Genomic DNA, 288,358 nt, shown 5'->3' with positions numbered 1-288,358 from the left:
CCCAAAACTGTACACAGTATTCCAGATGAGGTCTGACCAAAGAGGAGTAAAGACCGATAATGACTTCACGTGATCTAGACTGTATGCTTCTGTTAATACATCCCAGAATTGTATTTGCCTTTTTTGCTGCTGCATCACACTGTTGACTCATGTTCAGTCTATGATCTATTAGTATACCTAAATCTTTTTCATATTTACTGTTGCTTAGCTCTATTCCTCCCATTCTGTATATGCTTTTTTCATTTTTATTGCCCAGATGTAGTACTTTGCATTTTTCCCTGTTAAAAACCATTCTGTTGGTTGCTGCCCACTGCTCCAGTTTATTTAGGTCTTTTTGAATCCTCTCTCTCTCTTCTCTAGTATTAGCTATCCCTCCTAGCTTTGTGTCATCAGCAAATTTAATCAGTTTACCCTCAATTCCTTCATCTAAATCATTGATAAAGATGTTGAACAATACAGGTCCCAGGACGGAGCCCTGTGGTACCCCACTTGAGACATTCATCCAGCTGGATGTGAAGCCATTTACAACCACCCTTTGAGTCCGATCACTAAGCCAGTTATGAATCCACCTAACAGTTGCCTGGTCCATTGCATACTTGGTCATTTTTTCAATAAGGATGGTGTGAGATACTTTGTCAAATGCTTTGCTGAAGTCAAGATATACTATATCTACAGCATTTCTCTGATCCACCCAGTCAGTGATTCTGTCATAGAAGGAAATTAAGTTAGTCTGACATGACTTGTTAGTTACAAACCCATGCTGACTCTGGTTAATCACTTCATTCTTATCCATGTACTTACATACATGTTGTTTAATAATTTGTTCAAAGATCTTTCCTGTTATAGAAGTCAGACTCACCGGCCTATAGTTCCCTGGGTCCACCTTCTTCCCCTTTTTGAAGATAGGAACAACATTTGCTCTTCTCCAGTCTTCTGGGACTTCTCCTGTTCTCCAAGAATTTTCAAAGATTATGGAGAGTGGTTCTAAAATTTCTTCTACGATCTCCTTCAGTACTCTGGGGTGTAATTCATCTGGACCTGGAGACTTGAACTCATTTATGTTAGCTAAATATTCCCTCACAATCTTTCTGTTTACAGATAACTTGGATTCCTCTATTCCTTTAAAAGGACAGTGAAGATCAGTTGATGTTACATTTTCTTTCTGAGAGAAAACAGATGCAAAATAGGAATTAAAAAGTTCGGCCTTCTCAACATCCTCTCTTACCATTTCTCCATTTTCATCCTGTAAAAATCCTATAGCATCTTTGACTTTTCTTTTACTTTTGACATACCCCCAAAATCCTTTTTTATTGCTTTTGACATCTCTTGCAAGCCTTAATTCATTGTCAGCTTTAGCTAACCTGATACGTGCCCTGCAGGATCTGCAGACTGCATTATAATCTTCTTTAGATATGCCTCCCTCTTTCCATTTAATAAACATTTCTTTCTTTCTTTTTAGCATGTGTTTAAGTTCTGTGTTCATCCATCCTGGTTTCCTTAAATGCTTCCCATTCTTCCTACTTTTCGGGATTGTTAACGATTGTGCTTTGAGAATCTCATTTTTAAAAATTTCCCATCCTTCCTGGACATTTTTGTCCTTAAGGACATCCAGCCATTGGATCTCTCCTATTCTCTTTCTGAGTCTCTTAAAATCTGCCTTTCTAAAATCTAACCTTGAAGTCTGAGTCTTCACATGTCTTCCTCCTCTAGTTATCCAAAATTCTATAATAGCATGATCGCTGCCTCCTAGGGTCCCAGCCACCTTTACCTCCTCAACCATTTCCTCCCTCTTTATAAGGATTAGATCCAAAGTAGCAGATCCCCTTGTTTTCTCCCCTACCTTTTGGAAGATAAAGTTGTCAGCAAGAGAGGATAAGAATTTGCTTGACCTGTTAGTTTTACTTGAGAGAGATTCCCAACAAATGTCTGGATAGTTGAAATCTCCCATGACAACTACGTCATATTTTTTGGAGAACTTGGTCATTTGATACATAAAGAGTTCATCCATATCTTCAGCTTGCCCAGGTGGCCTGTAGTAAATGCCTACAATGGTGTCCTTTCCGTTGTTCTCTCCTTGTATTCTTACCCAAACAGTTTCCACAGAACTCCCAGTCTCTGAAGCTTCAATCTCTGTGCAGTGTTCTCTCCTTGTATTCTTACCCAAACAGTTTCCACAGAACTCCCAGTCTCTGAAGCTTCAATCTCTGTGCAGATATACGCTTTTCTAACATACAATGCAACACCTCCTCCTCGTTTATCAAGTCTGTTTCTTGCAAATAAGTTGTATCCGTTTAGCCTTTTATTCCAATCATGTGTATCGTCCCACCAAGTTTCAGTGATTCCAATGACATCATATTCCTTTTCCTGCATTAGTAGTTCCAATTCTCCTTGTTTGTTGCCCATGCTTTGTGCATTTGTATAAAAACATTTTAGTTTGTGATTGGTTTCTCTTCCTCCCATATTTTTATTATTTAAATTGTTTTGTCTTTGTTCTTCCTTTCCACTTCCAGTAGCAGAGATCTCAATAGTATTTGTCAGCTGTATGGCTTTTTCTGGCCTTTTGCTTCCCTTCCCACATTGTTCTAGTTTAAAGCTCTTCTGATGAGTGTAGCAAGGCGACTTCCAAATACATGTTTTCCAGTCTTCGTAAGGTGCACCCCATCTCTAGCAAGTAGTCCATCGTATAGGTAATTCATTCCGTGATCCAGAAATCCAAATCCTTGTTGACGGCACCATCGACGTAGCCAGTTGTTCACCTGTAGAATCTTATTCCACCTCATTGTTTCATGGCCATCCACTGGGAGGATGGATGAGAAGACCACCTGCGCTCCCAATTCTTTCACTTTCTTGCCTAAGTCTTCAAAGTCACTGCAGATGGTTTCCAGGTCCTTTCTTGCGGTGTCATTTGTCCCCACATGTATTAGCAGGAATGGGTAGTGATCTGTAGGTCTGAAGAGTCTTGATATCCTGTCAGACACATCTTTAATTTTTGCTCCTGGAAGACAGCACATTTCTCTTGAGGTTATGTCTGGTCTGCAGATAGCGGCCTCTGTTCCTCTTAACAGGGAATCCCCCATGACCACCACTCTCCGTTTTTTCTTCACAACATTCTTCTTTCTCCATCCAGGAGGATTCTGAGGGTTTACAAGGTTATTCATTGCTGGCAAAGTCTTATTTTGCTGTATTTCTTCATGGTTCTCCTGCGTGAGAGCCTGGTACTGGTTCCTGAGCAGTATGGGTGCTGACTGCCTCTCGATCCTCCTGCTTCTGTGGGTCACATGCTTCCATTCCTCTGTTTCGTCAGGTGCAGTTCGAATTTCTTCTCTTTCTGAATCATGAAGAGATAATTCTGCTCTGTCTAAGAACTCTTCACCTTCCTTAATGATTTTCAAGGTAGTTAACCTCTCTTCTAGATTTCGCAACTTTTCCTCCAACAGGGACACAAGCTTGCATTTCTGGCATGTGAAGTTTGGCTTTTCCACTGGCAAGTCTGTGAACATGTAGCAGGATATGCAGCTCACCAAATGGCTCCTGGACTCTTCCATGTTCTTATTGTTAATGTTCTGAAAACAGTGAAAAAAGCTTGAAAAAAAAGCTTCAAAATGCGCGCGGTTTACCGATGTCCTCTTTTCAGCTCCAACAGCCAAAATCCAGTGTTCTTTGAGCTCGCGGAGACTCTTCACTTACCCCAAAATGCAGTGGGAATATGCAAATTTTCTCCTCAGGACTCCTCCCCCTTTTCTTTTCTTTTGAAAAAATCCCAACCCCAACACAACCCTAACCCTATCACAACCCCAACCCTAGCACAAGCTTCACCCTAGCACAACTCTAACAATAACCCTAGCACAACCCTAACCCTAGCACAACCCTAACGGTGGTACAACCCTAACCCTAGCAAAACCCTAACCCTAGCACAACCCTAACCCTAGCACAACCCTAACCCTATTGCAACCCTAACCCTAGCACAACCCTAACCCTAGCACAACCTTAACCCTAGCACAACCCTAACTCTAGCACAACCCTAACTCTAGCACAACCCTAGCCCAAGCACAACCCTAACCCTAGCACAACCCTAACACTAACCCTAGCACAACTCTAACCCTAGAGGTTATTTTTTACACCTTTCCTCGTGCGGTATAAGTGATTAGATGACTTTATTCTTCAGGTCGGTGCGGTTACAGCAATGCCAGATTCATATTGGGTTTTTATGACTGACAGCTGTTACACACTAAAAGACGTTTTTTTTTGTAAAGACTAGTTTTTGCATCACCATATTTTGAGAGCTATAATTTTTACATATTTCGTCCGACAGAGTCATGTGAAGGCTTGATTTTTGCGAGATGAGTTGATGTTTTTATTGGTACCATTTTCAGGCATGTGACATTTTTTGATCGCTTTGTATTCCAATTTTTGGGAGGCAGAATAAGCAAAACCCAACAATTCAGGAATTGGGTTTTTTTTGGGGGCGGGTTTATGCCGTTCCAGTGTGGTAAAATTGATAAGGTAGCTTTATTCTTTGGGTCAGTTTGTTTACAACGGCATCACATTTATATAGTTTTTTTATGCTTTGGCGCTTTTACACAATAAAAACTATTTTATAGAAATAATATTTTTTTTGCATTGCTTTATTCTGAGAGCTATAACTTTTTTATTAATCGGCTTATGGAGCTGTATGGCAGCTTGTTTCTTGCGGGACAAGATGACGTTTTCAGCGGTACCATTTTAATTTACATTCATCTTTTTGATTGCGTTTTATTCCATTATTTGTTTAGCGGTATGATGATAAAGCATCATTTTTTGCTTTATTTTTTATTTATTTTTTTACCATGTTCATACCGAGAGGCAGTAACCTTAAGAAATTCCTCTGTCAAGCGTAACTCTTGTGAGTTGCTCCATGTCTTCTCTCGAATCGGTCTGCTGAAGGAGATACTGATGGATTAAGGGACTCCCTTCATGTCAAAGGTCATGAGGGAATTATGCAAGACACTGCAGATTTCTCAACTCAGAACTTCAGTGTACCATCCCCAGATGGACGGACTGGTGGAGATGTTAAACAAATCCTTGAAAGCAATGTTGAAGAAAGCAGTGGAGAAGGACAGCCGACACTAGGACTGTCTACTTCTCTATTTGTTCTCCATCAGAGAACTTCCCCGAGCTTCCACATGCTTCTCTCCGTTTGAACTACTCTATGGACGACACCCTCAAGGACTCCTGAATGTGGTGAAAGATTCCAGGGAAGCTAAGACCACACCTTATTGTAGCATTTTTGGAACATATCACCCAGAGGCAAGAGAGGATTGACAATGTGATGCCCATTGTGAAGGAGTGTCTCCTCAAGGCGCAGGAAGCACAGTTCAGGGTGTATAATAGGTCAGCTAGTGTGAGACAGTTCAAACCAGGGGATCGACTACTTGTGCTGATGGCCACAGTAGAGAGCAAGTTCCTGGCCAAGTGGTATTGCCCCTATGAGGTGGTACAGAAAGTTGGTGAAGTCAACTATAAAATCCACCAACCAGGGAAGAGGAAGCCCAACCAATTTTACCATGTCAACCAGATTAAACCGTGGCAGGACAAAGAACATGTAGAAGCTCCTTGTTTGGTGGCCAAGTCTGAAGTCAGCATGGAAGATGTTAAGGTGGTGGACACCTTATCTCGCTCATAGAAACAGCAATGTCGGGAGCTGTTGCAATGAAATGAAGACCTGTTTTCTTAGTTGCCAGGTATCACTCAGTTCATAGAGCATGAGGTACTCACAACACAGAGTCTTGTGTTCACGTCAACCTGAAACGTATTGGATTCCAGAGGCCAGGCGAGAGGTGATCTCAAAAGAGATGAAGCAGATGCTGAATCTAGGAGTCATTGAAGAGTCGAAGAGTGGCTGGTCCAGTCCCTTAGTCTTAGTGCCAAAACCAGATGGAGAATGGCGGCTTTGCAATGATTATAGAAAGCTGAATGAGGTCTCTAAGTTTGACACCTATCCAATGCCCTATGTCGATGAACTGGTTGAAAGGCTAGGGCCAGCCCGATACATTACCACTTTTGACCTCATAAACGGGTATTGGCAAGTTCATATGTCCCAAGACATCAAGAAGAAGACTGCTTTCTCAATGCCAGATGAATGCTTCCAGTACACAAGGATACCATTTTGGTTGCAAGGAGCTCCAGCCACCTTCCAGAGAGCCATGGACTGGATCCTAACTCCCCACAAGAGGTACACAGTGGCCTACCTGGATGACATCATAATCTACATCCAGGATTGGGGAAGCTATCTGAGAAAAGTGCAGGTGATACTTGATGCTCTATGGAAGGTGCGGTTTTCCATAAACCCAAAGAAATGAGCCATGGGAATGGAATAAGCTAAATACTTGGGCTATGTCATAGGCAGAGAAAAAATAAAGCCTCAAGTAAATAAAGTTGACGAGATCCAGAGTTGGCCACAACCTCAATTAAAGAAGCAGGCCAGAGCGTTCCTGGGCATCGTGGGCTTTTCACGCCGATTAATCCCTAACTTTGCCATGATAGCCTCCCCTCTGACGGACCTTCTTAAAGGGACAAAGTCGGCTATAGCTAAGTGGTCTCCAGAAGCTGAGACTGCCTTCCAGGAATTGAAGCTAGCCCTGTGCAAACAGCCAATGTTGGTGGCACCATATTTCTCTAAGGAGTTTGTGGTCCAGACGTATGCATCAGATGTCGTGCTGGGCGTGTCTTATAACAAAAGGTGAACGGAGAAGAGCACCCCATAATGTAACTAAGTTGGGAGCTGTCATCCTGTGAGAAGAATTACTCTATAGTGGAGAAAGAATGTTTGGCCATTAAGTGAGCGCTGGACACTCTAAGGTATTACCTCTTAGATAGGAAATTCAGGCAACTGTCAGACCATGCCCCGCTGAGGTGGATGAGGGAGAAAAAGGGGAACAATGCCAAGTGACCAGGTGGTTCCTAACACTTCAGGATTTTAACTTTCATGTAGAGCATAGTTCCAGGAAACTGAATGGCAATGCTGACACACTGTCGAGGTTTTATTGTTTAATGGCAGAAGGTGCCAAGTCCCCGGCTTTGGCAGAGGTGGATATGTAAGGTGGCTGCCGGACAGGTCCTTGAGGGGAAAAATGTATCATCGAGGTTGGTAGCTTTGGTGATGTAAGCCCGGGAAAGCATTCTCTAGCATGTAGAGTACTGAGAGAATTAATAGGGCGTATCAAGACTGGGTTTTTTGAGGAGTCAAAAAGATTGGTGGGAGTCTCAGCTCACATATCTCCACCCCTGGGGGTGTGGTATGGCAGATAAAATGGAGACCAAGTGTTTCATTCAGTGTCTGTGACTGGAGCTGTGGAGACGTCCAGTGTGTGTACTAAAGTACACTGACCTGAGCGGGCAAAACTGTATGGACTATTTACGTAAGCGTGGACCATCACTTTTGGTAGCAGCAGAATGGTGTGAACCATACCTGATTCAATAGGACGGATTGTAACCCTTATATTAAGGATCGAAGCATGGCTTCATCTTGAATTGAAGGAACAAAAGTTGGAACTCTATTGAACTACACATGACTCCATCTCTACATGATCCCAACTCCACATGACCCCGGTATATCTGGGACCTTCTTGCTACAAACAAGTAATTAAAATTGGTTATCTGATGGATCGCAGACGCAAAGTCCTGGCACAGCATACAGAAGAATTTGGGAGGTGCCAGATTTATGAAATGTGCAGATGCCTTATGGCCCTTGCATCTGTCACAGGTGTGTCAAGTTTAATAGACAGTCGCTCTGGATCTGGCTGTAGAAGGTCACTGCTCTTGGCATTACAGACACCTTCTTAATCCTTCTTCCTTTAAGACCGAGTGGCGACCTCCCTCCTGCTTCTAATTGACACACCCTTGCATGGGAGTTTAAACCCCTCAGTTTGCTCCAGGCAATCGCCGGTGATACTTCTATGTACTTTTGTGCATACTTGGAGCACTAGCTGTTGGCTGGCTTCTTTTCTGGTGCCCTTGGAGGATAGTTGGTGTTACTCCTCTGGTGTCTGCTCAAGCTAAATTAATCCCCTTTGTTTGTCTACCTTGTTGTCTTTAGTTTGCAGTGGGGTCTGACCAGTGCTCACCCCTCACCCTTCCAATCTTGGGCCAAGCTCTAGGGACATACAGAGTTTAGGGTCCTGCTTGGCGATAGGTGCAGAACCTATATAGGGATGGAACGGTAGGCAGGGAGTTATTACATCTGCCTAGGGGTCTCCACTCCCCCTTTCCCTACTTTTTGGGCTCCCTCCCTCTCTTCCCTTTGTGTTGCACTTAGTCTTTCCCATACCTTGCATGACTTTATCACCGGCCATACATTAATAAGGAGAAAAAAAACAACTGACAAGTGGTTTTATTTGTGTGGCTTTTTTGGGTGTGTTTTTTTCCCTTTTTCCTGAGTTCATGGATCCCGTTGCAGAGCTGGCAGAGCAGCTACGCAGGCTGTCTCTGGAGGTGACTGACCTCCACTATGAGGTTCAGCAGTAGCAACAGCAGCTGCAGATCTCTAATGTTGGAGTCTCTGCGAGTAGACCAGTCCAGCTTGAACCCAAAGTTGCCCTCTCGGACAGGTTTTCAGGAGGTAGGGACAATTTTTTTGTGCTCAAGGAAGCTTGTAAACTGTATTTTAAACTTCATCTTTAGTCCTCTGGAGGTGAGGAGCAGCGAGTGAAGATTGTGATCTCACTTCTACAACGAGATCCTCAATCCTGAGGTTGAATCCAGGCCAGCCTTGGCTGAGTCCAGGCTGCGTCGCCTTTTTACAGGGGAATCGGTCAGTGGAGACGTATAGCTCCGAATTCCAAAGATGGGTAACTGATAAAAAGTGGAATGACCTGGCTCTTAGAAGCAAATTTTGTTGGGGCCTTACTGAAAGGTTGAAATATGCTTTGGCAGTATATGAAACCCCAGAGTCCATGGATGCTACCATGCCTTTGTCTATATGTGTTGATAGACGTCTTTGGGATAGGTGGGTGAGACCACTTTCTTCGGAGCCCTCTTTTCAGGGTAATGCCCCTTTGCTGGGGGAGCGGTCTGGGGGTGAACCAGTACTGGGAGAGGTGGAAGAACCCATGCAGTTAGGGGGTGCCTCAGCATCGTACGCTTCCTCTGAGAGCCGCAAAAAAAAGGGTGTGTGTTTTTTTTGTATGGAAAAAAGGGGCATTTTATTGGGGTCAGTCCCTCGATTTCTAAGCAAAAGGAGACCCGATTAACCCTTGGTAGTCTGGAGTTGGATAATCAAGGGGTGAGTTTATCGTCAACCTGTAGTTTTCGGTTTTTACTGACAGCAGAGGTGGTGCTAGATAGCAAGACTAAAAATTGAAACTTGCACAGAAAGCTCTGACTCAAATTGTACATAATGTAAGACTGAGAGTGGGGATAGATCATTGTGAGATAATTCCTTGCTTTGTCCTTGACGGTCTTCCCACTCCTATTTTACTAGGTCTACTCTGGTTGGTGAAACATAATTCATTGGTGTATTGGCAATCCAGAGAGATCATTGAGTGGGGGGATTACTGCCATGTCAACTAAATATTTCCCTTTCTACAGTCTCTACAAAAACCTTACCTGCATTTTTGTCTGGTTTTGAGGATGTTTTTTCTGATAGGGGGTGTTAGGATTTGCCTCCTCATTGTGCATATGACTGTCCTATTAGCCTGACCCACTGAACTAAACTACTAAAGTCCAGACTGTATAATCTTTCTGGCCTTCAGAGACAAGCCATGAAGGAGTTCATTGTGGAAAGTCTGGGGAAGGGACATATCTTCGCCCGTGTCATCAAGGTTCTCCTTTGTGAAGAAAAAAGATGGCGGTCTACGTCCCTGTTTAGATTTCTGGGTATTGAATCAAATTACCATTCAAGATCCATACCCTTATCCTCTGATTCCAGATTTGTTCAGCCAGGTTGTGAGAGCTAATGTCTTCTCCAAGTTGGATTTAAGGGGAGCCTATAGACTTGTTAGAATCAGAGAGGGGGATGAATGGAAAACAGCGTTCAATACCCCGAAAGGACATTTTGAGAGTCTGGTTATGCCTTTCGATCTGACCAATGCACCTGCGGTGTTCCAGCATTTCGTTGATGATATTTTCCACCATTTGGTGGGCAGGTTTGTGGTTGTCTATCTGAATAATCTTTTGGTTTACACACCTGATTTTGAGACACATCAGGGGCATGTTAAATAAGTGCTTCACATATTATGGGATAACTAACTATATGCCAAACTAGAGAAATGTGTTTTAGCTGTCCAGGAGGTGCAGTTTTTTGGGTACCTGTTGTCATTTTTGGGCTTTCGGATGGATCCGGAGAAGATCTGTGCTGCCTTTGATTGGGACCATTCCGAGAACCTGAAGGCTCTACAGCGTTTTCTGTGCTTTACTAATTTTTACCGGAAATGTATCCAAAATTATCACTGACATGACAAGGAAGGTGTCTGATCTTTCTAAATGGTCAGATGCCACCCTGCAGCCTTTTTCCTCCCTAAAGAGTTGTTTTGCCACTGTACCTATACTCAGTCAACCCGATGTTTCCCAATCCTTTATTGTGGAAGTTGATGCGTTGGAGTTGGGGGTTCGGGCTGTGTTGTCTCAGGGTCCGTCTCTTGGTAAATGGCATCCATGCACTTTCTTTTCTAAGAAATTATCTTTGGCTGAGAGAAATTATGACGTGGGTAATAGGGAGCTTTTGCCGATTAAATTGGCATTTGAAGAATGGCGACATTGGTTGGAGGGGGCTTCCCATCCTATTACTGTTATCACAGATCATAAGAACCTGTCATATCTTAAATCGGCTAAACGTCTCAACCCTAGGCAAGCTAGAAGGTCCCTGTTTTTTATTAAGTTAAATTTTGTTGTCACTTCCCATCCTGGAGTCAAAAATGTCAAGGCTGATGCTTTGTGTGAGAAGCTGTCCACTTTCTAAAGACAATGATACTTTTCCAGCAGCGGACCACCATTTTTGTTAATATTATTATTGTGTTTTACTAGTGATTTACTTTTTATGCTTTATAGTTCTGATAACTTGTCAGTATGTGCACTAGATTCACTTGTAAAATGTCCAGCAATCCACTAATCTGTATCTTAGGATATTTGTATCTCAGGAGTATCTAACCATTGTTCCAATAGCCAATAATCTCATTATGTGTGTGTAGATTGTAGACACAGTGGAGCCGTCACCACAGAGGGCCTTACATGCAGTCTCAAATGAAGGCTTCTAGAATATTTTTCATTGTTTTAGGGAACAGTGAATGTTTAAGGGGGAGGGTGTGATCGCTTCTGACCTGGGAGGGGACTGATCCCAGTGGAAGAAAGTGGAGACATGTTTTAAAGAGTTGGGTGGAAGGATTGAAGGAAGAGGATGGAGACCGTGGACTTGGAAGGATGGATTGATAAATGTGTTACCATTATGGATTATGTCGTTTGGATTTAAACTTTCTTAAAATGACTGCTGCTACAGGATACCTGTGCTTTCATCATTTTATCTGCCATCTAGAGGATCATGGACTATTGCTACAGACTATACTGGCTGAAGATACGAAATCTTTGGGCCAACCAAAACTTGGGAGACAGTGAGTATGGCCTTATACAAAGCCAGTGGAACTACTGAACCCAGATTGGGAACTTGAGGATTGAGAGAACTGTATTTTGGCCATTTACCTGGAATTGCTTTATTACCATTGCTGTGATCAATAAAATATTGTTGCATCGTTAACCTGCCTAGGTGATTACTTACAACCCACAACTTCAGATCTCTACACTTTGTCCCGGAGCTTCCCTGGTGGTGGTGACCATAAGAACCCTGTTCCTATTTTGCAGAAGATGGTAGTCATTTCAGCATTGTACCCTGAACTGGAGGGTGAGGTGTTGGAGGTTCAGGTGGACGTCCCTGCCTCCTGCCCTTCAGGAAAGTTATTTGTAACATCTGATCTGCGCCGCAAAGTATTTAGGGAACATCACAACTCTGTGATTGCTGATCATCCAGATGAACCAAATACCAGAAAATAACCAACATACGTTGGAAGGAGGGTAAGTAAAGATTATCTACCAAAAAAGACAATTACCCATTAAAAATTAACTTTTAATTTAAACACACTAAAATAATGTACTCAATAGTACAGTTGGGACAAACTAACATATAAGAAAGGAGACATAGGGGGATAAAAAGGTGAAAAAGGAATAGAGATAGTGTCAGCTAGGCCGTAAATAATACGCTATAAGGGATAATAGACTAATCCCTTTCTTGCAGTGGAGTATATCAGCCCCCAATATTCAAATAGTGCCCCCACTGAACCACGGCTATCCTTCACCTAGTCCCCAAGGAACCTTAATAATGCAATTCAATGAGTACACATATGAATTTTGCAAACAGCGTCCTCAGTAGCGTATTCAGCAAATATCCAATAATGACATCAATGGCATATAGAAAGCTAAATGTCCACAGTAATACTAACACCCCAATAAGTCAAAAAAATTGAGGCGTATGGAAATGTAGTCCACCAGCATGCAGAGTCATGTAAGACACAAAAAAAAAAAAAGTCCTATTAAATCTTGAAATAAATATAAAGTCCAGAGTTTTTTCAAAAAGCCATATCAAATGACCAGTGTAAAGCAAAATAATAGTCCAGTAATCACCAAAACAGTTACAGGAAATATAGATGATATTAGAGGTACTGATGGATACAAAAATGGCAATGTCCCAAATAAAGTAAATCCAATGAGAAAAAAACGCTGCTAGTCAGAAAAAACATGTATACATGTAATAAAAATGAATGGACTTATCTTGTTGCATCGAAGAAATGTTCAGGCTGGTGTAAAGGCAAGTTCCACTTGTTGATCCAAAAATATTCAGTTTGTAGAGATCAAATTCAACGATGCGATCATCAGAGGAAAGAGTTAACATATATCCAAAAAGACATCAGTGCAGCAGGTTTCACTTCAATATGAAAATATACCAATGGATCTTTTTTGGTAGATGATCATCCAGATGGAAAAGCAACTGTGGACCTCCTTTCTCATCATTTTTGGTGGCTGGGGTTGCATTGGGATGTGGTTGAACACGTGACACATTGCCTTACATCACTGGGCAGATGGATGACTATATAAATATGCCATGTTTCCTATCTATGGAAAGCTAAAATCATAAGAGAAAATATGACATTAATACATCCTGCTTGGGGCCTCTGGGAGTGAAGATATCCTGAAAATTGGAGATCTCTTAATTTTTGAGACCCTAGCCACTTCCAGCCCCATATGAGCGAACCAAGTAGAGGTTTGCAGACTTGGTTTTTATTCAATAAAAGCAGATTTTGAGTTTTTGTCATTGTCAGTCCTGGAAGACACAGTTCACTGTGGTTCTATCAATTTCCTAAAACAAGTGCATCCCTCCACTACAATCTGCGCCATTTACTCTACACAGGTTTAGTACTTTTCTTTTGTTTTATGTAAATGTATATTCTGTGTTGATTTTTTCCCATTTTTCAATATCAGCCTGTATAAATCATTGGTGGCAGCTAGTTCCTTTTGTTACTGTGGAGATTGTCAGTGACCGTACAAAGGTATATATATTGTATATATTTCATGCATGGGAATCAGAGGTGTATATACTATGTGTTCACTATGAGCTCCCCAATAACTGGCCTAGTGTTGAAAACAGCTTTGGCTTCATCCATAATTTGTCATACAATTGCGTAATTGTCCTGACAATTGGCAGTTGTGGAGTGTTAGTTCATGACATGGAGGATAACCTGCTTTAAATGCGTGTGACAAAACAAGCAGCCACACTGAATCCCCTCTCTGACAATACACTGAAGGTTGGAAATGATAGTATGTTAGTAGCATACTATTATTTATTTCCACTGTAGAAAAAGATTAGCATTTTTTACTCAAACCTGGCAGGGATGGCTTTTTGATACAATAAAAAATGGTGGCAAGGTATTTTCCATTAAGCCTGAGTACATACAATTCTTTCACAAAAAAACAGCAAAATCAAGGTGGTCTGGCATCAATTGTGGTGAACTTTGACATATGGGATTACAATTTCCATGTAATTGGATGACTGAATGTATGTTTCTTGGCACACAAAAGAACTGACAATGGCATAGAGGTAAAAGAGAAGGTGTATAGAAAGCGGTAGGTGAGAACAATGATGGGGAATATGATAATCACAATGCACTACTTGCGTCTGCACACTAGTTTCCAAAAAAGATGATCACAAGGAAAGGAAGAAGGACAGCTTGAGCCTTGGCTATCTTGCTGGTCAGTTTGCTTTCCCCATTGGAGAAGGTTATGCTTTTTCATGAGCTGATGGAGTGATGTAGTTATTAGTCAATGTGTGCCAGGATGTACTCAGCTTTTTTCCACAGCACAGCCTGCATATTGCAATAGATTGGTCTTCTTGCAATGTTAAAAAGGATTCCCACAAACAAGATGCAACATATAGGACTTGCTACCACAATGACATCCACTCCAGCTTTAAAGAACTGTTAAGCCTCCTACATCAACAATAGCCATAACATCACCTACTCCAGAGCTGACCGCTGACTCACAATGTTTTAGTGATACATCGTTGGCGCTATGTATCGCTGAGGACAAAAACCTTCTTTTATGTTGACATCACTTCCTTGGCACCCCTATCTGGTTCACAGGTCTTGTCCACCACATCATCATCATCATCATCATTACTATTCATCATTTTTAATTACTCAATTGGAAAAAAATAATTGTTCTGGTGTAGCATGTTCCCTAGCCCCTGCCGTGCTGTGGGTTATGGGACATCGGAGCAGAATAGAAACAGGTAACATTAACAGACAAAAAAATCTGTTTTGTACAACATTAAATGTTATGGTGGTGGAGGAGGTGTACTGAGCAGAATACTGACACCAGCTGATGGTTTTGCTGTCAAAGGTTACATCATCCTGATGTGATTGAGTGATGTGACACATATTCCATTATGCCCTCCACTTCCTCCCCACTGATACACTTGTCAAGTGTGATCTGAGTTTGGTTCTTTTTCTGCTAGGTTGTTTGCTGTTAGCAGAGCCAGTGGTGTTGTTGCGGCTGGCAGCTCCCATATTTTTTTCCATGATATGTTTTTTTTTTCCTATCATGCTACCACGTCTAATGCCTTTGCAATGTTTTAGTTTAGCATACATTTTTTACACAAGTATAAAATTTAAATTTTGTCTAAAACTTTTTTACCACATTTAGTCGACCCAGGAAAAATATGAAATTATCCAGAAATGCTAAGCAGGGTTCAAATAATGAAGAAAAACTAAAATTCAACAATAGAATACCTGTAATAATTGTGTGGGGTGTATGTATTTCAAATTTAAAATTTAAACAGTTGTGTCAAAACAGACTTTCACAGTTAAAAGTCACAATCTGTAATAATTTATTTGTATATTTTGGGTTAAAGTGCATTGACCCCTTACTGCCAAAGCCTGTCTTAATTTTCCTGACCAACCTAAATTTTTCAAATCTGACATGTCTCACTTTATGTGGCTACAACTCTACAATGCTTCCACATATCTTAGTGGTTCTGAGATTGTTTATTGTGAGATAATGTACTTTATGATAGTGGTAAATTCAGGTCAATATAATTTGCATTTATCTATGAAAATATCCAAAAGTTTACAAAAAAATGTTTTAATATTTGCAATTTTAAAATGTGAAATTAAAACAGATAATAATGCCACACAAAATTGTTCATACATAAAATTTACCACACGTAGCACACGTTCATGTCTGTAACTGCATAATTTGAAAAAAAAAAGTTTTGCTTAGAATGTTAGAAGAGTTAAATTTTAGCACTACTTTTTTAATTTTTTTCAATGAAAGATACCAAATCTTTATTTTTAGGGACCACAGCACCTGAGATAAAGATGCCATTTTAAAAATGACACACCTCAAAGTATTCAAAAACATATTCACAAAGTTCTTTTTTAACTTTTCAGGTGCTTCCAATGAATTAATGCAAGCTTGAAGACAAGAATATAATTTTTTTTATTTATTAAAATGATTCTTTAGCCCCATATTTTTAATTTTCACAAAGCTAAAAGGAGGAAGAAGACCCCAGAATTTGCTGATTTGCTGTGCAATTTATCTTAAGTACATTGATACTCAGTATTAGAGATGACTCGAACTGTTCGCCAATCTCAAATTCGAGCTGTTTTGGGCGGTGTTTGAGCCGTTCGGCGAACACGAACAATTTGAAAAAAATTCGGCTGTTCGAGGTTATGTTCGATAACTGTACGTGCACCAATATCATAACTGGATTTTTTCTCAGTAATGCTGAAAATTTATGCTAATACGCAGTTTGTGTGTACAGCGGGGCGGGGGGAGGGGCAGGGGATGGATCTCTGCAGAAATAATGAAGATCTCCATGTTTTTCTCTTTCCCGCATTTACAGTGGGGAGGTGCAATCTGTCAGCCTATCAGCAGCGCACACATGGAGCGAACTGCTTTTTTTCACACAAGCAAGGGCATGTGTCATTGACAGTGTATGTCACATGTCATTGCCCTATAAGACCCAGCCATTTTCCCCATCGTCACCATTTTCTCACTGCTGCAGCTGCGTGTTGGACGGCACCGCTGTTGCTGTGTGCACTATACTTTGTTAATTTCAAGCCAATTTTCGCACAAATCTACAGATAGCTTGGGTGTAGGGAATAGTTGTGATTGCAGTCCTTTTGAGGACTAGGTTACATCATTTCCTACGACTTTTATCAGGCAGGTCTGTGCTCTTAAATAGATAGGTTGGGAGTAAAGACTAATTGTAATTGCAGTCCTTTTGAGGGCTAGGTTACATCAGTTCCTATCACTTTTTGCAAGGCAAGTCTGTGCCAGTGCTGTGCAAGTTTTTTTTCACAGCATTTGGCTAAATCTAGCAAAGCAAATCCTTTTTGGCCTCTTGCAGTGTGTGTTAGTCAGTGGAGTAGCCTATCTGTGTTGCAAGCTACACCACCTGTGTATAGAATACAATTTTTTTTACTGCACCTAGTGAAGTAAAACCTTTTGGGCATAGCATCATTCTATTAGTCCATCTATACTAACCTCCACCAGGTTGCAAATTCAATATAATTTTTATCTGCATCTAGCTCTGAAAAAATATTTTGGCTTGTAGCAGTGTGTGGGACTTGTTCTATTAGTCCATCTATACTAACCTCCACCAGGTTGCAAATTCAATCTAATTTTTTTCTGCATCTAGCTCAGAAAAAATATTTCTTCTTGTAGCAGTGTGTGGGACTTGTTCTATTAGTCCATCTATACTAACCTCCACCAGGTTGCAAATTCAATATAATTTTTTTCTGCATCTAGCTCTGAAAAAATATTTCGGCTTGTTGCAGTGTGAGGGACTTGTTATATTAGTCCATCTATACTAACCTCCACCAGGTTGAAAATTCAATATAATTTTTATCTGTATCTAGCTCTGAAAAAATATTTCAGCTTGAAGCAGTGTGTGGGACTTGTTCTATTAGTCCATCTATACTAACCTCCACCAGGTTGAAAATTCAATATAATTTTTATCTGCATCTAGCTCTGAAAAAATATTTTGGCTTGTAGCAGTGTGTGGGACTTGTTCTATTAGTCCATCTATACTAACCTCCACCAGGTTGCAAATTCAATATAATTTTTATCAGCATCTAGCTATGAAAAAATATTTAGGTTTATAGCAGTGTGTGGGACTTGTTCTATTAGTCCATCTATACTAACCTCCACCAGGTTGCAAATTCAATATAATTTTTTTCTGCATCTAGCTCTGAAAAAATATTTCGGCTCTTAGCAATGTGTGGGACTTGTTCTATTAGTCCATCTATACTAACCTCCACCAGGTTGCAAATTCAAAATAATTTTTATCTGCATCTAACCCAGCCAATACTTTTGGGCTAATACCACAGTTTGGCCACTCAGCTCTGCTCGGTTCCCATCCATTGTTTTTTGTGCAAACAACTCTAGAGTTGTCAATTAGTAAACCACCAAAATGAGTGGAAAAAGGCTTGCTGCTGGTGGAAAAGGGAATAGGCATGTTGGGAAGGGAAAAAAAGGTTGTGTCCGTGGGGTAGATGTTAAAGCAACAGTAACATCTGCAGAAGAAAGACCATCTTCCAGCCAAACTATGATGTCTACTTCTTTTAGCGGACAATGTGATAAGATCCCTTTCTTACGGCCAAGTCAATCGCTACAAATTCCAGATGAGGCACAAAAACAGCAGGTGCTTCAATGGATATCAAGTGCTCCTTTAAGTGGGCTCTCCTCCACCTCAACTTCAGCATCACAAATACTCCAATCCTCAGCGGTGTCACCCCAATCGCACTTGCTTCCTCAGAGCTTCCAAGTCTCCAGCTGCCCGTCTGAGTATGGGGTAGAACAGATGGTTGAGTCTGCAGAGCTGTTTACTCATACTATAGCCTGGGAATCAGAGGTCGTCTCCAGAGCTTCTGTGAATCCAGGCGAGGAAATGATCTGCACTGATGCCCAGAATCTTTATGAGTCGGATCCAGGAACAGACGAAGAAGGTTCTGACCATAATGTAGACCCTCGTTCCCAAACTGTTGGTGGAGACAATGAGGAAGACGATGATGAGAAGACGATGATGAGACTCAAATACCTAATTGGAGCGACAACTTGAGTTTTTTGTCTGGGCAGGAAAAGGTTGGCTCTGAGGACGACGGGTGTGATAACACACAGGGTGATGATGATGAGGTTGGAGATCCCACTTACTGTCAACCCACAGTCAGCCAGTCAATGAGGTCAGCAGAGGAGGTGGAGGAGGATGCTAGTGACGACGATGTCAGGTTGCGCCTTCCTGGACAGAGACGTAGTACTGGAAGCACGTCAACAACTGCATCCTCAAACACAATTCTGCCTCTGACCACAAGTTATGGTGGCTCTTCAGGTCGCATGGGTGCTAAGCCTTGCATAGCCTGGGCATTTTTTCAGATCGATAAGGATGACCCAACTCGTGTTATCTGTAACATTTGTCAGCAAAAGCTAAGTAGAGGCCAAAAAATACATAGCTTGAGTACTTCATGCATGAACCGGCACATGGATATGAAGAATAAGTTACAGTGGGAAGCTCACTGTGCTACAATGCGGCTTAGCCGGCCGGTCCAACCACCGTCTGCCACATCTTGCGCATCCGCGGCCTCTTCATCCTCTGTGACTGGGGGAACAGCAGGCACACCTGTTTTGGGATGCAGACCTGCCACCTCTTTACCCGCAACAGCCAGCGTGATTGGCAGGTCATCATTTTCTTTGGAGGTGGAAACACCAGCTGGTGTTCAGCGCTGTCTGACATCGATAGCACCACCTTTGGATCAAGGCAACCTAACATGTCCGCCTCCATCTTCCTCACAGACCGGCAGCTTGCCGGGGACACCCTTCTCAACCCTGTCTAAGCACAACAGCCAGCCCTCGGTCCCTCAAATGTGGACAAGTAAAAGACCATTTCCTCCTAGCCATGAGAAAGCTAAGAGGTTGAATTTCACCATCTGCAAGCTCTTGGCTACAGAAATGCTGCCTTTCCGCCTGCTGGACACAGAGGATTTTCGAGACCTTATGTCCGTCGCAATGCCCCAGTACCAGTTGCCCAGTCGGCACTACTTCTCAAAGAAAGGTGTGCCTGCGCTCCCCCAGCATGTCACACCCAACATCACCGCTTCTTTGAGAAACTCTGTGTGTGACAGGGTGCATTTCACCACAGACACTTGGACGAATAGGCATGGACAGGGGCGTTACATGTCGCTGACTGGGCACTGGGTAACTATGGTGACAGCAGGTCAAGGGGCTGCTGTCCAAGTCTTGCCGTCCCCACGAGTTGTGCGTCAATCCTCTTTATCTCAAAGTTCCTCCACTGCTTCTTCCTCCTCAACCTCCTCTCGGTCCTCCACCTGCACCCAAATCCTGTCTGGTTATGCCACAAGCTTTCTAACTGCGCAGAAGGGATCCTGCACACCTCCTTACTATGCTGGCAGCAGGGCTCAACGTCATCAGGTGGTTTTTACTTTGAAATATCTGGGAAATGTGAGTCACACAGCTGAGGAGTTGTGGTCAGCTCTGGAGAACCAGTTTCATGAATGGTTGTCTCCTCTGGACTTGAAACCAGGGAAGGCCGTGTGCGACAATGCTGCAAACCTGGGTGCGGCCCTTCGCCGGGGCAATGTCACACACGTGCCTTGTATGGCTCACGTGTTGAACCTGGTTGTCCAGCAATTTTTAGCCCACTATCCCGGACTAGATGGCCATCTGCAGAGGGCACGGTCGCTGTGTGCTCACTTCCGCCGTTCAGCAACATACATCTCTACAGTAGTCGTTGGGCCTGCCACTTCACCGGCTAAAATGCGATGTGCCTACCCGGTGGAATTCAACTCTGCACATGTTGCAGCGACTGTGGCAGCACCAACAAGCCCATTTGCAATACATTCTGGCGTATAGCCTGGGCCAACGAGATCCAGAGGTAGGGCAAATCACGCTGGAGGAGTGGTCTCAGATCAGGGACCTATGCATCCTTCTGCACAGTTTTGAAATGGCGACGAAGATGTTTAGTGCTGACGATGCCATTATCAGCATGACTATTCCGGTGTTTTACATGCTAGAGCACATGTTAAACAGAATTCGGAGTCAGGTGGTGGCACAAGAGGAGGTGGAGGAAGTAGAGGAGGAGGAGTTGTATGCGGAAGGGCTAACATCTGCAAGGTCCAGACGGTCGGCAGCACCAAGGCGGCAGGCATGTGAGGGTGGGGGAGATGGTTTTACCAGGGCACATGGTAGCAGCCAAACTAGTGAGGAAGGTGCAGGAGCCCAGGAAGAAGTGGAGGAGGAACTGATGGAAGACTCATCAGATGAGGGAGACCTTGATCACATTTCTGTTGTGCGAGGTTGCGGGGAGAGGGCAGGGGAAGGAAGCATGATTGTTACCTGGCCACCAACACAACAGGGACTTGGTGCTCCTGGATGCGCAAGACACATGAGTGCCTTCTTGCTGCACTACCTGCAACATGACCCTCGAATTGTGAGAATTAGAAATAATCCTGACTACTGGGTTGCCACACTGTTAGATCCCCGGTACAAAAGTAAATTTGCAGAAATTATTCCTGCCATAGAAAGAAATGCATGCATGCAGGAATATCAGCAGAGACTGTTGCAGAATCTTACATGTACTTTTCCCCAAAACACTAGTGGTGCACTTAGTGTATCTCACAGTTCCAACTTGCCAACCATGGGACCGTCGAGTGTTCAGCACTCAAAACGTAACAGAAACACAGTATCTGCTGGTAACATCAATTTTGCGGAATCATTTCACCACTTTTTTAGCCCATCCTTTGCAAGGCCACAGGAGACCAGAAGTCTGACACATAGTCAACGCCTAGAGACGATGGTACAGGAGTATCTCCAAGTAAACATTGAAGCCATGACTGTGTCACTGGACCCTTGCTCTTTTTGGGCTTCCAATCTGGATAAATGGCCGGAGCTCACCACTTATGCCTTGGAGATCTTGTCATGCCCCGCAGCCATCGTTCTGTCTGAACGTGTGTTCAGCGCTGCTGGTGGTGTGCTGACAGATAAGAGCACGGGGCTCTCCACTGATAATGTAGACAGACTCACGTTCATAAAGATTAGTGTTGAGCCACCCCCGTAGTGTTCGGGTTCGGTTCGGTTCGTCGAACACCGGGATGTTCGAGGAACTGTTCGTCGAACTGTTCGTCGAACACCTTAGAACACCGTCGAACACCGTTAAAACCAATGGCAGGCAAACAAAAACACATAGAAACACATAGAAAACACCTGCAAAGGTGTCCAAAAGCTGACAAACTGCTCAGAAGACACTCTCTTTAAAAAAGCCGGCCGGCAAATTCAGCAGCGGCATACACCGGTACCCGACAATTTAGACAAGAAGGAATAGAGCATCACACATAGATTAGATAGATAGAAACATGTCAGTCACACATATAAGAAGCACAGTGACAGTGTTGGTTACTGCACTTGTCATTTAGTGTAAAGGATTTATTAAAAAAAATATTAGTGTTTTCATGCACCGTCTCTTTAAAAAAGCCGGCCGGCAATTCAGCATCTGTACCCGACAATTTAGAACAGAAAGAATAGAGCTTCACACATAGATTAGATAGATAGAAACATGTCAGTCACATATATAATAAGTACAGTGATAGTGTTGCTTACTGTACTTGTCATTTAGTGTAAAGGATTTATTTAAAAAAATAATAGTGTTTTCATGCACTGTCTCTTTAAAAAAGCCGGCCGGCAATTCAGCAGCAGTACCCGACAATTTAGAACAGAAAGATAGAGCATCACACATAGATTAGATAGATAGAAACATGTCAGTCACATATATATGAAGTACAGTGATAGTGTTGGTTACTGTACTTGTCATTTAGTATTAAAATAAAGGATTTATTATTAAAAAAATTGGCGTGGGGTTCCCCTTAATTTTAGGCTCTAGCGGAGGTTAAGCAGACGGCTGGGGCAGATGTTTGAAGCCTGGGAAGGGGGTAATACCCACGGAGCTTCCCAGGCTACTAATATCAGCCCCCAGCTGAATACATAGCCTTTACTAGCTATTAAAATGGGGGACCCCCCAAAAAAAATGACGTGGGGTCCCCCCTAATTTAATAGCTAGCAAAGGCTAGGCAGACAGCTGGGGGCTGATATTAATAGCCCAGGAAGGGAGCCATGAATATTGGCCCCCTCCCAGGCTAGAAACACCAGCCGTCAGCCGCCCCAGAAATGGCGCATTCATAGGATGCGCCAATTCTGGCACTTAGCCTCGCTCTTCCACGCTGCCCTGGTGCGGTGGCAGGGGGTAATAGGGTTGGGGTTGATGTCAGCTTATAATGCCAGCTGACATCAAGCCCAGGTTAGTAATGGAGAGGCGTCTATAAGACACCCCCATTACTAACCCCATAGTCAAAGTTAAAAAAAACACAAACACCCAGAATAAAGTCCTTTAATTGAAATAAAGACACAATCCTTTATTGTTCTAAATTAAACCATACTTACCATCACGCCCATTCCAGCTGAAGCCAACGATCTCCTGCAATAAAAGAAAAATAATAAAGCAACCTCATCCTTACCTTTCCATGGTTCCCACGACAGCTTCAGCTCTGCTACATCGAGATGACAGGCTGGACCGCAGCAGAATGCTGCCATCCAGCCTGTCATCCCGCAGACACTGAGAAGCGCAGGCTTGCTTGCGCTGCTCAGCGTCTCTCTGTGACGACATCCAGATGAGCCGAGTTCATGTCCAATGAACTCGGCTCACCTCATGCACGTCACTGACAGCGTGGGAAAATTCTCACGCTGAAGCGCTGATTGCAGGAGAATTTTCCCACGCTGTCAGTGACGTGCAGGAGGTGAGCTGAGTTCATTGGACATGAGCTCACCTCATGCACATCACTGACAGCGTGGGAGAATTCTCCTGCACTCAGCACTTCAGCGTGAGAATTTTCCCACGCTGTCAGTGACGTTCATGAGGTGAGCCGAGTTCATTGGACATGACCTCGGCTCATCTGGATGCCGTCACAGCGAGACAGTGAGGAGCGCAAGCATGCCTGCGCTTCTCAGTGTCTGCGGGATGACAGACTGGATGGCAGCGTTCTGCTGCGGTCCAGCCAGTCATCTCGATGTAGCAGAGCTGAAGCTGTCGTGGGAACCATGGAAAGGTAAGGATGAGGTTGGTTTATTATTTTTCTTTTATTGCAGGAGATCGTTGGCTTCAGCTGGAATGGGTGTGATGGTAAGTATGGTTTAATTTAGAACAATAAAGAATTGTGTCTTTATTTCAATTAAAGGACTTTATTCTGGGTGTTGTGTTTTTTTTAAATACTTTACTAGAAATTCATGGCGGTCATGTCTAATACTGGCGTGACCCCATGAATTTTGGGCTTGGGGCCAGCTGATAATACCAAGCTGGCCCTAACCCCTTTATTACCCAGTGAGCCACCGCACCAGGGCCCTGGATGAGTTGGGTACAGCGCCAGAAGATGGCGCTTCTATGAACGCGCCATTTTCCGGGGTGGCTGCGGACTGCAATTTGTAGCGGGGGGGGGCCCAGAAAGCTTGGGCCTCCCTGCGCTGCAGATTCCAGCCCCCAGCTGCCTAGTTGTACCTGGCTGGACACAAAAATAGGGCGAAGCCCCACGTACTTTTTTTTTAATTATTTCATGAAATTCATGAAATAATTAAGAAAAAAAGGCCTTCCCTATATTGTTGTGTCCGGCCAGGTACAAATAGGCAGCTGGTGGTTGGGGGCAGCCCGTTCCTGCCTGCTGTACCTGGCTGGACACAAATATAGTGCGAAGCCCCACTTCAATTTTTTTTAATTATTTCATGAAATTCATGAAATAATTAAGAAAAAAAGGGCTTCCCTATATTGTTGTGTCCGGCCAGGTACAAATAGGCAGCTGGTGGATGGGGGCAGCCCGTTCCTGCCTGCTGTACCTGGCTGGACACAAATATAGTGCGAAGCCCCACTTCAATTTTTTTTAATTATTTCATGAAATTCATGAAATAATTAAGAAAAAAAGGGCTTCCCTATATTGTTGTGTCCGGCCAGGTACAAATAGGCAGCTGGTGGATGGGGGCAGCCCGTTCCTGCCTGCTGTACCTGGCTGGACACAAATATAGTGCGAAGCCCCACTTCAATTTTTTTAAATTATTTCAGGAAATTCATGAAATAATTTAAAAAAAATTGACGTGGGGCTTCGCACTATATTTGTGTCCAGCCAGGTACAGCAGGCAGGAACGGGCTGCCCCCAACCACCAGCTGCCTATTTGTACCTGGCCGGACACAACAATATAGGGAAGCCCTTTTTTTCTTAATTATTTCATGAAATAATTTAAAGAAAATTGACGTGGGGCTTCGCCCTGTTTTTGTGTCCAGCCAGGTACAACTAGGCAGCTGGGGGCTGGAATCCGCAGCGCAGGGAGGCCCAAGCTTTCTGGGCCACCCCCGCTGCAAATTGCAGTCCGCAGCCACCCCGGAAAATGGCGCGTTCATAGAAGCGCCATCTTCTGGCGCTGTACCCAACTCATCCAGGGCCCTGATGCGGTGGCTCACTGGGTAATAAAGGGGTTAGGGCCAGCTTGGCATTATCAGCTGGCCCTAAGCCCGAAATTCATGGGGTCACGCCAATATTAGACATGACCACCATGAATTTCTAGTAAAGTATTTAAAAAAAACACAACACCCAGAAAAAAGTCCTTTAATTGAAATAAACACACAATTCTTTATTGTTCTAAATTAAACCATACTTACCATCACGCCCATTCCAGCTGAAGCCAACGATCTCCTGAAATAAAAGAAAAATAATAAAGCAACATCATCCTCACCTTTCCATGGTTCCCATGACAGCTTCAGCTCTGCTACATCGAGATGACAGGCTGGACCGCTGCAGAACGCTGCCATCCAGCCTGTCATCCCGCAGACACTGAGAAGCGCAGGCTTGCTTGCGCTCCACAGTGTCTCTCTGTGAGGGCATCCAGATGAGCCGAGTTAATGTCCAATGAACTCGGCTCACCTCATGCACGTCACTGACAGCGTGGGAAAATTCTCCTGCACTCAGCGCTTCAGCGTGGGAGAATTCTCACACTGAAGCGCTGAGTGCAGGAGAATTCTCCCACGCTGTCAGTGACGTGCAGGAGGTGAGCTGAGTTCATTGGACATGAGCTCACCTTATGCACGTCACTGACAGCGTGGGAAAATTCTCCTGCACTCAGCGCTTCAGCGGGAGAATTCTCACGCTGAAGCGCTGAGTGCAGGAGAATTCTCCCACGCTGTCAGTGACGTGCAGGAGGTGAGCTGAGTTCATTGGACATGAGCTCACCTTATGCACGTCACTGACAGCGTGGGAGAATTCTCCTGCACTCACCGCTTCAGCTTGAGAATTTTCCCACGCTGTCAGTGACGTGCATGAGGTGAGCCGAGTTCATTGGACATGAACTCGGCTCATCTGGATGTCGTCACAGAGAGACGCTGAGCAGCGCAAGCAAGCCTGCGCTTCTCAGTGTCTGCGGGATGAGAGGCTGGATGGCAGCGTTCTGCTGCGGTCCAGCCTGTCATCTCGATGTAGCAGAGCTGAAGCTGTCGTGGGAACCATGGAAAGGTAAGGATGAGGTTGCTTTATTATTTTTCTTTTATTGCAGGAGATCGTTGGCTTCAGCTGGAATGGGCGTGATGGTAAGTATGGTTTAATTTAGAACAATAAAGGATTGTGTCTTTATTTCAATTAAAGGACTTTATTCTGGGTGTTTGTGCTTTTTTTAACTTTGACTATGGGGTTAGTAATGGGGGTGTCTTATAGACGCCTCTCCATTACTAACCTGGGCTTGATGTCAGCTGGCATTATAAGCTGACATCAACCCCAACCCTATTACCCCCTGCCACCGCACCAGGGCAGCGTGGAAGAGCGAGGCTAAGTGCCAGAATTGGCGCATCCTATGAATGCGCCATTTCTGGGGCGGCTGACGGCTGGTGTTTCTAGCCTGGGAGGGGGCCAATATTCATGGCTCCCTTCCTGGGCTATTAATATCAGCCCCCAGCTGTCTGCCTAGCCTTTGCTAGCTATTAAATTAGGGGGGACCCCACGTCATTTTTTTTGGGGGGTCCCCCATTTTAATAGCTAGTAAAGGCTATGTATTCAGCTGGGGGCTGATATTAGTAGCCTGGGAAGCTCCGTGGGTATTACCCCCTTCCCAGGCTTCAAACATCTGCCCCAGCCGTCTGCTTAACCTCCGCTAGAGCCTAAAATTAAGGGGAACCCCACGCCAATTTTTTTAATAATAAATCCTTTATTTTAATACTAAATGACAAGTACAGTAACCAACACTATCACTGTACTTCATATATATGTGACTGACATGTTTCTATCTATCTAATCTATGTGTGAAGCTCTATTCTGTCTGTTATAAATTTTCGGGTACAGATGCTGAATTGCCGGCCGGCTTTCTTAAAGAGACGGTGCATGAAAACACTATTATTTTTTTTGATAAATCCTTTACGCTAAATGACAAGTACAGTAAGCAACACTGTCACTGTACTTCGTATATATGTGGCTGACATGTTTCTATCTATCTAATCTATGTATGATGCTCTATTCTGTCTGTTATAAATTGTCGGGTACCGCTGCTGAATTGCCGGCCGGCTTTTTTAAAGAGACAGTGCATGAAAACACTATTATTTTTTTAAATAAATCCTTTACACTAAATGACAAGTACAGTAATCAACACTGTCACTGCACTTCTTATATATGTGACTGACATGTTTCTATCTATCTAATCTATGTGTGATTCTCTATTCCTTCTGTTATAAATTGTCGGGTACAGATGCTGAATTGCCGGCCGGCTTTTTTAAAGAGACGGTGCACGAAAACACTATTATTTTTTTTGATAAATCCTTTACGCTAAATGACAAGTACAGTAAGCAGCACTTTCACTGTACTTCGTATATATGTGGCTGACATGTTTATATCTATCTAATCTATGTGTGAAGCTCTATTCTTTCGGTTCTAAATTGTCGGGTACAGGTGTATGCCGCTGCTGAATTGCCGGCTTTTCATGTTTCACTGTGAGCACTGTTCCCATCGATTTGGGCAATCACTGTAATGCCACAACCACCATGGCTGTGGCATTACAGTGAGTGGCAGACAATCCCTGCATGATTGGTGCTCTAAATAGCGCCAGACATGCAGGACACGCTTTTGGTGCACGAACAGTTATCGAACATAATCTCGAACAGCCGAATTTTTTGCAAATCGTTCGGGTTCGTCGAACAACTCGAACACCGCCCAAAACAGCTCGAATTTGAGATTGGCGAACAGTTCTAGTCGAACACCGCTCATCTCTAATAAAGATGAACAAATCATGGATCCGAAAGGACTTTTCAACCCCTGTGTCATCCTGGGGAGAGTAAACGCTTGATGATTTGTTAAAATCACCTCACCAACCGTTTTAAGCAATTCTGGGGCAATTGATGCCACTTAAGTGGTGTCTGTGCCACAATTTTGGGAAAAAATGGAGACTCTTTTTGAAGTCCCCTTGCTGTGTTTTACTTGACATTGGCATCGTCAATTCCAGGTGGGTTGGGTCGCTCCCCCCCCCCTTTTAACCGTAAGAAACTACATACACTTAAGATTTCAAATTACTAAGCATGTTTATCTGTATCTCGGCTGGAAAATAATTTGGGCCTTGTAGGAGTGTCCAGTACTGATTCTATTAGGCCATCTAAATCCAAAAGAACAAAATAGTTGGTGACCAGATATACCTTATTAAATAAAGAACCTATAAATGTGACTCATGGTCAGTATAAAATGAACATTTATTGAAAAATTCATAAAAACACATAAACGACAGTAATACAAAAGAGGAAAAATGTAAACAGAAAAATGGGCATCTGAGGGTAGGTAGAGGCATAAACGGACATATAAAGTCATGTACAAAAAACACACAATGACCAAAGCCAGCCTAAGTAAAGACACATATGGAAACTATCATTTGGGTAAAGTGCAAAGTGCAACAAGAATGTCCCAAGTGGGTAAGCACTAAGACTACTAGAGGAAAGGTAAGTGAATGAATAAATAAGAAGGCTGCTGCAAAGGTCAGAGGTACTGGAAGAATGACATGAGAGTATCAAATAGGCTACCTGAAAGTCCCTCAGAGTCCACACAGGTCCGAAGCGCGTTTCGCCATAGGCTTTTACCAGGATCCTGGTAAAAGCCTACGGCGAAACGCGCGTCGGACCTGTGTGGACTCTGAGGGACTTTCAGGTAGCCTATTTGATACTCTCATGTCATTCTTCCAGTACCTCTGACCTTTGCAGCAGCCTTCTTATTTATTCATTCACTTACCTTTTCTCTAGTAGTCTTAGTGCTTACCCACTTGGGACATTCTTGTTGCACTTTGCACTTTACCCAAATGATAGTTTCCATATGTGTCTTTACTTAGGCTGGCTTTGGTCATTGTGTGTTTTTTGTACATGACTTTATATGTCCGTTTATGCCTCTACCTACCCTCAGATGCCCATTTTTCTGTTTACATTTTTCCTCTTTTGTATTACTGTCGTTTATGTGTTTTTATGAATTTTTCAATAAATGTTCATTTTATACTGACCATGAGTCACATTTATAGGTTCTTTATTAGGCCATCTATACTAAACTCCACCAGATTTAAAATTACTAATCACGTTTATCTGTATCTTGGCTGGAAAATAATTTGGGCCTTGTAGCAGTGTGCAGTACTGATTCTATTAGGCCATCAATACTAAACTCCACCAGATTTAAAATTACTAATCATGTTTATCTGTATCTTGGCTGTAAAATAATTTGGGCCTTGTAGCAGTTTGCAGTACTGATTCTATTAGGCCATCTATACTAAGCTCCACCAGCTTTCAAATTAATAATAATTTTTAGCTGCATCTAGCCCGGAAAATTATTTTGGGGCTCCTAGATGCGCAAGACACATGTGTGCCTTCTTGCTGCACTACATGCAACATGACCCTCAGATTGTCAGAATTCGAAATAATCCTGACTACTGGGTTGCCACACTCTTAGATCCCCTACACTCTTCGATCAACCTTTTCATTTTAATAAAGAACAAAAAAATGGTCATTTTTGAAATTATAAGCATTAGCAGGTTATTACAAACTGAAATCGAACAGTTTTCAACTCAAAACTTTATTCTAGGTGATGTTACATTTGCACATAGGACCCCTTGTTCGAAAGGAGCTTCTGAACTCTTCGTCCATTGAATTTGTCAGATTTTGGATGGTTTCTGCTTCAGTTGTTTTGCAAGAGGACAGAATACCCTCCCAGAGCTGTTGCTTAGATGTGAACTGCCTCCCGCCATCATAGACACTCCTTTTGATGATGCTCCAGAGGTTCTCAATGGGGTTGAGGTCAGGGGAGCATTGGGGTCACACCATAACTTTGTCCCCTTTTATGCCGATATCAGCCAGAGATGCAGATGTGTTATGTGCAGCATGAGACGGTGCATTATCATGCATGAAAATGATCTTGCTGCGGAATACATGGTTCTTCTTCTTGAATCATGGCAGGAAGTGCTGTTTGAGAAACTCGACATACATTATGGAGTTCATCTTTACCCCTTCAGGAATCCTAAAGGGGCTGACAATCTCTCTCCCCATGATTCCAGCCCAAAACATTACTCCACCTCCTCCTTGTTGGCGCCGTAGCCGTGTTTGCATGGGGTGTCCATCAACCAGCCATCCTCCACTCCATCCATCTAGACCATCGAGCGTTGCACGGCACTCATCGGTGAACTAAACAGTTTTGAAGTCAGTCTTCGTGTATTGTTTGGCCCACTGGAGCCGTCTCTGCTTGTGTACAGTGGATGGAGGAGGTCAACATGATGGCTTACGCACAGCTGCAAACCTCTGAAGGACCCTGCATCTTGTTGTTCGGGGGACGTTGGAGGCACCAGCAGCTTCAAAAACTTGTCTGCTGCTATGACATGGCTTTTTTGCCGCTGGTCTTTTAACCTAACGTAATTGCCTGTAGGAAAGAGTGCTCAATTTTCCCTTATCAGCACGCACACATGTGTACTGTGAATCAGCTACATACTTCTTGATTGTGCGATGATCAGGATGAAGTGTCTTGGCAATGTTGATTGCAGTCATGCCTTGACCTAAACACTCCACAATTTGTTGCTTCTCAGCAGCCGACACATCCTTTTTCTTTCCCATTTTGGCTGAAAATGTAGGCTGCTTAATAATGTGAGACAGCCTTCTTAAGTAGTCTTGCCTTTCATTGGACACACCTGCCAAACTAATTAGCACAGGTGTCTGCAATTGCTTACAGTGATATAAAGAGCCGTGACACACATCACCATCAATGAGTTTAACTGACAAACAAACAAATTCTTCCCTTATCACTCCTAAACACTTTTTGCATAATAATTTGAAACACAGTATACATGTGCTTTTCCACAAAACACCAGTGGTTCACGTAGTGAATCTTACAGTTCTAACTTGCCAACCGTGGTCTGTATGGAGTTGTTCAATAAAGGGCCCAAAATTAAGATAACATAGACGGTATTTGATACCCTGTGAGGGCCAGGCAAAGGGAAAGTTGGACAGGATGGAATCCTGTATGGATTTGGTGAGGGAGACATCGAGGGCCTCAGACTTCGCTGCATTGATTTTAAAATTTGACCATGTAACAAAGTGATCTATTTCAGCAATAACAGCAGGGAAGGAAATATGTGATTGAGTGATATATACTAGGACATCATCAGCAAATGCAGAGCACTTGTACTCGGTGCCTCCCACCTCAATCCACCTAATATTGGGGTTATGGCGAATTGATGAGAGCAGGTGCTCCGTCACTAGGTTGTCTAAGAGAGGGGACAGCGGACATCCCTGCCTGGTCCCATTGGTGATTATGAAAGGTGATGAAAATGTTCTATTTATCTTCAGCCTAGGTGACGTATTGCGATACAGGGCCGTGATTTTGGCTATAAAAGGGTCCCCTGGACCCCTACCCCAATCTTTTTAAGAGAATAATATATGGCGTGCCAGGAGACTCTATAGAATGCTTTCTCAGCATCCAACGAGAGTATCTAATTACAAATTTTTAACTGCATCTAGCCCAGGAAATACTTTGTGCCTAGTAGCAGTGTCTGCTAGTCAGCGGATTATCCCAGCTGTTAAGCAAGCTACACCACCTGTAGTTTGGACACTTAATTTTTTCAAAGGAAATGGTTCGGGCCCCCGGGACACTCAGTGAAGAGCATCGGGGAGGCACCCCAAGGCACAGGGGCTGGGACTGGCGGTAGGACGCCATGCGTTGGACTGCCAAGCTCGATCCTTATAAAAGCTTTTTAACTGCAGCAGCTTTAGTGGACGCTACTGGTGCTCGAATTACCGCAGCTTCTGGGATGAGACTTGCCCTCCAATAGATCCTTGTAAAAGGATTTAAAGTGTACTCATTCAAATTAGAGAGACAATTTAAATTAAAAAGATTAGATCTGCCTCCACAGCAGGGGGGCTCGCTCGACCCCCCAGCGGACAGGCACCAGTATTGGGAGAGGGGGCTGGTCGTCAGGGTCCACCGCGGCTCTGGCACAAACCTGGCGACACAGAAGTCGCACGGGCAGGAACGGACTGGCCGTGTCGGCTTCACACTTTTTTTTATTTTAGAAGGGCATGACATGCCTATATCTGTGTCTCCCCCTCCTTTTACTCCTCCACCTCTTTTCTTTTCGCATGACTATATGTACTTGTCACTTTTCCATGTGTTAGTTGTGTCTTCAGAGCAGTTTGTCAGCTTTTGGACACCTTTGAAGGTGTTTTCTATGTGTTTCTATGTGTTTTTGTTTGCCTGCCATTGGTTTTAACGGTGTTCGACTGTGTTTGACGAACAGTTCGACGAACAGTTAGGCGAACATACGGGTGTTCGACGAACCGAACCAAACTCGAACACTACGGGGGTGGCTCAACACTACTCAGTATGCGCTCGCCAACTAATGTTTGGGCACACAACAGGAAGGTGCACACTTTGATTTTTGCAGAGCAAATTTACTGATATAGATTTTGAACTCAAGTGACACATTTTGAAAACTGCACCCCAAGTGGAATTTTTCTAGGGATGCAGTGAGCATTTTGAACTCATAGGTGATTCACAAAATTTTATATCATTGGGATGTGAAAATGAAATATTAACTGTTTTCCATAAAAATGTTGCTTAAACCCAAATGTTTTAATTTTTACAAGGATAGCAAAAAAATGTACACCAAAATTTGTTTTGCAATTCGTTTTGAGTATTCAAATACCCCATATCAGAGATCCACACTCGATCCCGATTACTCACAGAGACCACCCACAGTGATCTCTGGAGTGAACAGCTCTCCGCTGCCCCCTATTGTCTGGACAATTGCATTATTGGCCAACGATCAACAGAGAGGACCGCAGGCTGTTCTCACTTATTAGTTATTTGAAAGATAACAGTGAGCGCCTGGCATACACACCTTCTTCCAACACATGGAATAAAGGTATACACCCTAGCATGATCACTGCTAGCTTCACAATAACCCTATAAAGATTATTGCTACCACCACCAATCAGTTTTAAAATACAATACTGGCCTGATTAGACGCCTGCTTTCTGGTAGCATGTGGCTTCGGGGGAGGAACGATTACAGAACAAAAGAAACAAAACTATTAAATTTTATATTTAATCCAAAGGGAGGCAGTGTTTATTAAAAGTATACAGAAGATTTTATAAAGGGGGACAAAACAATGCAGCATATACAATTACACAAAATAAAAGGGATTAATAGAAGAAACTTACTATACCAATCGCAGAGACGATACAGTTTAGCTGGAGGGGAGCACTTCAATGGACCATTATGGAATGTGACCCCTGCTTACACAAATATGCATCTCCCAGCAATAGCATAGATCATTATTTGGCTTGTTTTTTTATGCTGAAGGGGACCCTGCCCACACACTTCCCTGTGATGACCTCAAAAGGGCTGGTCTCCGCCCTTCATGGTTTTATTAAATCTCTACTTTCGGCAATATCTCCTCTCTCGATGATCGCAGAAGTTAGAGCCCTTGTGTTACAAGTAAAGTGTAACCCCCTATATATCATTAAATAGATGATGAACCTGAATGGAGACTTGTATTAGCTGCGTGGACTTGAAATTTCCATTGGTACCATTTGGGGGAACATAACATTTTGGATCACTTTCAAAGCAAGGTTCACAAGTGCTGATCACTTACATCAGAGTTTCCATCGAAATCTCTGAAATATGTCATTCAGATGGAATTTTTTACAGATCCATTCACTATAATGAGGCAGGCCGAGATACTCCTGACTCTGTGTGGTCTTTATTCAGTGATGTACTTCTTTTCAGAGATGAGCAAAACTGTGGTTGACAGCACTATTGAGCGTGCATAACGTTTTCAGGGATCCTATTTAAATTCCACTTTTTGTTGTTTGTCACTATATTGAAAAAACATAGTATTTGTTATTTTTAAGTGTTCACTGTAGAGGTTGCATTTAATGAAACAGTTATATAGATCTGATAGCTACAAAAGTGGGGATACCAAATTTTTTTTTGTTTATCTTTGTTTTACATAAAAATGCAGAAACTCCCTGAAAAATAGAATGTACTGGTACATCCAATGTCTAGAGGTTTTTTTCCCCCGGGCTGAAAAGGACCACGTAAAAACAAAAAATAGCAGGAAGTAGGAACACCATCAAATAATGCTACAATAGCCCACAGCATACAGTGGGGAAAAAAAGTATTTAGTCAGCCACCAAATGTGCAAGTTCTCCCACTTAAAAAGATGAGAGAGGCCTGTAATTGACATCATAGGTAGACCTCAACTATGAGAGACAAAATGAGAAAACAAATCCTGAAAATAACATTGTCTGATTTGGAAAGAAATTTTTTTCAAATGTTGGTGGAAAATAAGTATTTGGCCAATTACAAAAGTTCATCTCAATACTTTGTTATATATTATTTGTTGACAATGACAGAGGTCAAACGTTTTCTGTAAGTCTTTACAATGTTGGCACTCACTGTTGCTGGTTTATTGGCCCATTCTGCCATGCAGATCTCCTCTAGAGCAGTGATGTTTTGGGGCTGTCTCTGGGCAACACGGATTTTCAACTCCCTCCAAAGATTTTCTATAGGTTTTAGATCTGGAGACTGGCTAGGCCACTCGAGGACCTTGAAAGGCTTCTTATGAAGCCACTCCTTTGTTGCCCTGGTGGTGTGCTTGGGATCATTGTCATGCTGAAAGACCCAGCCATGTTTCATCTTCAATGCCCTTGCTGATGGAAGGAGGTTTGCACTCAAAATCTCACGATACATGGCCCCATACACGGATCAGTCGTCCTGGTCCCTTGGCAGAGAAAAAGCCCCAAACCATGATTTTTCCACCCCCCCCATGCTTCACAGTAGGTATGGTGTTCTTTGGATGCACCTCAGCCTTGTTTCTCGTCCAAACATGACAGGTTGTGTTTCTACCAAACAGTTCTACTTTGGTTTCATCTGACCATATGACATTCTCCCAGTACTCTTTTGGATCATCCAAATGCTCTCTAGCAAACTTCAGACAGGCCCGGACATGTAATGGCTTAAGCAGGGGGACACGTCTGGCACTGCAGGATCTGAGTCTCTGGCGGCGTAGTGTGTTACTGATGGTAGCCTGTGTAATGTTGGTCCCAGCTCTCTGCAGGTCATTCACTAGGTCCGCCCGTGTGGTTCTGGGATTTTTGCTTACCGTTCTTGAGATCATTTTGACCCCACGGGGTGAGATCTTGTGTGGAACCCAAGATCGAGGGAGATTATCAGTGGTCTTGTATGTCTTCCATTTTCTAATTATTGCTCCCTCAGTTGATTTCTTCACACCAAGCAGCTTGCCTATTGCAGATTCAGTCTTCTCAGCCTGGTGCAGGGCTACAATTTTGTTTCTGGTGTCCTTCGACAGCTCTTTGGTCTTCACCATAGTGGAGTTTGAAGTGTGACTTTTTGAGGTTGCGGACAGGTGTCTTTAATACTGATAACAAGTTCAAACAGGTGCCAGTTAGAGATGAGCGTTGTTCTACTCGAACTGTTCGCCAATCTCAAATTCGAGCTGTTTTGGGCGGTGTTCGAGCCGTTCGGCGAACACGAACAATTTGAGAAAAATTCGGCTGTTCGAGGTTATGTTCGATAACTGTTCGTGCACCAAAATCATAACTGGATTTTTTCTCAGTAATGATGAAAATTAATGTTAATACGCAGTTTGAGTGTACAGCGGGGTGGGGGGAGGGGCAGGGGATGGATCTCTGCAGGAACAATGAAGATCTCCATTTTTTGTTCTCTTACCCGCATTTGCAGTGGGGAGGTGCAATCTGTCAGCCTATCAGCAGCGCACACACGGAGCGAAGTGCTTTTTTTCACACAAGCAAGGGCATGTGTCATTGGCAGTGTATGTCACATGTCCTTGCCCTATAAGACCAAGCCATTTTCCCCGTCGCCACCATTTTCTCACTGCTGCAGCTGCGTGTTAGACGGCACCGCTGTTGCTGTGTGCGCTATACCTTGTTAATTTCAAGCCAATTTTCGCACAAATATACAGATAGCTTGGGAGTAGGGAATAGTTGTGATTGCAGTCCTTTTAAGGACTAGGTTACAGCATTTCCTACGACTTTTATCAGGGAGGTCTGTGCTCTTAAATAGATAGGTTGTGGGAGTAAAGACTAATTGTAATTGGAGTCCTTTTCAGGACTAGGTTACATGAGTTCCTATCAGTTTTTGCCAGGCAGGTCTGTGCAGTGCTGTGCAAGTTTTTTTCACAGCATTTGGCTGAATCTAGCAAAGCTAATCCTTTTTGGCCTATTGCAGAGTGTGTTAGTCAGTGGAGTAGCCTATCTGTGTTGCAAGATATAACACGTGTGTATAGAATACCAATTTTTTTACTGCACCTAGTGAAGTAAAATCTTTTGGGCATAGCATCATTCTATTAGTCCATCTATACTGACCTCCATCAGGTTGCAAATTAAAAATAATTTTTTTCTTCATTTAGCTCTGAAAAAATATTTGGGCTTCTAGCAGTGTGTGGGACTTGTTCTATTAGTCCTTCTATACTGACCTCCAGCAGGTTGCAAATTGAATATAATTTTTTTCTGCATCTAGCTCTGAAAAAATAGTTGGGCTTCTAGCGGTGTGTGAGACTTGGTCTATTAGTCCATCTATACTGACCGCCATCAGGTTGCAAATTAAAAATAATTTTTTTCTGCATCTAGCTCTGAAAAAATATTTGGGCTTCTAGCAGTGTGTGGGACTTGGTCTATTAGTCCATCTATACTGACCTCCATCAGGTTGCAAATTAAAAATAATTTTTTTCTGCATCTAGCTCTGAAAAAATATTTGGGCTTCTAGCAGTGTGTGGGACTTGGTCTATTAGTCCATCTATACTGACCTCCATCAGGTTGCAAATTAAAAATATTTTTTTTCTGCATCTAGCTCTGAAAAAATATTTGGGCTTCTAGCAGTGTGTGGGACTTGGTCTATTAGTCCATCTATACTGACCTCCATCAGGTTGCAAATTAAAAATAATTTTTTTCTTCATTTAGCTCTGAAAAAATATTTGGGCTTCTAGCAGTGTGTGGGACTTGTTCTATTAGTCCTTCTATACTGACCTCCAGCAGGTTGCAAATTGAATATAATTTTTTTCTGCATCTAGCTCTGAAAAAATAGTTGGGCTTCTAGCGGTGTGTGAGACTTGGTCTATTAGTCCATCTATACTGACCTCCATCAGGTTGCAAATTAAAAATAATTTTTTTCTGCATCTAGCTCTGAAAAAATATTTGGGCTTCTAGCAGTGTGTGGGACTTGGTCTATTAGTCCATCTATACTGACCTCCATCAGGTTGCAAATTAAAAATAATTTTTTTCTGCATCTAGCTCTGAAAAAATATTTGGGCTTCTAGCAGTGTGTGGGACTTGGTCTATTAGTCCATCTATACTGACCTCCATCAGGTTGCAAATTAAAAATAATTTTTTTCTGCATCTAGCTCTGAAAAAATATTTGGGCTTCTAGCAGTGTGTGGGACTTGTTCTATTAGTCCTTCTATACTGACCTCCAGCAGGTTGCAAATTGAATATAATTTTTTTCTGCATCTAGCTCTGAAAAAATAGTTGGGCTTCTAGCGGTGTGTGGGACTTGGTCTATTAGTCCATCTATACTGACCTCCATCAGGTTGCAAATTAAAAATAATTTTTTTCTGCATCTAGCTCTGAAAAAATATTTGGGCTTCTAGCAGTGTGTGGGACTTGGTCTATTAGTCCATCTATACTGACCTCCATCAGGTTGCAAATTAAAAATAATTTTTTTCTGCATCTAGCTCTGAAAAAATATTTTGGCTTCTAGCAGTGTGTGGGACTTGGTCTATTAGTCCATCTGTACTGACCTCCATCAGGTTGCAAATTAAAAATAATTTTTTTCTGCATCTAGCTCTGAAAAAATATTTGGGCTTCTAGCGGTGTGTGGGACTTGGTCTATTAGTCCATCTATACTGACCTCCATCAGGTTGCAAATTAAAAATAATTTTTTTCTGCATCTAGCTCTGAAAAAATATTTGGGCTTCTAGCAGTGTGTGGGACTTGGTCTATTAGTCCATCTATACTGACCTCCATCAGGTTGCAAATTAAAAATAATTTTTTTCTGCATCTAGCTCTGAAAAAATATTTGGGCTTCTAGCAGTGTGTGTATGACTTGGTCTATTAGTCCATCTATACTGACCTCCATCAGGTTGCAAATTAAAAATAATTTTTTTCTGCATCTAGCTCTGAAAAAATATTTGGGCTTCTAGCAGTGTGTGGGACTTGGTCTATTAGTCCATCTATACTGACCTCCATCAGGTTGCAAATTAAAAATAATTTTTTTCTTCATTTAGCTCTGAAAAAATATTTGGGCTTCTAGCAGTGTGTGGGACTTGTTCTATTAGTCCTTCTATACTGACCTCCAGCAGGTTGCAGATTGAATATAATTTTTTTCTGCATCTAGCTCTGAAAAAATAGTTGGGCTTCTAGCGGTGTGTGGGACTTGGTCTATTAGTCCATCTATACTGACCTCCATCAGGTTGCAAATTAAAAATAATTTTTTTCTGCATCTAGCTCTGAAAAAATATTTGGGCTTCTAGCAGTGTGTGGGACTTGTTCTATTAGTCCTTCTATACTGACCTCAAGCAGGTTGCAAATTGAATATAATTTTTTTCTGCATCTAGCTCTGAAAAAATAGTTGGGCTTCTAGCGGTGTGTGGGACTTGGTCTATTAGTCCATCTATACTGACCTCCATCAGGTTGCAAATTAAAAATAATTTTTTTCTGCATCTAGCTCTGAAAAAATATTTGGGCTTCTAGCAGTGTGTGGGACTTGGTCTATTAGTCCATCTATACTGACCTCCATCAGGTTGCAAATTAAAAATAATTTTTTTCTGCATCTAGCTCTGAAAAAATATTTGGGCTTCTAGCAGTGTGTGGGACTTGGTCTATTAGTCCATCTGTACTGACCTCCATCAGGTTGCAAATTAAAAATAATTTTTTTCTGCATCTAGCTCTGAAAAAATATTTGGGCTTCTAGCGGTGTGTGGGACTTGGTCTATTAGTCCATCTATACTGACCTCCATCAGGTTGCAAATTAAAAATAATTTCTGTCTGCATCTAGCTCTGAAAAAATATTTGGGCTTCTAGCAGTGTGTGGGACTTGGTCTATTAGTCCATCTATACTGACCTCCTTCAGGTTGCAAATTAAAAATAATTTTTTTCTGCATCTAGCTCTGAAAATATATTTGGGCTTCTAGCGGTGTGTGGGACTTGGTCTATTAGTCCATCTATACTGACCTCCATCAGGTTGCAAATTAAAAATAATTTTTTTCTGCATCTAGCTCTGAAAAAATATTTGGGCTTCTAGCAGTGTGTGGGACTTGGTCTATTAGTCCATCTATACTGACCTCCATCAGGTTGCAAATTAAAAATAATTTTTTTCTTCATTTAGCTCTGAAAAAATATTTGGGCTTCTAGCAGTGTGTGGGACTTGTTCTATTAGTCTTTCTATACTGACCTCCAGCAGGTTGCAAATTGAATATAATTTTTTTCTGCATCTAGCTCTGAAAAAATATTTGGGCTTCTAGCAGTGTGTGGGACTTGGTCTATTAGTCCATCTATACTGACCTCCATCAGGTTGCAAATTAAAAATAATTTTTATCTGCATCTACAGTACCTCTGAAAAAATATTTGGGCTTCTAGCAGTGTGTGGGACTATTTGTATTAGTCCATCTATACTGACCTCCATCAGGTTGCAAATTCAAAATAATTTTTTTCTGCATCTAACCCAGCCAATAGTTTTGGCCTAATGCCACAGTTTGGCCACTCAGCTCTGCTCGGTTACCATCCATTGTTTTTTTGTGCAAACAACTCCAGAGTTGTGAATTAGTTAACCACCAAAATGAGTGGAAAAAGGCCTGCTGCTGGTGGAAAGGGGAATAGGCGTGTTGGGAAGGGGAAAAAAGGTTGTGTCCGTGGGGTAGGTGTTAAAGCAACAGTAACATCTGCAGAAGAAAGACCATCTTCCAGCCAAACTAAAATGTCTACTTCTTTTAGCGGACAATGTGATAAGATCCCTTTCTTACGGCCACGCCAATCGCTACAAATTCCAGATGAGGCACAAAAACAGCAGGTGCTTCAACGGATATCAAGTGCTCCTTTAAGTGGGCTCTCCTCCACATCAACTTCAACATCACAAATACTCCAGTCCTCAAAGGTGTCACCCAAATCGCACTTGCTTCCTCACAGCTCCCAAATCTCCAGCTGCCCGTCTGAGTATGAGGTAGAACAGATGGTTGAGTCTGCAGAGCTGTTTACTCATACTATAGCCTGGGAATCAGAGGTCGACTCCAGCGCTTCTGTGAATCCAGACGAGGAAATGATCTGCACTGATGCCCAGAATCTTTATGAGTCGGATCCAGGACCAGACGCAGAAGGTTCTGACCATAATGTAGACCCTCATTCCCAAACTGTAACTCCTGTTGGTGGAGACAATGAGGAAGACGATGATAAGACTCAAATACCTGATTGGAGCGACAACTTTAGTTTTTTGTCAGGGCAGGAAAAGGTTGGCTCTGAGGACGACGGGTGAGATAACGCACAGGGTGATGATGATGAGGTCGGAGATCCCACTTACTGTCAACCCACAGTCAGCCAAGAGATGAGGTCAGCAGAGGAGGTGGAGGAAGATGCTAGTGACGACGAGGTCAGGTTGCGCCTTCCTGGACAGAGACGTAGTACTGGAAGCACGTCAACAACTGCATCCTCAAACACAACTCTGCCTCTCACCACAAGTCGTGGTGGCTCTTCAGGTCGCATGGGTGCTAAGCCTTGCATAGCCTGGGCATTTTTTCAGATCGATAAAGATGACCCAACTCGTGTTATCTGTAACATTTGTCAGCAAAAGCTAAGTAGAGGCCAAAAAATACATAGTTTGAGTACTTCATGCATGAACCGGCACATGGATATGAAGCATAAGTTGCAGTGGGAAGCTCAGTGTGCTACAATGCGGCCTAGCCAGCCGGGCCAATCACCTTCTGCCATATCTTGTGCATCCGCGGCCTCTTCATCCTCTGTGACTGGGGGGACAGCAGTCACACCTGTTTTGGGGCGCAGACCTGCCACCTCTTTACCCGCAACAGCCAGCGTGATTGGCAGGTCATCATTTTCTTTGGAGGTGGTAACACCAGCTGGTCTTGAGCGCTGTCCGACATCGATAGCACCACCTTTGGATCAAGGCAACCTAACATGTCCGCCTGCATCTTCCTCACAGACCGGCAGTTTGCCGGGGACACCCTTATCAACCCCGTCTAAGCACAATAGCCAGCCCTCGGTCCCTCAGATGTGGACAAGTAAAAGACCATTTCCTCCTAGCCATGAGAAAGCTAAGAGGTTGAATTTCACCATCTGCAAGCTCTTGGCTACAGAAATGCTGCCTTTCCGCCTGGTGGACACAGAGGATTTTCGAGACCTTATGTCCGTCGCAGTGCCCCAGTACCAGATGCCCAGTCGGCACTACTTCTCAAAGAAAGGTGTGCCTGCGCTCCACCAGCATGTCGCACACAACATCACCGCTTCTTTGAGAAACTCTGTGTGTGACAGGGTGCATTTCACCACAGACACTTGGACGAGTAGGCATGGACAGGGGCGTTACATGTCGCTGACTGGGCACTGGGTAACTATGGTGACAGCAGGACAAGGGGCTGCTGTCCAAGTCTTGCCGTCCCCACGAGTTGTGCGTCAATCCTCTTTATGTCAAAGTTCCTCCACTGCTTCTGCCTCCTCAACCTCCTCTCGGTCTTCCACCTGCACCCAAAGCCTGTCTGGTCATGCCACAAGCTTTCTAACTGCGCAGAAGGGATCCTGCACATCTCCTTACTATGCTGGCAGTAGGGCTCAACGTCATCAGGCGGTTTTTACATTGAAATGTCTGGGAAATGTGAGTCACACAGCTGAGGAGTTGTGGTCAGCTCTGGAGAACCAATTTCATGAATGGTTGTCTCCACTGGACCTGAAACCAGGGAAGGCCGTGTGCGACAATGCTGCAAACCTGGGTGCGGCCCTTCGCCGGGGCAATGTCACACACGTGCCTTGTATGGCTCACGTGTTGAACCTGGTTGTCCAGCAATTTTTAGCCCACTATCCCAGACTAGATGGCCTTCTGCAGAGGGCACGGTCGCTGTGTGCTCACTTCCGCCGTTCGCATCTCAGCGACTTACATCTCTACAGAAGTCGTTGGGCCTGCCACTTCACCGGCTAAAATGCGATGTGCCTACCCGGTGGAATTCAACTCTGCACATGTTGCAGCGACTGTGGCAGCACCGACAAGCCCTGGTGCAATACGTTCTGACGTATAGCCTGGGCCAACGAGATTCAGAGGTGGGGCAAATCACGCTGGAGGAGTGGTCTCAGATCAGGAACCTATGCACCCTTCTGCACAGTTTTGAAATGGCGACGAAGATGTTTAGTGCTGACGATGCCATTATCAGCATGACTATTCCGGTGATTTACATTCTGGAGCACATGTTAAACAGAATTCGGAGTCAGGTGGTGGCACAAGAGGAGGTGGAGGAAGTAGAGGAGGAGGAGTTGTATGCGGAAGGGCTAACATCTGCAAGGTCCAGACGGTTGGCAGCACCAAGGCGGCAGGCATGTGAGGGTGGGGGAGATGGTTTTACCAGGGTGCATGGTAGCAGCCAAACTAGTGAGGAAGGTGCAGGAGCCCAGGAAGAAGTGGAGGACGAACTGATGGAAGACTCATCAGATGAGGGAGACCTTGATCACATTTCTGTTGTGCGAGGTTGGGGGGAGAGGACAGAGGAAGGAAGCATGATTGTTACCTCGCCACCAACACAACAGGGACTTGGTGCTCCTGAATGCGCAACACACATGAGTGCCTTCTTGCTGCTCTACCTGCAACATGACCCTCGAATTGTGAGAATTAGAAATAATCCTGACTACTGGGTTGCCAAACTGTTAGATCCCCGGTACAAAAGTAAATTTGCAGAAATTATTCCTGCCATAGAAAGGGATGCACGCATGCAGGAGTATCAGCAGAGACTGTTGCAGAATCTTACATGTGCTTTTCCACAAAATACCAGTGGTGCACGTAGTGAATCTCACAGTTCCAACTTGCCAACCGTGGGACCGTCAAGTGTTCAGCACTCAAACCGTAACAGAACCACAGTATCTGCTGGTAACATCAATTTTGCGGAATCATTTCACCACTTTTTTAGCCCATCCTTTGCAAGGCCACAGGAGACCAGAAGTCTGACACATAGTCAACGCCTAGAGACGATGGTACAGGAGTATCTCCAAGTAAACATTGAAGCCACGACTGTGTCACTGGACCCTTGCTCTTTTTGGGCTTCCAATCTGGATAAATGGCCGGAGCTAGCCACTTACGCCTTGGAGATCTTGTCATGCCCCGCAGCCAGCGTTCTGTCTGAACGTGTGTTCAGCGCTGCTGGTGGTGTGCTGACAGATAAGCGCACGCGGCTCTCCACTGATAATGTAGACAGACTCACGTTCATAAAGATGAACAAATCATGGATCCGAAACGACTTTTCTACCCCTGTGTCATCCTGGGGAGAGTAAAAGCTTGATGATTGGTTAAAATCACCCTACCAACCGTTTTAAGCTTTCAAATTACTAATCATGTTTATCTGTATCTTGACTGGAAAATAATTTGGGCTTTGTAGCAGTGTGCAGCACTGATCCTATTAGGCCATCTATACTAAAGCTTCACCAGATTTAAAATTAAAAATAATTTTTAGCTGCATCTAGCCCGGAAAATAATTTTGGGGCTCCGAGATGCGCAAGGCACTTAAGTGCCTTCTTGCTGCACTACCTGCAGCATGACCCTCATATTGTCAGAATTCGAAGTAATCATGACTACTGGGTTGCCACACTCTTAGATCCCCCAAACTTTTCGATCAACCTTTTCATTTTAATAAAGACCAAAAAAATGGTCATTTTTGAAATTATAAGCATTAGCAGGTTGTTAGAAACTGAAATCAAACAGTTTTCAACTCAAAACTTTATTCTAGGTGATGTTACATTTTCACATAGGACCCCTTGTTCGAAAGGAGCTTCTGAACTCTCTCGTCCATTGAATTTGTCAGGTTTTGGATGGTTTCTGCTACAATTGTTTTCCATGAGGACAGAATACCCTCCCAGAGCTGTTGCTTAGATGTGAACTGCCTCCCGCCATCATAGACACTCCTTTTAATGATGCTCCAAAGGTTCTGAATGGGGTAGAGGTCAGGGGAGCATGGGGGTCACACCATAAGTTTGTCCCCTTTTATGCCCATATCAGCCAGAGATGCAGATGTTTTATGTGCAGCATGAGATGGTGCATTATCATGCAGAAAAATGATCTTGCTGTGAAATACACGGTTCTTCTTCTTGAACCATGGCAGGAAGTGCTGTTTGAGAAAATCCACATACATTATGGAGTTCATCTTTAGCGCCTTCAGGGATCCTAAAGGGGCCGACAATCTCTCTCCCCATGATTCCAGCCCAAAACATTACTCCACCTCCTCCTTGTTGGCGCTGTAGCCGTGTTTGCGTGGGGTGTCCATCAACCAGCCATCCTCCACTCCATCCATCTGGACCATCGAGCGCTGCACGGCACTCATCCGTGACCAAAACAGTTTTGAAATCAGTCTTCATGTAATGTTTGGCCCACTGGAGCCGTTTCTGCTTGTGTGAAGTGGATAGAGGAGGTCGACAGGATGGCGCATGCACAGCTGCAAACCTCTGAAGGACCCTGCATCTTGTTGTTCGGGGGACGTTGGAGGCACAAGCAGCTTCAAAAACTTGTCTGCTGCTATGACAAGGCTTTTTTGCCGCTGCTCTTTCAACCTGACGTAATTGCCTGTAGGAAAGAGTCCTCAATTTGCCCTTATCAGCACGCACACGTGTGTACTGTGTATCAGCTACATACTTCTTGATTGCCAAGACACTTCATCCTGATCATCGCACAATGTTGATTGTAGTCATGCCTTGACCTAAACACTCCACAATTTGTTGCTTCTCAGCAGCCGACACATCCTTTTTCTTTCCCATTTTGGCAGAAAATGTAGGCTGCTTAATAATGTGAGAGAGCCTTCTTAAGTAGTCTTGCCTTTCATTGGACACACCTGCCAAACTAATTAGCACAGGTGTCTGCAATTGCTTACAGTGATATAAAGAGCCCTGACACACATCACCATCAATGATTTTAACTGACAAACAAACAAATTCTTCCCTTATCACTCCTAAACACTTTTTGTATAATAATTTGGAACGCAGTGTACATGTGCTTTTCCACAAAACACCAGTGGTTCACGTAGTGAATCTTACAGTTCTAACTTGCCAACCGTGGTCTGTATGGAGTTGTTCAATAAAAGGCCCAAAATTAAGATAACATAGATGGGAGAGGTCTCTATGAATAGGAATTCCTAAGTATTTGATACCCTGTGAGGGCCAGGCAAAGGGAAAGTTGGACTGGATGGAATCCTATATGGATTTGGGGAGGGAGACATCGAGGGCCTCAGACTTCGCTGCATTGATTTTAAAATTTTACCATGTAACAAAGTGATCTATTTCAGCCATAACAGCATGGATGGATATATGTGATTGAGTGATATATACTAGGACATCATCAGCAAATAGAGAGCACTTGTACTCGGTGCCTCCCACCTCAATCCACCTAATATTGGGGTTATGGCGAATTGATGAGAGCAGGTGCTCCGTCACTAGGATGTATAAGAGAGGGGACAGAGGACATCACTGCCTTGTCCCATTGGTGATTGTGAAAGGTGATGAAAATGTTCTGACGCACCCCCTGGGCCTTGGGACACCCGGAGCCGGACCCTTTTTGGTGGATGCTGGTGGTTGTAGTCTTCGTGGCGGCGACCCAGTTCCGTGGCTCAGGGCGGTCAAACCAGTGGCGGAACTATTTATGTGGTTTTCATGTTTAAATGTCCGACTACGCCACCCGTGGATTGCGGTCAGAGTGAACCGCCGCTGCAGGGCAGACCACTGAGGCTGGTGTTGTGGGTGCAGCAGAGCGTAGCATAACTCCCCACGGGAGGAGTATAGCCTCAGGGCAGTGTATGCGGAGGATGGGGGTGATGGTGCAGGGCAGCAGCAGTAACGACACAGAGTCAGTGATGCAGTTCAGGGCCTTTACTCACAGTTCTTATTATCCAGACCACGTCTGCAGGTATCGGCTGCCCACGTCGTACTGTGCTCACCAGGTGAGGGGCTCAGACAACTCCCAGATAACTTTGGAGCACTTCACAGGACCCCCTTTGTGTGTCCTTTGTCTGGCCTTTCTTACCAACACTTCTGTCCGGCTGCCTCGGGCCTCCTCTTGGTAAACTTGGCGCCAGTTTCCCTGACCCTATGTGGTGCCTTCCTAGCGGGTGTAGCGAGGGGCTGCGCCACATAAAATGTCAGAGCCTCCGGTTTCTAGCTGAGGGTCGTTTCCTGCCTCCACTAGTTCGGGGACCGGTCTCCCCCTTTGGCCTGACCCCTCCACGCAGGTGGATTTGGGCGTGCGGTGGCGACTCGCCCGTCCGCACCCCTGGGATCCCTTCATTCCTCGTTCCTGGAGCCTTCTCCGCTCCTCTTCCTTCCTTCTCCCTCTTCCAGGCCTGGGCCTCTGTTACTAGGCCCGCCTCCGGAGCAGAGCTCATGCAGAGCCCCTGCTCCCTGCCACTTCTGCTCAGACTTCTCTGCACTGAACTAAGATGGTGCCCACCTTTTATACTCCCTTCTCAATGCACCCAGGAACTGCTTCCTCCCTGCTCCTGCACTACAGGGTTCCCCTTCCTCAGTGTTCCCTCCCCCCACTCCAGCCAGGGACAGGGACTGTCATGCCCATCTCAGGGGCATATTGGTCGCTCTGCCCCACGGCAATGTGGTGTAATGCATGCAGGTGTCGGGTCCTGATCCACACTCCATCCTTACCTGAGAGTGAGATATCACACCTCTGGGTGAGGTGCAATACGTCTGTAGCAACCGAGCCCTCAGGGTGCTACAGTTCCATTTATCTTCAGCCTAGGTGACGTATTGCGATACAGGGCCGTGATTTTGGCTATAAAAGGGTCCCCTAGACCCCTACCCCAAGCTTTTTAAGAGAATCATATATGGCGTGCCAGGAGACTCTATGGAATGCTTTCTCAGCATCCAACGAGAGTATCTAATTACAAATTTTTAACTGCATCTAGCCCAGGAAATACTTTGTGCCTAGTAGCAGTGTCTGCTAGTGAGCGGATTATCCCGGCTGTTAAGCAAGCTGCACCACCTGTAGTTTAGACACTTAATTTTTTCAAAGGAAATGCTTCGGGACCATGGGATACTTAGTGAAGAGCATCAGGAGGCACCCCAAGGCATAGGGGCTGGGACTGGCGGTAGGACGCCTTGCGGTGGACAGCGAGCTCGATCGTTATAAAAGCTTTTTAACTGCAGCAGCTTTAGTGGACGCTACTGGAGCTGGAATTACCGCGGCTGCTGGCATGAGACTTGCCCTCCAATAGATCCTTGTAAATGGATTTAAAGTGTATTCATTCAAATTAGAGAGACAATTTAATTTAAAAAGCTTAGAGCTGCCTCCACCACAGGGGGGCTCGCTCGACCCACCAGCGGACAGGCACCAGTATTGGGAGAGGGGGGCTGGCCGTCAGGGTTCACCGCGGCTCTGGCACAAACCCGGCGACACGGAGGTGGCACGGGCAGGAGCGGACTGGCCGTGTCGGCTTCTCACTTTTTGGATTTTAGAAGGGCATGACATGCCTATATCTGTGTCTCCCCCTCCTTTTACTCCTCCACCTCTTTTCTTTTCGCATGACTATATGTACTTGTTACTTTTCCATGTGTTAGTTATGTCTTCTGAGCAGTTTGTCAGCTTTTGGACACCTTTGAAGGTGTTTTCTATGTGTTTCTATGTGTTTTTGTTTGCCTGCCCTTGGTTTTAACGGTGTTCGAAGGTGTTCGACGAACAGTTCGATGAACAGTTCGGCGAACACACGGGTGTTCGACGAACAGAACCGAACTCGAACACTACGGGGGTGGCTCAACACTAGTGCCAGTACTACAGGTAATGAGTGGAGGACAGAGGAGCCTCTTAAAGAAGAAGTTACAAGTATGTGATAGCCAGAAATCTTGCTTGTTTGTAATTGAACAAATACTTATTTTCCACCAAAATTTGAAAAACATTTCTTTCCAAATCAGACAAAGTGATTTTCAGGATTTGTTTTCTCATTTTGTGTCTCATAGTTGAGGTCTACCTATGATGTCAACTACAGGCCTCTCTCATCTTTTTAAGTGGGAGAACTTGCACAATTGGTGGCTGACTAAATAATTTTTTTTCCGCACTGTAGCTGTGTAATGTAACATTTCCGAATTGAAATATTAAAATAGGTACACAAAATTTAAAATGTGTGCAATTTTTTTCCATTTTTTTTGTTGGGAGATTTAGAGGAGAAATATTTTTTTTTAAGTTCTGCCCCTTAACAAAAATTGCTTAACCTCAAAAAGATATTTTGCTACATAGGAACATGCATAAAATGTAATTAGTGGTTAGAGATGAGCGGTGTTCGACTAGAACTGTTCGCCAATCTCAAATTCGAGCTGTTTTGGGCGGTGTTCGAGTTGTTCGACGAACCCGAACGATTTGCAAAAAATTCGGCTGTTCGAGGTTATGTTCGATAACTGTTCGTGCACCAAAAGCGTGTCCTGCATGTCTGGTGCTATTTAGAGCACCAATCATGCAGGGATTGTCTGCCACTCACTGTAATGCCACAGCCATGGTGGTTGTGGCATTACAGTGATTGCCCAAATCGATGGGAACAGTGCCAACAGTAAAACATGAAAAGCCGGCAATTCAGCAGCGGCATACACCTGTACCCGACAATTTAGAACCGAAAGAATAGAGCTTCACACATAGATTAGATAGATAGAAACATGTCAGTCACATATATATGAAGTACAGTGACAGTGTTGCTTACTGTACTTGTCATTTAGCGTAAAGGATTTATCAAAAAAAATAATAGTGTTTTCATGCACCGTCTCTTTAAAAAAGCCGGCCGGCAATTCAGCATCTGTACCCGACAATTTATAACAGAAAGAATAGAGCATCACACATAGATTAGATAGATAGAAACATGTCAGTCACATATATATGAAGTACAGTGATAGTGTTGGTTACTGTACTTGTCATTTAGTATTAAAATAAAGGATTTATTATTAAAAAAATTGGCGTGGGGTTCCCCTTAATTTTAGGCTCTAGCGGAGGTTAAGCAGACGGCTGGGGCAGATGTTTGAAGCCTGGGAAGGGGGTAATACCCACGGAGCTTCCCAGGCTACTAATATCAGCCCCCAGCTGAATGCATAGCCTTTACTAGCTATTAAAATGGGGGACCCCCCCCAAAAAAATGACGTGGGGTCCCCCCTAATTTAATAGCTAGCAAAGGCTAGGCAGACAGCTGGGGGCTGATATTAATAGCCCAGGAAGGGAGCCATGAATATTGGCCCCCTCCCAGGCTAGAAACACCAGCCGTCAGCCGCCCCAGAAATGGCGCATTCATAGGATGCGCCAATTCTGGCACTTAGCCTCGCTCTTCCACGCTGCCCTGGTGCGGTGGCAGGGGGTAATAGGGTTGGGGTTGATGTCAGCTTATAATGCCAGCTGACATCAAGCCCAGGTTAGTAATGGAGAGGCGTCTATAAGACACCCCCATTACTAACCCCATAGTCAAAGTTAAAAAAAACACAAACACCCAGAATAAAGTCCTTTAATTGAAATAAAGACACAATCCTTTATTGTTCTAAATTAAACCATACTTACCGTCACGCCCATTCCAGCTGAAGCCAACGATCTCCTGCAATAAAAGAAAAATAATAAAGCAACCTCATCCTTACCTTTCCATGGTTCCCACGACAGCTTCAGCTCTGCTACATCGAGATGACAGGCTGGACCGCAGCAGAACGCTGCCATCCAGCCTGTCATCCCGCAGACACTGAGAAGCGCAGGCTTGCTTGCGCTGCTCAGCGTCTCTCTGTGACGACATCCAGATGAGCCGAGTTCATGTCCAATGAACTCGGCTCACCTCATGCACGTCACTGACAGCGTGGGAAAATTCTCACGCTGAAGCGGTGAGTGCAGGAGAATTCTCCCACGCTGTCAGTGACGTGCATAAGGTGAGCTCATGTCCAATGAACTCAGCTCACCTCCTGCACGTCACTGACAGGGTGGGAGAATTCTCCTGCACTCAGCGCTTCAGAGTGAGAATTCTCCCACGCTGAAGCGCTGAGTGCAGGAGAATTTTCCCACGCTGTCAGTGACGTGCATAAGGTGAGCTCATGTCCAATGAACTCAGCTCACCTCCTGCACGTCACTGACAGCGTGGGAGAATTCTCCTGCACTCAGCGCTTCAGTGTGAGAATTCTCCCACGCTGAAGCGCTGAGTGCAGGAGAATTTTCCCACGCTGTCAGTGACGTGCATGAGGTGAGCCGAGTTCATTGGACATTAACTCGGCTCATCAATGCCCTCACAGAGAGACACTGTGGAGCGCAAGCAAGCCTGCGCTTCTCAGTGTCTGCGGGATGACAGGCTGGATGGCAGCGTTCTGCTGCGGTCCAGCCTGTCATCTCGATGTAGCAGAGCTGAAGCTGTCATGGGAACCATGGAAAGGTAAGGATGATGTTGCTTTATTATTTTTCTTTTATTTCAGGAGATCGTTGGCTTCAGCTGGGATGGGCGTGATGGTAAGTATGGTTTAATTTAGAACAATAAAGAATTGTGTGTTTATTTCAATTAAAGGACTTTTTTCTGGGTGTTGTGTTTTTTTTAAATACTTTACTAGAAATTCATGGTGGTCATGTCTAATATTGGCGTGACCCCATGAATTTCGGGCTTAGGGCCAGCTGATAATGCCAAGCTGGCCCTAACCCCTTTATTACCCAGTGAGCCACCGCATCAGGGCCCTGGATGAGTTGGGTACAGCGCCAGAAGATGGCGCTTCTATGAACGCGCCATTTTCCGGGGTGGCTGCGGACTGCAATTTGCAGCGGGGGTGGCCCAGAAAGCTTGGGCCTCCCTGCGCTGCGGATTCCAGCCCCCAGCTGCCTAGTTGTACCTGGCTGGACACAAAAACAGGGCGAAGCCCCACGTCAATTTTCTTTAAATTATTTCATGAAATAATTAAGAAAAAAAGGGCTTCCCTATATTGTTGTGTCCGGCCAGGTACAAATAGGCAGCTGGTGGTTGGGGGCAGCCCGTTCCTGCCTGCTGTACCTGGCTGGACACAAATATAGTGCGAAGCCCCACGTCAATTTTTTTTAAATTATTTCATGAATTTCCTGAAATAATTTAAAAAAATTGAAGTGGGGCTTCGCACTATATTTGTGTCCAGCCAGGTACAGCAGGCAGGAACGGGCTGCCCCCATCCACCAGCTGCCTATTTGTACCTGGCCGGACACAACAATATAGGGAAGCCCTTTTTTTCTTAATTATTTCATGAATTTCATGAAATAATTAAAAAAAATTGAAGTGGGGCTTCGCACTATATTTGTGTCCAGCCAGGTACAGCAGGCAGGAACGGGCTGCCCCCAACCACCAGCTGCCTATTTGTACCTGGCCGGACACAACAATATAGGGAAGGCCTTTTTTTCTTAATTATTTCATGAATTTCATGAAATAATTAAAAAAAAAATACGTGGGGCTTCGCCCTATTTTTGTGTCCAGCCAGGTACAACTAGGCAGCTGGGGGCTGGAATCTGCAGCGCAGGGAGGCCCAAGCTTTCTGGGCCCCCCCCCGCTACAAATTGCAGTCCGCAGCCACCCCGGAAAATGGCGCGTTCATAGAAGCGCCATCTTCTGGCGCTGTACCCAACTCATCCAGGGCCCTGGTGCGGTGGCTCACTGGGTAATAAAGGGGTTAGGGTCAGCTTGGTATTATCAGCTGGCCCCAAGCCCAAAATTCATGGGGTCACGCCAGTATTAGACATGACCGCCATGAATTTCTAGTAAAGTATTTAAAAAAAACACAACACCCAGAATAAAGTCCTTTAATTGAAATAAAGACACAATTCTTTATTGTTCTAAATTAAACCATACTTACCATCACACCCATTCCAGCTGAAGCCAACGATCTCCTGCAATAAAAGAAAAATAATAAACCAACCTCATCCTTACCTTTCCATGGTTCCCACGACAGCTTCAGCTCTGCTACATCGAGATGACTGGCTGGACCGCAGCAGAACGCTGCCATCCAGTCTGTCATCCCGCAGACACTGAGAAGCGAAGGCATGCTTGCGCTCCTCACTGTCTCGCTGTGACGGCATCCAGATGAGCCGAGGTCAGGTCCAATGAACTCGGCTCACCTCATGCACGTCACTGACAGCGTGGGAAAATTCTCACGCTGAAGTGCTGAGTGCAGGAGAATTCTCCCACGCTGTCAGTGATGTGCATGAGGTGAGCTCATGTCCAATGAACTCAGCTCACCTCCTGCACGTCACTGACAGCGTGGGAAAATTCTCCTGCAATCAGCGCTTCAGCGTGAGAATTTTCCCACGCTGTCAGTGACGTGCATGAGGTGAGCCGAGTTCATTGGACATGAACTCGGCTCATCTGGATGTCGTCACAGAGAGACGCTGAGCAGCGCAAGCATGCCTGCGCTTCTCTGTGTCTGCGGGATGACAGGCTGGATGGCAGCGTTCTGCTGCGGTCCAGCCTGTCATCTCGATGTAGCAGAGCTGAAGCTGTCGTGGGAACCATGGAAAGGTAAGGATGAGGTTGCTTTATTATTTTTCTTTTATTGCAGGAGATCGTTGGCTTCAGCTGGAATGGGCGTGATGGTAAGTATGGTTTAATTTAGAACAATAAAGGATTGTGTCTTTATTTCAATTAAAGGACTTTATTCTGGGTGTTTGTGTTTTTTTTAACTTTGACTATGGGGTTAGTAATGGGGGTGTCTTATAGACGCCTCTCCATTACTAACCTGGGCTTGATGTCAGCTGGCATTATAAGCTGACATCAACCCCAACCCTATTACCCCCTGCCACCGCACCAGGGCAGCGTGGAAGAGCGAGGCTAAGTGCCAGAATTGGCGCATCCTATGAATGCGCCATTTCTGGGGCGGCTGAGGGCTGGTGTTTCTAGCCTGGGAGGGGGCCAATATTCATGGCTCCCTTCCTGGGCTATTAATATCAGCCCCCAGCTGTCTGCCTAGCCTTTGCTAGCTATTAAATTAGGGGGGACCCCACGTCATTTTTTTGGGGGGGTCCCCCATTTTAATAGCTAGTAAAGGCTATGTATTCAGCAGGGGGCTGATATTAGTAGCCTGGGAAGCTCCGTGGGTATTACCCCCTTCCCAGGCTTCAAACATCTGCCCCAGCCGTCTGCTTAACCTCCGCTAGAGCCTAAAATTAAGGGGAACCCCACGCCAATTTTTTTAATAATAAATCCTTTATTTTAATACTAAATGACAAGTACAGTAACCAACACTATCACTGTACTTCATATATATGTGACTGACATGTTTCTATCTAATCTATGTGTGATGCTCTATCTTTCTGTTCTAAATTGTCGGTACCGCTGCTGAATTGCCGGCCGGCTTTTTTAAAGAGACAGTGCATGAAAATACTGTTATTTTTTTAAATAAATCCTTTACACTAAATGACAAGTACAGTAAGCAACACTATCACTGTACTTCATATATATGTGACTGACATGTTTCTATCTATCTAATCTATGTGTGAAGCTCTATTCTTTCTGTTCTAAATTGTCGGGTACAGATGCTGAATTGCCGGCCGGCTTTTTTAAAGAGACGGTGCATGAAAACACTAATATTTTTTTTAATAAATCCTTTACACTAAATGACAAGTGCAGTAACCAACACTGTCACTGTCCTTCTTATATGTGTGACTGACATGTTTCTATCTATCTAATCTATGTGTGATGCTCTATTCCTTCTTGTCTAAATTGTCGGGTACCGGTGTATGCCGCTGCTGAATTTGCCGGCCGGCTTTTTTAAAGAGAGTCTTCTGAGCAGTTTGTCAGCTTTTGGACACCTTTGCAGGTGTTTTCTATGTGTTTCTATGTGTTTTTGTTTGCCTGCCATTGGTTTTAATGGTGTTCGACGGTGTTCTAAGGTGTTCGACGAACAGTTCGACGAACAGTTCCTTGAACATCCCGGTGTTCGACGAACCGAACCGAACCCGAACACTACGGGGGTGGCTCAACACTATTAGTGGTAGCAGCTACTAGTATTGCTGTGGTTACATGAGACTATTAATAGTTGCAAAACATTAAACACCTTTTTAAAGCTTTTTTTTATAATTTTTTTTTTTTTTTTTTATATATTTTTTTTTTATTTTAACTAGTTCCGCTCCAACACTAAAATGTTATGTTAACAAGTAGCTACATATAGCTTCATAGCTGAAAATGAATATGCAACAACATGCAGAATGGTATGGTGAAACTGAACAAATAAAACAGGTCTTTAAAAACTAAAATGTAACCTTTCTTTAACCCCTTTACACCCAAGCTTGCTTTCACCTTCCTGACCAGGCCACATTTTACAATTTTGATCAGCATCACTTTATGAGGTAATAATTCCGGGACGATTCAACATATCCCAGTGATCTGAGATTGTTTTTTTGTGACACATTATACTTCATATTTTTGGTAAATTTAGGTCAATATGATTTCATGAAGAAACTGGAGCAAGTTCAGAGAAGAGCGACCAAAATAGTGACTGGTCTGCAAACAATGTCCTATGAGGAATGGTTAGAGGATTTGGGAATGTTTAGCTTGCCAAAGAGAAGACTGAGAGGAGACTTTATTGCTGTCTACAAATATCTCAAGGGCTGTCACATTGTAGAAGGATCATCTTTATTCTCAGTTGCAGAAAGAAAGACTAGAAGCAATGAGATGAAACTGAATGGGAGAAGATACAGATTAGATATTGGAAAAAACTTTTTCGACACAGAGGGTGATCAATGAGTAGAACAGGCAGGAGGTGGTGAATTCTCCTTCAATGGAAGTCTTCAAACAGACCCTGGACAGACATCTGTCTTAGATGGTTTAGTGATTCCTGCATTGAATAAGGGGTTGGACACGATGACCATGGAGGTCCCCTCCAACTCTAATATTCTATGATTCGTGATTGTATGATTTGCATTTATTTATGAAAATATTGAACATTTGCCAAAAAAATGAAAATTTCACAAATTTCAAACTTTTAATTTTTCTGCCCTTAAATCAGATTGTTATACCAAATAAAATAGTTAATAAATTATTTTTCACACATGTCTACTTTATATAATTTTTAAAACATGTTTTTTTTGTTAGGAAGTTAGAAGGATTAAAAGTTTATCAGAAATTTTTCATTTTTCCAAAAAAAGCTTACAAAACCACATCATATTTGTAGTGACTTTGAGGAGTCTACGTGACAGAAAAAAAGTGACATACCTGAAAGTGCTCAAAACCACATTCAAGAAGTTTATTAACCTTTTAAGTGCTTTCCAGGAATTACAGCAATGTGGAAGGAAAAAAAAAAATTTAGTTTTTCCCACAAAAATGTTTTAGCATCAAGTTTTTCATTTTCTCAAAGGTTACAGGAGAAAATTGACTTCACAATTTGTTCTGGAATTTCTCCTGAGTACACCGATATCCTGTATGTAGCAGAAAACTACTGTTTTTGCACGTTGCTAGACTAGGAAGGGAAGGAGCACCATTTGACTCATGGAGTGCAAAATTGGCTGCTACAGATAGCAGACTCCATGTCGTATTTGAAGAGCTCCTGATATGACTAAACAGTAGAAACCCCCCCACACGACACCACATTTGGAAACTATACAACTCAAAGAATTTATTTTCAGGTGTGGTGAGCACCTTGAACCCACAGGTGCTTTACAGAATTTTATAACATTGAGTCATTAAAAGGAAAAAATTACTTTTTTCCCACGAAAATGTTGCTTTAGGCCTATTTTTTTCACAATGGTATCAGGAGAAAATGGGCTATGCAAATTGTTGTGCAATTTCTCCTGAGTATAATAATATCCCATATTTGGTGGAAAATTACTGTTTGACTTTTGGAGCGCAAAATTAACTGGAATAAACTGCTGATATCATGTCGCATTTGGAGAGCCCCTGATGTGCCTTATCAATGGAACCCCCTAGGAATGACCCCATTTTCCAAACTACACCCCCCAGTAAACTTAACTAGTGGTGTGGTGAGCACTTGAACCCACAGGTGCTTCACAGAATTTTATAACATTAAGTCGTAAAAATCAAAAACATATTTTTTCCCGCAAAGCGGTTGCTTTAGCCTCAAATTTTTATTTTCACAAAGTTAACAGGAGAAAATTGACCCTACAGTTTGTTATGCAATTTCTCCTGAGTACCCCGATACCATATATGTGGTGGAAAACTACTTTTTGGGCATTTGAATTCTGGAGCGCAATTTTGACTGCAATAAATTGTGGGTGCAATGTCACATTTGAAGAGCCCCTGACATGCCAAAAAGAGCAGAAACCCAAAAAAGTGAGCTCATTTTGGAAACTACACCTCTGAAGGAATTCACCTAGGGGTGTATTGAGCATTTTTAACCCTCAGGCAATTCACAGAATTTTATAACATTGGGCTGAGTAAATGGAAGATAACCACTGCTTCTACAAAAATGTTGCTTTGGCCTCAAATTTTTAATTTTCGAAAGGGGTAATAGGAGAAAATGAATGGTACAATTTGTTGTGCAATTTCTCCTGAGTACACCAATACTCCATATGTGGTCAAAAACTACTTTTGAGGCACAGTGCATAATTCAGAAGAGAAGGAGAGCCATATTGGAGTTCAAATTTTGCTAGAATGGTTTGAGGGTGTCATATCACATTAGAAGAGCCATGAGGAGCCACAACAGCAGAACCCCTCCATAAGTGACCTCATTTTACATACTAAATCCTCCAATTAATCAATCTAGTGGTGCATTGAGCTTGATGACACCACGTGTGCCTCAAACTTGTTGTGCAATTTCTCTTGAGTGCACCAATACCCTACATGTAATCGGGAGCTACTTTTCAAGCACAGTGGAAAGCTCAGAAGGAAAGGAGCAACATATTAGAGTATTGTTGTACTACTTGGCTCTTTGTTTCAAGTATAACACTCCGTATTCTGAGTGCGTAGTCAAGTCATTAGGACTGATTCTACAGGCATATGGACCTTTATTTGATACAGATGTAAACACATAATGTGTTCTGTTCTGGTGATTTTGTTTCAATATCGCTATGGGTTTGGTCAATGTTATATTGTGTATGGGGACTCGAGCAACTGATGGCCAGGGGAGATGTAGATCTTGCATTTCTGATTTCAGACTGTCGAATGCATTGCTCTCCCTGAAATACCAGGAGCTGTCAGTCGAATAAGCGCTTCTGTATATAGGAGAGTCAGCTGAGAAGGCCATCTCTCATAAAATGAATGGCCAAAGCATAATTCAGCCCATAGCCATCTAATGTATATGGCCAACTGTAGACTAGCACTCCCATTTGCAATTCGATTTGCATTATGCCTTTTTTATCCATTGATGGAATGAGCTGTGGGCCGTTGGTTTCTATCCATACACTGCACCAGCATAAAATGACATTCCTTGCCAAGCCCTCATCTTTTATACTGGATGTGATAGCCCCTTTTATTCACTGTGCTAGAAAATATGATGTGATAGCCACAGGGCATTATGGGGAAGCCCGCTTGGCCATACCTGACGTCATTATCCCACTCTTTGAGTCTTCAGCAGTGTGTGAAATGGTGTGAGGCATTATTTTTTGGGAGGGCAATCTTCGTGAAATGAACCACAGAATGGTAGAATTTGCGATCAGCAGCAAATCTTAGGAAATTTGACTCTAAATCTATCCTTCTCTATGAATCAATTTGCTCATGTCTACAAATAATATGCATTAAGACATTAAAAGGAGACTGTAAGCACAGAATGACTGCTCCAACCAAGTACAGATGCTCTATTCACCCTTGGCATAGCCAAACATTTAAGTGCACCAGCCTTGTTTTCTCTCTATCTCCACTCGCCAATTTTTTTTGAGCGACAGCACTGACTTTGTAGAGCCAGAGAACGGTAGCGAGAGATGGAAAACAAGAAAGTTGGAAGATGCAAGAACAGTACAGTATATGGGCCCTTTGCCCATCATATTGCACAATTTCATGAGGAAATCGCCCCCCTTATCTCTTGGGCCCCAGTGGGGCTGCGCATGTGGCATCAATAATACGTTTGCCCCTAACTTCATTTGACAAGTCATTTGTGCTGACAGACTTACTGGTTCTGATCCCACCAAAATCAACAGTTCACCTGACTTTAGTCGAATGTGTTTTGCCAGGAAGGGTCTAGTCATCTCATTTTGAAAGCTGTCCTATAAGAGTTGATTTGTTGTTGCTCCTATACATTTGCATTTCACATTAGCAGCCTTCATACTCAACTGAAGAGCTCTGGCAGAGCAGAAATGTAACTATATCATTCATTAGACCGTCAGTATTGCCACGTTCAAAGCCACTAGGCTCCTTAGTACAATCTATTTTAATAAAAAAAGTTTGTTTTTATAGAAATAATGAACTTGTTTCTTTCTATCTAAATATCAAAAGGGGATAGATAAATGATTTTTAATATTTGTCAGACAATATGGTGCATTGAAGAATAAGCAAAGATAGAAGAAAATATATACAGTAGCTTTGCCTTGCAGGGTAAAGTGATGAGTCTTCATCAGTTCTTGAGAAGTTATTGAGACTTCTATGAGGTTTGTTACGGAAACACATTATACATTTACAGATTATCTCATTGATAGTTTAATGGAAATACATTGTACACTTGTGAAATCGACAAGTGTCACAGGTAAAGTAGCTATTGTTTTTCTATGATTAATGTGTAAGCTATTAATGAAGGAAAGCAGAGCAAAGATCTTTTTGGTCAAAAGAATTCCTAAGCCATAATCAAAACATTCAACTATTCACTTGCAGAGCTGCCATGTAAATTGGATTTATTCAGAGAAAACCTAGTTGTACATATTGTATACAGTATTTCACATTTTGTTTGATGATTTCCAAGGGTACTTTCACATTTCGTTCCAGCACCCATTAGGTGGCCCTGTTGGAGCGTTTACGTCCGAAACCCCAGCAAAATGGGATCCGGACGTAGGAGCCGACAGGGCCAAAGACTGTAATAGTGCTGGGAGAGTGAACGTGCACTCAGCTGTGCATCATTTTCAGGAGTGTACGCCTACTGGAGGTGGACACTCAGATGTAGCCGACTGCGTCTGAGGTTCCACCTCCTCTGGGCATACACACCCAGAGATCATGTTTGCTCTACTGGCATTATTACAGTCTGTGGCCCCATCGGCGTATACGTCCTCATCCCTTTTTGATGGGGTTCCGGACGTATGCTCCAACGGGACCAGCGAACGTGACCCCAGACAGAATGTGAAAGTGACGCGCCCCCTGGGACATATTCCTTTTTGAGGGGAATACCCGGCACCGGATCAGATGGGGGGTTGTAGTCTCCGAGCGGCTGTGACCCGGCCCCGTGCCCAGGGCGTCAAGCTCAGTGTTATGTGGCAGTCCTACAGATGTTATTAAGTTCTTAATGTCGACTACGCCACCCGTTGTGTTGCGGTCACTATGGCCGCCGCTGCAGCAGGGTCCACTGAGGCTGATGGTGTAGGTGCAGCTTATGATGGTATAACCCCCAACGGGTGGGGTATAGCCTCAGGGGGGACAGGCGCAGAGGATGGGGGTTGTGGTGGTGCAGTGCAGCCGGCAATGAAGACAGACTCGGGTTGTGCAGTTAAGGGTGTTTACTTACTGCTGATGTTTCGGTCACTCCAGCTGCTAGTGACCACCCGAGCCGTGCTGCGTCCACCAGGTCCTGGATCCGGCCAACCCCCAAACAAGTCCGGAGCGTGGCCCTGAGCTCTCCCTCTGTCCTTTCTTCAGCCGTCCCCACCAGTGATTCACCTAGGTCCAGCTCCCTCGGGCCTTCTTTTGGGACACCCTTGGCCTTGGGTTCCCTGACCCTCCACGTGGTGTGCCTTCAGGGTGAATGTGGTGGGTGACCGTGACAGACACTGCCCACGGTCTCCGGTCTCTGGCTGGGGAATGTCTTTGCCCCCACCAGCTTGGGTTCCGGTACCCTCTTGCTGACTCCTCACCCGGTGCTCTAATTTGGGTTCTTGGGTCCCTTCAGTCTTCCCCCTCTGGGTCTTTCTCTGCTCCACTCTCTCTCTCTCCAGGGCTGCTGTTTCCTGCTCTCTGCATCCGACTTGTCCTCTGCAGCTGACTGACTCTCTGCGTCTGACCCTGATTCTAAGTTGGTGCCCTCCTTATATATCCCTCTATGTGTGAGCTCAGGTGACCAGCACCCAATGAGCTCCTATCACTACCCAGACTGCTCCCCCTATCTGCCCCTACACTACATGGGATGTACCACCCCCCTCCCACTCCAGCCAGGAACAGGCTCGGTTGTACCTGCACATTTCTAAGTGGGAGTACCGTCGGCCTGCTCCTCTGGAATGGGATGTATGTAATGCATGCAGTCTATCTGAGCTCAGTTCCACACTCCATCCTTACCCGGGAGTGGAATATCACACCTCTGGGTTGAGGTGCAATACCCCTGTAGCAGCCGAATCCTCAGGGTGCTACATTCCCCCCTGGTAAATCACAGCACGTCCTCGGGCTGTAAGACATAAAACACCAAAACATACAAAATTTTTATATGAACATATAAAACATATAAAACATTATCTATATAACATATAAAACTTTCTCGTAGACTTCTCTTGTCTCTGGTTCCTCCTCCGGACACTGTGCAACGTGTGTCCGGGAAAAGTGCGACTGTCTCTTAGAAAAATCTGGTTTTCTTATAAAACCGGTAGGGGGCGCTTTAGGACGCGCAACTATATACAGGGAAAGTTGGCCGCTCTCAGTCCCCGGCCAAGTAAAGGGAAAGGGATGGCTGCTCACAGTCCTCAGCCTGGTTTGGGTAGGGGACACACGGGTTAAACTGTTCACTGGTCCCAACGGGGACTAAACTTTAAAGCAGCCACGGTTACTTGGGTACCCCGACAGGTAACTATATACAGTCCTTTGTACTATCTCAGTCATAGTACCTTCTAGCCTTGAACCCGTCCGGGTCTTCTGGCTCCTCCTCCCTACACCGCAACTCCTCCTCTGTCAGGCGATGCACGTGGAGGGCGTAAGGTCCCTTGGCACACTTGTGCCGGGTGAACGTTACCTCGTCACCGACGTAGAGGTCACGGCCTTTGTGACCCTCTGGCAGGTGGGACTCGACGTCCCGTCGGGTAACGAAGACGTCACCCATGGTGTTTCGGTCCTTTATGAAGCCCCACCCATGCTGCGCATTAAACTTTATTACCGTCCCGATGGTACGGGGACGATTTGCTGCATAGGGGTCCCTTCTGGTCCGACTCTTTTGCTCCGCGCTGCGGGTCTGGGCCCATTGCTCTCTGACCCGAGTCACGGGCTTTGGAGCCGGGATCAGGGGCTCACACAGGGGACCTAACTTCTTTTGTCGCTCCAGTTCCAAGAATTCTTCGGGCCAGATGAAGGGCCGCCCGTCCGGCCACGCTAGCTGGCTGAAGGGGTCCTCTCCCAGATATGGCACCCTTGGTGTTTCGGGTGCGGGCGCGATGGTGGGGGCGCCCAGGTTACCCAGGCCTTGCGGCCAGGCCGGGGGCATCTGGAAGGTAAATGGAACTGTTAACACGGCGGCGCCCTGGGCTACCTGGCCTTGCGACCAGGCCGGAGGCTCCGCGGAGGTAGATGGCTCTGCTGGGGATGCGGCGCCCGGAAACGCTAGGCCCTGCGACCAGGCCGGAGGCTCCTCTTCCTTCGCCACGCTCCGGGTCACGACGCGTGACGTCACCGGGGTCGCGACGGCGGCTTCCGGTCGGGGCCTAGTCGGTGGCGGTGTCATGGCGGTCTCGGGTACGGCCGGGGGACCTTCGGGCTCTGCGACGGGGAGCTGGGGCAGATAAGCGGTCTTCCGGTATGGGGTATAGGCGTCCCCCTTACCTGCTGCCATGCGTCTCGCTCCCTCTTCTGCGCCGTCTCCGGCCTTGGGTCCTCCCGCTTCATCCGCAGAGGCAGTCGGTGTCTTCTTCCAAGGGAGCGGGTTCCGTGGACGGGTTCCAGCTTGCTGGGCCATCTCCCGGCCCCACTCCGCCAGGATCTCCCTCTGCACTCGGGCCATCCTTCCCGCGAGGCCCTCCAGGGCACTCCGCGCGCACTCCCGATCTCGGGGAAGCTGCGCCAGGATCTCCGCTAAGCCTAGCGGGGTTGTTGACTCCAGCAGGCTCCTGACCATCGGGTCGGTGCTGCTCTGCTCTCCTCTTTCTTCCTTTTGCAGGCTCCTGGCCAGCGGGCCGGTGCTGCGCTGCTGCCGCTCCATTCCCGGGTCTACTCTTCCTCTCCTCGACTCCGGGTGCTCTCGCTCTGGACACCTTGCCTCCGGGTGCGCTCGTTCTAGACTGCTCCAAGCGACACCCATCTTTTTTCTTTTCTTTCGTCTCCTCCCACTTCGAGGGCGGTCCCGGGGCAACTCGGTGACTGTCAGCTCCAGGGGGAGTTCTTTCACGCTGACAGACACCTCCAGCATCACAGTCTCTGTTGGTGGGGGCGGTTTCCACTTTTGGCGCCATTTTCTGTCCTGGCCCACGATGGGAGGTGGCCTCCTGCCCTCCTTTGGCACGCCTATAATGGCGTCCGCTGCTCTTCCAAGGCGGGAAATCTGCGGTTTTGGCGGGAATCGCTTCCCAGTGGCGGGAAACTCGGCAGATGGCGGGAACAAGCTGGAAATGGCGGACAATCGGCGGGAAACGACTGGTGATGGAGTCCGATGGCGTGGACCCTCCGGAACCGGCGGGAGACTTCTTTCTGAGGTAAACTTGCACTTTTCTTCAGGCACGCAGTACCCGGGTGTTGTGGGCACGTAATCCTGCCGACTACGCCAAAGTTGACGCGCCCCCTGGGACATATTCCTTTTTGAGGGGAATACCCGGCACCGGATCAGATGGGGGGTTGTAGTCTCCGAGCGGCTGTGACCCGGCCCCGTGCCCAGGGCGTCAAGCTCAGTGTTATGTGGCAGTCCTACAGATGTTATTAAGTTCTTAATGTCGACTACGCCACCCGTTGTGTTGCGGTCACTATGGCCGCCGCTGCAGCAGGGTCCACTGAGGCTGATGGTGTAGGTGCAGCTTATGATGGTATAACCCCCAACGGGTGGGGTATAGCCTCAGGGGGGACAGGCGCAGAGGATGGGGGTTGTGGTGGTGCAGTGCAGCCGGCAATGAAGACAGACTCGGGTTGTGCAGTTAAGGGTGTTTACTTACTGCTGATGTTTCGGTCACTCCAGCTGCTAGTGACCACCCGAGCCGTGCTGCGTCCACCAGGTCCTGGATCCGGCCAACCCCCAAACAAGTCCGGAGCGTGGCCCTGAGCTCTCCCTCTGTCCTTTCTTCAGCCGTCCCCACCAGTGATTCACCTAGGTCCAGCTCCCTCGGGCCTTCTTTTGGGACACCCTTGGCCTTGGGTTCCCTGACCCTCCACGTGGTGTGCCTTCAGGGTGAATGTGGTGGGTGACCGTGACAGACACTGCCCACGGTCTCCGGTCTCTGGCTGGGGAATGTCTTTGCCACCACCAGCTTGGGTTCCGGTACCCTCTTGCTGACTCCTCACCCGGTGCTCTAATTTGGGTTCTTGGGTCCCTTCAGTCTTCCCCCTCTGGGTCTTTCTCTGCTCCACTCTCTCTCTCTCCAGGGCTGCTGTTTCCTGCTCTCTGCATCCGACTTGTCCTCTGCAGCTGACTGACTCTCTGCGTCTGACCCTGATTCTAAGTTGGTGCCCTCCTTATATATCCCTCTATGTGTGAGCTCAGGTGACCAGCACCCAATGAGCTCCTATCACTACCCAGACTGCTCCCCCTATCTGCCCCTACACTACATGGGATGTACCACCCCCCTCCCACTCCAGCCAGGAACAGGCTCGGTTGTACCTGCACATTTCTAAGTGGGAGTACCGTCGGCCTGCTCCTCTGGAATGGGATGTATGTAATGCATGCAGTCTATCTGAGCTCAGTTCCACACTCCATCCTTACCCGGGAGTGGAATATCACACCTCTGGGTTGAGGTGCAATACCCCTGTAGCAGCCGAATCCTCAGGGTGCTACAAAAGCACCCTTACATGTATTTGTAAATACAAGAAGTCCAATATGTTTTTCATGATTGATGCACTATAAATTGGATCAGATTATTTATTTTTATGTTTTATCATTGAAGTCTAATCATTCTTGTAAATTAGCGAATATCACATGAGGTTAATCATTATCCCAAACCAATATTTTGGTTGTAATGCTGTTAATTATTATTGCAATCCTATTTGCAATAGGTGCTTTCCAGAAACTGCAGTTGGTTTCCAATTTGTAGCCAGAATAATTTCAACTAAAGTCCCCCGAATCTGACAGATGATGTAGAGCAGTGGTCCCCAACCTTTTTTGCACCAGGGACCGGCTTGAAGCAAGATCATTTTTCCATGGCCCAGCAAGGAGGGGGTGGGGTGGGCGGGGCTTTGGTCATATGGGGGCGGGGTAATGGAGGGATTTGGAGTTTAGTGCATACTTATCATATAGTGTAGACCAGGTCCCCGCCAGGAGCTATGCCAGGAGCCCCACATAATGTGCTGTGCCAGGAGCCGCATCACTGAGGCCCCATCACGCCCTGCAGCAGGACAGGGCAGCTGTCCTGACAGCTGCTGTTCAGCTGCATTTACTTCATCCCAGGGGCGGACACAGACTGTAGTGGGCCCCTGTGCAAGAAATTTTTGGGGGCCCCCCCCGCCCCTCATAAGGTAACAAAGTTATGTAAACATAACCCCCCCATGTGCATCTCTCACCCCCCCATGTGCAGCTCACCCCCGTGCATCTCTCATCCCCCTCCGTGCATCTCTCATCCCCCTCCGTGCATCTCTCATCCCCCTCCGTGCATCTCTCATCCACCCCCCGTGCATCTCTCATCCCCTCCGTGCATCTCTCATCCCCCCCGTGCATCTCTCACCACCCCGTGCATCTCTCATCCACCCCCCGTGCATCTCTCATCCCCCCCGTGCATCTCTCATCTCTCCCCTCCCTCCCATGTGGATCTCTCATCTCTCCCCTCCCCCCATGTGCATCTCTCATCTCTCCCCTCCCCCCATGTGCATCTCTCATCTCTCCCCTCCCCCCATGTGGATCTCTCATCTCTCCCCTCCCCCATGTGCATCTCTCATCTCTCCCCTCCCCCCCATGTGGATCTCTCATCTCTCCCCTCCCCCATGTGCATCTCTCATCTCTCCCCTCCCCCCCATGTGGATCTCTCATCTCTCCCTTCCCCCATGTGCATCTCTCATCTCTCCCCTCCCCCCATGTGCATCTCCCATTCCCCCCACTCCTAGTTAATTGTATTTAAAAAAAAATAAAACTTGTTATACTTACCCCCATGCGATCCCTGCAGAATCCTGGTGCTCGTCCAAATCGCTGACACCAGGTTCTCCTGACTTCCGGCCATGTGACGGCGCCGTCACATGACCGGAAGTCAGGGGAATCATGAAGGTGCTGCCGCAGCAGCGCAGCGCTAAGATGTCCCGGACCTGGCGCTTAGCATGCGGCCGGGGGCCCCATGAGGAGAGAGACGCACAAGAGGGGGGCTCCGAGGGGGCTCCTACCGGCCGGGCCCCATACTGGAGTCAGGGCAGTCATGCCCTGATGGCGGCCCTGCTGGAGGCTGGAGGGGCCCCCTCTCCCCGCGGACCGGCTGAAAAACCCCAACGGCCCGGTCCTGGTCCGCGGACCGGCGGTTGGGGACCTCTGATGTAGAGGAAAAGTCAGCAGACCCCCTTTCACATTAGATAATATGCTGACTTTAATTTAATATGTATGAGTGCAGATTGATCATCAGAACAACTGGAAAGAAGCCAATAAATGCTAAATACTTGAATAAATAAATAATTTTTGTATAAAAGTTGAATTTTATTTTCTCTGGCTATCTCAATTTTTTTTTATTCCAAAACCAGTAAATTAGGGTAAGTTAAAAATAATAATAATAATAATAATCTTTTTATTTAGATTGGGCCAGCATATGGCAGCACGGTGGCTCAGTGGTTAGCACTGAAGCCTTCTGGGGTCCTGGGTTCAAACCCCACCAAGGACAACATCTGCAAGGAGTTTGTATGCTTTCCCTTGTTTGCATGGGTTTCATCTGATTTCCTCCCACACTCCAAAGACGTACTGATAGGGAATGTAGATTGTGAGCCCCAATGGGGACAGTGCCGATGATGTCTGTAAATTGTCTGAATTGTAAAGCGCTGCGGAATATGTTGGTGCTATATAAATAAAAAGATTATTATCATTTTTATCTTACCCTAAATTACTGGCTTTGGAATAAAGAAAGAATTGAAATAGGCAGAGACAATAAAACTCAACTTTTACACAAAAATTATTCATTGTTGTATCTTTCAATGTAGGTTTGTTCAATGCTAGCATAAAGAGATTCTCTCAGCACGTTTTTTGCTATTTAAGCTGAGAGCAGCATTATGTAGGGGCAGAAAGCCTGATTCCACCAACGTGTCAACTATTAGGCTATGTGCTAATAGTTTCAATACAATCAGTGTTTTATTACCAGTATGTTATCAATAGAGGACTAGGTCTCACATGCAGACCAGTCTGTGTAACCTTGCCCCCACCGCTGAGTGGCAGCTTGCTGACAATGTACAGTGTACACAGGAAGCTGCCAGTCAGTGGTGTGGGAGAGGTTATACATAACTCAGCATACAGAGCACTGCTGGAAGTGAAAGAAATCCATTTTTGGGGTCTACAACTGGTTTTCTTATCACAAAATACTAGGCAATTACAAAGGCTTTTTATCAAGCCTTCCAAAAATTTAATCTGAAGACAAAACAGTTGCTCTGATTTATATGTGAAGAAGTTATAACTTGTTTTCACCAAGTTTTTTTTTTAAAAAAATAGCCCTATTTTCAGAGCTGTTTCTTTAGGGTACAAAAACATGAGAGTATATTTCACAGCATTAGTAGTACTGTCTAACATTGTGAAACACATTGGGTAGCCAGGAGGTGTGTGACCAATGTGGCTATGCAGTGGCTGTGTCAGGAGCAGCATGGTAGAGAGTTAAGACGGGGCAGAGAAGGAGATACTTGGCAGAGAAGTACTAGCAATGGCATCTGTGAAGATCTGAGGTTGTGGATTGTAATAATCACCTGGGCAGGTTAACAATGCAATAATATTTTATTCCTTACATCCATGGCTCTACAACAATTCCAGGTAAAATGGCCAAAATACAATGCACTCAGTCCACAAGTTCCCAACATGGAATCGATAGTTCCATTGCCGCCATACCAGGCGATACTCACTGTCTTCCAACTTTTGGCTGGCCCACAGATTTCATATCTCCCACCAGTTTAGTACGTAGCCACAATCCACACTCCTCCAGATGATAGATAACTTGACTGAAGCCCATGTATCGAGCATCAATAGTTCTTAAGAAAGTTCATCAAATCCAGATGATAGATCCTACAATTGTAGCACTTGTGTCTAGCCCAGCCCGCAACCGATCTCCAAATTCCATAGGCCATCCATCGATGGCTCCAGGACCTCAGCCTACATCGTCTCCCTTCGATGTCACTCTACCAACTCCCTCACTAAAACATGTGGCTTCTTCTTCCCTCCCTGGTGTCAGCCCACTGAATGGGCAGAAATGTTCACACCCTCCACCTTAAACATTTGCTTTTAGCTCAAAGAATGTAGAATATTCCAGAAGCCCATCACCTGGGATTGCATGTGAGATCCTCTGCGGTGATGGCTCCCCTGGGTCTACCATCCCCATCCACACAATTGGCCTAGTGGTTGGGAGAACAATGGCTTGAGGCTCCTGAGATACTGATGAGTTTAATGAAATGATTACTTTACATTTTCCTTAAGCAATCTTCTGTCTGGCCTTATATATACATAAGATCCAACCAGCACCTCTTCATCTGCTTACCGTCACTGAATGGAAGTAATCCTAAGGCTGCACTGGTGAGCAAACAAATCACTAATAAAATACAGCAAGCAAATCTCTAGTAAAACACAATAATAAGATCAAAGGAACCGGTGCTCCGCGCTGTAATAAGTCTGCATCCATTAGAGCCACAGACTCCGATCTACGTGCATTGGTCCAATAGTTTTTAGTAAGTGGCCAGCTTCTCACAGCAGCCATGGCAGCAATAGTACTACAATATAGACGACACGATGGACAGGGAGCAGTTGCCTTGTAGAGTGGAGTTCATTGGCACTGGTGGTAGTAAAACGGTGTAGAAGACAGACAAGGGACAGTTATTGAGGCAGACAGATGGTATGCCTGATTTAATAATTGTTGTCAGCCATCATTACATAAAAGACTGCACTGATCCATCCATGATTAATTTTGACAAATGTTAAGTTTTGCCCATTTGTGGCAGAAAAGCTGTTCCACTTCGTTGTGACAAATGCACCTACCACAGAAGGCTGGACATGACAGTATATAGCAAACTGGACCAGATCATAATAGCAATACATCAATCCTCCCACAAACATTGCAGTATACAGCTTGCCATGCCACTACCAAGACAGAGGGCCTCTTTGTTTCATTGTTATATCCCTATTGCAATGGTTGTTTATTATGACCACCCTCGTAGTGATCATTATTTTTGCTCTGACTGTCTGCCTCTTCCCCTGCCTGCGCCAAGTCTATGTCCTAGTCCACTTCCACCAGATCCCCCTCTTCTTCCTCCTCCTCTTTCTCCTCCAAATTTTCCAGTTTGTGACATAGATCTTGATGCCTCCATCATACACAGGAAGTAAAGAACAGGGGTAAATTGGTACTCTTCCTCCATACCCTCTTGTGTGCTGATGAGCATATTCTCCAGTATAAATATTAGCAGGTTTACATACATGATTCCACACTGATAAATTTTGTCACCTCTTCAAAGGACTTCAGTCGGCAACACATGCATCACTCATTATTTGCCAATTTCAGATAAAAGTAACCCATGTTAAACGTTGATTGCTGCATTATGTAGTCCTTCACTGCTTTATGCTGTTTGTACAAATGCTGCAGTTTAAAGAACGTTGAAATCCATTGGATTGCAACAACGCCTGTCTCTAAGTGCTCCTATCATGGACAGTGTCTCTACCTCGCCATCACGCAGAGCCTGCAACATTTATTGGCATTAGATTTGTGTTGTCCATTTCCTTGTTTTCCATAAACAAATGCTGACAGTTCATGTCTGATCACTGATCAGTACTTGATCGCTTGATTTTTGACAGGTTTGACAGCGCTGATCAGTGACTTCATTACTAATCAGTGTCTGTTCTTGCTGTTTTCCAGGACTTTTTTTGTCCTTGTCCATTCCCCCCCACTTTGCAACACTTCCGTGCATGAATCCAGCAGCCGCCGAGCGTTGATCGGTGACGCAGATCACCGATCAGCGCTCATGCTCGCTGTTTTACACTTTTTTTCTGCACTGACCTTTTTTCTTTTGTAGAGGGCAGTCGCGCTGTCCAATCGTGCGCCACGCTGGGCCTTGTGGTGCCACAGAAGCCTGTGACACCAAAATCGCTGCTGCTACAGAAGACATCAGACAGAAGACATCAGACGGAAGACAACTGCAAGTAGATGTTTTGATCCCCCCTTTGTTATGATAGGCTACAAGCACTAAGGAAAGACAGGAGATCTGTCCCTACAATAGAACTAAGCTAGATCCCTATGATGTAACGGGGTACCTGATCCTGAAATCAGACCCGCTAAAGTCCTCAGCTAGTCTGAACGAAGACCTATAGATGTGAGGGAGGGATCCCTACAAGAATTAGGGACTGGGAGAAAGATGGACACCTCCTAGCAGAAATTGTAGCAGTAAAAAGACAAACACACAACTAGAGATGAGCGTTGTTCTACTCGAACTGTTCGCCAATCTCAAATTCGAGCTGTTTTGGGCGGTGTTCGAGCAGTTCGGCGAACACGAACGATTTGAGAAAAATTCGGCTGTTCGAGGTTATGTTCGATAACTGTTCGTGCACCAAAATCATAACTGGATTTTTTCTCAGTAATGATGAAAATTAATGTTAATACGCAGTTTGAGTGTACAGCGGGGTGGGGGGAGGGGCAGGGGATGGATCTCTGCAGGAATAAAGAAGATCTCCATTTTTTTTTCTCATTCCCGCATTTGCAGTGGGGAGGTGCAGTCTGTCAGCCTATCAGCAGCGCACACACGGAGCGAACTGCTGTTTTTCACACAAGCAAGGGCATGTGTCATTGGCAGTGTATGTCACATGTCCTTGCCCTATAAGACCAAGCCATTTTCCCCGTCGCCACCATTTTCTCACTGCTGCAGCTGCGTGTTAGACGGCACCGCTGTTGCTGTGTGCGCTATACCTTGGTAATTTCAAGCCAATTTTCGCACAAATCAACAGATAGCTTGGGAGTAGGGAATAGTTGTTATTGCAGTCCTTTTAAGGACTAGGTTACAGCATTTCCTACGACTTTTATCAGGCAGGTCTGTGCTCTTAAATAGATAGATTGTGGGAGTAAAGACTAATTGTAATTGCAGTACTTTTCAGGACTAGGTTACATCAGTTCCTATCAGTTTTTGCCAGGCAGGTCTGTGCCAGTGCTGTGCAAGTTTTTTTCACAGCATTTGGCTGAATCTAGCAAAGCTAATCCTTTTTGGCCTATTGCAGAGTGTGTTAGTCAGTGGAGTAGCCTATCTGTGTTGCAAGATATACCACCTGTGTATAGAATACCAATTTTTTTACTGCATCTAGTGAAGTAAAATCTTTTGGGCATAGCATCATTCTATTAGTCCATCTATACTGACCTCCATCAGGTTGCAAATTGAATATAATTTTTTTCTGCATCTAGCTCTGAAAAAATATTTGGGCTTCTAGCAGTGTGTGGGACTTGTTCTATTAGTCCATCTATACTGACCTCCATCAGGTTGCAAACTGAATATAATTTTTTTCTGCATCTAGCTCTGAAAAAATATTTGGCCTTCTAGCAGTGTGTGGGACTTTCTCTATTAGTCCATCTATACTGACCTCCATCAGGTTGCAAATTAAAAATAATTTTTATCTGCATCTAGATCTGAAAAAATATTTGGCCTTCTAGCAGTGTGTGGGACTTTCTCTATTAGTCCATCTATACTGACCTCCATCAGGTTGCAAACTGAATATATTTTTTTTCTGCATCTACCTCTGAAAAAATATTGGGCTTCTAGCTGTGTGTGGGACTTGTTCTATTAATCCATCTATACAGACCTCCATCAGGTTGCAAACTGAATATATTTTTTTTCTGCATCTACCTCTGAAAAAATATTGGGCTTCTAGCTGTGTGTGGGACTTGTTCTATTAATCCATCTATACAGACCTCCATCAGGTTGCAAACTGAATATTATTTTTTTCTGCATCTAGCTCTGAAAAAATATTTGGCCTTCTAGCAGTGTGTGGGAATTGTTCTATTAGTCCACCTATACTGACCTCCATCAGGTTGCAAATTCAAAATAATTTTTTGTCTGCATCTAGCTCTGAAAAAATATTTGGCCTTCTAGCAGTGTGTGGGACTTTCTCTATTAGTCCATCTATACTGACCTCCATCAGGTTGCAAACTGAATATATTTTTTTTCTGCATCTACCTCTGAAAAAATATTTGGGCTTCTAGCTGTGTGTGGGACTTGTTCTATTAGTCCATCTATACTGACCTCCATCAGGTTGCAAATCGAATATAATTTTTTTCTCCATCTAACCCAGCCAATAGTTTTGGCCTAATACCACAGTTTGGCCACTCAGCTCTGCTCGGTTCCCATCCATTGTTTTTTTGTGCAAACAACTCCAGAGTTGTGAATTAGTTAACCACCAAAATGAGTGGAAAAAGGCCTGCTGCTGGTGGAAAGGGGAATAGGCGTGTTGGGAAGGGGAAAAAAGGTTGTGTCCGTGGGGTAGGTGTTAAAGCAACAGTAACATCTGCAGAAGAAAGACCATCTTCCAGCCAAACTAAAATGTCTACTTCTTTTAGCGGACAATGTGATAAGATCCCTTTCTTACGGCCACGCCAATCGCTACAAATTCCAGATGAGGCACAAAAACAGTAGGTGCTTCAACGGATATCAAGTGCTCCTTTAAGTGGGCTCTCCTCCACATCAACTTCAACATCACAAATACTCCAGTCCTCAAAGGTGTCACCCCAATCGCACTTGCTTCCTCACAGCTCCCAAATCTCCAGCTGCCCGTCTGAGTATGAGGTAGAACAGATGGTTGAGTCTGCAGAGCTGTTTACTCATACTATAGCCTGGGAATCAGAGGTCGACTCCAGCGCTTCTGTGAATCCAGACGAGGAAATGATCTGCACTGATGCCCAGAATCTTTATGAGTCGGATCCAGGACCAGACGCAGAAGGTTCTGACCATAATGTAGACCCTCATTCCCAAACTGTAACTCCTGTTGGTGGAGACAATGAGGAAGACGATGATGAGACTCAAATACCTGATTGGAGCGACAACTTTAGTTTTTTGTCAGGGCAGGAACAGGTTGGCTCTGAGGACGACGGGTGTGATAACGCACAGGGTGATGATGATGAGGTTGGAGATCCCACTTACTGTCAACCCACAGTCAGCCAAGAGATGAGGTCAGCAGAGGAGGTGGAGGAAGATGCTAGTGACGACGAGGTCAGGTTGCGCCTTCCTGGACAGAGACGTAGTACTGGAAGCACGTCAACAACTGCATCCTCAAACACAACTCTGCCTCTCACCACAAGTCGTGGTGGCTCTTCAGGTTGCATGGGTGCTAAGCCTTGCATAGCCTGGGCATTTTTTCAGATCGATAAAGATGACCCAACTCGTGTTATCTGTAATATTTGTCAGCAAAAGCTAAGTAGAGGCCAAAAAATTCATAGTTTGAGTACTTCATGCATGAACCGGCACATGGACATGAAGCATAAGTTGCAGTGGGAAGCTCAGTGTGCTACAATGCGGCCTAGCCGGCCGGGCCAACCACCGTCTGCCATATCTTGTGCATCCGCGGCCTCTTCATCCTCTGTGACTGGGGGGACAGCAGTCACACCTGTTTTGGGGCGCAGACCTGCCACCTCTTTACCCGCAACAGCCAGCGTGATTGGCAGGTCATCATTTTCTTTGGAGGTGGTAACACCAGCTGGTGTTGAGCGCTGTCCGACATCGATAGCACCACCTTTGGATCAAGGCAACCTAAAATGTCCGCCTGCATCTTCCTCACAGACCGGCAGTTTGCTGGGGACACCCTTATCAACCCCGTCTAAGCACAATAGCCAGCCCTCGGTCCCTCAGATGTGGACAAGTAAAAGACCATTTCCTCCTAGCCATGAGAAAGCTAAGAGGTTGAATTTCACCATCTGCAAGCTCTTGGCTACAGAAATGCTGCCTTTCCGCCTGGTGGACACAGAGGATTTTCGAGACCTTATGTCCGTCGCAGTGCCCCAGTACCAGATGCCCAGTCGGCACTACTTCTCAAAGAAAGGTGTGCCTGCGCACCACCAGCATGTCGCACACAACATCACCGCTTCTTTGAGAAACTCTGTGTGTGACTGGGTGCATTTCACCACAGACACTTGGACGAGTAGGCATGGACAGGGGCGTTACATGTCGCTGACTGGGCACTGGGTAACTATGGTGACAGCAGGACAAGGGGCTGCTGTCCAAGTCTTGCCGTCCCCACGAGTTGTGCGTCAATCCTCTTTATGTCAAAGTTCCTCCACTGCTTCTGCCTCCTCAACCTCCTCTCGGTCTTCCACTTGCACCCAAAGCCTGTCTGGTCATGCCACAAGCTTTCTAACTGCGCAGAAGGGATCCTGCACACCTCCTTACTATGCTGGCAGTAGGGCTCAATGTCATCAGGCGGTTTTTACTTTGAAATGTCTGGGAAATGTGAGTCACACAGCTGAGGAGTTGTGGTCATCTCTGGAGAACCAATTTCATGAATGGTTGTCTCCACTGGACCTGAAACCAGGGAAGGCCGTGTGTGACAATGCTGCAAACCTGGGTGCGGCCCTTCGCCGGGGCAATGTCACACACGTGCCTTGTATGGCTCACGTGTTGAACCTGGTTGTCCAGCAATTTTTAGCCCACTATCCCAGACTAGATGGCCTTCTGCAGAGGGCACGGTCGCTGTGTGCTCACTTCCGCCGTTCGCATCCCGCAGCTCAGCGACTTACATCTCTACAGAAGTCGTTGGGCCTGCCACTTCACCGGCTAAAATGCGATGTGCCTACCCGGTGGAATTCAACTCTGCACATGTTGCAGCGACTGTGGCAGCACCGACAAGCCCTGGTGCAATACGTTCTGACATATAGCCTGGGCCAACGAGATACAGAGGTGGGGCAAATCACGCTGGAGGAGTGGTCTCAGATCAGGGACCTATGCACCCTTCTGCACAGTTTTGAAATGGCGACGAAGATGTTTAGTGCTGACGATGCCATTATCAGCATGACTATTCCGGTGATTTACATGCTGGAGCACATGTTAAACAGAATTCGGAGTCAGGTGGTGGCACAAGAGGAGGTGGAGGAAGTAGAGGAGGAGGAGTTGTATGCGGAAGGGCTAACATCTGCAAGGTCCAGACGGTCGGCAGCACCAAGGCGGCAGGCATGTGAGGGTTGGGGAGATGGTTTTACCAGGGCGCATGGTAGCAGCCAAACTAGTGAGGAAGGTGCAGGAGCCCAGGAAGAAGTGGAGGACGAACTGATGGAAGACTCATCAGATGAGGGAGACCTTGATCACATTTCTGTTGTGCGAGGTTGGGGGGAGAGGACAGAGGAAGGAAGCATGATTGTTACCTCGCCACCAACACAACAGGGACTTGGTGCTCCTGGATGCGCAACACACATGAGTGCCTTCTTGCTGCACTACCAGCAACATGACCCTCGAATTGTGAGAATTAGAAATAATCCTGACTACTGGGTTGCCACACTGTTAGATCCCCGGTACAAAAGTAAATTTGCCGAAATTATTCCTGCCATAGAAAGGAACGCACTCATGCAGGAGTATCAGCAGAGACTGTTGCAGAATCTTACATGTGCTTTTCCACAAAACACCAGTGGTGCACGTAGTGAATCTCACAGTTCCAACTTGCCAACCGTGGGACCGTCAAGTGTTCAGCACTCAAACCGTAACAGAACCACAGTATCTGCTGGTAACATCAATTTTGCGGAATCATTTCACCACTTTTTTAGACCATCCTTTGCAAGGCCACAGGAGACAAGAAGTCTGACACATAGTCAACGCCTAGAGACGATGGTACAGGAGTATCTCCAAGTAAACATTGAAGCCATGACTGTGTCACTGGACCCTTGCTCTTTTTGGGCTTCCAATCTGGATAAATGGCCGGAGCTTGCCACTTACGCCTTGGAGATCTTTTCATGCCCCGCAGCCAGCGTTCTGTCTGAACGTGTGTTCAGCGCTGCTGGTGGTGTGCTGACAGATAAGCGCACGCGGCTCTCTACTGATAATGTAGACAGACTCACGTTCATAAAGATGAACAAATCATGGATCCGAAACGACTTTTCTACCCCTGTGTCATCCTGGGGAGAGTAAAAGCTTGATGATTGGTTAAAATCACCCTACCAACCGTTTTAAGCTTTCAAATTACTAATCATGTTTATCTGTATCTTGGCTGGAAAATAATTTGGGCTTTGTAGCAGTGTGCAGCACTGATTCTATTAGGCCATCTATAATAAGCTCCACCAGATTTAAAATTACTAATCATGTTTATCTGTATCTTGGCTGGAAAATAATTTGGGCTTTGTAGCAGTGTGCAGCACTGATCCTATTAGGCCATCTATACTAAGCTCCACCAGATTTAAAATTAATAATAATTTTTAGCTGCATCTAGCCCGGAAAATAATTTTGGGGCTCTGAGATGCGCAAGACACATAAGTGCCTTCTTGCTGCACTACCTGCAACATGACCCTCATATTGTCAGAATTCGAAGCAATCATGACTACTGGGTTGCCACACTCTTAGATACCCCAAACTTTTCGATCAACCTTTACATTTTAATAAAGACCAAAAAAATGGTCATTTTTGAAATTATAAGCATTAGCAGGTTATTAGAAACTGAAATCAAACAGTTTTCAACTCAAAACTTTATTCTAGGTGATGTTACATTTTCACATAGGACCCCTTGTTCGAAAGGAGCTTCTGAACTCTCTCGTCCATTGAATTTGTCAGGTTTTGGATTGTTTCTGCTTCAATTGTTTTGCATGAGGACAGAATACCCTCCCAGAGGTGTTGCTTAGATGTGAACTGCCTCCCGCAATCATAGACACTCCTTTTGATGATGCTCCAGAGGTTCTGAATGGGGTAGAGGTCAGGGGAGCATGGGGGTCACACCATAAGTTTGTCCCCTTTTATGCCCATATCAGCCAGAGATGCAGATGTTTTATGTGCAGCATGAGATGGTGCATTATCATGCAGAAAATGATCTTGCTGTGAAATACACGGTTCTTCTTCTTGAACCATGGCAGGAAGTGCTGTTTGAGAAAATCCACATACATTATGGAGTTCATCTTTAGCGCCTTCAGGGATACTAAAGGGGCCGACAATCTCTCTCCCCATGATTCCAGCCCAAAACATTACTCCACCTCCTCCTTGTTGGCGCTGTAGCCGTGTTTGCGTGGGGTGTCCATCAACCAGCCATCCTCCACTCCATCCATCTGGACCATCGAGCGCTGCACGGCACTCATCCGTGAACAAAACAGTTTTGAAATCAGTCTTCATGTAATGTTTAGCCCACTGGAGCCGTTTCTGCTTGTGTGAAGTGGATAGAGGAGGTCGACAGGATGGCGTATGCACAGCTGCAAACCTCTGAAGAACCCTGCATCTTGTTGTTCGGGGGACGTTGGAGGCACCAGCAGCTTCACAAACTTGTCTGCTGCTATGACAAGGCTTTTTTGCCGCTGCTCTTTTAACCTGACGTAATTGCCTGAAGGAAAGAGTCCTCAATTTTCCCTTATCAGCACGCACACGTGTGTACTGTGAATCAGCTACATACTTCTTGATTGCCAAGACACTTCATCCTGATCATTGCACAATGTTGATTGTAGTCATGCCTTGACCTAAACACTCCACAATTTGTTGCTTCTCAGCAGCCGACACATCCTTTTTCTTTCCCATTTTGGCAGAAAATGTAGGCTGCTTAATAAAGTGAGACAGCCTTCTTAAGTAGTCTTGCCTTTCATTGGACACACCTGCCAAACTAATTAGCACAGGTGTCTGCAATTGCTTACAGTGATATAAAGAGCCCTGACACACATCACCATCAATGAGTTTAACTGACAAACAAACAAATTCTTCCCTTATCACTCCTAAACACTTTTTGCATAATAATTTGGAACACAGTGTACATGTGCTTTTCCACAAAACACCAGTGGTTCACGTAGTGAATCTTACAGTTCTAACTTGCCAACCGTGGTCTGTATGGAGTTGTTCAATAAAGGGCCCAAAATTAAGATAACATAGATGGGAGAGGTCTCTATGAATAGGAATTCCTAAGTATTTGATACCCTGTGAGGGCCAGGCAAAGGGAAAATTGGACTGGATGGAATCCTATATGGATTTGGGGAGGGAGACATCGAGGGCCTCAGACTTCGCTGCATTGATTTTAAAATTTGACCATGTAACAAAGTGATCTATTTCAGCCATAACAGCATGGATGGATATATGTGATTGAGTGATATATACTAGGACATCATCAGCAAATAGAGAGCACTTGTACTCGGTGCCTCCCACCTCAATCCACCTAATATTGGGGTTATGGCGAATTGATGAGAGCAGGTGCTCCGTCACTAGGATGTATAAGAGAGGGGACAGAGGACATCCCTGCCTTGTCCCATTGGTGATTGTGAAAGGTGATGAAAATATTCTGATGCACCCCCTGGGCCTTGGGACACCCGGAGCCGGACACTTTTTGGTGGATGCTGGTGGTTGTAGTCTCCGTGGTGGCGACCCGGTTCCGTGGCTCAGGGTGGTCAAACCAGTGGCGGAACTATTTATGTGGTTTTGATGTTTAAATGTCCGACTACGCCACCCGTGGATTGCGGTCAGAGTGAACCGCCGCTGCAGGGCAGACCGCTGAGGCTGGTGTTGTGGGTGCAGCAGAGCGTAGCATAACTCCCCACGGGAGGAGTATAGCCTCAGGGCAGTGTATGCGGAGGATGGGGATGATGGTGCAGGGCAGCAGCAGTAACGACACGGAGTCAGTGATGCAGTCCAGGGCCTTTACTCACAGTTCTTATTATCCAGACAACGTCTGCAGGTAACGGCTGCCCACGTCCTACTGTGCTCACCAGGTGAGGGGCTCAGACAACTCCCAAATAACTTTGGAGCGCTTCACAGGACCCCCTTTGTGTGTCCTTTGTCTGGCCTTTCTTACCAACCCTTCTGTCCGGCTGCCTCGGGCCTCCTCTTGGTAAACTTGGCGCCAGTTTCCCTGACCCTATGTGGTGCCTTCCTAGCGGGTGTAGCGAGGGGCTGTGCCACATAAAATGTCAGAGCCTCCGGTTTCTAGCTGAGGGTCGTTTCCTGCCTCCACTAGTTTCGGGGACCGGTCTCCCCCTTTGGCCTGACTCCTCCACGCAGGTGGATTCGGGCGTGCGGTGGCGACCCCTGGGATCCCTTCGTTCCTCGTTCCTGGAGCCTTCTCCGCTCCTCTTCCTTCCTTCTCCCTCTTCCAGGCCTGGGCCTCTGTTACTAGGCCTGCCTCCGGAGCAGAGCTCATGCAGAGCCCCTGCTCCCTGCCACTTCTGCTCAGACTTCTCTGCACTGAACTAAGATGGTGCCCACCTTTTATACTCCCTTCTCAATGCACCCAGGAACTGCTTCCTCCCTGCTCCTGCACTACAGGGTTCCCCTTCCTCAGTGTTCCCTCCCCCCACTCCAGCCAGGGACAGGGACTGTCGTGCCCATCTAAGAGGCATATTGGTCGCCCTGCCCCACGGCAATGTGGTGTAATGCATGCAGGTGTCGGGTCCTGATCCACACTCCATCCTTACCTGAGAGTGAGATATCACACCTCTGGGTGAGGTGCAATACCTCTGTAGCAACCGAGCCCTCAGGGTGCTACAGTTCCATTTATCTTCAGCCTAGGTGACGTATTGTGATACAGGGCCGTGATTTTGGCTATAAAAGGGTCCCCTAGACCCCTACCCCAAGCTTTTTAAGAGAATCATATATGGCGTGCCAGGAGACTCTATGGAATGCTTTCTCAGCATCCAACGAGAGTATCTAATTACAAATTTTTAACTGCATCTAGCCCAGGAAATACTTTGTGCCTAGTAGCAGTGTCTGCTAGTCAGCGGATTATCCCGGCTGTTAAGCAAGCCACACCACCTGTAGTTTGGACACTTAATTTTTTCAAAGGAAATGCTTCGGGACCACGGGATACTCAGTGAAGAGCATCAGGAGGCACCCCAAGGCATAGGGGCTGGGACTGGCAGTAGGATGCCTTGCGGTGGACAGCCGAGCTCGATCCTTATAAAAGCTTTTTAACTGCAGCAGCTTTAGTGGACGCTACTGGAGCTGGAATTACGCGGCTGCTGGCATGAGACTTGCCCTCCAATAGATCCTTGTAAATGGATTTAAAGTGTATTCATTCAAATTAGAGAGACAATTTAAATTAAAAAGCTTAGAGCTGCCTCCACCACAGGGGGGCTCGCTCGACCCACCAGCGGACAGGCACCAGTATTGGGAGAGGGGGGCTGGCCGTCAGGGTTCACCGCGGCTCTGGCACAAACCCGGCGACACGGAGGTGGCACGGGCAGGAGCGGACTGAACGTGTCGGCTTCTGACTTTTTGGATTTTAGAAGGGCATGACATGCCTATATTTGTGTCTCCCCCTCCTTTTACTCCTCCACCTCTTTTCTTTTCGCATGACTATATGTACTTGTCACTTTTCCATGTGTTAGTTGTGTCTTCTGAGCAGTTTGTCAGCTTTTGGACACCTTTGAAGGTGTTTTCTATGTGTTTCTATGTGTTTTTGTTTGCCTGCCATTGGTTTTAACGGTGTTCGAAGGTGTTCGACGAACAGTTCGGCGAACACACGGGTGTTCGACGAACCGAACCGAACTCGAACACTACGGGGGTGGCTCAACACTACACACAACATAGAGCATAAAGGTCAAAAGACCTAGCTAAACTGACTGAGAAAGGTTACAAAGCACCTGGCTAGCTTAAGAGTAGAAATTACAATGAAGTCCAGCATGGCCAGAAGGGCGGAGCAGGATTAAATAGGCAAAAAGGTCATGTGACCAGCAAAATAGAAAAAAACTAACAGGAGAGTTCTAACAGTACCCCCTCTTCTAAGAGGATCCTCCGGATCCCCTAGGCTCAGGCTTATCCGGAAACCTCTTGTGAAACGCTCTGACAAGTCTGGAAGCAGAAACATCATCCGCCCTCACCCATGAGTTATCCTCGGGACCGAAACCCTTCCAAGCGACGAGATACTGCAAACTCCCCCTATACCGTCTAGAATTAAGGATGGCGAAATTTCATATTCCCCGTCCTCCACCAAAGGAGGAACAGTGGCAGTGGCGTCTCTATCTGATACATAAGCTTTTTTCAATAGAGAAACATGAAACACCGGATTAATCTTCCAGGAGGTAGGAACCTCCAACCTAACAGCAGATTGGTTAACTACCTGAAACACCTTAAAGGGCCCTACAAACTTGGGACCCAATTTTTTAGAAGGAATCCTCAACCGCAGATTCTTAGAGGACAACCAAACCATGTCACCAACCGTAAAAAAAACCTCTTGACGTTTCCTGTCAAAGTACCTCTTACATTTTTTGTTAGCCTCCTGAAGATTACCACGCACATCCGTCCAAACTCTCTCCAAATCACCGGAAAAACCCTCCTCCTCAGGCACAGCCGATACCAATTTGGAGAATGACCCAAAAGAAGAGGAAGTATGGTTGTTAAGAGCAAATTCAGCGAGCGGCAGAAACTCAGACCACCCCTCTTGATTGTCTGCCACAAAACAACGCAAGAACTGCTCAACATCCTGATTCTTCCTTTCTGTCTGGCCATTAGACTCAGGATGATATCCAGATGAAAACGACAAATGAACTCCCAACCTGTCACAAAAGGCATGCCAAAAACGAGCCACGAACTGAGGTCCCCTATCAGAAACAATGTCAGTAGGAACACCATGGAGTCTGACAATTTCCTTGACAAAGGCCTTTGCGAGTGTCTTAGCGCAGGGCAGTTTGATGAATGGAACCAAGTGACACATCTTGCTAAAACGGTCCACGACCACCCAGATGACCGTGAAACCCTCAGAGGAGGGAAGGTCAGTAATAAAGTCCATAGCCAGATGTGTCCAAGGTGCACTAGAGACCTCCAGATGGCAACGCAATGCCAGAGCAGGAGTATGAGAAGACTTAGATCTAGCACACACAGTACATTGACGCACCCACTTAATGACTTCCTTCTGCCATCCAGGCCACCAAAAACTGCGACCCACAAGTCTCTTGGTCTCAGAAATTCCTGGATGACCTGCCAACCAAGACTCATGACACTCAACAAACAAATCTCTCCTAAAGGTCCTAGGCACAAACAACCTCCCATGGGGAGTGTTAGATGGGGCATTCTCCTGTGCTTTAAGAATCGCATCTTCCAAAACGGAGTCCAATGCAGCAATCACAACACCTTCTTGTAAAATGCTCTCCTCCTCCTCAGCACCGACCATGGGAGAAAAGCTGCGAGACAACGCATCAGGTTTTACATTCTTGGTACCCGGGATGTAAGTAACGGAAAAATTAAACCGCAAAAAAAAAAGTGCCCACCTAGCCTGACGGGCATTCAAGTGCTTGGCAGCATCAAGATAGATCAGATTTTTATGATCAGTGAAAACCTGAATGGGAAATTCAGCACCTTCCAAGAGATGATGCCAGTGTTCACATGCGAGTTTAATAGCCAGCAATTCCCGATTACCAATATCGTAATTAAGTTCAGTCTCAGAAAATTTTTTTGAAAAAAAGGCACAGGGATGTACTCCATCCTTGTTTTCCTGAGACAACACCGCACCGACCCCAACAGAAGAAGAATCAACCTCAACCAAAAACGGCTTTGTCACATCAGGCTGCATAAGGATGGGGGCAGAGCTGAACCTCTCCTTTAGAAACACAAACGCTTCAATGGCCTCAGTAGTCCACTGAACCGTATTAGCACCTTTCCTGGTGAGATCGGTCAGTGGTTTAACAATAATAGAAAATTTTTTAATGAATTTTCTGTAATAATTGGCGAAACCCAAAAAACTCTGCAGGCCATTCCTGCACAGCTTGAACTTTCACCGGGTCCATCTCAAAGCCCTCGCTGGAGATAATGTAGCCCAAAAAACTAATTCTCTGTACAGCAAACTCACATTTGTCTAGCTTAGCAAAAAGTGAATTGTCAATTAATAACTGTAATACCTCACGTACGCTCCGCCAATGAGACTCCAGATCAGGCGAATAAATCAAAATGTCATCCAAATACACAACCACATTTTTGGCGATCAAAGGTCTAAGGATGTCATTAATAAGATTCTGAAAAAATGCTGGTGCATTGGTAAGACCAAAAGGCATAAACAGATTCTCAAAATGACCCACAGGAGTGTAAAAAGCAGTCTTCCATTCATCACCCTCCATCATGGGCAACAAATTGTATGCCCCCTGGAGATCAATTTTAGAGAACCACTTGGCCCCCACTAACTGGTTAAACAAATCAGAAATCAATGGCAGTGGGTAGGGATTACGTACAGTAATTTTATTAATCTCGCGAAAGTCCAGACAAGGACGTAAACCGCCGTCCTTTTTCTTAACAAAAAAAAATCCAACAGCCACAGGTGACTTAGAGGGTCTGATATGACCGGCGGCCAAGCTCGCCTGTATGAATTCCTCCAAAGCCTTTCTCTCAGGAATGGTAAGATTAAATAATCGACTTTTAGGAAGAGTCGCTCCAGGGACAAATTCAATGGTACAATCATTGGGGAGGCAAAATTTGCGACTCCTCCTCAGAAAAAACTTTACAAAAATCATGATTAAGTACAGGTAATTCCCCATTATCCACAGCAGCAATGCGCCCGTTACAACACTTGTCATAACACTTCGGGCTCCTGGACTTAATTTCATTAGTAGACCAATCCAGTACAGGATTGTGCATTTTTAACCAGGGTAACCCCAAAATTACTGGAGAAGGCAAATTATTTAATACTGTCAAATCCAAATTTTCTTGGTGAATACCATTAATAGTGAGGGGAAATTCATAAACCTTGTGAGTAACACATTTCAAGGGAGAGCCATCAACAGAAACCACGGCAATAGGGGATGACAAAGGTTTGGGTTTTAATTTAAGTTTTTCAAAAGAATCCCCCATCAATCACATTCAGAGTAGAACCACAATCCACAAATACCCGAAATTCAATTAATTCTTCCTGAGCTGCAGTAGTAGCAGAAAGAAATACCCCCTTAGTGTTTAAACAGGCTATACGGGCGTAACTGACCTTTATTTTTTCTTTGTTCGTACGAAGCACACAGTTCTTAATGAAATGGTCAGATTTTCCGCAATAAAAGCACAAACCTTCAGAAAACCTGTGGTCTTTTTCCTGAGAGCGGGGTGACATCGCCCCAATCTCCATCGGCTCTCCAATGTCAGTACAGACCCTCTCAAGACTAGGAGCTGACATGGCAAAGGATTTACTCTCATTAACCCTTGCACGCAGTCTCCTGTCCACCCCTATAGCTAATTGCATTGCCTCCTGCAAGTTTCCAGGTGTAGGATAAGCAATAAGCAGATCCTTAACCCTTTCACCTAGCCCAGCAAGAAACAAACTTTTCAGAGCTGAATCGTTCCACCCCACCTGAGCAGACCACCGATGGAAGTGAGTACAATAATTTTCCACATTACCTGATCCCTGTCTCAAAAGTCTCAATTCCATCTCAGCTGATGAGACACGATCAGGATCATCATACAACAACCCCAAAGCAGAAAAAAAACTATCCACTGATCTAAAGCACGGATCACTAGGTTGGAGAGAAAAGGCCCATCCCTGAGGTTCTTTGCGCAAAAGTGACTTTATGAACCCTATGCGCTGTGATTCACTAAAAATTCATCACCAGAGGATCTGGGTCTCAAACGAAAATACAATAAACAAGCATTTTTAAAGGAAAAAAAATCTTGTTGTTCACCAAAAAATAAATTAGGCAATCGTACCTTTGGCTCCTCAAAATGCGCTCCAGAACAGCTACTCACGTGTTGTTGGAGCTCGGCCACCTCCAGAGAGATTCCCTGCAGGCGTTGAGCCAAATCCTGAACCGACACCATGATGGAAACTGGAGGTCTTTCCTAAGAGATATTTTTGGGCTGGACTTACTGTTATGATAGGCTACAAGCACTAAGGAAAGACAGGAGATCTGTCCCTACAATAGAACTAAGCTAGATCCCTACGATGTAACGGGGTACCTGATCCTGCGGTCAGACCCGCTAAAGTCCTCAGCTAGTCTGAACGAAGACCTATAGATGTGAGGGAGGGATCCCTACAAGAACTATGGACTGGGAGAAAGATGGAGACCTCCTAGCAGAAATTGTAGCAGTAAAAAGACAAACACACAACATAGAACATAAAGGTCAGAGACCTAGCTAAACTGACTGAGAAAGGTTACAAAGCACCTGGCTAGCTTAAGAGTAGAAATTACAATGAAGTCCAGCATGGCCAGAAGGGCGGAGCAGGATTAAATAGGCAAAACGTCATGTGACCAGCAAAATAGAAAAAACCTAACAGGAGAGTTCTAACATCCTCATGCTTCCCAATCCCCCTCTCCCCTCTCTCCCCTTTAAAATAATCCCAAACTTTCTGCTTTCCTATATAGCATGATGTTAGAAAAAGAAGCATGACTGTCAATATTCAACGCTTAACCAAAATCACATAGACTTAGTGGTTAAAGATGAAAGAATTTTGATAATCAGGTTTTTTTTATAGCTGCACCATTGAAGCATGAACTTTGTTAGCACTGGTGATTAACAAGGACACCACACTCTTTACAAAATGTTTCTGTTAATATGTGTGAAATATGTTTCATGTATTGTGACAGGAAATGATCAGACTACATTTTAAAATTCTGCTACTTTATAATAACCAGATATGTGACCCCATACCTTACTTCACTCACTGTTACAGGGTACAATTTAGTTTATGCATACTGAAGATTTTGCATAGTTGTGAGAGAAAAGTGTTAAATGTTCGTTCTTAGCTGCCTGCTTTTATTTATGGAAAAAAAAAAAATCAAAATATTATATATAACTTTTTTGTGGTAATCAAAGTAGTAGATTGAGAATAAATTAAAGGCAGTTTACTGCGTTTGATCAGTTTTTTGAGCAGAAACTTAGTGGAAACTGAAAAGAAACTTTCCAAATCCTCCTCAAAATTTGAAGTTCTTCAAAGACGTTTCTGCTCTAAAAACTCTGCAAAAAGACTACCTGTGCACATATTATAAGGATATGTGTATACAGAATTTTGCAGATAGCAGCGAGTTTTCACAGGCAAATTTGTAGCGGCTTTCACTCTGTACTGGTAAGTATAAAGAGCGGGTGGCTTCTTAGAGGAAACCTCCTAAAGAATGACCATGTCAGTTCTTTTAGCCGCTTCAGGATTTTCTAATCCTGAAGCGATTAAAGGAAGGGACATAAGATTGAATATGTGCACAGCAATGTCATTTTGACTTTGCTGTTCACAATATTAATTTTAAGAGGCACTTTTATGATGCGTTTTCATGCAAAATCCGCATAAAATAGACATCGTGTGCACTTACTTTGAGTTCTTTTTAGGAGTTTTCTTGAATAGGTCTGCTACAAAAAAAATCACTTGAAAATTGCTCAAAAGCCAATTGCGAGTCTCTTCCTATTTATTTCTATTGTAAAACCACTATGCTGCTCATAGGACTATGAACCACTATGCTGCTCATAGGACTATGAACCACTATGCTGCTCATAGGACTATGAACCACTATGCTGCTCATAGGACTATGAACCAGTATGCTGCTCATAGGACTATGAACCACTATGCTGCTCATAGGACTATGAACCACTATGCTGCTTTCTGCATGTCACTTCTATTGAGCGATTCCTGTTGAAATCCATTCCAAACTAGGCACTATCCAATCAATACCCTGCAAAAAATGCTTTCGAAAAAAAAAAATTCTTAAAACGCTTTAAAAACTCTTCAAAATTGCTTCACGAAAGTTTTCTTTAAAAGTCCCCAAAATAGTGCATTTCTCTGCAGTTTCCACAAGTCAATACTTTGTAGGCCTCTATTTTAGGAAACACAGCTGTTCACTGCCGTTTTTTGGATAGAGGCCTAAATGTTGGAATCCTTCTGATTAGCAGTTCTTCAATAGGGAATGCATTGGGGAAGTCAATGGAGATATTTCTGTTTGGACTTGTATGTCTCCAGAGAAAAGAGTACAAGTTCTTTCCTAACACCAGAATTGAAAAATAATTTTGCTCAGGAAGAGCACATCAGGCAATAATATGAAAGGAGGAGGAAGGGGAAAGGAGAGTCAGCTCACTGAATCTGGCTGGACTTAGAGGAACAGTGTGGAAACACCTCATGTAGATGCCCTGGTAAAGGCTGAAGTCAATATGCAGGAAGAAGCGGAATCCTCCAGCAATAGAAGGTAAGTATTAAACTTCACATTAATTAGATCCTTTTTAAAATGATAAAGACGGCAAACCACAGATCATCCATGAAAAACCAACGCATTTCGGCATTAAGCCTTAATCACGGTCTAGTCATACCCTGGTTTACCATTATTAAATACATATATATCTAGGTCACATGTTGGTTTGTTCGGTAGCCAATCCTGCTTGCTTGGTAATTACCATCTATGCCATTAAAATCAAGTGCAATTTAAAAACTCCTAGGGCATGAATTAATGAAAGAAACTATGTATATTATAAAATGAGGTCACATGTGACATCATATCACAGGTACATAAAAAAATGTTATTAACTGTAATACACTTGGAGTTATATATCTAATAGACTGCTCTCTCTGCAAAGTTTCAAATGTAGGCTGCGCTATTGGTTCCTTGAAAAAACGCATAAGGAGACAATATCACCGATGCGGCTGATACAACAGCCATAAACACTTCAGCGGTTTCCAAACATTTTTCCCGAATTCATAAAGGACACGTTTCAACTTTGAAATTTGTGGGCATTTGTGATGAAAGCCGGCCGGTGGGTGCAGCTCTCTGGCGCCCCCTTACCTCTCAGGTCAGTCAAGGTACTGCACCTAGAGAAAGTAGTGCCAGGTAGCTGCAACCAGCGCAGGGAACACGGTAGTGTGTTATCCCTTCAACGTCACTACACAGCACAACTCGCTAGCGCCCTCTTAGCCTCAGGTCAGTCAAGGAACTGCACCTAGGATAAGCGGTCGCCAGAGAGACTGTCCTGTAACCTACTGGGTATCGGGGCCCTCTGTAGTGAGGGCGGTATATATATCTTCCTTGGCCGCGCCAGGAATATATATATCTGAACCTCCGACCGTCACTACCAGCCTTCCCCAATCCCCAGTTGGTATGCTGCCACCAGTCCCTATTTTAGATATACGCCCAGTCCGTGAATGGGCCTATATCGGGTCAGGAACCAACCCTGGGTAGCGTTTTGGCTTGAGCCGAGCTCACACGGACGTGCGTTCGTTATGCAGAATAAAAGGCAGGCCCACAATTACTTGAGGTAATTGATTATAATAATACACTAGATACACGATATACAACTAAATATACACAGGTATAAGGTCAGGCTAAACTATACAACAATGGAATACAACACACAGAATCACCACAGCATATCAGTTACCGGTTTCTTGATTTTCTTGTGACGCAGGGAGAGGATTCTGCGATCGCAGGCACGGTTCTTTGTTACAGGCTGAGGCCTACCACCGCATGGTCAAACTGCTCCTCCCCTTGGTGGCCTCAGCTGGTGCTCAGATGTTCAGCACACCACTCTTGGGTCAAGACTGACTTGTCTCTTGTCTGTCCTGCTATCTTACCTGCCCTGTCCCGCCCACTGCTGGTGAGGTCAGCTGACTCAGTCTCCACCCTCAGGTCTAACTTCGATCAGAAGCCCAAATTCTATGGAACCCAATAACTTCTTCTGGGATGGTCTCATGATACCCCCAGGGGTTCCCATGGATTCGGGCCGCCGTAACCGACCTTTTGATATCAATTATGATACCATACGGTCCTCAGGAATGGCTCCGCGCTATATCTTGGCTTCCAGAGCACGTACAAACGTCTACCGCGGAGGCTTGTGTGCGCAATGGCTCCGGGACGCCGTGATATTTTTTTATTGGCCCATCCCATGCAACATGCGTGTACTTTTCATGTTTCTATATCTTATGCCTCCATGCTTGTGACAGACAAAGAAACTAGTCCTATGGGACAAATGGTCAGGTACAGATAGACGAAGCACCCCCCCCTGCTGGCTGTGTTTCCTCTCGAAGTCTTTGAAGCTCCTAGCATTCAAGTGTTAAGTAGGCTTCTTATCTTACAGGAGCCTGGATGGGGGGAAACTATCTAGTTGACGTTTTAACAGAAGGTCCCAAGGGTGGGGGCTGCTGAAGTGTGGCCATCCCTGGATATGATTTATCATTACCAAGATGGCGGCTACAGGTTCATCACACCTCCCCCTATACGAGGGCGCGAGGGGGTAGCACATTCCTGTGTTCCCCCGTGCGTCCTTCTGCACCCTCCCCTTGCCGGGATAACCCGTCAGCGTTACCGTGGTCACGGCCTCTTCTGTGGCGAATGGAGAAGTGGTACTGCTGGAGAGCGAGGCTCCAGCGTAGCAACCTGCCATTCGACCCAGAGACCGTGTGTAACCAGCTGAGGGGGTTGTGGTCCGTCTCCACGGTGAAATGGCTCCCGTACAAGTAGGGCTGCAGACGCTGCAGGGCCCATACAATTGCCAGGCATTCTTTTTCCACCGTGGAGTAAGCCACCTCCCGGGGCAGTAGCTTCCTGCTCAGGTACAAGACAGGATGTTCCTGGCCTGTCGTGTTGACCTGACTTAGCACAGCACCGAGGCCAAAGTCACTGGCGTCGGTCTGTACCACAAACGGCCGGTCGAAGTCGGCAGCTTGCAGTACAGGGGAGCTACTTAGGGCGGCCTTGAGTGCCCCGAAAGCTGTCTCGCAGGCGACTGTCCAGTCGACTGCGACGGGCAGCTTCTTCTTGGTGAGGTCCGTCAGGGGCTTGGCCAGGGTGCTATAGTGTGGGACGAACCTCCTATAGTACCCGGCGGTCCCCAAGAAGGACATCACCTGCTTTTTGGTCCTAGGAGTGGGCCAGGAGGCGATGGCATCCACTTTCCCAGGTTCTGGCTTCAGAACCCCCCCGCCTACCCGGTGACCCAGGTAGAGGACCTCACTCATGCCCAGCTGGCACTTTTCCGGCTTGATGGTCAAGCCTGCCCGGTGGATCCGACCGAGCACCTGCCGCAGGTGCTCTAGGTGATCCTCCCAAGTGGGACTGAAGACTGCAATATCGTCCAAGTACGCAGCCGCGTACCCTTCAAGTCCCTCAAGCAGCGTATTGACCATCCGCTGAAAAGTGGCAGGGGCATTCTTCATGCCGAATGGCATCACTGTGGACTCGTACAGTCCAAAAGGGGTGATAAAGGCAGAGCGTTCCCTTGCCGCGGGGGTCAGAGGAATCTGCCAGTACCCCCGGCTCAGATCCATGATGGTCAGGTACTTAGCCCCGGCCATCCGATCGAGCAGGTCATCGATGCGTGGTATGGGGAACGCATCGGTGGCCGTTACAGCGTTGAGCCCCCGGTAGTCCACGCAGAACCGTGTAGTTCGGTCCTTCTTTGGTACGAGGACTACAGGCGAGGCCCACGCGCTGCTGGATGCCTGGATCACCCCCAGCTTCAGCATCTCGTCTATCTCTTGGCGCATGTTTCCCTGCACCTCGAAAGAGACCCGATATGCTGAACGCCGGATCGGCGGGTGATCGCCAGTGTCCACGTCGTGGACAGCCATCTCAGTCCTTCCGGGCAGGCTGCTGAACAGCCCCCGGAAGGGGTGCAGGGTGGTCCCCAGCTGGGACCGTTGGTCCTCCGTGAGCTGGTGGCCAACCCCCACATCCTCGATGGACCCACCCGCCTTGGCTTGGGTGAGCAGATCCAGGAGGGTTTCTACCTCTCCTTCCTCGGGAAGGTTGCACACTGGGTGGGCAGTCGCTTCCCGCTCATGATGAGCCTTCATCATGTTCACGTGGAAGGCCTTCCTCCTTCCACGGGCGTGATCCAGGGTGACCAGATAGGTGACGGCATTGAGTTTCTGGTGCACGAAGTAGGGACCTTCCCAGGCTGCCTGAAGCTTGTTCTGTGGTACGGGGACCAGTACCCACACCTTTTGACCCACCTGGTAGGTCCTCTCACAAGCATTCTGGTCGTACCACCGCTTCTGGTCGGCCTGGGCCTGGGCCATATTGTCCTGCACCAGCTTTGCCAAGGCCATCATCCTGTCCCGGTGGCGCACGACATACTCGATGACCGACACCTCGGGGGTGGCCAAATCCCCTTCCCATGCTTCCTTCACCAGAGCCAGGGGGCCCCGTACCCGTCGCCCGTACAGGAGCTCAAAGGGGGAGAACCCCGTTGAGGCCTGCGGAACCTCCCGGTAAGCAAATAGGAGGTGTGGGAGGTAACGCTCCCAGTCTCTCCCGTGGGAGTCGACCAACATCTTAAGCATCTGCTTTAAGGTGCCATTGAACCGCTCACACAGGCCATTAGTCTGTGGGTGATACGGGCTGGCCACCAGATGTTGCACCTGCATTTGCTTACAGAGGGACTCCATCAGCCGCGACATGAACTGGGTCCCTCGGTCGGTGAGCATTTCTTGGGGGAAACCCACTCTGGAGAAGATCTCCAGTAAGGCGGTAGCCACCTTGTCGGCCCGAATGGACGACAAAGCTACCGCTTCCGGGTACCGGGTGGCATAGTCCACTACCGTGAGTATGAAGCATTTCCCGGAGTGGCTGGGAGTGGACAGAGGTCCAATAAGATCCACAGCGACCCTCGAGAAAGGCTCTTCGATGATTGGCAGAGTTACCAGTGGGGCTTTGGGGCGCGGCCCCGCCTTCCCCACCCTCTGACAGGTGTCACACGAACGGCAGTAGGCACCCACCGCGGCTCCCATCCCAGGCCAGTAGAAATGCTGAGCTATCCTGGCCTTGGTTTTAGCGATCCCTAGGTGTCCGGCCATCGGAATCTCGTGTGCGATCCGCAACAATTCCGCCCTGAACGGATAGGGTACCACTAACTGTCGGTCCCTGGGCCACGCCTCCGGTGAACCCTGCTGGACCGTTACCCGGTACAGCCGTCCCTGGTCCCAGACCACACGCTCGCAGTCTGACTCCATGGGAGGCTGTGCCGCCTGTTCCTTGAGAGCTTTCAGGCTGTCGTCTGCTTCCAACGCAGCCTGAAATTCCTGACTTGATGTGGCCAGAATCGACGAAACTGCCACATCCTCCGTCAGCCCCTCCGGGCATGTCACCTGGCCGCTGTCTGACCCGGCAGACACTTGGTCAGAAGTGGGGAAGCCGTCGGACCTCTGCAAGGCTCCTTGGGCTCCGACGCTCCCACTCCTGGTGACAGCGGCTATGACCGCTGTGACCGTGGGTAGTGCCTGCTTCCCCTCTGTTTCTGACCAAGCCGCCCGATCAGGCAGGCTTCCTAGGCCTTTGGACATCTCGGATGTGGGGAACTCCTGCCCTGGGGTCTTACCTGGCGGCTCCTCTCTTGGGACACCCCCACCTCCCATGGCCTGTTCCTCCCCCTGCAGTGGGCCTATACTCAGCAGCCTGGATACCCCTGGGAGCCCTACACTGCCGGTAGCTGCCCCCCTCTCCATCCCTGAGCTTCCCTCTACAGAATCCTGCCCGCCCCCTCCCTCACCGGAGGACAAGAGGTCACGGCACGCCGGCTGAGCACCTCTGCGGGCATCCCCACACTCCCCACCTGCTTTCACTAACCCTGTTTGTGTTGTGTCTGTGCAGGTGTTACCCTCAGGTTTCACTCCCTCCTCCTCAGCAGGACACACACTACATACAACATGGTTGGCATTAGCAGCAGACAAATCAATACACTCTTGGGGGGCCGAACTTGGGGGTTCAGAGGGTACATACTGCGATACTAGACGCCCCAAGTCGGTCCCTAATAAAACATTTGCGGGAATATTTGGCGTTACTCCCACCTCCCGCATCCCCCTCCCGGCACCCCAGTCCAAATACACCATGGCAACGGGAAGTGCCGGCTCCACGCCTCCAACCCCGGAGACGGAAAGAGTCTTTCCTGGTACCAAGTCCTGGGGGGACACCACCTCAGGCCGTACCAGTGTTCGTTCAGCGCCCGTGTCCCGCAGTCCCATGACCGCAGAACGGCCTATGGTGACGGGTTGGATGTTGTCCAGGGACCTACCACCACCCCCTCCCACACACAAAACATTGGGCGCTCTCTGGGACTGGGATGGGGTCTTTTGGCGCTGGGGACACTCAGCCCTAAAGTGTCCTGGTTTGTTGCATAGATGACAACGTCTTACGTCTGGTCCTTGCCTGGAGAGGGCAACAGGGGGATACACCCCTTGTGTTCTAGGGGCCGGGGAAACAGGGGCATGACTGGGCTTACCCCCTCTCCAGGTGCTGCTGGCAGACTTCTTCAGCTCAGGCGCCCTGTTATTGGCATACTCGTCTGCCAGGGCGGCTGTAGCAGAAGCCCCTGTTGGTTTTCGGTCACGGAGGAACTGTCGGAGGTCCTCTGGGCAGTTCCACAAGAACTGCTCCGTGACGAACAGTTCCTGGACCTCCTGGCGGGTAGTAAGCGCTAGACCCGAGGTCCAGTGCTCTGCGGCTCTCAACAGCGCCCGCATATGATCGGTCCAGGTGTCCTTGGGGCCACGCAGCAGGCTCCGGAACTTCTGGCGGTACGACTCGGGAGTGAGGTTGTACTGCCGGATCAGGGCCCGCTTGATGCAGTCGTAGTTCTGTACCTCCCCGGCAGGTAAGTCCCCCAAGGCATCCAGGGACTTACCCCTCAAACGGGGGGTCAGGTATCTGGCCCACTGATCCCGGGCCAGATGGTGCTGAAGACAGGTCCGTTCAAATGCCACCAGAAAGGAGTCCAGGTCCCCATCCTTCTCCAGTAGAGGGAAGTCCTCAGCTCGGACTTTGGACGACTTGGTCTCCTGATGGGTTGGTTGCTCTAGCGGAAGCCCCCGCTGGGCCAGGTCCAGTTGGTGCTGGCGCTCCGCAGCTCGCTCTGCACGCTCCGCAACCTCCCGGCGCTCTGCAGCTTCACGCTCCGCAGCCTCCCGGCGCTCTGCAGCTTCACGCTCCGCAGCCCGCTCCGCAGCCCGCTCCGCAGCCCGCTCTGCACGCTCCTCCTCCGCTGCCTTCTCTGATGCTGCCAGGAGGGTTTTGTAGACGGCATCGCCATGAGACTGGAGACTTGCCATAGCCGCTTGTAAAAGGGCTTGTGATCTGGACAGGCTGGGCTGGGTAGGTGGTGGGCAGCCCACTGCGGGACCGTATACTGGGGACTGGCTCCCTGAGGTGCCCGGGCTGGACTCCTCCTCGCCATGAGTAACAATGTCCTCCCCTCCTGCCACACGGACCGTAGCATTAGCCTCTTGCAGGGTCTTGCTCCTGGTGCCGTCTGCCATCTTGGTAACCGACACCGCTGCAACCCTGAGTTTGCACACACCTTGTTATACTTTTAGCCTGACCGTCTAACGTTGGGCTGACCTTAAGACTCCAGCAGTGGAAGTTACCACTGGCAGTCTTTAGTGCCTGGGAGTAGGGGTCCCACAACACTATTATTCTGCAATCCCACCGCTCTGCCACCAATGTGATGAAAGCCGGCCGGTGGGTGCAGCTCTCTGGCGCCCCCTTACCTCTCAGGTCAGTCAAGGTACTGCACCTAGAGAAAGTAGTGCCAGGTAGCTGCAACCAGCGCAGGGAACACGGTAGTGTGTTATCCCTTCAACGTCACTACACAGCACAACTCGCTAGCGCCCTCTTAGCCTCAGGTCAGTCAAGGAACTGCACCTAGGATAAGCGGTCGCCAGAGAGACTGTCCTGTAACCTACTGGGTATCGGGGCCCTCTGTAGTGAGGGCGGTATATATATCTTCCTTGGCCGCGCCAGGAATATATATATCTGAACCTCCGACCGTCACTACCAGCCTTCCCCAATCCCCAGTTGGTATGCTGCCACCAGTCCCTATTTTAGATATACGCCCAGTCCGTGAATGGGCCTATATCGGGTCAGGAACCAACCCTGGGTAGCGTTTTGGCTTGAGCCGAGCTCACACGGACGTGCGTTCGTTATGCAGAATAAAAGGCAGGCCCACAATTACTTGAGGTAATTGATTATAATAATACACTAGATACACGATATACAACTAAATATACACAGGTATAAGGTCAGGCTAAACTATACAACAATGGAATACAACACACAGAATCACCACAGCATATCAGTTACCGGTTTCTTGATTTTCTTGTGACGCAGGGAGAGGATTCTGCGATCGCAGGCACGGTTCTTTGTTACAGGCTGAGGCCTACCACCGCATGGTCAAACTGCTCCTCCCCTTGGTGGCCTCAGCTGGTGCTCAGATGTTCAGCACACCACTCTTGGGTCAAGACTGACTTGTCTCTTGTCTGTCCTGCTATCTTACCTGCCCTGTCCCGCCCACTGCTGGTGAGGTCAGCTGACTCAGTCTCCACCCTCAGGTCTAACTTCGATCAGAAGCCCAAATTCTATGGAACCCAATAACTTCTTCTGGGATGGTCTCATGATACCCCCAGGGGTTCCCATGGATTCGGGCCGCCGTAACCGACCTTTTGATATCAATTATGATACCATACGGTCCTCAGGAATAGCTCCGCGCTATATCTTGGCTTCCAGAGCACGTACAAACGTCTACCGCGGAGGCTTGTGTGCGCAATGGCTCCGGGACGCCGTGATATTTTTTTATTGGCCCATCCCATGCAACATGCGTGTACTTTTCATGTTTCTATATCTTATGCCTCCATGCTTGTGACAGACAAAGAAACTAGTCCTATGGGACAAATGGTCAGGTACAGATAGACGAAGCACCCCCCCCTGCTGGCTGTGTTTCCTCTCGAAGTCTTTGAAGCTCCTAGCATTCAAGTGTTAAGTAGGCTTCTTATCTTACAGGAGCCTGGATGGGGGGAAACTATCTAGTTGACGTTTTAACAGAAGGTCCCAAGGGTGGGGGCTGCTGAAGTGTGGCCATCCCTGGATATGATTTATCATTACCAAGATGGCGGCTACAGGTTCATCACAGCATTGAAAAAATATATAAACCGATTAGAGGGGGAGATCTTAGAAGGAAAATTCTGAATAGAAAATCATACTGTATTTTCAAATTGCAAATGAAAACCCCATCAGGTCTCAAAATAAGACAGGACCTCATTCTACAATATACAGTCTGTTTCATTAATTATGACAATTTTGTGTTGCTTGTTTATATTATGCTACATTTCTTGCAACTAGATTTTGGCGTATTTTAGTGAACCTTGTTGCGTTTAAACCACAACCTTTTCATCCATGCCACGGCCATTTTCGGAAATGTCTCTTCCTTTGTTACAGAAGCCGCCTAGGCACAAACACTTTAGAAAAGTTGCCCCATTGTTAAACATTCAGTATTAAAGATTGAGGTGATGTGGTAATTTCTTATGGGTCCGGATGGTGGAACCACTGTGCTGTGGTACAAGGAGGGAAAAGAGGGGCAAAACTAAGTGTCTACCCGGACCAACCCTGGCTACACAGCGGCTTAGTCGACTCCGTGAACCAAGGAGGGACCGGGAAGGTGAACCAGGTGCTACTCTGGGACCGACCTCATGTGAGAGCAGGCGACTCCCACGGGGCTGACGGACAGGCTCGGCTGGCAGGCTGATTGGCGGGCACAGCTAATAGACACGTTGGCGGGCACGGCAAATATTCAGGCTGGGGGGCACGGCTTATAGACATTCTGGCAGGCATGGCAGATAGACAGGCTGGCGGGCACGGCTGATAGACAGGCTGGCGGACAGCACTGGGACTTGAGGGCTGGAGAGAGTGTTAGCACACAAACTACAACATTGCACAGGCACCTCCATTTTGGAGGAGGTGCCAAAAATATTAACTGTCCTCTGGCCAGGGACATATTAGGCTCATCTAAGAATCAGGGAGCGCGCGCCATAAGCACACACAGCCAGGGGAGCGGAGGATGCCGTAGCAGAGCCGCGGTGGTAAGAGGGTCAGCGTCTCTGCCGTGCGCTACATTCTGGATAAAAGCTATATTATTTAGAAAACTAGTCCAAAGTCTAAGAATTTTTGTGTCACATTATTGCCAGATGCAGTCAAACTGCAAATTCTCAAAGAGTACTGTATAATAAAAAGTACAAAATAACAGTAAAAATTATATACATTTAATAAATGTGCCCCAGTGTTCTCAACTACTCCTGAAATATAATTAAGACATACCACAGAAGACTCCACATAATCACACAAGAGGTATACCACCACTCCATCACTATGGGAATACGCATGGATAAATATTTAGGGGGGCATCGCAAAAACAGTAGGGAAAAGAAAAGAGAGAAGTAGTGACATAAAGCCATTGGTGTCAAATACTCCTTATGCGATTGAACTGGTTTTTAAATAAGATATGTTAAATAAAGATATATATTTTTTTACATCAACAAATGTTCATGGGCTTTATGTCGCTACTTCTCTATTTTCTTTTTCCTGAAATATAAGCATATACAAATCAGCTATATTACTCACCTTTCCAGGCACCAGAACCACAAGCCCCATCCTTCTTTCTCTTTGAGTCAGGTCAGGTTGCCGTTGCAACCCAAAGTGCTCTTGTGACATCATTCAACTGGCTCAAGTAATGAAATACCACCTGAGTATTCTGGTAGTTGGCACCATGACACTTCTTGCTCTTCCACTATGCAACTTTGCTGCTGCATGATTCCACTCACTTCTATAGATCTGCCTCTGCTGTACAACTCGGCTATTAATCATAGAATCATAGAATCATAGAATGGTAGAGTTGGAAGGGACCTCCTGGGTCATGTGGTCCAACCCCCTGCTCAAAGCAGGATTCACTAGATCATCTCAGACAGATGTCTGTCCAGCCTCTGTTTGAAGACGTCCATTGAAGGGGAACTCACCACCTCTCGTGGCAGCCTGTTCCACTCATTAATCACCCTAACTGTCAAAAAGTTTTTTCTAATATCTAATCTGTGTCTCCTCCCATTTAGTTTCATCCCATTGCTTCTAGTCTTTCCTTGTGCAAATGAGAATAAAGATGATCCTTCTACAATGTGACAGCCCTTGACATATTTGTAGACAGCTATTAAGTCTCCTCTCAGTCTTCTTTTTTGCAAGCTAAACATTCCCAAATCCTGCAACCGTTCCTCATAGGACATGGTTTGCAGACCAGTCACCATTCTGGTCGCTCTTCTCTGAACTTGCTCCAGTTTGTCTATGTCTTTTTTAAAATGTGGTGCCCAAAACTGTACACAGTATTCCAGATGAGGTCTGACCAAAGAGGAGTAGAGACCGATAATGACTTCACGTGATCTAGACTGTATGCTTCTGTTAATACATCCCAGAATTGTATTTGCCTTTTTTGCTGCTGCATCACACTGTTGACTCATGTTCAGTCTATGATCTATTAGTATACCTAAGTCTTTTTCACATGTACTGTTGCTTAGCTCTATTCCTCCCATTCTGTATATGCTTTTTTCATTTTTATTGCCCAGATGTAGCACTTTGCATTTTTCCCTGTTAAAAACCATTCTGTTGGTTGCTGCCCACTGCTCCAGTTTATTTAGGTCTTTTTGAATCCTCTTTCTCTCTTCTCTAGTATTAGCTATCCCTCCTAGCTTTGTGTCATCAGCAAATTTAATCAGTTTACCCTCAATTCCTTCATCTAAATCATTGATAAAGATGTTGAACAATACAGGTCCCAGGACGGAGCCCTGTGGTACCCCACTTGAGACATTCATCCAGCTGGATGTGAAGCCATTTACAACCACCCTTTGAGTCCGATCACTAAGCCAGTTATGAATCCACCTAAGAGTTGCCTGGTCCATTGCATACTTGGTCATTTTTTCAATAAGGATGGTGTGAGATACTTTGTCAAATGCTTTGCTGAAGTCAAGATATACTATATCTACAGCATTTCCCTGAACCACCCAGTCAGTGATTCTGTCATAGAAGGAAATTAAGTTAGTCTGACATGACTTGTTAGTTACAAACCCATGCTGACTCTGGTTAATCACTTCATACTTATACATGTACTTACATACATGTTGTTTAATAATTTTTTCAAAGATCTTTCCTGGCATAGAAGTCAGACTCACCGGCCTATAGTTCCCTGGGTCCACCTTCTTCCCCTTTTTGAAGATAGGAACAACATTTTCTCTTCTCCAGTCTTCTGGGACTTCTCCTGTTCTCCAAGAATTTTCAAAGATTATGGAGAGTGGTTCTAAAATTTCTTCTACGATCTCCTTCAGTACTCTGGGGTGTAATTCATCTGGACCTGGAGACTTGAACTCATTTATGTTAGCTAAATATTCCCTCACAATCTTTCTGTTTACAGATAACTTGGATTCCTCTATTCCTTTAAAAGGACAGTGAAGATCAGTTGATGTTACATTTTCTTTCTGAGAGAAAACAGATGCAAAATAGGAATTAAAAAGTTCGGCCTTCTCAACATCCTCTCTTACCATTTCTCCATTTTCATCCTGTAAAAATCCTATAGCATCTTTGACTTTTCTTTTACTTTTGACATACCCCCAAAATCCTTTTTTATTGCTTTTGACATCTCTTGCAAGCCTTAATTCATTGTCAGCTTTAGTTAACCTGATACGTGCCCTGCAGGATCTGCAGACTGCATTATAATCTTCTTTAGATATGCCTCCCTCTTTCCATTTAATAAACATTTCTTTCTTTCTTTTTAGCATGTGTTTAAGTTCTGTGTTCATCCATCCTGGTTTCCTTAAATGCTTCCCATTCTTCCTACTTTTCAGGATTGTTCACGATTGTGCTTTGAGAACCTCATTTTTAAAAATTTCCCATCCTTCCTGGACATTTTTGTCCTTAAGGACATCCAGCCATTGGATCCCTCCTGTTCTCTTTCTGAGTCTCTTAAAATCTGCCTTTCTAAAATCTAACCTTGAAGTTTGAGTCTTCACATGTCTTCCTCCTCTAGTTATCCAAAATTCTATAATAGCATGATCGCTGCCTCCTAGGGTCCCAGCCACCTTTACCTCCTCAACCATTTCCTCCCTGTTTATAAGGATTAGATCCATAGTAGCAGATCCCCTTGTTTTCTCCCCTACCTTTTGGAAGATAAAGTTGTCAGCAAGAGAGGATAAGAATTTGCTTGACCTGTTAGTTTTACTTGAGAGAGATTCCCAACAAATGTCTGGATAGTTGAAATCTCCCATGACCACTACGTCATATTTTTTGGAGAACTTGGTCATTTGATACATAAAGAGTTCATCCATATCTTCAGCTTGCCCAGGTGGCCTGTAGTAAATGCCTACAATGGTGTCCTTTCCGTTGTTCTCTCCTTGTATTCTTACCCAAACAGTTTCCACAGAACTCCCAGTCTCTGAAACTTCAATCTCTGTGTAGATATACGCTTTTCTAACATACAATGCAACACCTCCTCCTCGTTTATCAAGTCTGCTTCTTGCAAATAAGTTGTATCCTTTTAACCTTTTATTCCAATCATGTGTATCGTCCCACCAAGTTTCAGTGATTCCAATGACATCATATTCCTTTTCCTGCATTAGTAGTTCCAATTCTCCTTGTTTGTTGCCCATGCTTTGTGCATTTGTATAAAAAAATTTTAGTTTTTGATTGGTTTCTCTTCCTCCCATATTTTTATTATTTAAATTGTTTTGTCTTTGTTCTTTTCCACTTCCAGTAGCAGATATCTCAATAGTATTTGTCAGCTGTATGGCTTTTTCTGGCCTTTTGCTTCCCTTCCCACATTGTTCTAGTTTAAAGCTCTTCTGATGAGTGTAGCAAGGCGACTTCCAAATACATGTTTTCCAGTCTTCGCAAGGTGCACCCCATCTCTAGCAAGTAGTCCATCGTATAGGTAACTCATTCCGTGATGCAGAAATCCAAATCCTTGTTGACGGCACCATCGACGTAGCCAGTTGTTCACCTGTAGAATCTTATTCCACCTCATTGTTCCATGGCCATCCACTGGGAGGATGGATGAGAAGACCACCTGCGCTCCCAATTCTTTCACTTTCTTGCCTAAGTCTTCGAAGTCACTGCAGATGGTTTCCAGGTCCTTTCTTGCGGTGTCATTTGTCCCCACATGTATTAGCAGGAATGGGTAGTGATCTGTAGGTCTGAAGAGTCTTGATATCCTGTCAGACACATCTTTAATTTTTGCTCCTGGAAGACAGCACATTTCTCTTGAGGTTATGTCTGGTCTGCAGATAGCGGCCTCTGTTCCTCTTAACAGGGAATCCCCCATGACCACCACTCTCCGTTTTTTCTTCACAACATTCTTCTTTCTCCATCCAGGAGGATTCTGAGGGCTTACAAGGTTATTCATTGCTGGCAAAGTCTTATTTTGCTGTATTTCTTCATGGTTCTCCTGCGTGAGAGCCTGGTACTGGTTCCTGAGCAGTATGGGTGCTGACTGCCTCTCGATCCTCCTGCTTCTGTGGGTCACATGCTTCCATTCCTCTGTTTCGTCAGGTGCAGTTCGAATTTCTTCTCTTTCTGAATCATGAAGAGATAATTCTTCTCTGTCTAAGAACTCTTCACCTTCCTTAATGATTTTCAACGTAGTTAACCTCTCTTCTAGATTTCGCAACTTTTCCTCCAACAGGGACACAAGCTTGCATTTCTGGCATGTGAAGTTTGGCTATTCCACTGGCAAGTCTGTGAACATGTAGCAGGATATGCAGCTCACCAAATGGGTCCTGGACTGTTCCATGTTCTTATTGTTAATGTTCTGAAAACAGTGAAAAAAGCTTAAAAAAAAAGCTTCAAAATGCACGCGCCGATAGGCGTGCGGTTTACCGATGTCCTCTTTTCAGCTCCAACAGCCAAAATCCAGTGTTCTTTGAGCTCACGGAGACTCTTCACTTACCCCAAAATGCAGTGGGAATATGCAAATTTTCTCCTCAGGACTCCTCCCCTGGTTTACCGATGTCCTCTTTTCAGCTCCAACAGCCAAAATCCAGTGTTCTTTGAGCTCGCGGAGACTCTTCACTAGTGTTGAGCCACCCCCGTAGTGTTCGAGTTCGGTTCGGTTCGTCGAACACCCGTGTGTTCGCCGAACTGTTCGTCGAACTGTTCGTTGAACACCTTCGAACACCGTTAAAACCAATGGCAGGCAAACAAAAACACATAGAAACACATAGAAAACATCTTCAAAGGTGTCCAAAAGCTGACAAACTGCTCAGAAGACATAACTAACACATGGAAAAGTGACAAGTACATATAGTCATGCGAAAATAAAAGAGGTGGAGGAGTAAAAGGAGGGGGAGACACAGATATAGGCATGTCATGCCCTTCTAAAATCCAAAAAGTGAGAAGCCGACACGGCCAGTCCGCTCCTGCCCGTGCCACCTCCGTGTCGCCGGGTTTGTGCCAGAGCCGCGGTGAACCCTGACGGCCAGCCCCCCTCTCCCAATACTGGTGCCTGTCCGCTGGTGGGTCGAGCGAGCCCCCCTGTGGTGGAGGCAGCTCTAAGCTTTTTAATTTAAATTGTCTCTCTAATTTGAATGAATACACTTTAAATCCATTTACAAGGATCTATTGGAGGGCAAGTCTCATGCCAGCAGCCGCGGTAATTCCAGCTCCAGTAGCGTCCACTAAAGCTGCTGCAGTTAAAAAGCTTTTATAAGGATCGAGCTCGGCTGTCCACCGCAAGGCATCCTACTGCCAGTCCCAGCCCCTATGCCTTGGGGTGCCTCCTGATGCTCTTCACTAAGTATCCCATGGTCCCGAAGCATTTCCTTTGAAAAAATTAAGTGTCTAAACTACAGGTGGTGTAGCTTGCTTAACAGCCGGGATAATCCGCTGACTAGCAGACACTGCTGCTAGGCACAAAGTATTTCCTGGGCTAGATGCAGTTAAAAATTTGTAATTAGATACTCTCGTTGGATGCTGAGAAAGCATTCCATAGAGTCTCCTGGCACGCCATATATGATTCTCTTAAAGAGCTTGGGGTAGGGGTCTAGGGGACCCTTTTATAGCCAAAATCACGGCCCTGTATCGCAATACGTCACCTAGGCTGAAGATAAATGGAACTGTAGCACCCTGAGGGCTCGGTTGCTACAGACGTATTGCACCTCACCCAGAGGTGTGATATCTCACTCTCAGGTAAGGATGGAGTGTGGATCAGGACCCGACACCTGCATGCATTACACCACATTGCCGTGGGGCAGGGCGACCAATATGCCCCTGAGATGGGCACGACAGTCCCTGTCCCTGGCTGGAGTGGGGGGAGGGAACACTGAGGAAGGGGAACCCTGTAGTGCAGGAGCAGGGAGGAAGCAGTTCCTGGGTGCATTGAGAAGGGAGTATAAAAGGTGGGCACCATCTTAGTTCAGTGCAGAGAAGTCTGAGCAGAAGTGGCAGGGAGCAGGGGCTCTGCATGAGCTCTGCTCCGGAGGCGGGCCTAGTAACAGAGACCCAGGCCTGCAAGAGGGAGAAGGAAGGAAGAAGAGCGGAGAAGGCTCCAGGAACGAGGAATGAAGGGATCCCAGGGGTGCGGACGGGCGAGTCGCCACCGCACGCCCGAATCCACCTGCATGGAGGGGTCAGGCCAAAGGGGGAGACCGGTCCCCGAACTAGTGGAGGCAGGAAACGACCCTCAGCTAGAAACCGGAGGCTCTGACATTTTATGTGGCGCAGCCCCTTGCTCCACCCGCTAGGAAGGCACCACATAGGGTCAGGGAAACTGGCGCCAAGTTTACCAAGAGGAGGCCCGAGGCAGCCGGACAGAAGTGTTGGTAAGAAAGGCCAGACAAAGGACACACAAAGGGGGTCCTGTGAAGCGCTCCAAAGTTATCTGGGAGTTGTCTGAGCCCCTCACCTGGTGAGCACAGTACGACGTGGGCAGCCGTTACCTGCAGACGTGGTCTGGATAATAAGAACTGTGAGTAAAGGCCCTGAACTGCATCACTGACTCCGTGTCGTTACTGCTGCTGCCCTGCACCATCACCCCCATCCTCCGCATACACTGCCCTGAGGCTATACTCCTCCCGTGGGGAGTTATGCTATGCTCTGCTGCACCCACAACACCAGCCTTAGCGGTCTGCCCTGTAGCGGCGGTTCACTCTGACCGCAATCCACGGGTGGCGTAGTTGGACATTTAAACATCAAAACCACATAAATAGTTCCGCCACTGGTTTGACCGCCCTGAGACACGGAACCGGATGGCCGCCACGAAGACTACAACCACCAGCATCCACCAAAAAGGGTCCGGCTCCGGGTGTCCCAAGGCCCAGGGGGTGCGTCAGAACATTTTCATCACCTTTCACAATCACCAATGGGACAAGGCAGGGATGTCCTCTGTCCCCTCTCTTATACATCCTAGTGACGGAGCACCTGCTCTCATCAATTTGCCATAACCCCAATATTAGGTGGATTGAGGTGGGAGGCACCGAGTACAAGTGCTCTCTATTTGCTGATGATGTCCTAGTATATATCACTCAATCACATATATCCATCCCTGCTGTTATGGCTGAAATAGATCACTTTGTTACATGGTAAAATTTTAAAATCAATGCAGCGAAGTCTGAGGCCCTCGATGTCTCCCTCCCTAAATCCATATAGGATTCCATCCAGTCCAACTTTCCCTTTGCCTGGCCCTCACAGGGTATCAAATACTTAGGAATTCCTATTCATAGAGACCTCTCCCATCTATGTTATCTTAATTTTGGGCCCTTTATTGAACAATTCCATACAGACCACGGTTGGCAAGTTAGAACTGTAAGATTCACTACGTGAACCACTGGTGTTTTGTGGAAAAGCACATGTACACCGCGTTCCAAATTAATATGCAAAAAGTGTTTAGGAGTGATAAGGGAAGAATTTGTTTGTTTGTCAGTTAAACTCATTGATGGTGATGTGTGTCAGGGCTCTTTATATCACTGTAAGCAATTGCAGACACCTGTGCTAATTAGTTTGGCAGGTGTGTCCAATGAAAGGCAAGACTACTTAAGAAGGCTCTCTCACATTATTAAGCAGCCTACATTTTCTGCCAAAATGGGAAAGAAAAAGGATGTGTCGGCTGCTGAGAAGCAACAAATTGTGGAGTGTTTAGGTCAAGGCATGACTACAATCAACATTGTGCGATGATCAGGATGAAGTGTCTTGGCAATCAAGAAGTATGTAGCTGATTCACAGTACACACGTGTGCGTGCTGATAAGGGCAAATTGAGGACTCTTTCCTACAGGCAATTACGTCAGGTTGAAAGAGCAGCGGCAAAAAAGCCTTGTCATAGCAGCAGACAAGTTTTTGAAGCTGCTTGTGCCTCCAACGTCCCCCGAACAACAAGATGCAGGGTCCTTCACAGGTTTGCAGCTGTGCATACGCCATCCTGTCGACCTCCTCTATCCACTTCACACAAGCAGAAACGGCTCCAGTGGGCCAAACATTACATGAAGACTGATTTCAAAACTGTTTTGTTCACGGATGAGTGCCGTGCAGCGCTCGATGGTCCAGATGAATGGAGTGGAGGATGGCTGGTTGATGGACACCCCACGCAAACACGGCTACAGCGCCAACAAGGAGGAGGTGGAGTAATGTTTTGGGTTGGAATCATGGGGAGAGAGATTGTCGGCCCCCTTAGGATCCCTGAAGGCGCTAAAGATGAACTCCATAATGTATGTGGATTTTCTCAAACAGCACTTCCTGCCATGGTTCAAGAAGAAGAACTGTGTATTTCACAGCAAGATCATTTTTCTGCATGATAATGCACCATCTCATGCTGCACATAAAACATCTGCATCTCTGGCTGATATGGGCATAAAAGGGGACAAACTTATGGTGTGACCCCCATGCTCCCCTGACCTCTACCCCATTCAGAACCTCTGGAGCATCATCAAAAGGAGTGTCTATGATTGCGGGAGGCAGTTCACATCTAAGCAACACCTCTGGGAGGGTATTCTGTCCTCATGCAAACAATTGAAGCAGAAATCATCCAAAACCTGACAAATTCAATGGACGAGAGAGTTCAGAAGCTCCTTTCGAACAAGGGGTCCTATGTGAAAATGTAACATCACCTAGAATAAAGTTTTGAGTTGAAAACTGTTTGATTTCAGTTTCTAACAACCTGCTAATGCTTATAATTTCAAAAATGACCATTTTTTTGGTCTTTATTAAAATGAAAAGGTTGATCGAAAAGTTTGGGGGATCTAAGAGTGTGGCAACCCAGTAGTCATGATTACTTCGAATTCTGACAATATGAGGGTCATGCTGCAGGTAGTGCAGCAAGAAGGCACTTATGTGTCTTGCGCATCTCGGAGCCCCAAAATTATTTTCCGGGCTAGATGCAGCTAAAAATTATTTTTAATTTTAAATCTGGTGAAGCTTATTATAGATGGCCTAATAGGATCAGTGCTGCACACTGCTACAAAGCCCAAATTATTTTCCAGTCAAGATACAGATAAACATGATTAGTAATTTGAAAGCTTAAAACGGTTGGTAGGGTGATTTTAACCAATCATCAAGCTTTTACTCTCCCCAGGATGACACAGGGGTAGAAAAGTCGTTTCGGATCCATGATTTGTTCATCTTTATGAACGTGAGTCTGTCTACATTATCAGTGGAGAGCCGCGTGCGCTTATCTGTCAGCACACCACCAGCAGCGCTGAACACACGTTCAGACAGAACGCTGGCTGCGGGGCATGACAAGATCTCCAAGGCGTAAGTGGCTAGCTCCGGCCATTTATCCAGATTGGAAGCCCAAAAAGAGCAAGGGTCCAGTGACACAGTCGTGGCTTCAATGTTTACTTGGAGGTACTCCTTTACCATCGTCTCTAGGCGTTGACTATGTGTCAGACTTCTTGTCTCCTGTGGCCTTGCAAAGGATGGGCTAAAAAAGTGGTGAAATGATTCCGCAAAATTGATGTTACCAGCAGATACTGTGGTTCTGTTACGGTTTGAGTGCTGAACACTTGACGGTCCCACGGTTGGCAAGTTGGAACTGTGAGATTCACTACGTGCACCACTGGTATTTTGTGGAAAAGCACATGTAAGATTCTGCAACAGTCTCTGCTGATACTCCTGCATGCGTGCATCCCTTTCTATGGCAGGAATAATTTCTGCAAATTTACTTTTGTACCGGGGATCTAACAGTGTGGCAACCCAGTAGTCAGGATTATTTCTAATTCTCACAATTCGAGGGTCATGTTGCAGGTAGTGCAGCAAGAAGGCACTCATGTGTGTTGCGCATCCAGGAGCACCAAGTCCCTGTTGTGTTGGTGGCGAGGTAACAATCATGCTTCCTTCCTCTGTCCTCTCCCCCCAACCTCGCACAACAGAAATGTGATCAAGGTCTCCCTCATCTGATGAGTCTTCCATCAGTTCGTCCTCCACTTCTTCCTGGGCTCCTGCACCTTCCTCACTAGTTTGGCTGCTACCATGCGCCCTGGTAAAATCATCTCCCCCACCCTCACATGCCTGCCGCCTTGGTGCTGCCGACCGTCTGGACCTTGCAGATGTTAGCCCTTCCGCATACAACTCCTCCTCCTCTACTTCCTCCACCTCCTCTTGTGCCACCACCTGACTCCGAATTCTGTTTAACATGTGCTCCAGCATGTAAATCACCGGAATAGTCATGCTGATAATGGCATCGTCAGCACTAAACATCTTCGTCGCCATTTCAAAACTGTGCAGAAGGGTGCATAGGTCCCTGATCTGAGACCACTCCTCCAGCGTGATTTGCCCCACCTCTGAATCTCGTTGGCCCAGGCTATACGTCAGAACGTATTGCACCAGGGCTTGTCGGTGCTGCCACAGTCGCTGCAACATGTGCAGAGTTGAATTCCACCGGGTAGGCACATCGCATTTTAGCCGGAGAAGTGGCAGGCCCAACGACTTCTGTAGAGATGTAAGTCGCTGAGCTGCGGGATGCGAACGGCGGAAGTGAGCACACAGCGACCGTGCCCTCTGCAGAAGGCCATCTAGTCTGGGATAGTGGGCTAAAAATTGCTGGACAACCAGGTTCAACACGTGAGCCATACAAGGCACGTGTGTGACATTGCCCCGGCGAAGGGCCGCACCCAGGTTTGCAGCATTGTCGCACACGGCCTTCCCTGGTTTCAGGTCCAGTGGAGACAACCATTCATGAAATTGGTTCTCCAGAGCTGACCACAACTCCTCAGCTGTGTGACTCACATTTCCCAGACATTTCAATGTAAAAACCGCCTGATGACGTTGAGCCCTACTGCCAGCATAGTAAGGAGTTGTGCAGGATCCCTTCTGCGCAGTTAGAAAGCTTGTGGCATGACCAGGCAGGCTTTGGGTGCAGGTGGAAGACCGAGAGGAGGTTGAGGAGGCAGAAGCAGTGGAGGAACTTTGACATAAAGAGGATTGACGCACAACTCGTGGGGACGGCAAGACTTGGACAGCAGCCCCTTGTCCTGCTGTCACCATAGTTACCCAGTGCCCAGTCAGCGACATGTAACGCCCCTGTCCATGCCTACTCGTCCAAGTGTCTGTGGTGAAATGCACCCTGTCACACACAGAGTTTCTCAAAGAAGCGGTGATGTTGTGTGCGACATGCTGGTGGAGCGCAGGCACACCTTTCTTTGAGAAGTAGTGCCGACTGGGCATCTGGTACTGGGGCACTGCGACGGACATAAGGTCTCGAAAATCCTCTGTGTCCACCAGGCGGAAAGGCAGCATTTCTGTAGCCAAGAGCTTGCAGATGGTGAAATTCAACCTCTTAGCTTTCTCATGGCTAGGAGGAAATGGTCTTTTACTTGTCCACATCTGAGGGACCGAGGGCTGGCTATTGTGCTTAGACGGGGTTGATAAGGGTGTCCCCGGCAAACTGCCGGTCTGTGAGGAAGATGCAGGCGGACATGTTAGGTTGCCTTGATCCAAAAGTGGTGCTATCGATGTCGGACAGCGCTCAAGACCAGCTGGTGTTACCACCTCCAAAGAAAATGATGACCTGCCAATCACGCTGGCTGTTGCGGGTAAAGAGGTGGCAGGTCTGCGCCCCAAAACAGGTGTGACTGCTGTCCCCCCAGTCACAGAGGATGAAGAGGCCGCGGATGCACAAGATATGGCAGACGGTGGTTGGCCCGGCCGGCTAGGCCGCATTGTAGCACACTGAGCTTCCCACTGCAACTTATGCTTCATGTCCATGTGCCGGTTCATGCATGAAGTACTCAAACTATGTATTTTTTGGCCTCTACTTAGCTTTTGCTGACAAATGTTACAGATAACACGAGTTGGGTCATCTTTATCGATCTGAAAAAATGCCCAGGCTATGCAAGGCTTAGCACCCATGCGACCTGAAGAGCCACCACGACTTGTGGTGAGAGGCAGAATTGTGTTTGAGGATGCAGTTGTTGACGTGCTTCCAGTACTACGTCTCTGTCCAGGAAGGCGCAACCTGACCTCGTCGTCACTAGCATCTTCCTCCACCTCCTCTGCTGACCTCATCTCTTGGCTGACTGTGGGTTGACAGTAAGTGGGATCTCCGACCTCATCATCATCACCCTGTGCGTTATCACACCCGTCGTCCTCAGAGCCAACCTGTTCCTGCCCTGACAAAAAACTAAAGTTGTCGCTCCAATCAGGTATTTGAGTCTTATCATCGTCTTCCTCATTGTCTCCACCAACAGGAGTTACAGTTTGGGAATGAGGGTCTACATTATGGTCAGAACCTTCTGCGTCTGGTCCTGGATCCGACTCATAAAGATTCTGGGCATCAGTGCAGATCATTTCCTCGTCTGGATTCACAGAAGCGCTGGAGTCGACCTCTGATTCCCAGGCTATAGTATGAGTAAACAGCTCTGCAGACTCAACCATCTGTTCTACCTCATACTCAGACGGGCAGCTGGAGATTTGGGAGCTGTGAGGAAGCAAGTGCGATTTGGGTGACACCTTTGAGGACTGGAGTATTTGTGATGTTGAAGTTGATGTGGAGGAGAGCCCACTTAAAGGAGCACTTGATATCCGTTGAAGCACCTGCTGTTTTTGTGCCTCATCTGGAATTTGTAGCGATTGGCGTGGCCATAAGAAAGGGATCTTATCACATTGTCCGCTAAAAGAAGTAGACATTTTAGTTTGGCTGGAAGATGGTCTTTCTTCTGCACCTACCCCACGGACACAACCTTTTTTCCCCTTCCCAACACGCCTATTCCCCTTTCCACCAGCAGCAGGCCTTTTTCCACTCATTTTGGTGGTTAACTAATTCACAACTCTGGAGTTGTTTGCACAAAAAAACAATGGATGGTAACCGAGCAGAGCTGAGTGGCCAAACTGTGGTATTAGGCCAAAACTATTGGCTGGGTTAGATGCAGAAAAAAAATATTTTAAATTTGCAACCTGATGGAGGTCAGTATAGATGGACTAATAGACCAAGTCCCACACACCGCTAGAAGCCCAAATATTTTTTCAGAGCTAGATGCAGAAAATTTTTTTATTCAATTTGCAACCAGATGGAGGTCAGTATAGATGGACTAATAGACCAAGTCCCACACACTGCTAGAAGCCCAAATATTTTTTCAGAGCTAGATGCAGAAAAAAAATATTTTTAATTTGCAACCTGATGGAGGTCAGTATAGATGGACTAATAGACCAAGTCCCACACACCGCTAGAAGCCCAAATATTTTTTCAGAGCTAGATGCAGAAAATTTTTTTATTCAATTTGCAACCTGATGGAGGTCAGTATAGATGGACTAATAGACCAAGTCCCACACACTGCTAGAAGCCCAAATATTTTTTCAGAGCTAGATGCAGAAAAAAATTATTTTTAATTTGCAACCTGATGGAGGTCAGTATAGATGGACTAATAGACCAAGTCCCACACACTGCTAGAAGCCCAAATATTTTTTCAGAGCTAGATGCAGAAAAAAATTATTTTTAATTTGCAACCTGATGGAGGTCAGTATAGATGGACTAATAGACCAAGTCCCACACACCGCTAGAAGCCCAAATATTTTTTCAGAGCTAGATGCAGAAAAAAATTATATTCAATTTGCAACCTGGTGGAGGTCAGTATAGAAGGACTAATAGAACAAGTCCCACACACTGCTAGAAGCCCAAATATTTTTTCAGAGCTAAATGAAGAAAAAAATTATTTTTAATTTGCAACCTGATGGAGGTCAGTATAGATGGACTAATAGACCAAGTCCCACACACTGCTAGAAGCCCAAATATTTTTTCAGAGCTAGATGCAGAAAAAAATTATTTTTAATTTGCAACCTGATGGAGGTCAGTATAGATGGACTAATAGAACAAGTAACACACGCTGCTAGAAGCCCAAATATTTTTTCAGAGATAAATGAAGAAAAAAATTATTTTTAATTTGCAACCTGATGGAGGTCAGTATAGATGGACTAATAGACCAAGTCCCACACACCGCTAGAAGCCCAAATATTTCTTCAGAGCTAGATGCAGAAAATTTTTTTATTCAATTTGCAACCTGATGGAGGTCAGTATAGATGGACTAATAGACCAAGTCCCACACACTGCTAGAAGCCCAAATATTTTTTCAGAGCTAGATGCAGAAAAAAATTATTTTTAATTTGCAACCTGAAGGAGGTCAGTATAGATGGACTAATAGACCAAGTCCCACACACCGCTAGAAGCCCAAATATTTTTTCAGAGCTAGATGCAGAAAAAAATTATATTCAATTTGCAACCTGCTGGAGGTCAGTATAGAAGGACTAATAGAACAAGTCCCACACACTGCTAGAAGCCCAAATATTTTTTCAGAGCTAAATGAAGAAAAAAAATATTTTTAATTTGCAACCTGATGGAGGTCAGTATAGATGGACTAATAGACCAAGTCCCACACACTGCTAGAAGCCCAAATATTTTTTCAGAGCTAGATGCAGAAAAAAATTATATTCAGTTTGCAACCTGATGGAGGTCAGTATAGATGGACTAATAGAATGATGCTATGCCCAAAAGATTTTACTTCACTAGGTGCAGTAAAAAAATTGGTATTCTATACACAGGTGGTATATCTTGCAACACAGATAGGCTACTCCACTGACTAACACACTCTGCAATAGGCCAAAAAGGATTAGCTTTGCTAGATTCAGCCAAATGCTGTGAAAAAAACTTGCACAGCACTGGCACAGACCTGCCTGGCAAAAACTGATAGGAACTGATGTAACCTAGTCCTGAAAAGGACTCCAATTACAATTAATCTTTACTCCCACAATCTATCTATTTAAGAGCACAGACCTGCTTGATAAAAGTCGTAGGAAATGCTGTAACCTAGTCCTTAAAAGGACTGCAATCACAACTATTCCCTACTCCCAAGCTATCTGTATATTTGTGCGAAAATTGGCTTGAAATTAACAAGGTATAGCGCACACAGCAACAGCGGTGCCGTCTAACATGCAGCTGCAGCAGTGAGAAAATGGTGGCGACGGGGAAAATGGCTTGGTCTTATAGGGCAAGGACATGTGACATACACTGCCAATCACACATGCCCTTGCTTGTGTGAAAAAAAGCACTTCGCTCCGTGTGTGCGCTGCTGATAGGCTGACAGATTGCACCTCCCCACTGCAAATGCGGGAAAGAGAAAAAAAAATGGAGATCTTCATTGTTCCTGCAGAGATCCATCCCCTGCCCCTCCCCCCGCCCCGCTGTACACTCAAACTGCGTATTAACAATAATTTTCATCATTACTGAGAAAAAATCCAGTTATGATTTTGGTGCACGAACAGTTATCGAACATAACCTCGAACAGCCGAATTTTTCTCAAATTGTTCGTGTTCGCCGACCGGCTCGAACACCGCCCAAAACAGCTCGAATTTGAGATTGGCGAACAGTTCGAGTAGAACAACGCTCATCTCTACTCTTCACTTACCCCAAAATGCAGTGGTACCCCAAAATGCAGTATTCTATGGTTTCAGCACTGGATTACATGAGCTTAAACTGAACAACTCTGTTATTCTATGATTCCAGCACTTCTACAACATGGTAACCATTCTGCTGATTCATAAATCAAGCCACATCAATTATCACTGATCCTGCTCTGCTAAACCAACCATCACTGTTCCCAATCTACTACAGTACATTAGTTATTGTTGATCCAGCTCTGCTACGTCAGTGATTGCTGACCAGCTCTGCTACACCAGTGTACCACTGATCCATACCAATTATGATATAGCTCTACAACACTACACTTATCATAATTGATCCACCTCTGCTACACCAGCCATAATCGCAGATGCAGATATACTACACCAATTGGTGTAACTAGAGTCTGATGAGCCCCATGTGCAAAATTTGGACCTGGTCCCCCCTTACATGTTGGTCAGATGTATGGGCCCCTGTAGTGTTCTAATTCCTATAAGGACATATGAGTTGCTCTCCCCTATTCTGTAGTAATGTCCGCCATCCTGGGCCCCTTCCAGGTATATATTCCGCTTTCATGGTATATATGCCACCCATCCTGGTATATGTCCTCCATCCTGGACCCCATTCTTGTATATTCCCCATCCTGGTATATGTCCCCCATCCTGGTATATGTCCTCCATCCTGGTATATGTCCCTCATACTGGGACCCATCCTGGTATATGTTCCCCATCCTAGTATATGCTCCCCAATCTCAGAGACAAAGAGTTTCCAAGGCACCAGAGAGATGATTCTTTTCCTTTATTCATCCAAAATGCATCATAAAAGCAACCTTTTGTGGCAACAAACTGACTTTTTCAAGCATAAACAAAATGGCAGATGATCAGGTAATTCGATGGGAAGTTTCCCCAAGGAATAACAGAGCCTGTGGTGTGGTGCAAAGGGAACTCCCATTACGGACACTGTATGCTCCCCATGCTGGTATATGTCCCCCATCCTGGTATATGTCCCTCATCCTGGGCCCCATCGTGGTATAAGACCCCCATCCTGGCATATGTTTGTAGGGGGTTGGCCCCTAGTCAGCCTACCAACTCAATTACACTGTTACTTTAAGACACAATACTCCCCTCTGATTTGTGCGTATGTGGACTAGTCCTTTGCCCCACTGCAGCCTGCTGTGTGTTGGTTGGGACGTGGAGCAGTTGGTGTCGGTTGAGCAACGGACGAGGGGGGACTCGTGGATGCTGTGACAGACTTTTGCCCTGAGAAAGAGACGGACAAGACATTAAGTCTCTCCTAACAAGAGAAAAGATAGTGCCCGTTTATCACAGGATCGATGTCCAGGACCGTGTCAGAAGGAAAGAGGCACATTGCATATCCAGGGTAATTCTCCCCGAGTGCCTGTAATCTGATGGAGGAAAACTACTCTGTGGTACCAGTAAACATTGACAGTGGGAATGAAACGTACCCGGATCGGGAAGAGGACAGATCTGCTAACCTGAAGAAAGAGCTCAACACAACAAACTCTGCTTCATCGCATCAGGACCAAGTAGCAGTTATAAGACCTTCTTCTAAGACTACAAAACTGTGAGTGACACCGGTGTCAAAATGAGTTAGGGTGTAGAGCAGGTTTCTCTAGTTAGGTCGCTGTAGCTGCTCGGCCCGATTATCGGAAGCCAGATAGAAAATTAGCAGAGAGTAGTTGGTAGAAATTGTTTTTAACTGTTTGTATTGTAATTTGCATTGCCATAAGTGGAGCACGGCTTGTGTGACGTGCTCCAGCTATCTCTTCTTGTAACGACTACTGTAATTATCATTACAACTGTTAGTCTTATTTTACGGCATATAATCCTCTGTCTCTCAATAAATCCGGTGTTTTGTTTCTGTCACCTCGTCTATTGTACCGTATTTGAGACTTGCCCAGTGGTGTCGTTCAGGCACCGCTACAAGTGGCGCTGCAAGCAGGGTTTGAAGGCATCCCAGTGGACTGCTTGGTGGATACTAGGTCACAGGTAACAACCATGCCTGAGTCGTACTTGTACCGCTACTTTAAAACAATGGCCAAGCCAGAGCGTGAGACGTTGATCCGGGTAACAGTGGTTAATCAGCAACCGATCCCCATGACAGGGGTCGTGTGGATGAATGTGCGGCTATGTAGACAAGATGTGGGAAGAAAAGGCATTTTTAGGGTTCACGAGCCATTCAAAGAAGATGTACCGGTGATAATTGGCATGAATATCCTGCGAGAGTTGGATCAGATCATGTTCACTAAATGGGGGCCTGGCTACTGGAAACAGGCTACTCGGCACAAACCTACCCAGAAAGCATTCCAACTGCTGATCCATGTTTGTTGGACAAAGAAGAGCGTCCCTGTAGACCAGTCTGTGGGAGTTGTTCGAGTGCCAGGAAGGATATCCCTCTCCCCCCCTCATTGTCGGGATACCATTCTGCCACTGCCTGTTTAAACCTTCTGCAACCTTTAAGGCATGGAGGTGGTCATTGAACCAGTGAGCCTAGGAGAAGTAGGCCAGAATGCTCTGGTAGCCCATACATTAGCATAATGGTCCATAATGGTGTACCCATCAGAGCGGTGAATGTGGGACAGAGAGAAGTCTATTTAACCCCAGGAGTGATGCTGGCTCATGTGTATCTACATCGAAGTGAAGTGCTGAGTCAGAAAGAAGTGACACTGACCCCGGTAGATGATGCTGTCTGGACCCTGGCAGTCATGGCCAAAACAGAGGTCCCGACCCCAGAAAGGGATGGGCGAGCCATCTTGGCCCAAATGGAGGTGGAGATGAAGGCTCTCAATCCAGATAGTATACAAGCAGTTGAAAAAAGGCTATGGAGAATCAGGTCGTATTTTCCTGCCAAGCCGATGACTTTGGCTTCACAGACGCCATCACCCATGAGATATCGACAGGGGACACTCCACCGATTTGAGAAAGATATCGATAGATACCTCCAAGGTTGTACCAGGAGGTGAAGACCTTGTTGAAACAGATGTTGGATTTGGGAGTGGTGCAGAGTATCAGAGTCCATGGGCAGCCCCAGGAGTGCTTGTCAAGAAGGACGGTACCATTCATTTTTGCGTGGACTACAGGCGGATGAACGCATGCACTGTTCAAGACTCGTACCCACTGCCCTTCATTGAAGAGTCTTTGACGGCCCTGGGGAAGGTTAAATACTTCTCCACTCTGGATCGAGCTAGCGGGTACTGGCAGGTACCCATGGCAGAAAAAGACAGGCCAAAGACAGCATTTATACTACCCATGGGACTGTTTGAATTTAACAGAATGCTCTTCGGACTATCCAATGCACTGGGTACGTTCCAGCGGCTGATGGAGAAGTGCCTGGGCGACCTGAACTTTTAAGTGACTCTGATATATCTGGATGATATCATTGTGTACTCCGCTACTTTTCAACAACATCCGAACAGACTCGGGCAGGTACTCGGGCGATTACGGGCCCATGGCCTGAAGGTGAAGCCAAAAAGTGTCATCTGTTCAAGAAGGAGATTGAGTACCTGAGCCACAAGGTGTCCCAGGATGGAGTCCTGCCATCACAAGAAAAAGTAGCTGCGATCCAGCAATGGCCAGCACCCGGAACCCTGCGGGAGTTAAAAGCCTTTCTTAGATTGGCCTAGTACTATCGGCGGTTCATCAAAGGCTATGCGAAAATAGCGGTGCCACTGAATGAGCTACTAAGAGGGACAGCTGGGGCACCCAAGAATAAAAGCATACCCTGGGAACAGAAGCAGGAGGAGGCCTTACAGACCCTGAAAGAAGCCCCGACATCGGCCCCCATCCCGGCTTATGCAGATTTCGATTGGCCATTCCTCTTATACACGTATGGCAGTCTATATGGACTCGGGGCAGTCCTATCGCAGATACAGGATGGACACGAAAGGGTTATCGCTTATGCCAGTTGGTCGTTACAGGATTCAGACTGAAATCCTCACAACTACAGCTCCTTGCCCTGGTGTGGGCCATGATGGAGACACAGTCAAATGGGGAGGCCTGCTCTTTACCCAAGTCACAAGGGAGAACTAACGAAGAATGGGGTCGAGTACAAGATGAAGATGCAGGGTTGCAGCAAGTGAAAATCTGGGTAGTCCAGCAAAAAGTACCCCACATGGAAGAAAGTGCTGACCTGGAGGCCAAGATGAAGTCCGTGCTGTGCCAGTGGGATAGACTGGAAGTTTGAGGAACTGTTCTATACTGCAAGTGGCAGCAGCCCGCTGCTGGAGCAAGTAGTAATCCCCTGGAGAGTGGCACAAGAAATTGCCAAAGAAGCTCATGAGGTCGAAGCCCACTTCGGATCGGGAAAGACCTACCACTGGCTGCAGCACTACGTATATTGCCTTTGGCTGGAAGCCACAGCTGAGGAAGTTTGCCGACAGTGCAGAGTGTGTGACCTCATCAAAAGCACAGAACAGAGGGCACCTGTACAAACCATACAGACCAAAGAACCACTTGAAGTGTTAATGATAGACTACCTCCTCGTGGGACAATCAACTAGAGGTCCACAGTACTGCCTGGTCATGACTGACCACTTCTCCAAGTTTGCAGAGGTCACCCCAACTCGGGACCAGACAGCTGAGTCTGCTGCGTGAGACGTCTGTCAAGATCTCATTCGGGTCTACGAGTGTCCAAAGCGGATTCATTCAGACCAGGGAGAGTGTTTTCAGGGTAAAGTGATAGAGGAACTGTAATGACTGTACGGCATCGAAAGGTCCTGAACAACCCCATGTCACCACAAAGGGAATGGGGCCTGTGAGCACTTTAACTGGACTCTACTTCAAATGTTGAGCACATTAGAGGAAGACAAGATAGCACATTTGCCTGACAAGGTGCCTGAATTGGTCTGGACCTATAACAATCGGGTCCACACCACCACGGTTATACCCCGTACATGCTACTGTTTGGAAGAGTCGGCCGAGAAGTCATTGAACTAAATCTAGTACAGCCAGAGTACATATTTGAATGATCTACCACCTCATGAGTAAAAGAAGATCATTGTCAGCTCCCGACCATCCACCGGCTAGCAGGTCAGCGATTAAAAGAGAAGACTTATAATAGCCGACGCTCCAACCTGGAGACCGGGTGCTGGTGCGGGAAAGACGTCCCGTAGGCAAGCTGAGTGAACGTTGGGAGGTGCAACCATACAAAGTGATCAAAAGAGTGAACCCCAATGGCCCGGTGTACGAAGTACAAACTGAAAATGAAGAATCTGCTCAGAGAACTCTACACAGGAATATATTATGGCTATGCGGGTCTGAAGATCCTCCATCTGTCCCGGGGCTGGATTCCCCGTTTCCTGCAGCAAGGCTGGCTTTCCTTGACAGTGACTTTAGTGAAGACTGGTGGGCTGTTCGTGAGGCTGCAGAAGGTCCCCAGTCTATGGATGCTGACGTTCCCAAAACAGAGCCATTGCCAGTTCGCAGAGAAGAGGAATCCCAGGGTCTGTCCAATATTTCTGTTGAAAAGAACGGTCCTACCATTACTGTTCCCTTGAAAATAGTCATGACCTCCGGAGATTTGAATTGTAATAATTTGCATTGCCATAGCTGGAGCACGGCTTGTGTGACGCGCTCCAACTATCTCTTCTTATAACTACTATTGTATTTATCATTGCAACTGTTAGTTTTATTTTCCGGCAAATAATCCTCTATCTCTCAATAAAGCTGGTATTTTGTTTCTGTCTCCTCGTCTACTGTATCGTATTAGAGACCTACCAGTGTTGTCGTTCAGGTACCGCTACATGTTCCCCATCCTGGTATATGTCTCTCATCCTGTAGCCCATCCTGATATATGTTACTGATCCCGGGCTCCATCCTGGAATATGTCTCCCATCCTGGGCCCCATCCTGGTAAATGTCCCTCATCCTGGACCCTTCCCTGGTGTATATCCCCCATTCTGGTATATGTCCCTTATTTTGGTATATGTCCCCCATCCTGGTATATGTCGCCAATTCTGGTATATGTCCCCCATTTTGAAGTAGGGGCTGGCGTCGGCCCCACACCATCTCGGTCCCAGTCATTGCTGATCCAGCTCGGTTACACAAGGCATTGCTGATGCAGCTCTGCTACTAAAGTCATTGTTGATCCAGCTCTGCTACATCAGTTCGTATCTCCTCTACAGCCACTCCTCTGTCCTCCTGCACCAGTGCCACCTATCTGAGCTGCTCAAGAACTGCTCTTCTGGTTTGGAAATCATTTCTTTCTGCAGTCTAGCTCTGCTATGCAAAATCCCCTTTGTAAAGAATATCTGCTATATGGTTCTACTATTTATTCTATGGTTGCCAATCAAAAATAAAGTAGCTTTGTGCTTGAAGCCTTAACACAGCTCAATTTCCTGTCAATAAACAGTGGAGGGTGGTGGGGGCAGGGCAATTCCTGACTTTGCTTTGGGGCCCTAAACATTTTAGAAACTATATAGACAAGGAGATATGGTTAGCTGGATGTGTTGATGTTTCTCTTTTCTTGTTGCAATTGACAAGCATTTCTTTAAGAAATGAAAACTATAATGATGTTGGAATAGGTGTTGGTGAGGCATAAAATTGACATATTTTATCCTCTTTTGTACTCAGCATGCTATTCTGTGCTCAGTATTTTAAAGGGCTGTATTCCTCTATACACTTTCACTAATAAACCGTATGAATTTACAGATAATCCTGCGTATCTCACCTTTAATCCTATTGCATTAGTTAGCCGTTTCACAGCTCTCCAAGGACTACATTGTCAAAAGTCTGTAAAGTCACTTGTGTTTATGTTACAAATCTTTCAGCAACTACATTGTTGTGACTTTTACTCGCATTAAAATGAAACAGACGAATAAATATATTGTCTATGAATGAGAGAATACATGCCGTATACAGTATCTGAATGCTTGATAATTTAGGGTTCACATTTAACATATGCCACAATATGTAACGTAGTATTTTAATCAGAAATTTCCCAATCTATTGATATTATCTCTATTGATACATTTAGCTGAGAGAGTTACTAATAAACACTAATATAATGTATTATGTCTAGTGCATGGCTTGAGCAGATGGTGCATGATTCTAAATCTGCACCCTCCATACCCCCTCAGTACCAAACCTTAGCACTTATTCACACATCAATGTTTCAAGTGTGCTGTTTTTTTAATGGATACTGCATGGACACATGGCTATGTATGTATGTATTAAAAAAGTGGACACAAGTCTGCTTTGGTCCTATTTGTAGACCGAACTCATACAGGTCAATAAATAGGTCTATGATGTGATCAAACAACACACACACGTCATGCCATCCTGATTGGGTACACCTTGTCGTGGTGGGATCGCTTTAATGCTTTTTTGATCAAAATTGTGTCAACTAAGTACCCTATGTTATTTACATGTAACATTACTATCTACTTATTTACTTACTACAGGGTATTTGCTCATTTTGTTTTTATCTTAGGTTTTGTCTGTTGAATGGCCACAGTGTGAATGTGCACCTATACATTCCACTTATACCAACATATGTTCCTGCTCATTTTTATGGTTTTTGTTTAGTTTTTTGTACTTTGTACAAACAGTTGCATGGCTCCCCCTTTTTGGGCTGGGCATTTTGTTCTTATACCTTTCCACGGGCAGATGTCTGAACAGTCAGATCTTGGTCTTGCTCTGTCCTATTGGGTACACCTTGTCACGGTGGAATGGCTTTTATGCTGTTTTTCTCAAACTAGTGTTAACTAAGTACCCTATTTTATTTGCATGTATTATTACTATTTATTTATTACTGCAAAGTATTTGCTAATTTTGTTGTTACCATAGGTTCTGTCTGTTAAATGGTCACAGTGTGAATGTGCACCTACACATTGCACTTATACAAACATATGTTCTTTCTTTGATTCTACAGATGCCATCCTTGTTGCATTTATGTGCTCTCTGTTTTATATCCAAAAATGTGAATTTGCCTAACACAGTTTTTCCTTAAACATAAAATTCCTTGCAGCCAAGTACCGAATATTTTTATTTTCAGTTTTTCATGGATCTGCCTATTTATGATCCTTTTTGCCTTTATATTCAATAGCCGCTAACTGTTCAGCAGTGCAAGCTAATCCAAGAGGGGGAGAGTGTCTCAGACTACTGAACCTCATTGTGCATGGGATCATCTGAGAAGCTGGCAATCACTATAGATGAATACAAGGGACTAGGTATAGGCTAATTGTCAAGAATGTTACAACTACAACTGCATTGATCAAGTGATCGCTCTACTGGTTGCTTTGGCCAGTTTTATATGTTCTACAATCATATTCTGAATATACCTAGAGGTTGCAGTCTGGACAAGCTGCGGGTTTCCTGACCCAAACTCAACAGCTTGATGTTTGCCAACGAGGCTGTTATGTTCTGATCAGTGAACCCTTGGCCATACTTGGCAGTCCGTACATGGACTGTGAAAGTCTGACATGTGAAATTGTAAAGAGAGGAGAGAACAAGGCGCAATGGGTGACTCAGTATTGCAATTTGTAGAGGGGTGTGGGGATGGCTACTAACCTTATGAAGTTGTGCACCTCTGCACAACCCCAGTGTAAAGCTCCACAAGCTCCGCTCTGTTGGTGGCTGTCATCTATTTCCAGCAGCGTTCACAGATCCTGATCTCTTGGTGGTATATCACGTGGTCAGGTTAGTAGCATGTAATGCCGAGATAGACGCCCAGCTTCACCAACACCCCCGGCAGCGTTCCGGAGGGGTTAAGGCAGCGCAGCTTGGAAAACCAGGGTAGTAATTTTAATTAAATTGCTCCCACAGGTGAAAAAACAATAGATTAAAGGCAGCTCTACCGCACCCCAACAGGGGGAAAAGGACAATCAGTGAATAAGAATAGCGGTACCAGAGCGCCAATAACAGGGCAAAAATATTAAAAGGACTGATTTATTAATACACACACAACGCGTTTCTGATGAAGGTGGCTGTGTCCACCGAAACGCGTTGTGTGTGTATTAATAAATCAGTCCTTTTAATATTTTTGCCCTGTTATTGGCGCTCTGGTACCGCTATTCTTATTCACTGATTGACATGTGAAATTGATCTTCAGAAAAGGTTCTTAAGATTAGGTGCTGGACCACTACTGGAAAAATGTCTAATCTTAATCTTTTCTGTAGGGTGAATTTCCCTCCATGCACATCACTGATATTAATATATGTGGAATTGTCAGCTTACAACATATATTTTGTATAACTGTATTTGTAAAATATGAATAACAGAAGATACCAAGATTCTGCATCTGAGTGGACCTGAATTTTGCATAGCCCAAAAAAATCTATTTATTCCACTAACGATAAAACGTTTGGCTTGTTTCCTATTGCCCCATTAAAAGCAATATATGAATTTTTTTTTTCCAGTATGTGTTATTAAAATTTGAACTTTGATTATTTTTTTTGTCATTGCTTTATATTTTGTACAGAAAAGAAGTCTATCATCTTAGTCTAAGTAGGTAATGTTTACGCAGTAAGTGCCCTTTTAAAATTCAGCCCTAGAAGTACATAGCTCAGGCTATTTGTTTCCAGACAGCATTCTCCAGTTATTTGGGTTCAAAGAGCAAAAAAAGCAGACAGGCATTATAGTATTATCTAGTCAAAATCCCCCAGACCAAATAGAAGGCTGAGGTTTCACAACCTTTTCGGAAGTGCATTATGCATATAAACAAAAAAAGAAAAAAAATTCTGCAATTGAAGTATATGCTTTCTTATTACATAAGCATTATCTCTCTTTCTTAGTGCTTGCCTGACAACTATGATGTTTTGACGCCACTTGATCACTTGTCTAGTGACAGACACAATCATACACAAAAAAAAATGCTAAAGGCAAAAGTTACCTGTCTGTCGCTATATGCATATGTCTGAGACAAAAAGGAAGACAAGTCTGTCCAGTGAATGACTATATTCATTTTTAAACATATTAAACGTTTCCTATATTTCACTCCACGTATAAGATAAATGTGATTAAATCCCAATATTTATCATTTACATTATATTCTTCTAAAGTATTTATTTTTCATAATGCTGTATGTGGACATAACTGAGATATGTCCTCTACCCAAAGCCCCCTCTGAGAGTTAAAAGAGGGAGCTGCTCCGACAGCATCTTCCAAAAGAAAGTACTTGGACCTTCCATGCATTTTATGGTCGCCTACTGCAAAGAAATTTCATAACCAAATATGTCTTCCCCTGGAGATAATTGGTGGGAACCCCATTAATCACTAAATGGATATTCCAGTCCTTCTGTTCCTCCTCACTGCACAACCACAGTAAGGGTTCATTCAGACATCCGTGCACAGACTGGCCGCTGGTCTCCTGACCACAGCATGACAGCTTTATACATTTCCATGAGGCCATCATTCTCAGGTCAGGTGACCCGCAGCCAGTCCGTGCATTGTGGTCCGTGATCAAACTCATTTGCTTGGACATCTGAATGAACCCTAAGGCGGAGTTTTATGGAGGGGCAATCAAGTGGTGTGTCCTCTGTGGATAGTTGGTAAACGTCAGTTATGAGAAAACCTCTTTATGTAGGGGTCATTAGAATCTGTAAAGATATAGGAGGCAAAGTACCCATATAACATTCCCATACTGAAGCATTTCCGTGCTTCATATACAGGTGCATCTCTCTAAATTAGAATATCATCAAAAGGTTAATTTATTTCAGTTTTTCCATACAAAAAGTGAAACTCATATATTATATAGAGTCATTACAAACAGAGCGATCTATTTCAAGTGTTTATTTCTGTTAATGTTGATGATTATGTCTTACAGACAATGAAAACACAAAAGTCATTATCTCAGTAAATTAGAATACTTTATAACAACAGCTTGAAAAATGTTTTTAAAATCCGAAATATTGGCCTACTTAAATATATGTTCAGTAAATGCACTCAATACTTGGTCGGGGCTCCTTTTGCATCAATTACTGCATCAAGGAGGCGTGGAATGGAGGCGATCAGCCTGTGGCACTGCTGAGGTGTTATGGAAGCCCAGGTTGCTTTGATAGCAAACTTCAGCTAGTCAGCATTGTTGGGTCTGCTGTCTCTCAACTTCCTCTTCACAATACCCCATAGATTCTATATGGGGTTAGGGTCAGGCGAGTTTTCTGGCCAATCAAGCACAGTGATACTGTTGTTTTTAAACCAGGTATTGGTACTTTTGACAGTGTGGGCTGGTGCCAAGTCCTGCTGGAGAATGAAATTTCCATCTCCAAAAAGCTTGTCGGCAGAGGAAAGCATGAAGTGCTCTAAAATTTCCTGGTTGACAGCTACGTTGACTTTGGTCTTGATAAAACATAGTGCACCTACACCAGAAGATGACATGGCTCCCCAAACCATCACTGATTGTGGAAGCATCACACTAGACCTCAATCAGCTTGGATTGTGTGCCTCTCCACTCTTCCTCCAGACTCTGGGACCTTGATTTCCAAATGAAAATTGGAACTCTGGGAACTTGTGGAGTGTGTCAATAACTGCCTTCTGGACATCTGTCAAGTCAGCAGTCTTCCCCATGATTGTGGAGCATACTGAAACAGACTAAGGGGCCTTTTTAAATGCTTAGGAAGCCTTTGCAGGTGTTTTTTGTTAATTATTGTAATTTACTGAAATAATGACTTTTGTGTTTTCATTGGCTGTAAGCCATAATCATCAACATTAACAGAAATAAAACACTTGAAATAGATCACTCTGTTTGTAATGACTCTATAAAATATATAGAAATGAATAGAATATTTTTTTTGATGATATTCTAATTTAGTGAGCTGCACCTGTAGCATGGCAGCCTCTACTACATCAACCTCCACCCAACTCAGAATATCTAGAATGCTTACCATTGGTAGGTGACAAATAAAACTGTCTTGTAGGTCCCTTTAAATTAATTGTGTGAAAAGCTGCCATTAGCTTTCCCATTAGGTGATATTTAGTTGTCACTACATCATCATCTGTATTATGTTTTATTATTATTTTAGCCTTTTGCTCTGGCTTCTGGCTATCCATAAAGTGTAATAGTTCTGCAGTTTTTTCTAGCACAGAACTGATATATAACATGTAATTTCACAAGACCAAAGTAAAAAGCCAAGGTAGCCAATGAGGGAACCGCTCTGATTAAATCAACATTTAAATGTATTTTCTTTCAAGTTTTCTTGCTGAAGATTTTCTTCCATTATTAATACAAACTGTATACATTTTTCATATGGTCATCTCATAATCCAGCCACAATCAAGACCTACTGATGCTGGCTAAAAAGAGTCATACTCTGGAATGTGAGAGCTATTCTGTTTGTCACTCAAGTCAGGGGTGTTTGGAGGGGAGCAAAGAGGAGAATAGGCTTTTTACACAATTGACCATTTTAACATAGCTTTGATTGGAAACATTTTATGATACAGTATATTCTAAATAAAAATGAATGCAGAAAATATATATTTATTTATATATATATATATATATATATATGTATATATATATACATACATATATATATATATATATATATATATAAAATCTCCATATATCTATAGAAAGATAGATAGATTAGAAGACTGAAATTTTTTGCAAAGTTTTGCATTGTGAAGTTTTTATGCTTACTTCAGAATAGAATGTTTCACATTGCCCTATTGCTTTCTACTATGGAAATGTTGCTATATGGTTTCTTACGGCTCCATATTACTGAAATATTCCCCTTAAATAAGATATAATACCTCCATTAGACTGTATCTGAAGCAATATGGCATATTTATATTTGAGGCATATGGAGGGTCAGTAGGAGCCCAGAAGCATGTATTGCTCCCGTATTATAAATATTATAGTTTTGTACAACTTAGAGATTGTTTGGGGCTGTGATAAAGTTTTGTGCTTATTATTTTTGTAAGACTACTAGTGAATTTTTCTTCTCATGTTCACGTTTGTCATTAAGTCTTTTAAAGGTAAAATAACAACTGGGAAGCACAAAGTTGCACTAAAAAGTTTCTATTAGCAAGTTTGCGATACTCTTGTAAAAATCATCAAAGATACAATGGATTTTGAAGTGGGAGAATGTTGCATACACTGTGGGAATGAGAACCAAGCTCCCTGAATGACAGGTTTGATCTTTGAAATAGTTATTAAAACAGCTATTTGCTATGTAACCTATTATTTTACTTGACAACAAAAATCCTCTTGCTCATGCTTGGGCACATAGCTGAATTTTGAGCGTTTGTAAGTTTGTTTTTGCTGAATAGACCAATAAAAGCTTAATTCAGAAAAAAGGGATTTGTTTTCCAGTCTAGGCCTGTGGCAATCTTCCTTAGGGTCCCAGTCATTCATTCTGAGCATCATCTGCCGGTGGCAAAAAAAAAAGTCTTTGTGAACTCGACCACATAGTGAATGTGCTTTTACAAGCTGCCTTGTTTAAATATCTCTTCCTCCATACTACCTCAAGCTTCCAGTCAGACTGCATTAGAGCCCACACCTCTAGAGCCTTTAGAGATTATACTTAAGTAATAAGACATTCCATTCAGCTCATTGTTCTTATTAGCTAACGACTTGGGTGTGCGGAGAGCAATCAACAAGGCAAAACACCCTGGAAGTGTTGTTTTATGAGCTGTATCTTTGTATTGTCTCATAGGAATTGATGTTTTCTTTAGATTTGTTTCCCCTCACTTATCAGTGTCAAATATCTATCAATTTTTTGAGAAGTGGCACCTCTGATACTGCGCACATGTAGATCTGAATGGTGACATAAGGTAATCATTCTTGTCACTGGAGGGGTTCATGTCATTAGACTGATGTTCAATATATTCTGTCAGATAAAATGTTTGATTTTTTTTCAACTTTTCAATATTTTAGAAGAAAAATAAAGTAAAAATTACCCCATCCGAATCCTAATAAATCTTAAGTGATTAAATATTAAAATCAATATTGACAATGGTAATAATTATAATAATAATGGAAAACCTTTTTATTCTCATGTTATCTTTGTCAAATCTAATTCAAAAGTAAAATAAGTACAGAATTTATATATGGGTATTTTTTAATGGCCTGTCTTCCTAGTGTGCGTGTCTCGTTACATGTTAGTGGGTATATTTCTAAGCCCATCCAATAATTCAAAATGCGTTAAAATCCAAAACGTTCTCATTAATGACTAATCAAAGTCTCTTTCTATGGCTTCATTCAGACATCCATTTTTTACAGATATAGCCCCTTATAATCTGCATAGCTGTTTACATGTTTGGTTATTTGACAGACCATATGTCGGCAAAAAAATCATGAAGACAAATCCGAATTTTTGGAAATCGCGGACAGCTTATGGATGGCATCCATGTACAATCCATGTCATGTCCATGATTAACATTTGATTTTTCATACATGATGGTAAAAACTGACACTGAACAAATACTGATGAAAATCGAGGAAAACACCGATGAACAATGTCCATGTTTGCACGTAATAGAAAAATCACAGATGTCGGAATGAGGCCTAAGCCTTAATTCACAAGTCCTTGTAGCAACCACAATTCCCAGACTGACCATGTGTCAACTAATCTGAACCAACAGCCTCTTATCTGCTTCGAATGCTCTTAAGCCCCCGTCTCACATAGCGATATCGCTAGCGATATCGCTGCTGAGTCACGGTTTTGGTGACTCACCAGCGACCTCACCAGCGATGTCGCTGTGTGTGACACTTTGCAACGATCAGGCCCCTGCTGTGAGGTCGCTGATCGTTGCAAAGTGTCCTGGACCATTTTTTGGTCGTTGGCCTCCCGCTGGCCAGCACACATCGCTGTGTGTGACCAGCGGGACCAACGATCTGGCTGGTAACTATGGTAAACATCGGGTTACTAGGGGCACGCGCGCACTTAGTAACCCGCTGTTTACCATGCATACCACTCTGCTATGGTGCGCGGAGGCTCCCGCGCACAGTAGCAGAGTGGTATCCATGGTAAACAGCGGGTTACTAGGGGCACACGCGCACTTAGTAACCCGATGTTTACCATAGTTACCAGCCTGCTCCTGCTTGCAGCAGGCTGGTAACGGGAGCAGGACATCGTGGAGCAATTCTTTCCACGATATCGCTGCTCCCCTGACCGCTGGTGAGCCTGCCTGTTTGACAGCTCACCAGCGATGTATTAGCGATGCAGCAACGATCCCTGACAGGTCATATCGTTGTCGGGATCGCTGCTGCATCGCTTAGTGTGACGGGGCCCTAAGTGTGTTAGAAGGCCCGCGGCCAGTCTGGGAATTTTGGTCCATTATTGACCATGAAATATGGATCCGTGAGATCTAAGGCCTCTTTGCAATTCAATTTTTCATGTACATTTTTGATCTATGTTTTACATGAACAGAACACATATTCATTACAGTTTATGTAGCTGTTCACTGTCTGATTTGTTGCAGACCGATTGCAAAATAAAATGGAAACGTCTGATTTGGGTCAGATTTGAGGATCAATCTCACCCATTCAAATTAATGGGTCCATGAAAAAAACAGCCCTCACATGGATGTCATCAGTGATTCATCTGAGTCAGTTTTTTTTTTTTTACTTTTTAATGAGTAAGAGAATTTGGGGATTTTTTTTTTTGCCCTGAGAAAAACAGATGCCACACTTATGTCTAAATGAGGTTCAATACAAAAAGTAGTGTAAGTCAGTCAAATACCTTGGATTTCCTCGTTGCATGCTAGCAGGAGCATGCCTACATACCAGGGCGTTAGCGGGTGAATACATTCTCACACCTAACACATCTTTAGTATGGATAAGCTGAATTCATAGGTCTCTATAGATACTGATTTACTTTGTGGATTGTCCATACAATGTGTCCCTAAATTACCTATCTATGTACATTAACATATCTGGTACCCACTCTTAATACTGACAACATGGATATTGCTCCCAACATTTACAATGGTCAAAGAGGGACTTCAGGTTTGCAGTGTAACACATTCTTGTTCCCATGTATTTCATGTTTCTTCACCAGTCTCTCATTCTCCATTACCAAACAAAGAGATCTATGCAGCAATTAGCATGGGCAATGCTAACACGCAGCTAGGCAGTCAGACAGGGGCATAATTAGTGGTGCAGGGGTTGCAATCGCACCCGGGCCCGGGAACCTAGGTGACCCAAAAGGTCTCTTTGAACCATATGGAAAGACCAACACTATTAAAGACTTTCAATAATTGGGGGCCCTGTTGTAGCATTTGCATTGGGTCCCACAAGCGTCTACTTACACTACTGCAGTCCAACATAGTAACATGTAACATTGAGTGATATATGATTTTATTATTGCAGGTGTAAAGGAGGGACATTTCGGCAGCAATGAAGGACAAAGGGAATATGGGAAGACAGTAGGGATTTCAAAAAAGTAAATTGTGAGGTATACACAAGCAGGAATCATTATTGGGCTGTATTTTCTATTTGATAGACACCATGACTGTAGATTATCCTGAGGCGGGGGGAGTTCGGGCTCCTCTTGGTCAGAACAAGATCACATTTCTTGCAATGGGAGTAAGGATATACGTGACCCATAATAGGAGTTTCTGCTGTGACAGGAAGGAGGCAGCTGAAGATGGATATATGGAGGGACATTGGAGCACATACATCAATTTACAGTAAATGCCTGTATGTAGAGGCCATAGAAAGTGAAAGGTGGGCAAGACCAAAGGATGCGGGAACAGCGTCCTCCTAATAAGTACACCGGGCTTATGAGGCTCGCATATTCTTTGTAAATAATTTTTCTATTTTTCCTATTAACCCCTTGGATCTGAGGATATAATAAAATACATTTAATTAGAATTTTATTTCATAATAACAGATCGGCTTTGAGTAATTGCTGTAGTGTGATCACAATGCTGACGTTGTTCTTTTTCATTCCTCCGATAGTTTTTCTTTCCAGCTCTCATATATAACCATGTTAATACTATAAGTGTATGATGTATATTATCCTGTGAAAACATTGTATGTATATGCTACATAGCACACCGTATTATTGGGTATTTCTCTTTATTTAGCCATAAATCAGTGAATTAATCCGGTAACAAGTCTCCAGCAGAATGTCCAGGAACCAAAAGGACTTTTCTGCGTGAAGTTTAATGACACTGTTTATGCCACTAGGCACAGCAACACAAAAACACACAATTTCAAAGCCTTTTATTTCTGTACCTTATGGAATAAATATATCCCTCCTCTGGTGGCTCATTGTAAATTGTGGTATAGCCTCCAGCCAAGTCTGCATGTGCCTTGTACAGTGTGGTGCAGATGGCTTCCATATTTTCGTTGTAATGATATGGTAATGCAGTGTATTTCAACACGCTGTGCCTAGTGCATGCACAATTCTAAGCATCTAAGCAACATAGCATCTAAGGGCACATTCACATGGTGCTGTTATAGCGCTATAGGATCTTTGCATTGTCCCGAACAGAGAAGTCTATGCAAAGAATGCAGATGTGTAAGATGAAGCTGCAATCTAAACTCCGCAGCAGGTCCAGCTACCTATATATCTGCCATTTTTGATCCAGATGTTTTTTTAAGAGATATAAGGGAATACCTCTGTAACTTCTACAACCAACCTGTCAGATTCCACATGCCGTCCCATGTTCTATAGGACATTGCCACTAATGGAGAATAACTACTAGACAATAATAGAGAGCTATTTTACATAGTTTTAGTAAGTTCTCGGTTCTTATGGTGGCACATGGGGAGCTGGGGGATCCTTGTGTGAATTAGACCTTAAAGAGGAAATCCACTCCAGAACCAAATTAAAAAATACATTACATAATTGTTTAAATAGTAATTCCAATGTATGGTTATCATTAGAAATACTTCCTTAAGCTGTAGGGGAATAATAAGCTGCTGAGAATTTCACATTCCCAGAGCTTGGTCACTAGACTCCTGCCTGTGGATCATCATAAAGCAGCCGGTATCCACAGGACAAATGGAATTGGAAATTACATGAAATCCTGTAGATTATTTTTGGTTTTCCTAAACCTATGTATAGAACTACTATTAAAAGGGATATTTCCATCTCAGGGAATGGAATAGGCTAGGGTCCCACACAAGATAATGGAGAGAGATACACAACAGTGGACACCTTACCACTGACAGCGGCTGCCCGATAGGGGACAAGGGTTCCCCAGTTATTGACATAGGCTCAGGTCCTAGATGCGGATATGCCATGGATATTCTGAGATGATAATATCACTTTTTAAACAAATTTAAAACTACTTGACAGGAGGGGATTCCTTCTTCTCTCCAGAATCAACATGTAACATTTTTTTCACCCTTGATAGAAAATAGATATTGAATATTAATTGTTTATTTTCAGGTTTGATATTATATTATGCATTCATGTATTGAAGAATACAAGTATTGTTATTTACAATATTATATATACAGTATATATACACATATATATATATATATATACATATATATATATATATGTACATGTGCTGTAGAATGAGAGTAAATTGTAAAGTTTTTAATAAATCTTACTGTTTAGTACTGAACCGAGTGAAATTTTAATTTACTGCTTTCACTTTAAAATGCTGTTGTAATAATTTATCACTGAAGTGTAGCTTTTTTATGCTGGTTTTCTCTTTGGTCTATCTTTTTAGGCAGATATTAGTTACAATCTTAGGGTGTGTTCACACTGAGCCTTTTTGCTCTGTTTTCTGAGCAAAAACTCTCCAACTCTTTTGTTTTCTTAGCTTCTTATTTTTGACCTTTTGCAGCTACAGGAAGCATTTCTGGCAATAACATTATATTAGGGCAGAGCTATTTTACCAGCTCCATGATACATTTCCCCCATTTTGTCCCAGGATAGATTATAATCTAAATATTCCTTGGCCGGTGTCGTTCTGCTCTACCATTCCATGAACAAAAACAAAAGGAAGCGCAGAACGCTATATTTACAAATATACAAGGTCTTTCCATGTATAGAGGTCAGTTACATGAGGGCAAAAACTGATATTATCGTATAGAAATAAAAGGAAAAATAAATCAAATAAGTATATAATAAAGAAATAGAATAAAACTTATGACCAAGCTTTTGTATAAATAAAGTTAAAATGAGCATAAGAATTCTATGTAAGTTGTTCTGGTCTCGGATGTGATATAAGTCGCATACATATACACATATAAGTGCACACAAATTACTGCTGGAGTATATACTTAAAGTTGTGATTGAATCATGTATACAACTCACAGGGTAAGTCGAGGGAATTAGCAGCTATACACACATTATTATTTTATACATTGTGGGAACTTACAAGGGCACAATCCAATTGAATTCTGCGAAGGACGGATTGTATCAATGGTTTAATACCTTAAAGGTAGAATATAAAAATAACATACAGCGTAACTGCTGAAAAATAGTGAGAACACGCTGAAGTCTGTCCTGCGCTTCTGTAAATGAATAGTGCCGTAACATACTATTTATATATGTGCACATGTACAGATGGAGCAGAGCCGAGGGTTATTTCTTCACTTTGTAATTATATTGTGTTTTACATTCCTATATTAAAAAGATATAATACATTCTGTCAAATGATCAGCTATCTACAGCATCAGTATATGATATAACGTATGATTTATCATTTCTATATGTGCAGAGCAATTAAGCGTTACAATAGATGGTGTTTGCTCAGCAAAAAAAGAAGTTACAGTTTTCCCCATACAAGGATGCAACTCACATTTTTATTTTTCTCCTGAAAATATTTTGTAGTCGCTGATTAAATTCTGATTTTCCTTTTTTTTTTTAACATAAAATTATAATTGCAAACATGTATTCTGGAACTCATCATGCAATATTGGACAACATATAAGAACTGACATCACTCATATTTTTTGCAGATGCTGTCTGAGATTTGCCAATATTTTGATTTTCCTGATACTATACCATAAGGTTAGTTCTGGGGGATCTCAATAGTCAGTAGATGAATGTATAATTCTGGAATTCATATTGTGACTAAAAATGGTTTGTATAGAGTATATATTTAGAGGAAGGCAGACATATGCCAAAAACTAGATATTAAACTATATCTATTTAGTATTTGCAAAATTCCTGCTATAAGTCTTTTTTATGTATGGGCTGAAATTCTATCTACAAGCACTCATAAAATATACAGTAATGTGAGATAAAAATGATTGTTTTACCTTTCAATGTGTTTCTTTTTTTATACAAACATTATCCATATTTAGCAATTACATGTAATGAAAGTTATGGTTTAAATTAGAAAACTCTTGGGTGTGAATTGTGTGTGTGACTTTTAGGTAATTATGAAAAAATGCATTATGAGAAATGTATTAATTTTATATTTATAAAAATGATATTAAATAATCTATCAACCTACAGCATACCTATCTATCTATATTATTTATCTATTCTATCAATCTATTATCTATCTATCCCATATCTATCTATCCTATCTCATCTACGGTATCTATCCATCCATCTATCTATCTGTCTGTCTATCATTCATCTATCAATCATTCTGACTTTTTATCTGTCTTTACATCCATGCTCCATGTTATAACAATCAGAACAGTCTTGCTCTAAAAAATGCAGGTGATTTGTGCGTTACCAAGAACGATAGCTTTCTTCTGCCACCTGTTGGTTGTAGATTATAGCTGTTAAAAGGAAAAAAAAGAAAGAAATATGCATGCTCTCCATTTATCTTCTGATTTCTAAATGTAAAGGTATAAAGTCAAATCTGGCAAAATATTTATTGGATGAGCTATTGAAGGCATTTTAGCAACAAATTACAATGGTACTATGTGTATATATATATATATATATATATATATATATATATATATATATATATGTATATATACACTGCTCAAAAAAATAAAGGGAACACTCAAATAACACATCCTAGATCTGAATGAATGAAATATTCTCATTGAATACTTTGTTCTGTACAAAGTTGAATGTGCTGACAACAAAATCATCAATGGAAATCAAATTTATTAACCAATGGAGGCCTGGATTTGGAGTCACCACAAAAATTAAAGTGGACACTACAGGCTGATCCAACTTTGATGTAATGTCCTTAAAACAAGTCAAAATGAGGCTCAGTATTGTGTGTGGCCTCCACGTGCCTGTATGACCTCCCTACAACACCTGGGCATGCTCCTGATGAGGTTGTGGATGGTCTCCTCCCAGACCTGGACTAAAGCATCCGCCAACTTCTGGACAGTCTGTGGTGCAATGTGACGTTGGTGGATGGAGCGAGACATGATGTCCCAGATGTGCTCAGTCGGATTCAGGTCTGGGGAACGGGCGGGCCAGTCCATAGCTTCAATGCCTTCATCTTGCAGGAACTGATGACACACTCCAGCCACATGAGGTCTGGCATTGTCCTGCATTAGGAGGAACCCAGGGCCAACTGCACCAGCATATGTTCTCACAAGGGGTCTGAGGATCTCATCTCGGTACCTAATGGCAGTCAGGCCACCTCTGGCGAACACATGGAGGGCTGTGCAGCCCTCCAAAGAAATGCCACCCCAGACCATTACTGACCAACTGCCAAACCGGTCATGCTGAAGTATGTTGCAGGCAGCAGATCGCTCTCCACGGCATCTCCAGACTCTGTCACATCTGTCACATGTGCTCAGTGTGAACCTGCTTTCATCTGTTAAGAGCACAGGGCGCCAGTGGCGACTTTGCCAATCCTGGTGTTCTGTGGCACATGACAAAGCGTCCTGCATGGTGTTGGGCTGTGAGCACAACCCCATCTGTGGACGTCGGGCCCTCATACCACCCTCAAGGGAGTCAATTTCTAACTGTTTGTGCAGACACATGCACATTTGTGGCCTGATGGAGGTCATTTTGCAGGCTCTAGCAGTGCTCCTCCTGTTCCTCCTTGCACAAAGGCAGAGGTAGCGGTCCTGCTTCTGGGTTGTTGCCCTCCTACAGCCCCCTCCACGTCTCCTGGTGTACTGGCCTGTCTTTTGGTAGCGCCTCCAGCCTCTGGACACTACGCTGACAGACACAGCAAACCTTCTTGCCACAGCTCGCATTGATGAGCCATCCTGGATGAGCTGCACTACGTGAGCAACTTCTGTGGGTTGTAGAGTCTGTCCCATGCTACCACAAGTGTGAAAGCACAACCAACATTCAAAAGTGACCAAAACATCAGCCAGAAACCATTGGTACTGAGATGTGGTCTGTGGTACCCACCTGCAGAACCACTCCTTTATTGAGGGTGTCTTGATAATTGCCAATAATTTCCATCTATTGTCTATTCCATTTGCACAACAGCATGTGAAATTGATTGTTAATCAGTGTTGCTTCCTAAGTGGACAGTTTGATTTCACAGAAGTTTGATTTACTTGGAGCTATATTCTGTTGTTGAAGTTTTTGAGCAGTGTATATGACGCGCCCCCTGGGCCAGTGCTGTAGGGGATACCCGGAGCCGGATCTCGATGGGGGTAGTAGTCCTTGTGGCGGTGACCCGGCCCGTGCCCAGGGTGTCAAACTAAGTGGCAGTCTAAGGCAGTAGATGTTACTTTGATTGTCGACTACGCCACCCGTTGAGTGCGGCTTTGAAGCCGCCGCTGCAGAGCAGTCCGCTGAGGCCGGTGGTGTATGTGCAGCAGTGATGGTATAACCCCCAACGGGAGGGGTATGGCCTCAAGGCAGCAGGTGTGGATGATGGGGCTTGTTGTGGTGTAGAAAGGAGACTCTGAGTCGGGAGGTGCAGTTCAGGGTTTTTTTTACTTACTGATGTTCTGTTGGTCACTCTGGCCTTGAGTGACCACCCGAGCCGTGCTGCGTCCACCAGGTCCTGGACTCGGCCAACCCCCAAGCAATTCTGGAGCGTGGTCCTGAGCTCCTTTCTGACTTTCCCTTTTCTACTGGCCGTCCCCACCAGGGATCCACTTATGTCCGGCTCCCTCGGGTCTCTTGTTGGTTGCACCTCTTCTGGGTTCCCTGCCCCTATGCTTGGTGTGCCTTTCTAGTGGATTTGTTGAGGGTTGTGGCAGATCCTGACCACGACCTCCGGTTCCTGGCTAAGGTGTGCTTTGGCCTCTGCCAGCTTGGGTTCCGGTACCCTGGTCCACCAACCCTTCACCCTTCTGTCTGTATTCTGGGGTCTTGGGGTTCTTTCTTCTTTCCTCTCTGGGTCCTTCTGACTCCTCTCTCTCTCTCTCAGCAGGCCTTACTCTGGAGCTGGGCCCAGCCGGAGCCACAGCTCCCTGTCAGCCCTTCTGGCTGAGCTCCTCTGCTCTTCTCCTCCTGCCTGAACTGAACTTCACTTCACTTCTCCCTGCAACTAGATGGTGCCCACCTTATATACTCCCTCTATGTGTGAGCTCAGGTGACCAGCACCCAATGAGCTCCTAGCATTACCCAGACTGCTCCCCCTATCTGCCCCTACACTACTGGGATGTTCCACCCCCCTCCCACTCCAGCCAGGGACAGACGCAGTCGTACCTGCACATAAACTGGTGGGAGTACCGTCGTTCTGTCCCCCGGAAATGGGATGTATGTAGTGTATGCAGCTAACTGAGCTCAGTTCCACACTCCATCCTTACCCGGGAGTGGAATACTACACCTCTGGCTTGAGGTGCAATACCCCTGTAGCAGCCGAGTCCTCAGGGTGCTACATTCCCCCCTGGTAAATCACAGCACGTCCTCGGGCTGTAAAAGAATAAAAAACATCCACAAACATACAATTTTTTTTCATAAAACATAAACATAGAAAACATATAAACATTATCAGCAGCATAATAAATATTCTTGTTCCTCCGGCCACGGGGCAACTTGTGACCGGGTAAAGTGCAACAGTCTCTTCTTGAAAAACAGCTTTCCTACAAAACCAGTAGGGGGCGCCTTAAAAAGCGCAACTATATACAAGGGGAAATGGCCGCCCTTAGTCCTCGGCCAGATATTAGGAAAGGATGACCGCTCTCAGTCCTCGGTCAGTGGGAATAAGGGATTTACGGGTAACAGTTTACACTTGTCCCAACGGGGAACATATTTTAAACGGCAGCAGTTCTTGTACCCCGACAGGTAACTATTTTACAGTTTCACTATACCGTACTCTAATGACGGCGTCCTCCTGCTCCTTCTCGCAAGTAGGCTTCAGACCCGTCCGGATCCTCTTGAGTGAACCCGATGAGGTCTCCTCCTGCGGGGTCCCACTCGAACTGCGCCTCCTCTAACGAGAGCGGGGTCATCTTGACGGGCTTCGGAGCCGGAATCAGGGGATCACACAGGGGCCTTTCCTTTTGGAGCTCAAGTTGGTAATACTCCTGTGGCCATATAAAGGGCTGCCGATCCGGGCAAGTGTGCTGGGCAAACAAGTCTTCACCCAGGTGCGGCACTCTAGATGTTGAGGGCGCGGTGGTGGAAGCGGCGCCCGGATTGACCAGGCCTTGCGACCAGGCCAGTGGCTCCGTGGAGGTAGGGGGCGCTGTTGGAATTGCGGCGCCCGGGGGTACCCAACCTTGCGACCAGGCCGGTGATGTTTCCTGCTTGGCCGCGCTCAGAACTGAAGCGCGTGACGTCACAGGGGTCGCGGCCGCGGCTTCTGTTTGAGGCCTAGTCTGGAGCGGTGACGGTGCAGCGACGGGCACGGCAGGGGGAATTTCGGGCTCTGCGACGGGAAGCTGGGGCAGGCACGCGGTTTCTCGGCTCGGGGTAGTAGCGTCCCCTTTACCTGCCTCCGTCTCTCCAGCTCCCTCCTCGGCGTCGTCTCCGGCCTTCACTCCTCCTGCACCATCCTCAGAGGCGGTCTGTCTCCTCGTCTCGGGTGGCGTGCTTCGCTGGCGGGTTCCAGCCTGCTGGGCCATCTCTCTGCTCCACTCCGCCAGCGTTTCTCGCTGCACCTGGGCCATCCTCCGTGCGAGGCCCTCCAGCGCTGTCTGCGCACACTCCCGGTCTCGGGGGAGCTGTGCCAGGATCTCCACCAGGCCTAGTGGGGTTGTCGCTTGCAGCAGGCTCCTGACTCTCCCTCCATCTCCGGGTGCGACTTCTCTGGACCCCTCTCCAGACTTCTCATCTCCGGGTGCACTCTCTCCAGACTCCCCCAGGCTGCACCCATCTTCGCTCTTTTGTTCTGTCTCCGCCCACATTGAGGGTGGTCCCGGGGCAACTTTGTGATTGTCAGTTCCAGGGGCAGTTCCCTCACGCTGATGGACACTTCTATCATCACAGCCTCTGTTAGTGGGGGCGGTTTCCGCTTTTGGCGCCATTCCTTGACCTGGCCCACGATGGGAGGTGGCCTCTTGCCACCCTCTGGCACGCCCATAATGGCGTCTGCTCTTCCAAGGCGGGAAATCTTCTCAAAATGGCGGGAATCGTCTCCCAGTGGCGGGAAACTCCGTGGATGGCGGGAAAAAGCTGCAGATGGCGGGCAACCGGCGGGAAACGATCTGTGATGGCGTCCGTTGGCGGGGACCCTCTGGAATCGGCGGGAGACTTCTTTTTGAGGTAAATGTGAACTTTTCTTCAGGCACGCAGTACCCGGTGATTGCGGGCACGTGATCCTGCCGACTACGCCAAAAGTTGACGCGCCCCCTGGGCCAGTGCTGTAATGGATACCCGGAGCCGGATCTCGATGGGGGTAGTAGTCCTTGTGGCGGTGACCCGGCCCGTGCCCAGGGTGTCAAACTAAGTGGCAGTCTAAGGCAGTAGATGTTACTTTGATTGTCGACTACGCCACCCGTTGAGTGCGGCTTTGAAGCCGCCGCTGCAGAGCAGTCCGCTGAGGCCGGTGGTGTATGTGCAGCAGTGATGGTATAACCCCCAACGGGAGGGGTATGGCCTCAGGGCAGCAGGTGTGGATGATGGGGGTTGTTGTGGTGTAGAAAGGAGACTCTGAGTCGGGAGGTGCAGTTCAGGGTTTTTTTTACTTACTGATGTTCTGTTGGTCACTCTGGCCTTGAGTGACCACCCGAGCCGTGCTGCGTCCACCAGGTCCTGGACTCGGCCAACCCCCAAGCAATTCTGGAGCGTGGTCCTGAGCTCCTTTCTGACTTTCCCTTTTCTACTGGCCGTCCCCACCAGGGATCCACTTATGTCCGGCTCTCTCGGGTCTCTTGTTGGTTGCACCTCTTCTGGGTTCCCTGCCCCTATGCTTGGTGTGCCTTTCTAGTGGATTTGGTGAGGGTTGTGGCAGATCCTGACCACGACCTCCGGTTCCTGGCTAAGGTGTGCTTTGGCCTCTGCCAGCTTGGGTTCCGGTACCCTGGTCCGCCAACCCTTCACCCTTCTGTCTGTATTCTGGGGTCTTGGGGTTCTTTCTTCTTTCCTCTCTGGGTCCTTCTGACTCCTCTCTCTCTCTCTCAGCAGGCCTTACTCTGGAGCTGGGCCCAGCCGGAGCCACAGCTCCCTGTCAGCCCTTCTGGCTGAGCTCCTCTGCTCTTCTCCTCCTGCCTGAACTGAACTTCACTTCACTTCTCCCTGCAACTAGATGGTGCCCACCTTATATACTCCCTCTATGTGTGAGCTCAGGTGACCAGCACCCAATGAGCTCCTAGCATTACCCAGACTGCTCCCCCTATCTGCCCCTACACTACTGGGATGTTCCACCCCCCCTCCCACTCCAGCCAGGGACAGACGCAGTCGTACCTGCACATAAACTGGTGGGAGTACCGTCGTTCTGTCCCCCGGAAATGGGATGTATGTAGTGTATGCAGCTAACTGAGCTCAGTTCCACACTCCATCCTTACCCGGGAGTGGAATACTACACCTCTGGCTTGAGGTGCAATACCCCTGTAGCAGCCGAGTCCTCAGGGTGCTACATATATATACCATTGTAATTTGTAATTTGATTTTAATAAATTTGGAATTAATAAATCTGCTTTATGTATATTTATACTGTATATACGTACATCATATATTTATATATAGTATATATATGGTAAAACAATATCTGTGTATATATATATATATATATATATATATATATATATATACAGTACAGACCAAAAGTTTGGACACGCCTTCTCATGTAAAGATTTTCTGTATTTTCATGACTATGAAAATTGTGCATTTACACTGAAGGCATCAAAACTATGAATTAACATATGTGGAATTATATACTTAACAAAAAAGTGTTAAACAACTGAAAATATGTCTTATATTCTAGGTTCTTCAAAGTAGCAACCTTTTGCTTTGATGACTGCTTTGCACACTCTTGGCATTCTCTTGAAGAGCTAGTCAACGGAAATGGTTTTCACTTCACAGGTGAGCCCTGTCAGGTTTAATAAGTGGGATTTCTTGCCTTATCAATGGGGTTGGCACCATCAGTTGTGTTGTGCAGAAGTCACGTGGATACACAACTGATAGTCCTACTGAATAGACTGTTAGAATTTGTATTATGGCAAGAAAAAAAGTAGCTAAGTAAAGAAAAATTAGTGGCCATCATTACTTTAAGAAATGAAGGTCAGTCAGTCCGAAAAATTGGGCAAACTTTGAAAGTGTCCTCAAGTGCAGTTGCAAAAACCATCAAGTGCTACAAAGAAATTGGCTCACATGAGGACCGCCCCAGGAAAGGAAGACCAAGAGTCACCTCTGCTTCTGAGGATAATTTTATCCGAGTCACCAGCCTCAGAAATTGCAGGTTAACAGCAGCTCAGATTAGAGACCAGGTCAATGTCACACAGAGTTCTAGCAGCAGACACATCTTTACAACAACTGTTAAGAGGAGACTTTGTGCAGCAGGCCTTCATGGTAAAATAGCTGCTAGGAAACCACTGCTAAGGACAGGCAACAAGCAGAAGTGACTTGTTTGGGCTAAAGAACACAAGGAATGGACATTAGACCAGTGGAAATCTGTGCTTTGGTCTTATGAGTCCAAATTTGAGATCTTTGGTTCCAACCACCGTGTCTTTGTGCGACGCAGAAAAGGTGAACGGATGGACTCTACATGCCTGGTTCCCGCCGTGAAGCATGGAGGAGGAGGTGTGATGGTGTGGGGGTGCTTTGCTGGTGACACTGTTGGGGATTTATTCAAAATTGAAGGCATACTGAACTAGCATGGCTACCACAGCGTCTTGCAGCGGCATTCTATTCCATCCGGTTTGCATTTAGTTGGACCATCATTTATTTTTCAACAGGACAATGACCCCAAACACACCTCCAGGCTGTGTAAGGGCTATTTGACCAAAAAGGAGAGTGATGAGGTGCTACACCAGATGACCTGGCCTCCACAGTCACCAGACCTGAACCCAATCGAGATGGTTTGGGGTGAGCTGGACCACAGAGTGAAGGCAAAATAGTCATGAAAATACAGAAAAATCTTTAAATGAGAAGGTGTGTCCAAACTTTTGGTCTGTACTGTATATATATACATATATAACGTATACATGCACATATATTACAAATGTTTTTCACTTGTTCTTATTATTATGGTATATATAACATATATTATTTATATATGTAACGTTGTGCTGCTATATATACAAATATATTTATTTATACATATAGTGAAAAAATGGAAGCAGCATACCCTGCCCAAATATGTAATTTAAATATATACTCGTGTGTGTGTGTGTGTGTGTGTGTGTGTGTATATATATGTATTTATATATACACAGTACAGACCAAAAGTTTGGACACACCTTCTCATTTAAGAATTTTCTGTATTTTCATGACTTTGAAAATTGTACATTCACACTGAAGGCATCAAAACTATGAATTAACACATGTGGAATTATATACTTAACAAAAAAGTGTGAAACAACTGAAAATATGTCTTATATTCTAGGTTCTTCAAAGTAGCCACCTTTTGCTTTGATGACTGCTTTGCACACTCTTGGCATTCTCTTGATGAGCTTCAAGAGGTAGTCACCGGTAATGGTTTTCACTTCACAGGTGTGCCATGTCAGGTTTAATAAGTGGGATTTCTTGCCTTATATATGGGGTTGGGACCATCAGTTGTGTTGTGCAGATATCAAGTGGATACACAGCTGATAGTCCTACTGAATACTGTTAGAATTTGTATTATGGCAAGAAAAAAGCAGCCAAGTTAAGAAAAACGGGTGGCCATCATTTAATACACATCAAATAAATTTGATGCAAATTGAATCAGCCAGGAAGGAGTTAAGGCCTCCATTTATATTAAACTATTGTCGACTGAACCCAGCGACATTGTGTATGGGGTGGCCTCCCAACTCTACCAGGACAGATGAGATAAGAATCCGGCATGTTTCTGACTGAAAATCATTTTGCTCTCGGTGAGATAAGTCGCCATCAGAGGAGTCTGGCAGCAGCTCTCTCACAGAAAACACAGGAGAGCTTGGCAGAGTAAACGCTCTTGTGTATGGAGGAGTCAGGAGCTGTAGCTGCCGGTCGAACAATCGGCTGAACCTATTGTGTATGGAGCCCCTCATCCTCACCTCTCCATGGCCCTCTCTGTACCTGTCCTGCCACCATTGCTCTTCCTATCGGCTCTCATATCTTCTAGCTTCTTTCTTCTGTCTTCTTTCTCTATTCTGGGCCTCCAGCCACTTCCATTCACTATATCTCACGTTGTCATATTGGGAACAGTGCATATCATTGACTTTCATTGCCTCCCATATGATAGTGTGGGATCTTTTCACAGAAGACTTAGCTGGAAGTGTCCAGGTGTCCAGAAAAAAGATAGAAGGAAGAAGATAGACTACATAACAGAGAAGAGCTGATTAAAAGAATCAAGAAGTGAGTATAATTTTTTAATCACTTACGAGCCTTTTGTATTCCAGCAAAATGGTTTCTGTCCATCTGCAACTATGCTCAACTCTATTTTAAAATAAATAAATGATTTGACAGGTCAGCCAATGTTCTTTGAGATAAAAGGGATGAAAATTAACTTTTCTCTAACTTAAAGAAAACTAGCTGTCTAGTGCCACAAGCTAGTGGTAGCTAAAATATAAGTCAATGGCTGACCTTTCAATGATCAATGTGTAATAACTAAGGATACTTAACCAAACCAGAGTCTTCTTTACCTTTTGAAGAAGAGTCTGGTTTGGCTAAATATCTTTGGTCATGTTCCCAAGTTCGTTAAAGAGCCGGACATTGACTTGTAAGATAGTCATGCAAATCATTAAGATCTACTGCTGCCAGCTTCCTCTACAGTTGCCAGCTAATATCCTCCTAGATGTGCTCAATGAGAGACAAGTCTGTATACATTGCAGGCTATAGTAGCACATTTAGGCCATACAGCATAAAATAAATAAATGACTAAAAAAAAACAACGCTGGGTCTCCCGTATATTTTTATAATAACCAAACGAGGGAAAGCTGACATCTGTGAGCTATTATACTGGGAATATTTGTCCCCTGCATGTTTGTGACTGTCACCTCATCTTCTGCGGCTATGTGGGCCGAGCTTGTGCGCATGCGCCGGGTGCCGCGGTCATGTGACTGTGACGCGGTCTCTGAGGGGCGGAGTCCCGGAACATGTTACTGTTACAGTGATTTTATCAACACACTTGCTACTGTTACCAATGAATTGTACTGGTTAAGCTATTGTGGCACCCCTGAAGGTTCAGTCGCCACAGGGGTTCTGCACCTCAGATAGAGGTGTGGTATCTCCTCTTTCAGGTAAGGATGGAGCGTCTCACAGGACCCCACTTCAACACTCAACACTACACCACTCCTGTCCTGTAGGGGGCCTAAATGCACCGGGATAGAGGAGATGGGGGGAACCAAAGATAGGGGGAACCATGTAGTGGGTGAGGGTGGAGGACACACTTACAGGAAGCACATATAGAATCTATATAATTCACGGCCATCTTTAGTTCAAGGTCTTTTGATTGTGGTCTTCTGTCAGGGTCCAGGAAGAGTCTGCAGCTGGCTGAAGATACACTGTCCTCTTTCTCTGGCCTTGAGACGAGGAGCGGGTCAGAGTTAACCCGTGTCTCTGCCCGGTCAGGGTCCTGATCTAAGAAGGCCTTGGAGGGGAGCAGAGGAGATAGGCTCCACAGGCAAAAGGATCCCAGGGGGATACGGACGGAGCGGAGTCGCCACCTGTATTCTTCATTTTGGCCTTGCCAGAGGGATTCCTGCTGCAAGAGGGGTGACTGGCCCCCGATATCTGACTTTGTCACTTCACGTCTCAGTCAGAAAAGCCCGGAGGCTTAGTGGATCCCAGAGTCGCCACCTGTATCTCACACACTGCATTTATCCAGTGGGACCCGGGCTTACACCACGTTCACACCACACACAGTCAGGAGAAGACTCAGTGGGAGAACTTACTAAGGAGAGAACACACCAGCAGGGTCTCGACAGGTGCTCCTGATCTACCTGGAAAGTGCTGAACTCCCTTCCCAGTGGCCGCAGTACGCCGTGAGTAGCAGAGAGAAGCTTTGCGGCTGAAAGTTCATCTAAAGTGATTAAAGACCTGGATGACTTCATACACCGCCTCCGCTTGTTTATTCCTGCATGGCACTGCACCCACCATACTTCCACATAGTCCTCCTAAACACTGTCCTGAGGCCTACTTCGCCTGTGGGGAGTAGTACCAACTGTGCTGCCAGAACCCCTGCCTCAGAGGACTGTCCCAGCGCTGGTGGCCTTCACCAGAAACCACAGGTGGCGTAGTCGAACAACCACTCATCCAAAAGGCCCATTATTTTTAATGTGACAGCCCTGGGCACGGGACGGGTCGAGGCCACGACTGCATCCCTGCAACCTCTACACTGACCCGACTCCGAGTAACCCCACCGCTCAGGGAGGGCGAGTCACAACTTTGCGTAGTCAGCAGGATAGCGTGCCCGCAGCAACGGAAGAAGTTAATCCCCATTGCCGACGGGTACTGTACGCCCTTTTCACAAAAGACTGTCGTTACACTCTTAATGTGGCGCTGCCCAAGAAGAATGGACACCATTATGTGCAAAAACAACAGCCACCTAAGACCTCCAATCGTGGGCCTGGCTCCCCAATGGTGCCAAAAGTACAGACCACCCCCTCCAGTAGAGACTATCTGCATAGTAGTGTCCGTCAAGACGGATGGGACGTCCCAAGGAGTGCCCGTCAGCCAGCCGCCCTGGAGCCGCCCCAAAAGAAGGAGGAGAAAAAGACCGCACCTAGCAGCAGAGATGGACGTAGCCAAGGGGAAGCTCTCCGTCGCTGGCCCACCAGCTGCTACCCCCCTCACTATGGAGGGGATCTACTTGACCGCAGAGGAGGCCGACTTCCTCCATGGTGAAACGCAGGATCTGACCCGGAGGGTCGAAGAGGCCCAACGACTGGCCACCGCAGAATGGAGGAAGGAGGTGTTGCGGAAGATCGAGGCCCGCTGCCAGAGCTCGTCGCGCCTGACCGAAGAGGCCCCAGCCCAGGCGGAGGAAGCCCAGGAGGCCCTGTGCAGCCCAAGTGCGGGTAGGGCTGAAACCCCTACCCCGGGAGCGAGACGCACCGAAGCCCTCCTTGATCTCATGCCGTCACCCGCGTCCCCGGTCGCCATCGTTTGGGAGCAACTCCTGGCTCCGGAGGTCGAGGCCCAAGCCACCGCCACTCCCGGAAGTCTGCTAAGCATCCCGACTCCCGGTCCAATAAGGCCTGCACGCACCGGGGTGTACACCTGCCCCAACCCGGACAGGGCCGCACAAATAGAGAGCCCGCAGCAACCCCCGTTGTTGCCGCTGCCCACGCCACCGGTCGCTTGCCCGGCGGCAGAAGAGTTTGCCTGGGATAACCGGGCGGGCGACCTGATGGGCTTCCCCCGGGAAACCAAGACCGAAGTGCGGAGGCGAGAGGAGACTTGTCGTAAGGAACTCCTCCAGCTTAGTGGATCCCAGGGGAATAGGGACGGAACGGAGTCACCACCTGTATCTCTCACACTGCGTTTATCCAGTGTGACCTGGCCTTACACCACGTTCATACCACACACAGTCAGGAGAAGACTCAGTGGGAGAACTTACTAAGGAGAGAACACACCAGCGGGGTCTTGAGAGGTGCTCCTGATCTACCTGGAAAGTGCTGAACCCCCTTCCCGGTGGCTGCAGTATGCCGTGAGTAACAGAGAGAAGCTTTGTGGCTGAAAGTTCATCTAAAGTGAGTAAAGACCTGGATGACTTCATACACCGTCTCCGCTTGTTTATTACTGCGTGGCACTGCACCCACCATACTTCCACATAGTCCTCTTAAACACTGCCCTGAGGCCTACTCCGCCTGTGGGGAGTAGTACCAACTGTGCTGCCAGAACACCTGCCTCAGAGGACTGTCACAGCGCTGGTGGCCTTCACCAGAAACCACAGGTGGCGTAGTCGAACAACCACTCATCCAAAAGGCCCATTATTTTTAATGTGACAGCCCTGGGCATGGGACGGGTCGAGGCCACGACTGCATCCCCGCAACCTCTACACTGACCTGGCTCCGAGTAACCCCACCGCTCAGGGTGGGCGAGTCACTATGTGACCTCATATGTTGTAGGCTCACCCACCCATGTTATGTCTTATATTATATGAAACTTATACATTGTGTGTCTCCTTGAATATATTTAATAAATTAAGAAGTCTTTTTAGTCATCACATTGTGTCTTAACTATGTTATATTCTGGGGTGGTTAAAACATTTATGGTTTTCATTTTTTTGCTTTATTGATATTTAGTGGTATGCCCCTTATTACCTATGAGGTCATGTTCTCCATTGTTGTTTTTTTAGATCTTAAAAATATAAGAAAGGATAATAATACAAAGAAATTTCTACAGATTTTTTTACATGTACGTCTATGATGATGACAAGGGGGCATCCTCTATATCTAGAGGATAAAAAGTTCAATCATAATCACAGAAGGCAAATCTTTAGGGTAAGAGCAGTGAGACTATGGAACCCGTTGCTACATGATGTCGTAATGGTTGTTGCACTACAAAAGTTCACAGACGGCCTGGATAACTTTCTTAAAAAAAAATATTATAGGTTATGGATGCTGAATTCACGTGATGGGCCATTGATACAGGGAACTCTTCTGATTGTTGTATGTGAAGATGTGAAGGATTTCTTCCCCTAATATCGAAAATAGCATCTGCCCAATGGGGTTTCTGCCTTCCTCTAGAACAACATGTTAGACTATAGGTTGAACTCTATAGACTAAAGGCCCTGTCACACTTAGCGACGCTACAACGATCCCGACAACGATACGACCTGTCAGGGATCGTTGCTGCGTCGCTATGTGATCGCTGGTGAGCTGTCAAACAGGCAGGCTCACCAGCGATCAGGGGAGCAGCGACATCGTGGAAAGAATCTTTCCACGATGTCCTGCTCCTGGTTACCAGCCTGCTGAAGCAGGAGCAGGCTGGTAACCATGATAAACAGCGGGTTACTAGGGGCACACGCGCACCTAGTAACCCGCTGTTTATCATGGTTACCACTCTGCTACGGTGAGCGGGAGGTTACTGCTCACCGTAGCAGAATAGTAACCATGATAAACAGCGGGTTACTAAGTGCACATGTGCCCCTAGTAACCCACTCTTTATCATGGTTACCAGCCTGATCGTTGGTCCCGCTGGTCACACACAGCGATGTGGGCTGACCAGGAGGAGGGCAAAGACCAAAAAATGGTCCAGGACATTTTGCAGCAATCAGTGACCTCACAGCAGTGGCATGATCTCTGCAAAGTGTCACACATAGTGACATCACTGGTGAGGTCGCTGTTGAGTCACCAAAACCGTGACTCAGCAGCGATCTCGCTAGCGATCTCGCTATGTGAAACGGGGGCTTTAGGTCTACTGTGACAAAGTCACTGGTATTGTGTCAGAAGGGAGGTATGTGTCGCTGAGACTCTTAGCCTCAGTGATGTGAAAACATGCAAGTTCTCCTGCACAGTAGGTGCAGAGAGAGTTAATAGAACCACATTTACAAGGGAATGTTTTCAGTGGATAATGAAGTGCAGGGTGAGACATTATCCACCATCCTTCCAATCAGAGGAGTGTCTGGGCTTTAAATAGTAAGCCCTGACAATCAGAGGTGGTCAGTACCTGAGGAAATTTTGCTCCAGGAAGGAGGTAGCACGTGCTGTGCTGAACCTGTGTGTGGCTAATTGTGAGTGGCCAGACCTTGGCCGAGATATGGACTCTGCTACAAGTTTTGTATTTTGTTTTGTTTCTTTAGCTGAATGGGCTGTGTTTTCTTTATGGACTCCAGGGTATTTTGTGACTGCTAAATAAACTAACCCGGAAATTTAAAGAAACAATATCCTGTGTTTTACCTCCACATGCCGCCGAGCTTGTCACTATACCACACTACTCTCAACCTTAAAATGTATAAATCTATGAAACTACAACTGTTATTGTACCTGAAATGTTTGGCTTCCGTACAGTTGTATGTGTTTACCACAAAACATTTACCTATATAAGATTACTTCTATGGTTTTCTTCTTCCAAGCTAGACACATACTGCATGATATATAAGTAGCACAGTGCACTGTGATGCTGGATTTAAATTGAGTAGTGCGCCACTTGTTACACTTGCATTTATAGTAATATTATGACTATGGCATAGATGTTTTACATTCTTTTATCATTATTAAAAATAAATGAATATTCTGATACTTTTCAAAGGTGGGAAAAGAGAATGTAATATTATAGAATAAATGTTATAAAATAAAGAAAAAAGTATTACTTAGATTAGCATGCCTGGAACTCTAGAGTACATAGCTCTGACACCACCATTTAGGTGTTCTTGGGCAATACCAAAAGTGATGGTGTCTCATTTATCATTAACGTGACCACTGGACCTAACCACCACCAAACCACCACCCTCAGCAGTCATGTGAATGATGGATATTATGTCATTACTTCAGAACTAACAGAGAACACCAAAGTGACAGGAAATTCAAGGAGTAAGTAATGCTTATTTCATTGTTTTATAACATCTTTAAAAAAGAAAAATCGCCTAAATTTCAATTGCCATGTTCTCTTTTTTTATCATTGTCCTTTAATTTAAAAAGAGAGTTTTGAGGATCCTACAATATTTGCATAAACATAAAAAATCATGAGTTCAATTCACAAAGTTGTTAATAACAATTATACCAAAAATAACAGCCTTACACTGATGTTTGTGGTATAGTATTGCTGATTTTAGCCTACACTGTACTACAAAAAAAAACTTGACCAGCACCACCAGAGTAAAGCAAGTGTGAACATGTGCAGACTGCTGCGACTGCATAATATACAAAACAAAGGATATAGTAGCACACTGTAAGTACGGCTAGGGTTTATGCATGCAACATTAAATATATGACTAGTGTTGAGCATTCCGATACTGAAATATCGGGTGTCGACCGATATTCGCGGTATCAGAATTCCAAAACTGAGTTCCGATACTTTTAGAATATCGAATACCGGAATCGGAAGTTCCCATAATGCAATGAGCCAGTGTGAGTTTATTCAGCCCATGAGGATCCTAAGAAGTGTGGGCACATCCTGTGGCATGTTAGGCATGTTAACTAGTGGCATGGCTGTGATTGGCTGCTGAAATGATGTCATGATGCACTATAAAAGCCACCGCCGCCATTTTGGGCTCACTCTGCTGTGAATTCAGTTAGGGACAGGACTCTGCTGTTCTGATGGACAGTTTTAGCTACCTATTTGCTCTATTGTGCTTTACCCAAGCTACTTTGTAAACTGCTGTGCCTTGCAGAGCTAGTGCACAGTTCTCTGTACTGTTCACGGCTGTCTGCAAGGTCTGTGTGTGTGAGTGCAGCTCACGCTGTAGTGTGTGCTGCAGCCACGTCTGGTTGTAGTCCGCTCAGCGTGCGTCACTGCCTCATACATTGTCCTTTTTTGCTAATTGCTAATTTTTCCTGATTGCTCCTATTAGTGTGGTGGTTCCATCCGTATCTAGCTAGATTGGTTCCAAACACACTATATAGGAGTAGATAGAGAAGCTTTATTTTGCCTTGCAGCACTAGTGCACAGTGCTCTGCACTGTTCACGGCTGTCTGCAAGGTCTCTGTGTGTGAGTGCAGCTCATGCTGTAGTGTGTGCTGCAGCCACGTCCGGTTGTAGTCCGCTCAGCGTGCGTCACTGCCTCATACATTGTGCTTTTTGGCTAATTGCTCATTTTTCCTGATTTCTCCTATTAGTGTGGTGGTTCCATCCGTATCCTGCTAGATTGGTTCCAAACACACTATATAGGAGTAGAAAGAGGAGTCTTTCCGCAGCCTTGTGCCCTGCAGCCCCAGCCAGATTAGCTAATACTAATACCTATTTTTTGTAGCCTCATCTATTGCATTGTAGGTTACCTTCCTGCATTGTAATAGCTACAAAAAGTTTGTGATACTATCGGTAATAAATCTTTGGGCACATCCAGTGTCTTTTTGTGACAAAAAAAACCTAAATAAAGTTCACCAAACACTCCACTTTACAGTTGTGTAGGCCACATTAGCTCATATTAAAGTCTAGTCCACACTTTATAAAATTAGTGTTTCTTATACCTGTTAACAGCTGTTCAGAAATAAGCACACTAAGCCCTTACTACTTTTCTGCCTATCTTTATCAGTCTACCAAGATGAAGAAGGCAGGGAGTAAGGCATGTGGTCGTGGTCGTGGGCGTGGGCGTGGAGTTTCTGCAGGGAGAGGACGTGAGGATTCTGTGCCTGCAGGGAGAAGACGTGAGGATTCTGTGCCTGCTGCGGGCACCAGTGACTCAGCATCCCCCAGTTTTACCAGGGAACAGTCCTTTATGCGCAGCTTTGTAGGAGCTCGCCATACCCCACTGTTGCGGGAGGACCAAATTGAAACCGTTGTCGGATGGATGGCAGCTAACGCATCGACTTCAATTAGTTTCAGATCCTCTCAGGTCCTGAGCACTGAAGAGCACCCATCTGTCTTTTCACCACCTGCCAAATTGCCCAGGCAGTCAGAGAGCCCTGGACAGGAGCCATCTATACTTCTGTTCTCTGAATCTCTTGGCTTGGAAAGAGGGGGACAGCCAAGCAGAATTATAGAATTTGAAGAAGAGGTAGTATGCAGTGATGCGCCACCGTTTTGTCTCTCTGAATCTGAAGAGGCGGGTGGGCCAGTGCCTATGGTCAGCAGCACACCTCAGTACACATCTGATGATGAGACTCAGGTGCCACTTTCTGGTGCGTACTGTGCTGTCGAGACTACCCAGGAGAAGCAGTTGTTAGAAGAGGGTGGTGTAGATGATGAGGTCCTTGACCCATCATGGCGTGAGGGACAGGAAGGTGGTGGGAGCAGCTCTGAGGAAGAGATTCCCCGAATGGCCCAAAAAGGAGGGAGAGGGAGGGGGCAGACTTGGTTGCCTGTAGCCTCCACTTCGGCACTCTTTAGGAGCATGCCTCTTCCAAAACACAAAACGGGCGCTCCCAAGACTTGCAGTACCCCGTCCTTTTTTGACACAGTTGCAGATGACATTTGCCTTGTCAAATGCAAGCTGTGTAATCAGAAGGTGAAAAGAGGGAAAAGTGTCAGCAACCTCAATACCACAAATATGTGGAAACATGTGCGGACCAAGCACGTGGTGGAGTTACAAAGACACACTGAAGACCTAGGCCAACCTACAGCGCCACCTACCACCTCTTCAGCTCGTGTTGTAGCCTCTTCCTCCAGCTCACACACAGCTGGTTCGGCTTCCTTACAGAATCGCCATGGAAGAACCTCTGGCACTGTTGTACAGAGACACAGTGTAATTCCACCCACAACACCACGTTCCCTGTCATCCTCACACTCCCAGGCCAGTCTACAGCCATCGTTAGCACAGGCATGGGAGAAAAGGCGCCCATACTCGGCAATCCACCCCCAAGCACAGGCTCTGAATGCTGGCATTGAAAAACTACTAGCTCTTGAAATGCTATCATTCAGGCTGGTGGAGACTGACACCTTCTGTAACTTGATGGCATTGGCAGTCCCACAATACAAAGTGCCCAGCCGCTTTTATTTCAGCAGGCAAGCCGTCCCTGCCCTGCAACAGCATGTGGAGGGAAAAATTAAATATGCACTACAAAACACCGTCAGTAGCAAGGTCCACCTGACCACCGATGCGTGGACCAGTAAGCATGGACAGGGACGATACCTTTCCCTCACTGCCCATTGGGTAAATGTTGTGGAGACGGGTACAGATCTTGAGAGTGGCACTGTACGTGTTCTGCCAACTCCAAGGATTGCAGGAATCAAGTCTGTACACATTGACTCCTCTTCATACTCCAGTTCCTCTGAATCAGCGCTGCAGGAGCCGTCACGGTCTACCTCCTCATCGACCCGTGAACGGTTACCTGTTACGACCGATATGAGCACAGCCATGGCCCAACGTCAACATGCCGTATTGAAATTAATTTCTTTGGGGAATCGAAGCCACACAGCGCAGGAGCTCTGGAATGCCATCAAGCAGCAGAGCGATGTGTGGTTTGTGCCAGCGAATCTCCAGCCAGGCATGGTAGTGTGTGACAATGGCCTAAATCTGGTGGCAGCTCTGGGCCTAGGCAACCTGACTCACATCCCATGTCTGGCACATGTGCTCAACTTGGTCGTGCAGAGTTTTTTGAGGGACTATCCGGATCTTGATGCACTGCTGCTCAAGGTCCGCATAGAGTGCGCTCACTTGCGGTGTTCCAGCAACGCAAGATCGCGCATTGCAGCTCTGCAGCACCGATTACGCCTTCCGGAACATCACATCAAATGTAACCTACCCACTAGGTGGAATTCAACGTAACATATGTTGGAGAGGTTGTGTGAGCAGCAGGCAGCAATAATGGAGTACCAGTTTCAGCAGGCGCAAACAAGTCGCAGTGCGCGCCATTCACACTTCACCAACACTGAGTGGGCCTCTATGAAGAACATTTGCCACGTTTTGCATGCCTTCGATTATTCCACGCGGATGGCGAGTGCAGATGATGCACTAGTCAGCATGACTATCCCCCTTATCTGCCTGCTTGAAAAAACACTGCAAGCACTAAGGGAGGAGGTTTTGGAAGAGGTGGAGGATGAGGAGTCACAAATGCCATCTGCTTCTGTACAGTCTGCGCAACTTGGTTCCTCACAAAGGCCTAGGCAGGGGACTCTTTGTGAGAAGGATGAGGAGGAGTCAATGGAGGAGAAAGACATCTGTCCAGAAGAGGGAGGTACACAATGCTCTAGTAGTCAGTATCTGGAGCGAGGGTGGGGTGATGCAGAGCAGGCAGAGATCACGCCTCAAGCAGGGGACAGCATTTTTTGGCCTGTTGGCAGTCTGCAGCACATGGTTGATTTCATGCTGCAGTGCCTGAGAAACGACTGCCGCATCGCCCACATTCTCAACACGGCTGATTATTGGGTGTCCACCCTCCTAGATCCTCGCTACCGGGACAACTTACAAAGACTCTTAACACCGTTGAACTTGGAGCGTAAAATGCGGGAGTACCAAGACACACTGGTGCATTCCATCATGTTCTCCATTCCATCCGAGAGCAGTGCTGCTAGTGCTTTGCAAAGCAGCTCAGTGCATCGAGGCAGTGGAGTAAGCTCTGCACAAAGAGGGAGCAGAAGCAGGGCATCAGCACAAGGAAAGACCAGTATGGCCCAAATGTGGCAAAGTTTTGTGTCCCCGCCACAAATGTCTACACCATCACAGACGGCTCCAGTCAGCAGGAGGCAACGTTTCCGTCAGATGGTGACAGAGTACATGTCTTGCCCTCTCAGTGTACTCCCAGACGGCTCTTCCAACTTCAAGTTTTGGGTCTCTAAGCTGGATACATGGCCAGAGCTTAGCCAGTATGCATTGGAGGTGCTGGCTTGCCCTTCTGCTAGTGTATTATCGGAACGCGTCTTTAGTGCCGCAGGTGGTGTACTAACAGGCCGTCGCATGCGCCTATCCTCCGATAACGTTGACGGGCTTACTTTTCTGAAAATGAACAAGGCCTGGATCTCGCATGAATTTGCCAGTCCTCTTCCAGAATAAATAATTTGTTGGCAGCAGTATCCAGGTCTCCTGTTGTGTTCAGGTTTCTAACACCTGAACTGTAATCTCTAAGCTCCAACACCGCCAGTTGCTGCTCAGAAGTGCCGTCTGCACAGTCAACACTTGGTCCAGTGTTATAGGGGTTCAGTAAAGTCAGCTGATCCCCTGCTGTGTGCCCGGCAATATCTCCTGCTCTGTCCACATTCACACTACTACAGATTTTAAACTTGCTCCAATTAGGACTCTAGCTCCACTCTGTTTTTAGTATTTACCCTGAGCTCCAACACCGCCAATTGCTGCTCAGAAGAGACGTCTGTAGTGTTGAGCCACCCCCATAGTGTTCGGGTTCGGTTCGTCGAACACCGGGATGTTCGAGGAACTGTTCGTCGAACTGTTCGTCGAACACCTTAGAACACCGTCGAACACCGTTAAAACCAATGGCAGGCAAACAAAAAAACATAGAAACACATAGAAAACACCTTCAAAGGTGTCCAAAAGCTGACAAACTGCTCAGAAGACGCTCTCTTTAAAAAAAGCCGGCCGGCAATTCAGCAGCGGCATACACCGGTACCCGACAATTTATACAAGAAGGAATAGAGCATCACACATAGATTAGATAGATAGAAACATGTCAGTCACATATATATGAAGTACAGTGACAGTGTTGCTTACTGTACTTGTCATTTAGTGTAAAGGATTTATTTAAAAAAAAAATAGTGTTTTCAAGCACCATCTCTTTAAAAAAGCCGGCCGGCAATTCAGCAGCGGTACCCGACAATTTATAACAGAAAGAATAGAGCATCACACATAGATAGATATAAACATGCCAATCACATATATAATAAGTACAGTGACAGTGTTGGTTACTGTACTTGTCATTTAGTGTAAAGGATTCATTTAAAAAAATAATAGTGTTTTCATGCACCGTCTCTTTAAAAAGCCGGCCGGCAATTCAGCATCTGTACCCGACAATTTAGAACAGAAAGATAGAGCATCACACATAGAATAGATAGATAGAAACATGTCAGTCACATATCTATGAAGTACAGTGACAGTGTTGATTACTGTACTTGTCATTTAGTGTTAAAATAAAGGATTTATTAAAAAAAAAATTGGCGTGGGGTTCCCCCTAATTTTAGGCTCTAGCGGAGGTTAAGCAGACGGCTGGGGCAGATGTTTTAAGCCTGGGAAGGGGGTAATACCCACGGAGCTTCCCAGGCTACTAATATCAACCCCCAGCTGAATACCTAGCCTTTACTAGCTATTAAAATGGGGGACCCCCCAAAAAAAATGACGTGGGGTCCCCCCTATTTTAATAGCTAGCAAAGGCTAGGCAGACAGCTGGGGGCTGATATTAATAGCCCAGGAAGGGTACCATGAATATTGGCCCCCTCCCAGGCTAGAAACACCAGCCGTCAGCCGCCCCAGAAATGGCGCATCCTTAGGATGCGCCAATTCTGGCACTTAGCCTCGCTCTTCCACGCTGCCCTGGTGCTGTGGCAGGGGGTAATAGGGCTGGGGTTGATGTCAGCTTATAATGCCAGCTGACATCAAGCCCAGGTTAGTAATGGAGAGGCGTCTATAAGACACCCCCATCACTAACCCCATAGTCAAAGTTAAAAAAAAAAACACAAACACCCAGAATAAAGTCCTTTAATTGAAATAAACACACAATTCTTTATTGTTCTAAATTAAACTATACTTACCATCACGCCCATTCCAGCTGAAGCCAACGATCTCCTGCAATAAAAGAAAAATAATAAAGCAACCTCATCCTTACCTTTCCATGGTTCCCACGATGGCTCCAGCTCTGCTACATCGAGATGACAGGCTGGACCGCAGCAGAACGCTGCCATCCAGCCTGTCATCCCGCAGACACTGAGAAGCGCAGGCATGCTTGCGCTCCTCAGCGTCTCTCTGTGACGGCATAAAGATGAGCCGAGTTCATGTCCAATGAACTCAGCTCACCTCATGCACGTCGCTGACAGCGTGGGAGAATTCTCCTGCACTCAGCGCTTCAGCGTGAGAATTTTCCCACGCTGTCAGTGACGTGCATGAGGTGAGCTCATTCATGTCCAATGAACTCGGCTCACCTCATGCACGTCACTGACAGCGTGGGAAAATTCTCACGCTGAAGCGCTGAGTGCAGGAGAATTCTCCCACGCTGTCAGTGACGTGCATGAGGTGAGCCGAGTTCATTGTCGGCTCATCTGGATGCCGTCACAGCGAGACACTGAGGAGCGCAAGCATGCCTGCGCTTCTCAGTGTCCGCGGGATGACAGGCTGGATGGCAGCGTTCTGCTGCGGTCCAGCCTGTCATCTCGATGTAGCAGAGCTGAAGCTGTCCTGGGAACCATGGAAAGGTAAGGATGAGGTTGCTTTATTATTTTACTTTTATTGCAGGAGATCGTTGGCTTCAGCTGGAATGGGCGTGGTGGTAAGTATGGTTTAATTTAGAACAATAAAGGATTGTGTCTTTATTTCAATTAAAGGACTTTATTCTGGGTGTTTGTGTTTTCTTTTAACTTTGACTATGGGGTTAGTAATGGGGGTGTCTTATAGACGCCTCTCCATTACTAACCTGAACTTGATGTCAGCTGGCATTATAAGCTGACATCAACCCCAGCCCTATTACCCCACTGCCACCGCTACAGGGCAGTGGGAAGAGCGAGGCTAAGTGCCAGAATTGGCGCATCCTATGGATGCGCCATTTCTGGGGCGGCTGACGGCTGGTGTTTCTAGCCTGGGAGGGGGCCAATATTCATGGCACCCTTCCTGGGCTATTAATATCAGCCCCCAGCTGTCTGCCTAGCCTTTGCTAGCTATTAAAATAGGGTGGACCCCACGTCATTATTTTTGGGGGGGTGCCCCATTTTAATAGCTAGTAAAGGCTAGGTATTCCGCTGGGGGCTGATATTAGTAGCCTGGGAAGCTCCGTGGGTATTACCCCCTTCCCAGGCTTCAAACATCTGCCCCAGCCGTCTGCTTAACCTCCGCTAGAGCCTAAAATTACGGGGAACCCCACGTCAATTTTTTTTAAAATAAATCCTTTATTTTAACACTAAATGACAAGTACAGTAATCAACACTATCACTGTACTTCTTATATATGTGACTGACATGTTTCTATCTATCTAATCTATGTGTGGTGCTCTATTCCTTCTATTCTAAATTGTCGGGTACAGATGCAGAAATGCCGGCCGGCTTTTTTAAAGAGACAGTGCATGAAAACACTATTATTTTTTTTAATAAATCCTTTACACTAAATGACAAGTACAGTAAGCAACACTGTCCCTGTACTTCATATATATGTGACTGACATGTTTCTATCTATCTAATCTAGGTGTGATTCTCTATTCTTTCTATTCCAAATTGTCGGGTACCGCTGCTGAATTGCCGGCCGGCTTTTTTAAAGAGACGGTGCATGAAAACACTATTATTTTTTTAAATAAATCCTTTACACTAAATGACAAGTACAGTAAGCAACACTGTCACTGTACTTCATATATATGTGGTTGATATGTTTCTATCTATCTAATCTATGTGTGAAGCTCTATTCTTTCGGTTCTAAATTGTCGGGTACCGGTGTATGCCGCTGCTGAATTGCCGGCTTTTCATGTTTCACTGTTGGCACTGTTCCCATCGATTTGGGCAATCACTGTAATGCCACAACCACCATGGCTGTGGCATTACAGTGAGTGGCAGACAATCCCTGCATGATTGGTGCTCTAAATAGCGCCGGACATGCAGGACACGCTTTTGGTGCACAAACAGTTATCGAACATAACCTCGAAAAGCCCAATTTTTTGCAAATCGTTCGGGTTCGTCGAACAACTCGAACACCGCCCAAAACAGCTCGAATTTGAGATTGGCGAACAGTTCTAGTCGAACACAGCTCATCTCTAGCCGTCTGCACAGTCAACGCTTGCTGCAGTGTTATTGGGGTTCAGTAACATCAGCTGACCACTGCTGTGTGTCCGGCAATATCTCCTGCTCTGTCCACATTCACACTACTACAGATTTTAAACTTGCTCCAATTAGGCCTCTGGCTCCTCTATTTTCAGTATATATCCTGAGCTCCAACACCGCCAGTTGCTGCTCAGAAGTGCCGTCTGCACAGTCAATGCTTGGTCCTGTGTTATTGGGGTTCAGTAAAGTCAGCTGATCCCCGGCTGTGTGTCTGGCAAATTCTCCTGCTCTGTCCACATCCACTCTACTACTAATTTAAAATTTGCTTCAATTACACCTCTGGCTCCTCTGTTTTCAGTATTTTCCCTGAGATCCAACACCGCCAGTTGCTGCTCAGAAGTGCTGTCTGCACAGTCAACACTTGCTCCAGTGTTATTGGGGTTCAGTAAAGTCAGCTGATCCCCTGCTGTGTGTCCGGCGAATTCTCCTGCTCTGTCCACATCCACTCTACTACTAATTTATAACTTCTTCCAATTACACCTCTGGCTCCTCCGTTTTCAGTATTATCCCGGAGCTCCAACACCACCAGTTGCTGCTCAGAGATGCCGTCTGCACAGTCAACACTTGCTCCAGTGTTATTGAGGGTCAGTAAAGTCAGCTGATCTCCTGCTGTGTGTCCGGCAAATTCTCCTGCTCTGTCCACATCCACTCTACTACTAATTTAAAACTTGCTCCAATTACACCTCTGGCTTCTCTGTTTTCAGTATTATCCCTGAGCTCCAACACCACAAGTTGCTGCTCAGAAGTGCTGTCTGCACAGTTGACACTTGCTCCAATGTTATTGGGGTTCAGTAAAGTCAGCTGATCCCCTGCTGTGTGTCCGGCACATTCTCCTGTTCTGTCCACATCCACTCTACTACAGATTTAAAACTTGCTCCAATTACACCTCTGGCTCCTCTGTTTTCAGTATTATCGCTGTGCTTCAACACCACCAGTTGCTGCTCAGAAGTGCTGTCTGCACAGTAAACACTTGCTCCAGTGTTATTGGGTTTAGTAAAGTCAGCTGATACCCTGCTGTGTGTCCGGCAAATTCTCCTGCTCTGTCCACATTCACTCTACTACTAATTTAAAACTTGCTCCAATTACACCTCTGGCTCCTCTGTTTTCTGTATTATCGCTGAGCTTCAACACCACCAGTTGCTGCTCAGAAGTGCTGTCTGCACAGTCAACACTTGCTCCCGTGTTATTGGGGTTCAGTAAAGTCAGCTGATCCCCTGCTGTGTGTCCGGAAAATTCTCCTGCTCTGTCCACATCCACTCTACTACTAATTTAAAACTTGCTCCAATTACACCTCTGGCTCCTCCCTGATTTCAGTATTATCCCTGAGCTCCAACACCGCCAGTTGCTGCTCAGAAGTGCTGTCTGCACAGACAACACTTGCTCCAGTCTTATTGGGGTTCAGTAAAGTAAGCTGATCCCCTGCTATGTGTCCGGTAAATTCTCCTGCTCTGTCCACATCCACTCTATTACTAATTTATAACTTGCTCCAAAACGCATCTGGCTCCTCTGTTTTCAGTATTATCTCTGAGCTTCAACACCACCAGTTGCTGCTCAGAAGTGCTGTCTGCACAGTCAACATTTGCTCCAGTGTTATTGGGGTTCAGTAAAGTCAGCTGATACCCTGTTGTGTGTCTGGCAAATTCTCCTGCTCTGACCACATCCACTCTACTTCTAATTTAAAACTTGCTCCAATTACACCTCTGGCCCCTCTGTTTTCAGTATAATCGCTGAGCTTCAACACAACCAGTTGCTGCTCAGAAGTGCTGTCTGCACATTCAACACTTGCTCCAGTGTTATTGGGTTCAGTAAAGTCAGCTGATACCCTGTTGTGTGTCCGGCAAATTCTCCTGCTCTGTCCACATCCACTCTACTACTAATTTAATACTTGCTCCAATTACACCTCTGGCTCCTCTGTTTTCAGTATTTTCCCTGAGCGCCAGCACCGCCATTTGCTGCTCAGAAGTGCCGTCTGCACAGTCAACACTTGCTCCAATGCTATTGGGGTTCAGTAATGTCAGCTGATCCACTGCTGTGTGTCTGTCAAATTCTCCTGCTCTGTCCACATCCACTGTACTACTTATTTAAAACTTGCTCCAATTACACCTCTGGCTCCTCTGTTTTCAGTATTATCCCTGAGCTCCAACACCACCAGTTGCTGCTCAGAAGTGCTGTCTGCACAGTCAATGCTTGGTCCAATGTTATTGGGGTTCAGTAAAGTCAGCTGATCCCCTGCTGTGTGTCCGACAAATTCTCCTGCTCTGTCCACATCCACTCTACTACTAATTTATAACTTGCTCCAATTACACCTCTGGCTCCTCTGTTTTCAGCATTTTCCCTGAGATCCAACACCGCCAGTTGCTGCTCAGAAGTGCTGTCTGCACAGTCAACACTTGCTCCAGTGTTATTGGGGTTCAGTAAAGTCAGCTGATCCCCTGCTGTGTGTCTGGCAAATTCTCCTGCTCTGTCCACATCCACTCTACGGCTAATTTATAATTTACTCCAATTACACCTCTGGTTCCTCTGTTTTCAGAATTATCCCTGAGCTCCAACATCACCAGTTGCTGCTCAGAGGTGCGGTCTGCACAGTCAACACTTGCTCCAGTGTTATTGAGGGTCAGTAAAGTCAGCTGATCTCCTGCTGTTTGTCCGGCAAATTCTCCTGCTCTGTCCACATCAACTCTACTACTAATTTAAAACTTGCTCCAATTACACCTCTGGCTCCTCTGTTTTAAGTATTATCCCTGAGCTCCAATACCGCCAGTTGCTGCTCAGAAGTGCCGTCTGCACAGTCAACACATGCTCCAATGTTATTGGAGTTCAGTAATGTCAGCTGATCCCCTGCTGTGTGTCCGGCAAATTCTCCTGCTCTGTCCACATCCACTCTACTACTTATTTAAAATTGCTCCAATTACACCTCTGGCTCCTCTGTTTTCAGTATTATCCCTGAGCTCCAACACCACAAGTTGCTGCTCAGAAGTGCTGTCTGCACAGTTGACACTTGCTCCAATGTTATTGGTGTTCAGTAAAGTCAGCTGATCCCCTGCTGTGTGTCCGGCACATTCTCCTGCTCTGTCCACATCCACTCTACTACAGATTTAAAACTTGCTCCAATTACACCTCTGGCTCCTCTGTTTTCAGTATTATCGCTGTGCTTCAACACCACCAGTTGCTGCTTAGAAGTGCTGTCTGCACAGTCAACACTTGCTCCAGTGTTATTGGGTTCAGTAAAGTCAGCTGATACCCTGCTGTGTGTCCGGCAAATTCTCCTGCTCTGTCCACATTCACTCTACTACTAATTTAAAACTTGCTCCAATTACACCTCTGGCTCCTCTGTTTTCTGTATTATCGCTGAGCTTCAACACCACCAGTTGCTGCTCAGAAGTGCTGTCTGCACAGTCAACACTTGCTCCCGTGTTATTGGGGTTCAGTAAAGTCAGCTGATCCCCTGCTGTGTGTCCGGAAAATTCTCCTGCTCTATCCACATCCACTTTACTACTAATTTAATACTTGCTCCAATTACACCTCCGGCTCCTCCCTGATTTCAGTATTATCCCTGAGCTCCAACACCGCCAGTTGCTGCTCAGAAATGCTGTCTGCACAGTCAACACTTGCTCCAGTGTTATTGGGTTCAGTAACGTAAGCTGATACCGTGCTGTGTGTCCGTCAAATTCTCCTGCTCTGTCCACATCCACTCTACTACTAATTTAAAACTTGCTCCAATTACACCTCTGGCTCCTCTGTATTCAGTATTATCCCTGAGCGCCAGCACCGCCATTTGCTGCTCAGAAGTGCCGTCTGCACAGTCAACACTTGCTCCAGTGTTATTGGGGTTCAGTAAAGTCAGCTGATCCCCTGCTGTGTGTCCGTCAAATTTTCCTGCTTTGTCCACATCCACTCTACTACTAATTTAAAACTTTCTCCAATTACACCTCTGGCTCCTCATTTTTCAGTATTATCCCTGAGCTCCAACAGCACCAGTTGCTGCTCAGAAGTTCTGTCTGCACAGTCAACACTTGCTCCAGTCTTATTGGGGTTCAGTAAAGTCATCGGATCCCCTGCTGTGTGTCCGGCAAATTCTCCTGCTCTGTCCACATCCACTCTACTACTTATTTAAAACTTGCTCCAATTACACCTCTGGCTTCTCTGTTTTCAGTATTATCCCTGAGCTCCAACACCACAAGTTGCTGCTCAGAAGTGCTGTCTGCACAGTTGACACTTGCTCCAATGTTATTGGGGTTCAGTAAAGTCAGCTGATCCCCTGCTGTGTGTCCGGCACATTCTCCTGCTCTGTCCACATCCACTCTACTACAGATTTAAAACTTGCTCCAATTATACATCTGGCTCCTCTGTTTTCAGTATTATCGCTGTGCTTCAACACCACCAGTTGCTGCTCAGAAGTGCTGTCTGCACAGTAAACACTTGCTCCAGTGTTATTGGGTTCAGTAAAGTCAGCTGATACCCTGCTGTGTGTCCGGCAAATTCTCCTGCTCTGTCCACATTCACTCTACTACTAATTTAAAACTTGCTCCAATTACACCTCTGGCTCCTCTGTTTTCTGTATTATCGCTGGGCTTCAACACCACCAGTTGCTGCTCAGAAGTGCTGTCTGCACAGTCAACACTTGCTCCCGTGTTATTGGGGTTCAGTAAAGTCAGCTGATCCCCTGCTGTGTGTCCGGAAAATTCTCCTGCTCTGTCCACATCCACTCTACTACTAATTTAAAACTTGCTCCAATTACACCTCTGGCTCCTCCCTGATTTCAGTATTATCCTTGAGCTCCAACACCGCCAGTTGCTGCTCAGAAGTGCTGTCTGCACAGACAACACTTGCTCCAGTCTTATTGGGGTTCAGTAAAGTAAGCTGATCCCCTGCTATGTGTCCGGTAAATTCTCCTGCTCTGTCCACATCCACTCTATTACTAATTTATAACTTGCTCCAATTACGCCTCTGGCTCCTCTGTTTTCAGTATTATCTCTGAGCTTCAACACCACCAGTTGCTGCTCAGAAGTGCTGTCTGCACAGTCAACATTTGCTCCAGTGTTATTGGGGTTCAGTAAAGTCAGCTGATACCCTGTTGTGTGTCTGGCAAATTCTCCTGCTCTGTCCACATCCACTCTACTTCTAATTTAAAACTTGCTCCAATTACACCTCTGTCCGCTCTGTTTTCAGTATAATCGCTGAGCTTCAACACAACCAGTTGCTGCTCAGAAGTGCTGTCTGCACATTCAACACTTGCTCCTGTGTTATTGGGTTCAGTAAAGTCAGCTGATACCCTGTTGTGTGTCCGGCAAATTCTCCTGCTCTGTCCACATCCACTCTACTACTAATTTAAAACTTGCTCCAATTACACCTCTGGCTCCTCTGTTTTCAGTATTATCCCTGAGCGCCAGCACCGCCATTTGCTGCTCAGAAGTGCCGTCTGCACAGTCAACACTTGCTCCAATGCTATTGGGGTTCAGTAATGTCAGCTGATCCACTGCTGTGTGTCCGTCAAATTCTCCTGCTCTGTCCACATCCACTGTACTACTTATTTAAAACTTGCTCCAATTACACCTCTGGCTCCTCTGTTTTCAGTATTATCCCTGAGCTCCAACACGACCAGTTGCTGCTCAGAAGTGCTGTCTGCACAGTCAATGCTTGATCCAATGTTATTGGGGTTCAGTAAAGTCAGCTGATCCCCTGCTGTGTGTCCGACAAATTCTCCTGCTCTGTCCACATCCACTCTACTACTAATTTATAACTTGCTCCAATTACACCTCTAGCTCCTCTGTTTTCAGCATTTTCCCTGAGATCCAACACCGCCAGTTGCTGCTCAGAAGTGCTGTCTGCACAGTCAACACTTGCTCCAGTGTTATTGGGGTTCAGTAAAGTCAGCTGATCCCCTGCTGTGTGTCTGGCAAATTCTCCTGCTCTGTCCACATCCACTCTACGGCTAATTTATAATTTACTCCAATTACACCTCTGGCTCCTCTGTTTTCAGAATTATCCCTGAGCTCCAACATCACCAGTTGCTGCTCAGAGGTGCGGTCTGCACAGTCAACACTTGCTCCAGTGTTATTGAGGGTCAGTAAAGTCAGCTGATCTCCTGCTGTTTGTCCGGCAAATTCTCCTGCTCTGTCCACATCAACTCTACTACAGATTTAAAACTTGCTCCAATTACACCTCTGGCTCCTCTGTTTTCAGTATTATCGCTGTGCTTCAACACCACCAGTTGCTGCTCAGAAGTGCTGTCTGCACAGTCAACACTTGCTCCAGTGTTATTGGGTTCAGTAAAGTCAGCTGATACCCTGCTGTGTGTCCGGCAAATTCTACTGCTCTGTCCACATTCACTCTACTACTAATTTAAAACTTGCTCCAATTACACCTCTGGCTCCTCTGTTTTCTGTATTATCGCTGAGCTTCAACACCACCAGTTGCTGCTCAGAAGTGCTGTCTGCACAGTCAACACTTGCTCCCGTGTTATTGGGGTTCAGTAAAGTCAGCTGATCCCCTGCTGTGTGTCCGGAAAATTCTCCTGCTCTGTCCACATCCACTCTACTACTAATTTAATACTTGCTCCAATTACACCTCCGGCTCCTCCCTGATTTCAGTATTATCCCTGAGCTCCAACACCGCCAGTTGCTGCTCAGAAATGCTGTCTGCACAGTCAACACTTGCTCCAGTGTTATTGGGTTCAGTAAAGTCAGCTGATACCCTGCTGTGTGTCCGTCAAATTCTCCTGCTCTGTCCACATCCACTCTACTACTAATTTAAAACTTGCTCCAATTACACCTCTGGCTCCTCTGTATTCAGTATTATCCCTGAGCGCCAGCACCGCCATTTGCTGCTCAGAAGTGCCGTCTGCACAGTCAACACTTGCTCCAGTGTTATTGGGGTTCAGTAAAGTCAGCTGATCCCCTGCTGTGTGTCCGTCAAATTTTCCTGCTTTGTCCACATCCACTCTACTACTAATTTAAAACTTGCTCCAATTACACCTTTGGCTCCTCAGTTTTCAGTATTATCCTGGAGCTCCAACAGCACCAGTTGCTGCTCAGAAGTGCTGTCTGCACAGTCAACACTTGCTCCAGTCTTATTGGGGTTCAGTAAAGTCATCGGATCCCCTGCTGTGTGTCCGGCAAATTCTCCTGCTCTGTCCACATCCACTCTATTACTAATTTATAACTTGCTCCAATTACACCTCTGGCTCCTCTGTTTTCAGTATTATCTCTGAGCTTCAACACCACCAGTTGCTGCTCAGAAGTGCTGTCTGCACAGTCAACACTTGTTCCAGTGTTATTGGGGTTCAGTAAAGTCAGCTGATCCCCTGCTGTGTGTCCGGCACATTCTCCTGCTCTGTCCACATCCACTCTAATACAGATTTAAAACTTGCTCCAATTATACCTCTGGCTCCTCTGTTTTCAGTATTATCGCTGTGCTTCAACACCACCAGTTGCTGCTCAGAAGTGCTGTCTGCACAGTAATCACTTGCTCCAGTGTTATTGGGTTCAGTAAAGTCAGCTGATACCCTGATGTGTGTCCGGCAAATTCTCCTGCTCTGTCCACATTCACTCTACTACTAATTTAAAACTTGCTCCAATTACACCTCTGGCTCCTCCCTGATTTCAGTATTATCCTTGAGCTCCAACACCGCCAGTTGCTGCTCAGAAGTGCTGTCTGCACCGACAACACTTGCTCCAGTCTTATTGGGGTTCAGTAAAGTCAGCTGATCCCCTGCTATGTTTCCGGTAAATTCTCCTGCTCTGTCCACATCCACTCTATTACTAATTTATAACTTGCTCCAATTACACCTCTGGCTCCTCTGTTTTCAGTATTATCTCTGAGCTTCAACACCACCAGTTACTGCTCAGAAGTGCTGTCTGCACAGTCAACATTTGCTCCAGTGTTATTGGGGTTCAGTAAAGTCAGCTGATACCCTGTTGTGTGTCCGGCAAATTCTCCTGCTCTGTCCACATCCACTCTACTTATTATTTAAAACTTGCTCCAATTACACCTCTGGCTCCTCTGTTTTCAGTATAATCGCTGAGCTTCAACACAACCAGTTGCTGCTCAGAAGTGCTGTCTGCACATTCAACACTTGTTCCAGTGTTATTGGGTTCAGTAAAGTCAGCTGATACCCTGTTGTGTGTCCGTCAAATTCTCCTGCTCTGTCCACATCCACTCTACTACTAATTTAAAACTTGCTCCAATTACACCTCTGGCTCCTCTGTTTTCAGTATTATCCCTGAGCGCCAGCACCGCCATTTGCTGCTCAGAAGTGCCGTCTGCACAGTCAACACTTGCTCCAATGCTATTGGGGTTCAGTAATGTCAGCTGATCCCCTGCTGTGTGTCCGGCAAATTCTCCTGCTCTGTCCACATCCACTCTACTACTTATTTAAAACTTGCTCCAATTACACCTCTGGCTCCTCTGTTTTCAGTATTATCCCTGAGCTCCAACACCACCAGTAGCTGCTCAGAAGTGCTGTCTGCACAGTCAATGCTTGATCCAATGTTATTGGGGTTCAGTAAAGTCAGCTGATCCCCTGCTGTGTGTCCGACACATTCTACTGCTCTGTCCACATCCACTCTACTACTAATTTATAACTTGCTCCAATTACACCTCTGGCTTCTCTGTTTTCAGAATTATCCCTGAGCTCCAACACCACCAGTTGCTGCTCAGAGGTGCGGTCTGCACAGTCAACACTTGTTCCAGTGTTATTGGGGTTCAGTAAAGTCAGCTGATCCCCTGCTGTGTGTCTGGCAAATTCTCCTGCTCTGTCCACATCCACTCTACTGCTAATTTATAATTTACTCCAATTACACCTCTGGCTCCTCTGTTTTCAGAATTATCCCTGAGCTCCAACACCACCAGTTGCTGCTCAGAGGTGCGGTCTGCACAGTCAACACTTGTTCCAGTGTTATTGGGGTTCAGTAAAGTCTGCTGATCCCCTGCTGTGTGTCCGGCGAATTCTCCTGCTCTGTCCACATCCACTCTACTACTAATTTATAACTTGTTCCAAGTACACCTCTGGCTCCTCCGTTTTCAGTATTATCCTGGAGCTCCAGCACCACCAGTTGCTGCTCAGAGATGCCGTCTGCACAGTCAACACTTGCTCCAGTGTTATTGAGGGTCAGTAAAGTCAGCTGATCTCCTGCTGTTTGTCCGGCAAATTCTCCTGCTCTGTCCACATCCACTCTACTACTAATTTAAAATTTGCTCCAATTACACCTCTGGCTCCTCTGTTTTAAGTATTATCCCTGAGCTCCAATACCGCCAGTTGCTGCTCAGAAGTGCCGTCTGCACAGTCAACACATGCTCCAATGTTATTGGAGTTCAGTAATGTCAGCTGATCCCCTGCTGTGTGTCCGGCAAATTCTCCTGCTCTGTCCACATCCACTCTACTACTTATTTAAAACTTGCTCCAATTACACCTCTGGCTCCTCTGTTTTCAGTATTATCCCTGAGCTCCAACACCACAACTTGCTGCTCAGAAGTGCTGTCTGCACAGTTGACACTTGCTCCAATGTTTTTGGGGTTCAGTAAAGTCAGCTGATCCCCTGCTGTGTGTCCGGCACATTCTCCTGCTCTGTCCACATCCACTTTACTACAGATTTAAAACTTGCTCCAATTACACCTCTGGCTCATCTGTTTTCAGTATTATCGCTGTGCTTCAACACCACCAGTTGCTGCTCAGAAGTGCTGTCTGCACAGTAAACACTTGCTCCAGTGTTGTTGGGTTCAGTAAAGTCAGCTGATACCCTGCTGTGTGTCCGGCAAATTCTCCTGCTCTGTCCACATTCACTCTACTACTAATTTAAAACTTGCTCCAATTACACCTCTGGCTCCTCTGTTTTCTGTATTATCGCTGAGCTTCAACACCACCAGTTGCTGCTCAGAAGTGCTGTCTGCACAGTCAACACTTGCTCCCGTGTTATTGGGGTTCAGTAAAGTCAGCTGATCCCCTGCTGTGTGTCCGGAAAATTCTCCTGCTCTGTCCACAGCCACTCTACTACTAATTTAATACTTGCTCCAATTACACCTCCGGCTCCTCCCTGATTTCAGTATTATCCCTGAGCTCCAACACCGCCATTTGCTGCTCAGAAGTGCTGTCTGCACAGTCAACACTTGCTCCAGTGTTATTGGGGTTCAGTAAAGTCAGCTGATCCCCTGCTGTGTGTCCGTCAAATTTTCCTGCTTTGTCCACATCCACTCTACTACTAATTTAAAACTTGCTCCAATTACACCTCTGGCTCCTCAGTTTTCAGTATTATCCCTGAGCTCCAACAGCACCAGTTGCTGCTCAGAAGTGCTGTCTGCACAGTCAACACTTGCTCCAGTCTTATTGGGGTTCAGTAAAGTCATCGGATCCCCTGCTGTGTGTCCGGGAAATTCTCCTGCTCTGTCCACATCCACACTATTACTAATTTATAACTTGCTCCAATTACACCTCTGGCTCCTCTGTTTTCAGTATTATCTCTGAGATTCAACACCACCAGTTGCTGCTCAGAAGTGCTGTCTGCACAGTCAACATTTGCTCCAGTGTTATTGAGGGTCAGTAAAGTCAGCTGATCTCCTGCTGTTTGTCCGGCAAATTCTCCTGCTCTGTCCACATCCACTCTACTACTAATTTAAAACTTGCTCCAATTACACCTCTGGCTCCTCTGTTTTAAGTATTATCCCTGAGCTCCAATACCACCAGTTGCTGCTCAGAAGTGCCGTCTGCACAGTCAACACATGCTCCAATGTTATTGGAGTTCAGTAATGTCAGCTGGTCCCCTGCTGTGTGTCCGGCAAATTCTCCTGCTCTGTCCACATCCACTCTACTACTTATTTAAAACTTGCTCCAATTACACCTCTGGCTCCTCTGTTTTCAGTACTATCCCTGAGCTCCAACACCACAAGTTGCTGCTCAGAAGTGCTGTCTGCACAGTTGACACTTGCTCCAATGTTTTTGGGGTTCAGTAAAGTCAGCTGATCCCCTGCTGTGTGTCCGGCACATTCTCCTGCTCTGTCCACATCCACTCTACTACAGATTTAAAACTTGCTCCAATTACACCTCTGGCTCCTCTGTTTTCAGTATTATCGCTGTGCTTCAACACCACCAGTTGCTGCTCAGAAGTGCTGTCTGCACAGTAAACACTTGCTCCAGTGTTATTGGGTTCAGTAAAGTCAGCTGATACCCTGCTGTGTGTCCGGCAAATTCTCCTGCTCTGTCCACATTCACTCTACTACTAATTTAAAACTTGCTCCTATTACACCTCTGGCTCCTCTGTTTTCTGTATTATCGCTGAGCTTCAACACCACCAGTTGCTGCTCAGAAGTGCTGTCTGCACAGTCAACACTTGCTCCCGTGTTATTGGGGTTCAGTAAAGTCAGCTGATCCCCTGCTGTGTGTCCGGAAAATTCTCCTGCTCTGTCCACAGCCACTCTACTACTAATTTAATACTTGCTCCAATTACACCTCCGGCTCCTCCCTGATTTCAGTATTATCCCTGAGCTCCAACACCGCCAGTTGCTGCTCAGAAATGCTGTCTGCACAGTCTACACTTGCTCCAGTGTTATTGGGTTCAGTAAAGTCAGCTGATACCCTGCTGTGTGTCCGGCAAATTCTCCTGCTCTGTCCACATCCACTCTACTACTAATTTAAAACTTGCTCCAATTACACCTCTGGCTCCTCTGTTTTCAGTATTATCCCTGAGCGCCAGCACCGCCATTTGCTGCTCAGAAGTGCTGTCTGCACAGTCAACACTTGCTCCAGTGTTATTGGGGTTCAGTAAAGTCAGCTGATCCCCTGCTGTGTGTCTGTCAAATTTTCCTGCTTTGTCCACATCCACTCTACTACTAATTTAAAACTTGCTCCAATTACACCTCTGGCTCCTCAGTTTTCAGTATTATCCCTGAGCTCCAACAGCACCAGTTGCTGCTCAGAAGTGCTGTCTGCACAGTCAACACTTGCTCCAGTCTTATTGGGGTTCAGTAAAGTCATCGGATCCCCTGCTGTGTGTCCGGCAAATTCTCCTGCTCTGTCCACATCCACACTATTACTAATTTATAACTTGCTCCAATTACACCTCTGGCTCCTCTGTTTTCAGTATTATCTCTGAGCTTCAACACCACCAGTTGCTGCTCAGAAGTGCTGTCTGCACAGTCAACATTTGCTCCAGTGTTATTGGGGTTCAGTAAAGTCAGCTGATACCCTGCTGTGTGTCCGTCAAATTCTCCTCCTCTGTCCACATCCACTCTACTTCTAATTTAAAACTTGCTCCAATTACACCTCTGGCTCCTCAGTTTTCAGTATAATCGCTGAGCTTCAACACAACCAGTTGCTGCTCAGAAGTGCTGTCTGCACAGTCAACACTAGAGATGAGCGTTGTTCTACTCGAACTGTTCGCCAATCTCAAATTCGAGCTGTTTTGGGCGGTGTTCGAGCCGGTCGGCGAACACGAACAATTTGAGAAAAATTCGGCTGTTCGAGGTTATGTTCGATAACTGTTCGTGCACCAAAATCATAACTGGATTTTTTCTCAGTAATGATGAAAATTAATGTTAATACGCAGTTTGAGTGTACAGCGGGGCGGGGGGAGGGGCAGGGGATGGATCTCTGCAGGAACAATGAAGATCTCCATTTTTTTTTCTCTTTCCCGCATTTGCAGTGGGGAGGTGCAATCTGTCAGCCTATCAGCAGCGCACACACGGAGCGAAGTGCTTTTTTTCACACAAGCAAGGGCATGTGTGATTGGCAGTGTATGTCACATGTCCTTGCCCTATAAGACCAAGCCATTTTCCCCGTCGCCACCATTTTCTCACTGCTGCAGCTGCGTGTTAGACGGCACCGCTGTTGCTGTGTGCGCTATACCTTGTTAATTTCAAGCCAATTTTCGCACAAATATACAGATAGCTTGGGAGTAGGGAATAGTTGTGATTGCAGTCCTTTTAAGGACTAGGTTACAGCATTTCCTTCGACTTTTATCAAGCAGGTCTGTGCTCTTAAATAGATAGATTGTGGGAGTAAAGACTAATTGTAATTGGAGTCCTTTTCAGGACTAGGTTACATCAGTTCCTATCAGTTTTTGCCAGGCAGGTCTGTGCCAGTGCTGTGCAAGTTTTTTTCACAGCATTTGGCTGAATCTAGCAAAGCTAATCCTTTTTGGCCTATTGCAGAGTGTGTTAGTCAGTGGAGTAGCCTATCTGTGTTGCAAGATATACCACCTGTGTATAGAATACCAATTTTTTTACTGCACCTAGTGAAGTAATATCTTTTGGGCATAGCATCATTCTATTAGTCCATCTATACTGACCTACATCAGGTTGTAAACTGAATATAATTTTTTTCTGCATCTAGCTCTGAAAAAATATTTGGGCTTCTAGCAGTGTGTGGGACTTGGTCTATTAGTCCATCTATACTGACCTCCATCAGGTTGCAAATTAAAAATAAATTTTTCTTCATTTAGCTCTGAAAAAATATTTGGGCTTCTAGCAGTGTGTGGGACTTGTTCTATTAGTCCTTCTATACTGACCTCCAGCAGGTTGCAAATTGAATATAATTTTTTTCTGCATCTAGCTCTGAAAAAATATTTGGGCTTCTAGCGGTGTGTGGGACTTGGTCTATTAGTCCATCTATACTGACCTCCATCAGGTTGCAAATTAAAAATAATTTTTTTCTGCATCTAGCTCTGAAAAAATATTTGGGCTTCTAGCAGTGTGTGGGACTTGGTCTATTAGTCCATCTATACTGACCTCCATCAGGTTGCAAATTAAAAATAATTTTTTTCTTCATTTATCTCTGAAAAAATATTTGGGCTTCTAGCAGCGTGTGGGACTTGTTCTATTAGTCCATCTATACTGACCTCCATCAGGTTGCAAATTAAAAATAATTTTTTTCTGCATCTAGCTCTGAAAAAATATTTGGGCTTCTAGCAGTGTGTGGGACTTGGTCTATTAGTCCATCTATACTGACCTCCATCAGGTTGCAAATTAAAAATAATTTTTTTCTGCATCTAGCTCTGAAAAAATATTTGGGCTTCTAGCAGTGTGTGGGACTTGGTCTATTAGTCCATCTATACTGACCTCCATCAGGTTGCAAATTGAATAAAAAAATTTTCTGCATCTAGCTCTGAAAAAATATTTGGGCTTCTAGCGGTGTGTGGGACTTGGACTATTAGTCCATCTATACTGACCTCCATCAGGTTGCAAATTAAAAATTATTTTTTTCTGCATCTAACCCAGCCAATAGTTTTGGCCTAATACCACAGTTTGGCCACTCAGCTCTGCTCGGTTACCATCCATTGTTTTTTTGTGCAAATAACTCCAGAGTTGTGAATTAGTTAACCACCAAAATGAGTGGAAAAACGCCTGCTGCTGGTGGAATGGGGAATAGGCGTGTTGGGAAGGGGAAAAAAGGTTGCGTCCGTGGGGTAGGTGCAGAAGAAAGACCATCTTCCAGCCAAACTAAAATGTCTACTTCTTTTAGCGGACAATGTGATAAGATCCCTTTCTTACGGCCACGCCAATCGCTACAAATTCCAGATGAGGCACAAAAACAGCAGGTGCTTCAACGGATATCAAGTGCTCCTTTAAGTGGGCTCTCCTCCACATCAACTTCAACATCACAAATACTCCAGTCCTCAAAGGTGTCACCCAAATCGCACTTGCTTCCTCACAGCTCCCAAATCTCCAGCTGCCCGTCTGAGTATGAGGTAGAACAGATGGTTGAGTCTGCAGAGCTGTTTACTCATACTATAGCCTGGGAATCAGAGGTCGACACCAGCGCTTCTGTGAATCCAGACGAGGAAATGATCTGCACTGATGCCCAGAATCTTTATGAGTCGGATCCAGGACCAGACGCAGAAGGTTCTGACCATAATGAAGACCCTCATTCCCAAACTGTAACTCCTGTTGGTGGAGACAATGAGGAAGACGATGATAAGACTCAAATACCTGATTGGAGCGACAACTTTAGTTTTTTGTCAGGGCAGGAACAGGTTGGCTCTGAGGACGACGGGTGTGATAACGCACAGGGTGATGATGATGAGGTCGGAGATCCCACTTACTGTCAACCCACAGTCAGCCAAGAGATGAGGTCAGCAGAGGAGGTGGAGGAAGATGTTAGTGACGACGAGGTCAGGTTGCGCCTTCCTGGACAGAGACGTAGTACTGGAAGCACGTCAACAACTGCATCCTCAAACACAACTCTGCCTCTCACCACAAGTCGTGGTGGCTCTTCAGGTCGCATGGGTGCTAAGCCTTGCATAGCCTGGGCATTTTTTCAGATCGATAAAGATGACCCAACTCGTGTTATCTGTAACATTTGTCAGCAAAAGCTAAGTAGAGGCCAAAAAATACATAGTTTGAGTACTTCATGCATGAACCGGCACATGGACATGAAGCATAAGTTGCAGTGGGAAGCTCAGTGTGCTACAATGCGGCCTAGCCGGCCGGGCCAACCACCGTCTGCCATATCTTGTGCATCTGCGGCCTCTTCATCCTCTGTGACTGGGGGGACAGCAGTCACACCTGTTTTGGGGCGCAGACCTGCCACCTCTTTACCCGCAACAGCCAGCGTGATTGGCAGGTCATCATTTTCTTTGGAGGTGGTAACACCAGCTGGTCTTGAGCGCTGTCCGACATCGATAGCACCACCTTTGGATCAAGGCAACTTAACATGTCCGCCTGCATCTTCCTCACAGACCGGCAGTTTGCCGGGGACACCCTTATCAACCCCGTCTAAGCACAATAGCCAGCCCTCGGTCCCTCAGATGTGGACAAGTAAAAGACCATTTCCTCCTAGCCATGAGAAAGCTAAGAGGTTGAATTTCACCATCTGCAAGCTCTTGGCTACAGAAATGCTGCCTTTCCGCCTGGTGGACACAGAGGATTTTCGAGACCTTATGTCCGTCGCAGTGCCCCAGTACCAGATGCCCAGTCGGCACTACTTCTCAAAGAAAGGTGTGCCTGCGCTCCACCAGCATGTCGGACACAACATCACCGCTTCTTTGAGAAACTCTGTGTGTGACAGGGTGCATTTCACCACAGACACTTGGACGAGTAGGCATGGACAGGGGCGTTACATGTCGCTGACTGGGCACTGGGTAACTATCGTGACAGCAGGACAAGGGGCTGCTGTCCAAGTCTTGCCGTCCCCACGAGTTGTGCGTCAATCCTCTTTATGTCAAAGTTCCTCCACTGCTTCTGCCTCCTCAACCTCCTCTCGGTCTTCCACCTGCACCCAAAGCCTGTCTGGTCATGCCACAAGCTTTCTAACTGCGCAGAAGGGATCCTGCACACCTCCTTACTATGCTGGCAGTAGGGCTCAACGTCATCAGGCGGTTTTTACATTGAAATGTCTGGGAAATGTGAGTCACACAGCTGAGGAGTTGTGGTCAGCTCTGGAGAACCAATTTCATGAATGGTTGTCTCCACTGGACCTGAAACCAGGGAAGGCCGTGTGCGACAATGCTGCAAACCTGGGTGCGGCCCTTCGCCGGGGCAATGTCACACACGTGCCTTGTATGGCTCACGTGTTGAACCTGGTTGTCCAGCAATTTTTAGCCCACTATCCCAGACTAGATGGCCTTCTGCAGAGGGCACGGTCGCTGTGTGCTCACTTCCGCCGTTCGCATCCCGCAGCTCAGCGACTTACATCTCTACAGAAGTCGTTGGGCCTGCCACTTCACCGGCTAAAATGCGATGTGCCTACCCGGTGGAATTCAACTCTGCACATGTTGCAGCGACTGTGGCAGCACCGACAAGCCCTGGTGCAATACGTTCTGACGTATAGCCTGGGCCAACGAGATTCAGAGGTGGGGCAAATCACGCTGGAGGAGTGGTCTCAGATCAGAGACCTATGCACCCTTCTGCACAGTTTTGAAATGGCGACGAAGATGTTTAGTGCTGACGATGCCATTATCAGCATGACTATTCCGGTGATTTACATGCTGGAGCACATGTTAAACAGAATTCGGAGTCAGGTGGTGGCACAAGAGGAGGTGGAGGAAGTAGAGGAGGAGGAGTTGTATGCGGAAGGGCTAACATCTGCAAGGTCCAGACGGTCGGCAGCACCAAGGCGGCAGGCATGTGAGGGTGGGGGAGATGATTTTACCAGGGCGCATGGTAGCAGCCAAACTAGTGAGGAAGGTGCAGGAGCCCAGGAAGAAGTGGAGGACGAACTGATGGAAGACTCATCAGATGAGGGAGACCTTGATCACATTTCTGTTGTGCGAGGTTGGGGGGAGAGGACAGAGGAAGGAAGCATGATTGTTACCTCGCCACCAACACAACAGGGACTTGGTGCTCCTGGATGCGCAACACACATGAGTGCCTTCTTGCTGCACTACCTGCAACATGACCCTCGAATTGTGAGAATTAGAAATAATCCTGACTACTGGGTTGCCACACTGTTAGATCCCCGGTACAAAAGTAAATTTGCAGAAATTATTCCTGCCATAGAAAGGGATGCACGCATGCAGGAGTATCAGCAGAGACTGTTGCAGAATCTTACATGTGCTTTTCCACAAAATACCAGTGGTGCACGTAGTGAATCTCACAGTTCCAACTTGCCAACCGTGGGACCGTCAAGTGTTCAGCACTCAAACCGTAACAGAACCACAGTATCTGCTGGTAACATCAATTTTGCGGAATCATTTCACCACTTTTTTAGCCCATCCTTTGCAAAGCCACAGGAGACAAGAAGTCTGACACATAGTCAACGCCTTGAGACGATGGTACAGGAGTATCTCCAAGTAAACATTGAAGCCACGACTGTGTCACTGGACCCTTGCTCTTTTTGGGCTTCCAATCTGGATAAATGGCCGGAGCTAGCCACTTACGCCTTGGAGATCTTGTCATGCCCCGCAGCCAGCGTTCTGTCTGAACGTGTGTTCAGCGCTGCTGGTGGTGTGCTGACAGATAAGCGCACGCGGCTCTCCACTGATAATGTAGACAGACTCACGTTCATAAAGATGAACAAATCATGGATCCGAAACGACTTTTCTACCCCTGTGTCATCCTGGGGAGAGTAAAAGCTTGATGATTGGTTAAAATCACCCTACCAACCGTTTTAAGCTTTCAAATTACTAATCATGTTTATCTGTATCTTGACTGGAAAATAATTTGGGCTTTGTAGCAGTGTGCAGCACTGATCCTATTAGGCCATCTATAATAAGCTTCACCAGATTTAAAATTAAAAATAATTTTTAGCTGCATCTAGCCCGGAAAATAATTTTGGGGCTCCGAGATGCGCAAGACACATAAGTGCCTTCTTGCTGCACTACCTGCAGCATGACCCTCATATTGTCAGAATTCGAAGTAATCATGACTACTGGGTTGCCACACTCTTAGATCCCCCAAACTTTTCGATCAACCTTTTCATTTTAATAAAGACCAAAAAAATTGTCATTTTTGAAATTATAAGCATTAGCAGGTTGTTAGAAACTGAAATCAAACAGTTTTCAACTCAAAACTTTATTCTAGGTGATGTTACATTTTCACATAGGACCCCTTGTTCGAAAGGAGCTTCTGAACTCTCTCGTCCATTGAATTTGTCAGGTTTTGGATGGTTTCTGCTTCAATTGTTTTGCATGAGGACAGAATACCCTCCCAGAGCTGTTGCTTAGATGTGAACTGCCTCCCGCCATCATAGACACTCCTTTTAATGATGCTCCAAAGGTTCTGAATGGGGTAGAGGTCAGGGGAGCATGGGGGTCACACCATAAGTTTGTCCCCTTTTATGCCCATATCAGCCAGAGATGCAGAAGTTTTATGTGCAGCATGAGATGGTGCATTATCATGCAGAAAAATGATCTTGCTGTGAAATACACGGTTCTTCTTCTTGAACCATGGCAGGAAGTGCTGTTTGAGAAAATCCACATACATTATGGAGTTCATCTTTAGCGCCTTCAGGGATCCTAAAGGGGCCGACAATCTCTCTCCCCATGATTCCAGCCCAAAACATTACTCCACCTCCTCCTTGTTGACGCTGTAGCCGTGTTTGCGTGGGGTGTCCATCAACCAGCCATCCTCCACTCCATTCATCTGGACCATCGAGCGCTGCACGGCACTCATCCGTGAACAAAGCAGTTTTGAAATCAGTCTTCATGTAATGTTTGGCCCACTGGAGCCGTTTCTGCTTGTGTGAAGTGGATAGAGGAGGTCGACAGGATGGCGTATGCACAGCTGCAAACCTCTGAAGGACCCTGCATCTTGTTGTTCAGGGGACGTTGGAGGCACAAGCAGCTTCAAAAACTTGTCTGCTGCTATGACAAGGCTTTTTTGCCGCTGCTCTTTCAACCTGACGTAATTGCCTGTAGGAAAGAGTCCTCAATTTGCCCTTATCAGCACGCACACGTGTGTACTGTGAATCAGCTACATACTTCTTGATTGCCAAGACACTTCATCCTGATCATCGCACAATGTTGATTGTAGTCATGCCTTGACCTAAACACTCCACAATTTGTTGCTTCTCAGCAGCCGACACATCCTTTTTCTTTCCCATTTTGGCAGAAAATGTAGGCTGCTTAATAATGTGAGAGAGCCTTCTTAAGTAGTCTTGCCTTTCATTGGACACACCTGCCAAACTAATTAGCACAGGTGTCTGCAATTGCTTACAGTGATATAAAGAGCCCTGACACACATCACCATCAATGAGTTTAACTGACAAACAAACAAATTCTTCCCTTATCACTCCTAAACACTTTTTGCATAATAATTTGGAACGCGGTGTACATGTACTTTTCCACAAAACACCAGTGGTTCACGTAGTGAATCTTACAGTTCTAACTTGCCAACCGTGGTCTGTATGGAATTGTTCAATAAAGGGCCCAAAATTAAGATAACATAGATGGGAGAGGTCTCTATGAATAGGAATTCCTAAGTATTTGATACCCTGTGAGGGCCAGGCAAAGGGAAAGTTGGACTGGATGGAATCCTATATGGATTTAGGGAGGGAGACATCGAGGGCCTCAGACTTCGCTGCATTGATTTTAAAATTTTACCATGTAACAAAGTGATCTATTTCAGCCATAACAGCAGGGATGGATATATGTGATTGAGTGATATATACTAGGACATCATCAGCAAATAGAGAGCACTTGTACTCGGTGCCTCCCACCTCAATCCACCTAATATTGGGGTTATGGCGAATTGATGAGAGCAGGTGCTCCGTCACTAGGATGTATAAGAGAGGGGAAAGAGGACATCCCTGCCTTGTCCCATTGGTGATTGTGAAAGGTGATGAAAATGTTCTGACGCACCCCCTGGGCCTTGGGACACCCGGAGCCGGACCCTTTTTGGTGGATGCTGGTGGTTGTAGTCTTCGTGGCGGCGATCCGGTTCCGTGGCTCAGGGCGGTCAAACCAGTGGCGGAACTATTTATGTGGTTTTGATGTTTAAATGTCCGACTACGCCACCCGTGGATTGCGGTCAGAGTGAACCGCCGCTACAGGGCAGACCGCTAAGGCTGGTGTTGTGGGTGCAGCAGAGCGTAGCATATCTCCCCACGGGAGGAGTATAGCCTCAGGGCAGTGTATGCGGAGGATGGGGGTGATGGTGCAGGGCAGAAGCAGTAACGACACGGAGTCAGTGATGCAGCTCAGGGCCTTTACTCACAGTTCTTATTATCCAGACCACGTCTGCAGGTAACGGCTGCCCACGTCGTACTGTGCTCACCAGTTGAGGGGCTCAGACAACTCCCAGATAACTTTGGAGCGCTTCACAGGACCCCCTTTGTGTGTCCTTTGTCTGGCCTTTCTTACCAACACTTCTGTCTGGCTGCCTCGGGCCTCCTCTTGGTAAACTTGGCGCCAGTTTCCCTGACCCTATGTGGTGCCTTCCTAGCGGGTGGAGCAAGGGGCTGCGCCACATAAAATGTCAGAGCCTCCGGTTTCTAGCTGAGGGTCTTTTCCTGCCTCCACTAGTTCGGGGACCGGTCTCCCCCTTTGGCCTGACCCCTCCACGCAGGTGGATTCGGGCGTGCGGTGGCGACTCGCCCGTCCGCACCCCTGGGATCCCTTCATTCCTCGTTCCTGGAGCCTTCTCCGCTCCTCTTCCTTCCTTCTCCCTCTTCCAGGCCTGGGCCTGTGTTACTAGGCCCGCCTCCGGAGCAGAGCTCATGCAGAGCCCCTGCTCCCTGTCACTTCTGCTCAGACTTCTCTGCACTGAACTAATATGGTGCCCACCTTTTATACTCCCTTCTCAATGCACGCAGGAACTGCTTCCTCCCTGCTCCTGCACTGCAGGGTTCCCCTTCCTCAGTGTTCCCTCCCCCCACTCCAGCCAGGGACAGGGACTGTCGTGCCCATCTCAGGGGCATATTGGTCGTCCTGCCCCACGGCAATGTGGTGTAATGCATGCAGGTGTCGGGTCCTGATCCACACTCCATCCTTATGTGAGAGTGAGATATCACACCTCTGGGTGAGGTGCAATACGTCTGTAGCAACCGAGCCCTCGGTGCTACAGTTCCATTTATCTTCAGCCTAGGTGACGTATTGTGATACAGGGCCGTGATTTTGGCTATAAAAGGGTCCCCTAGACCCCTACCCCAAGCTTTTTAAGAGAATCATATATGGCGTGCCAGGAGACTCTATGGAATGCTTTCTCAGCATCCAACGAGAGTATCTACTTACAAATTTTTAACTGCATCTAGCCCAGGAAATACTTTGTGCCTAGTAGCAGTGTCTGCTAGTCAGCGGATTATCCCGGCTGTTAAGCAAGCTACACCACCTGTAGTTTGGACACTTAATTTTTTCAAAGGAAATGCTTCGGGACCACGGGATACTCAGTGAAGAGCATCAGGAGGCACCCCAAGGCATAGGGGCTGGGACTGGCACTAGGATGCCTTGCGGTGGACAGCCGAGCTCGATCCTTATAAAAGCTTTTTAACTGCAGCAGCTTTAGTGGACGCTACTGGAGCTGGAATTACGCGGCTGCTGGCATGAGACTTGCCCTCCAATAGATCCTTGTAAATGGATGTAAAGTGTATTCATTCAAATTAGAGGGACAATTTAAATTAAAAAGCTTAGAGCTGCCTCCACCACAGGGGGGCTCTCTCGACCCACCAGCGGACAGGCACCAGTATTGGGAGAGGGGGGCTGGCCGTCAGGGTTCACCGCGGCTCTGGCACAAACCGGCGACACGGAGGTGGCACGGGCAGGAGCGGACTGGCCGTCTCGGCTTCTCACTTTTTGGATTTTAGAAGGGCATGACATGCCTATATCTGTGTCTCCCCCTCCTTTTACTCCTCCACCTCTTTTCTTTTCGCATGACTATATGTACTTGTTACTTTTCCATGTGTTAGTTGTGTCTTCTGAGCAGTTTGTCAGCTTTTGGACACCTTTGAAGGTGTTTTCTATGTGTTTCTATGTGTTTTTGTTTGCCTGCCATTGGTTTTAACGGTGTTCGAAGGTGTTCGATGAACAGTTCGACGAACAGTTCGGCGAACACACGGGTGTTCGACGAACCGAACCGAACTCGAACACTACGGGGGTGACTCAACACTAGTCAACACTTGTTCCAGTGTTATTGGGGTTCAGTAAAGTCAGCTGATCCCCTGCTGTGTGTCCGGCAAATTCTCCTGCTCTGTCCACATCCACTCTACTACTTATTTAAAACTTGCTCCAATTACACCTCTGGCTTCTCTGTTTTCAGTATTATCCCTGAGCTCCAACACCACAAGTTGCTGCTCAGAAGTGCTGTCTGCACAGTTGACACTTGCTCCAATGTTATTGGGGTTCAGTAAAGTCAGCTGATCCCCTGCTGTGTGTCCGGCACATTCTCCTGCTCTGTCCAAATCCACTCTACTACAGATTTAAAACTTGCTCCAATTATACCTCTGGCTCTTCTGTTTTCAGTATTATCGCTGGGCTTCAACACCACCAGTTGCTGCTCAGAAGTGCTGTCTGCACAGTAAACACTTGCTCCAGTGTTATTGGGTTCAGTAAAGTCAGCTGATACCATGCTGTGTGTCCGGCAAATTCTCCTGCTCTGTCCACATTCACTCTACTACTAATTTAAAACTTGCTCCAATTACACCTCTGGCTCCTCTGTTTTCTGTATTATCGCTGAGCTTCAACACCAGCAGTTGCTGCTCAGAAGTGCTGTCTGCACAGTCAACACTTGCTCCCGTGTTATTGGGGTTCAGTAAAGTCAGCTGATCCCCTGCTGTGTGTCCGGAAAATTCTCCTGCTCTGTCCACATCCACTCTACTACTAATTTAAAACTTGCTCCAATTACACCTCTGGCTCCTCCCTGATTTCAGTATTATCCCTGAGCTCAAACACCGCCAGTTGCTGCTCAGAAGTGCTGTCTGCACAGACAACACTTGCTCCAGTCTTATTGGGGTTCAGTAAAGTAAGCTGATCCCCTGCTATGTGTCCGGTAAATTCTCCTGCTCTGTCCACATCCAGTCTATTACTAATTTATAACTTGCTCCAATTACACCTCTGGCTCCTCTGTTTTCAGTATTATCTCTGAGCTTCAACACCACCAGTTACTGCTCAGAAGTGCTGTCTGCACAGTCAACATTTGCTCCAGTGTTATTGGGGTTCAGTAAAGTCAGCTGATACCCTGTTGTGTGTCCGGCAAATTCTCCTGCTCTGTCCACATCCACTCTACTTCTAATTTAAAACTTGCTCCAATTACACCTCTGGCTCCTCTGTTTTCAGTATAATCGCTGAGCTTCAACACAACCAGTTGCTGCTCAGAAGTGCTGTCTGCACATTCAACACTTGTTCCAGTGTTATTGGGTTCAGTAAAGTCAGCTGATACCCTGTTGTGTGTCCGGCAAATTCTCCTGCTCTGTCCACATCCACTCTACTACTAATTTAAAACTTGCTCCAATTACACCTCTGGCTCCTCTGTTTTCAGTATTATCCCTGAGCGCCAGCACCGCCATTTGCTGCTCAGAAGTGCCGTCTGCACAGTCAACACTTGCTCCAATGCTATTGGGGTTCAGTAATGTCAGCTGATCCCCTGCTGTGTGTCCGGCAAATTCTCCTGCTCTGTCCACATCCACTCTACTACTTATTTAAAACTTGCTCCAATTACACCTCTGGCTCCTCTGTTTTCAGTATTATCCCTGAGCTCCAACACCACAAGTTGCTGCTCAGAAGTGCTGTCTGCACAGTTGCCACTTGCTCCAATGTTTTTGGGGTTCAGTAAAGTCAGCTGATCCCCTGCTGTGTGTCCGGCACATTCTCCTGCTCTGTCCACATCCACTCTACTACAGATTTAAAACTTGCTCCAATTACACCTCTGGCTCCTCTGTTTTCAGTATTATCGCTGTGCTTCAACACCACCAGTTGCTGCTCAGAAGTGCTGTCTGCACAGTAAACACTTGCTCCAGTGTTATTGGGTTCAGTAAAGTCAGCTGATACCCTGCTGTGTGTCCGGCAAATTCTCCTGCTCTGTCCACATTCACTCTACTACTAATTTAAAACTTGCTCCAATTACACCTCTGGCTCCTCTGTTTTCTGTATTATCGCTGAGCTTCAACACCACCAGTTGCTGCTCAGAAGTGCTGTCTGCACAGTCAACACTTGCTCCCGTGTTATTGGGGTTCAGTAAAGTCAGCTGATCCCCTGCTGTGTGTCCGGAAAATTCTCCTGCTCTGTCCACATCCACTCTACTACTAATTTAATACTTGCTCCAATTACACCTCCGGCTCCTCCCTGATTTCAGTATTATCCCTGAGCTCCAACACCGCCAGTTGCTGCTCAGAAGTGCTGTCTGCACAGTCAATGCTTGGTCCAATGTTATTGGGGTTCAGTAAAGTCAGCTGATCCCCTGCTGTGTGTCCGACACATTCTCCTGCTCTGTCCACATCCACTCTACTACTAATTTATAACTTGCTCCAATTACACCTCTCGCTTCTCTGTTTTCAGTATTTTCCCTGAGATCCAACACCGCCAGTTGCTGCTCAGAAGTGCTGTCTGCACAGTCAACACTTGCTCCAGTGTTATTGGGGTTCAGTAAAGTCAGCTGATCCCCTGCTGTGTGTCTGGCAAATTCTCCTGCTCTGTCCACATCCACTCTACTGCTAATTTATAATTGACTCCAATTACACCTCTGGCTCCTCTGTTTTCAGAATTATCCCTGAGCTCCAACACCACCAGTTGCTGCTCAGAGGTGCGGTCTGCACAGTCAACACTTGTTCCAGTGTTATTGGGGTTCAGTAAAGTCTGCTGATTCCCTGCTGTGTGTCCGGCGAATTCTCCTGCTCTGTCCACATCCACTCTACTACTAATTTATAACTTGTTCCAATTACACCTCTGGCTCCTCCGTTTTCAGTATTATCCTGGAGCTCCAGCACCACCAGTTGCTGCTCAGAGATGCCATCTGCACAGTCAACACTTGCTCCAGTGTTATTGAGGGTCAGTAAAGTCAGCTGATCTCCTGCTGTTTGTCCGGCAAATTCTCCTGCTCTGTCCACATCCACTCTACTACTAATTTAAAAGTTGCTCCAATTACACCTCTGGCTCCTCTGTTTTAAGTATTATCCCTGAGCTCCAATACCGCCAGTTGCTGCTCAGAAGTGCCGTCTGCACAGTCAACACATGCTCCAATATTATTGGAGTTCAGTAATGTCAGCTGATCCCCTGCTGTGTGTCCGGCAAATTCTCCTGCTCTGTCCACATCCACTCTACTACTTATTTAAAACTTGCTCCAATTACACCTCTGGCTCCTCTGTTTTCAGTATTATCCCTGAGCTCCAACACCACAAGTTGCTGCTCAGAAGTGCTGTCTGCACAGTTGCCACTTGCTCCAATGTTTTTGGGGTTCAGTAAAGTCAGCTGATCCCCTGCTGTGTGTCCGGCACATTCTCCTGCTCTGTCCACATCCACTCTACTACAGATTTAAAACTTGCTCCAATTACACCTCTGGCTTCTCTGTTTTCAGTATTATCGCTGTGCTTCAACACCACCAGTTGCTGCTCAGAAGTGCTGTCTGCACAGTAAACACTTGCTCCAGTGTTATTGGGTTCAGTAAAATCAGCTGATACCCTGCTGTGTGTCCGGCAAATTCTCCTGCTCTGTCCACATTCACTCTACTACTAATTTAAAACTTGCTCCAATTACACCTCTGGCTCCTCTGTTTTCTGTATTATCGCTGAGCTTCAACACCACCAGTTGCTGCTCAGAAGTGCTGTCTGCACAGTCAACACTTGCTCCCGTGTTATTGGGGTTCAGTAAAGTCAGCTGATCCCCTGCTGTGTGTCCGGAAAATTCTCCTGCTCTGTCCACATCCACTCTACTACTAATTTAATACTTGCTCCAATTACACCTCCGGCTCCTCCCTGATTTCAGTATTATCCCTGAGCTCCAACACCGCCAGTTGCTGCTCAGAAATGCTGTCTGCACAGTCAACACTTGCTCCAGTGTTATTGGGTTCAGTAAAGTCAGCTGATACCCTGCTGTGTGTCCGGCAAATTCTCCTGCTCTGTCCACATCCACTCTACTACTAATTTAAAACTTGCTCCAATTACACCTCTGGCTCCTCTGTTTTCAGTATTATCCCTGAGCGCCAGCACCGCCATTTGCTGCTCAGAAGTGCTGTCTGCACAGTCAACACTTGCTCCAGTGTTATTGGGGTTCAGTAAAGTCAGCTGATCCCCTGCTGTGTGTCCGTCAAATTTTCCTGCTTTGTCCACATCCACTCTACTACTAATTTGAAACTTGCTCCAATTACACCTCTGGCTCCTCAGTTTTCAGTATTATCCCTGAGCTCCAACAGCACCAGTTGCTGCTCAGAAGTGCTGTCTGCACAGTCAACACTTGCTCCAGTCTTATTGGGGTTCAGTAAAGTCAGCGGATCCCCTGCTGTGTGTCCGGCAAATTCTCCTGCTCTGTCCACATCCACTCTATTACTAATTTATAACTTGCTCCAATTACACCTCTGGCTCCTCTGTTTTCAGTATTATCTCTGAACTTCAACACCACCAGTTGCTGCTCAGAAGTGCTGTCTGCACAGTCAACATTTGCTCCAGTGTTATTGGGGTTCAGTAAAGTCAGCTGATACCCTGCTGTGTGTCCGGCAAATTCTCCTCCTCTGTCCACATCCACTCTACTTCTAATTTAAAACTTGCTCCAATTACACCTCTGGCTCCTCAGTATTCAGTATAATCGCTGAGCTTCAACACAACCAGTTGCTGCTCAGAAGTGCTGTCTGCACAGTCAACACTTGTTCCAGTGTTATTGGGTTCAGTAAAGTCAGCTGATACCCTGCTGTGTGTCCGGCAAATTCTCCTGCTCTGTCCACATCCACTCTACTACTAATTTAAAACTTGCTCCAATTACACCTCTGGCTCCTCTGTTTTCAGTATTATTCCTGAGCGCCAGCACCGCCATTTGCTGCTCAGAAGTGCCGTCTGCACAGTCAACACTTGCTCCAATGCTATTGGGGTTCAGTAATGTCAGCTGATCCCCTGCTGTGTGTCCGGCAAATTCTCCTGCTCTGTCCACATCCACTCTACTACTTATTTAAAACTTGCTCCAATTACACCTCTGGCTCCTCTGTTTTCAGTATTATCCCTGAGCTCCAACACCACCAGTTGCTGCTCAGAAGTGCTGTCTGCACAGTCAACACTTGCTCCAATGTTATTGGGGTTCAGTAAAGTCAGCTGATCCCCTGCTGTGTGTCCGACAAATTCTCCTGCTCTGTCCACATCCACTCTACTACTAATTTATAACTTGCTCCAATTACACCTCTGGCTCCTCTGTTTTCAGTATTATCCCTGAGATCCAACACCGCCAGTTGCTGCTCAGAAGTGCTGTCTGCACAGTCAACAATTGCTCCAGTGTTATTGGGGTTCAGTAAAGTCAGCTGATCCCCTGCTGTGTGTCTGGCAAATTCTCTTGCTCTGTCCACATCCACTCTACTGCTAATTTATAATTTACTCCGATTACGCCTCTGGCTCCTCTATTTTCAGAATTATCCCTGAGCTCCAACACCACCAGTTGCTGCTCAGAGGTGCGGTCTGCACAGTTAACACTTGCTCCAGTGTCATTGGGGTTCAGTAAAGTCAGCTGATCCCCTGCTGTGTGTCCGGCAAATTCTCCTGCTCTGTCCACATCCACTCTACTACTAATTTATAACTTGTTCCAATTACACCTCTGGCTCCTCCGTTTTCAGTATTATCCCGGAGCTCCAACACCACCAGTTGCTGCTCAGAGATGCCGTCTGCACAGTCAACACTTGCTCCAGTGTTATTGAGGGTCAGTAAAGTCAGCTGATCTCCTGCTGTGTGTCCGGCAAATTCTCCTGCTCTGTCCACATTCACTCTACTACTAATTTAAAACTTGCTCCAATTACACCTCTGGCTCCTCTGTTTTAAGTATTATCCCTGAGCTCCAACACCGCCAGTTGCTGCTCAGCAGTGCCGTCTGCACAGTCAACACTTGCTCCAATGTTATTGGAGTTCAGTAATGTCAGCTGATCCCCTGCTGTGTGTCTGGCAAATTCTCCTGCTCTGTCCACATCCACTCTACTACTTATTTAAAACTTGCTCCAATTACACCTCTGGCTCCTCTGTTTTCAGTATTATCCCTGAGCTCCAACACCACAAGTTGCTACTCAGAAGTGCTGTCTGCACAGTCGACACTTGCTCCAATGTTATTGGGGTTCAGTAAAGTCAGCTGATCCCCTGCTGTGTGTCCGGCACATTCTCCTGCTCTGTCCACATCCACTCTACTACAGATTTAAAACTTGCTCCAATTACACCTCTGGCTCCTCTGTTTTCTGTATTATCGCTGAGCTTCAACACCACCAGTTGCTGCTCAGAAGTGCGGTCTGCACAGTCAACACTTGCTCCAGTGTTATTGGGGTTCAGTAAAGTCAGCTGATCCCCTGCTGTGTGTCCGACAAATTCTCCTGCTCTGTCCACATCCACTCTACTACTAATTTATAACTTGCTCCAATTACACCTCTGGCTCCTCTGTTTTCAGTATTATCCCTGAGATCCAACACCGCCAGTTGCTGCTCAGACGTGCTGTCTGCACAGTCAACAATTGCTCCAGTGTTATTGGGGTTCAGTAAAGTCAGCTGATCCCCTGCTGTGTGTCTGGCAAATTCTCTTGCTCTGTCCACATCCACTCTACTGCTAATTTATAATTTACTCCAATTACACCTCTGGCTCCTCTGTTTTCAGAATTATCCCTGAGCTCCAACACCACCAGTTGCTGCTCAGAGGTGCGGTCTGCACAGTCAACACTTGCTCCAGTGTTATTGGGGTTCAGTAAAGTCAGCTGATCCCCTGCTGTGTGTCCGGCGAATTCTCCTGCTCTGTCCACATCCACTCTACTACTAATTTATAACTTGCTCCAATTACACCTCTGGCTCCTCTGTTTTAAGTATTATCCCTGAGCTCCAACACCGCCAGTTGCTGTTCAGAAGTGCCGTCTGCACAGTAAACACTTGCTCCAGTGTTATTGGGTTCAGTAAAGTCAGCTGATACCCTGCTGTGTGTCCGGCAAATTCTCCTGCTCTGTCCACATTCACTCTACTACTAATTTAAAACTTGCTCCAATTACACCTCTGGCTCCTCTGTTTTCTGTATTATCGCTGAGCTTCAACACCACCAGTTGCTGCTCAGAAGTGCTGTCTGCAGAGTCAACACTTGCTCCCGTGTTATTGGGGTTCAGTAAAGTCAGCTGATCCCCTGCTGTGTGTCCGGAAAATTCTCCTGCTCTGTCCACATCCACTCTACTACTAATTTAAAACTTGCTCCAATTACACCTCTTGCTCCTGCCTGATTTCAGTATTATCCCTGAGCTCCAACACCGCCAGTTGCTGCTCAGAAGTGCTGTCTGCACAGACAACACTTGCTCCAGTCTTATTGGGGTTCAGTAAAGTCAGCTGATCCCCTGCTGTGTGTCCGGCAAATTCTCCTGCTCTGTCCACATCCACTCTATTACTAATTTATAACTTGCTCCAATTACACCTCTGGCTTCTCTGTTTTCAGTATTATCTCTGAGCTTCAACACCACCAGTTGCTGCTCAGAAGTGCTGTCTGCACAGTCAACATTTGCTCCAATGTTATTGGGGTTCAGTAAAGTCAGCTGATACCCTGCTGTGTGTCCGGCAAATTCTCCTGCTCTGTCCACATCCACTCTACTTCTAATTTAAAACTTGCTCCAATTACACCTCTGGCTCCTCTGTTTTCAGTATAATCGCTGAGCTTCAACACAACCAGTTGCTGCTCAGAAATGCTGTCTGCACAGTCAACACTTGCTCCAGTGTTATTGGGTTTAGTAAAGTCAGCTGATACCCTGCTGTGTGTCCGGCAAATTCTCCTGCTCTGTCCACATCCACTCTACTACTAATTTAAAACTTGCTCCAATTACACCTCTGGCTCCTCTGTTTTCAGTATTATCCCTGAGAGCCAGCATCGCCATTTGCTGCTCAGAAGTGCCGTCTGCACAGTCAACACTTGCTCCAGTGTTATTGGGGTTCAGTAAAGTCAGCTGATCCCCTGCTGTGTGTCCGTCAAATTTTCCTGCTTTGTCCACATCCACTCTACTACTAATTTAAAACTTGCTCCAATTACACCTCTGGCTCCTCTGTTTTCAGTATTATCCCTGAGCTCCAACAGCACCAGTTGCTGCTCAGAAGTGCTGTCTGCACAGTCAACACTTGCTCCAGTGTTATTGGGGTTCAGTAAAGTCAGCTGATCCCCTGCTGCGTGTCCGGCAAATTCTCTTGCTCTGTCCACATCCACTCTACTACTAATTTAAAACTTGCTCCAATTACACCTCTGGCTCCTCTGTTTTCAGTATTATCGCTGAGCTTCAACACCACCAGTTGCTGCTCAGAAGTGCTGTCTGCACAGTCAACACTTGCTCCAGTTTTATTGGGGTTCAGTAAAGTCAGCTGATACCCTGCTGTGTGTCCGGCAAATTCTCCTGCTCTGTCCACATCCACTCTACTACTAATTTAAAACTTGCTCCAATTACACCTCTGACTCCTCTGTTTTTAGTATTATCCTGTGGTGTTGCGGTCGGGTTAGCCGACTCTATGGTGCCTGCAGTTTAGGTGACTCCTATGTGGGCTGTGGGATCTGGCAATGAAGGCTGGTTCCATAGTGCCAATAGGACAAGCACCCCCTGTAGGACTGTGTGTTTTGGTAACTCCGGCCGGCTCCCGGCCTTGCTACTTTTTTTTTCATGTGTACCTTCTGCTACCCATCTGGGTTCCAGTACCATCAGCTGGTTCTCGGCAGTGCCTTTGGCTTAGGTGCCTCCTTCTCGGTATCCGAGTTCCACCAACGTCTGCTGATCCTTGGTAGTGCTTTCTGGCACAGGTACCTCCTGCTTAGTAACCGGGTTCCAGTACCGTCAGCTGGTCCTCGGTAGTTCCATTGGCTCTTGTACTTTCTGCTACCCAACCGGGATCCAGAACTATCAGCTGGTTCTCGGCAGTGTCTTTGGCACGGGTACTACCTCATGCCCAGCCTGGTTCCTGCACGCCAGCTGTTTCCGGGTAGTGTCAACAACACTTTGCCACCAATACGTTGTCCTGTCGTGTTGCGGTCGGGTTAGCCGACTCTCTGGTGCCTGCAGTTTAGGTGACTCCTATGTGGGCTGTGGGATCTGTTAATGAAGGCTGGTTCCGTAGTGCCAATAGGACAAGCACCCCCTGTAGGACTGTGGGTTTCGGTAACTCCGGCCGGCTCGCGGCCTTGCTACTTTTTTTTTCATGTGTACCTTCTGCTACCCATCCAAGTTCCAGTACTGTCAGCTTGTTCTCGGCACTGCCTTTGGCTTAGGTGCCTCCTTCTTGGTATCCGAGTTCCACCAACGTCTGCTGGTCCTTGGTAGTGTTTTCTGGCACAGGTACCTCCTGCTTAGTAACCGGGTTCCAGTACCGTCAGCTGGTCCTCGGTAGTTCCATTGGCTCTTGTACCTTCTGCTACCCATCCGGGTTCCAGTACAGTCAGCTGGTTTTCGGCAGTGCCTCAGCCTTCTTGTACCTTCTGCTACATTTCCAAGTTCAAGCTTTTTGAAATGGTTTTGGTAATCACTCTGGATCTCCCTGACGACGACCCTGAAGACTACGACCCTGAAGACCACTCCGAAGAAGACGAGCACCCCGAAGACGACGACCCTGAAGACAACGACCCTGAAGACCACCCCAAAGAAGATGAGGACCCCGAAGACGACGACCCTGAAGACCACCCCGAAGAAGACAAGGACCCCGAAGATGACGACCCTGATGACGATGACCCTGAAGACCTCCCTAAAGAAGACGAGGACCTTGAAGACGACGACCCTGAAGATGACAACCCAGAAAACCATCCCGAAGAAGACAAGGACCCTTAAGACGATGACCCTGAAGACGACAACCCTGAAGACCACTCCGAAGAAGACGAGGACCCCGATGACGATGACCCTGAAGACGACGACTCTGAAGACCACCCCGAAGAAGATGAGGACCCCGAAGACAACGACCCTGAAGACCACCCCGAAGACGACGAGGACCCGAAGACGACAACCCTGAAGACGACGACCCTGAAAACCACCCCGAAGAAGACCAAGAAGATGACCCTGAAGAAGATGACCAAGAGGACAAAGAACAAGAAGACAACCACCAAGATACAGAAGAACAAGAGACAGAAAACCAAGAATCAGAAGAACAAGTAGCTGCAGAACAAAAAGCAGAAGAACATTAAGCATAAGACTAAAAATCAGAGCAAAAGATATTATCTAAATTATAAGCAGAAGAAGACTAAGCAGTGTATGGGGGTGAGTCTGTTGCTCCTCGTGGTGCCCCTGGAAAAGACCTGCTGCTGCAGGCCAAACTGAATGCGGACAAATCCTGTTGTAAATCTTTTGTGACAGGCAGAACGGAATGTGTAATCTTCAAACTTTTATGGATAACAACTACAGGAATGCCTGTCACAAATAAGAATATGATGAAGAAGAAGAATATGAAGAAGATGAAGAAGTAGAATATGAAGAAGAATAATAGTTGAATAAGAAGAATGTAAAAAAAAAGAATAATAGGAAGAAGGTGAAGAAGAAGATGAATAAGGTGAAGAAGAAGTTGATGAAAAAGATGCTGCTGCTGAGGATGATGAAGGAGAAAGTGTGGGAGAAGTAAAAAAGAAGGTGAAGAGCATGGAAGTAGTGAAACATAAATATCTGACAAAATATAAAAACGCTTAACATAGTCAATATCTTTGTAACTCCGAACGTCTTAAAAAAAAAATTAATTCCTGCTATTCCATTTGATTGGGCTAAGCCTCTATGCCTTTAATGTCTCCCCCACCTCCCTCAATACATTCTACATTATTCTTAGTTGTTTTCCTTCATGTAGAATTAACCTACAAGGAAAGAAAGGGTTTATTTTCATTCCGATATTTGTGTCCCATTGACTTTCATTGGTTTCCGGTATCGGAATCGGCGATATCCGATATTTTTTGGGTATCGGTCCGATCCAATCCAATGTGATATTTCACGGTATCAGAAGGTATCGCTCAACACTATATATGACAGTAGGACTGCAATACTGTTATATAGGATATGCTTATAAAATTAAAGCACTTCATTGGCCAATTCATTGATGAGCCCTAAACCTAAGATTTATCAAACATGTCTCTCTAAAAGCCTACAAATTTAAAGAACAGGTAGCATCCAGCACTAATTAAAAACAGCCTTGCTCCATTATCAAGTATATCACTCCTTTAAGCCCCTCTAAACAGAGCCCCATCCCGCAGTATATCTCTACTCTCAATCCCGTGTACAGCGGGAATGCTGCATTGCTTTGCTTATTTATGAGTACACAGGCGCAAAGCTGATTCCTGGTATCACATATCTGCACTGTAATGAAGGAATTTCCACCCCTTTCTGTGACATAATCCCTCATAATATAAGTGTCACTCTGGGTATGGGGAGAACTCAGCATATAACAACAGGAAAAGGGAAGGGAGCCCTACAAGTAGGAAAAGGGGAAGTGGAGACCTCTAAACAGCTCAAACCCTGACTCCCTTATGCACCCTATATAGGTTCTGCACCTATCGCCGAGCAGGAAACCTGGCCCTAGCTGACTCTAAAGCTAGGCCCTAGGGTAGGGAGGAGAAGGGGTGAGCACTAGTCAGCCGCACTACAAACTAAAGTACATACAAGGGAAACAAACAATGGAATACACTTAGCTTTAAGATGACACCGGGGAAAACATGGCAGCAATCCACAAAGGAATTCCATGGAAATTCTAGCCAACTACTAGAATTCCAAGCCTGAATAGAAGAAGAACATTCTATCACCAGCAACTTACTGGAGAAACTGAGTGTATTTAAGGATACAGAAAGGGTGTGGTAATTAGCAGCAGAAGGTGAGGATTACCGCTGGGTCCTAAAGGTATAATCCCCAAGCAAGGTGGGGATCACCTCTAGGTCCTAGAGAGAGAGGGATCATGAAAGGATCATGAAGATATTTGCAAGGCAAAACGCAGCGACCTTCTACTGCCGTACCCCGTATAACTGTCTGTCAAACCTGACACACCCGTGACAATAAGCTTTATTCTGGACACATCCCCGAGCACCGCTATGCTGGCAGAAAGCCAACTGAGATAGACTGCACTGTAGATGATCAACCATGAGCTGTTATTACTGTAGTACAGTTTCAATGGCAGCTGGAAGGTGCAAGAAGCCTGGAGGGGCATGCTAAGGTAAGGAGATATGTGTAAAATGGGGCAAAATTAAAAATGAGTTATTCTGGCACAAATTAATTAATATATGTGTACATTATCATAATATCACAATGATTTTGGCAATGACATTTTAATGCCTAAACTATATTGTTATTAACAGTGAGTTCAGGGCCAAACTGCTACATGGGAAATCTCATTAGGCTCTTACTGTGCAAACATATTTCATGATTTTACAGAACTGTAATTACACATGCTAGATCAGCAAAGGAGTAGAAAGCGACAACTTTCACAGAAGACATATTGTGTGACCTACACATCACCTGTACTCTGCTAATGATGTTTATGAACACTAGTGAGAAATGTTCTACTTTTAGGATCTTTTTGGCTTGTAAAGGGGAAATTCTGATAATATTTTTAAAAACTTGTGCTTGACAATAATAATATCCCTTAGATATAAAACTTAGCTCACAGTTATGGTTCCAATATTTATTTTAGCTGTGGGTTAGGTCAAGTCCCTGTTGAACAAAGGTGGAGCTTAAAGATAGTAGGACTTAAAGAACTGCTTTTAATTTTATAATGACTGCAACATGCAAATGCTTTAATTTCAAATAGGCCAAAGATGAACATGATACTTTTTAGACCAACATTCAATTTCTCTGTTTGTCTGTTGAGTGAACTGATATCATTACCAACTATTCCAGGATTATAGCATAATACCACTGAATACCATCAGGGAGGCAATGTCATTGTTGGAGTGAAGCCAAAAAAATGAGCTGGACTATAAGCTGGTATATGTGCATAGTGTAAGAGTACGTTCACACAGTGGTCATTTCTCAGACAAAACCCAAGAAAAAAGCAAAAAAAAAACAAAATGAGCATATACCGTACAAAACATAAATAAGTAAATAATAATAGTACAGGTCAATAGCATTGAGTATTTAGTTAATGCTATTTTGATCAAAAAAGTATAAAAGCCATTACCATCATGACAAAGTGTACACATCGGGATGGTCCTAACCTGTCTCTAGTATTAAAACCTTACTTTGTGTCAAACGACTTCAATGTGAATAAGCGCAGAGCAGGACAGTGTCCCGACTCAGACACCCATCCATGGGAAGCTATACAGATGAAATACTTAGATTAGTATTTGTACAAAATACAAGAGATTACAGCAACATGAAGGAAATAAACTGGGCCTCTAAGCTTGTATACATGCCAAATGTAAGAGCATGTTCACATTACCATCATTTTACAGATAAAACCCAGGAGAAAAAACAAAAAACTAACTGAGCATATACCCTACAGCAAATAAATAGTTAATAGTGATGACCGAACGTGCTCGCCACTGCTCGGTACTCGCCCGAGCATCACGGTGCTCGACAAGTTCGTTGCTCAGCAAGTATCTCTGGGCTGCTCGGGCGGGAACTCGGGTCCCCTCCCTGCATGTTTGGCACTCTTTAGAGAGCCAATGAACATGCAGGGATTGCCTGCCACACACTGTGATGCCGTATCCATGTTGGTTGTGGGCATTACAGTGATTGGCTGGCCGCACAGCATTATTAGGTCTATATAAGACCAGGCACTGCTGTGCTCGTCACAGTCTATCCTGGAATCAGGCAGAGTAGGGAGAGCTGCTGCTGTGTCAGGGAGAGATTTGCTTCTTTATAGTTAGTATAGGTATTCCACAACATTATATATAATGTATCCAATAGAAAACTGTTCAGTGGTCTCTTAATATTTGCCAGAGCTGTGTATATATAGAGTACAGACCAAAAGTTTGGACACCTCATTTAAAGATTTTTCTGTATTTTCATGACTATGAAAATTGTACATTTACACTGAAGACATCAAAACTATGAATTAACACATGTGGAATTATATACTTAACAAAAAAGTGTGAAACAACTGAAAATATGTCTTATATTCTAGGTTCTTCAAAGTAGCCACCTTTTGCTTTGATGACTGCTTTGCACACTCTTGGCATTCTCTTGATGAGCTTCAAGAGGTAGTAACCGGAAATGGTTTTCCAACAATCTTGAAGGAGTTCCCAGAGATGCTTAGCACTTGTTGGCCCTTTTGCCTTCACTCTGCGGTCCAGATCACCCCAAACCATCTCGATTTGGTTCAGGTCTGGTGCCTGTAGAGGTCATGAAAGAGACGGTGCATGAAAACACTAATATTTTTTTTGATAAATCCTTTACGCTAAATGACAAGTACAGTAAGCAGCACTTTCACTGTACTTCGTATATATGTGGCTGACATGTTTATATCTATCTAATCTATGTGTGAAGCTCTATTCTTTCGGTTCTAAATTGTCGGGTACAGGTGTATGCCGCTGCTGAATTGCCGGCTTTTCATGTTTCACTGTTGGCATTGTTCCCATCGATTTGGGCAATCACTGTAATGCCACAACCACCATGGCTGTGGCATTACAGTGAGTGGCAGACAATCCCTGCATGATTGGTGCTCTAAATAGCGCCAGACATGCAGGACACGCTTTTGGTGCACGAACAGTTATCGAACATAACCTCGAACAGCCGAATTTTTTGCAAATCGTTCGGGTTCGTCGAACAACTCGAACACCGCCCAAAACAGCTCGAATTTGAGATTGGCGAACAGTTCTAGTCGAACACCGCTCATCTCTACTTCAAAGGTGTCCAAAATCTGACAAACTGCTCAGAAGACACAACTAACACATGGAAAAGTGACAAGTACATAAAGTCATGCGAAAAGAAAAGAGGTGGAGGAGTAAAAGGAGGGGGAGACACAGATATAGGCATGTCATGCCCTTCTAAAATCCAAAAAGTGAGAAGCCGACACGTTCAGTCCGCTACTGCCCGTGCCACCTCCGTGTCGCTGGGTTTTTGCCAGAGCCGCGGTGAACCCTGACGGCCAGCCCCCCTCTCCCAATACTGGTGCCTGTCCGCTGGTGGGTCGAGCGAGCCCCCCTGTGGTGGAGGCAGCTCTAAGCTTTTTAATTTAAATTGTCTCTCTAATTTGAATGAATACACTTTAAATCCATTTACAAGGATCTATTGGAGGGCAAGTCTCATGCCAGCAGCCGCGTAATTCCAGCTCCAGTAGCGTCCACTAAAGCTGCTGCAGTTAAAAAGCTTTTATAAGTATTGAGCTCGGCTGTCCACCGCAAGGCATCCTACTGCCAGTCCCAGCCCCTATGCCTTGGGGTGCCTCCTGATGCTCTTCACTGAGTATCCCGTGGTCCTGAAGCATTTCCTTTGAAAAAATTAAGTGTCCAAACTACAGGTGGTGTAGCTTGCTTAACAGCCGGGATAATCTGCTGACTAGCAGACACTGCTACTAGGCACAAAGTATTTCCTGGGCTAGATGCAGTTAAAAATTTGTAATTAGATACTCTCGTTGGATGCTGAGAAAGCATTCCATAGAGTCTCCTGGCACGCCATATATGATTCTCTTAAAAAGCTTGGGGTAGGGGTCTAGGGGACCCTTTTATAGCCAAAATCACGGCCCTGTATCACAATACGTCCCCTAGGCTGAAGATAAATGGAACTGTAGCACCCTGAGGGCTCGGTTGCTACAGAGGTATTGCACCTCACCCAGAGGTGTGATATCTCACTCTCAGGTAAGGATGGAGTGTGGATCAGGACCCCGACACCTGCATGCATTACACCACATTGCCGTGGGGCAGGGAGACCAATATGCCCCTGAGATGGGCACGACAGTCACTGACCCTGGCTGGAGTGGGGGGAGGGAACACTGAGGAAGGGGAACCCTGTAGTGCAGGAGCAGAGAGGAAGCAGTTCCTGGGTGCATTGATAAGGGAGTATAAAAGGTGGGCACCATATTAGTTCAGTGCAGAGAAGTCTGAGCAGAAGTGACAGGGAGCAGGGGCTCTGCATGAGCTCTGCTCCGGAGGCGGGCCTAGTAACACAGGCCCAGGCCTGGAAGAGGGAGAAGGAAGGAAGAGGAGCGGAGAAGGCTCCAGGAACGAGGAACGAAGGGATCCCAGGGTTGCGGACGGGCGAGTCGCCACCGCACGCCCGAATCCACCTGCGTAGAGGGGTCAGGCCAAAGGGGGAGACCGGTCCCTGAAACTAGTGGAGGCGGGAAACGACCCTCAGCTAGAAACCGGAGGCTGTGACATTTTATGTGGCGCAGCCCCTCGCTACACCCGCTAGGAAGGCACCACATAGGGTCAGGGAAACTGGTGCCAAGTTTACCAAGAGGAGGCCCGAGGCAGCCGGACAGAAGCGTTGGTAAGAAAGGCCAGACAAAGGACACACAAAGGGGGTCCTGTGAAGCGCTCCAAAGTTATCTGGGAGTTGACTGAGCCCCTCACCTGGTGAGCACAGTACGACGTGGGCAGCCGTTACCTGCAGACGTGGTCTGGATAATAAGAACTGTGAGTAAAGGCCCTGGACTGCATCACTGACTCCGTGTCGTTACTGCTGCTGCCCTGCACCATCACCCCCATCCTCCGCATACACTGCCCTGAGGCTATACTCCTCCCGTGGGGAGTTATGCTACGCTCTGCTGCACCCACAACAACAGCCTCAGCGGTCAGCCCTGCAGCGGCGGTTCACTCTGACCGCAATCCACGGGTGGCGTAGTCGGACATTTAAACATCAAAACCACATAAATAGTTCCGCCACTGGTTTGACCACCCTGAGCCACGGAACCGGGTCGCCGCCATGAAGACTACAACCACCAGCATCCACCAAAAAGGGTCCGGCTCCGGGTGTCCCAAGGCCCAGGGGGTGCGTCAGAACATTTTCATCACCTTCCACAATCACCAATGGTACAAGGCAGGGATGTCCTCTGTCCCCTCTCTTATACATCCTAGTGACGGAGCACCTGCTCTCATCAATTCGCCATAACCCCAATATTAGTTAGATTGAAGTGGGAGGCACCGAGTACAAGTGCTCTCTATTTGCTGATGATGTCCTAGTATATATCACTCAATCACATATATCCATCCATGCTGTTATGGCTGAAATAGATCACTTTGTTACATGGTCAAATTTTAAAATCAATGCAGCGAAGTCTGAGGCCCTCGATGTCTCCCTCCCCAAATCCATATAGGATTCCATCCAGTCCAACTTTCCCTTTGCCTGGCCCTCACAGGGTATCAAATACTTAGGAATTCCTATTCATAGAGACCTCTCCCATCTATGTTATCTTAATTTTGGGCCCTTTATTGAACAACTCCATACAGACCACGGTGGGCAAGTTAGAACTGTAAGATTCACTACGTGAACCACTGGTGTTTTGTGGAAAAGCACATGTACACTGTGTTCCAAATTATTATGCAAAAAGTGTTTAGGAGTGATAAGGGAAGAATTTGTTTGTTTGTCAGTTAAACTCATTGATGGTGATGTGTGTCAGGGCTCTTTATATCACTGTAAGCAATTGCAGACACCTGTGCTAATTAGTTTGGCAGGTGTGTCCAATGAAAGGCAAGACTACTTAAGAAGGCTGTCTCACATTATTAAGCAGCCTACATTTTCTGCCAAAATGGGAAAGAAAAAGGATGTGTCGGCTGCTGAGAAGCAACAAATTGTGGAGTGTTTAGGTCAAGGCATGACTACAATCAACATTGTGCGATGATCAGGATGAAGTGTCCTGGCAATCAAGAAGTATGTAGCTGATTCACAGTACACACGTGTGCGTGCTGATAAGGGCAAATTGAGGACTCTTTCCTACAGGCAATTACGTCAGGTTAAAAGAGCAGCAGCAAAAAAGCCTTGTCATAGCAGCAGACAAGTTTTTGAAGCTGCTGGTGCCTCCAACGTCCCCCGAACAACAAGATGCAGGGTCCTTCAGAGGTTTGCAGCTGTGCATACGCCATCCTGTCGACCTCCTCTATCCACTTCACACAAGCAGAAATGGCTCCAGTGGGCCAAACATTACATGAAGACTGATTTCAAAACTGTTTTGTTCACGGATGAGTGCCGTGCAGCGCTCGATGGTCCAGATGGATGGAGTGGAGGATGGCTGGTTGATGGACACCCCACGCAAACACGGCTACAGCGCCAACAAGGAGGAGGTGGAGTAATGTTTTGGGCTGGAATCATGGGGAGAGAGATTGTCAGCCCCTTTAGGATCCCTGAAGGCGCTAAAGATGAACTCCATAATGTATGTGGATTTTCTCAAACAGCACTTCCTGCCATGGTTCAAGAAGAAGAACCGTGTATTTCACAGCAAGATCATTTTTTTGCATGATAATGCACCATCTCATGCTGCACATAAAACATCTGCATCTCTGGCTGATATGGGCATAAAAAGGGACAAACTTATGGTGTGACCCCCATGCTCCCCAGACCTCTACCCCATTCAGAACCTCTGGAGCATCATCAAAAGGAGTGTCTATGATGGCGGGAGGCAGTTCACATCTAAGCAACAGCTCTGGGATGGTATTCTGTCCTCATGCAAAACAATTGAAGCAGAAACCATCCAAAACCTGACAAATTCAATGGACGAGAGAGTTCAGAAGCTCCTTTCGAACAAGGGGTCCTATGTGAAAATGTAACATCACCTAGAATAAAGTTTTGAGTTGAAAACTGTTTGATTTCAGTTTCTAATAACCTGCTATTGCTTATAATTTCAAAAATGACCATTTTTTTGGTCTTTATTAAAATGAAAAGTTTGATCGAAAAGTTTGGGGGATCTAAGAGTGTGGCAACCCAGTAGTCATGATTACTTCGAATTCTGACAATCTGAGGGTCATGTTGCAGGTAATGCAGCAAGAAGGCACTTATGTGTCTTGCGCATCTCGGAGCCCCAAAATTATTTTCCGGGCTAGATGCAGCTAAAAATTATTATTAATTTTAAATCTGGTGGAGCTTAGTATAGATGGCCTAATAGGATCAGTGTTGCACACTGCTACAAAGCCCAAATTATTTTAAAGTCAAGATACAGATAAACATGATTAGTAATTTTAAATCTGGTGGAGCTTATTATAGATGGCCTAATAGAATCAGTGCTGCACACTGCTACAAAGCCCAAATTATTTTCCAGCCAAGATACAGATAAACATGATTAGTAATTTGAAAGCTTAAAACGGTTGGTAGGGTGATTTTAACCAATCATCAAGCTTTTACTCTCCCCAGGATGACACAGGGGTAGAAAAGTCGTTTCGGATCCATGATTTGTTCATCTTTATGAATGTGAGTCTGTCTACATTATCAGTGGAGAGCCGCGTGCGCTTATCTGTCAGCACACCACCAGCAGCGCTGAACACACGTTCAGACAGAACGCTGGCTGCGGGGCATGACAAGATCTCCAAGGCGTAGGTGGCTAGCTCTGGCCATTTATCCAGATTGGAAGCCCAAAAAGAGCAAGGGTCCAGTGACACAGTCATGGCTTCAATGTTTACTTGGAGATACTCCTGTACCATCGTCTCTAGGCGTTGACTATGTGTCAGACTTCTTGTCTCCTGTGGCCTTGCAAAGGATGGGCTAAAAAAGTGGTGAAATGATTCCGCAAAATTGATGTTACCAGCAGATACTGTGGTTCTGTTACGGTTTGAGTGCTGAACACTTGACGGTCCCACGGTTGGCAAGTTGGAACTGTGAGATTCACTACGTGCACCACTGGTGTTTTGTGGAAAAGCACATGTAATATTCTGCAACAGTCTCTGCTGATACTCCTGCATGTGTGCATCCCTTTCTATGGCAGGAAGAATTTCTGCAAATTTACTTTTGTACCGGGGATCTAACAGTGTGGCAACCCAGTAGTCAGGATTATTTCTAATTCTCACAATTCGAGGGTCATGTTGCAGGTAGTGCAGCAAGAAGGCACTCATGTGTGTTGCGCATCCAGGAGCACCAAGTCCCTGTTGTGTTGGTGGCGAGGTAACAATCATGCTTCCTTCCTCTGTCCTCTCCCCACAACCTCGCACAACAGAAATGTGATCAAGGTCTCCCTCATCTGATGAGTCTTCCATCAGTTCGTCCTCCACTTCTTCCTGGGCTCCTGCACCTTCCTCACTAGTTTGGCTGCCACCATGCGCCCTGGTAAAACCATCTCCCCCACCCTCACATGCCTGCCGCCTTGGTGCTGCCGACCGTCTGGGCCTTGCAGATGTTAGCCCTTCTGCATACAACTCCTCCTCCTCTACTTCCTCCACCTCCTCTTGTGCCACCACCTGACTCTGAATTCTGTTTAACATGTGCTCCAGCATGTAAATCACCGGAATAGTCATGCTGATAATGGCATCGTCAGCACTAAACATCTTCGTCGCCATTTCAAAACTGTGCAGAAGGGTGCATAGGTCGCTGATCTGAGACCACTCCTCCAGCGTGATTTGCCCCACCTCTGGATCTCGTTGGCCCAGGCTATACGTCAGAACGTATTGCACCAGGGCTTGTCGGTGCTGCCACAGTCGCTGCAACATGTGCAGAATTGAATTCCACCGGGTAGGCACATCGCATTTTAGCCGGTGAAGTGGCAGGCCCAACGACTTCTGTAGAGATGTAAGTCGCTGAGCTGCGGGATGCGAACGGCGGAAGTGAGCACACAGCGACCGTGCCCTCTGCAGAAGGCCATCTAGTCTGGGATAGTGGGCTAAAAATTGCTGGACAACCAGGTTCAACACGTGAGCCATACAAGGCACTTGTGTGACATTGCCCCGGCGAAGGGCGGCACCCAGGTTTGCAGCATTGTCGCACACGGCCTTCCCTGGTTTCAGGTCCAGTGGAGACAACCAGTCATGAAATTGGTTCTCCAGAGCTGACCACAACTCCTCAGCTGTGTGACTCACATTTCCCAGACATTTCAAAGTAAAAACCGCCTGATGACGTTGAGCCCTACTGCCAGCATAGTAAGGAGGTGTGCAGGATCCCTTCTGCGCAGTTAGAAAGCTTGTGGCATGACCAGACAGGCTTTGGGTGCATGTGGAAGACCGAGAGGAGGATGAGGAGGCAGAAGCAGTGGAGGAACTTTGACATAAAGAGGATTGACGCACAACTCGTGGGGACGGCAAGACTTGGACAGCAGCCCCTTGTCCTGATGTCACCATAGTTACCAAGTGCCCAGTCAGTGACATGTAACGCCCCTGTCCATGCCTACTCGTCCAAGTGTCTGTGGTGAAATGCACCCTGTCACACACAGAGTTTCTCAAAGAAGCGGTGATGTTGTGTGCGACATGCTGGTGGAGTGCAGGCACACCTTTCTTTGAGAAGTAGTGCCGACTGGGCATCTGGTACTGGGGCACTGCGACGGACAAAAGGTCTCGAAAATCCTCTGTGTCCACCAGGCAGAAAGGCAGCATTTCTGTAGCCAAGAGCTTGCAGATGGTGAAATTCAACCTCTTAGCTTTCTCATGGCTAGGAGGAAATTGTCTTTTACTTGTCCACATCTGAGGGACCGAGGGCTGCTATTGTGCTTAGACGGGGTTGATAAGGGTGTCCCCGGCAAACTGCCAGTCTGTGAGGAAGATGCAGGCGGACATGTTAGGTTGCCTTGATCCAAAGGTGGTGCTATCGATGTCGGACAGCGCTCAACACCAGCTGGTGTTACCACCTCCAAAGAAAATGATGACCTGCCAATCACGCTGGCTGTTGCGGGTAAAGAGGTGACAGGTCTGCGCCCCAAAACACCTGTGACTGCTGTCCCCCCAGTCACAGAGGATGAAGAGGCCGCGGATGCACAAGATATGGCAGACGGTGGTTGGCCCGGCCGGCTAGGCCGCATTGTAGCACACTGAGCTTCCCACTGCAACTTATGCTTCATGTCCATGTGCCGGTTCATGCATGAAGTACTCAAACTATGTATTTTTTGGCCTCTACTTAGCTTTTGCTGACAAATGTTACAGATAACACGAGTTGGGTCATCTTTATCGATCTGAAAAAATGCCTAGGCTATGCAAGGCTTAGCACCCATGCGACCTGAAGAGCCACCACGACTTGTGGTGAGAGGCAGAGTTGTGTTTGAGGATGCAGTTGTTGACGTGCTTCCAGTACTACGTCTCTGTCCAGGAAGGCGCAACCTGACCTCGTCGTCACTAGCATCTTCCTCCACCTCCTCTGCTGACCTCATCTCTTGGCTGACTGTGGGTTGACAGTAAGTGGGATCTCCAACCTCATCATCATCACCCTGTGCGTTATCACACCCGTCGTCCTCAGAGCCAACCTGTTCCTGCCCTGACAAAAAACTAAAGTTGTCGCTCCAATCAGGTATTTCAGTCTCATCATCGTCTTCCTCATTGTCTCCACCACCAGTTTGGGAATGAGGGTCTACATTATGGTCAGAACCTTCTGCGTCTGGTCCTGGATCCGACTCATAAAGATTCTGGGCATCAGTGCAGATCATTTCCTCGTCTGGATTCACAGAAGCGCTGGAGTTGACCTCTGATTCCCAGGCTATAGTACCATCTGTTCTACCTCATACTCAGACGGGCAGCTGGAGATTTGGGAGCTGTGAGGAAGCAAGTGCGATTGGGGTGACACCTTTGAGGACTGGAGTATTTGTGATGTTGAAGTTGATGTGGAGGAGAGCCCACTTAAAGGAGCACTTGATATCCGTTGAAGCACCTGCTGTTTTTGTGCCTAATCTGGAATTTGTAGCGATTGGAGTGGCCGTAAGAAAGGGATCTTATCACATTGTCCGCTAAAAGAAGTAGACATTTTAGTTTGGCTGGAAGATGGTCTTTCCTCTGCAGATGTTACTGTTGCTTTAACACCTACCCCACGGACACAACCTTTTTTCCCCTTCCCAACACGCCTAATCCCCTTTCCACCAGCAGCAGGCCTTTTTCAACTCATTTTGGTGGTTAACTAATTCACAACTCTGGAGTTGTTTGCACAAAAAAACAATGGATGGGAACCGAGCAGAGCTGAGTGGCCAAACTGTGGTATTAGGCCAAAACTATTGGCTGGGTTAGATGCAGAAAAAAATTATATTCAATTTGCAACCTGATGGAGGTCAGTTTAGATTGACTAACAGAACAAGTCCCACACACAGCTAGGAGCCCAAATATTTTTTCAGAGGCAGATGCAGAAAAAAATTGTATTCAGTTTGCAACCTGATGGAGGTCAGTATAGATGGACTAATAGAACAAGTCCTACACACAGCTAGAAGCCCAAATATTTTTTCAGAGGTAGATGCAGAAGAAAAATATATTCAGTTTGCAACCTGATGGAGGTCAGTATAGATGGACTAATAGAGAAAGTCCCACACACTGCTAGAAGGCCAAATATTTTTTCAGAGCTAGATGCAGAAAAAAATTATATTCAGTTTGCAACCCGATGGAGGTCAGTATAGATGGACTAATAGAACAAGTCCCACACACAGCTAGAAGGCCAAATATTTTTTCAGAGGTAGATGCAGATAAAAATTATTTTTAATTTGCAGCCTGATGGAGGTCAGTATAGATGGACTAATAGAGAAAGTCCCACAAACACTGCTAGAAGGCCAAATATTTTTTCAGAGCTAGATGCAGAAAAAAATTATATTCAGTTTGCAACCTGATGTAGGTCAGTATAGATGGACTAATAGAACTAGTCCCACACACAGCTAGAAGGCCAAATATTTTTTCAGAGGTAGATGCAGATAAAAATTATTTTTAATTTGCAGCCTGATGGAGGTCAGTATAGATGGACTAATAGAGAAAGTCCCACACACTGCTAGAAGGCCAAATATTTTTTCAGAGCTAGATGCAGACAAAAAATTATTTTTAATTTGCAACCTGATGGAGGTCAGTATAGATGGACTAATAGAGAAAGTCCCACACACTGCTAGAAGGCCAAATATTTTTTCAGAGCTAGATGCAGAAAAAAATTATATTCAGTTTGCAACCTGATGGAGGTCAGTATAGATGGACTAATAGAACAAGTCCCACACACAGCTAGAAGCCCAAATATTTTTTCAGAGGTAGATGCAGAAAAAAATTATATTCAGTTTGCAACCTGATGGAGGTCTGTATAGATGGATTAATAGAACAAGTCCCACACACAGCTAGAAGCCCAAATATTTTTTCAGAGGTAGATGCAGAAAAAAATTATATTCAGTTTGCAACCTGATGGAGGTCTGTATAGATGGATTAATAGAACAAGTCCCACACACAGCTAGAAGACCAATATTTTTTCAGAGGTAGATGCAGAAAAAAAATATATTCAGTTTGCAACCTCATGGAGGTCAGTATAGATGGACTAATAGAGAAAGTCCCACACACTGCTAGAAGGCCAAATATTTTTTCAGAGCTAGATGCAGAAAAAAATTATATTCAGTTTGCAACCCGATGGAGGTCAGTATAGATGGACTAATAGAACAAGTCCCACACACAGCTAGAAGGCCAAATATTTTTTCAGAGGTAGATGCAGATAAAAATTATTTTTAATTTGCAGCCTGATGGAGGTCAGTATAGATGGACTAATAGAGAAAGTCCCACAAACACTGCTAGAAGGCCAAATATTTTTTCAGAGCTAGATGCAGAAAAAAATTATATTCAGTTTGCAACCTGATGTAGGTCAGTATAGATGGACTAATAGAACTAGTCCCACACACAGCTAGAAGGCCAAATATTTTTTCAGAGGTAGATGCAGATAAAAATTATTTTTAATTTGCAGCCTGATGGAGGTCAGTATAGATGGACTAATAGAGAAAGTCCCACACACTGCTAGAAGGCCAAATATTTTTTCAGAGCTAGATGCAGACAAAAAATTATTTTTAATTTGCAACCTGATGGAGGTCAGTATAGATGGACTAATAGAGAAAGTCCCACACACTGCTAGAAGGCCAAATATTTTTTCAGAGCTAGATGCAGAAAAAAATTATATTCAGTTTGCAACCTGATGGAGGTCAGTATAGATGGACTAATAGAACAAGTCCCACACACAGCTAGAAGCCCAAATATTTTTTCAGAGGTAGATGCAGAAAAAAATTATATTCAGTTTGCAACCTGATGGAGGTCTGTATAGATGGATTAATAGAACAAGTCCCACACACAGCTAGAAGCCCAAATATTTTTTCAGAGGTAGATGCAGAAAAAAATTATATTCAGTTTGCAACCTGATGGAGGTCTGTATAGATGGATTAATAGAACAAGTCCCACACACAGCTAGAAGACCAATATTTTTTCAGAGGTAGATGCAGAAAAAAAATATATTCAGTTTGCAACCTCATGGAGGTCAGTATAGATGGACTAATAGAGAAAGTCCCACACACTGCTAGAAGGCCAAATATTTTTTCAGAGCTAGATGCAGACAAAAAATTATTTTTAATTTGCAACCTGATGGAGGTCAGTATAGATGGACTAATAGAGAAAGTCCCACACACTGCTAGAAGGCCAAATATATTTTCAGAGCTAGATGCAGATATAAATTATTTTTAATTTGCAACCTGATGGAGGTCAGTATAGATTGACTAATAGAGAAAGTCCCACACACTGCTAGAAGGCCAAATATTTTTTCAGAGGTAGATGCAGAAAAAAATTATATTCAGTTTGCAACCTGATGGAGGTCTGTATAGATGGATTAATAGAACAAGTCCCACAGACAGCTAGAAGCCCAAATATTTTTTCAGAGGTAGATGCAGAAAAAAATTATATTCAGTTTGCAACTTGATGGAGGTCTGTATAGATGGATTAATAGAACAAGTCCCACACACAGCTAGAAGACCAATATTTTTTCAGAGGTAGATGCAGAAAAAAAATATATTCAGTTTGCAACCTGATGGAGGTCAGTATAGATGGACTAATAGAGAAAGTCCCACACACTGCTAGAAGGCCAAATATTTTTTCAGAGCTAGATGCAGACAAAAAATTATTTTTAATTTGCAACCTGATGGAGGTCAGTATAGATGGACTAATAGAGAAAGTCCCACACACTGCTAGAAGGCCAAATATATTTTCAGAGCTAGATGCAGATATAAATTATTTTTAATTTGCAACCTGATGGAGGTCAGTATAGATTGACTAATAGAGAAAGTCCCACACACTGCTAGAAGGCCAAATATTTTTTCAGAGCTAGATGCAGGCAAAACATTATTTTTAATTGGCAACCTAATGGAGGTCAGTATAGATGGACTAATAGAGAAAGTCCCACACACTGCTAGAAGGCCAAATATTTTTTCAGAGCTAGATGCAGACAAAAAATTATTTTTAATTTGCAACCTGATGGAGGTCAGTATAGATGGACTAATAGAGAAAGTCCCACACACTGCTAGAAGGCCAAATATTTTTTCAGAGCTAGATGCAGAAAAAAATTATATTCAGTTTGCAACCTGATGGAGGTCTGTATAGATGGATTAATAGAACAAGTCCCACATACAGCTAGAAGCCCAATATTTTTTCAGAGGTAGATGCAGAAAAAAAATATATTCAGTTTGCAACCTGATGGAGGTCAGTATAGATGGACTAATAGAGAAAGTCCCACACACTGCTAGAAGGCCAAATATTTTTTCAGAGCTAGATACAGATATAAATTATTTTTAATTTGCAACCTGATGGAGGTCAGTATAGATGGACTAATAGAGAAAGTCCCACACACTGCTAGAAGGCCAAATATTTTTTCAGAGCTAGATGCAGACAAAAAATTATTTTTAATTTGCAACCTGATGGAGGTCAGTATAGATGGACTAATAGAGAAAGTCCCACACACTGCTAGAAGGCCAAATATATTTTCAGAGCTAGATGCAGATATAAATTATTTTTAATTTGCAACCTGATGGAGGTCAGTATAGATTGACTAATAGAGAAAGTCCCACACACTGCTAGAAGGCCAAATATTTTTTCAGAGCTAGATGCAGGCAAAACATTATTTTTAATTGGCAACCTAATGGAGGTCAGTATAGATGGACTAATAGAGAAAGTACCACACACTGCTAGAAGGCCAAATATTTTTTCAGAGCTAGATGCAGACAAAAAATTATTTTTAATTTGCAACCTGATGGAGGTCAGTATAGATGGACTAATAGAGAAAGTCCCACACACTGCTAGAAGGCCAAATATTTTTTCAGAGCTAGATGCAGAAAAAAATTATATTCAGTTTGCAACCTGATGGAGGTCTGTATAGATGGATTAATAGAACAAGTCCCACAGACAGCTAGAAGCCCAATATTTTTTCAGAGGTAGATGCAGAAAAAAAATATATTCAGTTTGCAATCTGATGGAGGTCAGTATAGATGGACTAATAGAGAAAGTCCCACACACTGCTAGAAGGCCAAATATTTTTTCAGAGCTAGATACAGATATAAATTATTTTTAATTTGCAACCTGATGGAGGTCAGTATAGATGGACTAATAGAGAAAGTCCCACACACTGCTAGAAGGCCAAATATTTTTTCAGAGCTAGATGCAGACAAAAAATTATTTTTAATTTGCAACCTGATGGAGCTCAGTATAGATGGACTAATAGAGAAAGTCCCACACACTGCTAGAAGGCCAAATATTTTTTCAGAGCTAGATGCAGATATAAATTATTTTTAATTTGCAACCTGATGGAGGTCAGTATAGATGGACTAATAGAGAAAGTCCCACACACTGCTAGAAGGCCAAATATTTTTTCAGAGCTAGATGCAGAAAAAAATTATATTCAGTTTGCAATCTGATGGAGGTCAGTATAGATGGACTAATAGAACAAGTCCCACACACTGCTAGAAGGCCAAATATTTTTTCAGAGGTAGATGCAGATAAAAATTATTTTTAATTTGCAGCCTGATGGAGGTCAGTATAGATGGACTAATAGAGAAAGTCCCACACACTGCTAGAAGGCCAAATATTTTTTCAGAGCTAGATGCAGACAAAAAATCATTTTGAATTTGCAACCTGATGGAGGTCAGTATAGGTGGACTAATAGAGAAAGTCCCACACACTGCTAGAAGGCCAAATATTTTTTCAGAGCTAGATGCAGACAAAAAATTATTTTTTATTTGCAACCTGATGGAGGTCAGTATAGATGGACTAATAGAGAAAGTCCCACACACTGCTAGAAGGCCAAATATTTTTTCAGAGCTAGATGCAGAAAAAAATTATATTCAATTTGAAACCTGATGGAGGTCAGTATAGATGGACTAATAGAATTATGCTATGCTCAAAATATTTTACTTCACTAGATGCAGTAAAAAAATTGGTATTCTATACACAGGTGGTATATCTTGCAACACAGATAGGCTACTCCACTGACTAACACACTCTGCAATAGGCCAAAAAGGATTAGCTTTGCTAGATTCAGCCAAATGCTGTGAAAAAAACTTGCACAGCACTGGCACAGACCTGCCTGGCAAAAACTGATAGGAACTGATGTAACCTAGTCCTGAAAAAGACTGCAATTACAATTAGTCTTTACTCCCACAATCTATCTATTTAAGAGCACAGACCTGCCTGATAAAAGTCGTAGGAAATGCTGTAACCTAGTCCTTAAAAGGACTGCAATCACAACTATTCCCTACTCCCATGCTATCTGTAGATTTGTGCGAAAATTGGCTTGAAATTAACAAGGTATAGCGCACACAGCAACAGCGGTGCCGTCTAACACGCAGCTGCAGCAGTGAGAAAATGGTGGCGACGGGGAAAATGGCTTGGTCTTATAGGGCAAGGACATGTGACATACACTGCCAATGACACATGCCCTTGCTTGTGTGAAAAAAAGCACTTCGCTCCGTGTGTGCACTGCTGATAGGCTGACAGATTGCACCTCCCCACTGTAAATGCGGGAAAGAGAAAAAAAAATGGAGATCTTCATTATTCCTGCAGAGATCCATCCCCTGCCCCTCCCCCCACCCCGCTGTACACTCAAACTGCGTATTAACATTAATTTTCATCATTACTGAGAAAAAATCCAGTTATGATTTTGGTGCACGAACAGTTATCGAACATAACCTCGAACAGCCGAATTTTTCTCAAATCGTTCGTGTTCGCCGAACGGCTCGAACACCGCTCAAAACAGCTCGAATTTGAGATTGGCGAACAGTTCGAGTCGAACAACGCTCATCTCTAATGTAGAGTCCATCCGTTCACCTTTTCTGCGTCGCACAAAGACACAGTGGTTGGAACCAAAGATCTCAAATTTGAACTCATCAGACCAAAGCACAGATTTCCACTGGTCTAATGTCCATTCCTTGTGTTCTTTAGCCCAAACAAGTCTATTCTGCTTGTTGCCTGTCCTTAGCAGTGGTTTCCTAGCAGCTATTTTACCATGAAGGCCTGCTGCACAAAGTCTCCTCTTAACAGTTGTTGAATAGATGTGTCTGCTGCTAGAACTCTGTGTGGCATTGACCTGGTCTCTAATCTGAGCAGTTGTTAACCTGCAATTTCTGAGGCTGGTTACTCTGATAAACTTATCCTCAGAATCCGAGGTGACTCTTGGTCTTCCTTTCCTGGGGCGGTCCTCATGTGAGCCAGTTTCTTTGTAGCGCTTGATGGTTTTTGCAACTGCACTTGCGAACACTTTCAAAGTTTGCCCAATTTTTCGCACTGACTGACCTTCATTTCTTAAAGTAATGATGGCCACTCGTTTTTCTTTATTTAGTTGCTTTTTTCTTGCAATAATACAAATTCTAACAGTCTATTCAGTAGGACTATCAACTGTGTTTCCACTTGACTTCTGCGCAACACAATTGATGGTCCCAACCCCATTCATAAGGCAAGAAATCCCACTTATTTAACCTGACAGGGCACACCTGTGAAGTGAAAACCATTTCCGGTTACTACCTCTTGAAGCTCATCAAGAAAATGCCAAGAGTGTGCAAAGCAGTCATCAAAGCAAAAGGTGGCTACTTTGAAGAACTTAGAATATAAGACATATTTTCAGTTGTTTCACACTTTTTTGTTAAGTATATAATTCCACATGTGTTAATTCATAGTTTTGATGCCTTCAGCGTGAATGTGCAATTTTCATAGTCATGAAAATACAGAAAAATCTTTAAATGAGAAGGTGGGTCCAAACTTTTGGTCTGTACTGTATATATATATATATATATATATATATATATATATATATATTTATGTATATTTATATATATATATACAGCATGGAAAGGCTGGTAGAAAGCATGCCAAGATGCATGAAAGCTGTGATTAAAAATCATGGTTAGTCCACCAAATATTGATTTTTCGAACTGTTCCTGAGTTAAAACATGAGTAATTTGAGGTCTGAAAGCACTGTTTCTTTATTAGTATTTTGACGCTTTATCATTTGCTGGAAATAAATATATAATTTTTAGCTTTGAATTTCGGAGACATGTTGTCGGTAGTAGTGTTGAGCGATACCTTCCGATATCAGGAAATATCGTATCGGATTGGATCGGACCGATACTCAAAACCAATGCAAGTCAATGGGACCCTAATATCGGAATGAAAATAAACCCTTTCTTTCCTTGTAGGTTAGTTCTACATGAAGTAAAACAACTAAGAATAATGTAGAATGTATTATGCGAAAAGCCGGCAATTCAGCAGCGGCATACACCGGTACCCGACAATTTATAACAGAAAGAATAGAGCTTCACACATAGATTAGATAGATAGAAACATGTCAGTCACATATATATGAAGTACAGTGACAGTGTTGCTTACTGTACTTGTCATTTAGTGTAAAGGATTTATTAAAAAAAATAATAGTGTTTTCATGCACCGTCTCTTTAAAAAAGCCGGCCGGCAATTCAGCAGCGGTACCCGACAATTTATAACAGACAGAATAGAGCTTCACACATAGATTAGATAGATAGAAACATGTCAGTCACATATATATGAAGTACAGTGACAGTGTTGGTTACTGTACTTGTCATTTAGTGTAAAGGATTTATTTAAAAAAATAATAGTGTTTTCATGCACCGTCTCTTTAAGAAAGCCGGCCGGCAATTCAGCATCAGTACCCGACAATTTAGAATAGAAGGAATAGAGAATCACACATAGATTAGATAGATAGAAACATGTCAGTCACATATATATGAAGTACAGTGACAGTGTTGATTACTGTACTTGTCATTTAGTGTTAAAATAAAGGATTTATTTAAAAAAAAATTGGCGTGGGGGTCCCCGTAATTTTAGTCTCTAGCGGAGGTTAAGCAGACAGCTGGGGCAGATGTTTGAAGTCTGGGAAGGGGGTAATACCCACGGAGCTTCCCAGGCTACTAATATGAGCCCCCAGCTGAATACCTAGCCTTTGCTAGCTATTAAAATGGGGGACCCCCCAAAAAAAATGATGTGGGGTCCCCCCTAATTTAATAGCTAGCAAAGGCTAGGCAGACAGCTGGGGGCTGATATTAATAGCCCAGGAAGGGTGCCATGAATATTGGCCCCCTCCCAGGCTAGAAACACCAGCCGTCAGCCACCCCAGAAATGGCGCATCCATAGGATGCGCCAATTCTGGCACTTAGCCTCGCTCTTCCCACTGCCCTGTAGCGGTGGCAGTGGGGTAATAGGGCTGGGGTTGATGTCAGCTTATAATGCCAGCTGACATCCAGCCCAGGTTAGTAATGGAGAGGCGTCTATAAGACACCCCCATTACTAACCCCATAGTCAAAGTTAAAAAAAAACACAAACACCCAGAATAAACTCCTTTAATTGAAATAAAGACACAATTCTTTATTGTTCTAAATTAAACCATACTTACCATCACACCCATTCCAGCTGAAGCCAGCGATCTCCTGCAATAAAAGTAAAATAATAAAGCAACCTCATCCTTACCTTTCCATGGTTCCCACGATGGCTCCAGCTCTGCTACATCGAGATGACAGGCTGGACCGCAGCAGAACGCTGCCATCCAGCCTGTCATCCCGCAGACACTGAGAAGCGCAGGCATGCTTGCACTCCTCAGTGTCTCTCTGTGACGGCATCCAGATGAGCCGACAATGAACTCGGCTCACCTCATGCATGTCACTGACAGCGTGGGAGAATTCTCCTGCCCTCAGCGCTTCAGCGTGAGAATTTTCCCACGCTGTCAGTGACGTGCATGAGGTGAGGTCATATCCAATAAACTCAGCTCACCTCATGCACGTCACTGACAGCGTGGGAGAATTCTCACGCTGAAGCGCTGAGTGCAGGAGAATTTTCCCACGCTGTCAGTGACGTGCATGAGGTGAGCTGAGTTCATTGGAAATGACCTCGGCTCATCTTTATGCCGTCACAGAGAGACACTGAGGAGCGCAAGCATGCCTGCGCTTCTCTGTGTCTGCGGGATGACAGGCTGGATGGCAGCGTTCTGCTGCGGTCCAACCTGTCATCTCGATGTAGCAGAGCTGAAGCTGTCGTGGGATCCATGGGAAGGTAAGGATGAGGTTGGTTTATTATTTTTCTTTTATTGCAGGAGATCGTTGGCTTCAGCTGGAATGGGCGTGATGGTAAGTATAGTTTAATTTAGAACAATAAAGAATTGTGTCTTTATTTCAATTAAAGGAATTTATTCTGGGTGTTGTGTTTTTTTTAAATACTTTACTAGAAATTCATGGTGGTCATGTCTAATATTGGCGTGACCCCATGAATTTCGGGCTTAGGGCCAGCTGATAATGCCAAGCTGGCCCTAACCCCTTTATTACCCAGTGAGCCACCGCACCAGGGCCCTGGATGAGTTGAGTACAGCACCAGAAGATGGCGCTTCTATGAACGCGCCATTTTCCGGGGGCGGCTGCGGACTGCAATTTGCAGCGGGTGGGGCCCAGAAAGCTTGGGCCTCCCTGCGCTGCAGATTCCAGCCCTTTCCTGAAATAATTAAAAAAAAATTGACGTGGGGCTTCGCACTATATTTGTGTCCAGCCAGGTACAGCAGGCAGGAACGGGCTGCCCCCAACCACCAGCTGCCTATTTGTACCTGGCCGGACACAACAATATAGGGAAGCCCTTTTTTTCTTAATTATTTCATGAATTTCATGAAATAATTAAAAAAAAAATACGTGGGGCTTCTCCCTATTTTTGTGTCCAACCAGGTACAACTAGGCAGCTGGGGGATGGAATCTGCAGCGCAGGGAGACCCAAGCTTTCTGGGCCCCCCCCCGCTGCAAATTGCAGTCCGCAGCCACCCCGGAAAATGGCGCGTTCATAGAAGCTGGATGCTGTACCTGACTGGCATACAAAAATATGGCAAAGCCCACGTCAAAATTTTTGGGAAAAATTAATTAAAAAATAAATAATAATTTATTGACTGCATCTTTATTAACTCCTCAAATGTCATTTAGTGTTAAAATAAAGGATTTATTTAAAAAAAAAATTGGCGTGGGATCCCCCATAACTTTAGTCTCTAGCGGAGGTTAAGCAGACGGCTGGGGCAGATGTTTGAAGCCTGGGAAGGGGGTAATACCCACGGAGCTTCCCAGACTACTAATATCAGCCCCCAGCTGAATACCTAGCCTTTACTAGCTATTAAAATGGGGGACCCCCCAAAAAAATGACGTGGGGTCCCCCCTATTTTAATAGCTAGCAAAGGCTAGGCAGACAGCTGGGTGCTGATATTAATAGCCCAGGAAGGGTGCCATGAATATTGGCCCCCTCCCAGGCTACAAACACCAGCCATCAGCCGCCCCAGAAATGGCGCATCCATAGGATGCGCCAATTCTGGCACTTAGCCTCGCTGTTCCCACTGCCCTGGTGCGGTGGCAGGGGCTAATAGGGCTGGGGTTCATGTCAGCGCCAGCTGCCATGAAGCCCAGGTTAGTAATGATGGGCGTCTATAAGACACCCCCATTACTAACCTACAAAGTGTTAAAAAGAAAAAACACACACTACACCCAGAAAAAAAATAATTTATTTGAAATAAAACACACCATTTTATTTAATTCTTAGTTTACTAAAAAAAAAATAGTTACCTGTCCACGTTCCTGCGCTGATCTCCCATGCACATCTGTCACATCTGGAGATGGTGACAGCTGTGCATGGCTGCTGTAAGCTCACGCTGCCGGGAACACGTCCGCTCCCGGCAGCAGGAGCCACTGACTGAGGTCACCGGAGTGCATTCAGGTAGCGCTGCTCCGGAGACCTCCTTTACGGCACTGCTGTACCGTGGGAATTTCTCACGATACAGCAGGGCCGTAAAGGAGCTGACCGGAGCAGCGCTGCCTGAACTCCAGCGAACCCGCTTATGCAATGACGGGGCTGCTTTACGGCCCCATCATTCTAGCGGCGGCAGCAGTTCAGAGCGGTCACATTCTATGTGGCTGCTCTAAACTGGAGATCATCGTGGGACACTCGTGGACTACTACGGAGGGGTAAGGATAAGGTTGTGGTTTATTATTTTACATTTTATTACAGGAGATCGATGGCTTCGGGGAATTAGGTGTCTAGGTGAGTATAGGTGTCATTTTTTATTTTTTACTTTATTTTAGGTGGCGATCGGCGGGGACAGGTAATGTATAAACTAATTTATTGTAGGCAACCACTGGCCACCAATGACATGTATTTAAAATTTATTGGGGACACAGTAGGGCAATTTAAATAGCAGGTCAGGCTGATGGGAACTACTGCTCCCATCGAGCTGATCCTGCTGGCACGAGTGGACGGGGGACAGACATAGACCGATGGGAGTAGTAGTGTCACATCGGCCTATGTCTGCCTGCACGCACACACCCGCACATATCGCACAGACACCGCACACACCCGCAGACATCGCACAGACACTGCGCACACCCGCAGACATCGCACAGACACCGCGCACACCCGCAGACATCGCACAGACACCGCACACACCCGCAGACATCGCACAGACACCGCGCACACCCGCAGACATCGCACAGACACCGCGCACACTCGCAGACATCGCACAGACACCCCGCACACACCAATCACGACGGGCTGATGGTCTGGGGGGTGTGGCTGATCTGTGCGACCGTGGGAAAGTTCATGTGAGTTCATGCAATGCAGTCAAGCATGAACTCACATGAACCCTCCGAGGGCACCGCGGCGACTTCAAATGAACAGCTTATCGGCATCACCTGATACCTCAGCTGTTCATTTGAAATAACCGGCGGGAAAGCGCAGCACAGAACGGGAAAGCCAGCGGTGAAGTCTTTTCACTGCCGGCTTCCCCGCCCGGGTCCTTCGCTCCCCGTTCCTTGGTGCTGTGCTCCCCGTCCGGTCCTAACTTACGATCAGGATGGGAGGTGGCGAGGGGAGCGGAGGATCGGGGTGGGAGGCTGCGGGGAAGCAGTATGGGGCTGTGTGATTGTTTAAAAGCCGGCGGCTTTTTACCGCCCGCCGGCTTTTAAACGATCAGGAGAATTCTCCCACGCTGGGATGGCATTCTGATGACAGGCTGGATCTCAGCTGAGCGCTGCCATCCAGCTTGTCATCGTTCAGAGACACTGCAGAGCGCAGGCATTATGGGAACTTCCGTTTCCGGTATTCGATATTGTAAAAGTATCGGAATTAAGTATCGGAATTCCGATACCGCGAATATCGGCCGATATACCGTTCAAAAGTTTTGGGTTACCCAGACAATTCTTGTGTTTTTCATGAAAACTCATACTTTTATTTATCAAATGAGTTGCAAAACGAATAGAAAATATAGTCCAGACATTGACAAGGTTAGAAATAATGATTTTTATTTGAAAGAATAATTTTCTCCTTCAAACTTTGCTTTCGTCAAAGAATGCTCCCTTTGCAGCAATTCCAGCATTGCAGACCTTTGGCATTCTAGCTGTTAATTTGCTGAGGTAATCTTGAGAAATTTCACCCCATGCTTCTTGAAGCCCCTCCCACAAGTTGGATTGGCTTGATGGGCACTTTTTGCGTACCATACGGTCAAGCTGCTCCCACAACAGCTCAATGGGGTTGAGATCTGGTGACTGTGCTGGTCACTCCATTACAGATAGAATACCAGCTGCCTGCTTCTTCCCTAAATAGTTCATGCATAATTTGGAGGTGTGCTTTGGGTCATTGTTCTGTTGTAGGATGAAATTGGCTCCAATCAAGCGCTGTCCACAGGGTATGGCATGGTGTTGCAAAATGGAATGATAGCCTTCCTTATACAAAATCCCATTTACCTTGTACAAATCTCCCACTTTACCAGCACCAAAGCAACCCCAGACCATCACATTACCTCCACCATGTTTGATAGATGGCATCAGGCACTCTACCAGCATCTTTTCAGTTGTTCTGCATCTCACAAATGTTCTTCTGTGTGATCCAAACACCTCAAACTTTGATTCGTCTGTCCATAAAACTTTTTTCCAATCTTCCTCTGTCCAATGCCTGTGTTCTTTTGCCCATATTAATCTTTTCCTTTTATTAGCCAGTCTCAGATATGGCTTTTTCTTTGCCACTTTACCCTGAAGGCCAGCATCACGGAGTCGCCTCTTCACTGTAGACGTTGATACTGGCGTTTTGCGTGTAATATTTAATGAAGCTCCAGTTGAGGAGCTGTGAGGAGTCGATTTCTCAAACTAGAGACTCTAATGTACTTGTCTTGTTGCTCAGTTGTGCAGCGGGGCCTCCCATTTTTCTTTCTACTCTGGTTAGAGCCTGTTTGTGCTCTCCCCTGAAGGGAGTAGTACACACCGTTGTAGGAAATCTTCAGTTTCTTGGCAATTTCTCGCATGGAATAGCCTTCATTTCTAAGAACAAGAATAGACTGTCGAGCTTCACATGAAAGTTCTCTTTTTCTGGCCATTTTGAGAGCTTCATAGAACAAACAAATGGAATGCTCCAAATTCTCAACTAGCTCAAAGGAGGTCAATTTTATAGCTTCTCCAATCAGCCAAACCATTTTCAGCTAGGCTAACATACTTGTGCAAGAGTTTTCTAGGGTTTTCTAAACATCCATTAGCCTTCTTACACAGTTAGCAAACACAATGTACCATTAAGACACTGGAGTGGTGGTTGTTGGAAATGGGCCTCTATATACCAATGCATATATTACAATAAAAACAAGACATTTGCAGCTAGAATAGTCATTTACCACATTAGCAACGTATAGAGTGCATTTCTGATTCATTTAATGTTAGCTTCATTGAAAAAAAATGTGCTTTTCTTTCAAAAATAATGACATTTCTAAATAACCTCAAACTTTTGACCGGTAGTGTATATCTGAACTATCAGTCCTTCTGAGGACTAATCCAGTTGCATATATTCAGTGGTGATTAGTGATGACCGAACATGCTCGCTACTGCTCGGTGCTCGCCCGAGCATCTCACTGCTCAAGATGCTCGGCGCTCGCCGAGTATTTCCGGGGTTGCTCGGCGGGAGCTCGTGTCCCCTCCTTGCATATTTGGCACTCTTTACAGAGCCAATGGACATGCAGGGATTGCCTTCCACTCACTGTAATGCCACAGCCATGTTGGTTGTGGCATTACAGTGATTGGCTGGCCGCACAGCGTCATCAGGTCTACATCAGACCTGGCGCCGCCATGCTCATCACAGTCTACTCCGGAATCAGGCAGTGTAGGGAGAGCTGCTGCTGAGCTAGGGAGAGATTCGCTTGTTTCTTAGTTAGTGTAGGTATACCACCATATATTATTCACATATTCATCTCAACTAACAGTCCTTCTGAGGACTAATCCAGCTGCATAGATATCAGTGCTAGGCAGGCAGGCAGGCAGTGTATGCAGCCGACTGCAGTGCATATAGCAAGAGGCTCCATTCCAGTTCAGCCTGTTGCACCTTCATTCAGGAAGTGGTGGAGGTGGAGCCTGCAGTGAGCTGTGTGCCGTGTGCTTCCTGGACTGTGTGCTGCTGTGGAGAGAGCTCCTGGGAAGGGAGGTTTTTTTTTCCATCTGGGACTTTTTGTCTGCCCCCTTCCCAGGAAGGAAAGCTTGTGGTGGGACTGGCCTCCGGGGCCGGGCCCCCGGCTCCCACCTCCCGGTCCAAGCTGGCGGGGGGTGGGAGAAACACCAAGCCGGCTAAGGCAACAAGATCTGGCCAAGACAGCAAGGGGTCCGGCATGAGGACCCGGAGGACCCCCGAGGCTATGACCGCGGCGGCTCCTCCCTCCGGAGGTGGGTCGAGTATGAGCGGAGGTGCTGCAGCGGTGCCCCCTGATTGGGGTACCAAGGCGTCGAGGGAGGCAACCGTCACCTATGCCTCCCGTATACATGCACACCTCTGCGAGTATGAGGACGCCACAAAGAAGCTAAGTTCCCTCTGGGGGGAGTTGAGGGTGGCTCAGGAGAGGTCCGTGAGGGCCTCTGGCAGTAAGAAGCCTGAGCTATCCGCCGCGGTCCGGAAGATCAAGCGGGCCATACAGGATCTGGAGGACCGCAGGAACACCATCATGGCGGGCAGCGGACCATTTAAGGAAAAGCTGCAGAATGATAGCCGGTTCAGAGCCATGACCGGTGGGGCTCTGGAGGGGTCGCAGGGCCCCGGCCAGGCGGTGGAGGAGGAGGAAGAAGAGGTATGCGTGGAGGAGGTCGCACCCTACCCGCCGCCTGGTGGCCTGGTAAGTGATCTCCAGGCATCGTATAGCGGGATAGCCCCTGAGCAGATGGCTCTCCCGTCGGATTCTAGCCCTTCAGAGGGCAGCGGGAGCGAGGGGGAGGATGAGGAGGATGGGAGCAGTAGCAGTGAGGGGGGCTGCCTTATCATGCAGCAGATCCAGCAGATCGAGTCCCCGATACGTTTTGGTCAGCTTACGTTCGGGGATGAGATCTGCGAGGATGAGGCACCCGTGAGGGGGATGAAGAGAAAAGCAAAAAAAAAGAGAAAAACAACTGTTGCGCACAAATTTGTGTATGTCCCCCTCTCTGGGGCCCCCCTGTCCCGTTGTGCGGCACCCGCTACCCACCCCGGCTTGGACTCTGTTGTGGGTCCACAGCGAGGGAGCGGGGAGAACATAGGCCATGGCACGCAGAACGCTGCCTCTGTTTGTGGTAATGGAGGCAGTGGGTCCAAGGTGTCTGATATGGAGCATGGCGCGGAGGGCGGCCCGATGGTGGGAGTCATCAGTGGAGGTGCTCAGGCTGGATCCCCTGTAAAAGGGGGGTCTGGCCTGGCACCTGGTGCGCCTGCTGGCGTGCGGGGGGCGGCGTGTACATCCGCCGCTGCCTCCTGCGCTGCCGGCGGTGCACCGACAGCCGGGGCCGTATCTCCGGCGGCGTGTGCTGGGGTGTCTGGGTCCCTCACGCACGGATCCACTAAATCTGGATCACTTTCAGGGACCCAGAGACCTGGTAAGGTGAAGGGCGCGGGGCCTGCGGCTCCGGCAGAGCCGGCTCATAAACGAAAGGTGGGGCTTGCTCCCCTGGCAAAATCCGTGGCGAGGTCGGGGCCCCCTGCGCAGGGGCCCAGTAATGGGTCAGCGCGGGGGGCTCCACCGCCGCTGGGTGCCGAGGGGGAGTGGCCTAGCCTGGGGCCGGCCACCGGAGCTGGGGTGGCCAGGCTTTTTGTGGCAACGGGTGTGACGGTAGGGGGTGCTATGCCCCTGAGAGCTGGTGCCGCTGGTCCAGGGGCCCCTGTGAGTAGACCCGGCTCCGGGTCAGCTTCGGGGGTCCCTGCGCGGCCGGCTTCGGGGTGTGTGGCCTCCCAGCCGTCCACAGCGCCAGTGGGAGTGGCCTCTGGGGCCCCCACCGTGCTGCCTGGTGCGGGGGGCGTGGCCTCCCTGTCACCAAAGGCACCGGTGGGAGTGGCCTCTGGGGCCCCCGCCGTGCTGCCTGGTGTGGGGGGCGTGGCCTCCCTGTCATCCACGGCACCGGTGGGAGTGGCCTCTGGGGCCCCCACTGTGCTGCCTGGTGCGGGGGGCGTGGCCTCCCTGTCACCCACTGCACCGGTGGGAGTGGCCTCCGGGGCCCCCACCGTGCTGCCTGGTGTGGGGGGCGTGGCCTCCCTGTCATCCACGGCACCGGTGGGAGTGGCCTCTGGGGCCCCCACTGTGCTGCCTGGTGCGGGGGGCGTGGCCTCGCGGGTAAATCCCGCACAAGTGGGCGTGGCTTCACCCGAAAAGGGGCGGGGCTTAGCGCCGGCAGCTGCTGGGAGCAGTGGTGCCACAGTTGTGGCTAAAAATGGAGGTGGTGCCTGCCTGCCGGTGTCCTCTGTGCCCACGGGCTTATCTGGGGCAGGGGCGCCGGCAAAAATAGCTGCAGCACCAGGCTCCCAAAACCCCCCGGCAGGGAAGGTGCTGCCAGCAGGTGGCAGCAGTAGTAATGCTGGTGGAAAACCTGCTGGCAGAAAGTGTGTGGAGAAAAGAAATAACTGTGACCCCAGTGTGCATGTGAGTGGGAGTGGGGCAAGTGGGGTCACTGTCGGTATGGATGTGTCTGTGGTGGAGGAAGCGAGTGCTGGTGTGTCTGTTGCTAGTGGGGGGAGTGGGGGTGGGGCTGGTCCATCTGCCCCCCCGGCTGCTGGTCCCCGGAGTTTTGCGGGGGTAGTAGCCGGGGCCTCGGGGTCTTCTCGGGGGGCTTCCTCACCTCTGGACCTCAGGGATGGTGACTTGCGACGCCGTTTCCTGGAGGCCCTCAAGAAGGGAGAACGGACGATCCAGGTAGAGGGAAGAGAGGTGGACCTGGCCTTTTGGCTAGATAGGCATGGCCTGGCCGCCTTCCAAGATAAAAAGGAGGGGGAGACAGCGTGGTCCCTCCCGACAGCCGGGCAGGGGGTGGCCAGGAGGAATGTAGTTCGTCTTCGGTGGAGGGGCAGTGAAGCGTGCCCGCCAAGAGCAAGGGTCGTGGAGCTCCTCCTGAAGATGAACTTCAGGGCGACTGACATCTTTGCCCTGATCCATCCTTTTGGTACCCCCATCTTCGACATCAGTTTTGTTCGGCCGGAGGGCCTAGAGCTTTTTTGGTCGAATTTTGAACTGGTGAAGGGGGAGCCCGGCTGGCGAGACTTTGCCGTGCAGGCGGTGTCTCGCCAAAATGGAGTAAAGAGAGTGACCGTTCTAACTAATAACGAGTCACTCTCTGGGGTTGATATTATGACGTGGCTTTCCCGCTATGGGGAGGTCACGGACGTCCCAAAAAAGAACAGGGACGAGTTTGGCATCTGGTCAGGGGGCTGGACCTTCATGATGAGGTTGAAGGTCTCAGGCGGTACTGTCACCCACATCCCCTCCTCAGCATTCCTGGGGAGGGACAGGATCCTGATCTTCTACCAGGGGCAACCAAAGGTCTGCCACAGGTGCGGTGATCCCCGCCACTTCAGCGCGGGCTGCAAGGTGCAGAAATGTGCCTTGTGTGGCGGGGTAGGTCATCTTGCCGCGGCCTGTGGTGACATTAGGTGTCACCTGTGTGGTGACCTAGGTCACCCGTACAGCCGCTGCCCCCGCTCCTTTTCTAACACCATCTCTGGTCAGGCGGGGGAGAGCCATGGGGGGGTCCCCAGCGGTGCATCCTCTGCTGGAGCCGGAGGTGGGGGCGGGAGAGGAGCTGAGGGGTCGGTGAAGGAAGGCGTGGCCAGTACATCTGCCCACCAGTGGCATCAGGTGAGGCGCCGTGGGGGTAGGGGGCAGGATAAGCCCCAGGCGACTGGGGTGATGTCTGTACCCTCCTCGGAAGCGGCAGCCGGTGCCCCTGAGGCCCTGGGGGAGGAGGCGGTGAGCGAGGAGATCAGGAGGATGGAGAGGGAGGAGGTGGCTGCTTCTGATGACTCCTCCCAGTATGAAAGTCTGGACGAGGAGGTGGTGGAGCAGCCTAAAACAAAAGGTGACAATAAGACCAGTAAGAGTCGGAGGAGGAAACGAAAAGGGGCAAAAACATCTAAGGCCCCCCCCCTGGCCACTAAGGTGCCTACGGAAGGGCTCACCGGCTCCCCTCTGATCCCCCTCTCCAACCGGTTCCATGCCCTCGATGACTCTGCTGTGTCGGAGGTCGGGGGTGAGGGACCGGCAGTAACATCTGAGGTGCCTTCAGGGAGCGGCGGGGTCCGTCCTCCGGAGGGCTCACTTTCCTCTGGGGGGGGGACTGCCCTGGGGTCCAGGGGTGAGGAACCCGGTACTGGGAAGGTGGTGACGGGTGCTATGGACACCTCGGTGTCACTAAAGAGGAGGGGAGAGTCTGGCTCCTCCTCTGAGGGTGAAAAAGGTAAATTGAGGGGTGCGGTTAAAAAGAAGGCCGTCTAACTCAATCACCCATGATGGCGGAACCTACCCCGTTGACTCTGGCGTCGATTAATGTCGCCAGTATAAAGTCAGATGCGGCCAGATTTATGGCCTTTGATTTTTTCAACCGAGTTGAGGCTGACATTTTATTTTTGCAGGAGACCAGACTAACAGACATGGGGGCCATTTACAAAGCAAGGAGGGAGTGGAGGTGCGGGCCCTCATACTGGTCTCTTGCGGCCGAGCCGTATAGCGGGGTAGCGGTCCTTTTTAAGGCCGCTTCGGTGGAATGCAGACGGGTGATCGAGGTAGAAATGGGGAGGTGCTTGGTCCTTGACGTCTTCATGGGGGGACAGGAGCTCCGGCTCATTAACATCTATGGTCCACAGTCAGAGTGGGACCGTAAATGTCTCTTCCTGAAGATCAAGCCCTATCTTTTTACCAGCCGGCAGGTGGTCTTCGGTGGGGACTTTAATACTATAACTAGACCCCGTGATAGGGGAGGCCCCGGAGACCGAAGGCTGGCTTTTGATAGTAATACCCTCAACAGCATAGCAAGCGAAGCTCGCCTGGTGGATGTCCACATCCGGCACACCCCAGGTCACGGGGGTTTCACCTTTCATAGGGGTAGTTGTAGGTCTAGGATAGATAGGTTTTTTTTTAAAGGAGGAAGCCGTCTCTTCTGCAGTGTCCGCTGTTGAGGTGGAATTCTCCGATCACTGTTTCATTTCCTTTTCTTTGAATGTTGCAGAGACTCCCCGGATAGGGAGAGGCCTATGGAAGCTGAATTCGTCCCTGTTGGAAGAAGCGGATGTGAGACAATCCTTTGAGGAATTTCTTCAGAGCCAGGTACCTCTCTTGGGTCTCTGTAGCAGTAAGTCTGAGTGGTGGGAGATCTTCAAAACAAGGGTTGCGGGGTTCTTCCGTCAGCTTTCGAGCCTCAGAGGCCTGAACAGGTACCGCCTGTATCGGGAGCTGGGGAGGAAACTCGAGCAGCTCGTCTCGACTGGAGGGGACCGTGAGGAAATCTCCAGGGTGAAGGCCTTGCTCAAGGGGTGCCAGTATGATAGGCACACATCCTTAGTTTTTGAGAGGGATTTCGGGAGGTACCGCTCGCCCGACCCCTACAGGAACTGCAGGATGTCAGTGAGTTGCAAGATGGTAACAGGACTGATCGACAGTACGGGTTCCCTGAACAGATCCAAATCAGGGATCCTGGAGGTGGTCAGATCCTTCTACTCGCATCTCTTGGGAAGGAGGGATCCAGATCGGGATGAGATGTCGGCTTTCCTGGCTGAAACCATCCCTGAACCAGGGGATGACCCCTCTCTTCATGGTTTGGCAGAAGCAATCAGGGAAGAGGAAGTGAGACGGGCCATTGATGGGCTCCGGCCCAAAAAATCGCCCGGTCCGGATGGCTTAACATCCGAGTTTTACAGGACTTTTAGGGACTCTTTGGTCCCCCTCATGACTGAGGTTTTTAATGAATGTCTTTCCTCGGACATTCTTCCCGGTTCAATGAGGAAGTCCGCCCTGATTATCCTGTCAAAGGGTAAAGACTCGTCCCGTATTGAGAATTGGCGTCCCATAGCGCTTCTCAATACGGACCGAAAGGTTCTGGCAAAGGTGCTTTTCAATCGGTTGGTGAAGTTTGCACCCCGGCTCCTTTCGGGGGCCCAGCACTGCTCTGTTCCAGGCCGCAGTACTTTTAGTGCTGTGCTCGGTGTCCGGGAGGCAGTGGAGCAGGGCAGGGCAGGTCTCTGGAAGGGGTACTTGCTGTCCTTAGACCAAGCGAAGGCCTTTGACCGGGTTAACCATGAGTACCTCTGGTCCGTCCTTCTGAGGTACGGTCTGCCCGGGAGGTTTGTTGATTGGTTGAGAGTATTATACAATGGGGCAGAGACTTTTCCGCTTGTGAACGGTTGGGTCGGACCCCCTTTTGAGGTGAGGTCTGGTGTCCGCCAGGGCTGTCCTCTGAGCCCACTGTTATACGTGTTCGCGATCGACCCCTTTTTAAGGAGAGTGGAACGCGGACCGTTGGTGGGAGTCGGGATGGACCGGGCGGAGCCAGAGGCCACCTTGAGGGTAGTGGCGTACGCCGACGACGTTTCCCTCTTTGTATCCTCGAGAGAGGAGGCGGACTGGGTCATGTCTGAAGTTGAGCGCTACTCGGTGGCTTCTGGGTCCATGATCAACCGGGATAAGTGTGAGAGTCTCTGGCTGGGAGGGGGAGATCCAAGTTTCGATCTCCCGGACACCCTTCCAGGGCCTCAGGCCACAGCAAAAATTTTAGGCATCAGTTTCGGCCCGGGGGACTATCCCCAGCAAAACTGGGAGGGCAGACTTAAGATTGCCGCCCAGAAGGTGGATCAGTGGAAGGGTTGGTCCTTGACCCTGAGGGAAAGGGTTAACCTGGCCAAGGGGTATTTGCTCCCTTTATTAATATACCTGGGCAGCGTCTGCATCTTGCCAGAACCTCTTTGGACACGGGTCTACAGCCTGTTCTTCCAACTATTATGGGGGAATAGGCTGAACCTGATCAAGAGGGAGGTCACGTACCGCACGAGGAGACTAGGAGGGTTGGGTATGGTCAACCCGGTGGTGTTTCTAGTAAACACCTTTCTTAAGGCAAACATCGCCAACCTCTGGTTAGAGAGGGCTCCTCCGTGGGTATTCTCCTGTAGGGGGTGGTTTCGGCCTTTCTTCCAGGAATGGGAGACAGGAGGGCGGGTGAAGGACCTTCGCACGCCTCATGGGCATCTTCCGGCTTATGCTACCCTGGTTGTGAAGGCGATCCGCCGGTGGGGTCTGGGAGTGTGGGAGATCAGGACCTTGTCAAGGAGGTTACTTGACAATAGGGTTCTGTTGACCCACTTCCAGAAGCCCCTGGCCCTCAAGGATTGCCCAAGCCGGGATCTGGAGGTGGGGCTCGGGTTATTAAACTCTAAGCGGATCCCCTTGAAGTTTTGGGACTTGACTTGGCGCTGCTTCCATGGGAGACTGTATGTGAGGGGCAACCTGAAGTACAGGAACTCTGATGACCGGGATTGTCCCCGCGAGGAGTGTGGCGGCATGCTTGAAAGCATGGAGCACTTCCTGCTTCAATGTCCCTTTAATACAGAGGTCTACAGTAGGGTGGGTGCTTCCATTGGCTGGCCTAGGCTGGCAGGCCTTTCCTATGCGGAGTGGGCCTATGGGGCATTCAGATCCCTTGGTGGCCGAGATCGGGGCACTGTCTTCTTAGTTAGTTTAGTGACTAGGTTTTACACGTGGAACGCACGGTGTTTAGTGTCCACCCAGCATAAAGTCCTCCCCCGGGAAGAGGTGATTAGGAACATCCTGGGTGACCTGGCAAAAGTGCGCTCGCTGGAGTATGAGAGGCTGGGTGCAGGGAGGGCTTCCCTTCTATGGAGGGGGTTCTCATTTAATGTGCCCTAGGGAGAGTTAGGGTATGTGTGTCTGTGATAGGGTTAGTTTAGTCCTTTCTATATTTTATATTTATTTGTAGGGTCAGATGGATGTGTAGGGTCAGGGAGGGACAGGTAGGGACAGTCTTTAGGGATAGGTAGTTAGCATTAGGTTGGTAGTGAGGGTCAGAGAGGGACAGGTAGGGACAGGTAGGGAAAGATTGGTAGGGCGGTAGGGACAGGTTTTTCTTTTTCTTTAATAGGGAGGGACAGGCTGTTTGTGTGTTAGAGCAGGGTGAGAGCCTCTGTAGTCTCCAGTTTCCTGGTGGTGGGCTGCTCCCCTCACATTTGTAGTTTTTTGTTTTACGGTTCAGAATCTGAATATAGGGCTTGCAAGCACTGAACTTGGGTCTGATCCTTTGGTTTATGTTTAGTAGTCTTACGGTTAAGTTGTTATGTCATGATGATTTGGTTAGTTGTTGTTACATCGTTATGTTGTGTTGTATATAAATAATGTATGTGTATTGTGTGTGTGGGGGGGTTAGTTTAGGTTGGGTGGGGGGCTTTAGGGGGGGAGGGGGGAGGGGTTTGCGGTGGTTTTGTGAAAAATGTGGACGTCCTGCGGGATGCCGGAAGAGGCAAAGGGACCTTTTTGTGTGTGAAATGGCCACAAACTTTAGTGGGGCTTGTTGTGATAAGGCCACAGACTCTCGTGGGACCTTGGGTGTTAAAAAATGGTGGTGGGGGAAAAAAAAAAAAAAAAAAAAAAAAAAAATATAAAAAACTACAAAAAAAAGGTTTGCTGTGCATTAAGTTTTGTTTCGGCCAGGTGGCCTATTTCTTTGTTTTTGGCAGTGGGCCAGTTATTTAGTTTTCCTTTTTTGTTAGGGGGTTAGGTATGAATGTGCAGGTATGGATGTTGTGTATGCTGGGGGTCGGGTGCGTTTTAGGGCGCACCCTGGAGTTATGGTAGGGTCTTCCCTTGCTGGGGGGTCTCCTACAGAGTCTGCTGGAGGACTTGAACTTTGTGTCGTCTTATATTTCTTTGTTGGACTCTATATAATTTCAGATTTTAGGTTATGTCTTGCTGGGGTTTTGTTGGTTGTTAGTTGTTTGTTTGTTGTATAATTGTATCTGTGGTTTGGTTTTTGTGTTTTGTATATGTGTTTTTGTACTTTTATAATAAAAGAGCTCCAGTTCAGCCTGTTGCACCTTCATTCAGGAAGTGGTGGAGGTGGAGCCTGCAGTGAGCTGTGTGCCGTGTGCTTCCTGGACTGTGTGCTGCTGTGGAGAGAGCTCCTGGGAAGGGAGGTTTTTTTTTCCATCTGGGACTTTTTGTCTGCCCCCTTCCCAGGAAACAAGGCTCAGAGTGGGACTGGCCTCCGGGGCTGGGCCCCCGGCTCCCACCTCCCGGTCCAAGCTGGCGGGGGGTGGGAGAAACACCAAGCCGGCTAAGGCGACAAGATCTGGCCAAGGCAGCAGGGGTTCCAGCATGAGGACCCGGAGGACCCCCGAGGCTGCGACCGCGGCGGCTCCTCCCTCCGGAGGTAGGTCGAGTACGAGCGGAGGTGCTGCAGCGGTGCCCCCTGATTGGGGTACCAAGGCGTCGAGGGAGGCAACCGTCACCTATGCCTCCCGTATACATGCGCACCTTTGCGAGTATGAGGACGCCACAAAGAAGCTAAGTTCCCTCTGGGGGGAGTTGAGGGTGGCTCAGGAGAGGTCCGTGAGGGCCTCTGGCAGTAAGAAGCCTGAGCTATCCGCCGCGGTCCGGAAGGTCAAGCGGGCCATTCAAGACCTGGAAGACCGCAGGAGCACCATCTTGGCGGGCAGTGGACCCTTCATGGAGAAACTGCTTAATGATGACCGGTTCAGAGCCATGACCGGTGGGGCTCTGGAGGGGTCGCAGGGCCCCAGCCAGGCGGTGGAGGAGGAGGAAGAAGAGGTATGCGTGGAGGAGGTCGCACCCTACCCACCGCCTGGTGGCCTGGTAAGTGATCTCCAGGCATCGCATAGCGGGATAGCCCCTGAGCAGATGGCTCTCCCATCGGATGCTAGCCCTTCAGAGGGCAGCGGGAGCGAGGGGGAGGATGAGGAGGATGGGAGCAGTAGCAGTGAGGGGGGCTGCCTTATCATGCAGCAGATCCAGCAGATCGAGTCCCCGGTACGTTTTGCTCAGCTTACGTTCGGGGATGAGATCTGCGAGGATGAGGCACCCGTGAGGGGGATGAAGAGAAAAGCAAAAAAAAAGAGAAAAACAACTGTTGCGCACAAATTTGTGTATGTCCCCCTCTCTGGGGCCCCCCTGTCCCGTTGTGCGGCACCCGCCACCCACCCCAGCTTGGACTCTGTTGTGGGTCCACAGCGAGGGAGCGGGGAGAACATAGGCCATGGCACGCAGAGCGCTGCCTCTGTTTGTGGTAATGGAGGCAGTGGGTCCAAGGTGTCTGATATGGAGCATGGCGCGGAGGGCGGCCCGACGGTGGGTGTGATCTGTGGTGGTGCTCAGGCTGGATCCCCTGTAAAAGGGAGGTCTGGCCTGGCACCTGGTGCGCCTGCTGGCGTGCAGGGGGCGGCTTGTACATCTGCCGCTGCCTCCTGCTCTGCTGGCGGCGCACCGACAGCCGGGGCCGCATCTCCGGCGGCGTGTGCTGGGGTGTCTGGGTCCCTCACGCACGGATCCACTAAATCTGGATCACTTACAGGGACCCAGAGACCTGGTAAGGTGAAGGGCGCGGGGCCTGCGGCTCCGGCAGAGCCGGCTCATAAAGGAAAGGTGGGGCTTGCTCCCCTGGCAAAATCTGTGGCGAGGTCGGGGCCCCCTGCGCAGGGGCCCAGTAATGGGTCAGCGCGGGGGGCTCCACTGCCGCTGGGTGCCGAGGGGGAGTGGCCTAGCCTGGGGCCGGCCGCCGGAGCTGGGGTGGCCAGGCTTTTTGTCGTAAAGGGTGTGACGGTAGGGGGTGCTATGCCCCTGAGAGCTGGTGCCGCTGGTCCAGGGGCCCCTGTGAGTAGACCCGGTTCCGGGTCGGCTTCGGGGGTCGCGGCGCGGCCGGCTTCGGGGGGCGTGGCCTCCCAGCCGTCCACGGCACCAGTGGGAGTGGCCTCTGGGGCCCCCACCGTGCTGCCTGGTGTGGGGGGTGTGGCCTCCCTGTCATCCACGGCACCGGTGGGAGTGGCCTCTGGGGCCCCCACTGTGCTGCCTGGTGCGGGGGGCGTGGCCTCCCTGTCACCCAAGGCACCGGTGGGAGTGGCCTCTGAGGCCCCCACTGTGCTGCCTGGTGCGGGGGGCTTGGTCTCACTGTCACCCACGGCACCGGTGGGTGTGGCCTCTGGGGCCCCCACCGTGCTGCCTGGTGCGGGGGCGTGGCCTCGTGGGGAAACCCCACCCAAGTGGGCGTGGCTCCACCCGAAAAGGGGCGGGGCTTAGCGCTGGCAGCTGCTACTGCTGGGAGCAGTGGTGCCACGGCTGCGGCAGACAACGGAGGAGGTGCCTGCCTGTCGGTGTCCTCTGTGCCCACGGGCTTATCTGGGGCAGGGGCGCCGGCAAAAATGGCAGCAGCACCAGGTTCCCAAAACCCCCCGGCAGGGAAGGTGCTGCCAGCAGGTGGCGGCAGTGCTGCTGCAGGGAAAAAATGCTTGCAGAAAAAAAAAAACTGTGACCCCAGTGTGCATGTGAGTGAGAGTGGGGCGAGGGGTGTGACTACTGACGTGGATGGGGATAGCGTGGGTATGGATGTGGCTGTGATTGAAGATACAAGTGTTGAGGTGTCTGTGGAAGGGAGTAAGAATGGTGTGTCTGTTGGTAGTGGGGGTGGGGCTGGTCCATCTGCCCCCCCGGTTGCTGGTCCCCGGAGTTTTGCGGGGGTAGTAGCTGGGGGCTCGGGATCTTCAGGGCGGGCTTCCTCACCTCTGGACCTCAGGGATGGTGACTTGCGGCGCCGTTTCCTCGAGGCCCTCAAAAAGGGAGAACGGACGATCGAGGTAGAGGGAAGAGCGGTAGACTTGGCCTTTTGGCTGGATAGACATGGCCTGGCCGCCTTCCAAGATAAAAGGGAGGGGGAGACAGTGTGGTCCCTCCCGACAGCCGGGCAGGGGGTGGCCAGGAGGAATGTGGTCCGTCTTCGGTGGAGGGGCAGTGAAGCGTGCCCGCCAAGATCGAGGGTCGTGGAGCTCCTCCTGAAGATGAGCTTCAGGGCGACTGACATCTTTGCCCTGATCCATCCTTTTGGTACCCCCGTCTTTGACATCAGTTTTGTTCGACCGGAGGGCCTAGAGCTTTTCTGGTCGAATTTTGAACTGGTGAAGGGGGAGCCCGGCTGGCGAGACTTTGCCGTGCAGGCGGTGTCTCGCCAAAATGGCGTAAAGAGGGTGACCGTTTTGACAAATAACGAGTCACTCTCTGGGGTCGATATTATGACGTGGCTTTCCCGCTATGGGGAGGTCACGGACGTCCCAAAAAAGAACAGGGACGAGTTTGGCATTTGGTCAGGGGGCTGGACCTTCATGATGAGGTTGAAGGTCTCAGGCGGTACTGTCAACCACATCCCCTCCTCAGCATTTCTGGGGAGGGACAGGATCCTGATCTTTTACCAGGGGCAGCCGAAGGTCTGCCACAGGTGCGGTGATCCCCGCCACTTCAGCGCGGGCTGCAAGGTACAGAAATGTGCCTTGTGTGGCGGGGTAGGTCATCTTGCCGCGGCCTGTGGTGACATTAGGTGTCACCTGTGTGGTGACCTAGGTCACCCGTACAGCCGCTGCCCCCGCTCCTTTTCTAACGCCATCTCTGGTCAGGCAGGGGTGAGCCATGGGGGAGTCCCTGGCGGTTCATCTTCTGCTGATGCTGGAGGTGGGGGCGGGAGAGGGGCTGAGGGGCCAGTGAAGGAAGGCGTGGCCAATACATCTGCCCGCCAGTGGCATCAGGTGAGGCGCCGTGGGGGTAGGGGGCAGGATAAGCCCCAGGCGACTGGGGTGATGTCTGTACCCTCCTCGGAAGCGGCAGCCGGTGCCCCTGAGGCCCTGGGGGAGGAGGCGGTGAACGAGGAGATCAGGAGGATGGAGAGGGAGGAGGTGGCTGCTTCTGATGACTCCTCCCAGTATGAAAGTCTGGACGAGGAGGTGGTGGAGCAGCCTAAAACAAAAGGTGACAGTAAGACCAATAAGAGTCGGAGGAGGAACCGAAAGGGGGCAAAAACATCTAAGGCCCCCCCCCTGGCCACTAAGGTGCCTACGGAAGGGCTCACCGGCTCCCCTCTGATCCCCCTCTCCAACCGGTTCCATGCCCTCGATGACTCTGCTGTGTCGGAGGTCGGGGGTGAGGGACCGGCGGTAACATCTGAGGTGCCTTCAGGGAGCGGCGGGGTCCGTCCTCCGGAGGGCTCACTTTCCTCTGGGGGGGGACTGCTCTGGGGTCCAGGGGTGAGGAACCCGGTACTGGGAAGGTGGTGACGGGTGCTATGGACACCTCGGTGTCACTAAAGAGGAGGGGAGAGTCTGGCTCCTCCTCTGAAGGTGAGCACAAAAAATCTGGGGGTACGGTCAAAAAGAAGGCCGTCTAACTCAATCACCCATGATGGCGGAACCTACCCCGTTGACTCTGGCGTCGATTAATGTCGCCAGTATAAAGTCAGATGCGGCCAGATTTATGGCCTTTGATTTTTTCAACCGAGTTGAGGCTGACATTTTATTTTTGCAGGAGACCAGACTAACGGACATGGGGGCCATTTACAAAGCAAGGAGGGAGTGGAGGTGCGGGCCCTCATACTGGTCTCTTGCGGCCGAGCCGTATAGCGGGGTAGCGGTCCTTTTTAAGGCCGCTTCGGTGGAATGCAGACGGGTGATCGAGGTAGAAATGGGGAGGTGCTTGGTCCTTGACGTCTTCATGGGGGGACAGGAGCTCCGGCTCATTAACATCTATGGTCCACAGTCAGAGTGGGACCGTAAATGTCTCTTCCTGAATATCAAGCCCTATCTTTTTACCAGCCGGCAGGTGGTCTTCGGTGGGGACTTTAATACTATAACTAGACCCCGTGATAGGGGAGGCCCCGGAGACCGAAGGCTGGCTTTTGATAGTAATACCCTTAACAGCATAGCAAGCGAAGCTCGCCTGGTGGATGTCCACATCCGGCACACCCCAGGTCACGGGGGTTTCACCTTTCATAGGGGTAGTTGTAGGTCTAGGATAGATAGGTTTTTTTTAAAGGAGGAAGCCGTCTCTTCTGCAGTGTCCGCTGTTGAGGTGGAATTCTCCGATCACTGTTTCATTTCCTTTTCTTTGAATGTTGCAGAGACTCCCCGGATAGGGAGAGGCCTATGGAAGCTGAATTCGTCCCTGTTGGAAGAAGCGGATGTGAGACAATCCTTTGAGGAATTTCTTCAGAGCCAGGTACCTCTCTTGGGTCTCTGTAGCAGTAAGTCTGAGTGGTGGGAGATCTTCAAAACAAGGGTTGCGGGGTTCTTCCGTCAGCTTTCGAGCCTCAGAGGCCTGAACAGGTACCGCCTGTATCGGGAGCTGGGGAGGAAACTCGAGCAGCTCGTCTCGACTGGAGGGGACCGTGAGGAAATCTCCAGGGTGAAGGCCTTGCTCAAGGGGTGCCAGTATGATAGGCACACATCCTTAGTTTTTGAGAGGGATTTCGGGAGGTACCGCTCGCCCGACCCCTACAGGAACTGCAGGATGTCAGTGAGTTGCAAGATGGTAACAGGACTGATCGACAGTACAGGTTCCCTGAACAGATCCAAATCAGGGATCCTGGAGGTGGTCAGATCCTTCTACTCGCATCTCTTGGGAAGGAGGGATCCAGATCGGGATGAGATGTCGGCTTTCCTGGCTGAAACCATCCCTGAACCAGGGGATGACCCCTCTCTTCATGGTTTGGCAGAAGCAATCAGGGAAGAGGAAGTGAGACGGGCCATTGATGGGCTCCGGCCCAAAAAATCGCCCGGTCCGGATGGCTTAACATCCGAGTTTTACAGGACTTTTAGGGACTCTTTGGTCCCCCTCATGACTGAGGTTTTTAATGAATGTCTCTCCTCGGACATTCTTCCCGGTTCAATGAGGAAGTCCGCCCTGATTATCCTGTCAAAAGGTAAAGACTCGTCCCGTATTGAGAATTGGCGTCCTATAGCGCTTCTCAATACGGACCGAAAGGTTCTGGCAAAGGTGCTTTTCAATCGGTTGGTGAAGTTTGCACCCCGGCTCCTTTCGGGGGCCCAGCACTGCTCTGTTCCAGGCCGCAGTACTTTTAGTGCTGTGCTCGGTGTCAGAGAGGCAGTGGAGCATGGCAGGGCAGGTCACTGGAAGGGGTACTTGCTGTCCTTAGACCAGGCGAAGGCCTTTGACCGGGTTAACCATGAGTACCTCTGGTCCGTCCTTCTGAGGTACGGTCTGCCCGGGAGGTTTGTTGATTGGTTGAGAGTATTATACAATGGGGCAGAGACTTTTCCGCTTGTGAACGGTTGGGTCGGACCCCCTTTTGAGGTGAGGTCTGGTGTCCGCCAGGGCTGTCCTCTGAGCCCACTGTTATACGTGTTCGCGATCGACCCCTTTTTAAGGAGAGTGCAACGCGGACCGTTGGTGGGAGTCGGGATGGACCGGGCAGAGCCAGAGGCCACCTTGAGGGTAGTGGCGTACGCCGACGACGTTTCCCTCTTTGTATCCTCGAGAGAGGAGGCGGACTGGGTCATGTCTGAAGTTGAGCGCTACTCGGTGGCTTCTGGGTCCATGATCAACCGGGATAAGTGTGAGAGTCTCTGGCTGGGAGGGGGAGATCCAAGTTTCGATCTCCCGGACACCCTTCCAGGGCCTCAGGCCACAGCAAAAATTTTAGGCATCAGTTTCGGCCCGGGGGACTATCCCCAGCAAAACTGGGAGGGCAGACTTAAGATTGCCGCCCAGAAGGTGGATCAGTGGAAGGGTTGGTCCTTGACCCTGAGGGAAAGGGTTAACCTGGCCAAGGGGTATTTGCTCCCTTTATTAATATACCTGGGCAGCGTCTGCATCTTGCCAGAACCTCTTTGGACACGGGTCTACAGCCTGTTCTTCCAACTATTATGGGGGAATAGGCTGAACCTGATCAAGAGGGAGGTCACGTACCGCACGAGGAGACTAGGAGGGTTGGGTATGGTCAACCCGGTGGTGTTTCTAGTAAACACCTTTCTTAAGGCAAACATCGCCAACCTCTGGTTAGAGAGGGCTCCTCCGTGGGTATTCTCCTGTAGGGGGTGGTTTCGGCCTTTCTTCCAGGAATGGGAGACAGGAGGGCGGGTGAAGGACCTTCGCACGCCTCATGGGCATCTTCCGGCTTATGCTACCCTGGTTGTGAAGGCGATCCGCCGGTGGGGTCTGGGAGTGTGGGAGATCAGGACCTTGTCAAGGAGGTTACTTGACAATAGGGTTCTGTTGACCCACTTCCAGAAGCCCCTGGTCCTCAAGGATTGCCCAAGCCGGGATCTGGAGGTGGGGCTCGGGTTATTAAACTCTAAGCGGATCCCCTTGAAGTTTTGGGACTTGACTTGGCGCTGCTTCCATGGAAGACTGTATGTGAGGGGCAACCTGAAGTACAGGAACTCTGATGACCGGGATTGTCCCCGCGAGGAGTGTGGCGGCATGCTTGAAAGCATGGAGCACTTCCTGCTTCAATGTCCCTTTAATACAGAGGTCTACAGTAGGGTGGGTGCTTCCATTGGCTGGCCTAGGCTGGCAGGCCTTTCCTATGCGGAGTGGGCCTATGGGGCATTCAGGTCCCTACTTGGTGGCCGAGATCGGGGCACTGTCTTCTTAGTTAGTTTAGTGACTAGGTTTTACACGTGGAGTGCACGGTGTTTAGTGTCCACCCAGCATAAAGTCCTCCCCCTGGAAGAGGTGATTAGGAACATCCTGGGTGACCTGGCAAAAGTGCGCTCGCTGGAGTATGAGAGGCTGGGTGCAGGGAGGGCTTCCCTTCTATGGAGGGGGTTCTCATTTAATGTGCCCTAGGGAGAGTTAGGGTATGTGTGTCTGTGATAGGGTTAGTTTAGTCCTTTCTATATTTTATATTTATTTGTAGGGTCAGATGGATGTGTAGGGTCAGGGAGGGACAGGTAGGGACAGTCTTTAGGGATAGGTAGTTAGCATTAGGTTGGTAGTGAGGGTCAGAGAGGGTCAGGTAGGGATAGATTGGTAGGGCGGTAGGGACAGGTTTTTCTTTTTCTTTAATAGGGAGGGACAGGGTGTTTGTGTGCTAGATTAGGGTGAAAACCTCGGTAGTCTCCAGTTTCCTGGTGGTGGGCTGCTCCCCTCACATTATAGTTTTTTGTTTTACGGTATTGGAAACCCGAATATAGGGCTTGCAAGTACTGAACTTGGGTCTGACTTTTGTTCAAGGTTATGGTCATTTGTTTATATTGTGCTATTGTTATGTTGTGTTTGCTTTGGTTATGTTGAGTACTGTATATACATGTATAGTTTTGTGTATTGTATGTATGTGTAATTTGCGCACGGGGGGGTTAGTGTAGGTTGGGTGGGGGGTTTCAGGGGGGGAGGGGGAGGGGTTTTTGGGAGAATGGACGTCCTACGGGATGCGGGAAAAAGGACCCGTTATTTGTGGGCCACAAACTTTCGTGGGACCTAAAAAGAGATGCTGTGATAAGGCCACAAACTTTCGTGGGACCTTGGGTGTTAAAAAATGGTGGTGGGAAAAAAAAAATAAAAAATAATAAGAAAAAAAAAAGGGAGAGGGGTTTTTTTTGTGTGTGTGTGCAGGTGTTAAGCTTTTTGGCCAGGTGGCCCGTCTCTTTTTTTTTTTTTTTTTTTTTTTTTTGGGCGATGGGCTTGGTTTCTTGGTTTTCCTTTTGTTAGGGGGTTAGGTGTGAATGTGAGCGAATGTTGGGGTAAGGTAAGGTATATGTAAGGTCTTCCCTTGCCAGGGGGGTCCTTGGAAAAGTAAGGACCAGTATTTTGCTCGACTCTGGACTCTGGAGAGTCTTGGACTTGCTGGGGTCCTAAGACTATATTTTGCTGGGGTTTTAGTTGTTTTTGTACAGTGTCTGTATTTGTGTTGTGTTTTTGTATTTTTATAATAAAAAGAGCTCCAGTTCAGCCTGTTGCACCTTCATTCAGGAAGTGGTGGAGGTGGAGCCTGCAGCGAGCTGAGTGCAGTGTGCTTCCTGGACTGTGTGCTGCTGTGGAGAGAGCTCCTGGGAAGGGAGGTTTTTTTTTTCCATCTGGGACTTTTTGTCTGCCCCCTTCCCAGGAAAGAAGGCTCATAGTGGGACTGGCCTCCGGGGCTGGGCCCCCGGCTCCCACCTCCCGGTCCAAGCGAGGAACACCAAGCCGGCTAAGGCTACAAGATCTGGCCAAGACAGCAGGGGTTCCAGCATGAGGACCCGGAGGACCCCCGAGGCTGCGACCGCGGCGGCTCCTCCCTCCGGAGGTAGGTCGAGTACGAGCGGAGGTGCTGCAGCGGTGCCCCCTGATTGGGGTACCAAGGCGTCGAGGGAGGCAACCGTCACCTATGCCTCCCGTATACATGCGCACCTCTGCGAGTATGAGGACGCCACAAAGAAGCTAAGTTCCCTCTGGGGGGAGTTGAGGGTGGCTCAGGAGAGGTCCGTGAGGGCCTCTGGCAGTAAGAAGCCTGAGCTATCCGCCGCGGTTCGGAAGATCAAGGAGGCCATACAAGACCTGGAGGACCGCAGGAGCACCATATTGACAGGCAGTGGACCCTTTCGGGAGAAACTGGAAAACGATAACCGGTTCAGAGCCATGACCGGTGGGGCTCTGGAGGGGTTGCAGGGCCCCAGCCAGGCGGTGGAGGAGGAGGAAGAGGTATGCGTGGAGGAGGCTGCACCCTACCCACCGCCTGGTGGCCTGGTAAGTGATCTCCAGGCATCGCATAGCGGGATAGCCCCTGAGCAGATGGCTCTCCCGTCCGATTCTAGCCCTTCAGAGGGCAGCGGGAACGAGGGGGAGGATGAGGAGGATGGGAGCAGTAGCAGTGAGGGGGGCTGCCTTATCACGCAGCAGATCCAGCAGATCGAGTCCCCGATACGTTTTGGTCAGCTTACGTTCGGGGATGAGATCTGCGAGGATGAGGCACCCGTGAGGGGGATGAAGAGGAAAGCAAAAAAAAAGAGGAGGAAAACAACTGTTGCACACAAGTTTGTGTATGTCCCCCTCTCTGGGGCCCCCCTGTCCCGTTGTGCGGCACCCGCTACCCACCCCGGCTTGGACTCTGTTGTGGGTCCACAGCGAGGGAGCGGGGAGACTATAGGCCATGGCACGCAGAGCGCTGCCTCTGTTTGTGGTAATGGAGGCAGTGCGTCAGGGGTGTCTGATATGGAGCATGGCACGGAGGGCGGCCCGACGGTGGGTGTGATCTGTGGTGGTGCTCAGGCTGGATCCCCTGTAAAAGGGAGGTCTGGCCTGGCACCTGGTGCGCCTGCTGGCGTGCAGGGGGCGGCTTGTACATCTGCCGCTGCCTCCTGCTCTGCTGGCGGCGCACCGACAGCCGGGGCCGCATCTCCGGCGGCGTGTGCTGGGGTGTCTGGGTCCCTCACGCACGGATCCACTAAATCTGGATCACTTTCAGGGACCCAGAGACCTGGTAAGGTGAAGGGCGCGGGGCCTGCGGCTCCGGCAGAGCCGGCTCATAAAGGAAAGGTGGGGCTTGCTCCCCTGGCAAAGTCCGCCGCGAGGTTGGGGCCCCCTGCGCAGGGGCCCAGTAATGGGTCGGCGCGAGGGGCTCCACCGCCGGTGGGTGCCGAGGGGGAGTGGCCTAGCCTGGGGCCGGCCGCCGGAGCTGGGGTGGCCAGGCTGTTTGTGGTGAAGGGTGTGACGGTAGGGGGTGCTATGCCCCTGAGAGCTGGTGCCGCTGGTCCAGGGGCCCCTGTGAGTAGACCCAGTTCCGGGTCGGCTTCGGGGGTTCCGGCGCGGCCGGCTTCGGGGGGCGTGGCCTCCCAGCCGTCCACGGCACCAGTGGGAGTGGCCTCTGGGGCCCCCACCGTGCTGCCTGGTGTGGGGTGTGTGGCCTCCCTGTCATCCACGGCACCGGTGGGAGTGGCCTCTGGGGCCCCCACTGTGCTGCCTGGTGCGGGGGGCGTGGCCTCCCTGTCATCCAAGGCACCAGTGGGAGTGGCCTTTGAGGCCCCCACTGTGCTGCCTGGTGCGGGGGGCTTGGTCTCCCTGTCACCCACGGCACCGGTGGGAGTGGCCTCTGGGGCCCCCACCGTGCTGCCTGGTGCGGGGGGCGTGGCCTCGCGGGCAAACCCACCCAAGTGGGCGTGGCTCCACCCGAAAAGGGGCGGGGCTTAGCGCCGGCAGCTGCTATTGCTGGGAGCAGTGGTGCCACGGCTGCGGCAGACAACGGAGGAGGTGCCTGCCTGTCGGTGTCCTCTGTGCCCACGGGCTTATCTGGGGCAGGGGCGCCGGCAAAAATGGCAGCAGCACCAGGTTCCCAAAACCCCCCGGCAGGGAAGGTGCTGCTGCAGGGAAAAAATGTTTACAGAAAAAAAAAAACTGTGACACCAGTGTGCATGTGAGTGAGAGTGGGGCGAGGGGTGTGACTATTGACGTGGATGGGGATAGCGTGGGTATGGATGTGGCTGTGATTGAAGATACAAGTGTTGAGGTGTCTGTGGAAGGGAGTAAGAATGGTGTGTCTGTTGGTAGTGGGGGTGGGGCTGGTCCATCTGCCCCCCCGGTTGCTGGTCCCCGGAGTTTTGCGGGGGTAGTAGCTGGGGGCTCGGGATCTTCAGGGCGGGCTTCCTCACCTCTGGACCTCGGGGATGGTGACTTGCGGCGCCGTTTCCTCGAGGCCCTCAAAAAGGGAGAACGGACGATCGAAGTAGAGGGAAGAGCGGTAGACTTGGCCTTTTGGCTGGATAGACATGGCCTGGCCGCCTTCCAAGATAAAAGGGAGGGGGAGACAGTGTGGTCCCTCCCGACAGCCGGGCAGGGGGTGGCCAGGAGGAATGTGGTCCGTCTTCGGTGGAGGGGCAGTGAAGCGTGCCCGCCATGATCGAGGGTCGTGGAGCTCCTCCTGAAGATGAGCTTCTGGGCGACTGACATCTTTGCCCTGATTCATCCTTTTGGTACCCCCATCTTCGACATCAGTTTTGTTCGGCCAGAGGGCCTAGAGCTTTTCTGGTCGAATTTTGAACTGGTGAAGGGGGAGCTCGGCTGGCGAGACTTTGCCGTGCAGGCGGTGTCTCGCCAAAATGGCGTAAAGAGGGTGATCGTTCTAACCAATAACGAGTCACTCTCTGGGGTCGATATTATTACGTGGCTTTCCCGCTATGGGGAGGTCACGGACGTCCCAAAAAAGAACAGGGACGAGTTTGGCATTTGGTCAGGGGGCTGGACCTTCATGATGAGGTTGAAGGTCTCAGGCGGTACTGTCACCCACATCCCCTCCTCAGCATTTCTGGGGAGGGACAGGATCCTGATCTTTTACCAGGGGCAGCCGAAGGTCTGCCACAGGTGCGGTGATCCCCGCCACTTCAGCGCGGGCTGCAAGGTACAGAAATGTGCCTTGTGTGGCGGGGTAGGTCATCTTGCCGCGGCCTGTGGTGACATTAGGTGTCACCTGTGTGGTGACCTAGGTCACCCGTACAGCCGCTGCCCCCGGTCCTTTTCTAACGCCATCTCTGGTCAGGCAGGTGTGAGCCATGGGGGAGTCCCTGGCGGTTCATCTTCTGCTGATGCTGGAGGTGGGGGCGGGAGAGGGGCTGAGGGGCCAGTGAAGGAAGGCGTGGCCAATACATCTGCCCGCCAGTGGCATCAGGTGAGGCGCCGTGGGGGTAGGGGGCAGGATAAGCCCCAGGCGACTGGGGTGATGTCTGTACCCTCCTCGGAAGCGGCAGCCGGTGCCCCTGAGGCCCTGGGGGAGGAGGCGGTGAACGAGGAGATCAGGAGGATGGAGAGGGAGGAGGTGGCTGCTTCTGATGACTCCTCCCAGTATGAAAGTCTGGACGAGGAGGTGGTGGAGCAGCCTAAAACAAAAGGTGACAGTAAGACCAGTAAGAGTCGGAGGAAGAACCGAAAGGGGGCAAAAACATCTAAGGCCCCCTCCCTGGCCACTAAGGTGCCTACGGAAGGGCTCACCGGCTCCCCTCTGAACCCCCTCTCCAACCGGTTCCATGCCCTTGATGACTCTGCTGTGTCGGAGGTCGGGGGTGAGGGACCGACGGTAACATCTGAGGTGCCTTCAGGGAGCGGCGGGGTCCGTCCTCCGGAGGGCTCACTTTCCTCTGGGGGGGGACTGCTCTGGGGTCCAGGGGTGAGGAACCCGGTACTGGGAAGGTGGTGACGGGTGCTATGGACACCTCGGTGTCACTAAAGAGGAGGGGAGAGTCTGGCTCCTCCTCTGAGGGTAAAAAAAGTAAATCGAGGGGTGCGGTGAAAAAGAAGGCCGTCTAACTCAATCACCCATGATGGCGGAACCTACCCTGTTGACTCTGGCGTCGATTAATGTCGCCAGTATAAAGTCAGATGCGGCCAGATTTATGGCCTTTGATTTTTTCAACCGAGTTGAGGCTGACATTTTATTTTTGCAGGAGACCAGACTAACGGACATGGGGGCCATTTACAAAGCAAGGAGGGAGTGGAGGTGCGGGCCCTCATACTGGTCTCTTGCGGCCGAGCCGTATAGCGGGGTAGCGGTCCTTTTTAAGGCCGCTTCGGTGGAATGCAGACGGGTGATCGAGGTAGAAATGGGGAGGTGCTTGGTCCTTGACGTCTTCATGGGGGGACAGGAGCTCCGGCTCATTAACATCTATGGTCCACAGTCAGAGTGGGACCGTAAATGTCTCTTCCTGAAGATCAAGCCCTATCTTTTTACCAGCCGGCAGGTGGTCTTCGGTGGGGACTTTAATACTATAACTAGATCCCGTGATAGGGGAGGCCCCGGAGACCGAAGGCTGGCTTTTGATAGTAATACCCTTAACAGCATAGCAAGCGAAGCTCGCCTGGTGGATGTCCACATCCGGCACACCCCAGGTCACGGGGGTTTCACCTTTCATAGGGGTAGTTGTAGGTCTAGGATAGATAGGTTTTTTTTTAAAGGAGGAAGCCGTCTCTTCTGCAGTGTCCGCTGTTGAGGTGGAATTCTCCGATCACTGTTTCATTTCCTTTTCCTTGAATGTTGCAGAGACTCCCCGGATAGGGAGAGGCCTATGGAAGCTGAATTCATCCCTGTTGGAAGAAGCGGATGTGAGACAATCCTTTGAGGAATTTCTTCAGAGCCAGGTACCTCTCTTGGGTCTCTGTAGCAGTAAGTCTGAGTGGTGGGAGATCTTCAAAACAAGGGTTGCGGGGTTCTTCCGTCAGCTTTCGAGCCTCAGAGGCATGAACAGGTACCGCCTGTACCGGGAGCTGGGGAGGAAACTCGAGCAGCTCGTCTCGACTGGAGGGGACCGTGAGGAAATCTCCAGGGTGAAGGCCTTGCTCAAGGGGTGCCAGTATGATAGGCACACATCCTTAGTTTTTGAGAGGGATTTCGGGAGGTACCGCTCGCCCGACCCCTACAGGAACTGCAGGATGTCAGTGAGTTGCAAGATGGTAACAGGACTGATCGACAGTACGGGTTCCCTGAACAGATCCAAATCAGGGATCCTGGAGGTGGTCAGATCCTTCTACTCGCACCTCTTGGGAAGGAGGGATCCAGATCGGGATGAGATGTCGGCTTTCCTGGCTGAAACCATCCCTGAGCCAGGGGATGACCCCTCTCTTCATGTTTTGGCAGAAGCAATCAGGGAAGAGGAAGTGAGACGGGCCATTGATGGGCTCCGGCCCAAAAAATCGCCCGGTCCGGATGGCTTAACATCCGAGTTTTACAGGACTTTTAGGGACTCTTTGGTCCCCCTCATGACTGAGGTTTTTAATGAATGTCTCTCCTCGGACTTTCTGCCCGGTTCAATGAGGAAGTCCGCCCTGATTATTCTGTCAAAAGGTAAAGACTCGTCCCGTATTGAGAATTGGCGTCCCATAGCGCTTCTCAATACGGACCGAAAGGTTCTGGCAAAGGTGCTTTTTAATCGGTTGGTGAAGTTTGCACCCCGGCTCCTTTCAGGGGCCCAGCACTGCTCTGTTCCAGGCCGCAGTACTTTTAGTGCTGTGCTCGGTGTCCGAGAGGCAGTGGAGCAGGGCAGGGCAGGTCACTGGAAGGGGTACTTGCTGTCCTTAGACCAGGCGAAGGCCTTTGACCGGGTTAACCATGAGTACCTCTGGTCCGTCCTTCTGAGGTACGGTCTGCCCGGGAGGTTTGTTGATTGGTTGAGAGTATTATACAATGGGGCAGAGACTTTTCCGCTTGTGAACGGTTGGGTCGGACCCCCTTTTGAGGTGAGGTCTGGTGTACGCCAGGGCTGTCCTCTGTGCCCACTGTTATACGTGTTCGCGATCGACCCCTTTTTAAGGAGAGTGGAGCGCGGACCGTTGGTGGGAGTCGGGATGGACCGGGCGGAGCCAGAGGCCACCTTGAGGGTAGTGGCGTACGCCGACGACGTTTCCCTCTTTGAATCCTCGAGAGAAGAGGCGGACTGGGTCATGTCTGAAGTTGAGCGCTACTCGGTGGCTTCTGGGTCCATGATCAACCGGGATAAGTGTGAGAGTCTCTGGCTGGGAGGGGGAGATCCAAGTTTCGATCTCCCGGACACCCTTCCAGGGCCTCAGGCCACAGCAAAAATTTTAGGCATCAGTTTCGGCCCGAGGGACTATCCCCAGCAAAACTGGGAGGGCAGACTTAAGATTGCCGCCCAGAAGGTGGATCAGTGGAAGGGTTGGTCCTTGACCCTGAGGGAAAGGGTTAACCTGGCCAAGGGGTATTTGCTCCCTTTATTAATATACCTGGGCAGCGTCTGCATCTTGCCAGAACCTCTTTGGACACGGGTCTACAGCCTGTTCTTCCAACTATTATGGGGGAATAGGCTGAACCTGATCAAGAGGGAGGTCACGTACCGCACGAGGAGACTAGGAGGGTTGGGTATGGTCAACCCGGTGGTGTTTCTAGTAAACACCTTTCTTAAGGCAAACATCGCCAACCTCTGGTTAGAGAGGGCTCCTCCGTGGGTATTCTCCTGTAGGGGGTGGTTTCGGCCTTTCTTCCAGGAATGGGAGACAGGAGGGCGGGTGAAGGACCTTTGCACGCCTCATGGGCATCTTCCGGCTTATGCTACCCTGGTTGTGAAGGCGATCCGCCGGTGGGGTCTGGGAGTGTGGGAGATCAGGACCTTGTCAAGGAGGTTACTTGACAATAGGGTTCTGTTGACCCACTTCCAGAAGCCCCTGGCCCTCAAGGATTGCCCAAGCCGGGATCTGGAGGTGGGGCTCGGGTTATTAAACTCTAAGCGGATCCCCTTGAAGTTTTGGGACTTGACTTGGCGCTGCTTCCATGGGAGACTGTATGTGAGGGGCAACCTGAAGTACAGGAACTCTGATGACCGGGATTGTCCCCGCGAGGAGTGTGGCGGCATGCTTGAAAGCATGGAGCACTTCCTGCTTCAATGTCCCTTTAATACAGAGGTCTACAGTAGGGTGGGTGCTTCCATTGGCTGGCCTAGGCTGGCAGGCCTTTCCTATGCGGAGTGGGCCTATGGGGCATTCAGGTCCCTTGGTGGCCGAGATCGGGGCACTGTCTTCTTAGTTAGTTTAGTGACTAGGTTTTACACGTGGAATGCACGGTGTTTAGTGTCCACCCAGCATAAAGTCCTCCCCCGGGAAGAGGTGATTAGGAACATCCTGGGTGACCTGGCAAAAGTGCGCTCGCTGGAGTATGAGAGGCTGGGTGCAGGGAGGGCTTCCCTTCTATGGAGGGGGTTCTCATTTAATGTGCCCTAGGGAGAGTTAGGGTATGTGTGTCTGTGATAGGGTTAGTTTAGTCCCTTTCTATATTTTATATTTATTTGTAGGGTCAGATGGATGTGTAGTGTCAGGGAGGGACAGACAGGGGCAGTCTTTAGGGATAGGTAGTTAGCATTAGGTTGGTAGTGAGGGTCAGAGAGGGACAGGTAGGGACAGGTAGGGAAAGATTGGTAGGGCGGTAGGGACAGGTTTTTATTTTTCTTTAATAGGAAGGGACAGGCTGTTTGTGTGTTAGATTAGGGTGAGAGCCTCGGTAGTCTCCAGTTTCCTGGTGGTGGGCTGCTCCCCTCACATTGTAATTTTTTGTTTTACAGTATCAGAATGTGAATATAGGGCTTGGAAGCACTGAACTTGGGTCTGATCTTTTGGTACATGGTTAGTGGTCTTATGGTTAAGTTGTTATGTCATGTAGGTATATGGTTAGTCTTTGTTATATTGTTATTATGTTGTGTATTGTTGTTACTGTTGTGTTGTGTACTGTATATAAATTATGTATTATGTATGTGTATTGTGCGTGTGGGGGGGGTTAGTTTAGGTTGGGTGGGGGGCTTTAGGGAGGTGGGGGGTAGGTGTTGTAAAAGAAGGTTTTTGTGAGGAATTTTGGACGTCCTGCGGGATGCCAGAAAAGGCAAAAGGACCTTTTTGTGTAGGCCACAATCTTTCGTGGTTACCTTGCTGTGATAAGGCCACAGACTTTAGTGGGACCTTGGGTGTTAAAAAAAAATGGTGGTGGGGAAAAAAAAAAAATAAATAAATAAAAAAATAAAAATTATAAAAAAAAAAATGTGTGTTATAGAGTGGGTTAAGTTTTGTCCAGGTGGCCTATATTTTGATTTTTGGTGATGGGCCAGTTTATTTTTAGTTTTCCTTTTTAGGGGGTTAGGTGTAAATGTGCAGGTGTGAGTGGGAAGAGTGTTGGGGGTCAAGTATACTTCAGGGCAGGAAGAGGGTGTGTTAGGGTCTTCCCTTGCTGGGGGGTCTCCTACAGAGACATTTTTGTGTGGACATTTCTGTGTCGTACGTTAATTTATTGGACTCTACATAATTTTGGGATTTGGGGCAGTGTTTTGCTGGGGTTTTTGTTTCTTATTGTATAATGTTTGTATTTGTGTTGTGTATCTGTGTTTTTGTAATTTTCTAATAAAAAGAGTTCCAGTTCTGTCTGCTGCAGACAGGAAGAGGAAGGGGAGGAGCCTGTTACGAGCTGTTGCTGTGTGTGTGGAGAGAGCTCTCCAGAAATCAGAAAGCAGGTCCGCGTCCTGCCTCTCTTCTCCCCAGGGAGAGGCAGGGCTTCCCAGGAAGGGCTCATGGTGGCCCCCGCTCCTGCCCCCCGGTCTGCACCAACGGGGAGTAGGGAGCCATCTTCATCGGCTGAGGACTCAGGAGGTCTGCTAGGCTGAAGAATCCCCAGGTCCTGCGCTCAGAGAGGGACCAACTCAGCAGCAGCAAGGTAAGGGGCGTGCATCTGCCCCAAGGATGGCTAGTGGTGTGACTGCTGGGGGGTCCGGTCGGATGACCCTGAGGAAAAACTGGGGGGATCATGGAGTCCCGGGATCTCCAAAATGTTGAAGATCTATGGCGAGACAGGCCGGGATATAAGCCGTCTCCAGGAGGAGTTGAAGGTGGAGAAGGCAAAGTGGTCTGGGGGAAGCAGCCCTGCATCTGGGAGAACCAGTCAGGGAGTAGTGGTTAAGGTGCAAACCCTGAGGGGGAAATTGGAGGCATTACCAGCTCTCCAGGAGGAGATCTTAAGGAATGCAGGTCCTTTTCTGGAAAAGCTCCAAAACGACCGGCGTTTTGCTAGCATGGGGAGGTCAAGCCTAAGCGATGTAAAGAAGGCTGTGTCACCCGGTGCCCAGGCCGGTATCACCTTACCTGGGAGTTCTCCATCCAGAGTCACTGCCCCATCCAGTTGCACAGTGGTTGATGCAGTCTCTCCCAGCATGGATGCCTGCAGTAACGCCTTGCAGAGTCCTGCAGCTGTGCTCAGCTCTGCCGCTCAGCATGGTTCTGCCGCTGTGCAGGGCTGTGCCACTCTGCAGGGCTCTGTCACTCCGCGCAGTCCCGTTGCTCTGCATGGCTCAGCCGCTCAGCGTGGGTCTGCTGCTGCGGTGCGGGACTCTGCTGCTATCCAGGTCTCTGCTGTGCCGCAAAGTTCCGGCGCTCTGCTTCTCCACCTGGCCCTGTTGCTCCACCCAACCCAGGTGCTCTGCCTAGTGCTATTGTATCAGGTAATGGAAACCTAGCTAGTGACGTCACCCAGCACAGCACTGAATCCACACCAGGGTGAGGATCTGTGTCCAGCAACATTGCTGCTGACTAAAGACTTAGCAATGTTAATTCTGGCTGTGTAACACCTAGCAGCAGTCAGGTTCCGCCTACGGGTGGCTCAGTCAGCAATGTCCAGCTTAATGGGGAGGAGCAGGGGCAGGATTCTATCTGCAACATGGAGGTAAGTGAAGATGGTGTTGTGGGAGGATCTGCAAAGGTGGCTTTCTGGTGCGGTTTCTGCAAGTGACTGTTCATTAAGACCAGGACAGGTGGCAGTGCTTGCTTCTGGATCAGAAGGCATGTGTGAACAGGGATCAATTGATGGGGATTTCGAGTCGAGCGGATCCGAGGGCCTGCTAATGGCTATAAAGCAACAAGAGTCTCCCATGGATCTGACATGCTTTTCCTTTGGCAACGATGAAGCACCAGAGGAGGCAAAGGGAAAGCAGAACAAAAACAGGAAATAAAACACCGGTACTGCACGGGAGGTGGTGTAAACCCAGCTGGGCAGCAGCAACTGGCTCCGTCAGTGAGTGAGGGTTATAGATAAGCTGGAGAGAGCAAAAGGGAAGGCGAGAGTGCTGAAACTGCCATCTCTGCGGCTCACAGCAGGGCTGGTGGTGCAGCAGTTTTGGTTGGTGTACCAGACATTTAAAAATATGAGGGAGTTTCCTTCCCTCCCCCTTGTTTCTAAGCCGATTGCCACCGTGGGCGCAGAGGGAGAGGTGGAAGGGCATGCGGCTGCGATAGGGGGACAGCATGCCAAGAAGGTCCAGAGTGTGATGGGTACGGCCCCTGGGGCTTGGGAGGCGGGTCATTCTACTGTCCAAAGTGGCAATGGGCCTGGTAAGGGGGCCCCTGGAGATAGATGTAAAGACTAAGTCAGCAGAGGCTGTTAAGGAACTTATTGTAAATACTGTAAATGCTGAATGTACTATAGGGGCCCTACCTGATCCCCTTCTGGCAAGTATGGAAGGGGGTGTGAGTGGGGTGGGTGTGAGTGATGAGGTTGTAAATGAAGGAGAGATGGAGGTGGTGACGGCTGATGGGGGGATGAGTGGTGAAGTTGGTGTAGATGTGGGGGGTGTTGGAATGACTGGTGAGGGTCCCAGCAGTGGTGGTCGGACCTCAGGGAGGTAGCTATGCTGGGGCCGCTGCTGTTGGGTTAGGAGGTGTGTCTGAGTCTTTGTCTGGTGAACTCGGCGACGGTGACTTGCAACGGCATCTTCTGGAGGCCCTGAAGAAGGGTGAGGAAACCATCACTGTGGGGAATGGGGTGGTTGAGCTGTCTTTTAGGACAAAAATCGGCATTCCAAGATAAAGGTGAAGGGACGGTTTGGTCTCTGCCGGCACCAGGGCAGGGTGGTGCTCGCAAGAATGTGGTCCGTTTTCGGTGGGTAGGCAATGATGTGTGTCCCCCTAGGGACAGGGTGGCAGAGCTCCTCCTGAAAATGGACTTCAAGGCTGAAAACATCTATGCCTTAATCCAACCCTTTGGCACCACCTATTTTGATGTTAGTTTCGTGAGGCCAGAGGACATGGAGCTTTTCTGGTCTCAGTACGAGCTGACATTTAGTTGCCCTGAATTGAGGGGGTTTGCAGTTCATGCAATCACCCATCAGAATACGGTTAGGAAAGTGACCGTGTTAATTTCCTGTGTGGATATTATGACCTGGATAAGCAGGTTTGGGGATGTGGCTAAGATCCTGGAAAAAAATCTGGCATCTGGTTTCGGCATCTGGTCTGGGGCCTGGACCTTTATGGTTAAATTAAAAGTTTCAGGTAACACCGTTATGCACATTCCCTCCTCACCATTCTTGGGGAGGGATCGGATCATGATCTTTCACCAGGGGCAGCCGAAGGTCTACCACAAGTGCGGTAGCCCCTCACATTATAGTGCAAGGTGCAATGTGGTGAAGTGAGCTTTGTGTGGGGGCCTTGGTCATCTTGCCGCAACTTGTAAGGATATTAGGTGTAACCTTTGTGGGGATCTTGGTCATCCATTCAGCCGCTGTCCACGCTCCTTTACCAATGCTGTCCTGATTCCGGGGGTTTGGCTCATGGTAGGGGGTCCAATCCAGCTGGTGAAGGGACTAGCAGAGGTGGGGGAAGTGAGAGACCAGTGAAGAGAAAGCAGTTGAGCCCCTCTTGGGTGAGGTGGCAGGAGAGGCGCCAGGGGGAAGGGAGAGGGGGAGTGTTGTCCCTGCCTCATATCCCAGTGCAAATAGATCTTCAGCTGAGGTCTCGGGCAGTGAGCTGGACGAGGAGGTGGAGAGATTGAATAGAGAGGAGGATGGCGATGCCTCGTGTTCCTCATGCAGTGAAGATCTGAATGAGGATGCGAGAGAATGGCTAGATACAAAACGTAAGAAGCGTAACGGGAAGAAAAAAACTAAAACCAAAGCAGCAGAGGGACCTCAGGGTTCATCTCTAGAATGGGACCCCTTGGGGACACTAGCTGAGACCCAGACCCGTTCGTCGGAGAAAGGCTCAGCCACCCCACCCCTGGTGGACCTCACCAACCGGTATCATGTCCTGTGTAAAATATCTCCTTCTCCTTCAGATGGGGAGGAGGAGGACGTGGTGCCGGGTATGGTGGGTGAGGAGATGGGGCCTTCATCACTGGGGGTGGAAAGTAAGCCCTTGGGGGAGGAGGCCACGCCTAGCCCACCAGACAAAGGCGGTGATGTACAAAAGGAGGGAATGGATGTGTCAGTGTGCCTGAAGCGGGTGGCTTCTTCTGAGGAGGAGTATGTTTCACAAGGGCGTGGGAAAAAGGCTGCTGTCGAACCCAATCACCCATGATGTCAGCACTCACCCCGTTGACGCTGGCAACCATTAATGTTGCCAGCATAAAGTCAGATGCGACTAGGTTTACAGCCTTTGATTTTCTCGGTTGCCTTGACACCGACATTTTATTTTTGCAGGAGACCAGGTTGTCAGCTCTGACGTCCTTGCGAAAGGCAAGAAGGGAGTGGTCGCATGGGCCCTCCTACTGGTCTCGTGCTGCTGAGGCGTATAGCGGGGTGACGGTTCATTTTAAAATCGCAAATGTTGAATGCCGATGGGTAATTGAGTTGGAAATGGGGAAGTGCTTGATCTTGGCTGTGCTTATGAAGGGACAAGAGCTTTGGCTTGTGAACATCTATGGTCCACAGTCCAAGTAGGACCGTAAATGTCTTTTTAAGAGGATTAAACCCTTTCTGTTTTCTAGCTGGCAGGTGGTCTTTGGAGGGGACTTCAATAACGTCTCGAGGCTCCAGGACAGAGGAGGTTCCAGGGACCGGCTGGCTTATGACAGCGTCACGTTAAATAGCATAGTTAGTGAGGCTCGCCTGGTCGATGTCCATATCAGGAACAACCCAGGCCATGTGGGGTTCACATATTTTTGAGGAAGTCAGATTAGGTCCAGGATAGATATGTTTTATTTAAAGGAGGAGGCTGTTATCTTATCAATATCGGTGGTAGAGGTGGAATTCTCCGATCACTGTTTGTGACATTCAAAGAAAACAAAATCAGAGACCCTTCAGATGGGAAGAGGCGTGTGCAAGCTCAATTCGTCACTCCTTCAGGAATCAGCTGTGAGACAGTCCTTTGAGAATTCCCTTCAGAGCCAGGTACTGTTGTTAGGCCTTTGTAGCACTAAGGAACATGTGTTTTTCCTGCCAGGTAGAAGCGTTTGTGAAGCGTTTTTGCATGCATTTCTACATGCGGGTTATCAAGCGCTTTTCCAAGCGATTTTAGCATCACTTGGAAAAGTGCTTGACAGCTTGGTCACACTATATAAATCCATGCAACTGGCATGGATTTATAAAGTGTGACCAAGTAATAGTTAAAAAAAAGAATAAGAATGGGGAGAAATAAAAAATAAATATTATACTTACCTTCCGAAGGCCCCCGGTCTCCTTCTCCACTCCGTCCGGTCTCCCCGGTGTCTCGCGGTGGTGTGAAGGACCTGCAATGACGTAATTGAGTCATGTGACAGGTCACGCGACCGCCGAAGTCATGTCAGGTCCATGTCAGGTCAGCGGTCGCGTGACCTGTCACATGACTCAATGACGTCATGTCAGGTCCTTACGCCACCGCAAGCCGCCCAACACAACGCACGCATTGCTATGGAGACCGTGGGACATCGGAAGGTAAGTATAATCTTTATTTTTTATTTTAAATTCTTTTTTTTTACAGTTTCTATGGTACCCGGGTCTGGATGAAAGTCTCTTCTTCTGCAGGCCTGGGTACCATCTGCACATTGAATCGCTTCATATCCGTTTGTGCACATGTAGTGATGTGGATATGAAGTGGACATGCTGCGTATTTTTCCGCAATGATAGTCCGCAGCGGAAATTTCCGCAGCATGTGCACAGCACATGCGGATTATCATTGGGGACCATGGGGCACGTATTACCAAGCATTTTTTAAGCATTTTCGCTGCGGAAATTCTGCTGCAAAAACGCTTGAAAAATGCATAGTTGGGCACACAGCCTAAGTCAGAGTGGTGGGAGATGTTTAAACATCGGGTAGCGAGATTCTTCCTCCAGCTCTCTAACCTCAGAAGCTTGAACAGGGAGCGCCTATATCAGAGCCTGAGGAGGAAACTCTAGTATCTTGTCTCGGCTGGAGGTGACCGTGAGGAAATCTCCAGGGTGAAAGCCTTACTGAAGAGGTGTCAGTATGATAGGCACACATGTTTAATTTTTGAGAGGGATTTCGGGAAACACCGCTCGCCTGTCCCCTACAGAAGCTGCAAGATGTCAGTGAATGCTAAGGTTGTGGTGGGTCTGAAGGATGGTACAGGTTCTCTGATGAGGTCCAGATCGGGGATTCTGGAAGTTGTCAGATCTTACTACTCACATCTCTTGGGGAGGAAGGAACTGAATCAGGACAGGATGTCAGCTTTCCTGGCTGAGGCCCTCCCTATGTCAGGGGTAGACCCCTCACTTGGTGTTTTGGAGGATGTGATCAAATAAGAGGAAGTGAGACTGGCGATTAATGGGCTTCGGCTCAAAAAGTCGCCAGGTCCAGATGGCTTAACATCTGAGTTTTATAAGAAATTTAAGGACACCTTGGTCCCCTTATTGACTCAGGTGTTTAATGAGCGTCTGTCCTCGGACACTCTGCCGAGATCAATGAGGAGGTCTGCTTTGATCCTTCTTTCAAAAGGTAAGGACCCGTCGCACATTGAGAACTGGCGTCCCATAGCGCTTCTCAATGTGGACAGGAAGGTCCTGGCTAAGGTGCTTTTCAATAGGCTGGTGAAATTTGCGCCACGTCTCCTTTCGGAGGCTCAGCACTGCTATATTCTGGGCCGTGGCACTTTTAGTGCGGGTTCTTGGTGTCTGGGAAGCAGTGGAGCGGGGCAGGGAAGGCCTTTGGAAGGGGTTTATGCTGTCCCTGGATCAGGCTAAAGCTTTTGATCGAGTTAATCACGAGTACCTCTGGTCTACTCTTCTGTGGTATGGTCTGCCAGGTGGGTTTATGGATTAGCTTAAAACCTTGTACAGAGGGGCAGAGAGTTTTCCGCTGGTGAATGGTTGGGTTGGGCATCCTTTTGAGGTCAGTTCTGGTTTTCACCAGGGCTGTCCTCTTAGTCCTTTGCTGTACGTGTTTGCGATTGATCACTTTGTAAGGTGGGTAGATCGTGGACAGTTGGTGGGGATAGAGATGGGTAGCTCGGGGGCGTGAGAGGCCACTCTGAAGGTGGTAGCCTATGCGGATGACGTCACTATTTTCATCTCCTCAGAAGGGGAGGTTGAAGAGGTGATTTCAGAAGTGGAGGGCTATTCAGAGGCATCCGAGTCTAAGGTCAATCAGGACAAGTGTGAGAGCCTCTGGCTGGGAGGAGGAGACCCCGTTTTTTGTCTCCCGGACACTCTTCCAGAGCCCCAGGAGTATGCCAAAGTCCTAGGCATCGATTTTGGCCAGGGTGATTACGCCTCTAGAAACTGGGATGGTAGGCTTGCGTGTGCCTCCCGGAAAGTGGACCAATGGAATGGTTGGTCTCTGACCCTGAGGGAAAGGGTAAACTTGTGTAAAGCTTTCCTGCTCCCTTTGCTAATTTATCTTCCAGAATCTCTCTGGACGTGGGTTTATAGCCTGTTATTCCAACTGTTATGGGGGAATAGGTTGAACCTAGTCAAATGGGAGGTTACTTATCGTATGAGGAGACTAGGGGCGTTGAATATGGCAACCCAGTGGTGTTTCTAGCAAACTCCTTTTTAAACGCAAACGTTGCAAACCTCTGGAAGGAGAGGGCTCCTCCGTGGGTATTCTCCTGTAGGGGGTGGTTTCAGCCTTTCTTCCAGGAATGGGAGACGGGGGGCGGTGAAGGATCTTCGCGTACCTCACGGGCATCTCCAAGCTTATGTTACAACGGTCCTGAAGGTAATTCACCAGTGGGGCCTGGGAGTGTGGTAGGTAAGAACTCTGTCAAGGAAACTCCTTGATGAGAGGGTCTTTGTCAACGCATTTCCAAAAACCTCTGGCCCTCAGGGATTGCCCAAGTCAGGATCTGGAGGTGGGTTTGCGGCTTTTGAACTCAAGAAGGATCCCCTTAAAGTTTTTTTATTTAACTTGGCGCTATTTCCATGGTAAGCTATATGTGAGGGACAACCTGAAGTACAGGAATTCGGAGGACAGGAATTGTCCTCAGGAGGACTGTGCTGACATGTTGGAAAGCATTGAGCACTTCCTGCTTCTGTGTCCCTTCAGTATAGAAGTTTACAAGAGGGTGGGTGCTTCCATGGGCTGGCCCCGGCTTGCTTGCCTCTCCTACGCTGAGTGGGCTTATGGGGCATTATGAGACCTTGGTGGCCAGGGCAGAACCACTTTATTCTTAGTCAGTGTAGTGGTTAGGTATTTCACTTGGATTGCACGCTCTTTAGTTTCGACAAGTAGCAAAATCCTCCCATTGGAAGAAGTTTGTAGAAACATCGTAGGTGACCTGGTGAACATAGTAACATAGTAACATAGTTTTTAAAGCCGAATAAAGACATGCGTCCATCAAGTTCGACCTGTTAGTTCTGTAATTGTTAAAGTTGATCCAGAGGAGGGCAAAAACCCCAAATGATTTAGCCAATAGTCACCTGAGGAACAATTCCCTCCCGACGCTGAAAACAGCAGTCAGAATAAATCCCTGTATCAATCTACTATTTTATTTTATTTTTAAGTATATGCTGAAATCTGCCTGGTATCTAGAAATGCATCTAGTCCCCGCTTGAACTGGTTTAGTGAATCCGACATTACCGTCTCCTCACTCAGTGAATTCCATATTCTCACTGCTCTTACCGTAAATAACCCCTTCCTATGCTGGTGCTGAAACCTTTTCTCTTCCAGTCTTAGTGAATGCCCTCTTGTTACCATAATATCCCTCCTTTTGACTAAATCCCGGGCAAGGTCTCTATACTGTCCCCTAACATATTTGTACACATTTATTATGTCCCCCCTCAACCTTCTATTTTCCAGGCTGAATAGTCCTAGTTTCGCCAACCTCTCTGGGTATCGCTCCTTGGAGTATGAACGATTAGGAGCACCGAGAGTCTCTCGCCTTTGGATAGGGTTCTCCTTTGGGGCGCCATAGTCTTGTAGTACTCCAAGTTTCTCCTGGTGGAGGGCTGCCTTCTTTTGACAACTAGATTTTTGTTTTGCTTGACTTGATAGGTGGTGGAGAGGGTTTTCAAGCACCAAACTTGTGCAAGTTTTGTAATATAATGTGAAGTAATTTGAAAGTAATATGGAAAAATAATAATGTGTGGTTACTATAGCAATAGGGGATCAGTTAGATGGGGAGAGGGTTTGGGGGTAGGGGAGTGCTTTTTGGGGGTTTGGGTGTTATAAGGACTGGTCTGGCCTTGCCTGGGCCCACCTGGGGAAAAACATTGGGGTCTGATCCAAGCTCGGAGAACTGTCCTTGAACTTGGTGGACAGAGCTGGATCAGAGGTGGTGGGTTTCGATAGGGTAAGTTTTAGGTTAGATTTGCTGTGTATATATATATATAAAAAAAAAATTGTATATATTATCTGAGGGTTTTGTTGTTTGTGTTTTTGTGTGGTGTAATGAATGGGTATTATTTTGGACAGTGGAGCCGGATGTGGTAGGATGTGGTAGGAGGGTTGTAAATAGTGCTTGGTTATAAGTATTGTGAGAGTGGTGGGACAGGTAGGGTACCTGCTAAGTTTTGCTGGTGGTCTCTGTTTTGTTTAAGGTTTGGCTTATGTTTTGTTAGTTGTAATGGTTTCTACTTTCATAATAAAATAGAGTTCCAATTCTGTCTGCTGCTGGTGCAGATATTTCTAGAAATAGCCCCAGGTATCAGGGGCCAGGAATAATTTTTTTTTGGATCTTAATCCTGATTATTTGCTTAAAAAGGAATTCAGAGAACACTGTTTTTCTGCTCTATTTGCTTGTTGGCACTGCAGAATACAGCCAGATCCTTTCCATACTACAGCGCTAAAAATCCATCTATTTAAAACTGTAGTTTGTCCGTCACACGGATCACATATAAGTGCGCTGAAAATTCTGCCATTTCTGGCCTCTATTGAAATTTTATTGCAGTGTGTCAGTGAAGTTATTGACACGAGGTCACTGTTAAAAATAGATACCTACAGGCCAGCTATTTAAAACTGTGGCTTTCCGTCACACGTATCACATATCAGTGCGGTTCACATCTAGCCATTTGTAGTGAACGTGGAAAATATTGTCCTCCATTTAAAATGGGCAAGGCGCGTGGCAATGGATGGGGAAGTGGACTTGATGGTGATGATGGTGCATGCAGAGGACGAGACCGTGGGCTAGCTGAAATTGTGCCACAACAAACACCCACATCTTCACGCTCGACCTTCCTGTCCCAATTAATAGGGGACCGCAGAACACCACTATTGAACATAGAGCAGTGTCAAAAGGTTATTGGTTGGATAGCAGATAATGCTTCCAGTCACTTAACCACCACCACCACCACCCTGTCTTCCACACAGTCAAGTCTCAGTAGCCGTGAGTCTGGACTGCATATTCCTCACCCTGATCCTCCTTCCTCCCACCATGCCGAGTGCCCTGAGACAACTGATTCTACACTTGGACACTCTGAAGAGCTGTTCACTTTTCCATTTATAGATTCGGGCCTCTCGCCCAGTGCACTTGAATCTGGGCAAGAGGAAATTGCATGTAGCGATGCCCAAAGATTTGAGCAGCCACGGTCATATGAAGGCGACGGTGGGAAACTATCGCAAGAGGTGGACGATGATGAGACACAATTGCAAGGAAGTCAGGAGGAGGACCAGGGTGCGGAAGTGAAAGACGAGGTGGTGGATGATATAGTAACTGAATCAACCTGGCAGGGGGACATGCAGAGCGAGAACAGCAGCACACAGGGGGAGGGAGGTGTAGCATCACAACAGGCAAGAAGAAGCAGTGTGGTGGCCCCAGACAGAAGGCGGGCAACCTTTCCCCGTAACATCAACATGACAGAAGTTGCTAGTACAACTGTTAGGTCTTCCCGAGTCTGGTTGCTTTTTAAAGACTCTGCCCATAACCAATAAAAAGGCCATTTGCACCATCTGCCAGGCCAGCATCAGCAGGGGTAGCAAAACTAGCAGCCTGACCACCACCAGCATGATCAGGCACATGGCAGCAAAGCACCCGACCAAGTGGGCGGAACCCCAGGATCCAGGATAGTGTCTGCGGGTGGCATCACTGCTTCTTCCGTGCCAATCCTCTGTCCATGGCGCATGCAAAGATGCCACCTGCCCTGCACCTTTTTTTGCACACTCTCAAGTAGCACCATCAGCAAGCACATCCATGTCCTTGTCCCAGCGCAGCGTTCAGTTGTCCATACCCCAGTCCTTGGAAAGCAAGCGCAATTACTCAGCCAATGCCCCACAGGCCACACTACTAAATTCACACATTTTGTGACTGCTTGTGCTCGAAATGTTGACTTTTAGGCTCGTGGACATGGAAGCTTTCCGCAACCTGATGGAGGCGGTCGTCCCTCTGTACTCGGTCCCCAGTCACCACTATTTCTTCCGGTCTGCCATCCCCACATTACACTAGCACGTGTCCCACAACATTAGCCGTGCTCTCAACAACGCAGTTACTGGGAAAATCCACCTAACCACGGACATGTGGACAAGTGCTTGTGGGCATGGACGGTACATCTCGCTGGCGGCACACTGGGTTAAAATAGTGAAAGCCGGGACCCAGTTGTACCGTGGGATGGAACACGTCCTCCCGACACAGAGGATTGCAGGCCCTGGGTCAATCAGGGTTGCCCCCACATTCTACAGTTCATGCACTTCCTCTTCCTTTTCAGCATCCATCTCCCGAAATTACAAAAACAGTCACAAGCTGGAAGCACTGCAGCACTGCCTCGACCAAGCGGCAACAGGCAGTGTTGAAGCTAATATGATTAGGTGACAAACCACACAACGTTGAAGAGATGTGGACAACTCTGAAAGAGCAGGCAGATCTGTGTCTGACACCGCTGAACTACAGCCAGGCATGGTTGTGTGTGACAATGGCCGGAACCTGGTGGCGGCTCTGAGGCGAGGCGAGCTCACACACGTACCATGCCTGGCCCATGTGCTTAACCTCATGATTCAGCAGTTTCTCAAAACCTACTCAAAGCTGCTGGATCTGCTTGTCAAAGTACGCCGCCTATGTGCCCATTTTAGAAAGTCACCTACAGCTTCTGCCGCCCTTGCCGTGTTTCAGAAGTGTTTGCAGCTTCCAGCTAACCAACTGGTGTGTGATGTCCCTACGCATTGGAACTCTATATTGCAGATGTTGGGAAGGATTTGTGAGCAGAAGAGGGCAGCTTTTGACTACCAGCATCAACAAGGCCGTCGGTATTCAGTTCAGACCCCACACATAAAACCTCAGGAGTGGACATGGATGTCAGACATCTGTACCTTCCTCCAAAACTTTGAGGACTCCACCAAGATGGTGAGCGACGATGACTCCATAATTAGCATCACCATCCCGTTTCTCTGTCTCCTGAAACGCTCTCTGCTCCCAATCAAAGAGGATGCATTGCAGGCGGCGCACGATGAGAAAGAGCAAGGAACCATACCTGATTACACACAGCCCAGCCTCATCTCATCCCAACATGGATAGGGTGACAATGAGGAAGAGGAGGAGGAGGAGCTAGTTTCATGCGCTATAGACGATACTACCTGCACAACAGTCATACCGTCTATTCAGCGAGGATGACCTGAGGACAGGGAGGAGGAGGAGGAGAGCATGGCCAGTTGTCCTCTTAGTGAGGACACGGAAGTCTTGCCTCTTAGCAGTTTGGCACGCATGCCTGAGTTTTTTACGCTGCCTTTCCAGTGACCCTGTCTCCAAATTTTGGGTGACAGTCATTACTGGTTGGTAACACTTCTAGACCCACACTTTAAGGAGAACTTTATATCTCTTATTCCTGAGGCAGACACGTCTACTAAAATGCAGCAGTAACAGAAGGCCCTTGTTGCAGAATTATTTAAAAAATTCCTGTCTGAAAATGCTGGTGGCATAGGTCACAGTTCGTTGAACAACCAAGGAGTACAGGTGAGAGAGACACAACTCCAATCCAGCAGAGGCAGGGGAACACTGTCAAAGTTCTGGGACAGTTTTCTCAGACGCTCTCATCTTACAGGCCCTGAGGCACGGGGTACTCTCACAAGGAGTGCAAAGTTTGGGAAGATGGTGAGGGAGTACCTTGCCGACCGTACCAACATCTTCAGTGATTCCTCTGTGACTTATAATTATTGGGTATTCAAGCTGGACACGTGGCATGAACTGGCTCTCTACTAGTGTTGAGCCACCCCCGTAGTGTTCGAGTTCGGTTCGGTTCGTCGAACACCCGTGTGTTCGCCGAACTGTTCGTCGAACACCTTCGAACACCGTTAAAACCAATGGCAGGCAAACAAAAACACATAGAAACACATAGAAAACACCTTCAAAGGTGTCCAAAAGCTGACAAACTGCTCAGAAGACACAACTAACACATGGAAAAGTGACAAGTGCATATAGTCATGAGAAAAGAAAAGAGGTGGAGGAGTAAAAGGAGGGGGAGACACAGATATAGGCATGTCATGCCCTTCTAAAATCCAAAAAGTGAGAAGCCGACACGTTCAGTCCGCTCCTGCCCGTGCCACCTCCGTGTCGCCGGGTTTGTGCCAGAGCCGCGGTGAACCCTGACGGCCAGCCCCCCTCTCCCAATACTGGTGCCTGTCCGCTGGTGGGTCGAGCGAGCCCCCCTGTGGTGGAGGCAGCTCTAAGCTTTTTAATTTAAATTGTCTCTCTAATTTGAATGAATACACTTTAAATCCATTTACAAGGATCTATTGGAGGGCAAGTCTCATGCCAGCAGCCGCGTAATTCCAGCTCCAGTAGCGTCCACTAAAGCTGCTGCAGTTAAAAAGCTTTTATAAGGATCGAGCTCGGCTGTCCACCGCAAGGCATCCTACTGCCAGTCCCAGCCCCTATGCCTTGGGGTGCCTCCTGATGCTCTTCACTGAGTATCCCGTGGTGCCGAAGCATTTCCTTTGAAAAAATTAAGTGTCCAAACTACAGGTGGTGTAGCTTGCTTAACAGCCGGGATAATCCGCTGACTAGCAGACACTGCTACTAGGCACAAAGTATTTCCTGGGCTAGATGCAGTAAAAAATTTGTAATTAGATACTCTCGTTGGATGCTGAGAAAGCATTCCATAGAGTCTCCTGGCACGCCATATATGATTCTCTTAAAAAGCTTGGGGTTGGGGTCTAGGGGACCCTTTTATAGCCAAAATCACGGCCCTGTATCGCAATACGTCACCTAGGCTGAAGATAAATGGAACTGTAGCACCCTGAGGGCTCGGTTGCTACAGAAGTATTGCACCTCACCCAGAGGTGTGATATCTCACTCTCAGGTAAGGATGGAGTGTGGATCAGGACCCGACACCTGCATGCATTACACCACATTGCCGTGGGGCAGGGCGACCAATATGCCCCTGAGATGGGCACAACAGTCCCTGTCCCTGGCTGGAGTGGGGGGAGGGAACACTGAGGAAGGGGAACCCTGTAGTGCAGGAGCAGGGAGGAAGCAGTTCCTGGGTGCATTGAGAAGGGAGTATAAAAGGTGGGCACCATCTTAGTTCAGTGCAGAGAAGTCTGAGCAGAAGTGGCAGGGAGCAGGGGCTCTGCATGAGCTCTGCTCCGGAGGCGGGCCTAGTAACAGAGGCCCAGGCCTGGAAGATGGAGAAGGAAGGAAGAGGAGCGGAGAAGGCTCCAGGAACGAGGAACGAAGGAATCCCAGGGGTGCAGACGGGCGAGTCACCACCGCACGCCCGAATCCACCTGCATGGAGGGGTCAGGCCAAAGGGGGAGACCGGTCCCCAAAACTAGTGGAGGCAGGAAATGACCCTCAGCTAGAAACCGGAGGCTGTGACATTTTATGTGGCGCAGCCCCTCGCTACACATGCTAGGAGGGCAGCACATAGGGTCAGGGAAACTGGCGCCAAGTTTACCAAGAGGAGGCCCGAGGCAGCCGGACAGAAGGGTTGGTAAGAAAGGCCAGACAAAGGACACACAAAGGGGGTCCTGTGAAGCGCTCCAAAGTTATCTGGGAGTTGTCTGAGCCCCTCACCTGGTGAGCACAGTACGACGTGGGCAGCCGTTACCTGCAGACGTGGTCTGGATAATAAGAACTGTGAGTAAAGGCCCTGGACTGCATCACTGACTCCGTGTCGTTACTGCTGCTGCCCTGCACCATCACCCCCATCCTCCGCATACACTGCCCTGAGGCTATACTCCTCCCGTGGGGAGTTATGCTACGCTCTGCTGCACCCACAACACCAGCCTCAGCGGTCTGCCCTGCAGCGGCAGTTCACTCTGACCGCAATCCACGGGTGGCGTAGTCGGACATTTAAACATCAAAACCACATAAATAGTTCCGCCACTGGTTTGACCACCCTGAGCCACGGAACCGGGTCGCCGCCACGAAGACTACAACCACCAGCATCCACCAAAAAGGGTCCGGCTCCGGGTGTCCCAAGGCCCAGGGGGTGCATCAGAACATTTTCATCACCTTTCACAATCACCAATGGGACAAGGCAGGGATGTCCTCTGTCCCCTCTCTTATACATCCTAGTGACGGAGCACCTGCTCTCATCAATTCGCCATAACCCCAATATTAGGTGGATTGAGGTGGGAGGCACCGAGTACAAGTGCTCTCTATTTGCTGATGATGTACTAGTATATATCACTCAATCACATATATCCATCCTTGCTGTTATGGCTGAAATAGATCACTTTGTTACATGGTCAAATTTTAAAATCAATGCAGCGAAGTCTGAGGCCCTCGATGTCTCCCTCCCCAAATCCATATAGGATTCCATCCAGTCCAACTTTCCCTTTGCCTGGCCCTCACAGGGTATCAAATACTTAGGAATTCCTATTCATAGAGACCTCTCCCATCTATGTTATCTTAATTTTGGGCCCTTTATTGAACAACTCCATACAGACCACGGTTGGCAAGTTAGAACTGTAAGATTCACTACGTGAACCACTGGTGTTTTGTGGAAAAGCACATGTACACTGTGTTCCAAATTATTATGCAAAAAGTGTTTAGGAGTGATAAGGGAAGAATTTGTTTTTTTGTCAGTTAAACTCATTGATGGTAATGTGTGTCAGGGCTCTTTATATCACTGTAAGCAATTGCAGACACCTGTGCTATTTAGTTTGGCAGGTGTGTCCAATGAAAGGCAAGACTACTTAAGAAGGCTGTCTCACATTATTAAGCAGCCTACATTTTCTGCCAAAATGGGAAAGAAAAAGGAAATGTCGGCTGCTGAGAAGCAACAAATTGTGGAGTGTTTAGGTCAAGGCATGACTACAATCAACATTGTGCGATGATCAGGATGAAGTGTCTTGGCAATCAAGAAGTATGTAGCTGATTCACAGTACACACGTGTGCGTGCTGATAAGGGCAAATTGAGGACTCTTTCCTACAGGCAATTACGTCAGGTTAAAAGAGCAGCGGCAAAAAAGCCTTGTCATAGCAGCAGACAAGTTTTTGAAGCTGCTGGTGCCTCCAACGTCCCCCGAACAACAAGATGCAGGGTCCTTCAGAGGTTTGCAGCTGTGCATATGCCATCCTGTCGACCTCCTCTATCCACTTCACACAAGCAGAAACGGCTCCAGTGGGCCAAACATTACATGAAGACTGATTTCAAAACTGTTTTGTTCACGGATGAGTGCCGTGCAGCGCTCGATGGTCCAGATGGATGGAGTGGAGGATGGCTGGTTGATGGACACCCCACGCAAACACGGCTACAGCGCCAACAAGGAGGAGGTGGAGTAATGTTTTGGGCTGGAATCATGGGGAGAGAGATTGTCGGCCCCTTTAGGATCCCTGAAGGCGCTAAAGATGAACTCCATAATGTATGTGGATTTTCTCAAACAGCACTTCCTGCCATGGTTCAAGAAGAAGAACCATGTATTTCACAGCAAGATCATTTTTTTGCATGATAATGCACCATCTCATGCTGCACATAAAACATCTGCATCTCTGGCTGATATGGGCATAAAAAGGGACAAACTTATGGTGTGACCCCCATGCTCGCCTGACCTCTACCCCATTCAGAACCTCTGGAGCATCATCAAAAGGAGTGTCTATGATGGTGGGAGGCAGTTCACATCTAAGCAACAGCTCTGGGAGGGTATTCTGTCCTCATGCAAAACAATTGAAGCAGAAACCATCCAAAACCTGACAAATTCAATGGACGAGAGAGTTCTGAAGCTCCTTTCGAACAAGGGGTCCTATGTGAAAATGTAACATCACCTAGAATAAAGTTTTGAGTTGAAAACTGTTTGATTTCAGTTTCTAATAACCTGCTAATGCTTATAATTTCAAAAATGACCATTTTTTTGGTCTTTATTAAAATGAAAAGGTTGATCGAAAAGTTTGGGGGATCTAAGAGTGTGGCAACCCAGTAGTCATGATTACTTCGAATTCTGACAATATGAGGGTCATGTTGCAGGTAGTGCAGCAAGAAGGCACTTATGTGTCTTGCGCATCTCGGAGCCCCAAAATTATTTTCCGGGCTAGATGCAGCTAAAAATTATTATTAATTTTAAATCTGGTGAAGCTTTAGTATAGATGGCCTAATAGGATCAGTGCTGCACACTGCTTCAAAGCCCAAATTATTTTCCAGCCAAGATACAGATAAACATGATTAGTAATTTGAAAGCTTAAAACGGTTGGTAGGGTGATTTTAACCAATCATCAAGCTTTTACTCTCCCCAGGATGACACAGGGGTAGAAAAGTCGTTTCGGATCCATGATTTGTTCATCTTTATGAACGTGAGTCTGTCTACATTATCAGTGGAGAGCCGCGTGCGCTTATCTGTCAGCACACCACCAGCAGCGCTGAACACACGTTCAGACAGAGCGCTGGCTGCGGGGCATGACAAGATCTCCAAGGCGTAAGTGGCTAGCTCCGGCCATTTATCCAGATTGGAAGCCCAAAAAGAGCAAGGGTCCAGTGACACAGTCATGGCTTCAATGTTTACTTGGAGATACTCCTGTACCATCGTCTCTAGGCGTTGACTATGTGTCAGACTTCTTGTCTCCTGTGGCCTTGCAAAGGATGGGCTAAAAAAGTGGTGAAATGATTCCGCAAAATTGATGTTACCAGCAGATACTGTGGTTCTGTTACGGTTTGAGTGCTGAACACTTGACGGTCCCACGGTTGGCAAGTTGGAACTGTGAGATTCACTACGTGCACCACTGGTGTTTTGTGGAAAAGCACATGTAAGATTCTGCAACAGTCTCTGCTGATACTCCTGCATGCGTGCATCCCTTTCTATGGCAGGAATAATTTCTGCAAATTTACTTTTGTACCGGGGATCTAACAGTGTGGCAACCCAGTAGTCAGGATTATTTCTAATTCTCACAATTCGAGGGTCATGTTGCAGGTAGTGCAGCAAGAAGGCCCTCATGTGTGTTGCGCATCCAGGAGCACCAAGTCCCTGTTGTGTTGGTGGCGAGGTAACAATCATGCTTCCTTCCTCTGTCCTCTCCCCCCAACCTCGCACAACAGAAATGTAATCAAGGTCTCCCTCATCTGATGAGTCTTCCATCAGTTCGTCCTCCACTTCTTCCTGGGCTCCTGCACCTTCCTCACTAGTTTGGCTGCTACCATGCGCCCTGGTAAAACCATCTCCCCCACCCTCACATGCCTGCCGCCTTGGTGCTGCCGACCGTCTGGACCTTGCAGATGTTAGCCCTTCCGCATACAACTCCTCCTCCTCTACTTCCTCCACCTCCTCTTGTGCCACCACTTGACTCCGAATTCTGTTTAACATGTGCTCCAGCATGTAAATCACCGGAATAGTCATGCTGATAATGGCATCGTCAGCACTAAACATCTTTGTCGCCATTTCAAAACTGTGCAGAAGGGTGCATAGGTCCCTGATCTGAGACCACTCCTCCAGCGTGATTTGCCCCACCTCCGGATCTCGTTGGCCCAGGCTATACGTCAGAACGTATTGCACCAGGGCTTGTCGGTGCTGCCACAGTCGCTGCAACATGTGCAGAGTTGAATTCCACCGGGTAGTCACATCGCATTTTAGCCGGTGAAGTGGCAGGCCCAACAACTTCTGTAGAGATGTAAGTCACTGAGCTGCGGGATGCGAACGGCGGAAGTGAGCACACAGCGACCCTGCCCTCTGCAGAAGGCCATCTAGTCTGGGATAGTGGGCTAAAAATTGCTGGACAACCAGGTTCAACACGTGAGCCATACAAGGAACATGTGTGACATTGCCCCGGCGAAGGGCCGCACCCAGGTTTGCAGCATTGTCGCACACAGCCTTCCCTGGTTTCAGGTCCAGTGGAGACAACCATTCATGAAATTGGTTCTCCAGAGCTGACCACAACTCCTCAGCTGTGTGACTCACATTTCCCAGACATTTCAAAGTAAAAACCGCCTGATGACGTTGAGCCCTACTGCCAGCATAGTAAGGAGGTGTGCAGGATCCCTTCTGCGCAGTTAGAAAGCTTGTGGCATGACCAGACAGGCTTTGGGTGCAGGTGGAAGACCGAGAGGAGGTTGAGGAGGCAGAAGCAGTGGAGGAACTTTGACATAAAGAGGATTGACGCACAACTCGTGGGGACGGCAAGACTTGGACAGCAGCCCCTTGTCCTGCTGTCACCATAGTTACCCAGTGCCCAGTCAGCGACATGTAACGCCCCTGTCCATGCCTACTCGTCCAAGTGTCTGTGGTGAAATGCACCCTGTCACACACAGAGTTTCTCAAAGAAGCGGTGATATTGTGTGCGACATGCTGGTGGAGCGCAGGCACACCTTTCTTTGAGAAGTAGTGCCGACTGGGCATCTGGTACTGGGGCACTGCGACGGACATAAGGTCTCGAAAATCCTCTGTGTCCACCAGGCGGAAAGGCAGCATTTCTGTAGCCAAGAGCTTGCAGATGGTGAAATTCAACCTCTTAGCTTTCTCATGGCTAGGAGGAAATGGTCTTTTACTTGTCCACATCTGAGGGACCAAGGGCTGGCTATTGTGCTTAGACGGGGTTGATAAGGGTGTCCCCGGCAAACTGCCGGTCTGTGAGGAAGATGCAGGCGGACATGTTAGGTTGCCTTGATCCAAAGGTGGTGCTATCGATGTCGGACAGCTCTCAACACCAGCTGGTGTTACCACCTCCAAAGAAAATGATGACCTGCCAATCACGCTGGCTGTTGCGGGTAAAGAGGTGGCACGTCTGTGCCCCAAAACAGGTGTGACTGCTGTCCCCCCAGTCACAGAGGATGAAGAGGCCGCGGATGCACAAGATATGGCAGACGGTGGTTGGCCCGGCCGGCTAGGCCGCATTGTAGCACACTGAGCTTCCCACTGCAACTTATGCTTCATGTCCATGTGCCGGTTCATGCATGAAGTACTCAAACTATGTATTTTTTGGCCTCTACTTTGATTTTGCTGACAAATGTTACAGATAACAAGAGTTGGGTCATCTTTATCGATCTGAAAAAATGCCCAGGCTATGCAAGGCTTAGCACCCATGCGACCTGAAGAGCCACCACGACAAGTGGTGAGAGGCAGAGTTGTGTTTGAGGATGCAGTTGTTGACGTGCTTCCAGTACTACGTCTCTGTCCAGGAAGGCGCAACCTGACCTCGTCGTCACTAGCATCTTCCTCCACCTCCTCTGCTGACCTCATCTCTTGGCTGACTGTGGGTTGACAGTAAGTGGGATCTCCAACCTCATCATCATTACCCTGTGCGTTATCACACCCGTCGTCCTCAGAGCCAACCTGTTCCTGCCCTGACAAAAAACTAAAGTTGTCGCTCCAATCAGGTATTTGAGTCTCATCATCGTCTTCCTCATTGTCTCCACCAACAGGAGTTACAGTTTGGGAATGAGGGTCTACATTATGGTCAGAACCTTCTGCGTCTGGTCCTGGATCCGATTCATAAAGATTCTGGGCATCAGTGCAGATCATTTCCTCGTCTGGATTCATAGAAGCGCTGGAGTCGACCTCTGATTCCCAGGCTATAGTATGAGTAAACAGCTCTGCAGACTCAACCATCTGTTCTACCTCATACTCAGACGGGCAGCTGGAGATTTGGGAGCTGTGAGGAAGCAAGTGCGATTGGGGTGACACCTTTGAGGACTGGAGTATTTGTGATGTTGAAGTTGATGTGGAGGAGAGCCCACTTAAAGGAGCACTTGATATCCGTTGAAGCACCTGCTGTTTTTGTGCCTCATCTGGAATTTGTAGCGATTGGCGTGGCCGTAAGAAAGGGATCTTATCACATTGTCCGCTAAAAGAAGTAGACATTTTAGTTTGGCTGGAAGATGGTCTTTCTTCTGCAGATGTTACTGTTGCTTTAACACCTACCCCACGGACACAACCTTTTTTCCCCTTCCCAACACGCCTATTCCCCTTTCCACCAGCAGCAGGCCTTTTTCCACTCATTTTGGTGGTTAACTAATTCACAACTCTGGAGTTGTTTGCACAAAAAAACAATGGATGGGAACCGAGGAGAGCTGAGTGGCCAAACTGTGGTATTAGGCCAAAACTATTGGCTGGGTTAGATGCAGAAAAAAATTATATTCAATTTGCAACCTGATGGAGGTTAGTATAGATGGACTAATAGAGAAAGTCCCACACACTGCTAGAAGGCCAAATATTTTTTCAGAGCTAGATGCAGACAAAAAATTATTTTTAATTTGCAACTTGATGGAGGTCAGTATAGATGGACTAATAGAGAAAGTCCCACACACTGCTAGAAGGCCAAATATTTTTTCAGAGCTGGATGCAGATAAAAATTATTTTTAATTTGCAACCTGATGGAGGTCAGTATAGATGGACTAATAGAGAAAGTCCCACACACTGCTAGAAGGCCAAATATTTTTTCAGAGCTAGATGCAGACAAAAAATTATTTTCAGTTTGCAACCTGATGGAGGTCAGTATAGATGGACTAATATAACAAGTCCCACACACAGCTAGAAGCCCAAATATTTTTTCAGAGGTAGATGCAGAAAAAAATTATATTCAGTTTGCAACCTGATGGAGGTCTGTATAGATGGATTAATAGAACAAGTCCCACACACAGCTAGAAGCCCAATATTTTTTCAGAGGTAGATGCAGAAAAATAATATTTTCAGTTTGCAACCTGATGGAGGTCAGTATAGATGGACTAATAGAACAAGTCCCACACACTGCTAGAAGCCCAAATATTTTTTCAGAGGTAGATGCAGAAAAAAATTATATTATGTTTGCAACCTGATGGAGGTCTGTATAGATGGATTAATAGAACAAGTCCCACACACAGCTAAAAGCCCAATATTTATTCAGAGGTAGATGCAGAAAAAAAATATATTCAGTTTGCAACCTGATGGAGGTCAGTATAGATGGACTAATAGAACAAGTCCCACACACTGCTAGAAGCCCAAATATTTTTTCAGAGCTAGATGCAGAAAAAAATTATATTCAATTTGCAACCTGATGGAGGTCAGTATAGATGGACTAATAGAATGATGCTATGCCCAAAAGATTTTACTTCACTAGGTGCAGTAAAATATTGGTATTCTATACACAGGTGGTATATCTTGCAACACAGATAGGCTACTCCACTGACTAACACACTCTGCAATAGGCCAAAAAGGATTAGCTTTGCTAGATTCAGCCAAATGCTGTGAAAAAAACTTGCACAGCACTGGCACAGACCTGCCTGGCAAAAACTGATAGGAACTGATGTAACCTAGTACTGAAAAGGACTGCAATTACAATTAGTCTTTACTCCCACAATCTATCTATTTAAGAGCACAGACCTGCCTGATAAAAGTCGTAGGAAATGCTGTAACCTAGTCCTTAAAAGGACTGCAATCACAACTATTCCCTACTCCCAAGCTATCTGTAGATTTGTGCGAAAATTGGCTTGAAATTAACAAGGTATAGCGCACACAGCAACAGCGGTGCCGTCTAACACGCAGCTGCAGCAGTGAGAAAATGGTGGCGACGGGGAAAATGGCTTGGTCTTATAGGGCAAGGACATGTGACATACACTGCCAATGACACATGCCCTTGCTTGTGTGAAAAAAGCACTTTGCTCCGTGTGTGCGCTGCTGATAGGCTGACAGATTGCACCTCCCCACTGTAAATGCGGGAAAGAGAAAAAAAAATGGAGATCTTCATTATTTCTGCAGAGATCCATCCCCTGCCTCTCCCCCCACCCCGCTGTACACTCAAACTGCGTATTAACATTAATTTTCATCATTACTGAGAAAAAATCCAGTTATGATTTTGGTGCACGAACAGTTATCAAACATAACCTCGAACAGCCGAATTTTTCTCAAATCGTTCGTGTTCGCCGAACGGCTCGAACACCGCCCAAAACAGCTCGAATTTGAGATTGGCGAACAGTTCGAGTAGAACAACGCTCATCTCTACTCTCTACGCCTTGGAGGTCCTGGCCTGCCCTGCCACTAGCGTTTTCTCAGAGCGGATTTTTAGTGCAGCTGGTGGAATTATAACTGATAAGCGTATCCGCCTGTCAACTGAAAATGCTGACAGGCTGACTCTTATAACAATGAACAAAAGGTGGATTGGGTTAGACTTCTCAACACCACCGAATGATAGCAGCGTAACCTAAACTCAAAAACAGTGTCTTTTTTTGGGAGGTCTATTCCCATGCACCTCTTCACACCTACACATGGGTATGTGCTTCCTGATTTTGTCTCTTTGCTCTTGTCCGCCTCCTTTTCCTCATCCTCCATCACCATATCATTCCGCACCATATCTACCATATCATCTCCACTACGTGTCTTGCAAGGGGCATTGGAGTTCCTTCAAATTTTTGGCAGATTTTGCATTCACTTCATAGACAAACACTATGGGAGACCCACTTCCTAATAATGGGAACTTTTTTTCACGAGGCCCTCTACGTCTCTTCCAAGGGGCATTGGAGTGCCTCCAAATTTTTGGCAGCCGTTGCTTCACTGCATAGGCAAACGCTATGGGAGACTCACTTCCTAATAATGGGAACATTGTTTTTAGGAGGCTCTCAGACCTCTACGTCTCTTTCAAGGGCCATTGGAGTGCCTCCAAATTTTGACAGCTTTTGCATTCACTGCATAAGCAAACACTATGGGAGACCCACTTCCTAATAATGGGAACATTGTTTTTAGGAGGCTCTCTGACCTCTAAGTCTCTTGCAAGGGGCATTGGAGTTCCTCCAAATATTTGCCAGCTGTTGCTTCCCTGCGTAGGCAAACACTATGGGAGACCCACTTCCTAATAATGAGAACATTGTTTTTAGGAGGCTCTCTGACCTCTACGTCTCTTGCAAGGGGCATTGGAGTGCCTCCAAATTTTTGGCAGCCCTTGCAGTCACTGCATATGGAATAACAGTATAAGAGACCCACTCGTTAATAATGGGAACAACAAAGCATAGCTGGCTGATGGCTCTCTAACGATAGCGAGGGCCGACTGCTGGCCCTTTAAGAACAGTAAGGGCCACCTGTTGGCCCTATAAAAATAGGCTTTGTGACTTTCAGAGTCCCTCCATCATAAATGAAACAGGATATGTCTGATGATGTGTCACACACCACATGGCCAGATAAGGTTGTAAAATGTTAAAATGACATTTACCAGTGAATGCATTTGTCTTGGTTGAAAGCAATGCAAAAGTGCAAAAACGCATCAAAAACACTATGTGTGAACCTAGCCCTGTTTTTGGTTATTTATTTTGCCTTATATACAAGTCATTATCCTGGAAAGGATGTACCTTAACATATTTCCCAGGAAAATCCATTTTGTTTTTGTATGTTTTATTGTGACTCCGTAAAAGTGGCATAATACCTCTGACAACGTTGTTGACAGCAGTGACCTGGGAGTCAGAAATGCTTTCAGGGGTCTTCCCCATGCTGTTCCCATGTTATTTGAGCACTGTTCCTCTTGATTTGGGCAATTTTTAGGCCCTCTGCAGACGGCCGGGCCGTGCACATTTTGGAAAAAAAATAAATAAACTGACACTTGGGTTTATTTGTGTGGTTTTTTTTGAGGCATGGTCTTTTTTTCCCTTGGTATAGTTTCTGTTGCAGACCTCGCAGAGCAGTTATGCTGTCTGTCTCTGGTGATGACTGACCTCCGTCATGTGGTTCAGCAACAGCATCAATGGCTACAGGTTGCTAATGTGGGGGTCTCTGCAGGTAGGCCTGTCCAACCTGAACCCAAGGTTGCCCTCCTGGACAGGTTTTCAGGAGGTAGGGACAAGTTTTTTGTATTCAATTTGGACTGCAAACGGTATTTTAAACTTCGTCCTTACTCCTCCAGTAGTGAGGAGCAACAAGTACTAATTGTGATCTCTCTACTGCAGGGAAATCTTCAATCCTGGTTGTTTTATTTACTGCAGTAGTCAGTTTGTCTCCAGTCTGTAGAGGGGCTTTTCAGGGCTCTGGCCCTCATCTATGAGTCACCTTGGCTGAGTCTAGGTTACGTCGTCTTCAGCAGGGTAATCGGTCAGTGGAGACATACAGTTCTGAAACCCGTAGATGGGCAACTGATTCTAAATGAAATGACTCAGCCCTTAGGAGCCAATTTTGTGAGGATCTTACTGAAAGATTGAAAGATGCTTTGGCAGTATATGAAACCCCTCAGTCCTTGGGGGCTGCCATGTCGCTGGCTATACTTCTTGATAGATGCCTTCGGGATAGACGGGTGAGACCACCTTCTCCGGGAATTTCTTATCTGGGTTATGTACCTCTGCTGGGGGAGCAGTCTGGCAGTGAACCAGTACTGGGGGAGATAGAGGAATCCATGCAGTTAGGGGGTGTCTCTGCATCATACATTTTCCTGGAGATTCACAACAAAAAAGGCGTATGTTGTTTTTTTTGTGGGAAAAAGAGACATTTTATTAGCACCTGTCCTTCTATTCCTAAACAAAAGGAGACAGAAATAACTCTTGCTAGTCTGGAGTTGGATAAGCAAGGAGTGTATATGTTGCCAACCTGCAGTTCCCGGTTGGTCCTGACAGCAGAGGTGGTGCTAGAGAGAAAAACCAAAACCGAGAAAATTTCTGTGTTTATTGACAGTGGAGCCGGAGTCAGCATGGTTGATTCTGAGTTTGTGAAAACTCATGGTCTTGCTTGCTGTGCTTTAGCTAAGGTTATTCCCATCGACTCAGCACCACTTGCAAAGAAAGCATTTACTCAGATTGTACATAATGTAAAGCTGAGGGTGGGGTCGGTTCATTGGGAAATAATCCCTTGCTATGCCCTGGACAATCTTCCCACACCGATTGTTTTGGGTCTTCCCTGGCTGGTGAAACATAACCAGTTGGTGGATTGGCAAGCCGGGGAGATTATTGTATGGGGAGATTACTGCCATGAAAACTGTTTAGATATTTCCCTTGCCACAGTCTCTATGGAAATATTACCTGCTCTACTGTCTGGTTTTGAGGACATTTTTTCTGAGAAGAGGTGTCAGGATTGGCCTCCTCATCGTGCATATGACTGTCCTATTAACCTGATCCCCGGAGCTAAACTACTGAAGTCCAGACTGTATAATTTTTATGGCCCTGAGAGACAAGCCATGAAGGATTTCATTGTGGAAAGTCTGGGGAAGGGACACATTAGCCCCTCATCTTCGCCTGTGGCGGCAGGGTTCTTCTTTGTGAAGAAAAAAGATGTTTGTCTATGTCCCTGTTTTAGACTTCCGGGAATTAAATCAAATTAAAATCCGAGCTCCATACCCTCTTCCTTTGATTTGTTCAGCCAGATTATAGGAGCTAAGGTATTCTCCAAGTTGGATTTAAGGGGAGCCTACAATCTGGTTTGAATCAGAGAAGGGGACGAATGGAAAACAGCGTTCAATACCCCTTAAGGGCATTTCAAGAGTCTGGTTATGCATTTCAGTTTGACAAATGCACCTGCGGCATTCCAGCATTTCATAAATTATATTTTCAATCATTTGGTGGGGAGGTATGTGGTGGTCTAGCTGGACAATATTTTGGTTTACTCACCTAATTTTGAGACACATCGGGGGCATGTTAAACATGTGCTCCAGATTTTAAGGGATAACAAACTATATGCCAAACTTGAAAAATGTGTTTTCGCCGTTCAAGAGGTGCAGTTTTAGGGGTACTTGTTGTCATCTTCTGGTTTTCAGATTGATCCGGAGAATATCTGTGCAGTCCTTGATTGGGACCGTCCCGAGAACCTGAAGGCTCTACAGCGTTTTCTGGGCTTTACTAATTTTTACCTGAAATTCATCCAAAATTACTCAGTTATTGTGAAACCCCTTACTGACATGACTAAAGAGGGGTCTGATTTTTCAAAATGGTTGGTTGCCTCCCTCCAGGCTTTTTTTTCCTTAAAGAATTATTTTGCCCCTGCTCCTATACTCAGTCAACCCGATGTTTCCCAACCCATTATTGTGGAAATTGAGGTGTCAGATGTAGGGGTTGGGGCTGTGTTGTCTCAGGGTCCATCCCCTAGTAAATGGCCTCCATGCGCCTTCTTTTCTAAAGAATTGTCTTCAGTTGAGAGAAATTATGACGTGGGTAATAGAGAACTTTTGGCGATCAAATTGTCGTTTGAAGAATGGCGACATTGGTTGGAGGGGGCTGTCCATCCTGTTACTGTTATTACTGATCATAAGAACCTGTCATATCTCCAGTCAGCGAAACGTCTGTTTATAAATGAGATTGTGAAGCTTCATGGGGTTCCTTCCGATGTGGTGTCAGATTGGGGGACCCAGGTTGTTTCCAAGTATTGGGCATCCTACTTACCGTTGGCAGAATTTGCCATTAATAATCATCGTCAAGAATCCACTGGCAGGTCAACGTTCTTTGGGGCATACGGTTACCATCCACAGTTTGGTACCTTTAGTGGGGGAGGAGCTTTGGGAGTTCCTGAGGAGTAAAGTTTTGCTTCGTTGCTCTGCTCGGTGCTGCGGGGGGGTGCTGAGTAATTTAGAGATCATGGGAGACAGATATAAATGCAATGCTGACAGGTCCGGACCTGAATGTGAATGACTTTGTATGGTTGTCTACCAGGAATATTAAGTTGAAAGTCCCTTCCTGGAAGCTGGGACCTAGGTTTATTTGTTTCTATAAAATTACCGCCGTCTTTATCCCAGCTGCATTTCGTCTTGAGCTTCCTCAGGCCCTTAAGGTCCACAATGTTTTCCATAGGTCCTTATTCAAGAAATATGTGGAACCTCTTGAGCCCTCACCTCTACCGCCGCCCCCAGTAATGGTTGATGGTAATCTGGAGTTTCAGATTTCGAGGTTTGTAGATTGTCATCTCCAACTTCCTTCCCTAAAATACTTGGTGCACTGGAAAGGTTATGGTCCAGAAGAGAGGATGTGGGTTTCAGCAACAGAGGTGAACGCTCCCAGGTTGGTTCATTCATTCCACACCTTTTATCCTTAAAAACCTGGTCCTGTGTGTCTGGAAGCCACTGGTAGGGGGGGGGGGTACTGTCATGGGTGTGTCAGATATGACAGACAGTCGCCCTGCAATTGGTTGAAGGAGATCTCTTTGTTTGGCATTACAGACACCTTCTTAGAAACTTTCTCATTCTAGGACCCAGCAGCTACCTCCCTCCTACTCTAATTAACACACTGGCCTTGGTGTTTAACTACTTTCAGTCTGCTGTAGGGCTGCGCTGGTCATATTCACCTGTTTCCTTGTGAAAGTTTGGAGCAATTGCAATCTGTTCACTTCCTCTCTGGTGCTAAGAGGATGTGTGTGTGATCTCTGTGAAGTCGACTCAAGCTAAGTTAATATTCCCCCTTGTCTGTCTTCCTTGTTGTCTTTAGTTGTCAGTAGGGATCGACTAGTGCTCATCCCCCCTTTCCTTATCCAGGGCCAAGCACTAGGGGAATAAAGGTGTAGGTTCCTGTGCGGCGATTGGTGAAGAACCAATATAGGGATGGTAGGGCAGACAGGGTGATATCAGATCAGCCTAGGATGTCTCAACTCCACCCCTTTTCCTAGAGTCGGGGCCCCCTTTCCCTCTTCTCTTTGCATTGCAATTAGTCTTTCCAACACCTTGAGTGACATTAAGCCATCCCACCATGACAAGTTGTACCTATCAAGATGGTCCTAACCTGTTTTTGGATCTTCCTGGCTTGTAAAGGATATTTTTAAAAAATTGCACTTTGCAAAAATATTCTTTAGATGCTAAACTTAGCTCACAGTTGTGGTTCCAATATTTATTTTAGTTGTGGATTAGGTCAAGTCCCTGTTGAACCAAGTTCTGCTGGAGCTTAAAGATAGCTGGACTTAAAGAACTGCTTAAAATTTTATAATGACTGAAACACGAAAATGCTTTACTTTTGATAAGTTCAGAGTGGAACATGTTATTTTTTAGACCAAAATTTATTTGCTCTTCTGTTGCTGTATGTCTGTTAAGTGTATGGACCATAAGGAGATATTATTATCAACTACACCAGGACCATAGCATACCATTGAATACTATCAGGTAGGCAACTCCATTCTTGAACTGTTGCTGATGGCAATTTCACAGTTCTATCCGAGAGCAGGTAGCGTTTCTGAAAAGCGTCAATCCATTTTATCTAAATAAAGAGAGGGAATAAAATCGGAAGAACTGTGTCAGAAAGACAAGTTATTCTAACTCTATATTCTATATGTATCTGTCTGCCAATATGTGTCTTATATGTATTTGAAATGTTGGGAGCCTGCTCCATAAATGACAAGTGCAGGATATGTTAAACTGCCTATTTCTGAAGTTTAACCTCATAAGCTGTGTACACTTGGTGTCTTACAGTTGACAGGGTACTAACAAAGTTTTTGAAGTAGAAGATGCTTTAGTAAAACGCTGGCGATGTTTTTCCTGAAGCCTTATTTTGGCATAGTTTTGCTTGTTTTATTGGTGGCTTTGTCACCAGTGACTTTTTTCCTATTCATAATTAATGTATAAAAGCAGAAAGCCACAGAAAGAATGGTAAGGTCACTTCTTTTAGCACCGTCATTGCTTTCGAAGCCTTATCAGAAGTTCAAAAAGGCTGAAAATATGCACAGCTATGCATATGCACATTCTTTTTTTTGTTTTTTTTAGTGCTTTTTCTGGTGCCGGTCCAGGTCAAATCCACCTGAAAATGACATGATGTGCACATACCCTAAGATGCTACACTTATTTACAACTGTGGTATTTAAATAGTTAGAAACAGAAGTCCCATCTGTCACCCATCATGCCTCCAACAACATGAGTGCAGGGTGCTGATATGTTAAAAATTCTTCTCATGCTGAAACAAAATTAAAAAATAAGAATATTTGATATCACCCAATTTTATTTGCAAAACACAAGTCCTTATAGCTTTATACAGGCAGAAGAAAAGTGATAGCTCATAGAAAAAAAGCAAAACAACAAAAGTTCAAAAACAAAAATTGGCTGCAGCAGAATGGTAAGAATTGTACTATAACTTTAAATTCAGTTTTAATCACAAGTAAAAATGTCATGTCCTGTGTTATTAATTTGTAGTGTCATCATCACTGCATGATTTACCTAAAAATTGCATCTGAAATCTAATTTATTTTGCTTTTATGCTATGTACGCTAATTTTTTTCTGGAAACTAAGCCAAACTAACCTATACCATGAAATAAGAACCAAAATTCTAAAACATTTAAAACATTAACATAGCTTTGTTTCTTAGGTTTCATTAAATCCTAATATAATACTTTGCTATTCAGCTGTTCTTGCCTCTTTACAAAATACAGATCATCTTATGGTGTTCGTCTGAGGGATTTAGTGCTGGGAAATTCTTGCTCCTAATATCCTTATGAGGTTAAGCCTTGTGTACATGTTTGTTTGACATTATTACCCTCCTATATATTTTTGGTTCAGATAACATAAGTTGTAGAGGCACTGTATGTTAAAATGGGTTACAAGATTTATAGAACTAGGATTTAATCACTTAGGTCTAGTTAAAAAGAATCCCTCATCAGAAAATGGCATTGTTAAATCAAGCTTTTATGTTAAATATTTTTTTTTGCTTTTAAAGATTTTTTTCATAACGTTTTTATTTATTCTCTATATTACTTTCCACATTAAATCATAGCCCTGAAATCTTTCAGTATTAACTCTGGCTATTGAGTCTCATAATAAATTTTACACTTTCTAATCTTTAACAATCACATTTTTTCAGTCATCCTATTATTGCAATGCAGACATGATTACAATATAATGTATCAGCCATATATACAGATAATACAGGATTACACTGTTCACCATAGGTGATGTTAACAGTTCACCTTCTCTCCCTCACTGCAGTTTTAAGAGTTCTGTACCGTCTTCTCTGCGCTATTCCCTGTCCGACTTCCTTTTTTGGGAAGATTTTGAGGCATGCTTCTCTGTGGCTCCTGTGGACCGTATGCCCCGAACGTTAACGAAATATCTGCTTCAGAGCTTCTCTGCTGCTGGACAGACCATGCTCCTGGTGCCCTTTTGCCTCCTCCCCTGCCAAGGAGCTGTGATATTGAAAGAAGATAGACAAGTGAGAATATTCACACAGTTAATGGCTAACAGTGTCTGTAAGCAAACACTGTGATCTGCTGGTCAAAGATGATAGAGAAAGTGAAAACATAAATACTTGCATTAGCAGGAACTTAAGAGTGAAGTGTATGTTCAATTGGGGAAGAGATTGGAGGAGACACCAGTTCAAGTTATAGCTATGGTACAATTAGTAATTGTAAAAGGCCCAAGAGGGCAGTGAAGGGGATGACCCGGCACCCAAACCTGTAGCAGGACAGACATGTGGTACAGCGAGCTAGCTTATAACCACCATTATGAGAGACCAGATCTGAGTAAAGGAGATGAGAGTCGAGATCCAGAAAAGAAACCGAGAGACAAGATCAGAGTAAAGAAACTGAGAGACTAGATCCGAGTAAAGACCCTAGAGAGACCAAAGCTGGGAAAGCTGAGCTGACCAAGCAGAACCAGAACAGACAGATAAACGACTAGGCTGCAGCAGAGGGACGATTGCGTGAACCGTCGCTTCCATTGTAGACATACAGTACAAAGTGGGGATCGGGGCCATGGTCAGGGAATAAAGGCGACCAGTGTGACGAGTGTACCGAGTAACTCAACAATCTGGGACTTGCGGTCTAGAGGGTAGTATGGTCAATCTCCATTAGGGCCTGTGTGGTAACATTTTGTGTTGCCTAGAGAGTGACAATGGTGATGGGCTCAGTAGTGAAAGTGACTCTGACTCGCCCCTGGGCCGTGGGGCACTCGGATCCGGGCAATAGGGGAATGATGGAGGTAGTAGTGGCAACCCGGTTCCGTGGCTCAGGGTGGTCAGACCAGTGGTAGTCTGCTATGCGCTATTGATAATGTCTGACTACGCCACCCGTGGATTGCGGTTATTAGGAACCGCCGCTGCATGCAGACCGCTGGGGCTGATGAGGTGTGCAGCTAGGGTAGTGTGACTCCCCACGGGAAGAGTGCGGCCCCAGGGCAGTGTAGTGGATGGTGGGAGTGATGGTGGTGAGAGTCCCAGTACCGGTAGTGCTGGAGGCGCGAAGGAGCACACAGACAACAGGTTGCAGTCCAGGGTCTTTACTAGAACAGGTAAACTGACCCATAAACAGTCCCGGCTAGGAGGGGACCTGGATGTCTGAGAGCAATTGGGAGATTGGCCCTGGTCAGGGTGAGGGTGTAGGCCTACCATGCTTTCTGCGCTCCTTCTGACTATCTCCTCCTTATAGGATAACAGCCCACGCTTCCGAGCTCTCCGTGTATTCTCGCCTGTATGGCCTGCAACGTGGGTTCTTTTCTGCTCCCGGCCTGGTACGGCTTTTCTGGTCCCTTCTGTTGTGGCAGGGCCTTCAGGCTTCTTAGGCCAAGGAATATACAGTCCCCTGCGGACTGGTTATCTGCTGGAGAATGTGGAATCCTCCCAGCCTCAGACACCAAAGTCTGGTAAATTAAGTCCGTGATCTGCCAAGACAGGCTCTCTTCGCCTCTTGTCTCTGGCTTGTGGCTCTCCTCCTGCCACACTTCCTCTTAGGTGCAATACAACTGTCTGTCCCTGCTCTGCTCTGGGACAAGTCTCAGTCCTGAGACAGGTCGTCAAGTTCTCCCTAACCCTGCCCCCAGTTCCAGCTTTCATAGGGGCAGCCTGCTCCCCCTACTGGCCTGTGACAGAAGGTACTGCATGCTAATGTTCCCCTGACTAGAGAACCTCCCCCTTGCTCTCAGACACAGCTTTATTACATTTTGTGGCATCCAGGCCAGGGTGACACATTCCCCCCTAGTGAAATTTAATACTCCGGGACTAAACAATAAACAAAGACAATATGCATAACCATAAAACATTAACAGACAGACGACGCACAGATTGAGTTCTTAGGTCACAATATGGTCTGTGACCAGGTGTCCATATCACCAATACAACGGGGAGCCTTAACCAGGTAGGGGTCTGTCCTACCCCAAGTCCTTTACTGTCTTAGTTCATTCCTTGGTCAGGCTCCGAACGCAGTCCATACAAGGTCCCGGTTATAAAAAGTCCATAACCTTTGAGTCCTTATGGTAACTGCAAGAAACTGAAACACAGAATTACCACACATGCATGTAACTTGGCAAACATTTCAACATTTGGCAACAGGGTTATTTACAATCTTAGTGCATCCTATATTTTCCAGCGAGCGGGTATATGCCCCTTTGTGCTCCTGGTTGACCTATGTAGCCTACTGTCTGACCTGGCTTTCCCCACTAGCGTTAGGGGTACAGCTACCAGCTGGGTGTACAGGTAGGGCAGGCAGCTGTCTGCGGGTCCTTTGGCTTACCGCAGGCATGGCAGGCTCACTGTCAGCAGAGGGTTGACTCTCATGGGCTGCTGGTACAGGCTCTTCTGCCTCTGGAGCCGCTTGCTCCTCTTCACCTTCTGGCTCTGGTGTTGGTTGTTGCTGTGCCGGTTGCAGGAAATGCAGGACAGGTACCACTATGGCATCATTTATGCGAGTCCATGACTGAGGGAACTCTCCGAGAACGGTGCTGATCATTTCTTCCTTGTCCTCTGCGGGTTCAAGGTCACTCTGATCCTCTTCTGCACTACGGAGTTGCTCGGGGCATCTTGTGAGGTGGTCTCTGGAGACGGTGCTAGTGGTTTCTGCTCCGTCCTTGGTGATCACGCACACCTTCGGGTTGTCGTGATCAGACTGCAGTACAGTGTAGGGTTCCCTTTCCCACTGGTCGTCCAACTTATGTAGCCTTCTCTTCCGCTTCAGGACTTGCTCACCAGGTTCTAGGGGACCAGCAGGGGCGTGTTGGTTGAAGAGTTTTTCTTGCCTCTCTCTCACCTGGGCCAGGCTTTCTCCACACTCTCCTGTACCTTCTTGTACTGCAGTTGCCTTTCCGTATCCCAGTCTGCATCCGGGGAGATGTCCTCAGGTGTTAGGACTCCCATCTCCAGGTCTACGGGCAGCTTACCTGGTCTGGCTCGCATCAGGTAAGCCGGGGTGCAGTTGGTAGCGTTCACCGGGATATGATTGTATAAGTCTATCAGGTCCGGCAGTTTTTCTGGCCACAGGCTGCGTTCCTCCAGGGGCAATGTATTCAGGAGATCAATGACTATATTGTTCATCTTCTCACACATCCCGTTGGTTTGTGGGTGGTAAGGCGTTGTACGAATTTTCTTACAGCCATAGAGGTTGCAGAACTCCTGGAAGATTTCTGCCTCGAACGCTGGACCCTGGTCTGTCAGGACCTGTTCCGGATACCCATGTGGACGGCAGAAATATTGCTGGAAGGCTCTGGCCGCTGTTTGGGCAGTCAAGTCCTTTACTGGGACCACCACTAGAAAACGGGAATAGTGGTCCACGATTGTCAGGGCATAGATGTATCCTGACCGGCTTGGAGCCAATTTGACGTGGTCCAGAGCTACCAGCTCAAGAGGCTGCGTGGTGACGATGGGCCTCAAGGGTGTCTTCTGGCTGGCATGGTCCTTCCTCCTTTGGTGACAAGGGCCACAGTCTCTGCACCACTTCTCTACAGCCCCTCTCATGCCGACCCAAAAGAACTGTCCTCTCAGCAGGAACTCCAGTTTCTTCCAACTGAAGTGCCCCGCTCTGTCATGGTAAGCCCCCAGGACCATAGCTGCATCCCGCCTTGGGACCACGACTTGCCAGGTCAGCTCGTGCGTCCGGTGGTTGACAATCCTTCTGCACAGCTTGCCTTTGTAGAGGAATAGCTTGCTCTTCTCTTTCCATAGCTTCTTGGCTTCCTTTGGAGCATCCGGATCCATGCGGGAGTCTTCCTGGGTCAGCAGATCTTTCACTAGGCGGATGGCAGGGTCACTATCTTGGGTCTCGGCCCAGCTGTGGTGAGGTAGGGGATTGATCATCACGGTTGTTAGATCCTCCTCCTTCACGCGGTGGGAGTATTGAGCGGCTCCATACCGGTGAAACGCGGGGAGTTCTACCTCCTCTAGCTCTTCTGGGTCTTCGTCACCTTCAGGTAAGTGAGGCATTCTTGATAGGGCGTCAGCGTTGGCATTGGTTTTGCCTACCCGGTACTTGATCACGAAGTCATAGTTGGAGAGACAGGCCATCCACCGCTGTTCCAGGGCACCCAGTCTCGCATTGTCCAGGTGTGTCAACGGGTTGTTGTCCGTGTACACGGTGAACTTTGCGGAGGCCAGGTAATGCTTGAAGCGTTCCGTCACGGCCCACACCACCGCCAAGAATTCTAGCTTGAAGGAGCTGTAATTCTCCGGGTTCCTCTCGGTGGGTCTCAGCTTCCGGCTGGCGTACGCGATCACTCTTTCTCTGCCCTGTTGGTTTTGGGACAGTACGGCACTCAGTCCCACATTACTGGCGTCTGTGTGGAGAATAAAAGGCTGGCCATAGTCAGGGTAGGCCAGGATCTCATCCCCCGTGAGGACCATCTTCAACTGGCGGAAGGACTCCTCTTCCGGTTTATCCCACTTGAAGGGTGGCTTTTGACTTCGGGACTTAGACTGTCCAATCAGGAGGTCCTGCATAGGAGCTGCCATCTTAGTGAACCCGGGGATGAACCTTCGGTAGTAGCCTACCAATCCGAGGAACTGTCTAACCTCTTTGATGTTCGAGGGGCTTGGCCAGCTCTTGATTGCCGTGACCTTGTCAGGGTCGGGGGCTACTCCTTCCGCACTTACCACGTGCCCTAGGTACTGGACCTTCGGTTTCAGCAGGTGACACTTCGATGGTTTCACCTTCAGGCCGTAGCCTGCCAGGGCTTCGAACACCTCGGCCAGGTGCTTTAGATGGTCCTCGTAGGTCTTTGAATAGACAATCACGTCGTCCAGGTAAAGGAGGACCGTCTCGAAGTTTAGGTGCCCTAGACAGCATTCCATCAGCCTCTGGAAGGTCCCTGGTGCGTTGCAGAGCCCGAAGGGCATACAGTTGAACTCACTCAGTCCCATCGGGGTGGTGAAGGCGGTCTTCTCCTTGTCAGCCTCTGCCACAGGAACCTGCCAGTACCCGCTAGTAAGGTCCAAAGTAGAAAAGAAGTTAGCTGATTTTAGTGCGGCTAAAGACTCCTCTATTCTAGGCAGCGGATATGCGTCTTTGTGGGTGATACGGTTGATTTGTCTATAGTCCACGCACATTCTCATGGTGCAGTCTTTCTTTTTTACCAGAACCAGGGGGGCTGCCCAGGGGCTACAGCTATCTCTAATGACCCCAGCTTCTTTCATTTCTCTTAGCATGCCCTTTGCGTTCTGATAATGTGCAGGGGGTACAGGCCTGTGTCTCTCTTTTATTGGTGGGTGGCTCCCCGTGGGGATATGGTGTTGTATCCCTTTTACTCTGCCGAAGTCTAGTGGGTGCTTACTAAAAATTCTCTCATACTCCTGGACCACCCGGTAGACTCCTTGTTTCTGGTGCAGGGGAGTGGAGTCAGCACCCACGTGGAGTTTCTGGCACCAGTCCTCCTTTTGTTTCTGGGAGCCATTACCCTCCGCCTGAGGAGATGGACGCAAGGGTTCCACGTCCCTGATAGCTTTGTGTTCGACAACAAACAGTTTGGCAAGTGTAGCGTACCTGGGTAAGTGTACCTCTCTCTCCCCAATGTTGAGAATGCGAACGGGCACCCTCCCATGGCGGACATCAACCACCCCCCTGGCTGTCCAAATGGTGGGCCTGCTGTCTGAGTACACGGTTCTACCATGGCTTGGTAGTCTCTACCTCTCAACCCGATTGCAGTCCGACACCAGATCATCATCATGACTTTTGGGAGGCATGGAAATGGGGAATGGGTCACTCAGTCTTACGCTACCGATCTCACCACCAGACAGTTCTACCTGCTACCGTCTCATCAGGGCTTTTATCTCCTTGTTGAGGACCCTCTGTTGGCTGGAACTTGCATTCACCGTCACCTGTTGTAGAATTACAATTAACTCTGAAAGACAATTTTCAATCACGTTAGTACCCACAGTTATTTTAGGGTGACTTTCACGACGGTCAATGTCCGCAATAATTACTCCCTGTGCCGGCAGTTCAACTTTGCCAATTTTAATGGTCATCTCCTTGAACCCCATCTGCGGCACGGGTAAGCCATTACTGGCGATGATGCTCAAGTTACTGTCTGGATACCGCGTGATATCAGCATTAGTGTTGAGCCACCCCCGTAGTGTTCGAGTTCGGTTCGGTTCGTCGAACACCCGTGTGTTCGCCGAACTGTTCGTCGAACTGTTCGTCGAACACCTTCGAACACCGTTTAAACCAATGGCAGGCAAACAAAAACACATAGAAACACATAGAAAACACCTTCAAAGGTGTCCAAAAGCTGACAAACTGCTCAGAAGACACAACTAACACATGGAAAAGTGACAAGTACATATAGTCATGCGAAAAGAAAAGAGGTGGAGGAGTAAAAGGAGGGGGAGACACAGATATAGGCATGTCATGCCCTTCTAAAATCCAAAAAGTGAGAAGCCGAGACGGCCAGTCCGCTCCTGCCCGTGCCACCTCCGTGTCGCCGGGTTTGTGCCAGAGCCGCGGTGAACCCTGACGGCCAGCCCCCCTCTCCCAATACTGGTGCCTGTCCGCTGGTGGGTCGAGAGAGCCCCCCTGTGGTGGAGGCAGCTCTAAGCTTTTTAATTTTTAATTGTCCCTCTAATTTGAATGAATACACTTTAAATCCATTTACAGGGATCTATTGGAGGGCAAGTCTCATGCCAGCAGCCGCGTAATTCCAGCTCCAGTAGCGTCCACTAAAGCTGCTGCAGTTAAAAAGCTTTTATAAGGATCGAGCTCGGCTGTCCACCGCAAGGCATCCTAGTGCCAGTCCCAGCCCCTATGCCTTGGGGTGCCTCCTGATGCTCTTCACTAAGTATCCCGTGGTCCCGAAGCATTTCCTTTGAAAAAATTAAGTGTCCAAACTACAGGTGGTGTAGCTTGCTTAACAGCCGGGATAATCCGCTGACTAGCAGACACTGCTACTAGGCACAAAGTATTTCCTGGGCTAGATGCAGTTAAAAATTTGTAATTAGATACTCTCGTTGGATGCTGAGAAAGCATTCCATAGAGTCTCCTGGCACGCCATATATGATTCTCTTAAAAAGCTTGGGGTAGGGGTCTAGGGGACCCTTTTATAGCCAAAATCATGGCCCTGTATCACAATACGTCACCTAGGCTGAAGATAAATGGAACTGTAGCACCGAGGGCTCGGTTGCTACAGACGTATTGCACCTCACCCAGAGGTGTGATATCTCACTCTCAGATAAGGATGGAGTGTGGATCAGGACCCGACACCTGCATGCATTACACCACATTGCCGTGGGGCAGGGCGACCAATATGCCCCTGAGATGGGCACGACAGTCCCTGTCCCTGGCTGGAGTGGGGGGAGGGAACACTGAGGAAGGGGAACCCTGCAGTGCAGGAGCAGGGAGGAAGCAGTTCCTGGGTGCATTGAGAAGGGAGTATAAAAGGTGGGCACCATCTTAGTTCAGTGCAGAGAAGTCTGAGCAGAAGTGGCAGGGAGCAGGGGCTCTGCATGAGCTCTGCTCCGGAGGCGGGCCTAGTAACAGAGGCCCAGGCCTGCAAGAGGAAGAAGGAAGGAAGAGGAGCGGAGAAGGCTCCAGGAACGAGGAATGAAGGGATCCCAGGGGTGCGGACGGGCGAGTCGCCACCGCACGCCCGAATCCACCTGCGTGGAGGGGTCAGGCCAAAGGGGGAGACCGGTCCCCGAACTAGTGGAGGCAGGAAACGACCCTCAGCTAGAAACCGGAGGCTCTGACATTTTATGTGGCGCAGCCCCTTGCTCCACCCGCTAGGAAGGCACCACATAGGGTCAGGGAAACTGGCGCCAAGTTTACCAAGAGGAGGCCCGAGGCAGCCGGACAGAAGTGTTGGTAAGAAAGGCCAGACAAAGGACACACAAAGGGGGTCCTGTGAAGCGCTCCAAAGTTATCTGGGAGTTGTCTGAGCCCCTCACCTGGTGAGCACAGTACGACGTGGGCAGCCGTTACCTGCAGACGTGGTCTGGATAATAAGAACTGTGAGTAAAGGCCCTGAACTGCATCACTGACTCCGTGTCGTTACTGCTGCTGCCCTGCACCATCACCCCCATCCTCCGCATACACTGCCCTGAGGCTATACTCCTCCCGTGGGGAGTTATGCTACGCTCTGCTGCACCCACAACACCAGCCTTAGCGGTCTGCCCTGTAGCGGCGGTTCACTCTGACCGCAATCCACGGGTGGCGTAGTCGGACATTTAAACATCAAAACCACATAAATAGTTCCGCCACTGGTTTGACCGCCCTGAGCCACGGAACCGGATCGCCGCCACGAAGACTACAACCACCAGCATCCACCAAAAAGGGTCCGGCTCCGGGTGTCCCAAGGCCCAGGGGGTGCGTCAGAACATTTTCATCACCTTTCACAATCACCAATGGGACAAGGCAGGGATGTCCTCTGTCCCCTCTCTTATACATCCTAGTGACGGAGCACCTGCTCTCATCAATTCGCCATAACCCCAATATTAGGTGGATTGAGGTGGGAGGCACCGAGTACAAGTGCTCTCTATTTGCTGATGATGTCCTAGTATATATCACTCAATCACATATATCCATCCCTGCTGTTATGGCTGAAATAGATCACTTTGTTACATGGTAAAATTTTAAAATCAATGCAGCGAAGTCTGAGGCCCTCGATGTCTCCCTCCCTAAATCCATATAGGATTCCATCCAGTCCAACTTTCCCTTTGCCTGGCCCTCACAGTGTATCAAATACTTAGGAATTCCTATTCATAGAGACCTCTCCCATCTATGTTATCTTAATTTTGGGCCCTTTATTGAACAATTCCATACAGACCACGGTTGGCAAGTTAGAACTGTAAGATTAACTACGTGAACCACTGGTGTTTTGTGGAAAAGCACATGTACACCGCGTTCCAAATTATTATGCAAAAAGTGTTTAGGAGTGATAAGGGAAGAATTTGTTTGTTTGTCAGTTAAACTCATTGATGGTGATGTGTGTCAGGGCTCTTTATATCACTGTAAGCAATTGCAGACACCTGTGCTAATTAGTTTGGCAGGTGTGTCCAATGAAAGGCAAGACTACTTAAGAAGGCTCTCTCACATTATTAAGCAGCCTACATTTTCTGCCAAAATGGGAAAGAAAAAGGATGTGTCGGCTGCTGAGAAGCAACAAATTGTGGAGTGTTTAGGTCAAGGCATGACTACAATCAACATTGTGCGATGATCAGGATGAAGTGTCTTGGCAATCAAGAAGTATGTAGCTGATTCACAGTACACACGTGTGCGTGCTGATAAGGGCAAATTGAGGACTCTTTCCTACAGGCAATTACGTCAGGTTGAAAGAGCAGCGGCAAAAAAGCCTTGTCATAGCAGCAGACAAGTTTTTGAAGCTGCTTGTGCCTCCAACGTCCCCCGAATAACAAGATGCAGGGTCCTTCAGAGGTTTGCAGCTGTGCATACGCCATCCTGTCGACCTCCTCTATCCACTTCACACAAGCAGAAACGGCTCCAGTGGGCCAAACATTACATGAAGACTGATTTCAAAACTGTTTTGTTCACGGATGAGTGCCGTGCAGCGCTCGATGGTCCAGATGAATGGAGTGGAGGATGGCTGGTTGATGGACACCCCACGCAAACACGGCTACAGCGCCAACAAGGAGGAGGTGGAGTAATGTTTTGGGCTGGAATCATGGGGAGAGAGATTGTCGGCCCCTTTAGGATCCCTGAAGGCGCTAAAGATGAACTCCATAATGTATGTGGATTTTCTCAAACAGCACTTCCTGCCATGGTTCAAGAAGAAGAACCGTGTATTTCACAGCAAGATCATTTTTCTGCATGATAATGCACCATCTCATGCTGCACATAAAACATCTGCATCTCTGGCTGATATGGGCATAAAAGGGGACAAACTTATGGTGTGACCCCCATGCTCCCCTGACCTCTACCCCATTCAGAACCTTTGGAGCATCATTAAAAGGAGTGTCTATGATGGCGGGAGGCAGTTCACATCTAAGCAACAGCTCTGGGAGGGTATTCTGTCCTCATGCAAAACAATTGAAGCAGAAACCATCCAAAACCTGACAAATTCAATGGACGAGAGAGTTCAGAAGCTCCTTTCGAACAAGGGGTCCTATGTGAAAATGTAACATCACCTAGAATAAAGTTTTGAGTTGAAAACTGTTTGATTTCAGTTTCTAACAACCTGCTAATGCTTATAATTTCAAAAATGACCATTTTTTTGGTCTTTATTAAAATGAAAAGGTTGATCGAAAAGTTTGGGGGATCTAAGAGTGTGGCAACCCAGTAGTCATGATTACTTCGAATTCTGACAATATGAGGGTCATGCTGCAGGTAGTGCAGCAAGAAGGCACTTATGTGTCTTGCGCATCTCGGAGCCCCAAAATTATTTTCCGGGCTAGATGCAGCTAAAAATTATTTTTAATTTTAAATCTGGTGAAGCTTATTATAGATGGCCTAATAGGATCAGTGCTGCACACTGCTACAAAGCCCAAATTATTTTCCAGTCAAGATACAGATAAACATGATTAGTAATTTGAAAGCTTAAAACGGTTGGTAGGGTGATTTTAACCAATCATCAAGCTTTTACTCTCCCCAGGATGACACAGGGGTAGAAAAGTCGTTTCGGATCCATGATTTGTTCATCTTTATGAACGTGAGTCTGTCTACATTATCAGTGGAGAGCCGCGTGCGCTTATCTGTCAGCACACCACCAGCAGCGCTGAACACACGTTCAGACAGAACGCTGGCTGCGGGGCATGACAAGATCTCCAAGGCGTAAGTGGCTAGCTCCGGCCATTTATCCAGATTGGAAGCCCAAAAAGAGCAAGGGTCCAGTGACACAGTCGTGGCTTCAATGTTTACTTGGAGATACTCCTGTACCATCGTCTCTAGGCGTTGACTATGTGTCAGACTTCTTGTCTCCTGTGGCCTTGCAAAGGATGGGCTAAAAAAGTGGTGAAATGATTCCGCAAAATTGATGTTACCAGCAGATACTGTGGTTCTGTTACGGTTTGAGTGCTGAACACTTGACGGTCCCACAGTTGGCAAGTTGGAACTGTGAGATTCACTACGTGCACCACTGGTATTTTGTGGAAAAGCACATGTAAGATTCTGCAACAGTCTCTGCTGATACTCCTGCATGCGTGCATCCCTTTCTATGGCAGGAATAATTTCTGCAAATTTACTTTTGTACCGGGGATCTAACAGTGTGGCAACCCAGTAGTCAGGATTATTTCTAATTCTCACAATTCGAGGGTCATGTTGCAGGTAGTGCAGCAAGAAGGCACTCATGTGTGTTCATCCAGGAGCACCAAGTCCCTGTTGTGTTGGTGGCGAGGTAACAATCATGCTTCCTTCCTCTGTCCTCTCCCCCCAACCTCGCACAACAGAAATGTGATCAAGGTCTCCCTCATCTGATGAGTCTTCCATCAGTTCGTCCTCCACTTCTTCCTGGGCTCCTGCACCTTCCTCACTAGTTTGGCTGCTACCATGCGCCCTGGTAAAATCATCTCCCCCACCCTCACATGCCTGCCGCCCTGGTGCTGCCGACCGTCTGGACCTTGCAGATGTTAGCCCTTCCGCATACAACTCCTCCTCCTCTACTTCCTCCACCTCCTCTTGTGCCACCACCTGACTCCGAATTCTGTTTAACATGTGCTCCAGCATGTAAATCACCGGAATAGTCATGCTGATAATGGCATCGTCAGCACTAAACATCTTCGTCGCCATTTCAAAACTGTGCAGAAGGGTGCATAGGTCCCTGATCTGAGACCACTCCTCCAGCGTGATTTGCCCCACCTCTGAATCTCGTTGGCCCAGGCTATACGTCAGAACGTATTGCACCAGGGCTTGTCGGTGCTGCCACAGTCGCTGCAACATGTGCAGAGTTGAATTCCACCGGGTAGGCACATCGCATTTTAGCCGGTGAAGTGGCAGGCCCAACGACTTCTGTAGAGATGTAAGTCGCTGAGCTGCGGGATGCGAACGGCGGAAGTGAGCACACAGCGACCGTGCCCTCTGCAGAAGGCCATCTAGTCTGGGATAGTGGGCTAAAAATTGCTGGACAACCAGGTTCAACACGTGAGCCATACAAGGCACGTGTGTGACATTGCCCCGGCGAAGGGCCGCACCCAGGTTTGCAGCATTGTCGCACACGGCCTTCCCTGGTTTCAGGTCCAGTGGAGACAACCATTCATGAAATTGGTTCTCCAGAGCTGACCACAACTCCTCAGCTGTGTGACTCACATTTCCCAGATATTTCAATGTAAAAACCGCCTGATGACGTTGAGCCCTACTGCCAGCATAGTAAGGAGGTGTGCAGGATCCCTTCTGCGCAGTTAGAAAGCTTGTGGCATGACCAGACAGGCTTTGGGTGCAGGTGGAAGACCGAGAGGAGGTTGAGGAGGCAGAAGCAGTGGAGGAAAAATGACATAAAGAGGATTGACGCACAACTCGTGGGGACGGCAAGACTTGGACAGCAGCCCCTTGTCCTGCTGTCACAATAGTTACCCAGTGCCCAGTCAGCGACATGTAACGCCCCTGTCCATGCCTACTCATCCAAGTGTCTGTGGTGAAATGCACCCTGTCACACACAGAGTTTCTCAAAGAAGCGGTGATGTTGTGTGTGAGACATGCTGGTGGAGCGCAGGCACACCTTTCTTTGAGAAGTAGTGCCGACTGGGCATCTGGTACTGGGGCACTGCGACGGACATAAGGTCTCGAAAATCCTCTGTGTCCACCAGGCGGAAAGGCAGCATTTCTGTAGCCAAGAGCTTGCAGATGGTGAAATTCAACCTCTTAGCTTTCTCATGGCTAGGAGGAAATGGTCTTTTACTTGTCCACATCTGAGGGACCGAGGGCTGGCTATTGTGCTTAGACGCGGTTGATAAGGGTGTCCCCGGCAAACTGCCGTTCTGTGAGGAAGATGCAGGCGGACATGTTAGGTTGCCTTGATCCAAAGGTGGTGCTATCGATGTCGGACAGTGCTCAAGACCAGCTGGTGTTACCACCTCCAAAGAAAATGATGACCTGCCAATCACGCTGGCTGTTGCGGGTAAAGAGGTGGCAGGTCTGCGCCCCAAAACAGGTGTGACTGCTGTCCCCCCAGTCACAGAGGATGAAGAGGCCGCGGATGCACAAGATATGGCAGACGGTGGTTGGCCCGGCCGGCTAGACCGCATTGTAGCACACTGAGCTTCCCACTGCAACTTATGCTTCATGTCCATGTGCCGGTTCATGCATGAAGTACTCAAACTATGTATTTTTTGGCC

This window comes from Phyllobates terribilis, unplaced genomic scaffold (assembly GCF_046119375.1).
Source record: "Phyllobates terribilis strain yellow unplaced genomic scaffold, ASM4611937v1 Scaffold_10__3_contigs__length_209671492, whole genome shotgun sequence".
Lineage (NCBI taxonomy): Eukaryota > Metazoa > Chordata > Amphibia > Anura > Dendrobatidae > Phyllobates > Phyllobates terribilis.
Note: the sequence above shows the minus strand (reverse complement) of the source record.